The following is a 288,358-nucleotide window of genomic DNA, read 5'->3' as shown; positions in this document are numbered from 1 at the left end:
TCTTCCTGTGCTTTAAATGCTCACTGTTATGTTTTGAATTTACCAATACAGAGTGAGCCCAAAAATCCTAGTCCCATTCCTTAACCTCAATAAAAGCAGAATTCCAGACCCCCTTCCTCTTTTTTTCTCTCTCTCTCCCCATTCCCTCATTGTGAGGCAGCAGGAGTGCCATGTAATTCCCAGGACTTGTGAACTTTTTTTTTTCAAGATTTCCCAATGGTTATTGCTGAGGGTGCCTTAAAGACCAGCCAAACCCAGTATTGGTTATCCATATGCACTGGCATATAACAATATCACGTCTATTAAAATCCCCATTGACCTAAATAATACTCAAAAATCCAAACCAAAAATCTATCCAAACTGAAGTCCAAAAATCAAGTGAAGAAAGTACAGCTCATGAGGCTATATAAAGGACTGAAGAATTGGGACCCAATAATTCAATCTACCAAATCTTTGGAAAGAAATTCTCTTAAATTTAGCCTTCAACCAGCCTCAGTCAGAGATGGTTTGGCATATTAGAAAATCTCTGTGAAGGCACAGGGAAGAACTCAAATGTGACTAACATGGATAGGTTCTCCCCCACATCATTCTTTGTATCATTTCCACAAATCACTTTCTAGTTTGTTAGAATTAGAATCTGATGAAATTTTTTGTCATTGGGCCAATCAAGGAAAATAAAAAATACTGAAATACTGATTTCACATGAGACTCTTTCTATGTTAAATCACCTAAATGTATCCAATAAATCTATCCTCTTAAAATGAATATGTAAGAGTCTTACAGAGTTTATGTAAGTCTATGAGGTAAAACAGCTTCAGTGCCCCTTGATTATTCAAGTAGCCCCCAAAGAGCTATCACTATTCAAGTTATATTCTTCTTTCTTCCCAAGCTCTCAGTTGCTATTTCTAAAACTACAATGTCCCTTTGCTTCCATGAGAATGCACTCAGAGCCTGGAGCCTGCTTCAGATTCTGTCTCCCTCTCTCTCTGCCCCTCCCCCACTCATTCTCTCTCTCTCTCTCTCTCTCTCTCTCTCTCTCTCTCAAAACTGAATAAACATTAACATTTTTTTAAAAATAAAATAACTTCTGAAGTTAAATATTAATACTAAAATGTTCAACAGAAGCCATTAACTATAGAAAACAATAAAATCAATATTCTCACATTTTACCAGCATCTTCTACAGTCACAAATTACTCATATTAAATGTGAAAACACAGAAATATGGCAAGTCACTACTACTTTTGCCCTGTCCATATTAACTGTTATTTTGAAACCTTATACAATATTTCCATTACATTATAATAATACTTATATCTGGTTTATCTATTTAAAATTATTCTGAGCACTTCTAGATGCCTGGTGGTATGCTAAGCACCAGAGATACAAAGTTGAAGAAAACCAGTTTAGGAAGAATTGGGAGTTTTACTGGAAAAGTAAATAGCTATGCTGCTTTTACTCAACCATAGTGTGAGCACACCTCTTGAAACCAAGACTCTCTACTAGGCACACAAATCATCCATGGTAAGTATCCATGCTTGCTGCCCTCTAGCAATTAATTGAGAGGATAGCAATTAGAATACATAGCGGAAAACAGATGCATAAAGAAGTAAAAACCAAATACTATGGGGACTTCAGAGGATGGACTCATCAGGCTTCATGAAAGATCTACTTCCCCCCCCCTTTATTATTTATTTTTGAGAGTGAGACAGAGCACGAGCGGGGGAGGGAGACACAGAATCAGAAGCAGGTTCCAGTCTCTGAGCTATCAGCACAAAACCCAATGTGGGGCTTGAACCCACAAACTGTTAGATCATGACCTGAGCTGAAGTGGGACACTTAACCAACTGAGCCACCCAGGCGCCCCTTGAAAGATCTACTTTTGAACTTGCCTTGAGGAATGTAAACTTTATGACAAACATGGGGAAGGAAAGAAACCATTGCTGGTAGAGAAAATCATTTGTTTGAAACATTGAATAAATGGAGAGTGTCCTAGTCCATTCAGACTGCTGTCATAAAATACCACAGAGTGGGTGGTTTATAAACAACAGAAATTTATTTCCCACAGTTCTGGAAGCAGGAATTCTAAGATCAAGGCTCCAGCACAGCATGGTTGTGTTCTGATAGGGGTCCTCCTCCTGGTTCATAGCCAGTGCCTTCTCACTGTGTCCTCACATGGTGGAAAAGGTTAAGGATCTTTCTGGAGCCTCTTGCATAAGACACTAATCCCCTGTATGAGGGTTCTGCCTTCATGATTTAAGCATTTCCCAAATGCATACTTACTAATATCATCACCTTTGAAGGTTAAGATTTCAACATGTGAATTGGGAGGAGGGGCAGATAAACATTTAGACCATAGCAGAGAAGAAGAATTAAAATGTAGTTATAGAGATGCCTGGGTGGCTCAGTCAGTTAAGCTTCCAACTTTGGCTCAGGTCATGATCTCATGGTCCATGGGTTTGAGCCCCACATAGGACTCTGCGTTGATGGCTCAGAGCCTGGAGCTTGCTTCAGATTCTGTGTCTCCCTTTCTCTCTGCCCCTCCACCACTCATGCTCTCTCTCTCTCTCTCTCTCTCTCTCTCTCTTTCTCTCAAAAACAAATAAACATTAAAAATTTTTTAATGTAGTTATAATAATTGTTTTAAATACACAAGGTAGTTTTTGTCATCCACTTTCCATTCCCACAAACTAACCCCTTTTCTACCTGACCCCTCATCGTTCCCCATACACTCCAAGTTAGAGAGTTGTTTCTTTGGTGGTTTTGGGTTGTGTTGGGGGAGGTGTCCATTCAATCCAGCTACAATGACCTTCCTCCTATTCTGTGGACAAACCCACCTCATTCTTGCCTGAAGTTTTTGTACTGCTATGGCCTCTTCCTGGAAGTCTATAGGCTTTAAGGAGGAAAGGTAAAATTTCTACATTGATTATTGCTGGGAAATATTTCTTCTATTTTTTTTTTTTAGAAAATATGAGCTCTTTATTGTTTGCTTGTTTCCTGTGACACAATATCAATCTGCGTCCATCTTCTCTCCCTCCCCCCATCTCCCCCACCACCTTTCCTTAAGGCAGCAACAATAGTTAAAATGTATTTGCTTTAAACTAATGAAGTATATGTTTCAGGGCCTCCCATTTGTCTGTCACTTCTAAGGCCTTTGGAGAGACCATAGGAATTATTTTCATTGGAGTAAATTTTTGTAAAATTTGTGAAAAATAAGATGTTTTAACAACCATCAATGAACACATCCATCTGTTTCCACTCTAACATCCTTTCTGTTTTGTTTAAGATGTATTAGAGTGGCCATGGTATTTGAAGAGATTCTACTAAGGACAAAATGAGTTGGGAATATATTTAGTTTGGGTAAAGTGGACTATGTTGATATGGTTCACAGTCATTTCTGTGTATAATTAAGTTTTTGCTAGCCCTCCTCGTGTACTGTGCTCACTGGGTCGCCTTGTCTACCCAGGACTCCAACAGTAAAGTGAAAAGGTAGAGGTCTTATTTCCATATGAATGCGCCCTATGGCTCCAAGAATTGAACGAATGTGTGGAATAAAAGAAGAAAAAAGTTTGAAATGTGTGGATCTAGAAGCAAGTCTGTGGAAAATCCTTCTAATAATCAAACCTGTAAAATTATGAGCGAAAGATTCAATTCTCATGGTTGACTAGTCAAAACAAAACTGTCCTCCTGTCAAGAATAAATTCAATAATGCAACATTTACTATTATTAATTACTATTAAACACTCTTTGTATTTTACCTCTTTTTTTTTGGTGGCAATCAGGTGAAATAGAATTCATCAGAATTCCTCTATAAAACGCTAACCTGTAGCAATACTGAAAGGAGAAATGCCTATTGTAAAATCATGTTTTATGCATTGCAATATTATCATGAGCATGACAAATTGCAAGGCTGAAATAAACTTTTCTGAAATATCAATAATAACAAACAGATGTCAATTTAACCATGGTAGAGAAAACCTAAATTATCTATTCCCTCTATAAAAAATAATGTCAAAAATTCATCATATGAGGACATTATCAAAGAATCAGTACCCAAAAATATAGGCCAAAAAAGAGTGTTATAAGCAGCTAATTAATAAATATTTTTCCTAGATTTTGGGATATTTTTGGTATCTTTCAGCTTTTAAAACTTTGTGGTTTATTGTAATTTCTTTTTTTCATTCAAAATAATTATGAACTTTTATGCTTAGCTTTATTCATAATTCTGTATTTCTTTTCTTTTTAAAAAAATTTTTTTTAACGTTTATTTTTGAGACAGAGAGAGACAGAGCATGAACGGGGGAGGGTCAGAGAGAGGGAGACACAGAATCTGAAACAGGCTCCAGGCTCTGAGCTGTCAGCCCAGAGCCCGACGTGGGGCTCGAACTCACAGACCGTGAGATCATGACCCGAGCCGAAGTTGGCCGCTTAACTGACTGAGCCACCCAGGCGCCCCTGTATTTCTTTTCTTAAGGAGGGACTCCAAAATGATATAATCTTCAAACCCTAAAAAACTGAAATCTGCCTTGAATATATTATTATAAGCATTTATACAGTTTTGGGGTCTTGGGTAAAGAACTGAAATAATACTGGAACAGTAAAGTATAGTATTGCAGATCACAGTAGAATTACAGATAAAAACAACCTATATAGTAGTTCTTAATGGGGTATGGGCAATTTTGCCTCTCAGGGGACATTTGGCAATGTCTGGAGACATAGTTGATTGTCATAACTGGAAGGAGTGCTACTGGCATCTAGAAGGTAAAGGTCAAGCATGCTGCTTACAATACACAAGACAGTCCTCCACAGCTCTCCAAACTATCTGAATTTGTTCAAGAATTATCTGGTCCAAAATGTCAGCAGTGGCAAGGTTGAGAAACCCTGACCTATACTAAGAATGCCAGACAGAAGATGAACTTGCACTTATTAGATCAGCACTAAGACAAGGAAATAGCCATTCTGACCTGGACCAGTATGAATCAAAATGAGCTGTGGACCCTCCCAGATTGTCAAAGCAGATGATGTAGATCCAGAGTGATGGCAGGAGACAACTAGGCCAGAATTATGAAACCTATTTCCCTGGCATTCGTGGCTAAAATTTTCACTGATAACACACTGCCATCATGCCTCTCTATAATTTATTGTTACAACATCCTTACTCATTCTAAATCTCAAGCTTCTCATCTGCAACAAGGAAATAATAATCCTTTAGAGACCTACAATAAGGATTTTAAGGGTAGAGTGCTCCTTCTTTCTAGAGTTCATTATGTTTTGTTAGAACAGGAGTTATATGTGAAGCATGAGCGTGACGTGTCCTTCCCGTCTCACACTCCCACACACACTTTCAACCCCAAAGGCCAACATAGCCAGATGACGTCAGTTGGAAAATCAGAAAACCTAGAGCAAAGTGTTAACTTTTCAATTTTAAAAAGCCAGCCCAGGTGTAAAATATTTAGAAGAATACCTACTGAGGGAAGAGTTTGTTTTGCTTTGCTTTGCTTTTTGCCTATCTTGTAGATCAGAGAAGAACTCCCAAGCTGGACAGAAGAAGAGAGACCAAAGGAGTCTAAGTGACAAACTGGTATGAGAAGTCCTGGGTCTTGTTCTCCTTCAGGTCAGGTGTGGGCGGTGATGGAGCAGGGGAATGTAGAGAGAAGAGAAGACCTTGAAATGAGGTTGATACTCCAAGATTAAAGAAGAATGACTTACTGTCTATCTGAAACTCCTAGAAGCTATACCTTCTCACACATGCCACCATGCCATAGAGCAGCGGAACCAAGATGGCCACAGGGCACAGCTAGGCAACGTGCGGCAGCCCCAGTAACTTTTCCACAGCCCTGGAGGAGTACCTGAGGGAAGCCGCCCCTTTCCAGGGTCCGTGAGCAAAGCACGACAGTTAGCAAAGAGAGAGAAAGAGAGTGCATGTTAGGGGGTGTCACCCAGATGTGAGGAAGAGATGCCAAACCGAAAGAGGCTTGAGTCCTCTCCCTCAGCAGAAAGCAAGGTCTACGCTGTTTCAGCACATGCCATTGTGAAAGAAGTGGCCACCTGAGAACTGCATAGAGCTGTTGCACATCTCAGCAGAGGCCTGAAGAGAATTGATTAACAGCTATCCCCTGGTAGCCTGTGTAATCTCCATGATTTGAAAATCAAATTCAGGCAGAAAGGAGAGAGGGAGGTAAAAGCCTGAGTTTAACTGAGTTCAAACCTCAAATGCCTGAGAGAAATCTCAAAAATGATTAAAATTGCCTGGACATAACCAGAGCATAGTTTCTAAGTTGAGTTTTATGATTGCACTTACGGGTTTATGGCTTGTGAAAAATCACACACTATATACATAGATGGTTTCTGTACTTCTCAGCTAATCTTCAGTATTGCCTTGATAAAGCATCGATTAAAACATAAGTGCAACCCAACAACAAAAATCTCCAGGTGTTTTTTAAAGAAAGGCATGTAAATCAGGAGAACAGAATACTGTGTTTAGGGAGCTTTTTGGTCCCTAAAGAGGGAAGAAGAGAGAATCAATACCCTGCTCAAAAGACAGACTGATGTGGGTAGCTCCTGTACTGATAGATTAAACCTTAAAGAGCAAATTGTGAGGCATATCTGAGAGGCAGCTGTTCTGTTTAAAGCTTGAATAAATATTTGCTGAGTGGCACACTAACCTGTACAGCTATCATAGTAATCATGGAACACAAAGAAAAATAAGAATATTCCTTGACTTCGAGGAGCACATGAGGACTTTTCCTTCTTTATTTGTAGTATGGTATCTAAAGAGATAAAAGCCACGTCTTATGGATTCTGATGAAAAGAGGTCAAAGACTTGAACCTGATTGAGTTGAATCAAATTGAGATCGAAATTAGAGATGATTTTGTCTCAAATAGCTCCAGTTATATAGAATAGTATAATTGAATGATGCTAGGCTTCTAAACAAAACGCAATGTCCAATCTCTTTGCATATTCCTAGAAAACACGTTTCACTTTTGTTTATACCATTTCTGTTTAAATATGAGATTAACAAATCTGGTATTTAAAAGTTAGCTACTTTTCGGCTCTCGTAATAGATATAATAAATGGAGGACAATAGGGCGCACTGGAATAAAATACATCTTTTGCAGATGAAAGACATCTCAAGTATGTTGAAGTAAACTATATATACATATACACAGGCCCAAATATAATAGTCATCCATCAATTTTCTGAGTTAGCGAGAAGTACAACAGCAAATGAAACAAACACAGATGATCTCCCTGTAGTTGTCTACAAATTATTCTTTTATCGATGCATTATTTCACACCATCAATCAACCATGAGCATCCTGGGGAAGCAAACTAGATCTCCACGATTAAAGTAAAATGAAAATCCTAGGATGGCTAACCCTATCTTTTTTATTGGGGCAAAACCAAAACATTGCAAGAAAGAATTCTCATGCTTAACGGCTCCTGTGAAAGGAACATTAGCGAGGAGTTTTAGAGAAATGCTTAGAAATCCATTTGTGCCTGTCAATAACATCCCCCTTTTCAAGCTACTAGTCCATTAGTGACTACTGGCTGACTTGGTATTAAACTGAACTATAGAAGTAGCATTCCATTGTAGGTAAAGTAGTGAACTAAGTTTCTGTTGTTGTTGTTGCTATTGTTTTATTTGCTTTAGGATAAAAAAGTAGCAGTAAATGGATTTGAGATTGACAAATGATCTGGCAATTTCAGCAATCTGTAAGAAAATGCTAATACAGAGCATCTTCCCAGTGAAAACTGTGTTGACTAACTTTTAGGAGCACTGCCATGTTCTACATTCAACGTTCTTGAAAAGGGATAATAAGTATCAAAGAGAAATAAAGAGTACTGTTACCCTTATCATAAGGAGATAGATTTTCCTTGGCGTGATTTCTGTAAGACTTTGTTCTGTTTTGCTGGCACAAGCGCTGAAATCATTAAGAAAAAAAAAATCATTACACATAAAAGAATTTTAGGCTACCCCAATGGAGCCGTTAATAGCAAAGATATGAAGGAAATTTTGGTATTTTAAAACAGAGAGTAGCCAAAGAATGAAACTTTGATGTCATTTCAAATTAATAGTGACTTTCAAGATGGATTCTTGGATGGAAGTCCTTCTCTCCCCTTAAATGAAACCCTACGTGTCCCTGGTGTGAGCCTCCAAATGCGCCAAAGCAGCACATTGTTAGAAAAGGACAAGAGTGCCACCTAATGTCGAAGTGTGGCACCACTCATATCAAAATGAGGCAGATTTTTCCAAGTACTGTGTTAAAAATCTTTAAATTATGTGATATTAAGTGTAAATTCTCTGAACTATTAACGAATATGCAGGCACCCTAATATTATTTTATTTTTTGACACCCTAATATTATTTTAAACAAGTACATTCTATGCTTTTTTTCCACTAGTTATTTTTGTATGCCTTTATATATTATTTAAAGCCCTGTTTTAGAAACCCTATAAAAAGTAAATTGAAAATAGACCTTATAGGATAGCTGTAAAGATTTCATGGATAATTTTGGACTAATTACCCCCTCCTCTTAAATTTATTTTTCCCATTAGTTTCTAGACTATTTTCTAAATCTAATTAGCAATGAAATTTTCCTTGTTACATTTGGAGGAATTTGTTAGGGAGACAACTGCCCAAAGCAAAATAGTCTTAAAAGAAGTACATAGTTGTGTTTATAACTTTACTGTATTGCTAAAAATCGTTACCAATAATGAGTTTTAAATGGTAATTGTAAATCCCCTAATGTACTTTATATATTAACTATCCTATAGAAGAGAGAAAGTTTGAAGCCCCTGAATAAATAGACCATATATATGGAATTTTAATTAAAAGGTATACAGGTTAATTGTTTTTGTTATATAAATCATGAAGGGCTCATAGACCTAGATGACAGCAAAAATTAACCAGGCCTGGAAGAAAACAATAGGCTTTAATCAACACTTTTTTTTTATGTTTTTTTAGAGAGCTAGAGAGAGAGTGAGCAGGGTAGGGGCAGAAAGAGAGAGGGAGACAGAGAATCCCAAGCAAACTCCTCACTGTCAGCACAGAGCCCAACACGGGGCTGGATCCCACAAACTGTGAAATCATGACCTGAGCAGAAATCAAGAGCTGGATGCTTAACCAACTGAGCCACCCAGGTGTCCCTAACAAACAGTTATTTTTTAAAATATAAATTGTGACCTGAAGCAGCATACTATACTCGATACCATAGTTGCTACAATCAGGTAAGTAGTAAGAAAATTAGTTGGTTGTCTTTAAGTTTGCTTTAAAAATTTGGAATGAAGAATACTCTGCCACATTTTTAAAAATGTAGTATTTCTAAGGTATATACTGGGCTGTGACAAAGGATGTCTCAACCAGAAAGTTGAGACAGAGCAAGAGTAAAAAACAAATTTTGTAACATTTTGACATTAAAATGAATAAAAATATATATTCAAACACTGTCAAAATTACTTAGGAAATTATTCTTTGAAGAATGAACTTTACATTTTAGACTATGGGAGAATGCTAGAAATGTTGATATTTAACTATCAAGGTGTGTATGAAGTATGTGAGCGGTCAAAAATCAAGCATTTTATTATACTATTAAATATTTTATTTTTTAATGTATTGAAATGAGTGATGAGCTTGCCTTCTAAGTCAAAAATGACACTTCTTACCAGTTTTTGTTATAATTGGATGCTGTAAAGATACATTTGACTTGTATTCTAGAAGTTATAAAATCCCTCCATATATTTCCGTAACTTTAGGCCAGTTTTTACCTTACTTAAAGGTTCCTAAAGTCTATTTTCTCCCTTTATTTCACTTTGGCTTCTTTAAGCTCAAGCCAAAGCATCACTCAGGAATCCTGGGGTGTTGAAGACTAAAATTTATTCTCTGTGGGTTCTCTTAAGACTCACCCAGCCCTGGTGCCCCTGGGTGGCTCAGTCAGTTAAGTATCTGACTCTTGGTATCAGCTCTGGTCTTGATCTCGGAGTTGTGGGTTTCGGTCCCTGCATTGGGCTCCACACTGAGCGTGAAGCACATTTTAAAAAAGAAAAAAAAAAAAAAGACTCTCCTGGCCCAAGAGTCACGGAAGTCAACTGGAATTTGTGTGCAGGGTTAACAGTGTCGTTTCTTTTGTCAATTTCATATTTCTGTTCACATTTCTGCTCCTTCAAATCACCTTCTGTGGTCACATATCTGTCCTGAACTGTAATAGAAGCTAATTAGAAAGCCCTCCTATTCTTTTGTTTCCTATCTAGTCAGTTTTTACCGACTATAAATTTAAGTGTAGCTTCCTCTTGGTGCATTCGCTGATTATGAGTATCTGCATAGCTATCAGTTAGTTTAAAACAAATCTCATTTCAATAAAATCAAATGCAGGCAGCAGGCTTAGTTCAAACAATGAGTCCTAACGAACTCTTATTAAAGTTCATAACTTGCTCCCAGGATTGAGGCTAAGGTAAGCCTATCAGCTCCAGAAAGCAGTGAAGGAAAAAGCTGTGTCAAAACTGGGAAACAAAGGAATAGCCAGATATGAAGAGAAAGGAAACTTCCAGATGTTGGGACAGAGGAAAATTATGTGTTTAGAGGCATAATAAGATACTGGTGAACCAAAGCTTTTGGAGTTGGAAATACTGTGTGAAAGCTAAGTTTTCAACAGATGATGAAATTAAAAGAAGAAATGTTGGCATCTGAGCACAGTAGGAGAATGACCACCTGGCATTTGTGGCATAGGAAAGCCTGGCCTGACAAAGGTGGAAAAGCCCCATTGCAAGCCAAGGAGCAACCAGTTAGCTAGGTACGTATCAGCATCATGTAGGCACTGGAGAAGCCATATCAATTCGAGATTGGGTAATCAAGGAATGACCTGAGGAGTTTCTGCATCCAATGAATAATTCAAGTCAAAAAACTTAAGCAAATATAAGTAGCCATAGCATCCAACAAGATAACAAAACAGATTATTGAAGTCAAAACATAGACTTGAAGACTCAATAGTAAGGGGAAAGGTATCTAGGCAAATCATCAAATAATATCATCTAACAGCAAGCTGGTAAGTGAGACGGAGTAGTAAAAATCCTAAGCCCAAGCTGAGAGTGCCAGACAACAGTGACCAAAATGCATGTAGCTATGTCTCAATAGTCATGGAATCTCAGCAGGAAGATAATCCTAATTTAAATGACAATGATTATAACGATATTTGGCCTCATCTCTGAAGACTTTTAACTATTATTAACTTTCTGAAGCATAGACCAACCTCAGAGTAAATTTAAGTCTATATCCTTCTGAATAGAAATGCACATAAATTTGCACGTAATGAAAAATGGGAAAGTATGGAGAGGAGATAAATGTTGCCATAAGGGGAATATGCTATGGAGGGCTCCGAAATGTCCGAAAGAAGGTCTTTGGGGGGCTTCAGCAGAGAAGCAGTTCAACACACTTGGGAGGAACTCAGTCTGAGCATGCTGGACCACTGGAGGGCAGGGCCGCTAGGAAGTTATTCCAGAGCAAGCAGATTGTTTCTGGAATACTAAAAATATGTTTTCATGGTTTAGCTCAAAGGCTCTTCTCTGCTTTACTCGTAGCTATATTTTATAAAAGAGTCAAATATCTTCTGTTTGGAAAGCGTAACTCACACTTACCTTACAAGCTCCCATGCAGCATGGAAATTCCATTCGAAAGGAGAATGCTTTGAGTCTTTCCATACGGGAAGCTGTTTAATCCTGAGGCATAATAAAATAGTCCTGGAGGAAGGGATAAAGGAGAGAGGGAATCACAAATTTCTTAATCTCCACTATAGTAATACTTTCAAATTCACTAAACTGCACAGTTCTCAAGAGCAGGGAACTTGTCTCCTTTATTCATGAAATCCCAACACTTTCTGCCTCAAAATCAATGGCATTCTTAATGTGTATTGGTATAAATTCTATAGATGATTTCTGTTTATATTTTGGAATGTTCCTTCATTAAAAAGTTAACTTTTGGAAAATAATGAACTATTTAAAGTCCAAACCAAGTGAAATGTTTATCTCCTCAAATTCTTAAAACTACAAAAAAAAATTATTTTAATATTAGTCAACGTGGAGCACATTCCAATTCTGAGTTTTATACATTAGGAAACACATGAAGAATTAAATCTACTCAGCATCATTCATAGCCATAAGAAAAGTGAATGTTACTTTTTATTCTGATAAAACTATAATAGTTTCATGGACAATAAATTAGATATTAGAAATGTTTTGAAAATTAGATGTTGGAAACACTTCTATATGTCTCTTTAAAATATATTTAACAAAACTGTATATTTGAAAACTGAAGTAACATCTCTACAGGACAATACTTTCCACAAAAAGGGAATCTTTTACTGCATTGTGGGCATGCAGAAATTATATATACAGCATAGAAAGCAGTTTCTGTTACTGTCACTATAAATCATAACATTTATTTCCAGGAAAAGAAAAATTTGTGAGTAGCAAATGATTTCAACTTGCATGTATAATTACCAATTTTACTTTCATTCTGAATTACACCATTCCCATTTACAGACCGTTAGCACCCCCTTGTGGTCATGAACAAATATTTCTCATCAAGGTGGTTTCATACCTGAAAGAAAATATTTTAAATTGAAGTGACTTGTATTGAACAGATGGTTTTATTTCTTTCAATTTTTTAAATGTTTATTTTCGAAAGAGAGAGGGAGAGTGCGAGTGGGGGAGGGACAGAGAGAGAGGGAGACAGGATCCAGAGCAGGCTCCACTCTGACAGCAAAGTCAGATGTGAGGCTCAAACTCACAAACTGTGAGATAATGACCTGAGCCGAAGTCGGATGCTTAACTGACTGAGCCACCCAGGTGTCCCTGAACAGGTGATTTTAAATTGAACTCAAATAAAATATTTATATCTATGTAACTACAGGGTATAACATATGCATTCCAGTATATAAGGATATACGTGCATATATATGCGTATATCCAAATATATATGTGTATACGTACATACAGTACAATGTATATATGCAAATAAATGTCAAAGGATTATGTGGTTCATATAAATGTCCATAAAATTTGTGAATATTTTGAAGAACATCTTCCAAGAATATCTACTCTCTTTTCTACTTGCAAAATTATATAAAGGCTTTTCATCTTCCAGTAGCCATGATCTGAGAGTGGTCCTCAATCTTGATTGCATAATAGAATTTCCAGGGGATAATAATACCATTATACCATTTCTGGACATCCCACAGAACATTAAATCAGAATACCAGGGTACAGGTGCAGGAATCTGTAGTTTTATAAGTGACTCAAATACAGCCAGTGTTTCAAACCTGTGATATAAACGGTATCATAATGATTCTGCAGTTGGAAAATAATTTATAAAATGGAGGGAAAAGTTGGGCTCACGTTACCTGGATGTGTGAGAATGGTAAAATGTTGAGTCTTATCATTCAACACTATGTGTCCTGCCCAGGAACTGTCATTGTGAAATTACAAAAACGAAGACAGGTGCTTCCTTTCCTAGAGACTTTGAGAGTATTTTACAAATGCAACAGATTTACTCATAAAAAAAAAATATGTTACTGTGCAAAATAAATATCCCATAGCAAGAGATGTGGAAGGACTACATTTTCTTGGGAAAATCACTACCTGATTTGTACAAAGTCTGTTAATCTATTTAATCTGCCACACTATTTAATCTGCATATGGACAGGTGTTTATTTTTAAGGTTCATAGGCCATTAGTCTGAAGTTTGAAACATATGAAAATAATTAGCTTCTGTACGTCGGATGTTTCAAGGTGTTAATGTGAACTTTGGGGCCATGTGTGAATGCCAAGCTTTTTTAATGAAAAGGCTGGTTTTACTGTCAGTAGACACCTGAAAACACTCTGCAGTTCATATTAATAAGACTGAATGTAATTGAATGTCAGGAGATACGGTGATTTATAAAGTACTTTGTACCCTGTATATAATGAAAACCCTTGGCATTGAATCCTAATATTTGATGAAACATGATAGTGGCTTTATTTCCAATAGCCAGCTTGACCTAGAACCTTCCATCATTTTTATAGTGAACTGCTTTACCCTGTTTCTACCTTTGACTCAAGTATTCATGTATAATTAAGGGAAAATGGTACAATTTGAATTTAGCTTTTATTTTTCTTCAGCTATTTGATATGTTTTTAAGGCAATGAAATGAATATTTTATCAAATACATCAGAATTATATGTTGGTCCAAATGTATACTCCTTGAAAGCATTATCTTTCATAAACTAACATTTATCCCATTGATACTGATCTTGCTGAAAATATTTTTTGGAACTTGTCATTTTTTAATATCTGTTGCTATGGCAAAACTTTGCTTTGGGTGGTAGATTTGAATTTTTTAAACATTAAAAGTTATTTGCAGCCAAGACTAAATGGTAATTGGGTTAAGCTGGGTAATGAACAAACTAAAATAAAACAACACAAGGTATATGGGACTGTAATCCAGTAAACATGATGGAGGTGGTGTGGAAGTTGTCAATTCACACTAAAAGGCTATTTTGAAATTTTCCTTACACCACCAGAAGCATTTCCCAAATAATTTGAGTTATTTCAGCACTTTTGGAACATGTATAAAGTCTCACAAGACTTCTGTTTTAAAGGTAGTAGGTGTGCTCTGCTGGTATAGATTTTCTTTAATATTGAAATTGAATTATACACACACACTCAGAACCATATATAATATGTTATATACTATACAAATATATACGATGAGCCTACAGCTCAATTAATTTTCACGAACTGAACACACCCATGTAACCTGTACCAAGATCAAGAAAGAGAACAGGGGTGCCTGGGTGGCTCAGTCAGTTGAGCAGCCAACTTTGACTCAGGTCATGATTTTGTTCGTGGCTTGTGAGTTCAAGCCCGCTTCGGGCTTGCTGCTGTCAGCACGGAGCCTGCTTCAGATCCTCTGTCTCCCTCTCTCTCTCTGCCCCTCCCCCACTCATTCTCTCTCTCTCTCTCTCTCTCTCTCTATTCCTCTCTCTCTCAAAAATATATAAACATTTTTTTAAAAAGGAGAGCATTACCATATTAGTAGAGATTTTAAAGCAATCACAATGCTTCATATTCACACAATTATTGAAAGTAATGTTGCAAAAGAAAAATGCAGCATCCAATTATAACAAAAACTGGTAAGAAGTGTCATTTTCGACTTAGAAGGCAAGCTCATCATTCATTTCAATACATTAAAAAATAAAATATTTAATAGTGTAATAAAACGCTTGATTTTTGACCGCTCACATACTTCATACACACCTTGATAGTTAAATATGTCATAAAAAGAAAGTTGAGACAGAGCAAGAGTAAAAAACAAATTTTGTAACATTTCTAGCATTTTCCCATAGTCTAAAATGTAAAATTCATTCTTCAAAGAATAATTTCCTAAGTAATTTTGACAGTGTTTGAATATATATTTTTATTCATTTTAATGTCAAAAACCAGGCTCCCCAAACTCTCATCTCAAACATTAACGTGCATCCTATCTACCTCGAGACATTGTTAATAGGCAACCGTGGTTCAAGTCTGCATTTCTAACTGCTTCTCAGTTGGTGCAGACACAGGTCTTGAATCATGCTTTCTGTAGCAAGAATGTAGAACTTCATCTTGTTATAGATACCACACGATATTTTCTTCCTCTCTTTCCAGCTCTTCCAAATATTTTCCTCAATCCCTGGACATGCCATTCATTTCTTACTCTTTCTTTCTTCCTTGGTTGGTAAAAAAATAAATCAAAACCTCATGTTACTCCAGATCGCCTGAATCTATACATATTCTCAGTGTCAGGAATTCTCTCAAAAATCTCTCCCACCTGGCCCATTCTCCAATCCCCACATTCCCCATACCTTCGACTTCGCCTGGGCAACCTGATGGCAGAGCTCAGCGTGCCGCCCCACTTACTGCCCACCTTAAGTCTTCACTGTGACTCTATGGAGTAAATGAAACCATAATATCAATGTCCTCGACCCATGAAGGTCATAAAGCTCAACAATTCTGCTGTTAAAAAAAAATCAATTCTGCTTAAAAACAAACAGAACCCCGGGATATCTAAAACAACCTTCTGTAATGCTGGCGTTCATCTCCAAGCAACATTTGCTGATAAATTTTTGAAATCTACTTGTTTTTATGTTTTGGTTAATTTTAGTTCCTTTTTTTATATTAATTCTGCACAATTGAGATGGAACAATGATTTCAAATACGAAAAGAGGGGTCTAGTCTAACGTTTCAGGTGATAAGGCAAAAACAGAAAACAAAATTATCAATGGAATTATGACTGGATAGAGTGTTAATAGCGTTGAATTAATGGCTGAATTTTCAAATGATACAGGAATCTATCCTGTATAAACTTTTCATTCAAATTAGGTATTTAGGTCAATTAAGGAACAGGAAAGTTCAAACCATGATAATATAAAACCTCAAAAATATGCCTTTAATGCTAAGCTTGGAGAATGAAAGAAAATAAAATTTTATCAGTAAGATAGAAACACAGAATTATGTACCATTCAGTAATTAGCTGATAATGGAATTATCCAATCTGAAAATCTTATGACTATTGATAACCTATAATGAATCCATCTATCATCCACTCATTGAGATAGATAAATAATAAGCAGAAAAGCCCATGGATTCTGAGGCTTTCTGAAAGTCCAAGAAAAATTTGTGGATATTTTTACTACAGAGGTCTGTGAATTGCTTCATTTTCTCTCCAGTAATCTGTCCCTAATTGTTAATTCTCTTTATAGTCATGAAACAACAATGACAACTGAGTACGTAAAAGACAACTAAATATTTCTTTACGCATTTCTGGTATGGTATAAAGAGCCCTGGTCTAGAATTAAAAACCTGGGATCTAATTTTGGCACCAGTGCTAATTAGCTTGTGATCTTGAACAGGTCAACTAAATTCTCAGACTTCTGGTGTCTGATTCTGGGACAAATCTTTGATGCTAGACAGGAAGATTTTATGAATCCCAAGAGCCAGCTCAGAGTCAAATCTCATTCTGACCTTAAACCCAGCTTTTGAAAACTAGGTTCTTAGATTAAGAATCTAAGAACTCTTGACGACTAAACCATCTTATTCCTACTCCTCAGTAGAGAATTCTTAGCTCTCCCTTGCCTGCTCATGTGTCTGCCTTGGTTCCCATCCGGGACCGTAGCTGCTCCAGTACTGAAATGAAGGCTTATCACCCCCAGCACTTAAGACTTTCTTCTCAACCCCCATACCCATAGCTACAGTACCTTCCTCCCTGACTTCTGAACTGCCTAGCCTGTGGGCTAATGCTTCCTGCCAAAATCCTCTTGATTCCAAGTTTGCTCCATCTGCTGGGCTCCACCTGCTGTCAAGTCACCACTCATCACATAGTGAGTCTTAGTTTTGCAGGATTTCGAGGTCCCACCCAGGAATCAGCCTATGAAAACAACACAGTTGTTGAAATAACACTCACCTGGAATATGAGGGGTTAGATGGCGGGTCTGAGGGTAACACTTTGGAAGACACTACTGCAGCAAGAAGACAAACAGGTCAGGTGAAAAAAGAAATGAGGAAAAGGAACACATTGCATCACTTGAGTAGTGATGCCTTCCTTACTGAACATAATTACTCTGAAAAGTAGTAGATTAGGAAAGCAAATATAGTTCAGACAATTGCCTGCTGATATCAATCCCAAAATCATGGTAAAGAGAAGTTTATTTTCCCATAGTTTATTCAACTTCTGCTTCTCAGTTAAGTGTCAATATTTATAACCATTGTATATTCTAGAAGCTCTCATTTAAATAAGTGGGGATATACTGACAGGAAGGATAGAAGCACATTGCAGCATACCACTGAGGATTTATTTGTATTCATCTGTATGCTCAAATTATTTCCTTTCCTTGATCTCTACTGTGTACTCTGTCCATATTTTACAAAAGCCAAGCTCAAATAGACCAACGCCATAGCTAGGAATGGGTATAACAAGCCCATATGAAACCTCAGGACTGCCGCTCGTCTGGGACCTCTCCTTTGAGTAAACACTACTTCTTCAGTCACTATCATTTCTGATGACTAGATTATTTTTGAAACGTGCATCTGATTTTTATGATCATTTGTATATCTTTAGCAATAAATTCTTAGAAATATACACTTGTCTGTGCATAGAAGTACGGGCTCCTGGTTCTACAGAGTTAAAAACTTCCAAGTGTGAACTGGAATGTGCGTTTACAGAGGAATCCAGTCATTCTGGTGCTGTCTTTCCACAGAAGCTGAGAACCACTGTTGTGTATTCATTTTAATTTAGACTCTCTGACTCAAATGTTAGGGAGGCAAATTGTTTTGTTTGAGGAACACATTGTTTTAAAAATGAAGACAGAACTTAAATACCTTAAAACAGAGTATACCGTCTCTTCCCAAGTCTCATGCCAACACAGCAACTCCAGAAGGTACTTAATGTGCCTGGTCCCTGAGGCATTGTATTTGCTCCCTTTGACTTAAGTTATCCCAGGAAAATTACCATTACCATTTGCAGAGAGATATTAAAGAAATAAGGTAGACAAGCAACTGTGCCTATTTATATTATTTACTTCAACTAATCTTTCTTTTCTTTTTGATCTGAAGATACCCAAAAGCTGGACAGTCAATAGCCATTGTTATTTAAATCTAAGGATCACCTTTCAATTAAAATGTTTTCCTTTCAATTATGGATAGCCTGAGCTATCTCTGAAGAGTGGTTTGAAAATAAAGGCAACACACTTTTTTTTTTTTTGAAGGGGTGGGCACAAGTGAGCGAGGGGCAGAGAGAGACGGGGGGGGGGGGGGGGGGGGGGAGAAGTGGGGCTCACCCAAAGTGGGGCTTGTGTTTTTACCGGAATCAGAGCTTGCCCTCACCCGAAGTGGGGCTGGAAGGCAACAGACTTTTTAAAACTAATCTGTGATATCTGAAAATAAATGCAATCACTCTTATATACTGGGCAATATTTTAAGTATGCGAAATTTAAATAATTTTGAAAACAATAAATATTTATTGAATTTCTACTGTTATTCAATAAAAGGTACTTCAGATACAAAAAGGATGGCAACAATTTCTGTTGAAAAATGCATACTATTTCACATCTCCATTGGGTTAATGTGAGCTTACATACAAATATAGATTATGTATATATGCATGTACATATGTGTGCATAGATATGAATTGATAGATATTTTACCTGTAAATGCCCACTGATTTTCACCTAACAAATTTCTCTAGTTGTAACTATTTTATAGTGTCCTGACGTATATCTTCAATTTTATGGGGTGTATATGAGCAGGACCTTTACAAAAATGACCATGTTTCAAAGTAGAAATGTCAAAAAAAAAAATTAGGTAGTACTAACCAATGCTTTCTCAAAAGGATAGTTTTAGCTCCAAACATTCACATATTTTGCAAGCTCAGTGTTTTTTATTTTTTTTAATTTTTAAAAAAATTTTTTTTTACGTTTATTTATTTTTGAGACAGAAAGAGACAGAGCATGAACGGGGGAGGGTCAGAGAGAGGGGGAGACACAGAATCTGAAACAGGCTCCAGGCTCTGAGCTGTCAGCACAGAGCCCGACACAGGGCTCGAACTCACGAACTGCGAGATCATGACCTGAGCTGAAGTCGGTCGCCCAACCGACTGAGCCACCCAGGCGCCCCTGGGCTCAGTGGTTTTTAAAAGTCAGGTGTTAACATTAAGTCATATAAAAATGGAGCCAACAACTAAATAATAATTTTTGCCTATTTTATTCCATGTTTTAATATGTGCTTACTTTTAAATCAAAACAAAATTCCTCAGCCACTAACATTGTTCTGACATAATAATAAGCTTTCATACATCTCCCTGGTTTCTAAAAACAGTGTGGGAAATCTACCCTGTTTTTGCAACTTTGTGAGGACTTGGTGTTAAAACTCTTTCATTTATCAACCAATGGACACTAAAAACAAACTCTTTTATTTATTATCTGGATAATTCATTACAATTCAGAGACAGAAATGATCCATTACATTCTGTCTGATTCCAAAATATTCTGGAACAATCTCCACTTGTATAATGTAAGTTATTTCTAATTGTTCTTGTCAATAGAGGATGTTGATTTTAGAAAAACTGAACTTTCCAGTTTGGTAACCACACAAAAGTTTAAAATTGAGTTATCTCAGAAGAAGTCATTATTTGTACATTTTGCAGCTCATGGACATTGGTTAATGTGAATGAATCTGATATTCAGATCCTTTAATAGTGTGACACTTACTCTTGAACTCTCGAGATGGCTTCGGCACCACACCAACCTTCAGTGCAAAGGGTGTTAGACATTTATCTGTTCAGATCCTAGGTTGAGCAACAAAACTGCTTTTGTTCAAAGAATAACTAACAGATGAGTAATGAAGTCACTTACCCAAAGCCAAATTCCATTGTCAATAAGAGGAGGTTTGGATTGTATAGTTTCATCGAACAACTATGTTGGAATTTAGATTTTCTAAGACAAGTCAGAAAGCAACTGTTCTCTCAGCTGGACTACGCTTTCTCAAGAATATACCAGCAATGCGTGAAGTATTTTCATCTCTTCAGTTTTTTCAGAAGGGGGTCTTGAACTTGTGTTATATTGTAAACTTAACCTCTGTTGGGTTAAGCTGAAAATTTGACAAATTAGTGTTTTCTCTGTTTTCATCAACAGTTTCCTTTTTTTTTTTCAGTAGAGCTTTTGAAAGCTGTGGGGGCTTCTCTGTTATTGTTATTGCTTTTATTTTATTTTGCTTTGCTTCCTTTAAAAATTGCTTTTGGGGAGCCTGGGTGGCTCAGTCAGACTCTTGGTTTCGGCACAGGGCATGTTCTCACAGTTTTGTGAGTTCAAGCCCTGCATCGGGCTCTGTGCTGGCAGTGTGCTTGGGACTCTCTCTCCCTCTCTCTCTGTCCCTCCCCTGCTCACACTGTCTCTGTCTCTCTCAAAATAAAAAAAAAACTTTAAAATAAGATAAATAAAATAGCTTAAATGCTCATTTAGCAAGAGAGTCAAATTGGAACTAGGAAAGCAATTCCTTAAGATTGTCCAAACTTAAAATTCCTGTGGCTGTTACTCTGTTGTGTGAATGAATACCTTTGCCTTATGACAGATACAAATGTAGTTAGCATACATCCTCTGGGGTGTCTGGGTGGCTCAGTTGGTTAAGCATCTGACTTTGGCTCAGGTCCTGATCTCGTGGCCCCTGAGTTCAAGACCTGCATCGGGCTATGGGCTAACAGTTCAGAGCCTGGAGCCTGCTTCAGATTTTGTGTCTCCCTCTCTCTCTGCCTCTCCCCCACTCACACACTCTCTCTCTTCCCCTCTCTCTCTCTCTCTCATTCTGTCTCTCAGAAATAAATACTAAAAAATTCAAAAAAAGGATACATTCTCTGACAAAGTGCAGAAATTACGCTAACTCCATTGAGATTTGCTGCTAGCACAATAAGTAAACAAACTTTTATATATTAATATGTGATGATCTAGATATATATTGATATATTTATACATATATGTACCTGTATATATATAATGTATATGTATACAATGTATATGTATATACTATATATATACTTAACACTGCATCTTTATTTATCATGAAAATGCCTAGAAGTTAAGGGTAAATTGTTACTAACTTCTGTGTAGCACTCTTGATGGATTCCTCCTAGTTCAGCAGATTTGGTACTTCTCCTAGAAATGGGAATAAATTTTAAAATAAAATAGGAAAAAAATATGTCCTCCCTTTTTTCATGGAGACATTTATAAGGCTTCCCATGGAAAAGTATCAAGCTGCTTACAGACATTTTTAGTACATATATTTGCACAGTTCTCATTTTTTTATATTACTGTGAGTTAACAGTGTCCCTGCCATAAAAGTATTTGTGTTTTTTTTTTTTTGAAGGGGAGGGGCACAAATGAGTAAGGGGCAGAGAGAGAGAATCCCAGGAGGGGCAGAAGGAGAGAGAGAGAAAGAGAGAGAGAGAGAGGGAGAGAGGCTGAGAAAGAAAGAGAAGAGTGACGCATTTTACCCAAAATGGGGCTCATGTTCACTTGAAGTGGGGTTCATGTTCACCCAATGTGGGACTTGAACTCATGAACCCTGAGATCATGACCTGAGCCCAAGTCAGATGCTTAATGACCAAGCCACCCAGGTGCCCCACAAAAGTATTTCTTCTCAGTCATTATTTTTTTCAAAATTTTAACAATTTCTTTACCTCATCTTAAACACCTTTAGTGTTGCTGTTCTTATCACTTTTTCTCTTTCCCCAGCAAATGTTCTTTCTAATAAAGATTTCACATGATTATGTTACTTTTGGGGTTACTTTTGGGGACTCTACAAAGTCGCTTTCTTGTGAACTCCAGCATTCATGATAGCACGCTGCCTTCTTCTAGGGGATACTTAACCAGATACTAGCCTTGGTCTCTCATAAATAAACCAGAGGCTTAAACTGCTTTTTATTTTATCTGTGCCCTTTCAGCTTGTTTCTGTATAGTCCACATTTAATTATTTTGAAGTTTTTCTCATATCCCAGAGTCAAAGGATTATTTCTGGTTTCTAACTATAAAGAGAACTCTAGTAGTTTATTTACATAGGTACCCCCTCATCAGGAGGTTTAGAACTCGGAATTTTAGCATACACAATGAAAATGAGAAAATAAATCTTAAATCTATAAATCTGTAGATATTAAATCTATAAACTTTTCCAAGAACAGCACAACAGAATAGTCACTAATAAAATTTATGTTTATGGTCATAACTTGTGGATCAATGTATGAGAAAGAACAAATGCTTTTCCATTTTTTCCTTTATCTATGGCACAGTTAATCTAATAGTTTTTCACTGTTCTTTGAACCCTCAGGTAATGACTGTAACTAAAGACAGGATATTAGGTCCCACAATTATCTGATTTATTGTTATCTGTTCTACATGTTTATGCTTTCAGATTTTTCACCACGATGGCAAAAAATCTAGACCGGAAGAGGCTATTATACAAAATTTCTCTAGCATTCATCAGATTTATCTAAGGACTCCAATGGATACTTTTGGTGTGATCTCTTTTAAGTTCATTGAAATCAAAGTAATTAATTGAAATAAAGCCCTGTATTTGCGCATGCATTCTGAGTAATTAACTGAAGTGAAACACATGTATTCCTAATCTTGCATGCTGTGATTAAGATAGAAATAAAGACATCTATCAAACTAGATTACTTCTTCATCAAGGAGGTGCAGAAATATCTCCACAGCTGTTTGGCTCATTTTAATTGTATCAGAGCCTCTTATTTCACAGGTTTAAGTGAGACACTATCCGCCCCCCCACCCCATTAAAAAAAAGAGAATGTTAAAATATGACAGAATACTAATCAGCATGTGTAAGGAATTACAGTGCATTCAAGGCCTCCTCACTAGTAAAATTAATTAAAGAAACAAAAAGCATTTCTGTGCTTATTGATCTATTTTCACACTTATATGCATAAATACAGAGCTGGGAGGACCAAATGAACCCTTAAATTTATTATCTAATGTATTCAAATGATCCCTTTTGGCATCTCTAAATGATACTTTCTACATTTTTCTTAAGTTAACATTCTTCCCTCCAATAGGAACATAGTTTCTAAAAGCACCTGTGCATTCCAAGGAGAAAAGACTCACTTACTGTAACCAATTTCTTGGTTAGTTACTCAGAATTATCCCTACTAAGGAGTTTGGGTCATTCAATAGGACTGCAGAAGAGCAGAATAAGACCAGAAGTCTCAGAATAATGAATGATTTGACACAAAGTGATTCCTTGAAAGCCAAAGTTACCATTTCAGGAAATCCATTCTCTTGTGGTTCAGTGAGCCATGAGGGAGGTGAGCTGAACAGAATGAAAATAAATCAAGATTAGACGTTTCATGGATACAGAGCCCTTTCTCCAGGTATCTTAAAATGCTGCAAGAAGCCCTGTTTTTCATAGCACTCATTGTGTGATAAAAATCTACTTCTTTTCATCTTAAAGAGTAAATGAAAAACTGTAAACTCGAGTGATTTGGGACAGAAATACATATATATATCCATATACATAAGAACTTCAGCCAAAAGAGCCTTCCTATCTAATAACTTTTGATTACCTTAGCAATTAGTTGTGCAAAAGAAAAATTTGATTTTAACAAACATGTATGTTTTTTCACAATTCTGTTTATATTTAGGAATGTATATGATTTCCATCCTTTTTGATTGGTCTTCAAGTTAAACACAAAACTAACATGACTTTAGACTCTTATACTTGAGGAATCTGTGGGTTGGAGTAGTTCAGCTGCAAATGCAAAAGGACGAACACATGCAGATTTGTGCTGACAAAACAGCATAACCCTACACTTTACTTAAACTGAACAAGCAAATGTTTATACCACTAAAAACAAGAAATTGAATAAAGTATTAAATAGTGATACTGAAAATGACATGCATTTATTGCAAAGAATCCAAATATTAAAAAGAAGCTCTATGCTTTAAGACTTTATGGAGGGGCCTGGGTGGCTCAGTTGATTGACCATCTGACTCTTGATTTCAGCTCAGGTCATGATACCAGGGTTGTGGGATTCAGCCCCACATTAGGCTCCATGCTGAGCATAGGGCCTGCTTAAGATTCTCTCTCTCCCTCTGACCCTCTCCCCAGATCATGGTCTCTCTCTCTGTCTTTCAAAACAAATTTTTAAATACATTTAAAAATTTTTAATTTATAATAAAAAAATAAAAATAAAGCTTTAATCATAATTACCAAATCAAATTGTGACATCAACAATAAATTGAAAAGTACATGTTAAGTTTGTGAAAAACAAAGCAATAAGAAACAAACAAATGAAATACAATGGGAAACAGCAATTAACAAAAATATTGCTATAAAATGCATTTATTTACAAAAAGAGCTATGTATTATGCTAAATTTTTTAAAAGTTATAAAAGTTTCTTATTTTACATTATGTCATATAATATGGAATAAGTAATATTATATGTAATAGTAATTGATAATATAAATAAATTATCTATTGTTCTATTGGCCTATAATCCACATATTCTGGAAGTGTAAAATTTTTAACAATAGTAGTTTAAAATGATGAAAATTTGATTTTTAATTTTCTCTCACTGTCCTTTAATTTTTTCACAATAAATATGTATTACCTGTGTCAAAAAATACTTTTAATCCAGGGCACCTTGCTGGCTCAGTTGGTAGAGGATGTGACTCTTGATCTCGAGACTGTAAATTTGGACCCCACATTGGGTGTAGAAATTACTTCCAAATAAAGGAAATCTTTTAAAAAATATTTTTAATTCAATTCAAAATACTTCGTGTTCATTCTGGCAGTCGGTTAACCATATGTGATTCAGTCTCCCCCGCCTTTCCAATGAAATATTTCCCAATGGAATATCCATGGAAACACAACAAACAATACAATTTCTCAACAGCACAGAATATTAATTAGGTATATCAGCTAACTGAACGTCTCTTGAAGGAATTCCTCCTAATATAGGGTCAATTAAATAAACAGAAATGATGAGGAACAGCCAGCTCATTCTGAGACCTTTCTCCCCACACAATACTCCCTGCCTCCAAGGACCCCCTACAACAGAGATGCAGGGTCTCAGGCCAGAAAAGCCTAAATACTATATTCATAAACTGCCTGCTAAGATCATCAAAGTTGTCCTACACTCTTACATCAGATCTTAGATCTTTTTACAGTTCTTTGGAAGGCCGAGCTTCCAAGAATCCCACAGGGCCAGAGACACAGAAGGAATGGCAGTGGTAAAAGGGGAAGAAATAGAAAGAGTACTAGGAGCCTAAGAAGCAGGAACATCAAGAATTATTGAAAGAGGGGCACCTGGGTGGCTCAGTCAGTTAAGTGTCCAACTTCAGCTCAGGTCATGATCTCATGGTTCGTGAGTTAAAGCCCCGCATGGGGCTGTCTGGTGTAGGCACAGAGCCCACATTGGATCCTCTGTCTCCCTGTCTCTGCCCCTCCCCTACTTGCATTCTTTGTCTTTCAAAAATAAATAAACATTTAAAAAAAAAGAATTATTGAAAGAAATCCAGACAATCAGAGCACTGTCCCCCTCCTTGGGAATAGAGGCAAAATGGGAGACAGAGGCTGTCTTGAAGGGAAGGGAAGGGGAGGGAGCTCAGGGGTTTCCTCTCATGCACTGAAGCCATCCTTATTTTTATAGCTAGCCATGAGATAGAAATAATCGTATCTGTTTCAGGGAAGACAAGGAAAGCTCAGAAAGATAAATGCTTGGCCTAAAATCACATAAAATGATAATGAAATTCTAAATGCTCATAGTCAACATTAGTGCGCCAAATGATGAAATCAGTGCTTTTAAGTACAAATGCCAAAGATAAAATTAATCACATGTCAGTATCAATAACCAATACACTGAAAAAATATGTTTTCTATAGTTTTGTTTTCAAACTAATGGTTATTTAACTAGTGGTTCCCTTGAGCCAGTGATAGTGATAAAATTATCACACTATAACTTTTTTTTCTAATCTCAATAGTTTTTTTAAGGCTTATGATATATTATTATGATTTAATAATAGGACAAGAACTATATAAACAAATAAATAAAGCCAATAGCCTACCGGAAGTAGCTCCTCACCATGACCTACCATTGTTTTGAGGTCATTTGCTGGTGGAATTTAATTTGTCACTATCATTAGTTTTTGGATGACTTGAGAATGGGAATGATATCTGTAACTACACATGTTTTTGCATATAATTCAAACTTTAAAATATTTTTAATAGATTAATTAGTCCTAGGTAGTGTAAGGGTAATAGTTGTGGGCTCCTTTTAAATTTATATGACTTTTGAATTCCTCATGAAATTCCTACTGTAAATGGTAATTCTGCCTAAACTCCATTTGGCAGAAAAATCAATGCTCTCAACCAAGGGCAACATCATTTCAATTCACAGTGAATAGGAATTTAAGTGCTGCTAAATTCACTGCCAGCTAAGGACAGGCATAGATAAGGGAATGCAGATTAGAATCACTTTCCACTAACTACTGGAGAGCATTTTTATTTTAAACGGGATAATCATTTGCTGATAATCTAATATGCAAACTTCACAGTATGCAATTTATGCAATTATGTCATTATTAAGTAGAGTGTCTTGTATCTTCCACAGGTTACTAAATATGCCTCCTCACAGAGAAGTCAGCAATCTGTAAAGATTTTTTCATAAGACAGGTAGAAAAGCCAATTAGTCTAGGTTTTGTATCAAATGGCATTTGATTTGATGCTTGATACTAATTGTTTTTAAGTGTGTGAATGTTATGTTATTTAGTGTGCCTAAACCACAAATGACTCCTGGCAAGACCTCATACCATTAACAATAAGATTAGCAGAGGAAAATTCAAAAACACTCATGGGGATTGTTTGTACGTTTTTTTTTTGTCGAGTGTGTTTTTGCTCTGTGGGATAGAAGACAGTTTAAAACAGCGCTGCATGAAAAAAGAAGCAACTGACCGCAGGTTGCAAGTATGCTTCAGTGAAGCCGAGGTTTCTACAGCTCCTCTCAGCAAAGGGGAGGTTTCTAACGGTCCCCTGCTGACTTCAAATGTGTTCACAGCCTGCACCCAGCAGCCACAGTGGAAACTTACCGGTGTGATAATAATCACTTAGAGTGAGACTGTGGTGCAGACCCTTTTCCCCCAACCAGAAATCCCCTGAGTAAAAGCTTTATCCCCTGGGGAGACACAGAGAGGCAAAGACATAAAAACAGGTGTACATTTCCCTGACACTTAGAAAAATTGGGTATGAACAGCTTTTCACTCTTGATATCCTCTGAGTCAAAAAATTAGCACAAGCACAGCATTACCTGAGCCTTAGGCATCTAACTTAGAAGTGCCTTAAAACATTTGTTGAGAACATCTTTAATATGTAAAAAGGGATAATCTTTGTTAAAAGAAAAATAAACTCCTGGTAGAGATAGAGACTGAGTCTGTGTGTGTGTGTGTGTGTGTGTGTGTGGACATGCACGTGCATCTATAGCATCTATATGTGTAAATAAAATACGGTAATAATACACACCAATAGATTAACAGTTACTGTGTCTGGAACACAGCGTGCAGGCGTGCAGGGTAGAGCAGAAACCATTCCTTTTACTTTTTCAATTTCTGCATTACTTGCATTTGTTACCATCACCATACAATAGCATAGTAATTATTTTTAAAGCCTTTTTTCACAGTTACTTTGAACAATTTCCTCTAATAAAGGTAAACTATGTTCTCTAAGAAAACTGTCCTAGATTTTATGTAAAACAATTTGCAGTTGGAAACAATTTTATTTACATTTGCTATAAACGCATTTTGAAAATTTCAAAGTTCAATTAATTTTCTTCAATACAATTCATCGTTGCCAGAAACAAAAGCAAAGATTCCTGTGATATCTCGATCTATGAATAAAAATATTTGTAAGTTCTAAAAAAAAAGAGTGCCTTAACTTTCTACAAAAGGTTGGGTTTAAGTATGTACACATAATAAAATGTGCTTCCAGGATAAGCATCCTATGGACCATTAAATTCATGATGGTGATTTTTAATTAGATTCAAATTTTCTATGTCACTTTCCAGATTACAAAATCCGTTGCTCACTCATGACCACATTTTATACAACAGCCCTCTGAATTGGATGTTCAACTAATTTTAAGGAGTAGTATAATCAAAGAAAATTGGAAAATGTCAAAGTCCAAGAAAACGCTACATACAATAAAAATACTTCTGCTACATTACACTGAACTACCACTGAATGCTGTCAGACTCTAACAGAGATTCCTAAATGCTAGTGACTCAAGGGTACCAATGATTCACTCCGTTTGGAAACTTGGGGCATTAAGAAGGGCACTTTTTGGGATGAGTACTGGATGTCATACATAAGAGATGAGTCACTGGGTTCTACTCCTGAAGCCAAGACTGCACTTGTATGTTAACTAACTTGAATTAAAAAAAAATAATAAGAGCTCTGGTCAAATTCCTAATGACTAGGAAATTTATTTAGGTCTGACACAGGAGATTTAACACGTTCCTTTATGACTACGTTTGTATTTGAATGGAAACACTATTTTAAGAAGGAAATTGAAGTTTTAATCTATGTTTTCTCAGCTTCTCCTTCTCTTTTCCTTGCATTATTTCCCTTCTTACTTTTCCTTTCCAGAAAGAGAGAGAGAGAGAGAGAGAGAGAGAGGAAGGAAGAAAAAAACATGAGGAATAAACATTAGACACAAGAACACAAAAGAAGCTCTAGTTACACACAAGTGAACTTGGTGCCGGACCCACATAAATCAAGATGTCCCTTTCTTTCTTTCATACATCCTTATTTTCCACTCTATCCAAACACATGTAAGATTGGAAAACAAAATTTCTGGGAAATCATCAATATGTTCTCTCCACAGACGTGGCTGCCAATGCTAGGGAAAAGCTAACCTCACTCTCATATTAAAAGGGTCTGTGAATGCCACCATACAGCTTAATTAAGGACACGCTTTAGAATCACTTGTGGATCCTTTTGACCTTATAGATCCCAAGGCAGGCCAAACTGAATCACAATTTCTGGGGGTGAAGTCCTAGACATATTAAATATATGTTCATACATAAATCTCCACAGGGGATTACCATGGCCTGATTATAAACTATTTGTAGAGAAATCTAGGATAATAAAAAGGAAGCAAAGGATCTGGTAGAAAAATAAATTTAAAAGTATACACTCCATTTTTCCCAACTCCAAAATTGATTATTAAGATTATTTACCTGAAATTAATAAACTGAAGGCAATGATATGCTGAATTGTGCCCTTAGATAGTGTTAATCCAAATTTTCTTGTAGTTAGCATAAGGTCACCATGCTAAAGTGGGTATTTGCTAAGTTTCTTTTGTCAGTGTGCACCCATTTTTAACTTTGTAAAGTTAGATATAAGAAGTTTTTCATATGAGAATTTAAAAATTCATCAAAAAAGTAAATTCCTATTAAATGAACACAGTTTCCTATTTGTAAACATACAGATAGAATCCCTTTTCTGTCACCAAAGCACTTTTAAACTGAAGCATATGTGACCTAATAGTATAAGCCTTGTATATGCATACCGCTTCTTTTAAGAGAACTCAGGAGTTTAAGGATGCTCAATCATCACTCCAGAACTCCTGTTAAGTGGGACAGAAAGAGTTAATTCTATATATATGTTTAAGAAATTGAGGCATACACATATTAATAAGTTAACAGGAGTCTGCAGCTAGGCCAGGAATAGAATCCAGGTTACATATTTTTAGACTAGTGCCTCTTTGATTTTCACACACAATATGATACTTACCCATATGCTTTAAAAGGACACAGCTTTCAGCAAGGAGAGTAGCAGAAAAGAGAGACTTTGTGTAACCCTAGAACTGAGTAGAAATCTTCATGGCATAGACATGTGTATCTTCTAAATATTCTCTTTAAACCACTGTGCATTCCCTCACATCATCCTTATCCTTCCCCAGGCTGCCTTTGCTCTAAGGAAACACGTAACTCTCAAGGACAACAATAATCACAGCTACTTATTGTATTCCAAGTATGCTATTAGGCACTTAACAGGAATTATTTTATTAAACAGTCACCATGACCCCGCAAGATAGGTGTTATTCCCAGTTTATAGGTCAAAAAACAAATGAAAACAAAACCCCAAGGCTCCATGACTCACCAAATGAAAACTTGAGTTTTTTGGACACATTTCTGAAGGTAATGAAAAGTTAATAGTATAGCCTTTTCTGTTTAAATACGGATTGACTTCGAATTCTTTCAGGTGATCCATCAGATTAAGAGGGGAAAGATAGCTCAATGGACACCAGCGGTAGCTCATTGTTTCACTATTAATATATATCTTAGAGAAGAAAACGTTAAGGGAGTCATCGAAGCAGTACCGTGTAGTATAAAAGTAGGAAGTCCAGAATTAGACAGCCAGGTTTAAATACCAGCTCTGCAATTTATTACCTTTTTGATCTTGGGAAAATTACTCAAATCTCGGTTATCATTTTCTCCTTTTAAATAGAAAGCATTCCTATCTCACAGGGTTGTCGTCAGGATTAAAAGAGACAACAATCCAGGTTAATGTTTCATTCTTTGCATGGCACATAGCCGGTGCTCAAAAAATATCTGCTTTCGGAAAGGCTAACATCGTTTGAGATCTTGGTGAGGACCTCGCACTATGGGGGGCTGCTTGTTTTCTCTCTTATCAGTAAGGGAAGGCATCCGATCCCAGAACAGCCTCTGGCTGATCATCTTTCCTCAGATAGTATATTAGTACTTAACGTGATATAAGAAACATCCTGCACGTTTTACTTAGGCCTGCGTTGGTTTGGAGACGTTAAAATACCAAACACTTCTTGGACCTTACTGTTATCCAGGATCTAAGTGTATTAATTTAAATCTCAGAATGAGGCTATAAGGAAAATTGCTGTCATTATGAATAATTTCACCATTTAATAAATAACAGGTAATCAGAAAGAAGCCTGGACTCAAATCCAGATATTCTGGCCATAGAGCACCCACCCTGAAGACTTACCCCACTGCTTCTCACTCGGCAGTGCATTTGATGATTTCATTCCCTCCCCTCTGTCTCACAGACGGCATCTATAAACTTGCTTTATTACTCCCCATTCCCAGAATTTTAAAGCCTTGACTTCTTTTGTCATATGGATAGGCATCATCTAGACTGAGTCATGGAAGAGGATAAAGGACGATCTTGATTTCTTATTACCTGACAAGACCTTTGCTTTGGGATTATAGCATTCCAAAGTTCCACACCTGATCACACCATTTGCTGCTATGAGCGCCTTATGTCAAGTCAGCACATTACCAATGTCCTTTGAGTCTTAAAAATTGAAAAATAGTGACTGTAAAATTTGATACTGCTCATTAAACTAAATGTAAAATAAAAATCTTGCATAAATAAAATTTAGTGTTAACTCTTTTTTTTAACACGAAGGGTAATATATTAAGAATAGTGTATTTTATACAATGAAAGAATTTCAACATTAAAAATCAGGTTCCTGGTTGTGCGATAATGGCAGAGTCCTACTCTTACTATAGTACACATTCTGCATAAGACAGTTTTCCATATCTGCAAATTAATCCATTTCTAGCCACTTATATTATGTAAAACAAGATTTGTTCAAGGCTTCCAATGTCATCTGCAATTAGTTGATCACAGAGAGGGAGACTGTGAATGAGGATTGTAATTAAGTGCTCTTTCTCATAATGTTCATGAATGCATACAGAAAGAGCGATAGAAGCTTTCTTTCAGTATATTTTTTATGTGACCGTGTGAGCTTAGTCTCATTTTTCCCACCAGGCTTAGAGGTGTTTCTCAGTCCCAGGGTGGCCAGGAGGAGCCTATGGTGGCCTAAGTTGTCTCATCTGTTTACTCATTTCAACACACCCCACATGTCCCGAGTAAGAGGCACTAAGACGTTTACTAAACAAGCTCCAGTTCAATGGGTAAGTGCATTAATCTCCTCCACACATGAACACACAGTTCCAATGAGCAACCTATATGATTTGTAACTATTTTTCCCTATGTTCCATTTGTTCTGATTATAGGTATTGAGTTCTGATTCAAAAAAATAGGGCTTTATAGTATATATCTTTTTTAAATTTCATTTTTCAAGTAATTCACTCATTATTTTACAGAGGTTTCTGTTTGAGAAGTTTAAGAAGCCCTGCTCCAGGTTACATACGCCTTGATGAGCAGGAAGTTGAGCCTCTTCTTCCCCTGATGGTACCTCCCCATGCTTACTCATATTTAAATTTTTTTTTAGTATTTTTTTATATTTAAATTTTTTAAGTTTATTTATTTATTTTCAGAGAGACAGAGACAGAGCAAGTGGGGGAGGGGCAGAGAGATAGGGAGAGAGAGAATCCCAAGCAGGCTCTGCACTTTTAGTGCACAGTCCATTGTGGGGCTCAAACTCACGAAACCATGAGATCATGACCTGAGATGAAACCAGGAGTCGGATGCTTAACTGACTGAGCCACCCAAGCGCCCCTTTGTTTATTCATATTTAAAGGGTCAGACATGATTATATTCTCTTAGCACTCAAATATACCTGCTCATACCTTTCCCCTTGAGGTTGGAGGAATCATGGCCACTTCTTGATGAGCAACTACACTAGAACACGAAGCTATGATACTGGCTGGGTCACCATACACAAAGCCCTAGTGTTGTACATGAAATCTGGCTAGCAAAAGTCATACTTCCATTTGTTTTCCTAGGGCTAATGGTAAAGCATCTTCTCCCTGCCTGCTGAAACCTCACCAGGGCTGCCAATAGAAGTGCTATTCTGCCCATTATAGTTTTCTGAAACCTCGACTCACAACACCCTTCTCCCACAGTTACCCTGAGCCTGGGTTATCAGTGTTCAAGCTCATTAGATTGCCATACATAGCTTGCTCCCAGATTAATAGGGACAGCATGTGTTCACCATTCCTCATGGACTCTGTTGCCTTGTGGATTCAGAATCCTCATTCCAATTCACTCATCTGACCTAGTGTAGGGGTCAGCCTAGAGGCCCCATTTCTTCCTACCCTTATGCTGCCTTAATTTAAGGGAGCAATTGCCCTTAAATGCTTTAAGCCCTAGACCAAGGCTACCTCAACTCATCCTAACAAATTTCAATAACTTTGAATTTCAACAGGAAGGTGTTTGGGTCTCCATCCTTTTTTCACCAAATAACAATTTGGCTTAATCACCTTCTTTACCAGCAGGCTTCAAATTTGGCTCATTAGTAGTCTTTGCCAAAGGATGTTCATCACATGTATTCATTCTTCTTCCCTGGAAATCCCGTTACATAATTTAAAATTTTTGTTAACCTTAACATTTTTCATACATCACAGTTCATTTTAGATTTTAGCACCCCTGACATTATCCTGACAGGCAGTATCATCGTAATATTTAAGTATGTGGCCTTTCTTCTTGTGTTTCACCAATTTAAAATTTGATCCTGTCAGTAATTTCCTGGGAAGTTACACTGGTTCCTTTCAACACTTTGTTCTTTTTTTCCTCATGCAGCCAGTATGCAAATGCATAGTTCCCTAGCACCAATTTCCCTAATAACTTTCTTTACCTTTTACTGGGTGAAACTATCAGTGAGATAAGACAAGAATTTATCAAATGTTCTGCTTTTGAGAAATGAGATTTTCAATTGAATGTGTACTTGAAGTCTAGCTTTGTCATTCACGCCAGGTGAATTTAATTTATTCACATTCTTTAGTCAGGTTCTCTGTAGTACCCTCCTACGGTGATAATAATAGTTGATATTTATTGGCACCTCCTTTATGCCAAGACATTTATGTTTAATTCTCACAGCAACCCTATGAGGTGGGCATTACCATAATCCACATTGTATAGGTAAGGAATTTGAAGCACGGAGAGATTAAATAAATTTTCTGGGGTCCCCAACTATAAGTGCTATATTCAGGGTAGGATCTCAAACAATCCAACCCCCATTTCAGCCTTGTAACCACTATGACATGACACGGCCCCATTTTGTTTCTAATCTTCTTTTATCTGTACAGAAATATTCTGCTCAGTTCTCTAGATACTCATGAAGGAATATATCTTTGTGGCACATAGCTATACTCTATTCTTCTTTTGTAAGTTTATTTATTTATTTTGAGAGAAAGAGAGAGAGGGCAGTGGGGGAGAGAGAGAGAGAGAGAGGGAGGGAGAAAGACAGAGCATGAGTGGGGGAGGGCCAGAGAGAGAGGGAGGGAGAGAACCCCAAGCAGGCTCCACACTGTCAGCACAGAGCCTGATGTGAGGCTCAAACCCACAAACTATGAGATCACGACCTGAGCTGAAATCAAGAGTCGGACGCTTAACCGCCTGAGCCACCCAGGTGCCCCTCTGTTCTTTAATAATAGTCTTGTTTCTTTTGCACCAAGAATGATCGTATACTTTCATGGTTATTCCAGTAGTGAATTCCTTCCTTTCTCACCTATCAGATCGTGTGTACTTTCATGTCATGGTCTCAGTTTCATTGTATTAATCATGTTTTCAACTATTCTGTCCCGCAGATAAGGCACAGATTAAAAAAGTTGGCCTGACCAAGTTAATCTAATGTACCTCCCTCAAAAGTATAGTAGGTTTTGATAAATATAGGGAGGAGTGTACCCTTATAGTCTTATTACTTAGATATTTTTAAAGTGAAAAAACTGAAAGAAGAGTTGAAGGTTAAAGTTGGAAAGACTTTTGGACTTCATCTAATTTAACACCTTTTCTTACCTTTAAAGAGGTGACACTTGCAATGTGAAATGATCTTTCTATCGTTAAACAGACAGTTCCTCATACTGTTTTTTTTCCAAAGTGATGCTTTCAGCAACTGATCAATAGTTAAAATGATACTTAGTTTTAAACTTAAGTATATTAACTATCATTCTCCCACATCCTTTCCCCCAATTTAATAGGTAGTAAATGTAAACAATATCCTTTTAACATCCTGCATTTTGAGTTTCTAAGGCTGTGTTTCACTTATATCCGAAGTGATAGATTCAGAATGGGGTGAAGGACTAGATATTGTAACATAAAAATCTCTACTTTAATTAGACAGCACATATTCTGGATAATTCATGTGAAAAAAGTATACATAAAAATTCTATGGCATTTCTGATGAAGAAAACTTCCTAAAAATTTCATATACAGGCAAAAGGAGAATAATAAAAATAGAACATGGGTTCTCAAGTCAATCTCAACAATAGGAAAATAAGTATTGACTGGAAAGTATACAGCCCTTTTTCTCTATTAGTTTTTCTCTCCTGAATTGGAAATACAACAGATTGCTTCTCTCATTCTAGTAAAACTGTATTTGATAAGGTAACACAGTTACCTTTTTTTTTTTAATTCATTACAGGCATACCTCATTTTATTAAGCTTCACAGATGGGGTTTTTTGGTGTTTGTTTTGTTTGTTCACAAATTGAAGGTTGGTGGGGCACCTGTGTGGCTCAGTCTATTAAGCATCTAAACTCTGCTCAGGTCATGATCTCATGGTTCATGAGGTCGAGCCCCAATCAGGCTCTCTCTACTCTCAGCACAGAGCCCACTTTGGATCCTCTGTCTCCCTGTCTGCCTCTCCCTGACTTGTGCTCTCTCTCTCTCTGTGTCTCTCTCAAAATAAATAAATTAACTTTAAATAAAAACAAACAAACAATAACAACAACAACAAAACAAAATTTGAGGCTAGTGGCAATCCTGTGTCGAGCAAGTCTATTGGTGCCATTTCTCTAATAACATTTGCTCACTTTGTGTCTCTGTGTCACGTTTTAGTAATTCTTGCAATATTTCAAACTTCCTCATTATTATTACATTTGTTCCAGTGATCTGTGATCCGTGATCACGACTTACTGAAAGCTCAGATGATGGTTATTTTTTTTAGCAATTTTTTTTTTTTGAGAGAGAGAGAGCAAGAGCACAGCAGGAGAAAGGGGTAGAGGGAGAGAGAGGGCAGGGGAAAGAGGGAGAGATTCTTAAGCAGTCTCCATGCTTAATGTGAAGCCTGACTCAGGCTTGATCCTATGACCTACCCTGGGATCATGACCTGGGCTGACATCAAGAGTCAGGCACTTACCAGGGCGCCTGGGTGGCTCAGTCAGTTGAGTTCCAATTTTGGGTCAGGTCATGATCTCGCAGTTTGTGAGTTTGAGCCCCGCGCTGGGCTCTGTGCAGACAGCTCAGAGTCTGGACCCTGCTTCAGATTCTGTGTCTCCCTCCCTCTCTGCCCCTTCCCCACTCACACTCTGTCTCTCTCTGTCTCTCAAAAATGAATAAAAGTTAAAAAAAAATAAAAAGGAGTTGGGCACTTATTAACTAAGCCGTCCAGGCACCCCAGCAACATTTTTAATTAAGATATGTACATTGTTTTCTTAGACATAATGCTATTGTACACTTAATAAACTATAATATAGTATAAACAAAACTTTAAATGCACTGGGAAACAAAATATTCATTTGACTCATTTTATTGCAATATTCAATTTACTGCAGGGGTCTGGAACTGAACCCACAATGTCTCCAAGATATGCCTGTATTTTGCTATAAGTGTAATTTACTGATATACTTCATGAAAACTGTTTTGGTTTTAAATGGAAGCATTGACTTTTTAAAAAGACAGAACATTATGAAGAAACATTTTCAAAGTCTATAATTTAATGATAAAAATCTGCATAAGTAGGTCAAGCTGGATATCCAGGAAGTCTGAGAAAATTGAAAATTATGGAAAAACTAAAGTTTACATATGATACCGTTTTAATGGTAACCCAACTCATATCCTTTCATGCATCTGGTGTTCATATGAAAAATAAAACTCAGGGTGCCTGATTGGCTCAGTTGGTTAAGTGTCTGACTTCGTGGATTCGAGCCCTGCATCAGCTCTGTGCTGATAGCACGCAGAGCTTGCTTGGGATTCTCTGTCTCCCTCTCTTCCCCTCCCATGCTGTCTCTCTCTCTCAAAATAAATAAATAAACATTAAAATAAATAAATAAAAACCTCAAAGGTTAAAAATTAACTCAAAGGAAACTAAATTTCATTGCCTGTTACATACATCATTTATGAGAATAAAAATTTTCAAACAAGGACTTGTGAGATGGCTTGACAATGATATAATAGAAAACAAATGATCGAAACATAAAGAAAACCATTTCTTTTCAGCATCTCTCCCCTTGGTTTTTTTAAAGGTGCTCAACCATTCTAACAAGTGTCTTCTCCTTGTCAGCCATTTAATGTGGTGGAATTCACCTGTATTCTCCCATTCCACGAGGAGTTTAGTACTTACCAAAGCAGACTAAAAGTACCTACTTGTAAGACCTATAATTTCAAATGTGGAAAAGGATGTTTCAGAAAGTGAATAGTTCATTTTTTTTTAAATAATAAATGAAGACCCTTAATATTATGGTGATTACAACCAAACTGGTTTCACAGATGTCCTCAGAAAAGTCAGGGTTTCCAGTGAAGGGAATATTGGGTCCAGAATAAGAAGTGCTTGAGTTCTAGGCCCTAATTTCCATCTATAAAAACTGCTAATAAGTTGAGGCAAGTCACTTACCCCTCTGTTCTAATAATTTTCTCATCTATAAAAATAAGACGATGCTAACTCTTAAATAGTCTATTTACCATTCATCTTAGGTTTAGTTATGTATTCACAACTCAATTTCATGTCAAAATAAGTTTGAGACAGCTTCCAAAGTAAATAGAAAAAATGAGTAGTAAAGTCAGAAGAAAAGAGAAAATATGGACAGTAAAAATAAAATGAAGTCAGGAGAAGGGTTGGTGGACAGTGTGCATGGTGTTATATTTGGGTGTAAACTATTCTACAGTCAATAACTCTCATCTTAGTGTGAATTGATGTATTCATTTTTTCTGTCAGAGACAAACTTTTCATAGCAGGAAAGAGTAGAGAAAACATAAAAATGCCTAAATGACTAAGGGATGTAGGGTAGGTAAACATTCTTTAATTATTTTCCAGTTTTGCTTCCACTGGTATATACCTTTAAAAACAGGAGAAGATTTCTAAAACTTAATGTAGACCAGTATTGTCAGGCTCTGACTAGGTATCCAAATCATCACATAATTTTAAAAACAAAAACATCTCAATTCCAGAACTTAAAATATCTTTTCATTGATGATGATGTAGGAAATAATCTTTTATTATTAACACTACTGCCATTAAAACAGAATCTTCATGTAACCAATACTTATAAATGCATTCTTTCTTTTTTTTCCACTTTCCAATTATTTTCTTCCTCAGCCTCAAATTACGAAAGCAGTTTTCAGTGTCTTACAGATGCATTCCCTTCCATTCCAAAATGAGCCTTAATAATGTAAGTGTCAGAAACCAGTTCCATAGCAACTGTTAAAGGAGCTTTTACATGGACACACATTTCTAGAGAAATTACGTTTGGAACTCACAATAGTACAAAGAAACTTACTCTAAAATTATCTTTTGCATTTGGTAGGACAAATAGGAGTAGTTCAAACATCTCGGGGATGTTTCTTAAGAGCTCTCCCTAGGTCAATTAAGTTATATTATTTTGCTACCAAGCTTGTGCCACTTTAAAGCAAGATTCAGAGCCTGGAAGTAATACTATCCTCTTCTAGCTAAGTGATTTAAATGATCACGGTTTTCAAAAGATAAAAAAGAAGAAGAAGAATTTTGCCACGACATTTTGTAATTTCCTTTCTCACGTATAAAATAATTTTACTCCTCTAAGAAAACCTGCTGAGTTAATATGGAAGACATTTCCAGTACGGGTACTAAAAATTCATAGTAACCCTTACAGTTCATACAAAGAAAATCAAATTCTATTTTAGTGAAGTTTTCATAACAGCCTTTTGGCCAATAATGTTGAAGAATCATGATATATTTAAGAGATATTAATTCTAGTAATAGTCATTTATCTTTGATGTCAAAGAGAGACAAAGGCTTGGGAAATAGAAGATTTACTATGACATATTATAGACTCGGTAGATGTTAGATTTTTTACTCTTCCTCTGAAACGACAGATAATGAAGCTTTATCAACTTCCTTTTATTAAGGCTAAAAATATATCCTATAATAGGATCATAAACATTTAATGAAACTCACAGCTGTACTGAATTTTAAAATTAGGTGAGGATGAACAAAGTAGTTCATAGAAAACTAAATCAGCATAACTCATACATTATGATTTGACAACCCAGCTTGTTTTAATTTAATATATCTCTGCATCTGACCTCTGTTCTAAAAACCAGACGTATATTGCCAACTTCCTAAATGACTGGATGTCCAAAATGAGTTGATTTTCTTCCCGAGCACATCTGGATATTTGAGACATGCCAGTGGAGAAAGTTCAAGTTCGAGAAGATAGAACAGGATGACTGATCTTCCTTTTATTCTTCTACTGCTTTCTGAGAAGATTGAAATTCTTATCTCTGTTTTACGTTGGGTTCCCCAGAAACAGACTCTGAAATGAGGATGCATATGAAACTTTCCCAGGAAAAACCGTTAGGGTTGTAGGGAAATGAGACTAGCAAGGTGACTAAGGAGGGGTGTATTATCAAGCAAAATCTCACAAAGAGTAAGTTTTTCCCACAAAAGATGTCTGAAGGCAGTGTAGGCCACACCTCACATTTATCTTGACCAAAGCAAAGTAGTTGAAATACATATTCTCCTGCACCTGTCAATCATTGGTTAAGAATTGCCCCTGGGGAGATATAAACTCCCAGGTACTTCTAACAAAGTAAAGCAAAATGAGTTCTAGCAGCCTGAGGCCAACCCTCCAACAAAGACACGCAGTGCTAGCAACTTCAGAGTGAAAACACACCTGGAGCCAGCGTGCACTGGAATGAAAAAAGATTCAAGTCAGCTATGGTGGTGCACTGACAGGGTCTGTTCCAATCTCCATATTGGTTACTGTTTAAACTTATTTTCCTAATACCTATATTTATGCTTTTTTAAATGTTATTTACAATACATGGTCTTCTCTGTGCATCCTAGAGTGAGGGAATATCAATTCTTGGCAGTAGAGTGCTACAGAGAGGCCAAAGCTGAAGGTTCTTCGACTCTGTTCCACAGCTTAATGAGGCCAGTTGATGTGTATTATTGTTCAGCTCAGTGTTTTAAAACACTGAATAGGAATGCCTTTAGATGAGGCATGTTTTCTCTAATTCACCAGAATTTCCTAACAGTATCAATTACAATTTGATTCAGTTGCACATAACAAAAAATCCAAAGTAATAATGGTTCTCAAAGTATGGTTTCCAGACCAGCTGCAACAGCATCACCTGAAAGCCAACAAATAATATGGTTCCATGAAGTCATCAAGAACCCAATCTCCTCCTACTTTCATGGGATTAAAAAAAAAGAAAAGAAAAAACAAAAAAGAGGCTGCTTTAGTAGCACCACCACATCCCCATTCCAAGATGGAGGAAAATGCATCAAAGATGTGAGGAGCTTAGGCAAGGTGTTTTTAAAGGCAAGTAATGCATCTTATAGGTAATCGTCCTGAACCGGTATTGTGCTAGTAAACATTTAATCAACAGCCCTCCAATTTTTATTGTGTAAATACTCCTGCCACAGCGGATTTTAAGGTACCAACTTGACATCACTGAACAGAAATGAGGAGAGACATGCATAATTAAGTAAAACAAAGAACATGATATTGGTGCATAATTGTTCATGTATATGCAAAAATCCCTTACATGAAGGAGCAACCTTAAAAAGGAATGCTAGATACAGTTGCATAGCAACCTTCTATAGTAAAGGGTATTCCTGTTCTATGTACTCATGGGGTCGGTATGTTAAAAAGTCTTGCTAGCTCACTCTTTAGTTCAAGAATTTCCTTGTATGAAATAAAGCCATTAAAACTATCCTGCCTCCTCTTTCACACAAAATTTCTGCTAGTCAACACTTGGTATATTTTGTTGTCCCTTTGCCCAACACACATCACGGTGATGGTGGCTGATGATGGTTCTGAATCTCAGAATACATCTGAATCGAATCTCATTTCTATTCTGTGCCTAACAGACTTTTGTTGTGGTTATGTTATAAGTCTCTCAATTCAGTCCAACTGAGTTTGAACTCAACTCTGCCTTTAAATACAGATCTTTATCTTTGCGTGTGTATTCCAATAAAACTTTAGTAATAGACATAGAAATTTCAGTTTCACATGATTTGCACATATGTTATACCATTCTTCTTTTGACTTTTTCTAAACTATTAAAAATAATTAAAATGTTCTTAACTTGACATTCTTCACGCACACACAAAAAAAAAAAAGAAAGAAAAAAGAAAAAAAGACAAAAGGACAGAATGGTCCTATGGGCTGAAGTTTGCCAACCCCCACTGCAATTGTGTCCTCTTTAAAACTACCCATTATTGATATATTATTGATATATAAATCACCTACTATAAAATTCACCCATGTAAAGTGTATAATTCAAGGTTTTTAAATATATTCACAGAGTCATGCAGGGCTCATAATCTAATTTTAGGATATCTTCATCACTCTCAAAAGAAATCCCGTAGCAGTCACTTCCATTGCTCCATTGAACCCTCCCAAGCTTCGTAGCTCTAAGCAACAACTAATCTACTTTCTGTCTCAGTAAGTTTGCCTATTCTTTTATATTCATGAATTCATATAAACATGCAACCTTTTGTGCCAGACTTCCTTATGTAACATTTTCATCTTTCATCCAGTTAGTAACATGATCAGTAATTCATTTATTTTTGCCACTGAAAAATTCTCTATCTTGTTGATTTTCTGTCTGTTTTATCTATTATTGAAAGAAGAATATTACAGGTTTTAACTATTGTTGTTGAATTTTCCATTTCCTCATTTAATTCTGTCAGCGTTTGCTGCATGTATTTGGGAGCTCTGCTGTTGAGTACATATATGTTTACAATTGTTATATCTTCTTAGTAGATTGATCCTTTTGTCATTATTAAATGACCTATGCTTATGTCTAGCAATATATTTTATTTTAAGTCTATTTTGTCTGACATTACTGTAGCCATTCCAGATCTTTTATATGGTTGCTGTTTGCATGGCATAGATCTTTCAATTCTTTTACCTTCAACCAATTTTTTTTAATCCAAATAGTATATTCTGGGGGCACCTGGGTGGCTCAGTAGGTTAAGTGTCCAACTTTGGCTTGGGTCATGATGTCACGGTTCATGGGTTCAAGCCCCATGTTGGGCTCTGTGATGACAACGCAGAGCCTGAAACCTGCTTCAGATTCTGTCTCCCTCTCTCTTTGCCCCTTCCCCACTCATGATCTGTCTGTGTCTCTCTCTTTCTCTCTCTCTCTCTCTGCCCCAAAAATGAATAGAAACATTAAAAAAACGTTAAATAGTATTTCCTGTAAACAGCATATAGTTTGTTGTTTTTTGTTCAATATAATTTTGCTATTTCTTTTTTATTGAATTGTTTAATACATTCACATTTAATGTTACTATTGATATGGTTGGATTTACATCTGTCATTTTGCTTTTTATTTTCTATATGTTTCATTTCCTTTTTGTGCCTATATTCCTCCTTTATTACCTTATTTTATATTTATATATTACTTTATTTTATATTTATATTTTATAGTGAGTAGATATTTTCCATTGTAACATTTTAATTCCATTAATGATTTGTTTAATTATAGTTGTATGTTATTTTCTTAGCAATTGCTTCAGGACCTACAAAGTGTATCTTATGAGAACCTAATTCAGATTTATACTCACTTAACTTCAATGAAATCTAGAAATTCTATTCCTATGTAGCTTAGTTCTCTCTCTACTTTTTTTTGGTGCTATTACTGTTATGCATATTAAGTCTATACATGTTATAAATCCAACAATATATTGCTGTAATTATTATATTATATAACCTTACATATTTTAAATAAAGAGAAGAAAGAAACCCAATATAGAATTACAGAGTTTGTAATTTTAATTTTCCTATCTATCTTTTGGGGTTCTCTTCATTTTTTTCTACCAGATGTACATTATCATCTATTGTCATTTCCTAACTCCAATACAGTTTTGTTCACACCTTTCTCCTTTATGCCATTATTATCAAATACATTTCTACATTATAGACCCCAAATTATATGTTTGTATTGTATTATGCAATTCCTTTGAAAAGTATACGAGAGGTAAAAGGAGAAGAAATATGCAATCATATTCTCTTTCATAATTACCTACATATTTACTGTATTAGATTCCTATGGCTGCTGTAACAAATTACCACAAACTTCATGGCTAAAAGCAATGGGAATTTATTCTCTAACCGTTCTGGAAGCCAGAGGTCTATAATCAGTTTTAATGTGATAAAGTCAAAATGAGAGCAGGGCTGGTCACTTCTGGGCTCCAGGAAAAAATTAGTTCCTTGTTTCTTTCAGCTTTTAGGGGCTGCTCATGATCCTTGAGCTGGGCTCCATCACTCCAGTCTCTACTTCTATCATTCATCACATTGCCTATCACCCTGTCTGATATTCTTACATCCTTCTTATGAAGATCCATGTGTTTGTATATGGTTCCATCTGGACAATCCAGGATAATCTCACCATCATAAAATCTTTAATTCAATCACACCTGCAAAGCCCTTTTGCCATATGAGGTAACATTAATAGGTCCCAGGAATTAGGATGTGGACATCTTTGTGCCAACCATTATTCAGCTTACCACAATCTGCCATTTGGCCGCCAAAGATTCAAGTATATCTCATATGCAAAATACATTCACCCCACTCCCAAATTTCTCAAAGTCTCAACCCATTACAGCATGAACTCAAAGTCCAAAATGTCATCTAAGCATTACTAGCTCAAAAGTCCCAAATGTAATCATCTAAATCAGGTATGATTAAGATGTTCGGTATGAGCCATTCTGGGGCAAAATTCCTTTCTATGTCTGGACCTATGAATCTAGAAAATAAGTTACCTGCTTTCAAAATACAACGGTGGGGCAGGCATAGGATAATAGTTATTGTCATTTCCATTCAAAAAAGGCAAAAATTGAAGAAAGAAAGGAGAAATCCAGTGGACGAAAGAAAGGAGTCACCAGTCCCAAGAAATTGAGATTGAGTTTTTTTGATGATGTGCAGTCTACATTATCTGCAAAACCTTTCTGACTCCCAGAATTGAGTATGATCCCAGGAAGGCTCTTTTTGACTATCTCTTTCACTGGTTCTGTCTAGTGAGCTTCTGACTACTCTGCAGTTTTGTTTGTATTGGTAATTGCTCTCCACCAGGATCTCCATTCTGCATGACAACACCCTTAGATATGAAGTTCTCTTCTTTCTGTTCCAAATAAGAACTGTCTCCACAGGTAAAACTGCAGATCTCTTCCTTTTTATGGTCTGCCTTACCCCTTGCTCTCAGGACAATTTACAGAGATTTAAATAAATGTTTTTTATAACGTTCACCAGATTTATTGTTTGTTTGTTTGTTTTGTTTGTATTCTGGAAGTCCTGCTCCCTAACTTCTCTAAGCCTCATGCTCCCCATCTGTAACATGGAGATGATGATAATGGTTGTATCAGATTATAGGTTGATGTGTTTTCAGTAGTGTGAGATACTACATACTAAAATTAATATTACCTATAAATAGAAAAATATAGTAATATTCTTCCATTTTAAACAATTAGATATTAATAAGTTTCCTTAGTTAATACAAAAGTAGCAGCAGCAATGCATTATAGAGCAGAAAAAAAATTGGGGATATGATCCCCTCAAGCTATGGAATATTCCATATATGTGGATACTCAAGTTTTAATTTCAGTTCTTTTATGGACCCCTAATGAAATTTTTGACAGTCTATTCTACTACACAATATTGCTTCATTATTTAGTCTGTTCTTTATTTTCAGAATTTACAAAATGATTGAATATGGAACCTGCCCTAATGAAGAAATAGCTTTCTCAAGGAACAGTACTCTTTTCTTTATGGGAAATGTAAATAGAAAAGTTAGTCCTGAAACACAGTCTTGTCAGGAAATAGCAGTTGGTTGAATATATGCATGAACATTTGTGACATGAACAAAATGTTCTACAACAAGGAGGTAGTTCCATCTCTCTTCTTGGAATGCTGAAACTCTACTTGACCTTGGAACAAACCTGAATGGAAAACAATCAGTTATTTCAAAAAAAGATTAGCATTGTAGCTTCTGGTGACTCACTTAGCACTTGGACTTGCCCAAACTGGTTCTGGCTGTTCCTTTTTCTGCATTAGCCAGCCGGGAGATTACCTAAAGTAAGCTGGTCTTGATTTCTAATATGAACTAATCCTGCTACTTTTTTAGTTGGGTGGATGGATTTGTACTCATTCATCTACAATTTCTTCCAAGAATACATTGTTGTTTTTTTTTTCAAGAATAAATTCTATGTGTTTGTAAGTCATAAAACCTGGAGTGCAGTAAGTTAAAACATTGCAGTAGAACTTCATTACGTCAGTTTTGCAAGGCCAATCTCAAATTAGAACAACTTTCATATTGTTTCTAAGCACTTAAACCTTCCTTGCATTGAAAAATAATATGCCCATTTTACTGTGTTTGATGCCTATAATTCCATTAAAACAAAACTTATCTGATTTTAAACCATTAGCTATTATTTACACACAAGTAATCTTAGAAGAGTTATTATATTAACCTATGATGAGTTATGAACCACTTTATCGTTTTATTTTCAACTGTGTGATTCTTTGAGATAAGTCTTTGGTAAATGGAAGAAGAGATTGAAAGCAAAATAGATTATCTGAGAATGGCTGTCAATAGACTAGTCTTTCAACCCTAGAAATATGGCATCATGAAATACTATACAGACCCCAAAAGGAAAAATAGAAACTCCTGCACACACACAAAATTCAATCACTTCACAGTTGTTCCTAGGCCAATATAGAATCCCAACTACACTACGTTAAAGTCATATTTGAGGATATACCAAAAGACAGAACTAATGTGTGTGTCCAAAAAGCCTCTCTGATATGTTGTCAGGGGCACTAATGCAGTGCCATATGAAGAGAATCTGACAGTTCTTCAGAGCTTCAAAACGAGCATAAATCAAATGAACAGTATAAAAGAATCCAGTATAAGACATGGGATTATTTTTCAACTGTACCTTCATATAGGTAACAAGTATACATTATTAATTTATTCTAGTCACACCCTCATTTTCATTCCAAATACTGGTTATCTGTTCTCTTTTAGGTAGTAAATTTTGCCACTCTCAATTAGTTTTTATGTTATTGATATTCTTTAGTGTTTATATTTTATTTCATTAATCTATATATCTGCTTATTATTCTCTACTGTCTTGCTTTTATTCTGTTGTTCTTACTGTAACTTCCTAAGTTCAATGATTACCTCATTTTTTCTATCATGTTTTCCCTTAGGTATGTATCTATAAAGAGCTAAAAGGGTCTTCTAAGAACTTCGATAACTGGGTCCGACAAATTTCTAATATCATACATTCATGGAAATTTAATTCTAAATGTCATAATTTACATTATTTACTTTTGGACCCACGATTACTTAGAATTTTAGTTTTTTAGTTTGCCAAGATAGAACTATGAGCTTTCTTTCCTTATTTATTTATAAACTAATTGCATTTTGATCTGAAAATGCAATCTACATGATATTAATTTCTTGTTATTTATAGGGATTTTTCTCTGAACCTAATTGTGAATTATTTTTATAATCAATATGTGACTGAAAAGAATGTGTATTCTCTATTTGTTTTGTGAGTCTACAATTGACCAATAGCTCAAGTTTTTAAGTTTGTTATTCAAATTTTCTTTATCATTACCACTTTTTGCTTAGCTTGAATTTATTAACTTTCAATCAAGGTGTTAAAATTATCCAATTATCTGGTAGATCTGCCAATTTCTTCTTATAATTCTATCCATTTTTACTTTATATATTTGAAGTAACTTTGTTCTACTATATGCCTATGCCTAAAGACTCGAAAATGTTGTCTTTCTGGTGAATTGAAACTTTAGAATTAAATACCTATCTGATTAATTTTTTTCTTAAGGTCTATTTTCTCTGGTATTAATATGCCCCTGCCAGATTTATTTTGGTAGTTATCTTGTCGTATTTCTTTTTCTATCTCTATATATTAGTTGTGAATGTTTTGTGCAATCACATTTTAAGCAAATCTCTTATAAAAAAGCATTTAGTTGAGCTTTCCAAAAAATCTAGTTTTAGGAGCTTCATTTTTTAACTTGCTTATTTTACTAGTATACATTATGATGACTGTATCCAGTGTATTTCTATTTGTTTCTACTGTATTATTATACTACATTATATTACTGAATGTACCATGTTTCCATTTACCATCCATTTACTTTCTTCCTTTTTCCGTTTTTCATGCCGTCTAATAAGCAAATGAGTTTTCTTTCTCCCTTCTTTTCCTTAACTGGTTTGGAAGTTTATTTATTCTATTTCTAAATGTTTAATGATTATCCTTATTATATAATACATTTACTTGAGTAACAAAATGTAAAGGCAATCATTATACAGAGGGGACCCAAATAAATAACTTGTTTTACTTCTAACAATAGGTTATAATAATCTTTTTTGAAAAAAAAATTCACTCCAATATGTACTGATTACAGAACAAACTCCAATTATGCAGTTTAGTAAGAGAATGAAAGGAACTGTTATGTACTAATGTGTTACTATTTTTGCATACACAGACAAATATACAATTGAATGAATGTACAAAATATCTCTGAGAATACACCTAAGAAACAGGTAACAGTGATTGCCTCAGGGTGAGTGAAGCTAGGAAATAGGCACTTGTGGAATAAATAGGGAAAGAAAATGATTTTCACCAAACCTTTGTACACTAGAATTTTGTACAAATATACAAACTGTGTGTGTGTGTATATATATATATATATATACATATATAGAGAGAGAAGTATCTTTATAATATATAATATATATTATTTTTATATATTTTATACATATTATATGAAATATAATAATATATATTATTTTCAAAAAAGCAATAATGATTTAAAATATGTTAACCAGTACCTCTTCTCCCAAACAATTCAAGAAACTCAGAATTTTTTTTAATTGTTTTAAGGTTTATTTATTTTTTGGGAAGATGGCAACGTAGGAGGACGCTGGGCTCACCCCATCCTGCTGATCACTTAGATTCCACCCACACCTGCCTAAATAACCCAGAAAATCACCAGAAGACTAGCAGAACAGATTCTCCAGAGCCAAGCGTAGACGAGAGGCCCACGGAAGAGGGTAGGAAGGGCAGAGAGGCGGTGCGTGCTACACGGACTGGTGGGAGGGAGCCAGGGCAGAGGGGCGGACTGCGGGCCAAGCAGAGCCCCCAAGTCTGTCTGGCAAAAGTGGAGGGGCCGGACGGAGTGTGTTCGGACAGCAAGCAGGACTTAACATCTGGAAGTTTATAAGTTAACAGATCTGCTCAGAGAACGGGAGGGCTGGAGGACAAAGGGAGGGAGAGTTGTTGAGCCACGGACAACAGAGCACAGCTTGGTGGCAAACAAAGGCACTCGCCAGCACCATCTCCCTCACCCATCCCCCAGCCAAAATCCCAAAGGGAACCGTTTCCTGCCAGGGAACTTGCTTCCACTGCGCAAACGCCCAACGCTGTGCTTCTGTGGACCCACACCTCCAGTGGGTCTGACTCCCTCCCGGTGCCACAGGGCCCCTCCCGAAGCAGATCTCCAAAGGAAAAGCGAGCTGAATCTGCCCCTCCTGCCCCTGTGCACCTTGCCGAACCACCGCAGCTAATACGCCAGATCCCCAGCACCACAAGCCTGGCAGTGTGCAAGTAGCCCAGACAGGCCACACCAACCCACAGTGAATCCCACCCCTAGGAGAGGGAAAGAGAAGGCACACACCAGTCTGACTGCAGCCCCACCCACCAACACAAGTTATTCAACACAGCACAGGGGAAGTGCCCTGCAGTTCCGCACCACTCCAGGGACTATCCAAAATGACCAAACGGAAGAATTCACCTCAAAAAAACGTCCAGGAAATAACGACAGCTAACAAACTGATCAAAAGCGATTTAAACAATATAACAGAAAATTAATTTAGAATAATAGTCATAAAATTAATCACTGGTCTTGAAAACAGTAAAAAGGACAACAGAGAATCTATTGCTACAAAGATCAAGGGACTAAGGAAGAGCCAGGAGGTGCTAAAAAATGCTATTAATAAGCTGCAAAATAAAATGGAGACGACCACGGCTCAGACTGAAGAGGCAGAGGAGAGAATAGGTGAACTAGAAGATAAAATTATGGAAAAAAAAAGAAGCTGAGAAAAAGAGAGATAAAAAAATCCAGGAGTATGAGGGGAAAATTAGAGAACTAAGTGATGCACTAAAGAGAAATAATCTACTCATAATTGGTATTCCAGAGGAGGAAGAGAGAGGGAAAGGTGCTGAAGGGGTACTTGAAGAAATAATAGCTGAGAACTTCCTGGATCTGGGGAAGTAAAAAGGCATTGAAATCCAAGAGGCACAGAGAACTCCCTTCAGATGTAACTTGAATCAATCTTCTGCATGACATATCATAGTGAAACTGGGAAAATACAAGGATAAAGAGAAAATTCTGAAAGCAGCTAGGGACAAATGTGCTCTAACATATAAAGGGAGACCGAGAAGACTCCTGACGGATCTCTCTACTGAAACTTGGCAGGCCAGAAAGGAATGGCAGGAAATCTTCAATGTGATGAACAGAAAAAATATGCAGCCGAAAATCCTCTATCCAGCAAATCTGTCATTAGAATAGAAGGAGAGATAAAGGTCTTCCCAAACAAACAAAAACTGAAGGAATTCATCACCACTAAACCAGCCCTACAAGAGATCCTAAGGGAGATCCTGTGAGATAAAGTGCCAGACACATCACTACAAGCATGAAACCTACGGACATCACAATGACTCTAAACCCATATCTTTCAATAATAACACTGCATGTAAATGGACTAAATGCACCAACCAAAAGACACAGGGTATCAGAATGGATAAAAAAAAAAACAAGACCCATCTATTTGCTGTCTACAAGAGACTCATTTTAGATCCGAGGACACTTTCAGATTGAAAGTGAGGGGATGGAGAACTATTTATCATGCTACTGGAAGTCAAAAGAGAGCTGGAGTAGCCATACTTATATCAGACAAACTAGATTTTAAATTAAAGGCTGTAACAAGAGATAAAGAAGGGCATTATATAATAATTACAGGGTCTATCCCTCAAAAAGAACTAACAATTATAAATGTCTATGCACCGAATATGGGAGCCCCCAAATATATAAAACAATTACTCACAAACACAAGCAACCTTATTGATAAGAATGTGGTAATTGCAGGAGAATTTAACACTCCACTTACAGAAATGGATAGATCATCTAGACACATGGTCAATAAAGAAACAAGGGCCCTGAATGATACATTGGATCAGATGGACTTGACAGATATAGTTAGAACTCTGCATCCCAAAGCAACAGAATATACTTTCTTCTCGAGTGCACATGGAACCTTCTCCAAGATAGATCACATACTGGGTCACAAAACAGCCCTTCATAAGTATACAAGAATTGAGATCATACCAGGCATACTTTCGGACCACAATTCTATGAAGCTTGAAATCAACCACAGGAAAAAGGCTGGAAAACCTCCAAAAGCATGGAGGTTAAAGAACACCCTACTAAAGAATGAATGGGTCAACCAGGCAATTAGAGAAGAAATTAAAAAATATATGGAAACAAATGAAAATGAAAATACAACAATCCAAACGCTTTGGGATGCAGCAAAGGCAGTCCTGAGAGGAAAATACGTTGTAATCCAGGCCTATCTCCAGAAACAAGAAAAATCCCAAATACAAAATCTAACAGCACACCTAAAGGAAATAGAAGCAGAAGAAGAAGAGAAATAATAAAGATCAGAGCAGAAATAAACAACATAGAATCAAAAAAAAAAACTGTAGAGCAGATCAATGAAACCAAGAGTTGGTTTTTTGAAAAAATAAACAAAATTGATAAACCTCTAGCCAGGCTTCTCAAAAAGAAAAGGGAGATGACCCAAATAGATAAAATCATGAATGAAAATGGAATTATTACAACCAATCCCCCAGAGATATAAGCAATTATCAAGGCTCGAACTCACAAGCCTTGAGATATGACCTGAGCTGAAGTTGGATGATCAACCGACTGAGCCACCCAGGCACCCCAAAACATGGAACATTTTAAATCCAATCTTTCTTGCTTTTACATCCTTATTAGTAGCTTATGTATCAGTTAGGTACGTATTGGCTACTTAACCAATATCCACAATTATTTATTGTTTTCAACAGTAAAAAATCATTTTCACTCAAATGTCTGGATCAGGTGGGTATGACTAAGCTGGGCTGGGCTTGGCTAGACTAAACTTTGGGTCCAAGCTATGCATTAGCCAGATCTTCCTCAGATGTCTCTCATCTTCCTCAAACATGGAGGTATGCTCTGCAGCACACTCTTCATGTTGCAAAAAGCGGGAAAGCAAGAGCAAGAACAACAAAGATGCACATTTCAAGACTTTTCTTTTATTACATATATTAGCATTCCATTGACCAAGGCAAGTTACAGGTTGAAGCCCAACATCAATGAGGTGCAGAAATATATTCCTCCCAGGCAGGTGAAATGTAGAGCGAGGGAGTATTTGCTGAACAACAATCCAATCTAACACATCAAATTATTTTATTTCTTCTTTGCATTGGGATGTCCCGCAAATTAGTCTTTTCATAACATTTAGTATTTAATTTGATTTGCCTATATCTTCCCCTATTTCTTGGCTCCAAATGACTACTTGAATTTTTTTCCTTTTTACTCATTTCAACTTCTCTCTTATTCCATAGTTCTTTCAGCAAATGTTCTTGAGTAGTAAACTTTCATTGTCTTTGTTTAGAGATGTGTTTTGAATGATAATTTAGTAACTATAGAGCAGAAATGCCTGGAACTTGGGTTCAACAATTAAGTATTGAGTATTTTACAGCATTAAAATATAACTTGGATTCAACAGCCATGCCAAATATTTTGTATGCAACTTAAAATGTGATTGGAAATGAATGGACCTTAAAACATGGAATGAGCACATCTAGGTGTGCTTAGGCAAATAAGAGGACTTAGAGCTGTCAAATCTCCCTGAACCTCCCTCGGCAGCAGAAGCAGTCTCTATTGTCTGTGAAGACAACCATTTCTTTGCTTGAGGATCCTGTCATAACCTCATTAGCAGTCTATTCTCAACACCTCCAATAGCCTTCATTGCCTCTAGACCTATAACCACAGTCAAATCCAAGCATGCCTTGGGAAAAAGTACAAAATCTGACCACAACTACTGAACTGTGAGATCTTGCTAATTCGTATTGACTAATTTCTGAGGAATATGAATTCTAACAATGTTTAGTCAAGTGGGATGGATTAACATTGGCTCAGACCAAAGTTATCAACATGATGTACTTGTCAGAAATTCCGAGTGATGTATAAGCTCTGATAGCTGAATCTAAAAGTTAGCTTGTTTGCTTAAATGAAACCTGGACTCAGTGACGGATTATGGCAGAGGGTAAGATGCCGAAATTTCCCTTGCATAATGTAGAGAAAATAATCCAGAAACATGGGAATGTCAGCATGTATGCATCTTATGTATCTGGCACATCCACCTTGCTATCAGGTCCATCAGAAGGACCCAGAGTGCGCTTTCTTCTTTAAGACATTGAGCAATGCATGAGAAGAGGCCACTAACATCTTTGAATAGCAGCACTCTCATGAACTGTAAAATCTGACCTATGTAGGCCAGGGAAGATAGTGAGAAACGCACTTTCTGATTTTAAAGGGTATGATGGGATCTTGAAGTGCCAAAGCTAAGTAGGTAAGATTACCTGGTAGACAGCAGAGATACAGAGTAGCTATATCTCTTATTTGCAATATGTATTCTATTTGGAGAGTTTTCTTAAAGAAGACAGTGTTCTCCATGACCCCCCCCCCCATACACATTCATACACACACATAGATGTGCACAAAAAATCTGACTCTAGTTCTTAAGATGACATTCTTGCCACTATTATGAATGTGAAAAACACTTTGAGTGAAATATCAGGACAATTTAGTGACTTGTAATAGGATCTTAAGTAGAATCCCTTTATGTTGCCCCAGAATTGGTTACTAAGACCCAAAGTTCAAAAAAAGAAGCCTCAAGTAACTTCACCCCTCTCCTACTATAATCTCAGCTGCAATCTGTCCTATTGTCTATATAAAGAGAAAATATGGGAAGAGAGAGTGCTGTGGCTTTTATTTACCTTCCCACCCCCACCTCCACCCCATAGGCAGAAGAAGACAATGTGATAGGAGGGAGGGGGCTTCCCTTCCCAAAGACCAATAAGAGAAGAACCCCAAGAAAATCACTCATAAACAATTCAAAGTACCTGCCAGATTTGGAGAGTGATATCCCATCCAGTTCAGCTGATGCATTTGTTGTTTTGTTGAAACTATCAGAGCCAAGAAAAATATAATTGGAAAACGACCACCAGACAAAGACAGGAAGGTAATGTGGCAGCCAGAAATTCTACCATTTATCATTGCAGGGCTGCCTAAATTTCCTAGGGTCCAAGAAACACAGATGTAAGGTTTGCTCCATCTTGCTAATATGTAAGAAGAGAAAGCTTACTGAGAAAGGGGAAGATCAGCATAGAGTAGCCATGGAGAATATTCACAGGGGCTTAAAAGTTCTGGAAAAGGAAAATCTGACCAATATTGGTACAGGGAACTCCAGGAAATGGAATCTTCTCCAAATGTCATTAAGAATAGCAAAGTTTTGACTACTCATAGAAAGCAGTAATTTAAAAATATACAATAAAACCTTTTTTGTGTTTGGGTACTATGGAGTTCAAAAGATTCAACAAATAGTTTACAGATCCATAGATTTATAAACGAAAAGGATGAGCCTGAAAAAGGATGATCCAAAGAAGAAATAACAAAGAGTCTGAGGTTTCAACTTTGGGTGACTTGGAAAATGATGATTTTCCTGAGCAAGGAAAGGGAGAAAAGAGGATAAGTTGGAGGATGCTGGAATAACTGATGGGTTGGACATTTGAGTTCCACAGAGTTCTGGGAATTCCAAATGGAAATATCCAGGAGGTAACTGGAAGTGCATGAAGGAAGGTAAAAAGGTCAAGGAGTGCAGATATGGCGGTGATTCGGAAAGGGATGATCACCAAATATATGAAAAGGAATACATTTTCCATAGTAGGTGTTTATTAATGGCATACATACATCTCTCTAAATCATAATGCAGGGTTCCTTTTGTCTACTACAGGTCACAAACGGAAAATTTAAATATTTAAATATTGCATAATGTAATGATGGAAAAATCAAAACACAGAGTGGACTGCACCTTTTAACTATTCTTATTACTTCATTGATGAAACCCTAAGCTCTCATATTTGATGATAGCTGTTATATTTATAATAAAATCCCTTCTATTTTTTTTTATGAAAAGGACATTTTTTTTTCAAGAAAGCCAAACTTTGTTGAAAGATCCTGTCACTTAATAACTCCAGCTCTGCTATTTAAACAGCCTGGATTTGTCCTTAATGACCAGACAAGTGTCTGTCACTGTAAAATGAGGCAAGTCAAACTTTTAACTTTTGCAAAGTTACAGTTAACTTTCTGAGAACCATTCTTCACAGGAATGAGGGAGCAAAAGGATCAGGGACTAATTTCCTAGATATATAATCTTTCTCAACCAAAAATATATGCTTTATTTATTTTTTCTATAAATTTGTCTATTATCACTTGAGCTTCATTCATAAAAACTAAACAATTAGACTGTTCGTTTGAAACAGGAGAGATGTGTGAATCTGGATGTTCATGGTGTTTAATAAAGCATACCCTAATATGAATAAAGAAAAAGAAAACTTCTATTCTGAAAGCAAGGGTGTTTCCCCCCCCCGTGGCACTTTATGACACTTGGCAGCTCATTATCACACTTCACAGAGTCTCGTGTCAGCATGTCAGATTTCTCTAAATTTTGACAGAATTAAAGTAGTGCCGTTTGATATAATTGATATTGTACAGTTAATCAGGCAGTGGCTCCATAACAGAGTAACATTCTCAAAAGGCTTAATTACTGAACTGTGAAGATTTACTGCCATCTGGAAGTTCCTTCCAAAGTTCTGTTCCTGAATTTTATGTAGGGTTCACAAAAATAACTTGGTCCATTTAGAAATCATGCCCTCGATTTGAAGATTAAAATTGTTATTTTTAGAATCTCATTTGGCCTAGAGATCATAGAAACCTTATGAAAAATAAGGGAGCAATGGCAAACGAGAATGAAGGAAATAAAAGTGGAAACTCTGGAAATTATTTTCTTTATGTCATGTTTAAAAGTACAGGCTCTGGAGCCAGATGGCTAGATTTCAAACTCCAGTCCCACCACTTACTACTAAGCATGTGACCTTGGGCAAGGTATTTGAACTCCTTTGTGCCTCAGGTTATTAGTCTGTAAAATGAGGATAGTAAATAACACTTACATTATAGGGTTAGAGTAAGGACGAGATGTAATAATGTTTGAAACGTGCTTGGAATTATTCCTGTTGTGTTGTAAGAGCAACATAAGTGCTTGCTGTTATTGTTATTATTAAGATTTTAAAATTACTTTGTCCTCAGGATTGTTCTCATCCTAAGACACAAATACACCATTTGAAAGATTCTTCTGGCTAGTAAGCTTCCCATGTGTAAAAAGTTATAAGTTAAACATAAAGTAGCACCATCACTTCTTAGGAATCCGATAGCCAGGATCCCTGCTTTTGAGTAAAAGGTTAAACTAGATTTTGTCAATTTCATCCTGGCCTAAAAATCTGTGATTCTGTAATACCAATTACAACAAGTGCTATGGACTGAACTGTGCCCCACCGAAATGTATATTGAAGCTATAACCCCCAGTGTGATAGTATTTGGAGATAAGGCCTTTGAGAGGCAATTAGGTTTAGATGAGGTCATGAGGATGGGGCCCTCATAAGGAGATTAGTGCTGTTATAGAAGACACCAGAGAGCTTGCTTTCTCTGTCTCTTCACCATTTGAGGACACAATGAGAAGGAAGCCACCTGCAAGCCAGGAAGAGAGTCCTTGCTAAGGGACTAATTGAATGGCACCTTGGTCTTGGACTTCTGTGAGAAATAAATTCCTACTGTTTAAGGAGACTGATACAACTGATAAGGTAACTGGTAAGAAATTTCAGAAAAGGAGGCTTTTGTCCAGAAGGAACATTAATTCATCATTCTTTATCTTGCTGATGCAGAAGAAGATGCTATGAAGGAGAATAAGAACAAGAATGAAAAGGAGCAGAAGATAGAGAAGGAGGAGAATTATTGTTGTGGGAATTCTCTATTAGTAGGAAGTTGGAAATAATTTCTGGAGAGAAAGTGAGGTCTCCTGTAGCCTGTGTAGAAGACCAAAAGGATATAGCAAGATAAATAGGAAAAAATAAATGATAAAGAAGTACATTAGTCATTCCCAAGAATGAGAAAATTATTGATTTAGACAAAACAGAATTGATTTTATAAAACCAGGTCATACATTGCTGATATAACCAGATTTTTCAACTTTATATTTATTGTGAATATTTTTATATCTCCATATATCTTTCTATTATTGTGATTTTTGTTAGGGATCCATAGTGTTTCACTGAATGGACCTAACACAGTTTATTGAATAAATCCTGAATAGATAGGAATTTATCAATTGCTTTCCTTTGTTTAATGATATGATAAACATTCTTATGACTCTAGTATTGGACACCTCTTAAGCACTTCTTCAGATTCTTTAATTCTTACCTGGTTTTATCAGGTGACAACTATACAGTAAAATATCTGACCAGTTTCACATGGATGCAAACAGAGAACATCATTTCTCAGGTACCTGTGATCAGCCTCTCATCTCTCAATTTTCCATTGAGTCCAAGGCATGGGATTCCAAGAAACCTCCTGATGCCCATACCTCATGGGATGAAATTCTGATCAATAGGAGTGAACCTGGTGGATATATGCTTATCGCCTTTCTATCCCAGGATAGGAAGACCTGATAAGAATTTTATAAGATTTCTCAGTCCTACAGGAGTTAGCTACCAACTGTTCATAGTGATTTTCCTCTTTATCTTCTTTGCTTCCCTTGTGCAAACTTCGCCAAATAAAGCATGTATACTAAGTGTTTGTTTTAGGTTATGCTCTCTGGGGAAAACAAATCAAGAAAGATGATATTAGAAATGAACTTGGAATCATATCATCACAGTAAGATTTTGGAGCTGGATTCCTCAATAGTCAGATACTAATGAGGACTCCCCTCTTCCCTGCCACACACACTCACAGATGACGTCACAATTACTGAGGCTTTCTCCTTTTGTAGATTGAGATGAGGTGTAGGTAGAAGGTGAGACATCTCAATGGTATGGAGGCAATTATAGCTACAGTTATAAGGATGGTGGTATAAGTCATCTTTTGTTCAATGTATTAGAAATCTTAAAAAATAAAAGAAAATGAAGTCTCATAATAGCCAATTGTCAACTCTAACAAACTGAAAGTCAGAGATTCACTATGGAAGCTCTGAAGGAGAATCTCATCTCCTCCAGCTACTGTGCCCACTTAGCTGAAAATCAGGCTTAGGATACAAGTTTAAGAGTGGCAAAGTTTAAGTGAAATTATGAGGCAGCATCTGGACAGAACTTCTATATCAGAATTAGGGCCCTGATAGGGAAAGTGTTGGAGTTGAGAACTGAAATGAGAACATTTGGATGGTCTCATTCTCAACCTGATATTTTGCAGAGGCAGCACCTTTGTCAGAAGAGAGGATTCTTCCATTGTGTGGAGAACCTGCAATGACCTCATCTGAGTCTCGTGCCTTGCAAGATGATGCAAGACCTGCCACTGAAATGCTTTACTGTCTCCAAGTCAGTAACCAGGGTCAAATCACGGAGTGACTACCATGTATACTTCCTGCTCTTAGGAGAAATTGCAGGACCTGGATAATATGTATTAGCAGGATTCAGGAGGACATGTAGGAATGGCTCTTCAGTATGAATAATGAAGGTTTTAGAATAAAAATATAGATTGCAGAACATTTTTTGACATAGGAGTAGTATCCATAACCCATAATTCAGGATTCAATGTCTTGTCAGGAATATCTGGAACTGGTGCTAATACTCTCATGGGATGGTTTCTTGCAACTTGCACTAAAGCAAACAAGATGATGGTAGATGGGAGAACTTGCTTGCAAGGCTATTAAGAAAGTGGCTAAAAATTTCATGGAGATGGGAAGGCAAAATGGATTTATTATGTGAATCCAGAAAACGCATGTGGTAGATTACATTTCCCCCAAATGGCCACATCATTATGTCCTATCCCACATATTATTCTAGGAACCTGCCACTCTTCCATCAAGAGGTGGTAGTTTGAATCTAGGCAGCTTTGTGACCATTTCAGTGAATAGAATGCAGTAAAATGACATTACAAGATTTCTGAGATTATGTTCCTAGTTGTTGTACCATAAATGACATCACTAATTGGACCTGGTGAGGAGCTGGTTCCCCAGAAAGACCCATGGCTGTCAAAGGTTGAACAATACAACCCACAAAACTTCAGGAGCCTGTCACATCTATAAAGTTTGTAGGGGCCTACTGATTTGGGAGCATGTTACAGTATCCTCTTTAAGTAAAGACATAAGCATGTGAACCAGACACCCTATGTGAACCACTCTGTTTCACCAATACCTCTATATCATTTCAAACCTCTGACTTCAAGGGGGTAGAGGGTCTTCTCTAAACACAAACAGTTGCAAAAATGAAAGCAATTGGACTGCTTCACAGATGGGTCAGCATGGGATTGTGATGGACTGACACTGTGGGTACCTGGGTGGCTCAGTCAGTTAGGCGTTGACTCTTCATTTTGGCTCAGGTCATGATCCCAGGGTCACAGGGTCAAGCCCCGCATCTTGCTTGGGACTCTCTCTTCCCTGGCACACGTTCTCGTTCTCTCTGTCTCTAAAATAATTTTTTAAAATGCGCTGTCACTGCATTGTACCATCACTCAGGATGACTTAAGTGACACTAGTGAAGGGAAATTCTCCGAAAGGGAAGGTGGTGAACAGTGCATTTACTTCAATTCAAATAGAAAAAAAAAAAGGATATACAGAAAGCCCTAGGCAGTGGCAATGGCTAGGTTAGTTTTTCAGTGATCTAAAAAAAAGTTCAGAAAATTAATGAGAAGTGGGGCAGCTGGGTGACTCAGTTGGTTAAGCTTCCAACTTTGGCTTCAGTCATGATCTCACAGTTCATGAGCTTGGGTCCCACGTTGGACTCTGTGCTGACAGCTCGGAGCCTGGGACCTGCTTCAGATTCTGGGTCTCCCTCTCTCTCTGCCCCTCCCCTGCTTGTGCTCTCTCTTTCTCTCTCACTTTCAAAAATAAATAAACATTAAAAAAAAGAAAGTTAATAAGATGTAAATCTGTTAAAAAGTTATATGCACTGGACACAAAGAATGAAGGTTTGTATTCAACATCAGTGCCCACTAGAGCACATCCACCACAAAGAATACTCTGTGGATGTCAACTTCATTCTCTCCTTCACTGTACTAGCTCTAGGAGAGCAGTGGCTATCATGGCAGTGTTAGAGACTAGACTTCACCTCTCTGTCAATACTGTGCTGCTGAATGACCAACCTGTGGGCAGCAGAGATCAACACATGATCTAGCATCATTCCTTGAGGAGATAAGCCAGCCAGCTTATGGCGGGTTGATTACATTGGATCCATTTCCACTCTGAGGGCCAAGAGCTGGCTGTGGGAGAGGGAAATCTTGAACTGGTGATGAAGAATGGAAGTGATACATAGCAATTACATCTGTGGACTAGCAGCGTTAGTGGAAGTTGTGAAGTGTTTTGTTTTGGTTTTATTTACTTTGCTTGCTTTTTCTTCACTCATATTAAGTCTGTCTACAAACTGTGACTGTCATCGCCTTGAAAAAGGTTGTGGCAAATTTGACTTGTACATTTTGTCTTTCAGAGAAGTGAAGACAACTTATTCTCACAAAAAAATAAGACCAATGTCATAGTAGGGGAGATGAAGGACATAGTAATGGAGGACACGAACAGATCTATGTTGCAAGGAATGGATTTTGTTGAATATATCCTATGTACCACAACAGATCCTCTCACCCTCATTCTCCAGGCAATTCAAGGGCATTGATGAGCTTCAGCTAAGTGCAACCTGACAGCACCTCACCTCAGGCACAGGGGGAGTGATCCTCAAGCTGGACTTGACACACTAGAATGGGGATGGATAAACATTAGCTGTTTGTGTACAACCTGGAAATGTGGTAGCACTAACTCCCTGCGGGGTGAACTTTAACCCAGTGAGAGACAGGAGCAGGTATATAAATGCTGCCCCTTTTCCCCTCAGATAGAAAGCCTGAGATACATTTTATATGGCTTCCCAGATACCCTTGCAATATCCAGCAACCTCTTGCCCATAATGGTGAGAATCAGTATTGCATCCTTAAGCCGGCTTTCCTTCCTTCCTTCTCTTGCTCGCCTGCCTTCATTCCTGCTCCTTAGGATAACACTGAAATAAAGGACTCATCCATACAACTTTGTTTCAGGGTCTGTGTTTGGAGGACACAGGCAAAGACACTAAATTTCTTTATATATTTATGTTTCCTTAGGATAAATTCCTATATCTGGAATTGCTGAGTCAAAGCACATTTTTAAGACTTAAATGCATATTGCCAAAATTGCTCTTCAGAAAGATTTTACAATCCACTCTCATGCATTCTTATTGCCATGAGGTATATATGAAAGTGGCCATTTCCCCATGTACTCATTAATAATTGGCATTGTTTTTTATTATTCTGTAATTCAATATATAAAAATGATATATATTTGTTTTAATTTTTATTTTTCTATATAAGAATAAATTTCTACTTTATTCAATAAGCATATGATTATTGTCCACTTGTTTATATTTAGAAAAGTTTATATGCTTTGAGAGTGTTTTATCATTTTTTAATGCAATTTCAAGAGATCTTTATTCACTAAAGTTATGAATAAATCCGTTATCTTTCTTATTTGGTGAATGTGTTTTTTCCAGTTTATTGTTTGTCTTTGGTTTTCCTTATGATGCTTTTGGATCCACAAACACTTATTGTTGTTGGTTTGGAGGTCGGTTCCATTGTTCTGGTTCCTATTGTATCAAAATTATTTTGTTTTATTATGATAGTTTTTAGTGTTTTAACATCTTATAATGTTAACTTCCTATTTTCTTTATTCATTTTTAAAAACTTTCTTGGCTATTCTTATACAGTAATTCTTTCTAAAATCCCACTTATATGTTAAATTGAGCAAACGATTCCGGACATCTGAATTAGGTTTTCACATAACTTTCATTTTGCCTTATTTCCACTGTGAATTATATTTACAAATTAAAAAAGTATTTAATGTCTTGAATAAACTCTACATGGTCTTTTTGTTTTCTTTTTTTTCTTTTACTTGAGAGAAAGAGAGTATGAGCGGGGGAAGGGGGCAGAGAGAGACAGAGAATCTTCAGCAGGCTCCACACTCAGCACGGAGGTCAACATGGGGTTTGATTCAGGGCTCAATCCCATGACCCTGGAATCATTACCTGAGCCAAAATCAAGACTCAGATGCTTAACCAACTGAGCCACCCAGGCACCCCTATATGGTTTCTTTCTATTCCCACTACTGCCACATTAGTTTGGACCCTTATCATTTTTGTATCTCTTTTATTACAATGCCCTCCCCAAAAGACTCAATACCTTACAATCTTGCCTCCTCTCCAAAGCCATAGGGTTTTCTTCAAAGGATCAAATCTGATGAGTTTCTTGGTTCTCCACACCCTTCAGTATGAATCCCATTTGACATAATGTATAAGACTCTTCATAAGCTAGACTTTGGATTTGTCTCCTTACCCCATCCCTCACCATTTTCTTTCCCCTCTCCCATCCCAACCTAAAGTGGGCCTCTGTAGTTCTTTAGTTGTTCCCAGAATGGCCAATACACTCTGCCCTTGGTGCCGCTGCCCAGGTTGCAGTCCACAAAAGTATCTCATCCTTCTACTGGTTATCTGCCTATCTAATGTCTATTCATGATACTTGGCTCAGCTTTCATCCTCTCAAGGACGCCTTTCCTGATCCAATTTTGAATTTGTTTTCTTTCCTATGTATTTCCAGCACATGTCATACATGCTGCTAGCTGTTTTTTTTTTTTCTAATGTTTATTTATTTTTGAGAGAAAGAGTTAGAGCATGAGCAGGGGAGGGGCAGAGAGAGAGGGAGACACAGAATCTAAAGCAGGCTCCAGGCTCTGAGCTGTCAGCACAGAGCCTGATGTGGGGCTCAAACTCATGAGCCGTGAGATCATGACCTGAGCCAAAGTCAGAGACTTAACTGACTGAGCCACCCAAGCACCCCAGATACTGCTAGCTTTACAATGTTTTTAGCTATACAATGTTTATATTGCATAGTCATTGCTGTTAAATCTTTGGAGTCAAGGATGATGCTCAGAGTCCAGCACGGTGTCTGACAAATAAAAGTCAGTTAACATATGATGGTTGATAGAATGAATAACTCTCAGTTTTCATATCTTAAAGATGAGAATGCTATTTCAACCAACAATATGATACAATAGTAAAATTAGGTAAACATATGAGAGGAGTTTGAACACTGTTAATTGGTATAGAAACACAAGATGATAATCAAAGACATAAAGTTACACACCCAAATGATCAGTGTGAGAGAGTTGTTACTTCCTAGGATAAAAAAGATAACGTAATCATTTACATATTTTGTTTAAAATCCATTGATGCTCAGGGTGCCTGGATAGCTGAGTCAGTTGAGTGTCAGACTTCAGCTCAGGTCATGATCTCAGGGTTTCTGGGTTCCAGCCTCACATTGGGCCCTGTGCTGACAGCTCAGAGCCTGGAGCCTGCTTCTAATTCTGTGTCTCCCTCTCTCTGCTCCCCCCAACCCCCGACTTGCGCTCTGTCTCTCTCTGTCTTTCAAAAATAAATGAATGTTTAAAAAAATTAAAATCCATTGATTCACAGGAATAATTTTGAGTTTATAAATATTTCATTTTGGATTTTTTCCATTACTACTTAAAAATGTGCTTAAGATACAAAATCATCATTATTTCCACCCAACCTTTATATTTTCTGACATTCTCAAGTTTAGAAACTTTCTTTTGTTAAAAGGTTATATTTTGCCTTTTTTTTTCTTGCAAATCATTTTTATCAATTACTTCAAAAGAATAAATCATATAAATATATATATTTTACAATCTGGAAACTGCAGATATTTATATTCATTTGGGAATGCTTTTAAAGGGCAAGTACACATTCTGAATAACAAGTTACATAGTAAATGAGTATAGCAAAAGTTGGAACTCCTGATCATAAATGTCTACACTGCTGACATTCTTACCACATGAAAAAAGGAGTATGGTGTGGAAAGTTTTTTAAGCTACCTGTTAAAAAGAAGTATATACGTGGATTGAGAAACTGTGATCTCCTTAAACCTTTTAAAAATTAGAGATAAGTTTTTACAGTAGCAAATGTACCAAGCTGATTTATAGAAGCTATTCCATTTTACTGAAGGTTTTAAATATTTTTCTCTGGTAATACATGTACACATTCTTGCCTTAATATAAATTTTATTTTGTAATTCTTTAACAGTTATTTAATGCAACATGGTTATGATAAGTTTATTGGGGGCAAGATTTGTTTAAGAACTAATATATAATTTAAGAAACAAGAGATTGATATGAATCCTGTGACCACTTAATGCATATTTATTGAATAAGTATCTATCTAAAATATTCAGAAAATTTTCATGAGACCTCACTTCTGATTTCCTTCTATTATGATCTTCCAAAAATGTATACTTATTCCCATAGTGAGTCTTAACTTTTGGATTGCTTAAATTACTCTTATAGTTTTGCTTCTTTTTAAATGTCTTAATATCTTAAGCAACTGACATTTCTTTGATCTCTCTTTTGACTCTCTTTGCTAATGTTAGAGCTATGTATCATATATTTGAAGGAACAATTTTTGTCTTTCTAAAAAGTAAGACATATATAATGGAACTTTTCAGTACACTACTTGACTCAAAATGTCATGAATTAAAATGATATGTTCCTTAGGAAAAAGCAAAGCACTTCTGTTGAATATGTGTTAGGGGAAAGAATAGGCAGTAGTTGTAGTCAGGAAGCTTTCAAATATTAAACTTCCCTTGCTCTCATCAATTCTCATGCCCACCCTTTTTGCTTGTTTTTATTTTTCTTTCTCACTTCCAGGATGTGTATTTCACCTTCCACAGGGTCTCTAGCCCTTATACACTTCATTCCCTATCTTGTAAATTTCCCTGTCCTTTCCTGCTTAATCCTTACCGCCAAAAAACTTCATCCAATAGGTATGAAAGCAAAATGTGACAATGGGGCTGCACATCTGCACATATTGCTTTTGCAGTAAAACAAAAAAGTGTTGTAGTTGGGAGTATGATGTGTAATCAAAACCTAATAACCATCTTATTCTTGTCGATTTCTTCTTCACTACTAAATACAAAAGTCATACACGTTGGTACTTAAATGGACTCATGATAAATAAAAAAAATTTTTTTTCATTATTTGGCACAAGGCTTGCTGAAAGTAGTTCAGTATGCTGTTTCACTCCCATTTGAAATGCCAGCATGGAATTTTTAGCATCATGGGTATGTGTGGGATCAACACAACAGACTGAGTATTAAGTCCGTAAAAAGTGAACTTTGCATATTTTTAAATATACTTGTTAGGAAGCAAAAAAAAAAAGATTTAAAAAATTTTGACAAAGTCACATAATACAGAGTATAATAAAGATTTCCAACAAAGAATTTCTAATATCATATATAATATGGACATGTTTGATCTTTTAAAATCAAATATTCCCCTTAAAAAAAGGAACTCAAAAGCTTGTTCAGTAGGCAATACTTCATGTATTAGGAAAGAGAGAAATCACTCAAAACTTCCGTTAATCTTAATAGCTGGTGTTATCACTTTTGAAAATCTGATGCACATTTCTGCACATTAGGGATAGACATCAACGTAAAGAGAAACATTGTGGGGCAAACTCTTCACCTCCACCATCCAACTGTATTTCTCAAAATCTTTCTCATCAGTGTCAAGGGGCCCTTCTCTGTTACCACATTTCATCTACAGACAGAGAAAGGTTTCACAGGAAAGCTTTGAGCCTGTTTTCCCCAAATGTTTAAACCTATACAGTCTTTAAAAGGCCTTTTTCCTATTGTCTATGCCTCCTTAAGCAAGAGTCTTTTATCTACTTTTATTTTTTGTCAGTTAAAAAATATGTTTTCTAGATACTTTAAAAAATATATTTCAATATACTTTTAATTTCTACAATAGTCGATTAAAAATAAAAAGAGCTTTCTTTTCTGATTAGCAAAATATTATATGTTCAATGTAAACAGTTCAAGCTATATATAATAATTTTTCAACATGCATACTTCTATTTATATGTTTTACAAAAATGGGAACATAGTCTAACCTGCTTTTTTTTTTCACTTAACATTGTGTCTTAGATATTCTTGTCCATAATCCAGAGAACTGATTATTTCTTAATGAGTGAAGAGTATTCTATTGTGTAAATGGTGTCTTAATTGGTCCATCCAGTCCCCTATTTCTTAACATCAAATTTGCTTTCTATTTTCATTCCCTGTAACAACTTACCTTCTTGTAAATTCATTTATGCCCCCGCCCCCCATAAAACTATTTCTTCAGGATGAAGTCTAAGAAGGGAGAAGGCATACACATTCTTTTAATATGTTGCAAATTGCCAAAGTACCCTACACAGGATTTATATCAGCCTACTTTCCCACCAACACTGTGACATACTGTTATATATTTGTATCTCCTTGGTCTTGCCAATGCCCGGTCTTAGCAATTATTTTTAATCAAATTAATGAAAAATTAGACTTTAATATTTTCTTTGAATTCCTTTTATTTCTTGTGAAGTCAATGACTGTTTTCTGCCTTTCAGATAGTACTTAGGAAATACTTCCTGTTATTTTCTCACATAGCATTTTCTCTGTGCACATGCATCCCTGGTGTCTCTTATTCTTCTCATAAGGACACTAATCATATTGGATCAGAGCCCCACCATTATGACTTTATTATCTTAACTACATCTTTAAAAGCACTGTTTCCAAATACAGTCACATTGGGGGTTAGGCTTCAATACATGAATTTTGAAGACACAGTGAAAAGGCAGCCATCTGCAAGCCAAGGAGAGAAGCCTCAATAGAAACCAAACCTTCCTGCACCTGGATCTTGTATTTCTCCTCCAGAACTGGGAAGAACAAATTTCTGTGACTTAAGCCAGTTTGTGGTATTTTGTTACGGCAGTCTGAGCCGTCTGAGCTGACTAACATATCTCCCCATCTCAAGATTATAACATTATTGACCTAAATTTTCTTCTCATGCTTTGTGATCTCATTTTTTCAATTAAAATCTGATTTTAAATGTGAAATAAGATTAGGATACATTTTGGTGTAAATGGGAGTAGGGCTTCAACTTTATACTTTTACAAATGTAAGCCTTTTGTTCTAAAATATTTTTTTGGAGATGTCATTCAATGCACTGATTTGAAATGTCACCTATAGTACTTGCTAAATTCCCACTTGTGTCTGCTTCTGGACTCTTTAATCTCTTCCATTGATATGCCTGTTTCTTATGCTATTATCATACAGTATCAATTATCATCCTGTTATCACACTGTTTCAATTGTCACATCTTAGCAATACGGTTTAATATGTCTGATAAATTCCTAATCATCACTCTTCCTTCTCAGAATGCTTCTGCATAATCCTACATATTTAGTTTTCCAAACAAATGAGGATTATATTCTCATGTAAGGAAAACAAAAACAAACAAACAATTTTTTTTGTTTGTTTTACAAATAAATTCACAGAAAATTCATACCTTTACAATATCTATCCTCCCCAAAATGATATGCAATGTCTTTCCATTCATTCTAATACCCTTTGAAGTCCTTTAGTTGGTCAGTTTCTGTTTTTCTTTCATACAGGTTGTATATATTTCTTGACATCCTTTGGGTACTAGACCTGGACTTTGCATGGGGAGATGAGATGTCCTGCTGGGTTGGTGTGAATCTGAAATTTACCCTTCCTTCTTAAGTCTAGCTTATTTCTAAAAAAACATCATTCTTGAAGAACTTTGATAGGCTTCTGGTCAATTTTGTTCTTGAGAGCTCCATCATTTAAAATACAGAACCAGAAATTTTGAAATGAGCGACTTCTCCCTGCATTGCTACAGCCACCTTGTCACTGATTCTCAGTAGCTGCAAACGTGACCTGAGAACAGGCCTGCAAAGCTTTGGTTGCTTAGCAACAAATGGGACTAGCTCCTCCTTTCCCCATTCTTCTAGAAATAAAGGCTTAAGCCTCAGGGCCCTGAAGGGAAACATCAGTAGTAAAGGGCCTTTCTTCCTTAATCTGCCTTTGCTTACTTCCAAAAGCCCTTGCTGCATTCCAAGCTTTGGTCACAGGATGGATTTATAAAGGGAAGTCTCATCACAAGTGGGAGACGATCTGCACTGGAAAGTAGCTCATAGAGGCTAGGGTGCCAAGAATTCCCAGCTCTCCTCATTCTCTATCCAGGATAACATTATTCCCTGTCAGGATCCCAATTTTAACAACAAAACAAAACAAAACAAAACAAAACAGCTTAACAGAGGACTCTGATGTTGTCACATAGTGGTCTCAGAGCAGGAAGCAAGGGTGGCAACCACTTCCTGCAACAGAGATGTACCATATCCATACATTTTCCTGTCTGTCAGCCACAGAGAAACCCAAACCCAGGGCGAGCTTCTTTCTATGTACCTCTTCTTTTGCTGTACTTCATTTAAGGCTATAAGGAGTTACCAGTCACTCCAACAGTCTTTGACTCAGCTCGTGAAATCCCCCCAATTTAAGAAATGGATCTACTCCTCTCCCAAACCTTTTTCAGTCAAGACACAGTGCAGGCCATTAGCCACCAGCCAGACCGTGGCCTGGTTGTCCTTGCTTAGGTGTCCACCTCTGATCCAACCTGCTGTAGCCAGGGACAAGCCAGTCAAAGGATGAAGAGTATGGCCTTTATCCCATGTTTGGGATAACCTTGCACAGAGTGAATGTGACTGGGTAATAGCAGTTAACTTTTCTGTTGTTTTCTTTGTTTCAGTTTTCTCTCTTTTATACACCATAGAGATAGTTTTCAACCTAATTTGAGGGTGCATCTTTTCACTAAATGAGTTGTTTAACCCCATTTTCATTTAGACTTAATAATATTGAATACATAAAATTTAATAATAGCAATACTTAATTTAATAATTTGAACAAAATGCAATAAATTATTTAATTTAATAAAAGCATTTGGCATTTATGGGATACTTAGTATGTGGTAGGTGCTATCACAATCTCCTTTTATATAAGTGATATATTACCATTCATTCCTCACATGTCGGTGTTCATCATAGACAGGAACGCTGCAGCACAAACAGGTTAAGAAACCTAATAGGACACATCTAGTAGTCAGTGAACTAGGATTGCAACCCACAGTAACTGATGCAAAGCGAACTTCTTCTGTCACCTTAGTTTGTTTTCCATACTTTGTGTGTTTCCTTTATTTTTAATGTTTTGCTTTATTTTCTTGTCCACCTCCTGTCGCTATTTCAAACTTATCCTTTTATATGAGAGGGATGCCCTCCTTCTGCTGAAGGATCTCAGGCAATTCTCAAAAGGCCAGATCAGAGAAGCAGTGAGGAGGGCCTGGGTGCTCACTTTACATTCCAGGGATGCCAGCAGGGCCTTGGAATGTTGTTGAACTATGGTAGGAAAGCAGCTCCAAGGCCTCATCCTCAGAGTTGGCCTGCAGCCAGAGGGATCTTTGATATTAGCAAGGCTTTGCCAGAATTTCCTCTACTTCCCATAAGGTTGGGAAGAAATGGCATCTTTTTTTTAAATTTTTTTATTATTTCCTTTTTGAGAGAAAGGGAGACAGAGCATGAGCAGGGGAGGGGGAGAGAGAGAGGGAGACACAGAATCTGAAGCAAGCACCAGGCTCTGAGCTGTCAGCACAAAGCCCGACACGGGGCTCAAACCCACGAACCTGAACCAAAGTCAGATGCCCAACCAACTGAGCCACCCAGGCACCCTTGACTTTTGTTTTTTAAATGTCTATTTTTGAGAGAGAGAGAACGCACAAGTCGGGGAGGAGTTAGAGAGAGGGGGACAGAGGATCCAAAGCTGGCTCTGCGCTGATAGCAGCAGGCCTGATGTGGGGCTCCAACTCGTGAACCCCGAGGTCATGACCTGAGCTAAAGTCAATGCTTAACTGACTGTGCCATCCAGGTGCCCGGGCATCTTCTTTTAACTTACTTCTACATTCTACACTATTTGGGAGAAAATCTTTGACATTTGCAGTCTGTGTTTGATATTATTTCCAGAGCAAGTGTCCTCCCGCTCATTCCACTCCACCTTACCCCTATGTTTCCTTTATTTTGTACAAAAGCTACTTTTTTTGGTTGGGGATAGAATCCGTGCCCTTATGCCACCATCATTCTGGAATTGCTAATTTCCTTTTGTTTCATCCTATTCTAGGTAATCTTTATTCAGTGACAACTATATGAGGAACATTTTTCAGCTGCATAATACCATTAAAATATGCCTAAATATTTTAGAAATGAACCATCAGCAAAAATTTATTGTTTCTGTACACAGACTCCATCTCAGTGCCTAGAAACTAATGTTAAAGAAAAATAACAATAATGATAATAATAAATGGTAATGTTAATATTTTATATAATAAAACCATTAAGTATATGTATATATTATAAATTAATACTTATCTACCAGGAATCTAAATGTCATTATAAATGCTACATATTTATCAAAAAATCCCTTTGAGACCAGGAAAAACATTAAAAGAGCATTAACCTGCTATATGGCACAAAGTTCACCAGTTTCTCGTTTGCAGTTTGTATTCTGGGATGTAGTAACGACTTAGACCCTGGATGTCTGACAAAATTTCACCGACTCCAGTAAAAGTCAATGGAAGTTTTGCATGAGTCATATCATGTCCCTTAAGTTATTTAAACACTAAGTATGAATTTGGACTAATAGATAGAAGAGAAATTGATTAAGGTCAAGCAGTTTATAATTAATGTGTAGACCAATAAGCACTGCAGAAAGTTGAATTCCAAAAGCTATTCTAAAGTAGGACAAAATAATTTAAAAGTTAACTGGAAGAGCCTTCATTGAATTGTGCATTTTATTGAAAAAAGGCAAACAGCATGATGTAATGATGTCTTCTTTTTTAAATTTTTTTTAATATCTATTTATTTTTGAGAGACAGAGACAGAGCATGAGCGGGGGAGGGGCAGAGAGAGAGGGAGACACAGAATCTGAAACAGGCCCCAGGCTCTGAGTTGTCAGCACAGAGCCCGATGCGAGACTCGAACTCACTCACCGTGAGATCATGACCTCAGCCGAAATCGGATGCCCAACCAACCGAGCTACCTAGGCGCCCCCTCTCTTGAAAGTTATCATACTAGCTGAAAAATGCTCATCCTCCAGAGCATGTGGAATTGTCTGCTACAAAAATTCATTCTTGGAGTTCTACTACCACTAACGTGTATATACATATATTATGCCTATATATGCATCTATATTCCATTAGTGTTTCACAAACTAGTATAAGAAAAAACTTAAGTCTTTTTGCTACAGAAATAAAGCAGCAAAAAAAAGTCTAAATATAATACTACTAAACCTCATAAAACACAGAATCCTTTCTCACCACTAAAGTCCTAAAAGGAGGATGCAACATGGTCAGAATTATTTCTGGTTTTGAAACCATCAATTACGAAAACCATTAGGATTGTGTTCTTACCAGCAACTGCTTACCACATATCTGGGAATTTGGTATAATTTTCACAAATGAGGTAGCTAATGCAGTTTTATGCTATAACTTACCTCAAAATAGTACCATAGCTCTCCAGGTGCGTCCTAGGTCTTGGAGGTATTGAGTACCACACAGGAAGTTATATCTAAGCTCTGCAGGGCAAAGAAAAATATCACAAGTAGATCCATGAAAGGAAACACAGGTGAAGCAGAAAAAGAGAACAAAAAGAACAGAAAGAGGAATAAAAATTTAAAAAGAGAGAAAATCATGACTTCTATTTCACTATAAATTAATGGTTCTGGTTTTAATATGAAATATTTTTCACTGCTATTTAGTTTTACCTCATACATCTTCCGGGGGGGGGGGATCCCTTAAAAATTATAGCATATGATTGCAAGATAACCTTATGCCCTCAGTGAAAGGGTAATTAATTCAGACAGTGTTTAGCATCTACTTGTAACCCAGTGGTCCTTACATTCACCTGCTGACAAATCCAGTTCATGACTATTCAGAATATAATTTTTCCACACTGAATCATTTCCATAATAAATTACTTTTGTGGTTCTTTTATTACATCTAAAATTATTGCTTTAGTTTAAAAAATTAAGGTAAAATGGGTCTTCCTTACCATATTTTGAAAAGTCCTTTTAAAAATCTCCTTTAACCTGTCAGTCTCAACTTTAAGGACTGATCAAAACTAACCTATTGATATTTCCTATATACCAATATTGTCCTCCCCAAGAAGGTACCCAAAGCTTATATATAATTATTCAATGCAACCTGGTAATTTCTCTTGGAAACACAACTCCTGAGCCACTCACACCCCAGCAGCTATATACAGTGTGCCAACTTCTCAGTTCAACAAGAAGAAATTAAAGAATTTCAAGGTAATAAAAATAATCTTTATATGCATTGGAAAACATATTTAGAGAGTGGAATATTTCTAGCTTGTCTTTTTACAGCTGACACTGGTCTAGATAGAGTATATTAAAAAAAAAAAAAAATGAAAAGGACCCAGTAAGACGGACTACTGCTGTTTAACAAACTCCAATATCTAAATAGCCAGACAGATAATACAGATGAGTGAAGAAGGCCTGTGTAATTATATATGCATAGCCAAGTGCATAGTGGGGACTATGGCAAATTAAATGGAACAAGCTCTGTCTAAAGGAGTAGACTAATGTTCTGGTGCATACACACACACACACACACACACACATTTTTTGATGCAGAGCCATTCATTAAACTTTTATTAGCACATTCCTTCTGATCAACACTCATTGCCCAATATCCTCATTCAGTCCTGTGGCTTTAGAACCATTATCTCAAACAACAGCCAATGTTACATCCCAGTCCAAACTACTCATCTGAACTCCATAGTGTCCTATCCAGCTGCCTATTTGACATCTGCACTTGGGCGTGCACAAGGCATCTCAACATAGCTAATCGCTGATCTTTGATTCTCCCTTCTGAAATCCAAATACGATCTCCCCTCATTCTTTTCCATCTCAGTGAATGGCTCCAGCATGCATAGTTTGTCAAGTCAAAACCTTCAAGCCATCTTTAAGAATTCTCTTATTTCCTATCCTTAAATCTAATCCATGAGCAAGTCCTGTGGGCTTAACTTTTGAAATATGCTTGGAGTCAAACCACTTCTCCCTACGTCCATCATGACTATCTGTACTCTATCATTAACTACTTTATCATTACTCTATCGTTACTCTATCATTACTATTTTATCTATATTCTGAAAAATTGCAAACAACCTCTTAAGTCTCTCCCTGCTTCCATTCTTGTTTCTTCTCTCTTCTCCACACAGCAACTAGAAATTCTTCTAGGCACTAGAAAATATAAAATGTAAAGTGCCCCCAGACACCTAACCTCAGGATGATCTTAGCTGGGGAAAAAAGAGCTATTCAGTACTCTTCTACCTGAGAGATTTGTCCTCTTTTTTCAATCTCTCTCAATGCCACTAAATATGCACATCAGTATCATCACAGCCACCACTCTGGAGCAGCCTATCATGATCTGATATGTTACATTTACTCTCTTGTTAACTGCTCATCTTGTACTTCTAGCATGAAAGCTCCAGGAGGCTAGGCTTTGTCGGTGTTCTTCACAGAGGCAAGAACTGTGCCAGGCACACAGTGATTGCTCAATAATGGGTAAATGGATGGATGGATCAATCCATTGATCGATGAATCAATGGCCAGATGGAAGGAAGGAAGGATGAATGAACAGTTAAAATCTAAATCCAGGCATCTAATCTCAAAGTTTATGCTTTCGCCATTAAACATCCTCACTCATAGATAGTGTCAGGTTGTGAATGGCCTTAGGAGTTAAAACAAAGAACTTCAATTCTATTCTGAGAGCAAGAAGTTATTGAAGGTTCTTAAATGGAAGAGTGACACGATTAGATTCACACTTAAGAAAGATTACTTTGACAGCATCCTTGAGAACATTTCGGATGGAGGGAAACTGATTAGAAAGATTTGCAATAATCTAAGCAAGAGAGGCCAGTGGCCTGGAATAGAGTTGTGGCAATATAAAGGGAGTGAAACGGTGAAACAACAAATGAAAAAGTTGTTTTGAGGTGGATTCTTCAGGGATTGATCACCAATTGGCTGTGGGAGGTAAGCAGAGTGAGGAGTTAACATATGTGGTTATGTGTGTCGTTCTCTGTAATAGATTGGCTTGGGAGATAATTAGTTCAGTGTGGTCCTGCTGAGTGTATGTCTGTAGGACATCACAAGGAGTTTTCATAAGGCAAAATACAGAGGTCTTGCCTAGGGGTTTAGATTTTGAAGCCATTTACTATGCAGATTGTAATCGGAGCTATTGAAAAAGAGATCATCTAAGCAAACCATGAAGATTAAGAGTTAAAGAGAATCTAGGATAAAAACACAAGGAAAAACACATACGAAATAGGCAGAGGAAGAAAAGCCTGCAAAGGAGAATAAGAAGTGGTCAGCAGGTAAAAGCGAAACCTCCTGTTGTTTGCCCAGAAAGAACTACAGCAGTTGACAGAGGTGCCTAATATATTCTCAAGAAGCCGTATGTACCAGAGACTGTGAATCAAATTACACCATCATTCAAAAAAGCTAATGTGTAAAACCATCAGAACAGAGTAGATGGACAAGCTGGAAAGACATAATGGGTTGATCAATACAATGTCATGCTTGGTATTAAATATGGTATATGATAAATAAGCAATAACGGATAGCAAGGTGCTGGGAAATGTCGAGTAGAGAAATGATGACAGAGGAAATAAAAGAAAGGGAAATGAAATATCATACCAAGGCTAACAGCCCGTATAACCATTCTACCTCAATCTTCCCACTGCACTCACCGTTTATTTGTAAGATTTTGCAACACTTTGAAATATCTGATAATTGCTCCTTATCAGCACATATGGGGGGGGAGGGCTGTTTAGCAAACTTATATATGTGTCTCACTGTAATTCTATTCTATATAGTGAACTTTGTCATTTATTGTTAAATCTTATGATGAAGAAATAATAATTCTAATAGCAAAATCAGCTAATTTTCTTTTTCTTTTTAATTTTCTAATGTTTACTTTTGAGAGACAAAGAGACAGAGCATGAATGGGGGAGGAGCAGAGAGAGAGGGAAACACAGAATCTGAAGCAGACTCCAGGCTCTGAGCTGTCAGCACAGAGCCTAATGCAGGGCTCAAACTCATGCATGGCCTGAGCTAAAGTCAGGTGCTTAACCCACTGAGCCATCCAGGTGCCTCTCAGCTAATTTTCAATGATTGTTTCAGAGTATTATTGCAATATCTCTGACATTACTTTCTTAACAATTATTAATACAATTTTTTTCAGTATAATTGCACATAATGAAGATATCAGAATGAAAGTTGAGATTACATTTTTTAAATATGACGCTTTAGCAACAGCTCACATTCTTGAGTGATTATTATGTTCCTGAGTATATACACATGTCAACTAATTTAGCTCACACAACTCTGTAGATTTTTTTATGTTGCCATTTTACAAAAGAAGAAGCTGAGACACAGGGTGTTTGAGGGTTGGAGCAAAAGTTTTGCTTGCTCTTTTCAGTTATTTTGCTTACCATATTTCATCACATTGGCCACACCACAAAATGACAAAAACACGTTATCTCCATCATTTTATATGAGAAGCATTAATTTTGTATAACAGTAGAAACAAATTCTACTGTGTTGCTTTTTGAACTGAACAATCCTACAGAAACTGAACTCAATGATGAAGCACTTATACATATAGATTTTAATATGAAATAAATATAGCAAAATTTGATCAATATTTAATCTCTTACAAATATTTCCATTTGTAAATGGAATTCTATCTCCTTCCAAATGGGCTTATTTCCATTTCCTGGTGAGAAAACCTCCCGAGATCTCAGCTGACAGAACTCATGCCTGGGAAAGGAACACAGCTAGGCAAACTCTCCAAAGTCGTTCCTGAATGACTGGTTTCTTTGCATTGAAATTATTTAAAGGGTACGCAGCACACCTTTTGGTTTCATCTTCCTGTATTTCCATTTTGCTGCCGTAAATCTCAAGCTTTCTATAATTTCTCACACCTTGATAAATGCATTTACTAACTAATCAGTTTTTGGACTACGATTTTACTTTTAGAGGATATTGATAATCTAGGTATAATTTGTATTTTGACATTTTGTATTTAAAACACATGTAATATCTATTCAAAATAAAATAAAATACAGTATGCATTTACATTTTAATATTTTCCATAAATGGGCCTTGATGTCATGTACATCTAATAAACATGGGTAAAATCCTGTATATAAAAGGTGAAATAAGAGCTTGGAGCATTTAAATCAAATAGCAAAGTCACTGGTTTGATTTTAATAATATTGAATAGATCCCTACAAGTCAAATAATGACAACTGAGTATGGAGTAAATAAATGAATGAGTCCTTATATTCTCAATTCTATTGTAGAGAGAGAAATAAAGATGTGTAGAGATGCTAGAGAAATGCATGTGTATTCACAGAAATACATAGTCAGAGATGCTTGTTAATGAATGTTTCTCAGGGAAATTTACATCAGAAATGCATGACTATCTGTGAATGAATTTATAATATAGTAGTTTAACTATCATGTGTTGGGGTGTTTGATTCATAGGATTACTTTGTTCTTTTTTTTCCTATTAACTCATTCTTAGTTCCAAAAATAAGTACAGAAAGGAATGGAGAAAATGGGTGTGGTGTTGCAACTGTTCAGTGTCTTGACCGTGGTGGATACAGGAACGAAGAGAGGTGAGAAAATTTACATGTGCATCTGCACGTCCACAAACTCACACATGAGTACAAATAACTGGGAATCTGAATGAGATTTCTGGATCGTATAATTGTCAATATCCTGCTTGTGATATCAGATTACAGTTTTGCAAAATGTTACCATAGGGAGAAAATGAACAAAATGTATAGGGAGCTCTCTGTGTTATATCTTACAAATGCACATTAGTATATAATTATCTCAATGAACATTTCAATAAAAGGTAATTAATTTTAAATTAGCTTTATTAAGCAATAAGGTAAAATAAAAATCAGATGAACTTTTACAACCTACTTTTTATGAATTAAAAAAAAATTTTCATATGTTAAATTCCTTCTTAAGATCACTGTGTTTACTTTATGGAAAAAGTAACTTCTATTTATATGATTATCATATTTTTTATAAGTTTGTTACTCTCTTCCAGGGTACATCTATTTGTTAATATTCTCATAGGTAGACTTATTTGTTGCATGGACACATGACTGAAAAAGAGTCCAACCAGGTTTTATCTATAGCAGGGTACATGGGAAAATTATTTTTTATCATGAAACAGCAAATAAAACATTTTCTTACACCTGAAAGTAGAATAAATTGTTTTTACATGGAAAAATCCTGCAATTGCTTCCCAACATGGATGGTAGTAACAATAATTTTAGAACAATATTGCAGAAAAATAAGAAGGAGGAGGAGGAGCCAAAGAGGAAGAAGATGAAAAACAGTTATCACCTATAAAGTACTTATTACATCTGACATTAATCTAAGTGCTTTGCTTTGCTAATTTATTTGATTCTTATAACAATCTCATAAGATTGATAATATAATTATCTCCATTTTATATAGGTGAGAAAAGTGACCAATAGAAATTAAGTCTGCCAAGGAAAAATATCTGGTAAGAGTCAAGGTTTAAATTAAAAGCAAGGTAGAATTCTTGTGGGCTTCAGCTATCCTCAATGTATCCAAATCCTCATGTAAATCTCGTCTTTACCCAAGATAAGGCTGCATTAGCTAACTAAAATTTCAAGATACTCAGTTTTTGGGTAGAATTACATCAACAGAACTGATAACACTGATTATTTTTTGCTAATCTTTAGAACTTTATATGAACTATCCTGACATTTAAAAAAATGTTGTGGTCTATGGGAAAGAAAATGGAAAACAAATTACCGTCACAGCATTTCCAATCGCAAGGAAGAGAAACATGCAAACAAACAAAAAAATCAAATGACAAAACAATGATGGTTTCATACTTGGTTTAGTCAACAGTTTTAGAATTATTAATATGTGTTTATTACAGCTTGGTGATAATGAAATTAAATGCACAAGTCCACAGATTTGACTAATTCATTTTACAAGTAATTATTAAGAATTATGATATGCAAAGTAGTATTCTGAAAGCTAGGAAAAACATGGAAATATGTAATTTTCAGTCCTTGCCCTCAAGGTGCTAAAAATTTGTGTGAAAAGATAAGAAATGTAGGCCAATAAATTCAGGGCAAGTCAGTATGTGCTAAGATTCAAATAAATGGGGACAATAAAATATTTTAGTAGATGAGTATAAATGTAATTCAAAAAGGTGTCTCAGTTATGATACTTAACTAGTCTTGACAATAAAGGTAATTTATTGACTTACAAACTCAAAATATCACTAGTAGTGAAAGTTGCAGGTAAGGTTTGATCCAGCAGCTCTATGGTATTCACCAAGGAGCTATTTTATTTCTCCAGTTTTTTTTCTGGTGCAGCAAATTTATTCCAAGTCTAGTTAACCTTGTTACAAAATGGTTACCAACAATGACAATAAGTGGGTGGGAGTAAGCAAAAAGAAAGTGAGAAAATTATTGACTAATATTCTTACCTCAAATACCAACTAAAGTCTTGGACTTCCTTCTAACTGAACCACTGCAGTCCTCGGCCAACCACACTTGGCCAATCTTTCTGACAGGGGAATCCCATATATGAAGCAGCCTAAAGCCTTGATTGACATGACCCATCATCCATGAGCCAATCTCTACGATGTGGGGTCCCATGGCTGTATCACTCAAATTGGCATCAGCTAACCAGGGTCCAATCTTAGAGAAGCTGAACTGGCTTAATTTCACTCAGAACATGTGGCTTCTAGACAATGAGGGTAGAATACTAGGGGGCAAGCAACTATTTTCACCACAGTCTGTTCCATGCATCCATACACACCCTCCTTCCCATACAAAAGCCTTCTTAGAAGTGGTGGCATTTGAGGTGAACCATTGAAGAACAGAAACATAAATACACAGCATTCTTTTCTTGATGATTTCAGGAGGCACTTCAAAATCCTTTATAAGTTAAGGACATCATTATATTCAATTTGCTGGACTGAAGAAATGATGAAATGCCAGTTATTGCAGTCTCCCAAGCAATCATTCCATTTCAGAGAGAGAAAGGTAGATTTGTTTTGGCTTCTGTTTTACCAAAAATTTCCCTTTCCTCTCTCCACTTCTCCAAGTAACCACTCAAAGTCAAGGTTTCCAAACCTGAAACCTGATCAGTGGGTGAGGGTGGGTGCTTAATGAACTATGAAACATTCTATTCAAGATATTAAAACTGGCCCTTGTGTGACTGTGTTCATGGACATGCTTGCCTCATCTGACATGTGACTGCAATGTCTCTGTTGCTCTTAACCAACTTCTTCCCCATAATTCCTATCCTTTACATGAGCTGCCCGAGGTCCAACCCCCCCACTCCGCCACAACTTCCCAAGTTTCAAATTTGATTCAGTCTCCATTTCCCACAGAGTCCATTCTTTCTATTATGTCTTATAAATTTCTATTTCACTTATTTAAACTCTTCTTTGCAGTTCCTTATTTACAGTTGTCACCAAAGCATCTTAAAAGTGGAGTCATCATTTTCCTATCTTACTTCATTTCCCACTCTCCTTAAGCAAGACAGAATTTCTTCAGAAAATACCACAACGTTTAACCTCTAGTGACTACACCTTTGTTTTCCCTTCTCATATCACTCAATGGGGAAAAGAGAAATTGATTGATTTTTGAGTCTCCAGATACTTAACACACCATTGTTATTCCATTTTCCTTCCTTTGAGGTTTAAAATATCCAAGTAAACCACTTTTTAACTTTTTTGCATTTCTTTTTCTTTCTCTGCCTCCACACTCTCAAAAGACCCTGACCCTTCCTTGTTATTTTCAGAATTATAGAATTGGGCTCATATTTTCCTTCTGGTATTTAAAACTGGGTGCCATCCTCAACAACTCCAACTCTTTCTTGAAAGCTCATTTTATATAATTAATTTCAAATTCTTTGCTTTCTTCAAATCTACTAAGCTATGTGTCTTCTCCATAATGGCTCTCCACCATGACCAGCTTTCTATAGGTGGCGTTCTCAAAGGTTCAGACTCATCAGGATTTCAGTCTAGATCCTTTCCCTCATTGACCCATAAATTTACCTGCCATCTGTCCTTCTCCCAAATACCTACTCTTCCCCTCCATCCAGAGCTTCGTCATTTGATCCCTTCCACTTCTCTGGGTCCAGTTACCCTTCTTGCTACAACCTTCTTAGTGCCAGTTCCCTCCGTCTGCCCCACAAGGGTGAAGCTTTGGATGGCCCTTCAAGGCTTTCTTTACATGTTTCTAATTTTCACTTACTTTCTCCCTTTTCCCCAGCACAAATTATACATTCTATCTAAACTGGTTAATTACTACCCCACAGACATATCAATGATTATTTATACCTTGCAATCTTCGTGCACCCTCTGTCCTGTAGGAAGAAGTAGGTATAGAAGTAGGTTATTGTCACTTCTTTACTTATGCAAATTTACTCACTCTAAGGAATCATTCAGCTTCCCCTTCCACAAGACTTCCCAGCCCTCTGTCTTCTGAACTCCTATGGCACTTGTCTGTACAACTCACTTAGAACTTTATCATACAGATTTTATGATTATTCAATTTGTCGTATGTATATATGGGCTCTTATTCTCAACAATACAAGATCCCTGAGGGTAGGGTTTATGTCTTATGTTTGTATCCTCTACCGAGTGCTAAGTGCAAAAGAAGGGCATACTACAGTTCCATTGAATGAAGTAAATGAAGAAAACCTTGGTTCTAAGCCAACAAACACTAATTCAAGTTTCCTGTCATATGACTATGGCTACATTTGTTTAAACTATATGGGTTAGTAAACAAATAATAGAACAATGTAAGAAGAAAGCACACAAATTATTGTATTAGGCTTTCTATGAATGTGATGTAGTAATCAAGCTTACAGACTCTAGAACTTACAAAATCTGGGTTTGAATCCAAGCCTATTAAATGTGTGAGGGTGGGCAGGGGCACCTGGGGGGCTCAGTCAGTTAAGCGTCCAACTTTGGCTCATGCCATGATCTCACAGTTTGTGGGTTTGAGCCCTCCGTCAGGCTCTGTGCTGACAGCTCAGAGACTGGAGCCTGTTTTGGAGTCTGTGTCTCCCTCTCTCTCTCTCTGTCCTTCCCCTGCTCGTGCTCTGTCTCTCTCTCTAAAAAATGAATATGCTTAAAAAATTTTTTTTTAAATGTGTGAGGATGGGCAAATTTCTTAACATTTCTCTAGGACTCAGTTCCTCATCTTTAAAATGGGGATTGTAATACAACCATATGTGGTTGTTTTAAAGATTAGAGCAAAGTATTAAGTACTCTGCTGAGCACTTAGTAAGTGCTCAAGAAATATTAAATATTCTCATTATCAGATATCCATAGTATAAAGAGGACCTATTACTCTAAGGGATTACTATATGATTATTTGGCTGCTTAAAAGCTGAAAAATACTCTCTAGAGGTACACACTGACCCTAAAGCTTGCCAATTATTATTACATGAAATGGTAACATGTATATTTTCCAACAGTTAGTTTGCAAAGACCTGAAGTCTCATGATATAAAGCAGTGAGAATTGTCCAGCATTTTTTGAGAAGCATTTTTTTACATCAAGTTCCGCCACCACATTAAGTAGTTGCCAGAGCCATCCTAGGTAAGGAGAAACTTCTGTGGAGGTGACTGCTCACTGTTTTCCCCCACGTGTGGTGAGAACCACTGGTCTCTATTGACAAGACTTTCTATGTTGCATCTTCCTTAGCCAGTGGCCATTCTCAGCTACACAGTAAACCCCATCATTTGGATGCTCTAGATTTCGGTAAGAAACAGTTTTCCATGATCTATGCAGGAGCTAATGACTTCTGTTCAGTTTTTGGACCATGTGTGTATTTTCCCTACAGAGTCCACAGGTTTAAAAATAGGGAGCTAAATCATGAATTTCCTCTTCCTAAAGCTTCTCTCTTCTGCTGAGAATTCAGTGGTCTCTTCTTACTCTTTTACACAGAGTAGGAATTGCCAAATTTTTCTGAGTGCCCACTATGTGGCAGGTACAATTTCTACTTGGAGAATTAGGACCTCTGCCCCCAAAGAGCATACTTTCTAAAGGCATGAGGTTTGAGTGGCAAAGGTGCAACCACACTCCCTTATTTTGAGTTCATACTTCTCTTTGGATGATTGGACAGCGAGCTTCTAAAATACTACAAACTAATCCAAAGACTGGTGACCTTTGTAGCCTTTCAAAGAGTGGTCTACTCCTCACAGTGTGTTTTCTTTCTTTTCCTGGTGCTGAAAGACACTCCAGTAGACTCGAACTTCTCTCTCATTAAGCAATAAATAGAAATTGTCAGTCTCAGGGGCACCTGAGTAGCTCAGTTGGTTAAACTTCCAACTTTGGCTCAGGTCATGATCTCAAGGTTTGTGGGTTTGAGTCCCACATTGGGCTCTGTGCTGACAGCTAAGAGACTGGAGCCTGCTTTGGATTCTGTGTGTGTGTGTGTGTGTGTGTGTGTGTGTCTGCCCCTCCCCCACTCATGTTCTGTCTCTCAAAAATGAATAAATGTTAATAAAAATTAAAAAGGTGTGCCTGAGTGGCTCAGTCTGTTAAGCATCCAACTTTGGCTCAGATCATGATCTCACAGTTTGTGGGTCCAGGCTCTATGCTGGGCTCTGTGCTGACAGCTTAGAGCCTGGAGACTACTTAGATTCTGTGTCTCCCTCTCTCTCTGCCCCTCTCCCACTCACGCTGTCTTTTTCTCTCTCAAAAATAAATAAACATTAAAAAAAATTAAAAATGTCAGTCTCTTGGGTATATTGATGACAAGTGGTATTTTAAACAAAGCTGAATGCTCATCGCCTCCTAAAATATTTGCCCAGAGGAGCAAATTTCAACTCTCCTAAATCTACTTAAGGAGGCCAGAGGTCATTGCTCTGAATTCTCATTCTAATTAAATCCTTGGAAAATGGCAGTGGTGTCTTCTTACACAGTTCTTGGAATTATTGTCCTGAAATGTTGAAGTGACATTAAATGCACATGACTTCCAAAAATAAAAAGCAAACCAAATCCAAACAAGTAAACAAATTTTAAACGGATTTGAGAACTATTGAGAATTAAACAGCCCACTTTTTATACCGTCTTTGCAACTATTTTTCCGTAAATTTAAATATATTCTAAAAGAAACCATTTAAAAAAAATAGGTTTCTGGCCCAAAATTATAAAGAGAGTATAAGTGTCATTTATCTCTCATTTTAGTCTTTCTGTCATTTGAGACCCCCTTCTTACTGTGAAGCCATTGGTTAGGAACCTAAAATCCCATTCACTGTGTAAACTGCCTTATAAGATGTTTTTTCTTTTTCTTTTTAGAACTTCTTAATTGATTTGCTTTGAGTCAAGCAGATAAAAAATAAGTCATTCTAACCTTCATATCCGATAAAGAAAAGACTTAAGTGCATTGGCATAATGTGTTGTCCCTCATATATAATCATAAGGCTGACATGCTGTCAATAGCACTCAGCTTAGAACTGAGCAGTAGTGACAGGTGGATTCTGGGCTATCCGCAAAGGACCAGAGAACACACTCCCTGGAAGATGGGCATGACACGTGGTTGGGAATGGGACTAGGGCTAAACCTGATTCTGGCACACCTGGATGACAGTCAACATAGTGTGAAAGGCAAACGAAGCACAGGGTATGAAATTATTCCTGCTTTTGGCCAGGATGCTTAACAGAAACTGAGCTAGGACCGTGGTTGCCAACACTGGTCTACTAGCATATTCTTTGGCCAAATGGTTTCGAAGTGGTGCATGTGAACCCTAAGGGGTCTGCAGAAAAGTCTCTAGGGATTAGAGGAAGAAAACATTAGAACTTGTAGTTATATGTATTTTTATCTAAAAAGAAGTACACTGAATTGTACTGATATTGAATATATGGGTTGACCCTGACACCTTCACTAGATCTGTTCAAATGAAATTTGGTAGAGGAGAACATTGTTTTCTCACACCTTGCTTCTATTAGAAGGGAATTTCCAAGGCAAACTTTTAGTCTCTTCACTCCTCTGACTTAATGCTGTCAGTCTTACCTGAGCAGTCTTCTTTCTTAGGGAGGCCTGCCCTGGTCTAGCAATGCTTAGACTGAATGGGTATGCTTCTTCATTCTGGGGCCCTGTTGGCAGGCCCACTAGACTCTCACATTAAGCTACCTTCTCTAATCCAGGTTTAAAGAAAATTTTTTTTAATGTTTTATTTACTTTTGAGAGAGAGAGAGAGAGAGACAGAGTATGAGTAGAGAAGGGGCAGAGAGAGAGGGAGACACAGAATCTGAAGCAGGCTCCAGGCTCTGAGCTGTCAGCACGGAGCCCGACATGGGGCTCAAACTCCTGAACCACGAGATCACGACCTGAGGAAGTCTGACACTTAACTGACTGAGCCACCTGGGCGCCCCCTCTAATCTAGACTTTTAATAATAAAATGATAATTTGTCTTCATATGCCCATACCATTTTATTTCTCAATTTGTTTAAAGAAGAGGCCCTATTAGAGACTCCGATCACTCTCTTATCACATGATAATATCAAGTTTTTCTGAGTGAGGTGTAGGGGTTCCACAACTAGAGTTCTTGACCATGGTACCCTTTTTCATTCATTCACTTTCAGTATCTTGCAGTTCACATGTGTATGGGTATGATTTTATGGGTATGCTAGATGTCTTTCATTGGCTCCTCCTGCTCTACCCTTCACCCTCTTTCACTCTCTTCTGTGCCCTGAAAGAGTGACCTCAGTGGACTACACTGTCAGCTTCTGGTTGGTGACATTTTCTGTGATAACCAGTGGGGATACTGCCTAACAGACACTTGCAAAAATGTAAATAATCAGTCTTTTCATGGTAGAGGTAATGTTTTAACAAAGACTGAAATAATAATTACTTTAAAAAATCTCATGCTGTGGAGGGCATATTTTGAAAAGGAACTTTGAAATGATTTCTACTATAGTTTTTTTTTCTTTCTTTTTTCTTTCTTTCTTTGTTTCTTTCCTTCCTTTTTTTTTTTTTTTTTTTTTTTTTGGTAGCTGAAACAGTATAAGTAAATCTGCCATGTTTAAAAATCTCTCCCATGTCTTGATACCTAGAAAATTTAAAAAACACAATTTTCTGACTTGATTAAAAATATTTCAGTGACTGTGAAGTCCATTTGTCAAAAGCAAACAGTCAGGGCACCTGGGTGGCTCAGTCGGTTAAGTGTCCAACTTCGGCTCAGGTCATGATCTCATGGTTGGAGCCCTGTACTGACACCTCAGAACCTGGAGCCTGCTTCACATTCTGTGTCTCCCTCTTTCCCTGCTCATTCTCTCTCTCTCTCTCAAAAATAAATAAACACTAAAAATAATTTTAAAAAAGCAAAATAGTCAATCTTTTGATTGCTTTGTAAGAATTACTAATTGACATCAAAGAAGGTGGAAACTTAAATTTCAACAAAATCTTTGTTTAAACTTTTGAATGCGATTGAAAACTATATGTGTATATGTATATATTTTAGTGTAGACAAATATTTCTTTGGTTCTACCTCTAATTGTGAGTGGTCTTTTTCAGTTGTTAAATGAAAGCATTAAAATAAATTGAACTTCTAAACAGACCTTTTGATTGTTTCAAGCAAAGAGTTTTAAACCAAGACTTTAATAAATATAAGTTTTGATCATACAAAATAAAATAAGTTAAGATGGAAGGAGCCTAGTTCTCTTTTAAATTTTTTTAAATGTTTATATTTATTTTTGAGATGAGAGAGACAGAGCATGAGTGGGGAATGGGCAGAGAGAGAGGGAAACACAGAATCCGAAGCAGACTCCAGGCTCTGGGTTGTCAGCACAGAGCCTGATGCAGGGCTTGAACTGACAAACCATGAGATCATGACCTGAGTGGAAGTCAGACGCTCAACCGACTGAGCCACCCAGGCGCCCCAAGAGCCTAGTTCTTTTAATCACTTAGTGGCATGTCACTGATCCTGAACCCACAGTAATGTGTAGTGTGACAAAAATAAGCTTTAATATGTTAAGGCACTGAAATTTTAGTGTGTAGTTACAGCAGCTATCTTCCCTTGGTAAGTACGGAAATTAATACTTTGGCACATGTTGCTGTTCTAACAAAACCCCAAGATAAGTGCCATTGGTTTAGAGACCAACCAGCAGATGGTGAGTGATCAGGTTTTTGGAGTGGTGGTGGTTCAGAACTGAAGGCCTAGAAGACTTCTTGAATATATCTTTGGTGGAAAGGTGATTTTATTAAAGCATGGGGACAGGACCAGTGGGCAGGAAGAGCTTCCCCAGACCCAGTGGAGAGACTGGTTATATACTTGGGAATTGGGGGAAGTTTCCAAAGAGATTTTCATATGCTAAAGACTCACAGATTACTGGAGGCCTAGCTATCAAGCTAAGGTTGTTTCTTTCTCTAGCAAATCATTAACATTAAAACCCTAGGGAGTTCCTGGAGAAAGTTTTACTTTCCCTGCCTTAAGTAGTTGTCAATGGGTTGCAGGTTATAAGTAAATTTAATTCTATCTGCCATTCACTTCTGCCTTTGTTTGCCACATTAGTAAGGATACAATACAGCAGGTTAGATATCTGGAGAGTTCCGCTATGCCTCAGAAGATTTTCAGTTAAGCTGTCATGGGACAACATGGAAGACAGGTCACAAGCTTCCTGAGCCTATAGTTCAAAGGAAGTAGATAGAACTGTCAGCATGATGGTGTGTTGGCCACCATTTAAGCAAGAAAGGCATGCACTCAGGTGAGTTTGGGCCAGTTTTCAAGCCGAAAATGGCAAGAGCCTTCCATTGGTTGATGATGGGTTGATGATCCCATTCTAGGGATCTAGAGCCTTCCTTGGTTGAAAAATTGATACCTTTGGGACCTGGAATACAAGTGGCCCCAAATGACAAAGGGCCAGTGAGATTTCTGAAACAACTCAGCCCTTCAGTAACCATCAGAAAAGTTAGCATAGGGGTGCCTGGATGGCTCAGTCAGTTAAGCGTCTGACTCTTGATTTTGGCTCAGGTCATGATCTCACAGTTTCATGAGTTTGAGCCCCAGGTCAAGCTCTGTGCTGACAGTATGGAGGCTGCTTAGGATTCTCTGTCTCCCTCTCTCTCTGCCCTTCCCCTGCTCACACTCTCTCTGTCTCTCTCAAAATAAATAAATAAAGTTAAAAAAAAAAGAAAGAAAGAAAAGTTAGCATATTGTTTCATAGCATATTGTTTTGGATTGCCTCAAGGTACCTGTCATTAAGTTAAAGAAAAAAACATGGGGACCAGGAAACAAGGAATAAACCAAATTTAATAACTGTTAAAAAACCTTGGCACATGGACTTAATTGAAAGCAAATAGATCAGAAACTTACCAAAAAAATTTTTGAAGAAATTGTAGTGGCAATGAAACTATGAGCCAGGGCTAAAAAAAGGCCTTAAAACCACCCTTAGAGAGGAAGAGAGATATGAAAGCTGCACAGTCCACAGGAGAGGAATTCTTCAACAACCATTTCAGATATTTCTGTGGAAGATAATGGTTAAGGAAGAAACTCTCAGAGAGAGGAGAAAAGGGCTGGAGAAAGAAGAATCAGGGACAGAACAAGAAACTATTCCTGTCTTGGTTAGTCACCCTTCACGGGGCCTTTCCAGAAGGATTTAATAATTTTTGTGGGTCATTGACTGCTACGTTTATCCTATTCTCCCCCCCGCCCCTTTTTTTTGTCTGAAAGCTTTTATTGCAGTTATACTGGAGAGAGGACATAGAGCACCAGGCCCAGAGAAGGCTACATGATTTGCATGTTCTAGTGCAAAATGAAAATTTGAACTCCTTATTCAATAAGCAGGGAAATATTGCTATTGAAAGTACTAAAATATAAAGCCTTATCCTTTCTTTTACAGTATGTTTTGACTTATCATAGTATTTTATATTTGCTACTTAATGTCATTCTAAATAAAGAAATGTTTAATTTTACTATTCATGTTTTTATTGTGCAATACCAGTTTTAAATGCAAATACAAGAGCATTTAACTCAAGTGTGGAATTAATGAAATTACACAATTCTTACTTCGTGGCTCAAACACACATATCCATCTTGTTCTTACCAGAGCAGTGGAAATGTAGCACACAATAACGCAACTATTTTTATTTTGCTTTTCCTTGTGTGCTCATTCTTTCAGTACTATGTGCCTTTGGCTTACTGATGAGTAAGAAAAGAATGCAAGAGGAAGCTATGGTTGCCCAATCTTCCCCTCTCCTTCTACAACATGATGTTAGTGTAGGTGGTTAGCTAATACAGGGAAAGATAGCATAAGGAAAAAAAGGATATGATAGAGTTTTTGGATCTTCTGGGTTTCTTAGAATGCCATTGCCTTCTTTCTGTGTTCAAAGCCAAGTTTCCAGCTCAAATGGAAAGCATGGTCAATCCCCTGCTTACTCAACCACAGAAACAGCATGCTTAACTTGTACTCACATTGAGTCTTGCTAAATTCCCAAGCATCATAGGTCCACCAGAATTCTGCACTCATGAGCAACACAAACTGCGCATGAATGGGGTAGCAAGGGACAAAGGACGCACATATTGCACACACCTGCTCTGTTCATGTGCATGCTCCATTATCCCATTGGACTTCACTTACAAAACACAAGTTCAATGGTAAAAATATTAGTAATTTCATGAGGTGAGAGCAGAGCATTAAACCAATTGCAGGGGCCCAGTTGAGGGTGGGGACCTACGTGACTGCACAGGTCACATACTCATGAGACCAAGTCCTTAGTGGACTTGACAGAGCCACAACTTGACAGAGAGACACGGGCCTGAAAATTCTGGACTTTAAGCAGATTCAGTGACTGGATGGCACTTTGAATGATCTCACCTGGGGAGATGGGGAGTAAATTCTTTGTGTGGGATAAAGAGTAGAATGGTTCTCTTTCTTTTCCTTCCTTCCTTCTCCTTCCTTCCTTCCTTTCTCTCTTTATTTGGTGAATAAAAAGATACACTATTGACTCATCAAACGTACTTCCTTTTTCCTTCAGGGAACACAGTTAGGCTATATTTCCTAGCCTCCTTTGTTGTTAGGTATACCATATGACTGAGTTCTGTCCAATGAAATGTGTCAGAAAGGATGCACAATGTTCTGTGACTGACTGACAGAAATTTCCCTCATGATCTTCCGTTCTTTCCCTTTCCTTGTCTGCCAGGCAGACGCAGAGGAGTCAGAAGAGGACTCTGATCCCCTGAAGGGATGATTGAGCAAGGTTGGAAAGGTACTGAATCTCATCAAACATTTGAACAACAGATAAACTTCTAATGTGTTAAGTCACGGAGATATTTGGGATTTTTTTTTAATGTTTTTATTTATTTTTGAGACAGAGAGAAACAGAGCATGAGCAGGGGAGGGGCAGAGAGAGAGGGAGACACAGAATTGGAAGCAGGCTCCACGCTCTGAGCTGTCAGCACAGAGCCGGACGCGGGGCTCGAACTCACGGACTGTGAGATAATGACCTGAAGTCGGACGCTCAACCAACTGAGCCACCCAGGCGCTATTTGGGCTTATTTATTACAAGTGTTAGGCTCTTCTGAATAGAACCAGCTTCCACCCTCACAATAAGCTAGTTTTAACTTAAGGAAATATCATCATGAGGGCTTAAGTGGCAACAAGACAAATCAGGCTAAGGATGTCAGTTGATCTTGGAGACTGGACAGACATATGGGATAAATCAAGGATGCAAAGGAGGTATTGGTGGTGGAAATCATTGGGTGTGGGGAGGCCAGTGATTGGCAAAAAAAAGCTGTGAATAAGGGTGTATATTAATAGCTGTAAAGTTGGTAGGCCATAAAGGCTGGGGGTAAGAACCGGGGTCAAGAAACTGTTCTAAAACTCAATGTTATATTCAGTGATATCTAAGTAACAACCCTCTAGCCTGACTCCTTTATTCCTATTGCAACACTTTGACATATAATACACACTTAAGTAATATATTTATTTGCTAAATTATTTATTCTTTTACCCAGTATAATGTTTCATAAGATCAACTTTATCAGTTTTATTAACCCTTGTGTCTAATAGCTCAGTCTTAGCACTGAACAAGAGAATACACAAATACATATAAATATATACATAAATTATGCCCAATCATGGGGCGTTTAATACTTTAGACCATCTTTAATTGGTTCCTGCCTTGGTCGCTGGTCCTACATGAGTGGCTATGCCAGTTTTGAGCTCAGTCTTGTTTGACTGAGTCCCTGATTCATGCAGTTGGACCTCTACAATATTGACTACCCTTCTGCCCAGACCTATTGCATTTGCCTTCCATTTTGACTTTTGCACAACACCTGCCCGGCTTCTGTTTAGATATATCCCCTAGCCTTTTTTCCCTTGATTTGGATGCTTTGCCCTTACGACTTTGTCCCATTTTCCCATTTCTGATCTATCTTCAGATTTACAATTTTGTGTATTTGCTACCAGTTTAGCTGACACTTGCTTCATACTAAGGTCTAGGATCATGAATCCTATTCCTGCCATTCTGAGTCCAAGTGCACTCAGACCACAACTGCCTCTGAGCCCTCTCTCTCCAGATTTCCTTAGCATTCAACATAGAACAGCTTATTTGGGCACAGACCACTGGTTATCCTCAGCTAATGTGGTCTATATGACATAGATACCTTTAAACATAAAATGGGACTGTTTAAATAGAAGGGGAAAGGATTTAATTTAAAAGTATTTTAGTAGTGCCAAAAAAAATAAGATGATACTAATAAGTAGATATTCATCTCAAAGAAGGGCTTGGGAGGTCAGGGATTGCATGTGTACTGCCTCATATCACACACAATCACCCATACAGTGCTATGCACACAGCAAATAATAAATATTTCTTTATGGATTGCTTGGTTATTGTGAACTAAAACTTCACAGTTTTGAAAAATATTGATGTAGTAGAACATGCCACAAAATCTGATCCTGGTTCCAGTCCTCTTTAGCAGCCTTGGCTTGCTATCCAAATGATTATGTTCTGAGGCCTCTCAAAGCCACATTTCATCACAGTCGTGACAGCATTGAAGTGGCTGAGTGAATGTAGTGCCTGTTCATAAAATCATTCCAAGTAAAAGGCTTCAAGATCCTTCCAGCTGTTATTCAAATCTATATCATTATTTACTGTAGAACATAAAACACCAAGGTCTCATATATTTCCTCCCTCATTGAACTAGCACCAGCCACGCCATGTGACAGGTCATTGAGGTACAATAAAGTTGGTCACCTCAGAATTTGTTTTCTTGAGCATTCTGTTTTTCCTCTAAATTGTGAGTAATGGAATTCACAGACTCCTGGACTCTGAGGTAATTAAATTCAATAGGCTACAGCTTCCGGGTTTTGAAATAAACAGGCCACATGCAGTAGGTGCAGAAAACTGGGAAGTTATTATGTATATGTTTTGAGATAAACACTTCGCTGCTGCTGACATTTTGTTAACTTTTCATCATATTTTTTTTTTAAAAGTGAGCCAAACTGGTTGCCTTGGAAATGATTATGATGTCACAGAGGATGATGACTTCTTGTAATCTAGAAGCAGCAAGAGCAGATGTGCTTGTAAGAAACAAAGATCTTGTTTTCATACAAATGTTCTCAAAATAAAACACAAAGGAAGAAAAATACGCAGAGCACATAAGAATTGGTTCTAAATAGAATGTTTTACAAAGTTTTCCATAAAGCCTTAGCTGCTCCTCAAAGCACAACCAGCTTGAACATGGATAACAGACGTGAAATTACAGTACTCACAAAATTAGTATTCAGGTTGTATGATCTCTCCTTACAAAGGCTTCAAGCATACTTTATGCATGCACAATTATGGAAGCAGGTAATGAGAGAGATTCTGACTTTCCCCCTATTGTTGCTATTGTACTTAGCTAGATAAGGCTTGATAAAAATTGCTTTGTTAAGAATAAATCTAAGCAATAATTTATTAATTCTATTGAAAAGAGTTTTCGCCTTTTATTATAAGGTACATTGGATAATTTTTCTAAAACACACATTATTCTGTCCATGGAGATAGGTAGCAACATAATCAACTTTTACTAAAAAATCAGAGCTCAGTAACAATTAATAATCTGCAAGCTACGGTAATTCTTTACAATTTTATTATTTCATATCACAATTAATTTCACTTCAATAATTAGAGATTTTAAAAAAGGATATTCAAAGTTTATGATTATGACCCCCTGAAATATATAGATAGGATAAACAATATATCAAATGAATGGGTTGTGTCAAAATATATTACAATGCTTTCACTATGTCACTTTGAATTTAATTCTCTTCCTTGATGGTCATTGATAACATCCTAAATTAATTCTTCAGATTCTCAAATATCTCCCACAGTAACTTCAAATATTTCTTGGAATTAATCAAAATTTAAATAATAAAATGAATTAATTATGATAAAGGTATCAGTCCCTGCAATTAAAAAAAAAATCTCTCTATCCAACTTACAATATGAATTTGCCAAAAAGTTGATTTTTTTTATTAAAAATTTTTTTGACGTTTATTATTTTGAGAGAGAGATAGGGAATGAGTCGAGGAGGGAGAGAAAGAGGAAGACAGAGAATCTGAAGCAGGGTCCAGGTTCTGAGCGGTCACAGCCAGACATGGGGCTTGAACCCATGAACTGTGAGATCATGACCTGAGCCGAAGTTAGATGCTTAACCCACTGGGCCACCCAGGTGCCCCTTGCCAAAAGAAGTTTAAATTCTTCTATAGCTAAATGAGAAATAAGAATTGAGTGGAAAGGAGATAAGCTAACAATTCTGACCATTCCTAAAATATATTGCTCCTAAAGAAATCTACTATAGAACAGTCTTTCAAATAAAAACATAAAAGATAAGAATGAGATACGTTAGTCCAGAATTCTGCATTACTATTAAGTAATAGCATATACTATTTGCTTTACTTTCAATTTAATGTCCACATTAATTTTTCATTTCATTCAAATGAAAACTGAATTTGTTAACCTAATCGTGAAATGCAAAAATACCAGAATTACATAAAAGAAAACATACAAATAAAAGAGTAAAAATTAAAAGTTCACTCTGTTCTCTAGCCTGGGTTAAAAAAAATTGAGAATAAGTAACAGGTGTTTAATCCTAGTGTTAGTTCTGTGATCATACCGAAGTCATATACTATTTTAAGACATAGCTCACTTTTTTAAAGTACATAATATGAATACAGTACTCTAAATGGACACCAATGTTTGAGGTTTATAGTGAGAACTGAAATATTATGATAATATAACTTCTAAAGAAGAGGAGTAAAAACACTCCAGAGACAGGCTTTTTATAAACACTGCAAAGAGAAGAAAACAAAGTGACTTTTAAAAACTGCAAAAGGCAATAATAGTTTGGTTTGATTTAGCCAATGTGCAAAGACCTAAATCAAAAATAAAATAGCATAGATACTTGAAAATAGCAAAAGAGAAAGGAAATTGCATTAAAGGTGCTTTTTAATGAATGAATGACTAGACAGCTTTGGAATATTTTATACTACTTTACTGATGAAGGATTTAATCTCAATGATAATTTTAACAAAGATGGTACCAAATCTGTGTAGATCATTGTACTAAGACATAAGACCATTATAAAAAATGTTGACCCAGTCTTTCTCTAACACTGCTCCACTATAGTAAGGGAGATAAGATACACATACATGAAAAACATATATTTTATTGTGAGCTAAATACAAACATTATTAATGTAGATAGTAGATGTCAAGTTAGCCTAAATGGAATTATAAAACATGTATTTATAACATATAGTAGCAAAATAGTTCAGGGGTACAATACAAAATGTGGTTTAATAATTAAACAGAACTAAAGATGCTTATAAATATGATATGTTAGAATATGCTGTCTTTTCATATACAAAAGTTTTTGTCTATAATTAGGTTTTTTTTTTAATCTTTGATTTCATTAAACAATGCTTATGTCAAATTTTCCATTTTAAAGACTTCCAATGAGGGTGAACAAACAAAAACTGGATAGTGTCTGCACTCTGGGGGAGATATCTTAGTTTGCAAATTGTCAAAAACCTTGCACCCCCTACATGAGTGTGGGTTAATTTAGCTGTTTGTTGCTATGTGAGGTTTTTCTAGGCAATGACACATATTCTCTAATTTATAGTTGGCTGAAATCTGTATTAAAAAAAAACAAACAAACCTGAATCTGACATATTTTATCAGGAGAATTACATTCTGAAGAGCAAGCATTAGAAATATGTATTCTGATCCATGTGGCAGAGACTATGTTTATTTTTCTAATTTTTCTTTTAAAAATGGAAACAAGATTTTTAAAAATTGGGAAGGAAATAAAGAGAAACATATGGGACAGAACAACGGTCAGCTTGTATGTCACTATAATCACCTTCTAACTGCAATCACACTAATTTAAGAATGTCCTTTAAAAACTTCTATTCAGATGATTTGCTTGCTTAATTTGTTGAAGAAACACAATATAACTCTTACCAGGGTGTAGGGCTGTTCTCTGCCTTGATTTGATCAGTTACAAACATCAACTCACTTAATCCTATTTAAAAACAAAAAACCTTATGAGGTAAATTCTATTATTACCATCCAGTTTCAATAGATGAGGAGACAGAGATTAAGACATTTGTCTAATTAAGTAACACAGTAAATGGTAGAGCTGAGGTTTGACCCTAGGCTTTCTGATTCAAGATTTTTGATTACCATGCCATCAATGACACTTTTGTCATTATCAGCTGGGTCAATTTCTCTTGGAGCACTGAGCTGGGAAATTTTGTGTGTGTGTTTGGGCTAATGACTTTACAGGCTTCCTAGGTAATTAGAGCAATTAGTGTATTTCCTCTTTTGCTTGGCTGCTATGAGTTCAGAAGCAAGCTTTGTATTCAATTGTGGTTTTCTTATAAACAGAATTTCTTGATTATTTTTCTTTCCCCTTTGCTTCTTAGTTTCTTTCATGTTATACGTAGTTTTTTTATGCTATTGTTCTCCGAATTTACAATGAGTTCAAATTCTTTTTGGAAGTATTGGGGCATCAATCACTAATCAACTTCTAACAATAACTACAAATCAGTCTTGAACAGAACTCCTTCATATTATCTAATTTATAAATCAAAGAACTACAGGGGACCAGTCATTGGCCACCATCAATTATTTAAGATAAGGTGTAGCTAAACTAAACTGAATGATCACCTGAAACCAGTGATCATAACTTCTTTCAATATGTAACAATAAATACACACACACTAACTAAATTTGACCTTTTCAAAGAATTCAATCTTTCCTTTAGTAGCACCAGAAGAACCTTTGGGTCAGCAAGCCCATTTTATGTGGTGAGGGTGAGGATGATGGTGATCTTTTTACTTTATCATCCTGGATAAAATGATACCATGTCCTTTTGCCTTTCATCAAAGGCAGTTAAATGGTAGAAAATGAAAGAGTATGATTTTAGACGACTTGTTTCTATTTAGCTTGAGTTCTACCACTAACTAGCTGGTAACATTGAGAAATCATTTAAATTCTATGGGTTAAATATTATATGATTAAAACAAATCTTCATAACTCAATCCACCTCTCTTTCCAGCTGGACATTTTGATCACTCTTTTGTATTCTTTTTTAAAAATTTTTTAGTGTTTATTTTTGAGACAGAGACAGAGTATGAGCGGGTGAGGGGCAGAGAGAGGGAGACACAGAATCCAAAGCAGGCTCCAGGCTCTGAGCTGTCAGCACAGAGACTGACATGGGGCTAGAACTGCCGAACTGTGAGATCATGACCTGAGACAAAGTCAGATGCTTAACCGACCGAGCCACCCAGGCGCCCCTCTTTTGTGATATTCTTTCATTTCACATACAAAGAAATAATTATCAGGGAAATGAAGTCAACCAATCAGATGAAAACAGTACAAAGGTCTCCTGACTTCTGGAATTTTATTAAGAAATCAAACATTGTAGGTACATCCCATCTCAACCCAGAGGTTACTGCTATTCTGGGAGTGGTATCTTTCTTATCCATTTTATTGTACTTTTGCTATATATATATATGTAAATAAATAATACATAATACTGTTTTAAGTGTTGAATGTAAGAATTCTCTTACTATTGGCTTATTTCACCAACATAATGTTATTTTATCCATGTTGACATATGTGGTAGTATATAACTGCTATTTAGTATTTCAATCAAGTGATAGACCTCAACTTGTTCATCTATTTTCTTGAACAGTGGCTTTCAACCTTTTTTTGGTCATGAAATCCATAGAGAGTAAAAATACATTCTATGTGGTGACCCAGTAGATAGATATGTGTATCTGTGAAATCAAACTTTACCTTTTTATTTATCCCTGTTGTATGTGATGTACTCTATTCCATTCTATTTCATTTTTTTTTAATGCTGGTTATGACACACTAAATATATAGCCCTCTATTGGGTTTCAACCTGACATTTGAAAAACACTGTTCTAGGAGAATTATTTTCAAACTGCTACAATACTTCCAATACTCTGATACTCCTCTAGGATGGGGTGGGAAGCTACGGGTAGGAGAGTAAGCGTTGATTAGAATTTTTTCAAGCAAGGAAGGATGTAACTAAATAGAAATATGTTAAACCTTTGGATGGTTTAGGCACAGAAAACAAGTTTGTGAACCATGGTTTTAGGCAGTGAAGCTGATTTCTTATCATGAGGTAATTCTGAAAAACTGTATAGATTTTTAAATAAATGACTCATATTTTAAATTGATGTTGCAAGCTCACTGCTTTAAGGATTCCTAAGAACAGTCTATTTGTAAATTGGAATGAATATTTTTAGAAAGTGAATAAAAGCCACTCCTTTTAACTTATATATTTATTTGTCATGGTGAATGAAGAATGTCCATAACTCAGGGAAATGGCTTTATTTATGTTTCCATAAGCTACGTCAATAAGCTTTATGCCTCAGTTACATTACAGTGTATTATTTGCAGACTTAAATACAAATGACTTCATTGACTTAAAGATCTCCCATGAAGATGTTGTAATGGGGATTTCTATGTTGAATCAAAGTGGGACCATTTCTTTTACAAAAGAAAAATATTTAATTCTAATATGGTTACTTGTTATATTGGTCTTTGAAGGTGTATTTTAGCCTATGGCTGTAACTAGAGACATAAGAATATTTTGGTTTCAGCAAGATTGGCCATTACTATTTGGTTTTTGGCATTATCATCTGACTTAAGTACTCTATTCCTTTTGTCATCAGTTCTCAGTATACAATGTTTGGTAAGATCTAATGACTTTGATGAATAAACCAGTCTTCAGAAGATCCAGAGGTCAGAAGTTGCCTTGTTTCCTTACCCTGATTTTTAAGGAAGTAATGGTGTTGAGTTGGCAGAGAAAACCAAATATGCCAAAACCTTGAAGAAAGAAAATTCAAAATGTAAGTGCAGGGGAAGCAAGTGTTAGGAGGCTATCATTCCAATTAGGAGCCATTGTATAGCCATGATCTGCAGCAATTTAGGCCTCTTGAATCTTTCACCTTGTGTTACAGTGCTACAATTTCTGGCCACAAAGTAAAGATATAAATAATAATAGGCATATTTAACTTCTGAAGGCATGGCTGTCAATCTGATTCGAGATCACAGGAGTCAAAAAGTTGATAAGGCAATTGAAATGGAATATGGGAGCTCCAAGTAGGCCAACTCATCATGCCACACTCTCAGTTCAACCACACTATTTGCTGTCTCCTCTGATTCAATATAACACTGCTCCTTCCCCTCCCAAACCTTTCTTACCATGGTCCCTGAAACTCCTCTCTTAAGCAAAACAAGCAAGAAATTCCATCCTACATCCACTCACTAATTTAAAAAATATGTTTCCTAAATGAAAGAACTCTCCATTGAGGCCACTACTCCCTTTTAAGCTGGGGTGAACATGTAGTTTAACATAGAAATCAGAACTAAAAGAAAGCACTATTAATAGTTATGTCATTACCACAGGTGCAAATTGGGACTATTATTGACAAAGCAGATGTCAAGGTCACCCCACCTATAGTCCTCTCAAGTCAAGGCCACTGATTTTCCTATAATTCACTTAGCTTAGGGTTAGAAAATAGGATCAGCATCTCCTATACAACCTGAACCATTTTTTTTCAGAATATATGTATTCTGAAATATATATATTTTTTCAGAATATATATATACACGTATGTATACATACATACACATGTGTATATATACATACGTATATATATGTATATGTATGTATAGATATATATTAGAATATTTATACTTTGTGTAAAACTCCAGTTCCTCTGATGTCCTTCTTCACTGCTACCTCCTCACTATTCTTCCTCCTTGTTCTTATTTATTAGCCTTACAGGGACTAGCTCTCCAAAGACTTAAGCACGTAGTTCAATATCTTCCTCTACTTCCAAGACCCAAGATAACTTCCTGATTATCCTATCCCTTTTCTAATAATCCAGCCCCCAGAAGCCGTGACTTCTCAACCTCCATTCTGGATCCTAGTATCTTGTTATTCAACAGAAATATCAAACCTCCGTTCACAGTCCTGTATACTTTTATATCTCTCACTCAGTATTCCCTTTCAGACAAGCTCTTCAACCACAATGGGACTCAAGGTCTCTATATCCCTCTACCTTTTGTATTGGTTGGCACCCTTTCTGTTGGCATCCTTCTCTATGTGGCTGACTCAACAGTCCATTACTTTCTTTTAATTAAAGTCAACTTTAGTTCAGGGTCTTACAGTTCCCTACTTGTCTAAATTTCTCTACCGGGTCAATCCTGTGGTTCATATTGTCAAAATCATTATACCTGGTCTATGAGCTCACCTATAAGTTATAGCATCAAGTATACAGATGGTTTATTTGTGGTCACCAGCCTCAACTGTTTCCTCTATTCTGCCCATCTATTTTCCACATACTTTTTAGTTACCATCTCTCACATTCTTCATAGCAACCATCTCAAGCTTATTCACTTTTGTTAAACTTTCAATCCAGCCACTATTCCCTTCCTTCTCAGTTAATAACACCTTCTTCCAACCCTCCCCAACTTCCTATAATCAACTAACAGACTTATTTGCAAATATTCATCTTTTCTTACTTCTCTTAAGTATAAGGGGTATCTCTTCCCCTATCTGAAGCTAATTATTTCACTTGTGCTCTAGATATTTTTTTTTCCTGTCCCTGAAGGGACCTCACTTTACCAATTTTTTTTCTATCTCCAATCCTTAAATTGCTATTGGCATCTTCTGATCAGCATGCTGAAGTCTTAAAACAAACAAACAAAAAACAAAAAACCTCCCTGAACCCCATATCCTCCTCCAGCTACTAGCCTCTTTCTTTTTAAAGCCAAACTCATTGAAATTATTGCTCTATACTCACAGCCTGTATTTCCTCACTTTATGGTCTTCCCAATGACTCTGATCTGTTTTCTGCTGTCATCACTATAGGCAGAATTTGTTGCTGTTTTTCTCTTCCTTCCATCTTCTTAGACCTCCTGGTTTTCCTGTCAGATCTCTGAATGATCCCATTTAGACAGCTTATCTCAAAAATGCTGTTTGTCCCTCATGAATCTCCTTAAGTGGCCTGGCTTGATTGAGGCTGAATAATTCACAGAAGTTCTAAAACAGGAAAAAGGATGAGACCATGATATTCTTGAGGGTCAGGAGAGAGGTCTGGGCAGATGACGATGGTCATGTGCATGTGAGGAATGGAGTAGCTTACTGAGCTTTACTATCTAGGGTCTTGCCTTTAGCCTTATGCGGTTATAGAAACACAAGTTTATAGATGCACTTAGGACAACTAAAAACATTTAAACTCCTAAGACATGACTATATAAACCCAGAAACATTTATACATAAAGGAAAATAATTTTCAAGCATACTATCTCCACAAAGGAAAATGACAAGGAAAGTGCAAACATCACTAAGTTGACCATGTTGGGTTTGGAATTGATCTAAGGGTTCTGTGTATGAAAGACAGTCTAATGGTACCAGGTCTGTAGCCTACAGTGTCCATCTTCACATCAAGAATATTCTCAAAGACTTGGGAGAAGGGTACCCCTCTCTCAGATATATTAAGCTCTGAAGAAAGAGGATTCCTATCTGAGTATTTAACTAGTCTTCTGTTAAGCATTTAATCTTGAACATAAGTATCGGGAGATGTTCAATTATTTTTAAGAATATATTATGAACATACCAGACCCCTCATTCATTTTATTTTGGGGCTATTTCAAGATGTTTTGGGAAGCTCTTCTGCCTTAAGACAGGTTATTCAAAATGTGCTAAAACAAACTTCCCCCAAAGCCATCAATCAGCTTCCTTCATAAATAGAATCTCTGCTATCAAAGTATTATTTCTTTTTGTTTTTAGTAAAAAACCCTGCTGTGAGAGAACAGATATATAACTTCTATACCTATGCAAAGGGGGACAGAAGAACCTAATTAAAATAGCATAGTTTCATGTCTCTACTCCAGTATTCAATTTGTAAATTAAAACAGAAAAAAAATCCTAATCTCACAGGCTTCATTTAATGGATCCTAGCAAAATGCTCAAATTGACCTTTACTATAAACTGAGAGCTGCTCTCCACTAGAAAAAAAAATCTGTTTCTTGAATTCAAAATGTCATTTAAGAATACCAAAACCATTTTAAATGACAATATTCACTACACAAAGTCAGTCACTCATTCTTTGCACACATAGGTGAGTTAAGTCTACAAAAGGAAGGAGTTTGATGCTTATGTTTGGGGAAGCAATGAATCAGAAGTGATCACTTTTGAAACAAAAGTGCAAATGTGCTTGGTGATCCAGAATTTAAAGTTAAGATCTTGTCTCTATCTCTTTGTCGCCATTGATACTCAGTTCTTTATGGGGTGATTATCTTTTAATTCACTCTCAGTGGTTCTCTCATGTCATTCACTGGTTCAGAAGAACTCAAGGAAGGTACAGATGAATACCTGATGTTAAAGTATTAGATGTCAAATAGGTTATGTTTCACATAGATAGGCACTGGATTTGGTAGAGTTCTATATTGATAAAACATTCGAATAAACTTCTAAGAATATCGTAGACATTTGGGTTTTCTTCCAAGTGGTTCAATATTAGATAGTAGTTACCTAAAGGGCTGGAGTTAACTGCATCAACAGTTCTGTATGATTGATAAGTATATTTGGCTATTTAGGTGACAGTATATCATGGTGGTTATTACTATTGGCTTTTTAAAACTTAAAACATGTCTTTGAGTCCAGCTCTGACATTGTGGTATCCTGAAAAAGATAGTAATGTATTCATGCTTCAATTTCTGCATGTGAAGAATGGGGCTAACATTATCTCTGTTAAAAATGGCTATGGGGTTAAATGAGATAATGCACGTAACATGCTTATCATGATGTTTGGCATAAAGTAAATGCCTATAATGGTAATGATGGTATATAGCTAGTTCCACTGATACTCCAACTTCAAAATATTTTGTTAATGTTTATTTTTAAAGGAGACAGAGAGAGAGAGACAGAGCGTGAGCAGGGGAGGAGCAGAGAGAAAGGGAGACACAGAATCCAAAGAGGACTCCAGGCTCCAAGCTGTTAGAATAGAGCCTGACATGGGGCTTGAACTCACAAACCATGAGACCATTACCTGAGCTGAAGTTGGACGCTCAACTGACTGAGCCACCCAGGTGCCCTGATACTCCAACTTTGAGATCAGTTATATCATCAATCTAAAGTGTTGTAGATTCTGCATATTTATTTCTCAAAAATGATATATTTCGAAAACATAATCTTCCAATGAAGTATTGCAATGTTCTTACTCTCTGCTAAAAACTATATCTGCAATATAGTTTATAGGACTTTTGATGATATACTTAGTCTACTAAGTGGGACTTTCCCAGGTGCCTAGTACCTCACCATGACGTCAAGTTTTAAATACCTTTTTGAAGCCTAAACATAGCTGTTAAGGGGAGGGATACTGATGGTGTTATTCTCATCTGCATATATCATGTCTTGAGACAGTTCAGAATGCCACACTAACCTCTATATTAAGCTAACCTTTCTCTAAACCACAAGTCATGAGAATTGGGGGAGGTGACATTTGACTTTACTACCTGTAAATGACCTTTCTTTGATTAATTTCCCTCTTCGAAACCACACACTGTCTTTCAGAGTTATCAAGCAGGAAACGGCTCCCCATTTCTATCCCTGTGTGGCTTTTAATTCCCTAAGTTGTCACCATCTGGCTATAAAAGAGGGGGAAGGTTGAATCCCTGGATTCTTTTCTTCACTATCTGTTGGTAATGTGGTCTTCTATTTTCTTCAGTCTATATGGGGTTGTTTAAACATATGATTAGACTCGGCTGTACTGTGAAAGAATTTTGGTTCACAAGGAGCTGAGGCTTCTCACAAAAACTGGACATGTAATTCCAAAGCTTTTCACAGGATTAAAACAAAACAAAACAAAATGAAACCAAACAAAACTGGATCATATTCCTATTGGCACTGGTTTAACTATGAAGTATTTCCTTGAGATGTAACCTGTCATCACTCTGCTTTCTTTGACTATGGGTATCTCTAGCAGAATCCAACTCTTGGTATGAAAGGTCTCTAGGCTAATCTGCCCTATTTTCACTTCCCAATTCCAAAGTCAGATGATCATTTTTGGTTTGCCTTCTTATCCCCAGAGAGTGTTTATTATATTATATTTAAATTAGGGGCATCTGGGTGGCTCAGTTGGCTGAGCATCTGACTCTTGGTTTTGGCTCAGGTCATTATCTCCTGGTTCAATTAATCGGTTCAAGCCCTGTGTCTGGCTCTGTGCACTGTGCAGGGAGTGTGGAGCCTGCTTGGGATTCTCTCTCTCTGTTCTTCCCTCACTCAGGTGCTCTCTCTCCCTCTCTCAAAATAAATGAATATACTTTAAAAATAAATAATTAATACTCACTAGACAATGCATTCTCCTTATTGTTATCCTTTCTATATGTGAGTTGTGTCTTCGGAAAGTTGAATCATTTCTTTCTTCTCTTGGGCTAACACTTTTTTGGAGAGTTCAATAACCTCATTATACTTTTTATGTTCATAAATTTTAAGGTTGTTTTAGAAGAATTTTTTTCCTTCATGCCTTTTACAGTTTTTTTTTAAGCATCAACTATCTACACTTGACCCAGCTCAAAGTTCTTTCATTTTTGCATTAATAGAATTCATTTCCTCAAATACTGAACACATCTGCATTTTAAAGCAACTATGGTATATTCTGATGACATCTTTAAAAATGTACACTTTCATTTTTATTCAGAAACTTCTCCAGTCCTCACCCCCCTGGCCTTAAGTTTAACTCCCACAATTTATAATTCTCATTTGGGATAGAGACAGCTTATCTTCTGCTCTACATCAAAATGTGCTCTTTAGAAGCAATCTGATATTATTCTATCAAAGTGTGAATTTAAGTCACCCTGTTACCTTTCCTAGGGACAAGGGTATTTGCACAAGAACCTTATCTCTAATTGCAAAGTGACACTCTTAAGAATTGTTAAAAGAAACTATTGTTCAAGGTGGATGGAATGAGAAGACCCTTACCATATAGGACTCACATGCCACCCAGCAGACCCCAGATTATCAATGTGGTCAGGAGGTATTAATATGTCTTACTTATGAACTGGATTTGGTATCTTAGAATGTTTTCTTTGAAATTATGGTTCTATTTCTGACTTGCTTGCTTCTTCATAGTGCCAATCTAGGTCGACAGGAGAATATGAGACCATTGTTCCATATCCCGCTTAAAAGAGAACACCACTTCAAAGAGAACAACAACTGACAAAAATAAAACAAGCAATCAGTTTTAAAACATTTTGCCTGTGTGCTTCTTAATCTTAACTTTTTTCAGGGATTTAAGTTACTTTAAGGAACCTACTTTGGGTGATTATGTTCTGTGTCTAGCACAATGAAGCCATCTAAGTAAAAATAATTAATATATAATTATTTTCCAAAAATTTCTCCTTTATTATTAGGAAAGTATTGCAATGTGTAGACTTGTCCCCTCTTACCCTCTTAAAAACATGGAGTAAATTCCTTGAAAAATGAAAAAAATCATTTTTGTTAAAATTCCTTTAAAGGGTACTAGGGTTTTTAAATCAAACACAGATGAAATAAACCATCCAAAGAAAACAAAATACTTCATAATGCACCTTTTAGATACACTACCTTTTAAAAATTTCTCTTGCTGGGGCACCTAGGTGGCTCAGTTGGCTAAGCATCCAACTTTAGCTCAGGGCATGATCTTACTGATTAGTGGGTTCAAGTCCCGCATCAGACTCTGTGCTGACAGCTCAGAGCCTAGGGCCTGCTTCGAATTTCGCGTCTCGCTCTATCTCTGCCCTTCTCCCACTTGTGCCTTTTCATTTTCAAAAATGAATAAACATTAACAAAAATTAAAAATTTCTTTTGCTATTTGCATTCAGTGATTATAGAATTAAATGTTGCATTCTTTGATAGTCGACTAGGTTCATGAATTATTCGGCAATAACATGAAATAATTTGTTTTTGAAACAGGGCTCACATAAGTGTATTTTACTCAAAATTATATTTATGTACAATTTTAACCATTCTTCCTTTTTATATTTGTAAAAGTTATATCGTCTACTCAGGTGTTCACATTCTTCATGTGGACAGAACCCAGAGCTGACTTGTTAATATTTGTAACATGACTTATGAACCAAGACTTGACCAAAATCTTTATGGAATTAGAATGTATCTTTGTTATCATACCCTTTTTGGCCCTTACAACAGTTTAACACATGAAGCTAAGTGAATATGTGATTAGCTCCATAGTCATCCATTCAGTAAAGGTTTATTGAGTACCAACTCTATGCCAAACACTGTGCTATTTCTGAGAAAACAACTGTTAGAACAGACACAATCTCTGCTCTTAAGAAGAAGACATTCTAGTGGGGGGGGGATACTTTTTTTTTTTTTAAACCCAGCAAATTAAAAATATTTACACATTGTACAATGAAAGAAATGTGCAAGGAGCTAGGATAAGGGTTAGTGCTGGGAAGGAACAGTTTCTGGTAGGATGGGACACAAAGGATGAGAAAGAAGCATCTATTTGAAAAATGGTGGGTGTGGGTTATGTTTTCTCCCCACCTCCTCACTACCTCCCCAAAGTGAAAATTTATATACATACAGTACTGCACTTCCCGAGTGGTATGTTTTTATGCATAGTATAACCCTATATGTACTTTAAAAATGTGTGCAGTGTAGTTACAGCAAAGGATGGAAATAAATACATCCTCTAGCCACTATATAAATACTGCAGAGAAAAACAGTAAGCAAAGTGAATTACTACAGTTTTTACAAAGGTTCCTTTCTATAAGTACATTTGTGTCTCAGAGCCAGGACTGTTCAACTGCAGAGGTGAAATAGAACCCTTAGTCTTAGTATGTAAACATAACTCACTTTTTTGGGGGTGAGTTGGACATACCATAATCTGCAAACAAGAAAGAAACATGTTAAAAACAGGTAAAAATTTCCCCCAAACGGTCTAAGTGGCTATAAGATCTTTGCCATTCTAAAATTTGGGAGCTATTGCTCCCTGCCCAAATCCCCCATTCTTGGGGAGACAGGGCCACCAAATGTAAAGAGCCTGAATGCTTAGCCACTAGAGGGAGAGAGTGTGCCTCTGGTGATTCTGGAGCCAATGAAAGCAACTCTTGAAAAGGATAGGCTTTCAAGGGAGCTAAATTAAGCTCTTATCAGCCAGGGGTAAGGACTATTTCCACTGTGGTAGCTTTGGGAAATTTGAGGATACTTTCTTAAAACTTCACAATGGATCCTCTTCTACTAGTAATTAAATTGGTTAAGCTATCCAGATAGACAGTTCATCTTAATTTTGAATATGTTTTAGTTCAGCTTTTCCAAGGACCTCCATAACTTTGCAGATAAATACAGTCTTAATTTTTAGGAAGGACTTGTGACAATTCAGGGAAGTTATATTACCCTTTATATATTGGGAATTTATATATTATGAACAACATGCCAATTTTCCAAGATAATTTAGGATTAAAATCTTTGCTCTCTACTGGGATGATTAGAATGATTTGTGGGGTTCTATGTTCACAGCTTTCCCAAATATGACTTCAGGAAAATTACTTTTATTTAGATAACAGGTTTAAAAAAAAACAAAAAACACATGCCTTACCAATATAGAAGTCACAGGAACTGCAAGCTGTTGCTGACCTGAGCCCAAATAATTTGTTCTCCAATGAAAAATCGGTTAATCTTTGTTGCACTATGGCAGCAACTGCCAATTTCCATAATTAAAAACGAGCCTGTTGGTACAATTGTTTTTAAAAAATACAATGCATAAACTCTTAAGTAATTAACAATACAACTTAAATACAGCTATTACCCAAGTCCTATGGTATCTGTTATTTGGTGTTTATTAATGTGAATGAATTCCTTCCCTGAAATCTAAAGAAAAGGCACAATTCAAAATTTTATAGACATACAGACTAGTGCTTAAGATATAGTTGATGATTTTATTTTCAATGTAGCATTTCGCTTTCCTCAGCAGGAAAGAAGAAGAAGAAGAAAAAAAAACAACAACCCAACAACTCAGCAACTATTTTTGGGATTCTTGAAAGGAGTAGGAGTATGATGCCTCCTCGTAACTGTTTCAGCATTGATTTTCTTCACAATCTGTGATACGGTTTCTCAGAAATGCTGTTTGGCAGTCCTGATAATTTCATGTGTTTTCAAACTTAAGCCACCCAGACTACACAGTTCAGTATTTTCAGCTCCTTTCATTTTCCTTTTCCCTTTAATTATAGAAGTCTCTATTCCCTCTTTTTTGCAAATGTGGTCAAGTAAGATGCTAAATGCTACTATTTGTAGAAGAAATATGCATTTGCTTTTTCCATGACGGTCCAGACATTCTTCCCAAATAAAAAAGCTGTGCTGTACCTGATGATATTGACGGCCAACACGTCACTGGGACCAACTTTTTGGACCCTCACCCGTTCCTTTGACTTTGGTGAATGCGGCACAAGCCCTGGGCAGTAAAAAGCAAGTAAACACTCTAATTTTAAAATTGCACTCTAAAGCACTTTCAAAATAGTTGAGCTTCATCTCAGACCTGAATTCACTTCTCAAATCCGTTCTCGAGGACTCCTCTATCCTGATTCGTGTCCTGGTCTACCCGGAGCCGTTTTCTGAAATTGTACCGCATAGTTTATTGCGAAGCCTGAGTGGGTGGGTCCACGCGCACACCCGACTCCGGCCAGGACGCCGATGCCTGAGCTCCGCGTCGGGCGCCTGGATCTTCGTTCCGCTCCCTCGGCCCGGCCTCGTCACAAATCCCAGTTTGAAAGAAAACTTCAAGCGGCCGAAATGAACCTCCCCTCACCGCTCCAATTCTTCCTTCCCAGCCGGCTGAAAACGTGAGATTTATTATGGCCTGGGGTGGAGGGAGCGACCTGGGGTCGCCGTGGCACTCTCGGAAGCGGGTTACCTGGTCCCGCTTTGGGGGCGGGGTTCGCCATCTGGGGGCCGCAGGGCCGGGGGCGACGCGGCCGGGCGCGCGGGTGGGCGCGACGGAGTGCGCGCGTCGCGGAGCCGCCGGGCAGCACTTGTCCTGTAATCGATTGCCGAGCGCGCCGAGCGGCCCAGAGCGCAGACACGCGCACACGCGCCCTCGCCAGCCCGCGCGCACACGCACACACACACATACATACACACAAACACACACATACACACACAGACGCACCCGCACCGGCGCCCAGGCCCCACACACACGCATACACACGCGCGCGCGCGCGCGCGCACGCACGTCTGCCTGCCCGCGCCCCGGGCCCCGGCGCCAGCCGCCGCCAGCCCGCCCTCCGCCCGCGGGCGTCTGCGCGAGCCCGGCCGGCGGGGGAGATGTGCTCGGGCTCCGGCGGATCGGTTTCTCGGGGTTTGACCAGCTGTCCCGGGCTAACCCTGCTCCTCGCTGAAGATGGAGGAAGTAAAAACAGGATTACCCTTAGCTACAGATCCACTGCCTTAGTTTCCACCACCAACTGCAGTGCACAAACACACGTTAGGCACAGGAAAGAAAGAAAGAGAGAGGATACACTAACAGTAAACACAAACAAAAGGGTGATGGGATTATTTTACTGCATGCACTGCTGAGGTAAATCTCCGCTTGGCTTTTGCGTGGTGAAGAACAGCTCTTGTTTTATTTGTCTTCTGATTCATAGATTATATATAAATATGTGTATCTGATTTGCAGGGGGGGAGTGTTTTCAAAGTTAAGTGTAATTATATAGCGTCTCGTTTTGCACTGTGATGTGATCAAATGACTTGTTGCTGTTAACCAGTAATAATGATAATATAGATATTTTTCTCTGGGCGGGATGGATTGTGGTTATGATTAGGATAATGATTTCTGTAAAGGGACGCTCAGGGAATCGGGTTGAAGATGATGTCTTCTGCCTTAATTTATCGTCCCCTTGTTGTAATCTGTTTCGGGGATGTTAATCGATTAATCAGTTCTCATCTCTGTAGCTGTCATGGATTTTGACTTGTTTTGCTTTGTTTTAACTTGAATTCCAAGAAAGATTGAGTAGCCTGGAATAAATTGCAGCTGTCCTGATAGAAGGTAATATCCAGATCCTGTTGGAATTTTTTAAAAAGAAAAAACCTGGTATGACACATGTGAAAAGGCAGCAGTTAAATCACTTTGACAGGTTCTAGTATGGGCGAAAGAGATGGAATTAAGATTTAATTTTTTTTTCTTTTTCTTTCTTTCTTTCTTTTTTTTTTCCTTTTTTTTTTTTTTTTTTTTCTTTTTGCCAAGGGCGAAAAACAGTCCTGTGAAGTTGGCCTAGGTTCCTTTCTGGGTTCGGCCTGACTGTCCCTCCCCTCTTACTCCCCCCCCCCCCCCCCCACCTTTTCTTTCAGTTTTCTTGTCTTAGCTTTTGGTCGATTCTTAAGGAACCGGTGGATCAAGTTTTTTCTCTTCTTGTTAATCGCATTGCTGGAGCACTGACTGACCTCTCTCTCTCTTTCTCTCTCTCTCTCCCTCTTTTTTTTCTCCTCTTTCCTGAAAGTACGTGGTGCTATTCCTGAGTGACTTTTCCTACTAGACCATCCCAAAGGGACGAGGGGGAGGGGTAGAAGGAGGAGGAGGAGGAGGAGGACGAGGAGGAGGAGGAGGAGGAGAGGGGGGTGTTCCTTCTCTCTCATTTCTTGGTTTTGTTTATCAGCCGATCTGTTTGCAGGATTTGGGCTCGGAATGACCCACCTGTAAAGTGCTTTTCCTTCCTCCTCGCCTTGAACTCTGCAGGGGGCTTGGCTTGGAGGGGGCCAGGGAGGGAAAGAGAGAGGGGGAAACACAAAAACTTCTTTCTTTCTTTCTCCGTTTATCTTCAGCCCGACATTGTCACCTCCTCTTTGAGGGGTTAGAAGAAGCTGAGATCTCCCGACAGAGCTGGAAATGGTGATGAATCTTTTTTAATCAAAGGACAATTTCTTTTGTATGTACATTTCGTTTCTCTTTCTCCTTTTCTTTTTCTTTCTCTCCTCTGAGGGTTAATAACCATTTCATTGATGGGGCAGACTTCTTTCGCTTCTCTCTGACGTTTCTTTCTTTTTAATATGTGTGTGTTAAATGTGTACATTTTTAAAGAGATAAACTCATTTGTAAAATATCCGAAGAAACTGCTCCCCTTTTAAACTTTACGGATGCCTTTCTTGAAAACCTTATGTAATCATAATTTGAAAGAATGTGATAACAGTACAGCAGGTTGAAATTTAAGTGCTATGTAGTGACTGAGTTGGGAATTTGATCTGACTATTCCATAAAGAAAGAAAGAAAAGTTTTTTTGGGGGGGGGGGAGTGGGGAGGGTGGTGGTGAAGAAGGGGAGGGGAGGGAGAAGGGAAGTGGTTTTGGAGACAAGAAGTGAAGCTGCCTGTTTTCCAGTAAGTAATGGAGAAATTCCAGGAGCCAGGGCTAAATATACTTGGCGATCAATACAGAAATGGCTCATTGTGAATAATTTAGCTGCTGGTGCAGAGAGAGTTTTGAAACTAAAGGCAAAAAGGACCAGGGCCAAAGGAAAAAAAAATAAGTAAAAATCTCCTCAGGACATGTCAATTCTTTAAACTTTTTCCTTCAAAGAATACAGTTAGCTTATCGATCTTTTCATTATGTGAAATCAAAGCTAGGGGGTGTCATCTCATACAATTTACTTTTGTTTCTGAGAATTAACTTCTTGTTTTGTGTCATTGGTGCATGGAAATAATTCCCCAGACTTTAAAAAAGTGATTCCCTTCCTGAGAGCAAAAAGTTTATGAAATTTTCAAAATCAGAATCTATTAAGTTGGCTTGGCATTTGTATCCAACCATGGTCTGGCAGGAAATTAAGGTTACATTGAACAGGTGCTTCCACAGAACTTAGTGTAGGCTAAAATGTCAATACAAGTCTGGGAGTAAGGTAACTGCTGCAGAAACCTTCCAGACACACTTGGGCACTAAATTTTTGTTTTGTTTTGTTTTGTTATGTTTGTTTGTCCTCCCTCCTCCCTATTAGAACATGATGAACCAACTTGCAACAATTGTGAATAGAGCTATCTGTATACCAGGGAAGTCCTCAAACTGCAGTGTGATTATGGGAAGTAGTGAGTGGCAAAATACTTCTATCCCAGTTAAAGCTGGCACATTTGAGGTGTACCCTCTTGTCTTCTTTCTTTAAGTAAATTCTGATTAAGAGAGTCATTCCTTTCTTGCTACAGCCCATCTCACAGCACACTTATCTTTCCTATCCTATCTCCAGCAGGAATCAGATCATTTGCAGAAAGAGTTCACTGACTTGCAAATGAGCACATACAGTACACTGTAGTATGTTTCTTGGGCACAGGTTGCAGCAGCACCAACATGGGCTAATTGCTTGGAGCTTCAAATAAGTTAAACATTTAATGGCAGATACTGAAAGGGATCATTGTGTAAAGGTAATCTTTTGTATTGCAGCACTGCACTTTGACTATGGAAACAGAGGCTATTGATGGCTATATAACGTGTAAGTATTCATTTTCATTAATTTGTTATTGGTAATAAAGTTACGTTTGTGTTTCTTGTATTTTATTTTCTGAACTCTTGTTTGTCAAGAATTCTATATTCTTATTTTCTATCTGTTCACAATTTCACCTTTAAATGAGTTGGAGAAAATAACAGCACAGAAGCAAAACGAAGGAAATATAGAAATACACTTTATTCATGATAACATTTTAATCAGTAGTTAGTAGCTTAGCAGATCAACACTTTTCTACTGGTGTTTTTCATTTACTTTAAGTTTAGAATGTCAGGTTACATATATGTCTACTAATATGGCATGTGCTAAATATTTACTACTTTGTAACCTAATTTTTCACACACATAATGTGAAAGCTCCTTAAGTTGACCTTTTTTTAGGAAACTTTCCTTTTAAACATCAAACTTTCTGATAGCATTTTGGAAAAATGCTCATTATAAATGCTCTATGCTTAATGGTTAAATTAGGTGTTCAAAGAAAATTTAGTTTTTCAACTGAAAAATACTTTAGAAATTGACTATTCCACTTGCTCGTGTTTTACAGTTAAGAATACTGTGATCATCAGATTTTGTAGTTTTTTTATTGTGGGCTGGTCATGGCTTTTCCTTATTTCGTTCATTTGCTACATATTTCTAAATTATATTTCCTTATAGTTTCTTTTAAGGCCGAAATGGATTACATTAAAATTTCAAAGCTGTGCATGCCTCTGCATGTATGAAGCAAAGTTGGTGATTAGATTTTATGTGACAATGAACAGAGACCAAAAGATTTTATTTTGTGAAAGCAGGTGACAATGAGCTTTCACCTGAAAGGGAGCACTCCACTATGGCAATTGACCTCACCTCAAGCACACCCAATGGACAGCACGCCTCACCTAGTCACATGACAAGCAGTAAGTCTTCATTTTATGATTTTTTTTTCCTATTTCTCTAGCAACACACTTGAATTTGTTAGGTCTTTGGGGTCCTCTCACATTGTGGTGTAGCTGCTGCTATAGATTTTGCTAAAGAAAGAACAACACAGATTTATTCCTGTCCATTCTAGTATCATAAAATATGAGCCTGCTTACTAGTCTGACCTATCCCAAGGTGGCATTTGGGAGCTGGTGCTTACCTGTATCAGGTAAGAAATGTTAGACTTTGATGGTTGTTGTTTTGACTTGCCAGGTTTGTGACTAGATTTGTTGTTGTTGTTGGATAAAAGAATATGGAAACAAGTCACTTCCAAAGGACTCTTCACAGTAGAAAAATGAAATGATTTTACCATTGCCTTGGTGTAAAGCTAATCCATCAGTGGTAGAATCGCAATGTTACTTTTTTTTTTTTTTTTTTTTTAATATGTGAAAGTTTCTCCTCTAAAGCATTGGAAGTGAAGTGTAATGGAAAATTTATGGATCTGATTTAAATCCATTTCTCCAACAAAATGAAAGCGTTTTGTTTTAGACTATCCAGGGAAGAACTGTGAACGTTAGGAAGGATGTTTTGAACTTGCAGGAATAGACCGTTTGGGCCACTATTTTTGATAGAGTCATTCATTGATGTAGTAAACATTGTTTTTGTGTAATAAAAGAGCAACTTGTATGCTGTCCGTGACGGAAGACAAAATACTTCATTAAGAATATGGCTTGTTTTCTCTTAATTATAATGTTTTATCAGTTTAGTTATTAAGTGCAAATGCTCTATTACTCCTTAAACGTAATTTGAAATCTTATGTTTCCCTTATACTTTTGTATGTGTTATATTCTTGTGTAGAAAGGACATCTGGCTTATATGTAAATATAACTTAATTTGAAAGTTTTCTATTTGGCTGATGTGTGAAGGAAAGGAAATTTTTTCCCTTTTTTTTTTAAAACAAAGATTTAATAACTGAAGGAAACTGAATCAGCTACTAAATTATGAATATATTTTCAAGTTAATTCTGATTATCCAGAGAGAACGAATTTTCCTTTCCAGTTTCCTCTTATAGTTCTCAAAACTTGAGGTTATTATAAAACTACTGGTTTTGTAAATAGTAAAGACTTCTGAATTATAAGCAAAAGTATATAGAGTACTGTTGAATACATTTTGCAGTTCATTAACTTGAAGTGATCTTAGTTATTGGCTTGAAATTTTGATTGAACTATGTGAATTTACTTACATAAAAGTTATCTTTTTATTACTGGGAAGCATTTCCCAGAATATTTCGTTCTGGAAGCAGTCTTTGAAATTCGTTTATCACGTAGAAAGAAAAACTAATAGTGAGTGAGTGAATGTATGTTAAATTATAGTGTTAATCTTTTGTAATGCATCTTGTAGCATTTATTTATTTTTTGGCTAGTTGGCTATAATCTAACAAAAGTTGTACTACTATTACAGTGTAGATAATACAGTTTTTATATTTTAACATTTAATGTTATTAGTTCCTTGATAGAGTAGATTTTTATTTCTCTGATAATTTTTGTTTCATTTCCTAAAGAGTAAAGATAGATTGATACGAAAATTTCTGTTAGCTTAATATTTAGCTGTCAGCTTTAGAAACTTTAGAAACTTTGAATAATCATAGACTCTTAGCTGTCATCCCCTGGCCACCACTAGGATATCAGCAGGAAAATACTTGTTAATTGGCTGCTGTATTTGTGAATTGGATTCTGGTTTTACAAGTACTCTTCAAAAAAGCAGTTCATCCATTTATTTTAAGTAAACATTGCAGAGTGTAGGTATGATCAATTTGAACAAATAAGAACTATGCTTTTAACATTTGAGCTTTTCTCACCCAACAACAGTAAAATTATGTGGTAAAGAGTTCCCCCCCCGCCAAACTTACTAGCCTGTGGCAATCCCGTGTTAATACAATCTTTGGCTAAGCTGCACATGTTTTCGTGTTGTTTTCCAAAGAGTTGCAGGTTAAATATTTGGCTCTCACTTCAGAGCTGTGTGTTGCATCCTTTATGTAGCCTCTATTTACAGTATCTAGGTTACCCACTTAGGTGTTAGATGGAGAAGATACCCATTTTTCCTTTCTGTTAGATCCAGGAGAATATCAGCATTTTAGATTGCCAAGGCAAATAGTGGTGAAGAGGGACTCTTGTCTGTTACTTAGAACAAGAGACCTAAAATCGGTCACTCAGATGTTTTTCTGTGATTTGGAATAGTTTTTGTGTGTGTGGGGCCTGTCAGATCACTTGTGTCTGAGATGACCAGTTTTACTGAATCCTTTCAAATGCAATTGTTGAACTTTATCAAATAAGAATAGCTTATTTATTTTCTGTAATTTTTGTTTTATGTCTTCGAATATACTTACTGAAGGGCTGTTGCATCCAAAAACAATTGTGATTTTGATTGAAAGTGTTCAAGTCCAAAGTAATGGGACTACCTTTGTGACAGAATAAGGTAACCTTCAGTAGCAGCAAAGAGAGGACAGGACTATATGTGTAAGAGGAAGAAAGTTATTTTAAAGCAGCTTAGAAAAAAAAAATTAAAAGAATTAAAACCTTTGATTTTTTTAAAAAATAAAATAACATTCTGGCAATAAAGTATCAATAACCAGTGATAGCCCATTTACTTTGGTATTAGGAAAATGATCAGTTTTAGCACAAAGTACTAATCCTTTATTTAGGTTATTTGATGACCGTTCTAAGATGAAGGGTGTCTGTACAACTTGCTGCCAGTTATTGTATAAAAAATAATGACAGCAGCTATCATTATTTGACAGTGCTAGAAACGAGCATCGGCAACTTGGGGGAAAACTAAAAATGTTATGATGTCTGACAGTTTGGGGTTTTAAAATTTAGCACGTAAGATAATCTTAAAAATTGAGGGGGATATGGATCTTACCATTTCACAGTAGCTACTTCCTGTGTTTTAGAATGAATTTTCTTAGAGAATTTTAGACTTTTTCTTCTGGAATAAGATCTCTTTGATAAAGAAGATGGGCATTGTTGCCTGAGATCATTAGTGTGCATATTGAGTCTGCTGACAATCTTCAGTGTCAGGGATGACAGTATATGCCTTGATGGCTACTGGAAATACACAGTGTTAAGTGATTTTAAAAATAGAATCTGAAAGTTAAGAATGTGCAACAGACAACTCAGACAGAACAATATAAAAATAATCCATATTGTATTTTGGCCTTTGTGATTCCTTCTGTTTCTGGGTTAGCTCCTCTCCAGTTCTTGCATAGTTGCTTCCATATCGGTTTCAAACTGTTCTATCTATACGTGCTGCCGACTATTTAAAACAAAATTTAAGGTTCAAAAATTTGTAACCTTACACGTTTTATCTTCTGCTTTTATAATGCCAATAAGTAAATTTCCCTTGGAGGTAGTTAATGGTATGAAAATACATTGTGACAGATTTTGTTTCTATTGCTTTAAAACTTTCTATGTGGATCACCTTTGCCGTCAATACTATTTACCAGTCAGTTTGATGGCCAGGTGGCATGTGTGGAATTGGAAGAAGTAGTAATTCTAGTTTTACAAGACTCTGACCAATAATCAGGTCAGGGAATCTAGTTTATTCTTTTCAGAGTGCTTCACATTCATTTTTTTTCTTAGCTAGTTTCCATTTTTAGAGCCTAGTGAAGCAGAAGTGTATTATGGTTTCCATTTTTCTTATGTAGAAATGGAGGTCTGAAGAAATCAGTTGGCCTTTTAGGTCCCTTAACAGAAGGATGGAGTTGTCAGGATTGGGACATAAAACTGTGATTTTACCTTGTGGGTTAGTTACATCACTTAACTGATATCTCTTTATAATGTTATTATCTCAGGGTGCCTGCCATGTCCAATACTGATTCATGTTTTGGTGACAAAACTGTATTATAGAAGTAGAGGAAGGTTACTATGAAGGTGGAGTGATATCAGATGCTCTCTTGCACTTTTAAAAATATTGTTTATATTATGGGACTGACCAGCTTTCTGAATTATCTTCTGTGGCTTCGTTTGGCAGTCACTCTTGGTTGGATTTCCATGGGATATACACCCTAATATAACACCAGACGGGCTTGATGTAAGAACTCACCGTGTGCTGAATTATTGTACTTAGATGCGTATGTGTGTATATACATATATATATATATCCATCCAGCATACATTTAGTTTTTTACTAGTCTGGAAATGAAGAGAAAAGTGTGATTTTATTTCCTTTTTTAAAAAAAGTTTAAGGGCACCTGGGTGGCTCAGTGGGTTGAGCATCTGACTTTGGCTCAGGTCATGATCTCATGGTTCGTGAATTCAAGCCCCGCATCAGGCTCTGTGCTGACAGCTCAGAGCCTGGAGCCTGCTTCAGATTCTGTGTCTCCCTCTCTCTGCCCCTGTCCTGCTCACGCTCTGTCTCTGTCTCTTAAGAAGTGAATAAACATTAAAAAATATATATACATTAAAAAAAATTTTTTTTAAAGTTTATTTATTTTGAGAGAGAGAGAGCAGGGGAGGGGCAGAAAGAGAGGAAAGAATCTCAAGGAGGCTCCTCACTGTCAGCACAGAGCCCAGTGAGGGGCTGCATCTTATGAACCCTGAGATCATGAGCTGAACTGAAATCAAGAGTAGGACTCTTAACCGACTGAGCTACCCAGGCGCCCCAAGTTTGATTTTATTTCTTTACATCTATCAGAGGTAAGTATCATGGTTATGAACTAAACTAAAAGGAAAAAAAGAAACTATAGGAAGTATGTATGTGTAGGGAATTAACAGTAAAAATGCTGTATATTTTTATTTGCCCCTCATTTCCCCCTCCTGGCATTTTTAGACTGCTTCAATATAAGCATAAAAGTCTGTCTTCAACAAACAAATCAACTTATTATACAAGTATTATCCTTATTGCCTCTGTCTTTTTCCAAATCTGTCTTCCCTACTGGAAGTACGTTTTGTTTTTTTTAATGTAACATGATTTATTAGGTTCTTTTGGGAGTCTTCCTTCAAGCTGTAATGAATTGAGATTTCTGGGTCCCATGCTCTTTTCTCCTAACTTTAAATATTGATATATTTTGATCTTATGATGTTCTGAACAATCAATAGCAGGGCGACAGTCATCAACTTAGGTGGAATGTGTTGGATTTTTTCTTTGATTTTTTTTCCCTTTATATCTGTTTGGATCAAATATATTTATGGACCTGGTAGTATTTTCCTTTTGGAATTAATCAAGACTCAGAATATCTATGCTTTGAAATAGGTAAGAAGTATTTGGGAACTATATATCCCTTATGATAAATGTTTACACTGGAGTGAGGAAGGGACGGAGAGCATAATTTATTGAGTATATATAGGATGCCCAACACTATGCTAGATATGTCCATATTATTTCACTTAGTCTCCGTAACAGCTCTGTGAGGGAAGTAATTCTTCCACTTTATAATACAGAAAACTGAGACACAGAAGCAATAGATTGTAAGTGTTTAAAAATACAGGCTTTGGAGTTATACATGCCTGTGTTAGAATTCACACTTGCTGTGTGACCTTAGATGTGTTACTTCATGTCTCTGAGCTTCAGTTTCCTTATCTGTAGAACAGGGATAAGCCATACCTACTTCAGTGGACTGCTGTGAGGTTTAAATGAAGTAATACGTACAAAATACTTGCACAGTTGCTGGTGTATGCTTAGATGCAATAAATAATCACTGCTGCTATCACTCAGAAGAGTCTTTGCTTTACCATCGGTGACTCATAATAAAAAGAGTTTGTTTTCAAATCCATTTCTGTTTGAAATTCAGATCATTTGCTCTTTCCTTTTTATTATGTACATCCATGGAACAGAGACAGAGGTTTCTAAGAATTCAGGGTAAAAATTAAAGAAAATCATTTCTATTATTTAAAGCATGTGTGAAGATTTTGGTTAACAAAGAAGTAGAATTTGTGTGTTGGAAATTCTTTTTATTGGGTTTCAGTGTTCCTGGCTATAGTTTTATGTTTTTGGTTATATGTAACGAAAATCATTGCTTACCTTTGGTGCTTCAAGGATACCAGTCATTAAGAATGGAAAAAGAAAAAGTTCATTTGATAGAGAAACCTATCTATATCTATAATCAATTCTTTCTTAGAAGGTCTGCATCTAGGGGTACCTGGGTGGCTCATTCGTTTGAACATGCAACTTTGGATTGGGTCATCATCTCACAGTTCATGAATTCGAGCCCTGCATTGGACTCTGTGCTGAGACTGCAGAGCCTAGAGCCTGTTTTGGGTTCTGTGTCTCCCTCTCTCTCTCTGCCCCTCCTCTGCTCATGCTCTGTTTCTCTTTCTCTCAAAAAAGAAATAAATATTTAAAACATTTAAAAAGAAGATCTGCATCTAAAATTTCACCTCCTTTGATGCTTCTGGTGGTACCATAAATTCTTATTTGGTGGTACCTAATCACATTGCAGGCCTGATTGTTGCTAATTGTGCGTTTGGGGATAATAGTTACTTGTTTCACTTTTGAAGTAAGCTTAAAACGTATGATTATCAGTTCTAGGTATTTGCTATGTTGCTGTATTATTCTAATTGATTAATTCAGCAAGTTTATAAGCTACCTTTTATGCATCAGGCACTGCAAGGCAAATCCGGAGGTGAATAGTACACTGTTCTCCAAGAGCTCACATTCTAGTTTGAAAGACGGTTAAGCAGGGCATTATACTGTGGTATGCTCAGTGTTCTGATTGTTATGTGGAATGAAAGGTGGTACTAGTTGAGAAAGTCTTCCTAGAGAAAAAGGCCGCTTGAGCTGAGACTTATTAAGGGAAGAGGATTTAGGAGAGAAGTGGAAGGCTTTTTCAGTAAATGAAGTATCCACCGTGAGAGCTGAGAAATAGCATGGCATGTTCTGGAAAATAAAAGCAGGTTAGTATTTCTAGAGTGTGAGGTTGGTGCCCAGGATTTGAGGCCACAGATGACTCTGCACAATTAATCAGGCAAGATGAAGGAATATCTTGTATAAGAGAAATTTTGGATTTCATTTTCAAGGGAGCCAAGGCTTTTAACAAAGCAGATGACTTCTGTCTTTTGATTGACATGGATCACACTGGCTGTACTGTGGGGAAAAAAAGATTGTGGATGAGGACCTGTCTAGATGCAGGGGTATTTTTAACAGCTATTGCAATGGTTGAGTGAGAAGTTGTGAGAGCTGGTGATAGTGGGGACAAAAAGGAAGAAAAGGATTTGGGAAATATTTCATAGCTTAAAGTGGATTGGACTTGGATAGTAAGATTAAGGAGAGAAGGAAGTTCACAATGGTGACTCCTAGATTATTGGATAAATGGTAGTAGGTTCCATTAGGGAGGATAGGAAATACTGGAGAGGTTTCCAGGAAAAGATTTAGTTTAGTTTAATTCTGGATCCAGAGAGTTTGAAGCACATATAGGATTTGGGAGAAGATAGCAGTCAGGCATATGGACAGATTATACTGGAAATCTCATAGGTAGCTTGTGATTTTGTTATTTGCTACTGTATTACTTGAACAGTAGTTTAGTATTTTGAAAAAATTATTCCACGAGTAAGTCCCAGCATTTAATCAGTGATTTTATTTTCCTACTTGCCCTGTTAAGTCAAAATTCTGTATTGAAATGTATGAATACAGGTTTTAGTGAAATCTCTGCTTAATGGAGTCTTCTTATGCTAGTCTCAGAATTTGGATTAGTTGAAGCGATTGACTCACCGATTTTTAAACAAAATATTCTGGCCCTTCTCTTTAAGTTTTGTGGTATATTTAGTATCATACCTATTAGGGTTATTTATTTTTAAAAATCATAAATTTAATGTATACCATATACTTCATCTGAAAATGGTTTAGTACCTATTTAACTTGTTTTTAAGTTTATAATACTGTGCCTGTTGGGGTAAAATTACCTAGGATGTGATATGGAAAACATCTTAATAAATATATTTATTGTCTCAAAATATCCATAATACAACTCCATCTTAAAAATGTAAGCTTTGATTACCTGAGACACCATAGAATTCCAAATGAATGTTAATGATGGAAATGCTTCATCTGAGATTTCCTGTATATGGAGATTCAGAACTCTCTAGAGAGATATTTTTCATCTTTCAATCATTGATCCAGTAAACATTTATTAAGGAGTTACTTTGTGTGATGCACTGCTGGTGCTGGGGCACAAAAAATATGTTAAGAGTTTTGTAGAGAGGGATATTGTCTTTCAGGTTCCAAACAAATCCGTATTTTATTTGAGACATTAATAATCCTATTGCATTTAGAAGCAAATAAGTGTGGTGTACTTACCGTGAGTTATATCCATTATAAATGAATGAATTGCTTCTCACCTTTTACCACCAAGAGTTGTTCAAAAGTATATAAATTTGAAGATGCACAGTGAAACAGAGATGAAAATGCAACAAGCTTTCAAGTAGGTTCCCAAAGGTTAACATTTCCCCAAGAAATTTTTTATGATGCAAGATTTGGCCATAAGCCTTACAAGTTCTGAAACTTGATTGGCAGCACACTTAGAGTGGATTCAGATCTCCGGATTGACTTATATAAACAAGTTTATAAAATTGATATTTAAAATCAGAAGGCCAATTTATGTCTGTACATTGATTAAAAATAAAACAAACAAAAAAAACCCAACCAAATAATAGAGGATCTGGATGACTCCATTTGGCTTGACCAGAATATTTTGTTCTTGTGAACTGACCTTGGTAAGCAAAGAATCTGAAGAAAAGGAGTTAGTTATATAATTCAAATGTTTAATGGCATCAGACTAAGAGAGCCAGCATCACGATAGAGATAGCATTGCCATCTGGTCATTATGGTTAAGTCCATTGTCTAATTTCTTCTTCTCTGGATGGACATGGATTTAGATTGCATAGATATAGGTTCAGCCAAAATACTTGTAGGAGTTATTTTTTTTCTCATCTTCCTTGGCTAAATCCTCCGGATTCAGTCTTTAACTCATGTTATTACGTGTAATCAGGTTACAACCAATTTTGCTAGCCTAGGTTGGATTCATTTTCTTTAGTGTAATTTTACATTCCTGATTTAGATTTGTTGATTGTTGATTTTATAGCTTAACTCTAAAAATAATCTTATAATGCATACAAGGATACTCCAACTACTATTACCTTAAATTCAAACTTCTGTTTTCTCTTCACAGAAACGTTGCTAGGTGATACGGTCAGCAATTTAAGACATCTTAAAATCAGTTTTGTTTTTTTTTTTTTTTTCTGAGAGAGAGTGAGAGCAGAGAGCACGAGCTGGGGAGGGACAGTGGGAGAGGGAAAGAGAAGAGAATCTTAGGCTCCATGCCTTGTGAGGAGCCCAACAGGGGACTCAACACAGGGCTCAACATGAGCCCTGTATATGGCTCCAACTCATGACTGAAATCAAGAGGAGGGCCCTTAACTGACTGAACCACCTAGGTACCCCTTAAAGTTTTAAATGAAGATGGGAGATAGCACTGCCACCCGAGAAGGACACCTTAAGTTAGTTGGGGATCTAGAAGTGCTCTTAGTTTATAGGTCAAGAGGAACAAATATTACACCAGTTTCATGAAATCATTGTAGTAGTCTGATGAAAGCAAATGAGATTTTATACAAAATTACAGTATTTTAGTTTAGCTAATAAGGAAGGCTATCTTAATTACTGGATGTGAATTTGAGAATATTTGTCAAAGCATACAGCTTTATTTGGGGGCCAGACATTGATTACAGAAGTGCTACTCATAGATTTTCCAGATGTGAATCTTTGAGGAAAATGACCATGCCCTATCTCTTCATTCTCTAGTAGTTATTTGTTGAATTAAGGAAATACTTATGATTATATTCAATATATATTTTTAAGTAATGTGTTTCTGACCTATTTGAGGAAGTTTGAAAAGTTAAATTTTTAGGTATTGAAATAATTCTGAAATCCTAACTTGTGATTTTCTCTGTTTGGGAATGTGTTGTTTTTAACCATGTCTCAGTCTAAAAAAGATTTTTTAATCTTAATTTTTTTGTTTAATGTTCATTTTTGAGAGAGAGAAGGAGAGAGAAAGAGAGAACACACATAAGCAGGAGAAGGGTAGAGACAGAGGGAGACAGAAAATCCTAAGCAGGCTCCACACTGTGTCAGTGAGAAGCCCTATGTGGGGCTCAAACCCATGAACCCTGAGATCATGACCTGAGCTGAGATGCTCAACCAAGTGAGCCACCCAGGCGCCCCACCAAAATTTTGTAATCTTCAGATCAGCCCCTAAAAGATGGTTTTTGAGATTCTAAACAGCTTTTAAGTTTTCTAATTCTATACAATCATGTTCAGTGGAATCAAGTGAATGTAAATGTTTCCATGAATATTCTCTGGTCACCATAATCATCTTCATTACTATTATCTTTATATAGCACATTTAGAGTTTACAGATTGAATTCCACATACTTATAATTTTGAAATCAGTTCTCTACCACTTATTTAAAACTAATTTTAGTGGCATGTACAAAATGAAATGCTTCAATTAACTTTTCTTATGCTAACTCCAGATATTTTGTGGAGCGTATAATTGATCAGTGTAAAGTCACGTTCTAATAAATTAACCTTCTGGGTGTCTACACCTTTGACATTTTTGTCATTGCTCTCTTATTATCATGGAAGTTATGGTTCTTATTACACCTCACTGTATCAGCCCTACCTTCTTACTAAGGTACAGCATGCAGGACTTGGTCATCTTCTGAAGTGCTAGGAGGCTGCATTGCTCTGTTTCTGTTGAATTAGCTTTAAGAATTTCTGGTTGAGTTCTAAAGAGGTGTCATTTCTTCTACAACAATATGAATTTTTTCTTGTCGTGGTGATTTTCATAAAGATCCTTGTTTAAAAAATAAACATTATAACCAATCATACCTGGTCATTTTTAGGTATTGCTTTAAAATCCAAACACTTTAAAAACTGATTCTAATATAGTATTTCGAAATATGAAATGAATTCTATTCTAATGCTGAATGTTCGCAAAGTATTTGAAAGCAGTAATAGATATTGTGTGGACATAACTGCAAACTAGAAAAGGGAATATATTTTCTGAGAGTTTGCTGTTTTTAAACTCTCAAAATATGAATTACACACCACCATCTGTCTGAACTATGACACATTAATGACCTAGTGACAGTTTTTGGATTCAGTTTTTTGGAAACAAAAACAGACAAAAAAGAAACCTCTTTCTGTGCCCCCCCAAAAAAACCCACAATTTAAAATAAATTATTTTTACATAAATTGTTATTACAGTAAGGCTCTTTGCATAAAAAAAAAAAATTTATGGCTTTGAGTAGTTTTAGTTGGCCCCACAGTTTTGAGTACAATAGCTGGTAATGAATTTGAAGAGATAATATTTTTCCAGTAAATCGGAGAAGCTTTCATTAACTAAACAATTGCTGCCATATAACTGTATGTACAAGAAAGTGCCATATATGTTTTAAAAGCATATGTGCGTTTATGTGCGCATTTGTGTATGTGCATACATGTGAATGCAAAGAATAAGGACAAGAAAGAACTCTCACACTATTGATAGAATTCATTTTGGAGTCTGGGAGAGCAAATGGGGCATTTTATCATTTATTCCAAATAGTTCTGCATTATTTGGATTTTTCACAAAAGATCTTTTACTTGTGTAATTAAAAAACACCCTAATTCAGTCAGACATCTTCTCAAACAAAAAGTCTGAAACTTTTCTGTAAGAACCAATGATGGCTCTGATCACATGGATTTAACTTTGAAATTTCAGTGATGTTATACAGTAATGAAAATAGACTATTGCCATTAATGATAAATACTGAAGTCAGGGGTATTCTCATATACAAATGGTGTCTTAAGACTCCTTCAATATCATTTTAGATTTAGTCTAAGGTATTTTCTTAATTGCTATAATACAGTGGAATTTCCAAATAGGGTAATATATGCTGCATTTTTTTATGAGTGATATTCATTCATAGCATGAGATACTGAAGTAATATACATATCAGTGTACTTCCAGAAATGGTAAGGAGACATAGCATTATGATACCAAAATAAATCTGAGTGGAGTAAGTTATCCCCTCCCTCCTGTAAGGGCACCTGGGTGGCTCAGTGGGTTAAGTGTTGGACTCTTGCTTTTATAGCTCAAGTCATGATCTCACGGTCATGAGATGAGACTGAACCCTGTGTAGGGAGCTGCGCTGAGCGAGGAGCTTGCTTAAGATTCTCTCTCTTTTTCTCTCTCTCTCTCTGTCTCTCTCCCTCCCTCCCTCTCTCTCTCTCTCCCTCTCTCTCTCCCTCTCTCTCTCCCTCTCCCTATCCTTCTCCCTCTCCTCTGCCCTGGTCCTCTATTGACACTCTTTCCCTCTAAAAAAAAAAAAAAAAAAAGGTTGTAACCTGTATATGATGACAATCATGTTTACTTTTTAAAAAGTGCCTTAGTCTCTTTTTCATGTTCATCAGTTTATTTTTTAAAGTTTTAAAATATTTTTAAATGTTCATTGATTTTTGAGACAGAGAGAAAAAAAAAAAGAATGAGTGGGGGAGGGGCAGAGAGAGAGGGGGGTCAGAGGATCCCAAGTGGGCTCTGCACTGACAGCAGAGAGCCTGATGTGGGGCTCGAACTCATGAACCACGAGATCATGACCTGAGCCGAAGTCCGACGTTCAACAGACTGAGCCGCCCAGGCGCCCCTCATGTTCATCAATTTAAAACTCCATTGAGTATTGCTAACTTTTATATTAAATCTTTTAAGGATACGCTGTTTTTGGCAAGACAGCTGTGGTATGTTACTAATGGGAGTAGGACCTGTGAAAATAACTTCAGTTATATGAACGGGAAGAGCAGAGGTGTGAAGTATAAGGGAACTAAAAAACCAGCTAGCTCAAGAAGAAAGAAAGAATAAATGTGGTGAGTGCAGCAGTGGGGGTAAGCCACGGAATCCACTAGAGTTCCTAGATCTACCAGAGAGAAATTACCTGTTTGAATGATGAAGAATGGGCAATAAGGTTGGAATGATTTCTGGTAGAAGATGAATGATAAATATTGAGATTCAATAGACGTTTACTTCTTCAGATATCTGAAAGCCAGGAGTAGGAGATGGGGTGGTTAGAATAACTGGAGTACTCTGGGTATCATTCTAGAAAGATGGGTAGATGGAAGCAGTGAAGTTGTTAGCACCTATAGTAAGTTGCTTGCTATCATAAACAGTGGTATTACTTATGGTCACTTTGGACTAGTCTGTTTCTTTTATCTTTTGCAAAAGTGACTGTATAATAAATATACTGTGTGTGAGAGGTACCCTAATTGGTTGTATTTCTGAATTATCACCAATATGGTAAACTTTGGTCTTGTCCCTCAGCTGCCTTTTTATTTCACTTCAGTGGGAAAGGGGTTAGGGAGTTAGAGAAAGCCATAGTCCTGACAGAAACAGTAAGAACTTTCTCTGCTTTTTTTTTTTTTTTCCCCTCTTGGGAGGTGGCAATGAGGAAGGAACTTGATATTGAGCAGATGAGATGGGGTTTTGCATCCAGTTTTTGTTCTCTGATCTGTTGTTTTTCCATTTTCCTCCTGAAGTATCTAAGACACAAGCACTGAGTGTTTTAAAAGACTTTCTTGAGACCATACTCTGTCAGAGACTTAGAATTCCCAGGTTGGCTTTTACCCACTGGAATACTCTTCTAAAATTAACCTGGTGATAATACTGCAGTAAAAATTTATCAGACATGAGACGAACTTTACACATGTATTATTGTTGAATGAAAAGTTTGCTAAGCTCATAAATAATAAAAACAAGATCAGGGTATATGTTTAACTTGCTTTAGAAAACTGTTTTTAAGCCTATTAAAAGTAACATTTTATATTTAAGATACTTTACACTATTTGAAATGCTTTCACATCTAACGTACAATGTGCTCATTAAAACTTGAACTTAAATATTTATTTAAGTAGTCCCTGAGGAATTTACACTTCCTGGCAGTACTTAAGCATTTTATTACTAGAAAATAATAAGCATATATATTTTTTAAATTACGGGATTAAATGAATTTTCCCTTCCCCTTCCTCCATAGTGTAAAAAACTGAGTCCTGGTATTGTATGTCAGATCTGTGACCCCTAGGCAGATATTTCATGTCTTGGCATCTCAGTTTGTAAAACAGGGACATTAATATCTGCCTTGTCAGAGGAGTGGCGAGCATTAGGAATAATATACATAAAGTCTCCAGAATGGTGACTGTCACGTGGTAAGTAAACCAGAATGGTAGGTATTATTTTATTGTTAGATACAAAGAATATAAGAAAAAACTTGAATCAAATAGCTAAGAAATAGACTCCACAAACATGTTATATTAAATAGTCTTCTACGAAGGATATGCTTTTACACCAACAACTGTAATAATAGTAAAAAAAAAAAGTGAAAAGCATTGCCAATAAAACACAAGATATCTGCATCAATGACTAGATATTTTCGTTCCTCATCTGAGTGCTGTCAGTCCTTGTTTGAAAAGAAACGTCTGTGCAGATATGAGGCAATTATTAATTCTGTTGTATTCAAATCAATTACTAAAGAAATGAAACTAAAATTACCTAATTAAAGCGAATCACAAATAAACCTGCTCTGTTTGTGAGGGATATAATTGAAATGGTAATTGCGCAGTAGTGGTAATGCATTTAATTTGAGGATGGCAGTTCAGAAGATGCGTTTGAGGCAGGACTTGACTGCCCGGTGTGCCCTCCTCTTGACCTGGCCCAGAGTGATCTGTTAGCAGGGACTTGTTTACTTATTTACGGGATGTATTGGTGAGTGAATTCCCAGTATGGTTCTGAAATTTCATAAATTCCATACTCATGGTGCTCTGTGTCCTATATCATAACACATCACCCTGTTGTGTATCTGGGATTCTCAGCTGTGTATCAGACCCTTCTAATGGCCATTTTCCCCCTTTTATCTTGTGAGCAATCAGGGAGAAAAGTGATATTCTTTTAAAAAGATTTTATAGGGCGCCTGGGTGGCTCAGTCGGTTAAGCGTCCGACTGCAGCTCAGGTCACGATCTCACGGTCCGTGAGTTCAAGCCCCGCGTCGGGCTCTGGGCTGATGGCTCGGAGCCTGGAGCCTGCTTCCGATTCTGTGTCTCCCTCTCTCTCTGCCCCTCCCCCGTTCATGCTCTGTCTCTCTCTGTCTTAAAAATAAATAAACTTAAAAAAAAAAAAAGATTTTATAGCAGAGTACATATAAACAAACTACTCATAGGTCATTTGGTTAAAAGGTGCAGAAATCTTTATAAATCCCAATGAGATCATTTAAAGATACATATTTTGTTTTTCATGTCCAAGTTTAGCTTTTCGTGGGTCAGGGTTACTGTTAGCATAGTGACAGTGTAATCAGTCTTTCAAACCAAATGATCCTTTTTTTTTTTTTTAAGTTTATTTATTTTGAGAGAAAGAGAGTGATCAGAGCCTGTGTGCAAGTATGGGAGGGGCAGAGAGAGAGGAAGAGAGAGAATCCCAAGCAGGGTCCATGCTGTCAGCACAGAGCCAGAAGTGGGGCTTGAACTCACAAATGAGATTGTGACCTGAGCCGAAATCAAGAACTGAGCTACCCAGGTGCCTCTCAAGCTAAATGATCCTTTTTATTCAGGAGTAATTTCTTCTTTAAAAACTAGGAAGCCTCGGGGCATCCTGGTGGCTCAGTAGGTTAAGTGTCCAGCTTCGGCTCAGGTCATGATCTCAAGGTTTGCGCATTCGAACCTTGGGGCAGGATCTGTGCTGCCAGCCTGGAGCCTGCTTCGCATTCTGTGTTTCCCCTGCTCTCTGCCCCTTCCTGGCTCCTGCTCTGTCTCTCTTGTCTCTCTCAAGCAAACATTAAAAACAATTAAAAAAAAAAAAGTAGGAAGCCTTTATCACTTCCTATCTTGTTTTACCTTTACTCCCTTATTTGTGTTCATCTTATCTCCCCTGTGTAACTGGAATCTCCTTGAGGGTAGGGGAAATGACTGTAATCTCTGTTGCCCAAGGATAGCAGACAGAGATGAACAGGCTTGAATTTATATTATTGGCTGTGCTGTGTGTTAGTCTTCACTTCCTCATTTATAAATGAGGGAAAGTTAATGCTTGTCTCTTGGGGTTATTGTGAGGATTAATAAAATAACTTTAGTTAAAGCTTCTATCTGTCACACTGCCTAACAGATTTCAAGAAATAATTCAAGAAATATTAGTTACTGTTTTCTATAGAAGCTAGCTAGCACAGTGCCTTATACATAGAAGTCTCTCAATTAAGAAAGTTGCCTGTTAATTTAAATATATTATGAGTTAATATGTGTTGCTTATCTGACTGGATACATTAGAGACAGATCTCAATTATTCTTGTAAGTTATCACCACAGGTTTGGACACTTAAGCACTATCTGTGATGAGGATATCAGTGACTAAATCACCCAGCTAGTCTTTTTACCCACAGAGCAGTTTTAAAATAAATGGTCTAAAGTTAGCACTAGCTTACTCTCTTCTCAACACACATTCAAGCAGAATACTGCAGAATACTACATTGGAGTAAAAATTTCAAGTACTTACTTAGAAGTTTCACATGGCTTCATAAAATTACATGTTTTCAGGCCAGTGTCACTCTCTAAAATATAGAGATAGGTGTTTTTTTTTTTTTTTTTTTTTTTTGGACGTTTATTTATTTAATTTGAGAAAGAGAGAGAGAGAGAGAGAGAGAGTGTGTGTGTGTGTGTATGCGTGCACACACACAAGAGAGAGAGGGAGAGAGAATCCCAAATGACTCCACGCTTGCTTGCATAGAACCCGATGCAGGGCTCGAACTCATGAACCATAAGAGCATGACCTGAGTCAAAATCAAGAGTCAGACACTTACCTGACTGAACCATCCAGGTGTCCCTAGAAATAGGTTTTATAAAAGACTTTAAAAGACCTGTAGAGAATCTTGACTTTATTTACATATATGTGAAAGTATATATTGCATATACATATACTTACATTCATATAAATAAGCATTATATGTATGTCTAATTTATGTGTATGTGTATATATATATAAATATATGTGTCTATATGAATGTATGTATATCTGTGTAGTTATATATATATTCATACATATGTGTATATGTGTGTATATATATATGTGTATATATATATATATATATATATATTAAAATAAATGAAATTCACCTGGAGACATTTTGATTATTTTTTGGTATTATTTAGAAAGTCTATACTTTTAAAGTTACTTGTAATAACTTTAAATAATAACAATAACTTTAGATAATAATTATTATTATTTTCAAGATTTTCAATCTTCATGATCTAAACTCTCCCAAATCATTACTTTACCAGACACATATGAAAAGGGAAATCATATTGCTGCTGTTTCAGTGAACTCTCATCCAGTAGCTCAATCCCAAAGATCGTTTAAAAACTTGTGAATCAAATGGCTCTTACTTAAAACTGTACAGTTATGCTTATGCTAGATTGTGAGGTCAGACTTCAATTATCTTAGACCAACTGTGTTAATTGTCACATTTGTCCATGATATAGTTATCATAACAGTACCTAGGATCAGTTATACAACCCTTATAAAAGTTTTTCTTTTGCAGTTTTCATCTGAATCCTTTTATGAAATACTGTTTAAATGTGTCCAAGCAATTTTAGATGAGCAATGGTTATCTAGTTTTGCAAACATTGTTTGTAATTATTCCTCTAGCCACAAGAATTAAGGCAGTAATATCTAATAGCTTGGAGAATACCAAGTCTTCTCATTTTTTAATTGTAAAAGATCATCTTCTTTTTATTGCTTCTCTACTTGTGATTTCCCTTTTTAAAAAAATTACAACAAAATTGTATGTCATTTGGAAGCTCATGAAATATAGTTCTCTTAACATAAGTTTCTATAAATTAATAAGCCCATTATACTTAACTGGTATATATAGGAAAGCAATGTACTTAATCCTACCTAAAATGAAAGTGTGTGTATTCATCTAGTAGCAATTTAATGGTAACAGGTTATCTGCATTTTTATACTGAAAAAGAACCCTTTGTGGTAATCAATCTGTGATTTTTCTATTTGTTTTTTTTTTTTTTTTCTTGTGTGAGTGGTTGGATTTGAATTGCTGCAAAACATTTTTAGCTGCTAGCTAGTTTGTTTTTAATCAGTTAATGAGCATTGTTACTTTCTTGGGTGGCTCTTCAGGACAGTGACAACCTTCACTCCTCCAGATGCATCCTTTTCAAGTGTGGAGTTCATGGATATTTGGGATATTAATATATTTTCAGGATCATGTATCTAGATGGGCACAAAGCTGGTGATTGATTCCTATTAATTGTATTTATCACTTTATAATAAAGCATTTTGTTGCTTTCGAATGCTCTTATACTTTGAATTTTGAGTTTTTACTTTTCTGCCTATGAGACCCTAGGCTGGGAAATTATATATTATATATTTCCATGTTTCTATTTTTATCATGTGTTTTGATTTTCTAGGTTAGTGGCTATTGAGATAAAGGAAATAATCCAGTTAGTTGAAATCAGAAAGCTAGAGGCTTTTGGTAGAAATGTGAGAAGTGTCTACTGCCTCTAAGAGAACAATATAGAGAAGGACTGGCTTCATTAGAAGTGTCATTATCAGTGGGTGCCAGTGACTCAGTGAATAGGAAACATCTGGTGCTCACCTTCATCCATTAGGAGCACTTCTGCCTCCATCTGCAGGTCCTCTTCTCTCTCTGTTTATTTTTTAGGTACCAATGGTGCTTTGACTTTCAAATCTACGTTTGGTATTGTTCCTTTTCCTCAAACTCCAAGTCCAGTCCCTCAGGAAACTTTGGCTTCACATCTAAAATATATCTTGGGGTGCCTGGGGGACTCAGTTGGTTAAGTGGCTGACTCTGGATTTGAGCTCCTGTCATGATCCCATGGTTTCTTGAGATCAAGCCCCACGTCAAGCTCCCCGCCCAGCGAGGAGCCTGCTTAAGATTCTCTCTCCCTCTGTCCCTTCCCAGTGCCTGTGTGAGCTCTTGGCATCTGTCTGTCTGTCTGTCTCTCTCTCTTGATAAATAAATAAATAAATAAATAAATAAATAAATAAATAAATAATACATCCTGAATTTGCATGATTCTTACCATGTTCACTTCGACAACTTTGGGCTGAGCTACCATCATTTCCCAATCCCCTCAGCCTAAAATATTGTAGATTCTACAGGGGTCTTCCTGTTACCATTCCTGCTCCTCTGTTCCCCATCATCCACCCAGTAGGCGAGAAGTGGACTTTCTGAAACCTAAATCACATCACAACAATCCATCGCTTCAAACACAATTTTTTTTTTGTTGTCATTGAAAGTAGAATAAAATTAAAATTTCTTTCTGAAGTCTACAAGATCCTAAAGGTTGTGGCCTTTGCCTCCATCTCTGAACTCCTCTTCCTTCATTCTTCTTGTTCTCTAAACTTTCAAAATACCTTCTATCTTTCTTCTCCTTGGACACGGCAGATTTATTCCCTCGAGGGTCTTTTTCTTACTGTTCCTTCTGTTTGGAACACTGTTGCTTCATAGCTTTGCATGAAAGCCTCCTTCTTTTCTTCTCTCAACTTAATTGTTGCCTCCTTGGAAAGGCACTTCCTGAGCACCCTGGGTAAATAAGCTCCCTCAGGCATTCTGTGACATTACTCTACTTTATTTTCTTGGTCATATTTGGTAGTATCTGAAATTATTTAATTTATTTATTTGTCACTTCTCCCAACACATAACTTGAGGAACATTTGTATCGGTTACTCACATAGCCCTAGTGCCCAGAGTAGAACCAGGAACATAGTAGGTGATTTGAGGTGGGCTCAGCGGCTAACTGAATTCCTATCCTTTGCCTTCCATAAATAGATTTCTGTGTGTGTGTGTGTGTATGTGTGTGTGTGCACACATGCACCTTTATCATAAACACAGTATTTTATATTGTAATATCCATTCTGTAGCCTACATTTTAGAAATCTATATATTAGGCCCATGGTCACCTGGGGTTAGGGTAGTGGAACAATGATTTAAAGCCTTGTCTTCTGGCTTTGGCTTGGTGTGCCTGCCCTTACATAAAATTTTCATTCCTTTTTATTAATTTATTTACTCCACTTAGCACAAATACTGGGTACCTGTCTGCACTAAAACACAGCAGTCCCTGTGGGTGCAGCTGTTCTTGTATTTTGAGGTGAGATCTAGTGGAAGTGGTTGAGTACTGACCTTCAAGTTACATAGACATGGAGTTGATTCCTAGCTCTGCTCCTTACTTTAAAGTTAAGCCTTAGGAATTACTGATATTTGATTGTTTTTCAACTATGTGACCTTGGGAATATTCCTTGGATTTTCTACATTCACTTCCCTCAGCTACAAATAATAGGTTCTAAGGTTTTACCTTAAGAGGTTAAACCTTTTATAAGGTTTAAGAAATAAATGCAGTAACTTACATAAAGCATTTAGCTCATTTTCTGTCACAATTAGCTGTTATTGTTTGTAGATTGTAAATATTTGTTTATGGTTTTTATACTTATTAGACATGGTTCCTAAGATATTACTTGAGATACAAGTAATGTTATCTCAGTCTTAAGTTATTTCTTGCCTTCTAGAGAATACATTTATTTTTCTGACTTGATTATTATAACATTAAGAATATTTTCTATTAAATAAAAAGTTTGACATCTGTAAATTGAATTGTTTCACAAATCCATTGTTGTTTCATAAATATATTTTTAATGGTAACTTTATTTAGCTTTTCTGTTTGATTTTATATTATACTTAGTGGCATTTTAATTATTATGGTTGATTATCATGGTGATTTAATAGTCTCTGAGTACTTAAGAAAGGGAATGCTTCATAAAAACAATCAAATCTAATTTCTTTAGTTCCTAAGATGCTTTGGAAATACATATTGTTTTGTTAGTTAATTTAGTGAAAAGTTATGTTATAATTTTTCAGAAAATAAAATTAATATATCTAACCAAAAAATTCTGATGGTAGATTAGAATCTAAAGAGAAAATGGAAATGGGGCGCCTGGGTGGCTCATTCAGTTAAGTGTCTGACTTCAGCCTAGGTCACGATCTCAACATTCCTGAGTTCAAGCCCTGTGTTGGGCTCTGTGCTGACCGCGGAGAGCCTGGAGCCTGTTTTAGATTCATTCTCTCTCTCTCTCTCTCTCTTTGCCCTTCCCCTGCTCACACTATATCTCTTTCTCAAAAATAAATAAACATTAAAAAAAATATTTAAAGAGAAAATGGAAACAAGTGTACTATTGAGTCCAAATTACCTTTATTTGAGTTCGATTAATTGTCATCATTCTATGACTGTATATGTATAATATAGATCAGTAAGGTGTTCAGAATGGGATTAACTATCTGGAAGCAAGTGGTGTTATGTAAACCCTACAGCTGGAAAATACGAGAATTAGAAACTTAATTGATTAATAATGGATCACATCATTATCCAATGATTAAAGACTGCTAGGTGGAACTGACATGTGGGGTTTTCTTTTAGGAAAATAATATCTTAATTGTAATGGTGTTCCACTTGGCATTTAGTAAAAATGTGATTCACTGAGAACACATTTAGAGTTTAGAAAGAGACCTAACCTCTGTAGCTTAGTGGTTTAGTGCTTCTGATGCAGAGTTGGGGAGAGGTTTAAAATTGGGATATAAAATCAAAACAGCATGACTTTAGTTAATGTGTGCTTGCCCTTGACCCCTTCTCCACAACTCGCTGGTAATGATAGGTCTTTGACAAGTGTAGCTGCCTGATGCTCATTTTATTTACAGTTTTCATAACTAATGAATAATAAGAAAAAAGTCCACTAGGACCTGATTGTTTACCTCTCTAATAGCAATTCACAGATGGTACATACTGTGGCTGTTACAAACCATGTCCTATAATAGCATTTGATGTAAGTAGCTGCTCACCATTCTGTATTGTGGTTGAAGCTGGAGAAGTAGAAAATTGGTCATTTCCCGGCAGATAGCAGTAAGTTTCAGTTCAGTCAGAATGCTGTATGTATTGTGATAGGTTTATAATTATTACCCAAAGATTGATGGTTTTTTGGTGAGTGTAAATTTGTGCAGCCGTAATCCATTAAGAAATCAATAATCATTCCATTCTGATGTGTAGTTCCTACTCACGGTTATAAATGTGTACCCAGAGCTGAAACCAATCCCTTTTTTTTTTTTTTTTTTTGAAATTGCAGTTGACACTGTTGGAAATGAGGATATTATAACATTTTTTTCTTCAACCAGATTTCTTTTTCTTTGCCTGAGTTATCTTGCCCCATACGGCATCCTAATGAAGAGCTATATATTATCTAAACATTTAAAAAATTATTTAGACCTATTTACTGTTTCTGTCTTCATCTTTTTCTTAGTTGTTTAATGGCAAATTATTTGTAAGTTTGAAGTACCTTAGTGTTTCTTTGTGTAATATGAAGGTGATTTATTACCAGACCTACATGATCAGGGAAGTGACAGGTTCTTCCTTTTAAAATACATTTTAACCTTAGAGCTATAATATTCTCATAAAAACCAAATTTAACATTTATTTATTACTGGCACCTGCTAAGCACTGTGCTAGATACTATTGGGGGAAGTGAGGATTAGGACAGCATTGACCCTGTTCTCAAAAGAGCTTATATTTTAGAGAAATAGAGGTTCAAATCAGCACAAAAAAACATAAGGATGTGAAGAAAGAAGAAAAGTGGTGGGGGAAATGTCAGCTCTGAAACCATCCATTACGTAAGTTCCGAACTGGAACTTTGGTGTTAGGGCATGATAGTGCTGGGGATGATAGGGTGTGGGTAGTGAGGTTCATCCCACAGGGGATGTGGCCAGTGTTACAAAATTCTGCCATGCTCTGGGGCTGAAGAGTAGCCTACAAAGATTCTGAAGAAAAGTGATATGGGAATGGAGTATAAAATTTAAAAAGTGGAAAAAGATATAAAATGAAAAGTCCCACAGCCTATGTATGTAATCCCCATCCTCACTTTCTCATGTTACCGATTTACAAATTGTCTTTCCATAGTTTTATCATATATTCTAGCATGTTCAGTATAGTGCTAGTTCAGCTGAAATACAGATTACCACATCTATATATATTTTTTCTTTTAATACAAGTAGGATTACACTGTGCCTACTGACTTATGACTTGATTTTTCATTTAGAGACTTCTTTTTTCATATCAGCACTTAGTTCTTGGATGCATGTAATTCTGTTCTACACTGAGGATACACTATGATTTACTTAGCTAGTCCTCACTGATGAATATTTTATTTGTTTTTAGGTTTTTGCTCTTGAATACATAGTGTTACTGCGAATGTCATTGTCCATCCATTTACCTTTACATACATTCTTAGGATAATTTGGCTGTAGATTTGCTGTGTCAAGAAATCTTTGCAGTAACCATTTTGGTGGATAAAGTATGGTCAGATTGCCTTTTGAAAAAATCACCAGTTCACAGCACAAGTAGCTTGTGAGTCTGTTTTGTTATCTTTGACAACATTGAATTTTTTTGATCTTGATTAATTTGAAGGGGAGAAAATAGTATGTAGGGATATTTGACATTTTTAATTTGTGATTACTCAAACATTATTTCAAATGTTTTTTGGTAGGGATATCTGTGTTTAATTTCTGTCCCTGAGGCTCAATTCTGTTTTAGCTTCCAGGAGAAATTATAATTAAAATCTTTATTAAGAGCTTTGAGAAAGGAAGAAAAAAGATTTTATTTGGTGTCCATGTTTTGAGGCAGATTTAATGGAAGGATGCCAATCATTTGATGATAAGTAAAAACTTTAGAATGTTAAATACTGTATAGCATAAGTAGCTTTTGTTTTACTGGTCGGTTCATCTTGGCAAATCACATAAGAAGTCCATCCAAGGTATTTAGCATAGTACTTCGATAAAGTTCAGAAGTGAACGAAATATTGTTATATCATGAAACCTGGCTGTCCATGAAGCAGCAATTACTTTAGGAGGAAAGAGTGTGTATCTAAAAAGTAGAAGTAGGAAACATTCAACAAAACTAAAAATCTATGGAATGGGAGAAGATACTAGTAAATGACATATCCGATAAAGGGTTAGTATCCAAAATATATAAAGAACTTATAAAACCCAATACCCAAGAAATAAATAATCCAGTTAAGAAATAGGCAGAAGACATAAGTAGACATTTTTCCAAAGAAGACACACAGATGGCTAACAGACATATGAAAAGATGCTCACCATCACTCATCATCAGGGAAATACAAATCAAAACTACAATGAGATATCACCTAACACCAGTCAAAATGGCTAAAATTAACAACACAGGAAGTAACAAGTGTTGGTGAAGATGTGGACAATTGGGAACCCTCTTACATTGTTGGTGGGAATGCAAACTGATGCAGCCACTCTGGAACAGTATGGAGGTTCCTCAAAAAGTTAGAAATAGGGTCATCTGGGTGGTTTAGTTAGTTAAGGATCTGACTCTTGATTTCAGCTCAGGCCATGATCTCACAGTTCATGAGATCAAACCCCACATAGTGCTTCATGCTGACAGTGTGGAGCCTGCTTGGGATTCTCTCTCTTTGTTCCTCCCCTGCTCGCACTCTCTCTCTCTCTCTCTCTCTCAAAATAAATAAATAAAAACTTAAAAAAAAAAAAGTTAGAATTACCCTATGATTCAGCAATTTTACTACTCAGTATTTACCCAAAGAATACAAAAATACTAATTCATAGGGATACATGCACCCCGATATTTATAGCGGCATTATCAACAATAGGCAAATTATGGAAAGAGCTCACATGTCCATCGGCTGACGAATGGACAAAGAAGATGTTTTATATATATACAATGGGATATTACTCAGCCATAAAAAAAGAATGATGTCTTGCCATTTGCAACAATGTGGATGGAGCTAGAGAGTATTACACTAAGCAAAATAAGCCAGAGAAAGACAAATAATACCATATGATTTCACTCATATGTGAACAAAACAAATGAACATGGAGGGATGTGGAAAGAGAGGCAAACCAAGAAACAGATTCTTAACTATAAAGAAACTGATGGTTACTGGAAGGCATGGGTTAGATAGGTGATGGGGATTAAGGAGGGCACTTGTAATGATGAGCACTGGGTGTTATATATAAGTAATGAATCACGAAATTGTACATGTGAAACTAATATTGCACTGTATGTTAAACTTGGAGGAAAAAATAAAAAGAAGTAGCAAGCAAAGAATACAGAATTAAAGTTTTACTTAAAAATTGTTTTATTAATTAAATAAAATTTAATTAATATTAATTTAAGGTATTAGGTAAGGTATAAGGGTGTAAAGAGCTACCTGTGTAGAACCCAAGTTCACCTTCTTTCCTATTTCAAGACTGATGGACATCTCTGAGCCTTCCGTAGATAAGTTGAGTTGCCTGGAAACTCACAGGCTAAGTCTAATCTTGAGTTTAGTATTCTTTTTGTTTGTTGTACACTTTTCTGGGAACTACTAGGTTTAGACTCGCCCTGTGTTTTACTCACGTGGGAAACTGAAATATACATGAGAGCAGAGAAAGTTTATTGTATGACAAACATGTTTTTTCATGAGCATCCAACTCTGTTTTCTAGTTTTGTAGCTCCTAGTCTGTCGTAAGAACTAAAGTGTGGTGGCCTGCTAAGGAATATGCTAGAAGTCACCTGGACCTGGGCTTGTTCTTTTAACTCAAAGAGAATATTAAGGTAGAACAAACTTGGACTTCTTTCCCCTTTTCCCTTCCCTAGAATTATGGTTTGAGGATATAGCTGATCAACCTCTGCTTTTTTGCCTACAAAAGTCACATTTAAAAATAGCGGGCTTCCAAGTTTTCTTCTGGGGCTCTGTGTGTGTGTGTGTGTGTGTGTGTGTGTACCCATGTCATTCATCTGACCACTGAAAATAACCCGGATGAATCAAACACTTACTTGGAAGTGCCCTAGAGGTCATTTAGAACAACTTCCTAAACAAAGCAAGAATATCCTTGACAGCATGCATGACAGGTGGTCTCTGGGATTTTGTTTGCTTCCAGAGCTAGAGGAAGGGAGCTCACTATTGCATTGTTGGTTGGCTCTGATTCGCAGAAACTTCTTCCTTACATTGAGCTCTCATCTGCCTCTCTAGAATGTCACTGCTTTTTGCTAAGACACAAACTGAAAATCTAAGGGGAATTTTAAATGCTTTGTTCTATATTAGTGCTTGTAGACTAGGTTTTCATGTAGGTTTTTAGAATTTTGCACTGACCCTTGTCTTTAAAAGATCGTCTTAATTTCTTCTGAGGGATAATGCCACAGGGGTAACATATATGCCCTGTCTTTCCATCTTCACCCAAACAGCTACAAGTAAACCATCTAAGTACGGTTAAGTAGCAAACAAAACAAAACAAAACAAACAAAACAAAAATCCCTGGATTTATTTTCAGTAGCTTACATCTTAATGCTACTTTTAGTTATTTTATCCTTAAATGACTTTTAAGTCTTTTATTTGACAGTTCAGATTAAAGTATAGTTAAGATGATATTTTGCCAGAAAACTACTATATGTGTTTTCAAGGCAGAAATCCGCTGATTATGTTTCCATTTCAAATGGAATGAAAAATTTTTAGTTTTATGCATAGATGTTTTAGTAGTTACTATGTTACTCTAAATTTTAATGCTTTGAGATTTAAAAGTGGGACTTAAAAGTAAAAAAGACATATAGGGAAATGTTGCAAAATTCATATAAAAGAAATAGGATCATCTTTCAGGGATTCATTTAGCTCAGGATGTGGAAACTTCTCAAAATTTTCCAACTGAAATTTCTTAGGAAAGATTCCTAGGTGAAAAGATAATTTGGAGTCTCCTGACAGGAGTTTTAGGCATCCACGTTTGTTCCTCCAAGAACATTAGCAATATTTGAACTGGCTCATGACTTCCTATTTCTCCCTTGCCTGAGTGACAATTTTACCGTGCTTTATTGGATTTACTATTGTAATTGGATATGGAATTGTGCCGGAAAGCATATATTTCAATATGTGCACCTTAACAATCTAAATTGTTAGGATGGTGACTCACTCACATTTAATAGGGAAATTAGATGGCTTTGTCTTTGTGTGAACATTTGGGGAGGAGTTGACCCTAGCTACAGAGATGTAAAGTGTTCCAGATCACTTGTGGTAAAACTTAGCCTTGTGGAGGGTGGGGATTTCTCTTGATTAGACAGCTAGGTTTTGTCAGACCTGTCTTTGCTTTATTTTGGAGAATTACCTAAATAGGGCATTTACTGGCAGAGAAATGATTGGATAAACATTTAGGAAATGTGCTGCCCCATTTAATCCTGTCATTGCTGATTTGATAGGGGTGCTTCCCAAGTTCACTATTACAGTGGGTCTCCTGTCATGGCAAGGGACATTATGAAATTCTGGGAAAGAATAGTCCTTATAACCAAGTTATTTTAAAAATAGTTTGTCATAGAGCCCTGTTTCTCCAGCTTGCTTGATCATAAGAGTCATCTGGGTTGCCTGTAAAAATAGAGAGTCCCATACCTCATGTCAGGTGTACTGAGTCAAAATCTTCAAGGAAGGAACCTGTGACCCTGATCTGGCAAGTTTAGGAAACACTGTCAAGTAGTATACATGTAGGGAATTGGAAAGGACTGTACTTGGAAAGAAGATAGTGGTTGCTCCAAGGAGCAAGGGGATTGTAGCTTGTCACTATCAGACGCTAAAATATTTCTTACTTTTCGATGATGGTTCAGGAATTTGACTGAACTGTATCTTTAGGGTTTGCAGGAGGTGGGAGAAAGGTGATAGTGGTTGCTCTTTTCAAGAAAAAACTAAAAATGTAAAGATATGTTATGTCGTTTTATTGTAATAGGCACAAAAAGTCTTTATTCTTTTTCTCTGCCTGCCTTTGGTCCTTTTCTTTTTTCTTGGTCTTTCAGTGAATTTTGTTTTGGGGGCATTTTGTAAAACTATATGCAACGTTTTCACGCCACATTTGATGAGACTGAATATTTTCTCTCTCCACTTCTTTCTCAGTTGTATTCCTTCAGCCTGTTTACAAAAAATAGATACATGTTCCTGTTTCAGCCAGGGAGCTTGTACATCTGTTGACACTTCAGAAATAATCAGTTTAGATTTCAACAGCTGATTAGCTCTCAGTTCTAACCAAACTGAGAAGGAACTCTTAAGAATGGTAACAAATATTATTCTTAGTTGTCTGAACATTAATGATCATTTTAAAGCAATGCTATGTTTATAAAAGGCCTGTACTGTAGTTATGTTTTTCTTTATTGCACCTCAATGAAGCTGTCAAAACATGTAGTGACCAGTCTGCCAAGAGCAGTTATTAAAAAAGTAATAACAAAATTTTCATAAATAACAAAATTTACTTATCGACTCTGGTTGTTAGAAAAAATACTGGTGAAATATCCTATTTGAGCTGCTTAACAGTTTCACGGGGATTCCAGCTTCCACATTGAATTACTACTGAATGTAAGAAATATAGCTAATGGTATCAGTGTGGCACCCAAGTACTGATTTGCCTAAGATAGCAAGCCATATCCCCATGAGCTAGAGCCAAAAGGAAAGAAGAGATGCATGTTTTAAATGCACTTGTGCAAAGACTTACCTGGGTGACCTTATATTTCTTCAGTAGTCTGTAGGAATAGATGAGAAACAGAATCACAGGACAAAATAGAATTGATAAAAATAAAAAAAAAATGGGTAGAAATAAAATCAGAAAGTATAAAACTGATTTATAAATAGATCCTATAGGGTAATTATTATGCATATTAATCAATTATTGTTTATTGAATTAAGTAAATAATTTATGAAAATACTGTGTATTGTGTATAGGACAGAGAAGAAAAACCCATTCTTCCTTTAAAGAGAATGAAACTTTGGGGCGCCTGGGTGGCTCAGTCAGTTGAGTGTCCGACTTTGGCTCAGGTCATGATCTCGTGGTCTGTGAGTTCGAGCCCCGCGTCGGGCTCTGGGCTGACCGCTCAGAGCCTGGAGCCTGCTTGGGATTCTGTGTCTCCCTCTCTCTCTGCCCCTCCCCCGCTCATGCTCTGTCTCTTTCTCTGTCAAAAATAAACATTAAAAAAAAAAAGAAAAATTTAAGGAGAATGAAACTTAGAGAAATCATAAATAAGTAAAAAGTTAATTACCAACTGAATATTTTAGACATGAGTTTGAGATATTCAGGCAAACATAACAGAGTTTCCCAACTATATCCATATAATTAAGGCAGAGGATACACTGATTTTTCAGAAAAAAATGGAGGTCATCTGTTTTCTAGTTGTATTCATAGAATTAATCACCTTTCTATAATCTTGTCACAGATTTGTATACTGCAAATCTGTTTATCATTATTCTTCCTAAAAACCTCATGACTGTCCATACCCATGACTGTACCTCATACCTTATGAGCTTACAAGCTCTATTTAGTAGTTTATAGTACTTCCTTTATTAAACAACACAATCTTTTTATCTTCATCTCCTGAAATTCCCTTGCACATACACCATTCTTCAGGCATAGGCATTTCCATGTCTTAAACACAACAAGTTCTTTCATATTATCTTTTCTTTGCATAAACCCTTCCCTTTTCCTTGAATTTCTGTCTCTTTTTCTCCACCAGGCAATCCTTAAAGAGCAAATATTACTGCTTCTTTAAAACTTTAGCTACTTCCCCATATTCCTGTAGCATTGAGTGTGTATATTTCTCCATTATAGTATTTACCACATTCTATTGTTGCTGTTTTATATCTCTCCTGTTTCAGACTAAGCTCCTGCAGGGCAGAGGCTGTGTCTTATTATCTTTGTACCTATAATATTGCCACTCTACATAGTACAGAATGGGTACACACCTCCCCAGTGTTTTGTGAACAAGTGACTAAGGGAGACTGAATGGGCTTTCATGAAGTGGATGGGAGTGGGGGCTGCCTTTGAGGAAAGGCAAGAGGTGGTGGCTTCTTTAGCTGAGGGGAAGAAAGATCAAACAGTAGGGGCGAATTTTCACCTTCCCATACGTTAACAGGATGCAGTAAGGATCCATAGGGGATGGTCACCTCTGAACCCAGAGCTCTAGAGATCGTCTTATACTCAGCACTCAAGGCTATTCGCGTCTTGCTGCATGCTTATTCTTGTCATTTGGAGGTGGCCAAGATGGGTCCATCTGTAGCTGGGCTACATGGTAGGCTGCAGTATTAATAAGCAAAATTCGAATGGACTTCCTTGTATGTGTCATCTGTAACATGTACACCCTTTCTTCTTTGTCCTTCTCATATTTCTTCTCTCCCACACTTGCATCTCTCCTGTTTGTGCTGGCTCATGGTTTTAGACTTCTGTTGAAACTTCCCCTGGCTAAACCTGAGGAAATTTGTTTCAGCTCGCTTATTTGCCCTTTGTTAAGCTGACCTATTTCATTAAAAAAAAAAAAAAATGAGGTTGTGGTGGGATGAATACTGAGAAGGCAGGAAGGGGCATGCCACTGGTGCCCCAGCAAAGGTTATGTAGATAAGGCTAGCTGTAGTGAAGTACCTGAATTGTCTTTGGGCCCCTTTTGCTCTCCTTTCTTCTTCTTTAGCACTCCTCTTTAAAAACCCACTTCCCTTGTGGTACTTTCTTGCTGCTTCACTGTCCCACTGGGTCCTGCCTTCCTCTCAGGGTGCATGATTCTGATAAGTGTCTTCACAACTCCTTTTCATCCAAATCAAGACCTATCTATGGTTTTGGAAACTCATCTATGGAAAAGGGAACCTTTTTCTGAGCTTTCTGTCCTGTCCTAGAACAATTCAAGTAAACTCATTCAATCTGAGATTTTAGGAAGTGACTTTGTTTAATGGATTATCATTGTTTTACTGTAGGACATATGCTTCTTTAATAGAGGTTTTTTTTTTAGAAACTTGGTCTCAAGTTGTGATAAATTTCTAGTAAGGGGAATTTCAGGCACCAGATCACACTGGAGTGTATTGAGAAGTTTGGGGCCGTGAAAATTATTTTGTTTTCTGCCAAATCGATATCATCAATGTAACTGTTTTCCCAGCTTGAAGACAGTGTCAGACTTGATTTTAGACTTTTTTTCCCCATGAGTACTAAACATCAGCACTAAAGATTAATTTGTGGTTAAAAAGTGTTAGACAATATTAGAATCTGGAAATGACTCCTTGGCCATTCTTTGACCCTGTGTCAATTAATTTTGGAGGTGTGGGGAAGTCTTAGGTGAATGTATCTATAAAGCTATACTAGAGCTTGAGCTAATAAGATTTGAAACTACCTTTTTCAGTTTGTTGAGTTGATATTGTTTACTGTTGTTTCAGTATAAGAAACTTATGGCTATAGTTTTATAAATACAGAACACATTTACAAATGTTTTTGAATATTACATAAATATGTGCTTGATAATCTCAGACCAGAGACCTCTACCCAGCCCTTGTCTTTGGACAAACACTGCTCAGTCATGTGTAGTGTGGAAAAGTTGTGCTCATTTAATACTTTCCACAGTTGTGCAAACTCTGCAATGGAAAAGCATTGCAGCCATTTTGATAGAGCCCCCATAAAACCACAGCTTTAAGTATCTGTAAAGACGAAAAGGTATAAAAATATATTTTGCAAAAATACACGAAACCTTTTTATTTTGGTATCCAGGGCATTTTTCCTAGGAAGGAAGGAATACCTGATCAGCTGGAAGACACAGAACAGGAGATCTTTAATATAACAGGGATTACCTTTAAGTCCATTTATAAGCCACTTTTCTTTTTTATTAAGAATGTAGTTTTGTTCTGTATCCTGAATATGGTGGTGGTTATGTGAATCTCTGCATGTTGTAGAACTGGATACTAAAAGGAAAAAAAAAAGCTCAGTTGTTTTTAAGTATAATTTTAAAAATAAAATTATGGAATAAAAGAATGCATTTTTTTTCATATGAAACCGTGTGTAAAATCATGGTTAAATTTCCAGAATAGTCCATGAAAGCTTGGTTAATGTGACATTTATCTAAGCACTAGTTTCTTTTTTTTTTGAGAGAGAGAGAGAGAGCGTGCACATGGGCGGGGGGGGGGGGGCGCAGAAAGATAGGGGGACAGAGAATTCAAAGCAGGCTCCACGCTGACTGCAGAGAGCCAGATGTGGAACTCCAACTCACCAACCATGAGATCATGACCTGAGCTGAAGTCAGACGTTCAACCGACTGAGCCTCCCAGGTGCCCCTCAGTAGTTTTAATAGTATTATGCAAACTAATCATTTATGAGGAAATACATTTCAAGTCACAAATCAGAACTTGAGGAATACGTTTTTCCTATATGGTCAGGAATGGCTAACAGAATTATGGCAGTTCTGGTGGTAGTGGTGATAAATGCAGTTATTGTGACTGTGGTGCTAAAGGCGGGGGCTCAGATTGAGAGTTGTTAGAGACCCTGGTCTTATTAGGGCAAGCAACTTGGCAAGTTGCTGGAGCAGTCATCAGTTACTTGATGTCCCTAACATTTTGCACATAGTAGATGCTCAATAACTAACTGTGACTAGCAGCTGGGGCCTCGGTTCTGCCTACATCCAATCCTGGCTCCACTTACCAGCTGTATGACCTTGGATAAGTTACTTAACCTCTGTGCTTCATCTCCCTCTGATCTAAAGATTGTGAAGCACGCCTCTCTTGTAGGGCTATTGAAAGGATTAAATGAGATGAAGCATGAAGCTATTAGCAGAGTTTGGGGGCATCTAGTAAGTGATCCCATAAATGTGAAATGCTATTATTAAATAACTGTTGGATGAATGGCAGTAGCTCCTGTCACTTTCTGTGTTAGGGAGGCAGTGTTGAGTAATGATGGCTCATTTGCATGTTGGTTTGTTTATTGGGGTCAGGAGCTTTTGTGAAATTAATTTCTTTACCAGTACAGCACTGAACACTCAGATGTCCAAACTTCTAATGTTTGTTTCTTTCCCTTTCTATATACCTTTAGTTCTGAGCTTATTTCCTACCAAATTCTACTGTAAATGCCATTGAATAAAAATTATTGGGTACTCCAGTTATGTGACAGATTTATAATATGGGTTAATCTTCCTGCATTGTGATTATTGGATGTGAAAATGATGATTTTAATAACGTATATTTTCATGATACATACATACTTAACTGTAAATTTTTTTAATAGAATGAATGCAGGTTAATTAAGGGGAAAAGAAATATGCATAAGTGAAAACAGGGAAAAAGCACTCAATCTCATAATCAGAACAAATTACTATGCAAAACAATAGTAGTAGAAATACTTAAATAGCATTTACTGTATATCTGGCATTGTTCTAGGTGCTTTGCATCTAATTTATTTAACAACTCATAGTATATCTATCCAGGTCATTTGCTATAGGAATGGCTGGGATCATATAATAAAAATAACTTATGATACGATTATTTTTCCCTCAACAGTATGCATTCTAAACACTGTCTCATGTTACTGAGCACATATATTCATTATGAGTTTTAACATCCACAGAATATTTCATTCAGTGATAATGAACCTACTCATTCATCTCTTTGTGCTCCTGTAACTAAGGGAGAGTTTACCATTTAAGATGTTAATAACATGACTGTTTTTCCTGCAAATAGTGTTATTAACCAGAAAGTTAACAAAGTATCATTTATCATTCATTCATATGAAAAGAGCAGCGCTTCCGTATGTCTAAGAATTTTACCCTGTTTTTGTGTACCTTCTCTACAAAATATATTTTGTAATTTAATTTATTTTTCTAATTTACATCCAAGTTAGTTAGCATGTAGTGCAACAATGATTTGAGGAGTAGATTCCTTAATGCCCCTTCCCCATTTGGTGCATCCCCCTTTCCACAACCCCTCCACCAACCCTCTGTCTGTTCTCCATATTTAAGAGTCTCTTATGTTTTTGTCCCCCTCCCTGTTTTTATATTATTTTTGCTTCCCTTCCCTTATGTTCATCTGTTTCCTGCACTACAAAATAGTTGATGTTACACAGCCATTTTTTCCTATCATACACCCAAATGATGATTCTGAGAGAGCTACTTCTTTTCTAAAATGTCTTAAAATAAGATCTATTATTTTAATTATTAATTATTAATAATTCTGTGTATTAATTATTCTGTGTAAATATTTAGACTTTCTTGGTTTACCAACATCTGGCATACAGCATTTCTATTATTTTCTGGTATTGATGGGAAAAACTTGGTCTAATGCCAAGTATGACTATTCCATGAGAGTAAATGGGACATGTTTGTTGAGACCCACATGGTTTGAGTCATGCAGTGCCTTCACCTATCTCTTTAATATATTTTTAAGGCAGGAGATGAGAGTGATGGATTGGTTTCAGGGTGTGAACCCCAGTCTCTGATTGTAATTCGGGAGATATGTGGATCTGAAGTTGATGGGCAGGCTGCCTGCTTAGCCAGGAGAGCTTCCATTATCTCAAGAACCTGTACTGATTAGTCTGCTATCATTTTGAGAGACCTCACTATGAAAACAGACATTTTCCCAGGGTGGCAGAGAAATAAAAGGAAATATTCCATCTGTGATTGAATTCTTCCATTGTTTCAAGCCTATAGAATTTCATCTAACTAATAAGATAGCATGTTTATTCAGGAGGGGACTAGAAGTCTTATTTTCTCTCTAGTCACTATTATTCCCTTCCTTCCTCCCTCTAATTAGGACCAGTTCATATCTAAGGCATAAAAATGTATAATTCTATTTTTGTTGGCCTGTGCCTTGCATACACTAAAAGTTCAATATATTTACTGAATATTGAGTGAATGAAATTAGATTAAGACCTATATAACAACATGAAATATGATATAATGTATTTGATCATACACATTTATTACCAGCTTTTCCACAGCTACCCTGCCCTGGCATTACCTAATTTAGTTGTGATTTTGTCTTCTTAGAGCGTGTTTGAAACTTCTCTTTTGCAGCTTTTAAGAGTTAATGTGTAGGGGCGCCTGGGTAGCTCACTCGATTAAATGTCTAACTCTGGATTTCAGCTCAGGTCATGATCTCACAGTTCCTGAGATCAAGCCCTGCTCAGGCTCTGTGAGGCCTGCTTGGCTCGCACTCTGTCTCCCCCTTTTTCTGCCCCTCGCTCTCTGTGTCTCTCAAAATAAATAAATAAACTTTAAAAAGAGAGTTAATGTGCATTTGGTTTAATTCTAGAAGGCTTTTCCTGCATAGGCTTATATTTTTGTTTCTTAAGTTTATGCTGTAATCAAAGTCGTATTAAATTCGGTGCTCTGGAGAATCAGATCTTCATGCATTTGGAGGGAGTCTCTTTTTAAGGAATCTCTTACCTGATTTTCACATTCTTATTCATATACTTTATTTTGTGATTGTGTGTAGTTCATACAGTGTTGTACATCACACATTGACTTAATAAAATCACTAATCTGTTTCTCCAGTCAATCCAATAGTAATCAGTGGGTGAAACATGAAAGGCAAAAAACAAAACAACAAAAACAAAACAAAACAAAAAACAAAAACCCAATAATAACAAACAAAAAATAACAAAAGCTAGTCTTTCTTAATATTTTACTTAACCAAAGTACTCGTTTAGGTTTTTTGTAGTGATTTACATTTAGGATCTATCAAAATAAAACTGTTGGAGTTTTTTATAAAAAAAAAATAAAAACACCTTTGTCTTTATAATACACACAGGTTCACAAATATGAACACTGAAAATTTTCAGCCAGCTGTTATATGAACTTAAACTTTGGAGTGGATGTCACTATTGAAGGAATTCAGGAAGCCATCTGAGGGCAAAGATCAAGGCTCAAACAGGTGTATTAGGTAGGGCTGGTTGCTATGTGTCTCTTAGGAGGAGGGTGGTGTCGCAGTTTCAATGGGAGATGGGTGTCCTGCCAGCCTGCTAGCACTTGCTATCCCTGTGATAAGTATAAAAATATCCATTTACCTTTCTTTATTTCTGTCAAACTCATGTACGCTGCCCCTCCTTGATGAATAGGTGCCACATGTAAGAATACTGTCCTACTCAGATTTAGGAACATGTTAAAACTAAACAAATACCTCTCTATCCCTCCAACACAATTAGGAAAAAATGTGTGAAATGTCAGTGTGTACAATTGAAAAAAGAGAGGGACAGGGAGAGGAGAGGGAAGGAGAAGGGAAGGAGGGTATAGAGAAAAAATTTCTTAACTTCAAGAGTAAATTAACTTTCAAACATGACTGTCTTTGGTTTTTGGAGAAACAGACACTTGAATAATTAGGGGATTTCTTGAGATTATACTTGAAATTAATGTAGCATATTTACCAGAGGTAGCCTAAATATTAGTATCATTTGATATGTATAGAGGATGGATTCTAGCAAGATGACAGAACAGTGAAATTAGGTATAATAAATACCTCTTCAACTTCGGTTCCAAAGTTCATTTTGGAGATGGCCTAGAATACTGTGAATTAAGGAGAGAATAAAGGGACTCTTTCCTGCAGGCTGGATTTAGGATGTTTCCACACCTAAGTACTGTGAAGATTACTCTGCCTACCATTTCAAACTGTGTTAGAATTGTACCATGATTTATCTATCACCTGGATTGTCTCTTGCTAAAGCTGTGCCGGGAGCCAGCATGGGTATGCATTAGGCTTGGTGGATAAAATAGGCTCAATTTTGTTGTTGTAGGAATGATAGCTGGATATCTGTGCCCTTTTATGTAGAATTTTCCCTATGTCTGTCTCCATTTCATTTTGAATCCCCTAAGAATTAGCATATAAATCTGGAGAGGGCAAGCTCTCTCTACTCCCTAGGAGGATATTTATTCACACCACCTCTCTTAAAGCCACCAACTTCTGTAGAAGTTATCGGTAAGAGACACTGAACCCATGTATTCCAGAAACTTAGTCACTAAATTCCTTTTGGCCTACTTGTCGTTACGTTGAAGGTACCATTACCTCTTTCACTACTCAATCAGAAGCAGTAAGGAATAGGGGACAGGCAATAAGCCAGAAGGTTTTCATAAGTATCGTAAGAAACATAGCATAAAAGTGATTTCTTTATCTAGTTTACGGATTTGAAAATCTGGGGCCTAAGATTATCTCTTATAAATATCTGTAAGAGATATTTATACATTTCTGTGGAATAGTCAAAATGTATATAATTAAGACTCATAATGCTTGGTGACTTCTTTATAATGTACTGGAAAAATATAATTTTTTAGCATGCATATTGGTTTCATATAGCCACTAAAAGGACTTATGTGCATTTGTATATAAAGGGAGAATAAAATGGAAACCATAATGCTTATTTAATTCAGCAAATATTTGTTGATTATTTCCAAGGCCTTGGAAAAGAAGACATGGCCCAGATCAGACACTGAGCTCATACTGGAATGCTCATAATTATTTCTAGTAGATGATAGGAAGTCTATGTTTTTAATGATTTTTTTCCTCAGTTTCTATATTTTAGGAGGTTATTTTCCTCAGATGCTGCTTTTCTTTTGGCAGCTGAAAGCTCAAGGAAGTAATTTATCGAACCAGGCAACTTTATTATTGAAATATGTATTTACAAGTATTAACTAATTAAATTTTCATAGAACTCTATGAGGTATATACTTTGCCCTTGTCTTATACATGAGACATAGAATTATACTTAGTTGCCCTTGTCTTATAGATGAGATAGAATTATAGTTAAAAGCCATTAAGATGTAAAACTGATTCAAGCCTAGGTTGTCTGGCTCTAGAATCCTTGTTCTAGTAGCCAAGTAGCTAGTTCTAGTAACTAGTGTGACACTATTTCCCAAACTACAGATTGCAACTTATTATAGGTTAGAAAGTCAATATAGTGTGTTGCAACTAGCCCTTTAATAAAAATGATATGGAATAAAAAAATAGAATATAAAGTAACATTTTATATATTAAGTGTATATTATATATAGTGTATTGTTTTATTAAACCATTTTTCATATACACAAATATATATTTAGACACACATAGATACATATGTATATTGGGTTGTAATAAAAATGTATTTCTTATCGTGTATCTAGGTCAAAAAACATTTGCAAGCCATTGAACTATACTATAGGGCCACTCAATGCTTTGAAAATAATAGGTATTCGGTAATTCTTTATTAGTTGAATTAATGTATTATATTAAATTAAAACCCACACAGCATTGGAATAAAAGCCTTCTGCTGAACATAAAATTTCCTGTGGAGTAGGACTGAATATGTTAGCCCCATAGTTTCTAACCAGTGGAACTATAACAGTATAATATAATCAATCAGTGTGTATCTGATCTCCAGCCTAAACTTAAGTTCACCTTCCCAGATCTTTTTGGTTGGTTATTTTTTATTACTTTAAGACTTGGCCTCTAGTAGTTTAATATGGTCAAATAATAATCGTAGCCCAAAATAAGTGGTAATTTCTAAAAAATAATTTAACAGGCTAGATTCCATTAAAGTAGAAACACATTATCAACAAGTGGAGTTTATTTCAGCAATATACTGATGGTTTAATGGTAGGAAAGTTGCTAGTATTTATCATATCAGGAGAAAAATCGTATTATCTTTATAGACACTGAAAAGACCTATGATAAAAAGTTAAAAACCATTCTCTGCATTCAATACAATAGGATTAAAAGGAAACTTCTTCAATGTAATAAAGTATACTCACCAAAGCTATTATGATTGGTGAGAAAACACATGTGGCATATTCACTAGCATCAGAAAAACAAGAAAAAATTTGGTTTACTTTCTTCACTATTATTTAATATCATGCTAGAGGAGATTGCCAGTGTAGTTAGATAAAAGAAAATAGGTTATAAAAATTAGAAAGAGACAAAGTAATTGCTATTTATAGATGATAAGATTTTATACCCACAAGTTTCAGAGAATCAGTTGAAAAATGATGACCAACAACAAAATAATTGAGTAATAGGGAAGTTCAAAATTAATATACAACTTTCATTGAATTGAATATTATTTATATTAAATAATATACAAAAGAATATTTTAAAATGGGAAGAAATGTGATTTTCTCTGACAAGTAGACTCAATATTATTCCTGTCTTATACTGAACATCAAGATAAGCACTGAATTAGAACAGATATTTAAATGTGAAAGGTGAAAACATAAAAGTAGTGGAAGAAAATATGGATTTCTTATGGCTTTAGTATAAGGAACGCCTTTTTAATAAAACTCAAAATTCAAAAGTCAGTTAAAGATGAAAATATTCAAAATTTTACAAGTTTAAAACTTTACAGCAACAAGATATCATAAACAAAGCAAAAAGATAAATGACAAACTGAAGGTAAAAATTTCAACTCATGAATAAAGATCCAATCTTCCTGATATGTAACATCTCATAATAATTGACAAAGACCTAATGGAAATCTGGTCAAAGCGTCCTTACCCATAGTTCACAGAAAAAAAAAAAACAAAAAAAAAAACAAAAAAAAAATGGACTTTTACACTTTTAAGGAATTTTTCCAACTTCATTCAAAATAGGAGAAATCTTAAACTACACTGAAAACCTTTTTAATCTAGTACATTAGCAAAATTCCAAATGTATATTAGCCTGCTCTATTGGCAAGGCTCCAAGGAAATGAGGGCTTTCCACTGTTGATGCAAATGTAAGTTGTTTCAAATGTAAATGGAACAAATGCATATAAGCTTTGATTTAATATTCTTATTTCTACAAATTTATGTTATGATATATTTGTAAAATGTTAAATGTACAAATTTATTCATTGAAGCTTTGTCTTCAATAGCAAAAGGTGGGAATCATTTTGCAGACAGTGTCTTGATCAGTAGAGGAATAGTTAAGTAAATTAGGTACATCCATAATGGAATACCATGCAGGAGTACAGAAAATGAGGAATACTATGAATATTGAAAGCTTTCCAAAATAATATTGCTAAGAACTGAAAATAAATGTAAGAAAACAGTAAGTTGGTTAATTGTTTGGGGGGGGGGGGTTTGTAGGTTGAGCGATGGGAGCTCAGTAGATAGGGAACTGGGAAGCAAGATTCTTCACCATAACCTTTTTTTTAAACCAAGACATTTCTCTATTTATATGGTTTTAAATTTTGAGCTATGAAAATACAGATCTCTTCAACCAAAAGAAAAAAAAAGAGAAAAGACAAACACAAAAAATAACAAACTCATGTGAGTTCATTGAGAACATAATTCTTCTGTGGAATGGAACCAAATGTCAGCCCCACAGTTCCTTGCAAGTGGAACTGTGAAAGACTAGCATAATCCCTTGATTTGCTTTCCCCAGATACAATTTAAATACAGATTCCTCACACTCTTATCATTTGTTGGTAGTATTAATTTTTATGTTTATTTAATAATTTTAATTGCATTTTATGTCTTGTTTCTTATACTTTAATACCATCAAACAATTATTATTCAAAAATGTGTATAAGTGGCAGTGAAAAAATAATATTGAACAAAAGTCAGGGACTGGAATATTTTTTTTTTTAATTTTTTTTTCAACGTTTTTATTTATTTATTTGGGACAGAGAGAGACAGAGCGTGAATGGGGGAGGGGCAGAGAGAGAGGGAGACACAGAATCGGAAACAGGCTCCAGGCTCTGAGCCATCAGCCCAGAGCCTGACGCGGGGCTCGAACTCACGGACCGCGAGATCGTGACCTGACTGAAGTCGGACGCTCAACCGACTGCGCCACCCAGGCGCCCCGGGACTGGAATATTTCTTAAAGTTACCAGACATTATTATGTTTAACATGCAACACTGGAAGTTATAATATCATTAAAAATCCTTGCATATATTTTACCTTGCTTATACTTATCTCTCTGAAGTATAACATTGTCAAATTGCCATGCTGTAACATCATGGTAAGAGTGGAGTCTTAGGACTCTATTTTCATAATCATTAAAATACAGTTAACAAATATAAATATATAGGACATAAATATAAATGAGATCTTTGGACATGTGTTCAATATGGGATTCAAGAGCTACATCCTACTTTTTGGTAGAATGCATTTGTTAGCTGTATGCATGATTTAACCTTTCAGAAAGTTGGTTTCTCACTTTGTAGAAAAGATACCAGTACTTAAGATTAGAAGGTTGTAGTCAGGATTAGAGTGAATGTCTTTAAGAAACACTCAGCATAAAAGATACTGCACACAATCATTTATTATTCCTGTGGTTATATTAATTACGATATGCAGCCCTAAAATTCTAAGATGAATGTTAACAAGACAATATTTCCAGTTTGCCACTCTCTATAATATTTCATTTATTTGAATAAAATGGAGAGATTGATTACACTATTTTCACTACTATAAGTTTGTGGGTACATGCATTTTTCCTTTACTCAGAGTTTGAGAGGATCAACTGTTAAAATAGTCTCAAATTGAATATTTAACATGGAGAATTAACTATTAGATTTCAATTCTTTGAAATATTTTAAATAATGGTAGATTGTTTTAAAATGGCATATTCACTGGATAGAATAAGATTCAACTATCAAAAATCATGTGCTATAAAGTTAATTATGGCATAGAAACTTTGCAAAATACAGAAATTTAAAAGACTGCCCAAGTTTAATAGTAGGACCTTAAATTTTTAAACAAAAGCCCACTATTTATAAACATGTATATATATTTATTTTATAGAGAAAAGGTGGTAAGAATATATTTCAAATGTTAGTAGTGGTCTTTGAGTGTTGGAATTGTGATATTTATTCATTCTATATTTTCTAGATTTTCAAATTTTCTACAATGAAGCTGTTGCATATACATGCAGTGTACTTTTACAGATACTTTGAGAATAGATTAAGGATGGGTAGAATCTAAACATATGTACCTCCTTCTAAAGAAAAAGTAGTTCAAACTGTACTAACTTTGTTACTAGAATCTTATTCCAGAAGAGTAGTAGTTGGCACCTGGAAGCACTGTTGGCACGTTTTTGTATTGGGGAGGGGTTTATTTTGGTAAAGTAACACTACCACTGTAGCCTGGTGGCTACCACAGGGGGATCAGATCTCAGGTCACATCAGTTCAGTAGCTCAGCATGTAGCTCAGCTCTCTGAAATTGTGGGCCACAACTCAGGGTTTTTTAAAATATGATCCCTATGCCTTTTCTTTCAAGTAAATCTGCTTATTGAGATCAAATACAGATCACAGGATATTGGGGAGAGTAAAAGTAGCATATTAAGCTAATTTAAGCAAGGGTATTTTATCCTATGTAAATGTAGGAGAAATTGAAAAGAAAGTATAAAGTTCTGTCATACTTCTGCTTAATTTGAAAAAAAATCCCTTACTTTCCAGTGAAATAATTTATGTCTTATATAGTTTTCGTTATTTCATTTCTTAGCAGCTGGTGTTGATCTAGTTGACATCATATATAACACCCATTGTGAATACTGTGAAGAATATTTAGTGAGCTAAATACTGAAAAGGATGTATGGTGGGTTTTCATCGAGTCATTTCAATCATTTTTCCTCATTTTATATTCACTTCATATAAATTCAATTTGGTGTCCCTGTTGTCTTTATGTTACCTTTTGCCTAATTTAGGATCTCATGTCTCTGATTCTTTTCATTTCATTTAATCATAGCTTTTCAGAGATATTTCAATACCCTTCATTTCACATAGAGATGTGAAAACTGAGACACAGAAAAGTTAGTGAATTGCTCAAGGCTACACAGTTAGTAAATAGACAAACGTCAAGTCTTTTAACTTCCAATTCAGAAGGTATTATTCCATGTTCCAGTTATTCTTTAAAATTCTCTAAAATATTGTCAAGATCTAGGATTTTTGTGGTATCTCTCCAAGGAATTTAGAAATATAGATGTGTAATGTATGTTTAATTCTTTTCTCCTCCGCTGAGTATTCATAAGAAAGATACATGTATTTATATCAGGGTAAATTATCCAAATTATCACAGAAAACTCTGACACATGAAAGCTCTGGCATTAACTGAACTTGAACCACAGTTCACATACTTTACCTATTAAGTTTAAGTTTTCACTACAGTTGACCGAATCTTCTCTTTAGGGAGAGAAACATTTAGAGACAGTTCTACAGTTCTAGAATTTTAATGAAAACTGGAAAAATGCATGTCTGCACACATACTTAAAATGAGGTATGTGGGGGTACCTGGGCGGCTTAGTTGGTTAAGCATCCTACTTTGGCCCAGGTCATGATCTCGTGGTTCATGAGTTTGAGCCCGCCTCGGGCTCTGTGCTGACAGCTCAGAGACTGGAGCCTGCTTCAGATTCTGTGTCTCCCTCTCTCTCTCTGACCTCCTCCACTCGTACTCTCTCTCTCTCTCTCTCTCTCTCGCTCTCTCTCGCTCGCTCTCAAAAATAAATGTTAAAAAAATTAAAAATTTTTTAAACATTTAAAAAATGTTAAAAATTAAAAGAAAATAAAATGAGGTATACAGTTTGGAGTTCAAAGATTCCCCTCCCTAAAAAGTTACAACCTTGAAGCCATGAGACCTTATAATTATCATCTCTTTCTTGAAATAAATGTAATAAATCTCATTCAAATAAATTTTTTTTTTGTTTTTCTGCCCTGTTAAGCCTTAAAGTTCTCAAGGGCAAGGGATTACAAAGTATCTTCAGAAGTCCATTATTTTGATTGTCCTTTATGAACAGTCCAAGCCCTTTCTGATAGCCCTCTTTTATTATGTATCTAAGGGAGCATTAAGTGTTGTTTCTGGATGTGGATAGGCTAATTTGCTCCCCTTCCATGTGACATAATTAATTTCTATATATATGATTTTTTTCATTAATAGCATGATATATCTGTTCTTTACCATATGATGACTTGATTGATGAAATGATAGAGAATTTTGAGTGAAAATTACATTAAATTTTTAAAAATCTTTTAGGCTAGAATATCTAAAAATTAGATGCTTTTTAACACATTTATCCAAGTATTACATATTACTGTATCTTAAATACATGCATTATTTAGTGTGTTCATCATAGTGCTATGAACTAGATATAGGAGAGTGAGATTTGGGGACCCTTTACTTTTATATTTTCCACGTGGCAAAGGGCTTTTCAATATTAGGTATCAGAATGGAAAACTGACTAAAAACAAATGTTGTTTCTTAAAAGTAGTTAGACCATCTTTTCACTTGGAGCAAACAAAGATGTCCTAAATTAATCAGGAAGCGTTTGCTCTCCTCTGTCCATAAATCATTGTTTTAGAAACCACAGGAAAAAAAAACATTATAGGATCTGTGTTAAAAATATTTGAATACTTATTATTTGATTCATTATTTTCAGTCATTATAGTAATGCTTTTTATGTTTTATTTTTAAAGTAGCCAATTATGAAGTTTAACAATTTAAATAAAGAATGTTTAGGTAAATTTATATCTTAAAAGAAAAAATTGGTGTGCCTCGGTGACTCAGTCGGTTGAGGGTCCAACTCTTGATACCAGTTCAGGTCAAGATCCTACGGTCATAGGATTGAGCCCCATGCCAGGCTCTGTGCTGTGCATGGAGACTGCTTAAGACTTTGGATCTCCGTCTCCTTCTGCCTCCTCCCCCAATTGCACTTTCTCTCTCTCTCTCTCTCTCTCTCTCTCAAAAAAAAAAAAGGAAAAAAATGGAATCATGGAATCATTCAATTTTTATCTCTGTTTCTGGTTATAACAATATATATAGAGATTGAAAAAAGTTCTCAAACAAATTATGCATTTATCTTTTGTCCAGGGATGTTTTATTATCTGAAGTAGGCAAAAATTAAATACTGTAAAAGCAGTTGTTTCAAAACGCTTAAATCTTATTGCAAACATTACAATGAAATAGAGTTTCTGATAGTTTGGTTTAACTGTTAGCTGGAGCATGGCATTCTCAACAGGAGTTTTGAGCATGAGGCCAACTATCAGTAGTTTTGGGTGAAGAAGTTTTGTTTCTTTTCAGAATTCTGATTTCCAGTGTTTGACAGGAGGTAAAAAAAGGACCTTTGTACCTAAGTCTTTTGATTTTTGTCACAGTTTTGTAAGTTAGTAAGCTTTCTGTAAGTTGTGTTGTTTTTATTAGAAGACACACATACACACGCACATATATTGCACTTCTTTAGATGTTTTAGATAAAATCATTTCATCAAGCAATTTGGGAAGGTATGACTGTATCAGAGATGGTATGATGTATGACGTATAAGCAAAACTTTCAGGTAAGAGAAAAACCAGTTTAGGAATTAGAATGTCATTCCTTCATTTGTGTGTGTGTGTGTGTGTGTGTGTGTGTGTGTGTGTGTGTGTGTGTGTGTGGTTTCTTTGCTACAGTGGTATGCTCTCCCCTTCTTCCCAAACCTCTTGTGTATTTTCACTAACAGTGATGTCAGGTTCTTTTGGGAGCAGTTGGAAAGGAAAACAGTAGGGGTGAAGTGGATTGGATCTTTGGGGAATGATTGGGAGGGAAGGCAGTCAAGGGAATTGGTTTCTATGGGTAGCTCATGGGAGAGAGCTCTGCAGTAGAGGAGTCAAATCTTTGAGGAGGTTCAGGGGAATAAAGGGTCAGGAATTGGACATTTCAGGAAATCATTAGAATTGAAAGAAAGAGAGTAATGAAGGAATTTTTTTTTTTTTTTTTTTTTTGGATACTCATGAAAGGAGACCAATGAGGGAAAGCATTGAGCTCTTTTGAGAAAGTTCTGGGATTAGGAACAGAGTGGGGAGGAGGGGTGGAGTCTCTCCATTACTCTTGTTGGCCCCACTTAGTCCCTGGTGTGAGGAGGGATCTAGATAGCTGTAGTTACAAATGGGTGGGCAGTGTAAATCTGTTTGTGCATGTGAATGTTGTTCTGATTTCCTCTTCTTTTTACTGACTATCTGAGTATGGGAATGGCTGAAGGCTTTATTGCTATCTGTGTGTTGCATGCTATGTGGATCTTTTAAGGCGTGACCTTATCAAAGTTGGCATCTAAATGCAAAGGAAAATGCAGGGCAAGCTTGTTCTAGTTGGGGTTCCTGTCACCAGACCATAGCAATGTGGAACAATGGCTACATTACCTGAATTCACTGGGTGCAAACGGAGTCCCTGCTTCCATGCTTGCCCTTATCAGTATTTAAAATAGTGCCCAGTACTATGAGTACTATCTATAAAGAGAACGTCTCCTTTGCATTCTTTTCTTTTTTTATCCTGTATGAATATTTTAGGGGTAAGGCTTTTGTTTGAGTAGTTAGAAAATGTGGAAAAACAAGATTACAAGGTCAGGGTGAAAGTAGTACAAGATTGGAAGAATGAAACTCTTTTTCTTCACTCAGAGTAAAATGATACACTTGGCTCAAGGCCAGAGAAACAGGCGTTAGGATGGTGTAGACAGGACCATCAACAAGTTTGTTAAGGAATGGTCTGAGAGAGCCTTGTCTCTGTCCTCTGGCTTACTGTCGTATTTGAGTTTTCACTCTTTTTTGCCCGTTGGAAGTAGTGGTAGGGAGATTACACTAAGATTTAAAACCACAGCAAAGCAAAACTTTTAAAACACTTGTGTGGTAGCTTAAGAGACTAACAGGTTCTGTTTTAACTGTTACTAGTAATGCTTTTCTGAGAGTTGCAGTACTTATGGGTATGGAACAGTTAACTCTTTTTTTCTCCTTGCTTTTTATCTCTATTACAAATAGAATCTGAAGTGTGTGAGCATTAAAATAAAAGGAACAACTCAATTTTTATGCAGAAACTATATACATCATTTATATGACATAATTAGCATTCCTTTTATTCAGTACATTTCAAAATATAATATTCTTTTTTTAGAGAATTCAAAGTAATTTTAACTTTTTTTAATAAATCTGATCACTTTGTGATTAATAAAGAATTCTACAATGTGTATTTCTGTAATAGTTCTATGTGATAAAAATTAACATGTTTAGCAAATCTATATACCTTTAAAATAGCTCATTGTTAAGCTCCCTTCAAATATTATATTTTCTTATTTCTCTTATTTTCCCTAATTGTCCAAAATTTGTAAAACAAACACTTACTAAAGATTGAGATGTAGTTTTATTTTAAGAAGACCTTTCAGGGAACGGAAGTAGCAATAGGAAAGGTTAGAGATTTCCTATTCTTTTCCTTGGGAAAAAAAAAAAAAAGCCCATTCATCCTTTGTCATCTTATATTCATTCATTCATTTTTTCATTCTGTCTACATTTTATTAAGTGCCCACTGAGCTTATATTAAGCCTTTCCTTTTTAGTTGCTGATTTGATAAATCAGAGGATTATTTTCTGTAAGCATTAATAAAATATTTTTTATTAGCCTTTTATGATTTTTTTATTAAGTTGTCAGTCCAGGCTTTGGAGACAGTCACAGGGTTTCCATTAGCTGTGATAAAAATGTATACATGTCTGTCTGTCTCTCTGTCATCATTTATCACAATCTATCATTATTTACCCCAAAAAATAGTTAACTACTGAGTGACCTTGTATGAATAAATTAATACTTCTGACAGACCTATATAAAGAAAAGTGGATTATGCTTATTTGTTACGATTGTTAGAATTAGATTAAATGTATATTTAAACCTCCTGTATAGTATTTGGAACATGATGGGCTCTCAGTAGCTTTTAATTGTTATGTTTATATTACCATTACTGTGATCACTTTATGGATTTAAGCCTCAGGTTATTTCCTTGCCTCCATACCATGTTACTACTTTTATTTTTCCAATACTACCTATCCCACAGTATTCTAGAGTAAAAAGGTACTCTTTTCATCTACCTCATTTGTCATACTTGCTTCTGTCTTGGTGCCTTCACACATGCTATTGCACGGTAGCAGAGTATTACTGAGGAAGCACTACTTTCCTCTGTGCTACCTCCCCCTTCCTCTGGTATAGTGTGAATGTGACAAAAAGGGTAAAATATTTCATTATTAGTTAAATAAAGAGTATATTTTTCTATAGATTCAATATAATTGAGACCCTTTCTCTTAAATATTGTACAGTCTTATTAAGACTCATTTTACTGTATACTGTTGGTTCTTATGTATTCTTTTTGTTAGTTTCTGATAATGAGTTATTGAAAACTTAAGAGATTGACATCTTATTTCTTCTTAAAATTTCATATTGCTTCTATGTCAGAAATAAGAGGTGCAGAAATAACCTCCAGACTTGCCTTGGTGAACTGTGGACTGCTTTGGTGTATTTTTGTTTGTACGGTCAAGCACTATACAGCACTGAGCATTTTAATTCAATATTGGAAATCCAATCTGCAATTTTATCTTTTTCCGCTTTCACTTTATGCTTCAAGAGCTTATCATTACTTTTGTTCCCGCTGGGTAAAAGTTGGGCAAACAGATACCTTGGCAACTTCTACCAGTACCACACCTTGGCTTTCCTGGGTACAGAAAGCAGTCAATTATTTCTGGGAGTATATGTGTGTCCCACCTGAAAGATGCCACCCACAAATTCCAGTTAAAATATATTATAACCGAAAAACTGAAAATTGTGCAACTTTAAAAATATGTATCATATATGCTTCTTCCCTGGTTCTAACCAACAGAGTGAAAATTCTGTGTATCAGATTCAAGTCTCAGCCTGGAAATCACTTCCTATTGGCTTGCATGGTGACACTGTTCTAAGTGTCCGTTTTGAATACTAGTAACCCGTCATGGATCAGTTGTCTGAAATGGCGGGTTTATTTGTTAAGGGAGGAATGACATTATTTTCTGTCCTTTAGACAGAGCTAAGGTGAGAATAAAGCGGTAAGAATGTTCCTTTGCACTTTAGGTGTGAATGTACTATCATTTGTGCTACTGATTTGATTGCCACAGCTACTATCATTAGCATCTTGGACCAAACGTGGAACAAGCTGTACTGTATTTCATGTGTGATGGAGTACAGAGACTGATTAAAAGTACTCTGAAAGGCCCTGGATTATTCATCTGATAGCTATTTGTGGCCTCATGTGTTTGAGTCCTGAAGTTATTTTCATTTTTTGGACGTTAAGCGTTTTTAAACATTGCTTTTTGAAATGAAATATGAATTTAATTTGGGCCTGGGAAATGCTTGTCTCTTGTTGAAACTAATTTGCTTTTGTAATCTCAGAATCATCTTCATAGTAGGTTGTGTCAGTCACCAGAAAAACCTTACTGTGGAGGAAGCTTGTAGATCACAAGTCCTTTTCCTAGTGCATTCTTGAAGCAGTCTGGAGTGAAGGTGTCTACCCACTCCATCTCTGATACCTTTCCTGGACTGCCTTATGTAAGGAAACTTCTAGTTTGCCGTACGACAGATTAGAGAAATAACAAGTAACGTTGCTTTAGAGACTGCCTCTCACTTTCATCTCCAATCGTCAATACTTTGTAGTGTTTTAAATAACTAGTGAAAACATTTCATGGTTTCTGAGTTTTTTTTTAAGGCAGTTTTGAAAGGTATGAAGTGATTTATTGATAACCCAAACTTTGTCATTATAGACACAAGAATGTTTTCTGTCCATCTCATTTTGGTTTGAATGTATTATTAAGTTGTTAGGGATATAGGAGAATTTCTTTCATCAATAAAGGGATATAAGTATATAAAAAGGTTAACCCTAGTGAAGTTCTGTGTAGGCAGGGTCTATATTGTTAAGTTATTGGCATTAATGTCAAAACTGATAAGAAGTTGTGTTGAAACCATAAAAGAAGAGAAGTAGGTATTATATATTCAATAAGGAAAAATAAACAATTTAATATATTATTGATTTTGTTGGCCTTATATTATTGGGACTTTTCTTTAACTCTATACAGGTACATAGCACTTTTAAAATAAATACTACTTGAAGTAGCAACAGGTTTTGTTAAAGTTGCCAAACGTCCAAAACATATTGTAGTTAGATTAGTATGAGGAACTTCTTTTAATTATTTAAATGTGAGGTTACTCTTATTGTTTGTTTCTCATAGTTTATTTAGTGACTGTTCTACGGGACAGAAGTTATTGTGTACTTCTTTGTTCTAAATCAGTATTAAGTTAAAGTGCAGTTTCTTCAATGATGTTTTAAGATCAAAAATTAAATATGTGGAGTTTTTTAATGTTTATTTTTACTTATTTTGAGAAGGGAGAGGGGCAGAGAGAGAGGGAGAGAGAGGATCTCAAGCAGGCTCTGTGCTGACAGTGCAGAGACCAACATGAGGCTCAGTCTCACAAACTGTGAGATCTTGACCCAAGCCAAAATCAAGAGTTGGATGCCTCACCAACTGAGCTACCCAGGTGCCCATAAATATGTGTTTTTTATGAAGGGATGAATATAGTATACTATTATACTTTTTAAAAATTGGTGTCTAAGTTAAATTGAGATCCATGTGAGTGAAATATCATTCATGAGAAGGATTCTTAAATTCTAATTTTAGTTTAATACAAAACCGTCACTAGCCATCATTTCTAAAATCAAGTATGCATTCTCTGTAACAAAGATATACGGCCTACTTGATATGTGGTTTGTGGACTGGGAAGTGTTTGTTACCTGTCTGTCTGGAAATAAATACAGAAATTAAATAAGTGTTGTTTAAAACTTTTGTAAAAACTTGACACAGTAACAAAATTGGGAGATTGTATTTTGTGTTTTTCAAATTTCACTTCTTTGCATTATGTGAAGGTATTTGAGACAAATTGGAAGTTAAAACAAAAATGCCCTTCACAGAGTGTTTGACAAGCACTGCTTTAGACGACATGAGGAGAGTCATCTATGTACCCAGTGTCAATTACCTAAAAATGCCATACATTAAAATGTAAACATATCCCAAACCAACTTATATAACCTACTTGTGTAAATAACCATATAATTTTTATAAAGGAAACTAAAGTGAAAAATGGAAGCTAACTTTTTTATTGCATCTAAACCAGCAGAACTCTTATTCTTATGCCTAAGTATCATTTATTAAGTGCTTATAATGTTCCAGGTATGAGCTTATTTTATCTCAATGTGAAAAAAGCACATTGGAGTGGGTTCCATAGTATCCTCATTCTAAAGATGAGGATGAGGGGGAGGGTTGTTAAACGTGTAAATTTTGTATGTTGGGCTAGGAGATGGTGTTTTCTAATTTATATTCCAGAATTTTAGGACTTTCTTTTTTAGTCCTAGAAGCAAAAAAGAGAGTTTTTTATGTTTCAGTAGATTTTAATGTTTTTACTTGTATCGTGCTTTAAAATCAGGAGCTGGTTGGAGGTAGAAGAAAGCTCAAGTATTTGGAGATCTTCAGTGGTAAATTGGCCGAGGAGATTAAGATGAGGCTTCACCACACAGGTCGATTTTGACCTCAAAGTCTGTTAGTGTAAATTACTAATAACGTAGAATTTTAGGGATAATGTTTTCAAGTTATAGTTGATACTATTTGTCAAGTAGAATCCTTCTTCCCAAAAAGGAGATGAGAAGTGATTTATCAAAATGACATCCCTACTCTTGATGTGGACGTAGATACTCAGATCTTAAGAAGCATGTATATAATATTTTCATGTAATAAAGTAATGCTTCAGATATTTTTCCCCTTCCCCAGCCTCTTCAATAACCTATTTTCTCTTTATCTTTGCAAATGAAAAACAGGAAGGAAGGAAGGAAGGAAGGAAGGCAGGCAGGCAGGCAGGCAGGCAGGCAGACAGGCAGGAAGAAAAAGAAGGACGAAAGTTAACTTTCCTCATGTCGAGTCCTCAGTGAAATAAGCCTTTGGATCTTAATCAGTAAATGGGTAAAGTCAGTTGGTTTACTAGATGCTTTCACTTCTCTAAAAATCTGTAATTCAACTAGTTAATACTTAGTTGGATTTATATTTTGTCTTCATTTGGTTAATTCTACCACTGATCATTGATGTGTCCATCTGCCTGATAGCCTTTGGACAGTGCTTAAAGATTGAGGATAAAAACTATCAAGGGCAGAACTAGAAGAGGTGACTGACTCCTGATTCTCTGCTGCCCTTGAAGGCACTGGATAATGGAGAAACAAGTGCCTGCATGTGTTAGATTTTGTTAGTTGGATACAGCTCCAGCAAAGAGAAGATTGAGGTCACGTCAGCACCCTGGAAGGCTGGGAAGCTGGAACTGGAGCAGCTGAGCCAATCCGTAGACAAACAGGTTTTAACCAGGACAGAGTAAGAGAGTGCTTTGCTTTGGGGACTCTTTGCCCATCACCTAAGGCAGTGATTCTATTCACATCTTTTCCTTCTGTCTGTTCATTTTTGTATAGAATACATTCGTTATGAAGACTTACTTCTCTTTATATAGCAAAAAGTAATTGCTGATTTTTATGTTAGACTTTGAGTGTTTTTCTTTTTCATTATTCAGAGTAAAAAGCAGAGGAAATATTAGTTCTGTAATTAATGTAGCATAATGAAAAAAATTCATGGAAATAGTAAGGCTGATCTTTTGTTAAGTATTTTGCATAAAGTTAAATGTAGATTAAATGTGGCACTTATCTCAATGAAGTGTTTAAATATTTCCAGGTTATGCAGTATCACATGCGCAAACCTCTTTTGACTATAGAATGAGATTTCCTTATAATTACTATAAATGGAGACTTGGATTTTAGTCTCAGATTCTTTACTGACTTCCTTTATACATTTTTGCAAGTCACTTTATTCCTCTGTAACTTATTTCCTCTTAAGTAATATATAGTTCAGTGGCTCTCACCTCTGGCTACACATTAGAATCATCTGGGGATGTTTAAAAAATCCTAATGTTTTGGCCCATTCCAGACCAATTTAATCAAAATCTTCAGGGGTGGGGCTCAGGCGTCAATAATGATTTGTTAATTTCCCTAAATAAATTGATCCACAGTGAAGGTCTAGAACCATTGGTATAGACTCATGTACCTGACCTAACTTGTGGGATTTTCTGAAGTTAATTAATACATATTAACTATTTTAATCACTCTTGCAGAAAGTAATCTTTTGCAAAGTGTCTTTTGTTTTTTAATATTGAGTTGGAAAAGGGTTCATTTGATCCTTTCATATGATCCTATACTTTAGTGGATTATATTCAACTGTTAATAGAGTAAAAATATTTGGCAATGGATATTGTAAATATGTAATTATATCCTATTTTAATCCCACGTCTGATTACAAGTAAATAACTTATTTGTCAACAAGTATATACTGACAGAAAGATGGGAGAGGGAGGAGTGAAACATAGGGAATAATATTTATTGAGCACCTCTGTGGGCTATGTGCCAGGTTCTATAATAAACAACCTCTAATGAAGGAATCACTATTACCCCTATACATGAAGAAATTGGGACTAGTTTTTTAATTAAAATTATTATATTTTATTAAGACATATAATCTCATGGATATGATTGATCTTAAAAGTTATCTAACTAACTTATCTACTGGGCATGAAAGCTAAATGTGGAGGTTTCTGGATATTTAAAAAATATTAAATCAGGAATGAACCTTGGGATTTCAGTTACTATCAGCAAAAGTAAATATAGTAGAAAAACTAAATAAGCCCAGAGAAATAGAATTGGTATTACATTTTACTTTACAGATTATATAGTATAACTATTTGCTTAACTGTGCAGAATTTTATTTTTACTTTATTTGGTAATTTAGCAGAGATGAAATTTTATTTTGATTATTTAGATATGATTTTTTACTAATAAAATGTTTTAAAATATTTATCATTTTACATTATGAATCTGATTATTTCCAACTGCATATTTTTACAAACACAATAATGTTTTTAAAATAATTTTAAAAAATTTATTTATTTTGAGACAATGAAAGAAAGAGAACAAGCTGGGGGTAGGCAGAGAGAGAGAGACAGAGACAGAGAATCCCAAGCAGGCTCTGCCCTGCCAGTGTGAAGCCTGGTATGGGGTTCAAATTCAAGGACTGTGAGATCCTGACCTGAGCTGAAACCAAGAGTCGGTGGCTTAACTGACTGAGCCACCCAAGCATGCCAGAAACACAATAGTTAACTTGAATATCTAAAGTGATTCCACAGTTGTATTAATTAGCACAGTAAACCATGTTATTACATAAAGTATACCATTAGCCTTGATTTTACTACCTGTTCAATGTATTATCTCTTAAAATATAAAGACAATAGGTTAGTCTTTCAGTGACTGATATTGGCACATTTCAACATTTTTATCACATGAGTTAATAGCTTGCATAACGAACTCATCTTAAAATGTTTTAAAAATAAGAAAAAGAAGGAAATGCTCATCCTTCTCCAAGTTCATGTTGCATCATGAAATACACCTTATAACAAGAAATATCATGTTTCACTCATGATATTAAAAAGATGAAAACCAGTGAGATTATTTTACATTGCTAATGTTGCACCAGTTTGATTTGATAACATTATTGGTAATATTGATGTTTTTTTAATATTACTCATACTCATAGTAGTATAAATTTGTGCCCCATTTTCGAAAGAAATTTTATAGTATATATACAGGACCCCCAATGTCCATGCTGGTTTTTTAACCTACTAATGCTAGTGCCTCTTTTAACACGCTGATCTTAAGAAACTAGTCAGCAATACGGACAGAAGATTATGGTCACTGAACATTATAATTGGAAATTATTTTTGGAAATAATGCTTAAGTTATCATTATTCTGTTTATGAAATATTATGTAACAGTGGGAAAGGTTTATACCAATTTAGAGGAGTAAAACAGTATATAGCGTATATTATATATGTCTACAACATATATATATATATATATATATATATATATATATATATATATATATATATATATATGTATTCTCAACTCTCCTTGAAAAGATATGATGGAGAAACGTGCTAAAATGAATGTTAAAAGTAGGGGTAGGTTCGTGGATGTTTTTGTATCTCTGTGTTCACCGATTTTATATAATGAGAGCTTGTTGCTTTGATAATTAGAAAGAAAAATATCTGGGGCACCTGGGTGGTTCAGTCGGTTAAGCGTCTGACTTCAGCTCAGGTCATGATCTCATGATTTGTGAGTTCAAGCCTGGAGCCTAACAGCTCAGAGCTTGGAGCCTGCTTTGGATTCTGTGTCTCCCTCTCTCTCTGCTCCTCCCCTGCTCATGCTGTGTCTCTCTCTCAAAAATAAATAAAACACTTAAAAAATTTAAAAAATTAAGAAAGAAAAATATCAAACTAATTTTACCTATAATAATCTGCAGCTTTATTTTGGGGGCCACGCTAGAGTTGCTGTTCTTAGATATTTTTAGATATTCTTAGACATTTTTAGAGTCAATCTTTTAGCCAGTAAGTTTAGTAAATTTGTATCAAGTTTAGAATATGATGTTCTCTTGATCAGACAACTTATGCTCAGAGAATAGGTGCTGTTTTTAGAGATTTCAGCTATCCATTCTTCTCCAGTTCCTCTTTTATGCTTTTCTGAGCATGTCTTCCAGGTTATCTTCCCAAAGGCATGATGTTAAGTAGTCACTGTAACCCAGACATGGGTTCCTTACAAGTATCAACTGATACTAAGGAAACTGAAAATGGTGTTCTTTTACTCCACGTCATAATATTTATATTTTCAATACCTTGTAATTCTCTCTTTAGCAAATGGAAACAATTTCCTTAGATGAGCTAGAAATACTAGATTCGAATTTTTTTCCTGAGTTTGCTTTTGCTGAAATACATGCAATAACTTATTTTTCTTTATATTTAGTGGAATAGCAAAATACACAACTTAGCATAAATTGAAATGTCCACTTGTTCTTCAGCCTTTCATTAATAGACATCTATGGTAAGAAACTTAAGTAGGACTTAAGTAAAACTAGCTCAAAAAGCAATCTCAGGGCGCCTGGGTGGCTCAGTCGGTTGAGCATCCGACTTCAGCTCAGGTCATGATCTCACACTCCGTGAGTTCGAGCCCCGCGTCAGGCTCTGTGCTGACAGCTCAGAGCCTGGAGCCCGCTTCAGATTTTGTGTCTCCCCCTCTCTTGCCCCTCCCATGCTCATGCTCGGTCTCTCTCTGTCTCAAAATAAATAAAAACATTAAAAAATTTTTTTTAAAAAGCAATCTCAAAGTTGTATTAGTTTTCATAAAAGTAGTTTTAGAATTGATTGTTGAAATGTTTATTGTGTACCATTCAACAATTAAAGGTGCATGTAATATTAAAATAAGTAATACATGCATGGTTTTAAATTTTTGACTCTTCAGTGTTTAAACTATTTTCATTATCTAGGTAAGCCTTTGCTGTTGTGTTCCTTTCCATTGAAGACTAAATTTTTATATTTTCTCGGCTTGTGATGTTTGACTTTTCCCTCATAAGATCATTTTATTGTTAGTCATTCATGCAGTTCTCATTTATCCATTTTGTTCATGTAACAACCATTTATAGAGGGCTTACTATGTGTGGAACACTTTTTTTCCTAGGTCATAGATCTTCTTATCAGAATATTTCAATTAAATTAGTTGGGTGGCTAATTTGGATCTAGTTATTTTTGCAGTCTTAGAATATTTTTTTATTAAAATTTTTTTTAACATTTATTCATTTTTGAAAGGCAGAGAGAGACAGAGCACGAATGGTGGTGTGAAGGCAGAGAGAGAGGGAGACACAGAAACAGAAGCAGGCTCCAGGCTCCGAGCTATCAGCACAGAGCCCGACTTGGGGCTCCAACTCATGGACCGCAAGATCATGACCTGAACGGAAGTCGGCCACTTAACCGACAGCCACCCAGGTGCCCCCAGTCTTAGAATATTTTTTAATTCAGTGATTCTCATTTAATTGTTCAAGCGTCAGTATGTTGACATAGTTTGATCTGGTGAGGACTCTTCCCAGCTTATACACACCTTCTCAGTGCTTTCTCACAAGGCACAGAAAGGGTAGGGATATGGGTGAGAGAGAGAGAGGGAGAGGGAAGCTCTCTGGTATCTCTTCCTAAAAGGTGACTAACCTCATTATGAGGGTCCTATCCTCACGACCTCATCTAAACCTAATGATCTCTCCAAAAAGCCCCATCTTCAACAAAAGAATTTTGGAAAGACACAGTTCAGTCCATAGCAATCAGTAGATTTAAAAAAATTACCCAAATGATTCTAGAATGCATCCTGGATTGAGGATCACTGTTTTAAATGGATTTTGGGTTTATTGAATGATTTGTTCAGCTTGCAATATTATATAACATCCTAATTTTTAATTTAATGGTATATTTTGGTCAATTTTAATTTGTTTTATTCTAAAATCTATCAGGCATTCATTATAGTGTTTACTTAAAGAGCTTATCTACAGTTATCACATTTAAACTGTTTTTTCCTTAGTTTTTCTCAAAGTCTTCAACTTTGAATTCTGAATTTAAGATTTATGTTTCTAGCTGCCTTTATGATGTTTACAAATAACTATAACATCTCAAGTTTAACACATTAAAAATTCAGATTTTGTCTATGCCACTGCATTCAAATTTATTCTTTCTAAAATATCTTATCTCTGTCATTAGTATAACCCTGTACTCGATAGGGTTCTACAGGCTTGAAATCTTGAACTCATTGATTACTTAATGTTCTTTGTTTCTCATACTTAGTCTTCTAGTTTCTTATTTTGTTTCCCTTGAGATTTCTTTTGAATTGATCCTGTCCTCTCTTATCCTACTGTCCCTTGTCCCATCTAGGCTTTATTTACTTGGGGATGATATTCACCCAGTACTCACAGGTACAGTTATACTGATTGCTAAAATATTAAAATGCTTCTCTACAGGTTTGAGAAATAGCCTTTTCCCCAGTTCCCTTGAGTCATCCCCTACCCTGGCCTCTGCAAATGCTGAGTACCCCCCCGGGCACCTGCGGCTATCTTTTATGGGAACTGTTGCCTGTTCCTAGTGCACCAGTTTATGCAATTGATATGGAGAATATCACCCCTGTCTTTACTTTGAGTTTCATAATTATTATGGTAGATTAGTAGCTTCTTACTGGCCCTTGACCTCTGCCTGCTTTTCCCTCTCACGGAGTCATCATATACAGGTGGCTCTTCCTAATTTCTTTACTCTTCTGATCAAGAGATGGAACTCAGTTCAGACTCTTTATCAACTGACCTTACCATTTCTGCCTAACCTGTTGCTCCATACCTCTCCCAATGAGTCAGATTGATCTTCTAACATAAGATGTTCTCCTTTCCCTTCTTATGTTTGCCTTTGTTCATTTTCACACCTCTGAAATTCTCTCTTGTGCGATTCCACGTGAAAGATTTCTGTTAAGTTCTACTTCAGTTCTATCTTAGGTAATTCTTCCTTGAAACTTGTACTGACTTCCCAGATTATAATGACCTCCTCTTCTTAGAATCCATACAGCAGACTATATCTTATAAAGTATTAGTTTCAGAACTAGAAAGTTAGAGTTTGTGTAGTTGATGTTGCTTTCTATCTCAGGAGTCCTTTCTGCAAAACCTTTGATGTACACTGAAGATTTTTTCCAAGCCTGTAAAGCTGGTGGTGCTGTTGGGCACTCCTAGTTATTATTCAGTTTTGAAATATTTCCTGATGTTTTATGTGCCAAGCACTGAATTTGCCCTGCAGTAATGAACAAAACAGACGTGGCTCTGGCCTTATACAGCTTACAGTCCAATATGTGAGAAGACATTAAAAATTAAGCATACACAGAAATGTATAATACTGATTTATGATAGGCGCTGCAAAGTCAAAGAACAGGGGGATAATGAAAAAGAGCATTAGGGCCTTAGTTTACATTGAATATTTAGAACAGGTGAAATTTAAGGTGAAGAGTTGGTAAGGAGGGGGTACACACAGAGCTGTAGTGTGTGAGAGATTAGTGTATACATTGTGTGCAACAACCCTAAGGTAGGCAAGTGTTTTTGTTCATCAAAGAAGTGAAAGAAGACAAGCAGCCCTAGTATTTTTGAGAAAGATGAAGGATGGGCCCGGTGGCTGGAAAGGTGAGAAGGAGCCCTATGACATTATACTTTCTTATAGATCAAGGAAGAAGTTTGTATTTTTATCCTAATTCAAATGAACAGCTACTGAAAGATTTTGAATACTGCCTTGACAGGATTTGATTTATGTTTTATGGGGAGAGGGGGCAGATTTTTAAATTTAGAAAGGCTGATTTTCTGTATTACTTAAATGGCTTCCTTAGTTCTGGAAATGTAGAGCAAGTACACAGTCGTTGTAGAGTAGAAAGTTTTCTGATTTCATTAATATAAGACTTCTGCCTCCAGGGAATGCAGGTATGTTCTGCTCTGTAAAGCTGGTTTCTAGGGAGGAGGAGATCAATTTACATAAGATGCTCAGGGTTTTCTGGGAGAGAAAAAACTAATACCTGGTCTCTGTTGGGATGGAGCTATGTGGCCCTATCTCCCCCACAAAAAACAAACAAACAAACAAACAAAAACAAAAAAACAGGGACCCCTGGGTGGCCTCATAGTTCATGAGTTCAAGCTCCGTGTTGGTCTCTGTGCTGACAGCTCGGAACCTAGAGCCCACTTCAGATTCTATGTCTCCCCCTCTCTCTGCTACAACTCTGCTTGTGCTCTGCCTGTTTCTTAAAAATAAATGAATATTTTAAAAAATTTAATTAAAAAAATATCTCAAGAAAGGGCAATAAGGGTCCTGAAATAAAAATACCTTAAGGAAAACATTATTCGAGGACAGTAAAGGGGAACCCAGGTTGGGGACCAAACTCAGAAGAGCTTCTTAGCTTCTGAGGCTAATGCTGGAAAGTAGTATAGATGTCCTGAGGGTAATTGTACACTGAGGAAGAGCAGTTGATAATGGTAAGTGTAAACCACTGTGGCTTGAATAGGGAGCCAGTATTAGACCAGCGTTCATGAGTGATAAAAGACCAGTAGCCTCAGAGGTAGCAAAGTAATCAGTACTTTCTACTCTTCTTTGAAGTATGGTATGTAGACTGTACTTCTAGGGCAAGTGAGAGCTCTCATCAGTTATATTTCAAGTAAACATTTAATATGACCATAATTGTACCTTGAGATGATAGAGCACGCTATTATGGTTACAGGTTATAACCTATAACAAGATGGGTTATAATTGTGTTTTAGAACATGGATTAGAAAATTGCAAAAGAAAAATGGGGAAACTAGTGGACATAAGAAAACCAGTAATAGTGATGTAAAACGTATTAATTAGAACTAGAGTGATAGTGGCAGAGAGAAGTGAAGTATTTTTTTATTAAGATCTTGGACCTTTCCTGCAAGAACTTTGTTGATCCTGTATCTTCTATATATCTAGCCTTGAGCTTTCATATCTACCTTTCTGCTCTTTGTCTCCTACTTAAACATCTCTAATTCCTTCAATGTTTCCTCAGTTAGATAATTTCTGGAATCCAGACATAGCCATTCAGGGATCAGGTATCCTTATCAGCTTGTGTTTAGGTTTGCTAAATATGCCTTGCATGCTTTTTTTCATTCCGGTTATAGTAGCCCTGTGGCATAGGACTTGAGACTTCTCATCAAGTTAACATCTTTCCTTAATCAATTCTTTTTGGGTGTGGTTGTTCAACCTGTTATGAATGTACCTAACTCATGTTATTTCCTGCATATTTCTCTATTTTGACCTCAAGAATATCCTGAGAGGTTTCTTTGATGTGCAGTTAAGTTCAGGATAGACAAAGTTCACGCTTTCTTTATCTACCGGTATAATAAATTGAATCAATAATAAAAATGTTATTTTTAGTGAACCCATAGTGGAACTCTTTTTAAAGTGGTTACATAAACATTTGCCTACTAATTTTAGTGGGTTCATTGCAAGTTTATTTATCTGAGATTTGCAGAATTCACCTCCTTTGCCTTTCAAAAGGTTCTTACAGTAGTTTCTTGATCACTTGTGCATTTCCTTTGAGGTCCATGGAATGTATCTCATCTGAGCTTGTATTTATTTTATGGGACTGTCATATCAAAGTACCACAGACTGGGTGGCTTAAACCATATAGATTTATTGTTTCAAAGTTCTGGAGGCTAGCTATCTGAGATCCAGGTGTCATCAGTGGTGGTTCTTTCTGGGACATATAAAGGAGAATCTATTCCGGGCCTCCCCTCCTAGATGTTGGTGGTTTGACCTCTTGATACATCACCCTGATCTTTACCTTCATGTTCACATGGCTTTTTTTCTGAATGCATGTCTATGCCCAGATTTCCTTCCTTTATAAGGTGACCAAGTCATACCTTATCTTAACTGATTGCATATGCAATTTTTAGAAGGCTTTAATTTTTAAATTGGTTTATTTCTTGGTGAAAATGAAGTATGACATAAAATAATTTCATTTGACTATATAATTCCCTCTGTATATGGCCAGAGCATCAAATAAAAGTGTAAGTGTCAAAATAAATGAGTCTAGAGCTGATGACACAAAAAGATATTTGTTTACTCTCCATTAGAAATTTTTAAAAAAAATACAAGAAATAGAGTAAAAGAAAACAACAACAACAACAAGAACTGGGCTTCACCTATAGGTGAACCTAGATGTTACAGACTTCACCAGCCTGTGACTTTCATAAAAAGACACATATACTTTAGTGAACAGATTAAGGGAGTTGAGGTTCTGCAGTAGCAACCCCACTGACCTGACTCATGGAAATTAGCCCCTTCACAGTGTTCCAAGTTACCTGGGGACCACTGTCATTTCATAGATGTCTGAAAACCATTCTCTTAGTTGTCACTACCACACACTGGCTTGCCATTCCTCCTCTGGCTTCCAGATGTCCACATCTGTAGCTCAACAAGTTCTTGGCAAAAATCCTTTCTTGTCACTACCTGTAAGGAGGAAACCAGGGCTCATATCAAGGATGCCATCTGTGGCTTCTGAGATATTTTTGTGTGTGGGGAACCCTTTCCCCAATTCTGCCATACTGTATCATCTCGGCTTTAAGCAAACTCTGCTAAGTGCCCAGAATATCAGTAAGTGCCTCTTGGTCAGTCTCTAGCCATAATCACTTTTCCAGATTTTCATTTCTTATGAAACAGTTCCATCATTTTTTTTGGCCTTCATTCCTCTCTGTAAAAATTTAATCTCAGGAAGGAGTTCCACAGGGAACAGATACTAGGCTGTACTTTTACCTTTTCTCCCCTTTGCAGAATGAAGGTTGTCATGCACATGACTGATTACAAACAGAATTGGGGCTAGAGGCTAGAGGCTACTTTTTGGGCAGATCTGACAGCCAAAATGTTTTGTTACATGAAAGCATTAGATTCACTAAAGGAAGATATATCAGGATCATTCTGGGGAATTGTAAAACATTGCTTATTTGGTGTATTTGAGGAACGGAAAGACCAGTGTGGTCATAATGGTGTGAGTAAGCAGAACAGTAACACCACTTTGGATACTCAGTGGCATATAGACACAGGGAGCAGTGGTGCAAGCCAGGGGATGTTAAGGGGGCCCATGTGAAAGTGAACTACATGAAAGATGATGGTGGACTCACCAACCGGAGCTCCCACCAACCAGAGTGAGAATGATGAGGTGATGAGAAAAGGTCAGATGTATTGTGTAAGCAGAACCTATTGGACTTGCCTGTAGGTTAGAAATGGCATGTGGGGGAAAAGCGATCTTAGGAATGACTGCTAGTTTTGGGCCCAAGCAACCCTGTGAATAGTGATGTCATTCACAGATATGGGGGAAGTGGTCTGGGAAGAAGAGTGAATTTAGCGATTGGAGTGAAAAATTCTGTTTTGAACAGGTGAATTTGAGATGCATTTCTATAAGACATGCAGATAGAGATCTTGACTCTTAACCAAAAGGTCTTAGCCGAAGGATGGGAGAGCCAGAATGCTCTTACAGCACAGTGCAGTTTTGAAACTACTTTTACAGTGTAATCGAGGTTCAAAGCTGCCAGATATGTGAATATCATGCATGACTTTACTCCTGATATGTATAGCAGATCTTTTATGTGTGATACACTCTTTTTTTTTCCTGTCTTTATATCTTTTTTGTTTTTCACAGATCTTTATTCTCTAAGATTTTGCTGCTTACTGATTATAAGATTTGGCTAAGCTACTTATTTTTTAAGAATTGGTGTTCTCAATATAAATGGGAGTAATATCACTTATTTCATTATTGTTTTGATGATTACATTAGATAATATTTGTGAAACTCATGGTATAGTGCCTACCATAAAGTTAGTACCTATTAAATGTCTTCAGTTTTGACTATTATTTTTGGAAAAGGAATATTATTTTTATTTTTTATTTTTTTAATGTTTGTTTATTTTTAGGAGAGAGAGAGAGAGAGAGAGAGACAGAGACAGAGACAGAGACAGAGACAGAGTGTGAGTGGAGGAGAGGCAGAGAAAGACAGAGGGAGACACAGAATCTGAAGCAGGCTCCAGGCTTTGAGCTGTTGGCACAGAGCCTGACTGGGGCTTGAACCCACGAATCATGAGATCATGACCTGAGCTGAAGTTGGCCACTTAACTGACTGAGCCACTCAGGCACGCCAGGAATATTATTTTTAAAGCTGATTCTAAATATGTTGGAATGAAATAGGCTATAAATGAGCAAATAATAATGGATTGTCATTTTCCATATACATCTATAAAGTGATTTTTTTCTTGTTTAAATGAGGTTGCTTACTATACATTTTAGAATTACAAAATATTAAAATCAGTATTTTGAATTTTGTAAGAACATGTGGGGTTATTTTGAATTGTAAGTATGATTAGTGATTGAGAGTTAATCTGTGGTGCTTCTTAAGGTTTGCAATACCTTTATGCAAATCAAAATTCCCACAGAAATAGTGAGTCAAAATGAAGCAACAGGCAGTGTTTAAAACACATTTATTTCTCTGCTCCACCAGGATTAATCTCACCATATGTTGTATGTCAAGACTTGATTTGCTCAGGTTTTCTGTTGATTTGACTTACCCTACTCTTTGCTTTAAAACCTAAGATTACTAATTTAAGTGTCCTGGTATTATGAGACATGGTTTGTTTTTTTTTTTTTTAGAACAGAGTAAATGTATACTAGAGAATATAATGTGGAGACACTCCCTATTGCATTAACATGGAGATCTTTAAAGAGCAAAGGCTAGATCACTTAATAAAACCACAGTCTCTTCCTTGGCAATCGTGTTGAACCTGGAGAAAAGCCAGACATGGCCAGTATAAGGTTAGATTCCATTCCATCAGCATAATAGTTAATAATAGTTGACTGACAGGGATGTGAAGGGTGCCCTTTTTCCCTCCCCCTTCTACCCCTGTTCCAGGCTAGCCTCTCTAGGGAATACGCCATTCCTTTCCCCATTCCTAAAATTCCTTGCTTGAGCATAGCCAGGGGCTGCTGGACTGGTGTCTGATTGTATAAGGGGTGGGTGTCTCTTTGAAAGAGTTGTTAGTCCCTGTGGTTCCTGCTGAGGGAATCTAGAAATCTCCAAACATCTTGTAGGGATATGGAAAAAAAAAGGTGAGCTTCCCCACTTTGGCTAGTGTTTATGTGTGAAAAATAAGTGGCCTCCTGTTAATCACCTGAACTAACTTCATACCTTATCAAGATCACTTCTGCTTCCCCACAGCCACAGGTGACATTCTTGTCCGTGCAAATTTAGTACTATTTTAGTCTGATTTTTGTGAATCATACCTTATGTCATATACTATTTTGCACTGTTAAAATTATATTTTCAGGGAGTTTAGCACTAAAAAATTAGTAACATTTGCAACTTTATTCTCTTCCAGCCTGCCCACCCCTTCCTTCCTTCCTTCCTTCCTTCCTTCCTTCCTTCCTTCCTTCCTTCCTTCCTTCCTTCCTCTGCCCTAGCCCTCTCCCTCTCTTCTTTCTTTCTTTCTTTCTTTCTTTCTTTCTTTCTTTCTTTCTTCTCTCTTTCTTCTCTCTTTCTCCCTTTTTCCTTTTCTCTTTTTTCTTTCTTTCTTTCTTTCTTTCTTTCTTTCTTTCTTTCTTTTTTTCTGTCCTTTTTTCTTTCTTTCCTTCCTTCTTTCTCTTCTTTTCTTTCTTCTTTTTAGATGCAGGTATTTGCAGGATAGGAACTATTCAAACAGTTACAACATTCCAGAGATTCTTTCCCTGGATTCTACATGTCTACATGCTAAGTTATATTTAAATAGTAAGAAGTATTGCTGAATACTGAAGAACATAAGATTCGTTAGTATAATGTTGAGGTGAAAATTCAAAAGTTTTCCTAAGTCCAAGTGAAGTGGTGATTCCTATTCTAAGCAGTCTTGAGTTCTGTAATTCGGTGAAGTTAGTATTTGATGTTGCCTGCAGTTTGGGTTAGTGATCATTCTTTACCCCACATCTCACCACAACAGAGACACTTGCTAACTTTTAATCACCACCTTCTCAAGTTTAAGAACTTGGCCAGAGTGATCCCGGAAAGTCTCAACATTTTCCAGTGAGTAAAGTCCATCTCTTTGGGAGATCTTGACACCTATCATTAACAAGGGTGCAACCTCCTTAAGGATAATGGAGAATAAAGACCTGCTCTTCCATACACATAGCAGAACATAATGAGGTTATACATCAGGATAAGGTAATTCTTAAATGGAGTACATTGTATTGACTGGCAGTGTCACCTCCTTCATTCTACAGATTATGTTGTGGGTTTCAGATGTTTTTCTCAGGTCAGTTTCCCTATCATTAATGCTGCAACACCTTTGCTGAACAGATAGCTACTCTCTCATTCTTTTATTACACCACAGTGAAACCAGCACACTGACTAAACCGAGTCAACTCCAGTTTACAAAAAAACTGGCTTTTGTAAGTAAGCTTTAAAAATAGTTTCTGGAATCAGAATACAGTGAACAAAGACAGACCTAAACCAGATTTAAAAACAAACAAACAAACAAACAAAAACCTCATTTAAGTGAAATCACATTTCAATATGTTAATATTTGATGTTAATATGTTATTATACATGCCATTCAATCTGTAAGATATCCATGATATATCACTTACTTTATTGGCGAATTTGGCTGGTAACATGAGCATATGTCCAAAAGCTTTTCTATTTGATAGCATACATAACCTGGAAAATATTTAGTTGCTTTTAGCACCTTTTGATAAAAGAGAGATCCCATCTTCTTCTTTAAAAAAATGTTTACTAAAAATTGCACATAACAATACCTGTTTCTAAGTGTTTTTATAACAAATTAGAAAGGTAACTTGAGAAAGGATTCAATTTGTTTCAGTAAAGATTTTCTGAATATTACTATGTGTGTGTACTGTGTTAAGTACTTGGAATGCAGAGAAGAATAAGATTGTTCTCAGGTCACAGTGCATAGCTTAATAGAAGAGACAGTTAAATCGTATCACTCCTCTTATAATCAGGGATCACTGCTCTGATAGAAGACATTAATTTGGCTAAAATTGGTCAGAAAGGGATATGCTTTGAGTCAATAACATTGGGGTTTTACCTGGAATGATGAAAGCAGGAGAATGAGGACAAACAAGGACATCCAGTGAAAAGGAATGTTGCATGAGCAAAGAGCAGTGTGTCAGCGTGGTAGGGAAACAAGAAAGCACTGCAGAGTTTGCAAAATACGACTTCAACAAAGGTCATTGTTATTGCAGTTTTTCAGATTAGGAAAGTCATGCTAATATTTTTCATGTATGAAAGACTTTTTAAGTAATACCTATTTAATTTTGGGAGAGTGCAAGCGGGGAAGGAGCAGAGAGAGGGGGACAAAGGATCCAAAGCAGGCTTTGTGCTGACAAGATGATAGCAGTGAGTCTGATGTGGGGCTCAAACTCACAAACTGCAAGACCATGATTGAGCAGAAGTCAGATGCTTAACTCACTGAGCCACCAGGTGCCCCTCATGTATGAAGGACTTTCAAATAATACATATCCCAGCAAAAGCATAGGACTGTGTAGCATCTTAGAAAATACTTAAAGAAGAGACAGTTGAGGGAAGCTGTTTTGTTGTTTTTTTTTTTTTTAGACTGCAGTTATGGAATGAGTAAGTCATTGGAATAAAAAGCAGAACATAGGAAATACAGTCAGTGATATTGTAATAGTGATGGGACAGATGGTAGCTGTACTTAATGGTGAACATAGCATTATGTATAAACTTGTCAAACATTAAGTTGAACACCTGAAATTAGCGTCACATTATGTGTCAACTATACTCAAATTAATAAATTTTAAAAATTAAAAAAAAATAAATGATATAGACTGCAGAGGTTTTTAAATGAGTGATGAAGAGAATTTCCCCCCCGATTGAAATCTCTTAATATTTGATGGTAAAGTGAATCATGTCCTTTGCATATCCATTCATTCATTGATGTGTAGGACAATATTAATGGACTATTTACTACGTATCTAGTACTGTCTTTGGTAGTTGGGAAGACATCAGATGACTAAGATAGACTGATACCTTCCATCACAGAACATTAAGGTTATGGGAAAGTCATGATTTTTTTCAAGTATATTCCTGTTTTAGAATGACACAGATGAATTTTTATTCATATGTTTTCTCATTTTATGACTGTTTCAAAAAATACTTTCTATATGCTTTGTTATTCTACAAGATTTCAGATATTCATTTCTGTGTCCCAAGCTATAGTAAAAATAATTACCAAGCACTTTTCTAACACTGACTGTAGGAACTAAACTAATACTGTGTGAGGAAACTATAGTTTAGGGGAATTCTTTAGAGAAGGAGCAAGGAATCAAACTATTGAGTGCTGCTATGTGCTAGGCCTTATTTGAGGTGATTTCATGTACTTTATGCCATTTAATATTTAAAGTATCTCTGGGAAGTAACTGTTGTCATCTTATTTTTGTTTTAATCAGGGAAACATTCTAGGAGAGGGAAACTGAAGCCAACTAACTTGCCCTATGATACACAACTGGTAAATGACAGCTTTAGAATTTGAAATTAAGATGAGTGTGTGCTCACTTTATGACGGTTTAGACAGGGATACTTGAATAATTGGTAAATGGTAAGTGTTGTCTTGGGTATTTGAACCAAGGCCTGACTTACTTCAAAATCTGTTCTTTCCACGAGAGCTTATGTAGGTTACTTAAACTTCAAACATTGTAAAAGGCAGAGTATTGTCATTATTTAATTTGGATACTTCATGTTTTCTATGCTATAGTTTTTAATAGTTTTTCACCTATATGACATATATGAACTGAAGGTTTAAAATTTATTATTTTGTATGAAAGGTATAAAATTACCATCATATAAGTAGACACATGAGGGAAAGTAAATATAAAATGCTTGTTGGGGACTTAAATGAATTGCTAATAACCCCGTACAGCAAAGCAACATCTCTCCTTTGACATTGTTTTTCAAACATATTTCAGCATGAAGAAGGAAACCTTGAACAGTCAAAGGTAATGAAAATGACCCTATGGATGTAACAACTTCATTTTCTGAAAATCCCATCCAAAACCATTGTCAGTAAAATTTACAAGCCTTTTAGTATTTGTGTAGAGTTGACAGCGGATATATATTTTTTAAGTTTATTTATTTTATTTTGAGAAAGAGTGAGTGAGTAAGGGAGGGGCAGAGAGATGGGGAGAGAGGATCCCAAGCAGGCTCCACAATGTCATCGCAGAGCCTGATGTGGGGCTTGAACACACTAACCGTGAGATCATGACCTGAGCTGAAACCAGGAGTTGTGCACTTAACTGACTGAGCCCCCCAGGTGCCCCTGACAGCAGATGTTTCTTATTCACATACTCCTCAAACTTTGAAGGGGGATGCTTTTAACTCTCACTTCATAATAGTTCAATTCAGATGGTCCAAATATTCTTTCACATCTCATATACTGAGGGTTCTGAGTAATTTGAATGATGTGGGATACTGGCTATATATGTAAGATCAAAACCCTATAAACTTTGAGTTTTAGAATTAATTTGTTCAGAAGATTTGTTCACTGCCACCATTAGCACTGATACCATAATGGCCTTTTTCTCCTTTTATCACTATTTTTTATTATAAATCTCATCATTTATGGCATGAATATAACATCAGAGGATAAGCCAGTGAAAAAGTACATTGGTGAATAAAAGAAAGCACTTAGCTGACATTGTCCTGCTTTGTATATTTGTTCATATATTTGGGTAGCTGTTTTATTTTCTTAATTTGGTTGTAAGATTCTTGAGTGTAAAGATCATTATTATTATTTTTTATTTCCTAAAGTTAGCACAATAATTTTTAAATAGCAAGTCTTCATTATATATTTATTGCTGCTGGAGTTCATGGTAAATTGTTTTAATATATAGTAGACAATACTACTGAGTAGAGCAAAACTAGAAAAATGAATTCCCACTTGACATGTTACCAGAAATCTTAAATTTCTCTTCAGTTATTGGTAACTTGTAATCAGCCTCACATTTCACTTGATCACGTGTTTCGCTAGTTCCTTATAGACTTTTATTAGGTCTATAGTTTAGAGCTAGTTTAGTTCTTATTAAAATATATTTAATTATCTGCCTGACTTTGCAGAACAGCTGGATATCTTTAATGGACTCAGATTCTAGGCCCTAAAGAGGGAGGAAATTAGCTGTGTGGTGGCTTCACCAGTTGACTACAGTTATGTTTGATGTTAGTCCTGGCTTAACCTTGGTACCTCAGTTCCTCAGAGCCTGAGTTTGTGGTTTGCTCCCAGGATTTTGCATTTCTTGCCCTTAAATCCCACTTTCCCCATGACTAGTTTCTGACCACCAAGGGTGTGCACTCCATTGTTTCATATTCTACTGCACGTGTACATGTTATTCCCTCTGTCTGGAAGTCCTTCCACCCAGTTTGACTTGCAAACCCCTTCTCATGTGCCAAGATGCAGTTTAGTCAGCAAGGGTTTGAGAAGCCTTCCTTAACATACTCACACTCCTTTGGTCATCCCCTCCTTGATATCTTCCCCTGTATCTTAAGTATACACATCTAAAAGTATACTTATCACACCATATTCTCCTTATTTGTTGATTTTCTGTCTCCACTAGACTGAGCTCTTTGTAGTTCAGTAAATATTTAAAAGAATGGATGCTTCTGCTACTTCCTTTACGATCATTGCCAGTCACCTTTCACCTGCTCTGAGGATATTGTGGATATTAGAATTAAACTGAATCTAATAATGCCGTACTCATATATGTGTTATTTTTTCCTTCTATTCCAGCTGATATCTTGAGTCCATTGTACCTTTGGGCCAGGCTCCAGTTGGTTGATTGCTAGGATAATCACTGGCCAGCTCTGTGGGCTATAAATTTTCCTGAACCACCTCTTGTGCTCTTCCCCAGCCTGTTATGTCTCCCCTTGAGTTTCAGGGACAATGGTTCTACCTTATTCATCTTTATAGCCTCTAGGTTTATGATTCCACCTAACTTAATAAATGTTGGGCAAATGAATAAAACTTGAATTGCTTTTTATCAGTTTTAATAGATGTATAATAAAAAATCCTAGCCGAACACTTAAAAATTTCTTTATAAAAATTCTTAATAATTTGGACTAATTTAAGAATAGATCAGGACTTTGCCAAACATTCCATCTCCTATTAAAGGGATTCTAAAACTAACTTAGTAAGTGGCCTTCCCCCCATACCTACCATGTGTGTTGCAGTTATCAAGCCTGTTAGAGTTAGTTAGGATTTTGAGTCAGTGATGTGCTTGGTATCATATGGTTTGTTTCATTACTATAAACCATTTCTTGCCATGCCTAACTCATATACTTCCTCTTAAATTTGTCATTGTTTTTGAAACCTAATTCTCTTCCTTTCAAAATCATTAATCAGATCTATGAAATTTTACTAGATTTAAGAAATTCTTTAAAGTGTTTTCCCAATATTTAATTCTCATTTATTTTACACAGTCTTAATCATTTGCATTTTATCCTTATTTCTTATTGTCCTACATTGTTAAATGTTTTTTTTTCTTTTTGATCACTTTAAAAGATTTTTTTTTAATGTTTATTTATTTTTGAGAGAGAGATAGAGCTCAAGCAGGTGAAGGGCAGAGAGAGAGAGGGAGACACAGAATCCAAAGCAGGCTCCAGGCTCTGAGCTTTCATCACAGAGCCCAATGTGGGGCTTAAACTCACAGACCAGAAGATCTTGACCTGAGCCAAAGTCAGATGCTTGACTGACTGAGCTACCCAGGCGCCCCAACCATTTTTTAAAAATTTAGTTTAGTTCATATTTTAGAGAGAGAGCATGATGGGGAGAGGGGCAGAGGGAGAGAGGGAGAGAGACAGAAAGAGAGAGAAAATCTTATTATGTTTTTTAACACTTATTTGAGAGACAGAGACAGAGTGCAAGCAGGGGAGGGGCACAGAGAGAGACACAGAATTCAGTAGCAGGCTCCAGGCTCTGAACTGTCAACACAGAGCCCGGTGGCAGGGCTCGAACTCATGAACTGTGAACTCATGACCTGAGCCAAAGTCAGACATTTAGCTGACTGAGCCACCCAGGCACCTCTTGAGAGTCTTAAATCTTAAGCAGACTCCACCCTTAACATGGATACCCATGTGAGCTGATCCTCAGATCGTGACCTGGCCCCAAATCAGGAGTCAGATGCTCAACCCACTGAGCCACCCAAGGCTCCTCTATTTCAACCATTTTCAAAGTTTTCAGTTACATTGCTCCTTTTCATAACTGTTGCCCCTGGATTGAATAATTGACTGATTAATTCTTCTCTCCCTTTTTTGTGTTTACTTTTAGAATGGAAAATGTGAATAGAGAAATAGATTTTTATTATTTTTTTTTTTGAGACGGGGAGGGAGTGGAGAGGCAGAAGGTGAGAGGAAAATCTCAAGCAGGCTCCACACCCAACACAGAACCCCACACAGAGCTCCATCCCACGACTCTGTGATCATCACCTGAACCAAAATCAAGAGTCAGACCTTCACATACTGTGCCATCCAGGCACCCCTAGAGAAGGAGATTTTTAATGAACTTTCATGTATCCATCAAGCAGCTTCACTAGTTATCAATTCATAGTTAGTATTTTTACTTAGCTATACCCAAGCTACTGTCCCTCAAAGATTATTTTTTTTATTAAAAAAAAATTTTTTTAACATTTATTCATTTTTGAGACACAGAGAGACAGAGCATGAATGGGGGAAGGTCAGAGAGAGAGGGAGACACAGAATCTGAAACAGGCTCCAGGCTCTGAGCTGTCAGCACAGAGCCCGACATGGGGCTCGAACTCATGGACCGCGAGATCATGACCTGAGCCGAAGTCGGATGTCCAACCGACTGAGCCACCCAGGCGCCCCCCTCAAAGATCATTTTAAAGCAAGTCTCCAACTTCTTTAAAAGTTAATGTTTATGGATTACTGGGTGAGCAAAAGACTCTTTCATGTTATCACATCAGAACTGAACATACAGTATGTGTATACTTTTTCCAGGCTATATAGTAGTTCAAGCTTGGTGTTTTTTACTTTTCCTCTTTTTTTTTTTTTTTTTAGGTTTATTTATTTATTTTGAGGGGAGTGTGATCAGGGGAGGGGCAGAGAGAATTCCAAGCAGGCTCTGGGCTGATAGCACGGAGCTCAAACATGGGAACCATGAGATCATGACCTGAGCTGAAATCAAGAGTCGGGCACTTAACAGACTGAGCCACCCAGGAGCTCCATTTTTTCCTGTTAAGAGTATTTTTATTCCTGGGGCGCCTGGGTGGCTCAGTCGGTTAAGTGGCCGACTTCGGCTCAGGTCATGATCTCACGGTCCGTGAGTTCGAGCCCTGCGTTGGGCTCTGTGCTGACAGCTCAGAGCCTGGAGCCTGTTTCGGATTCTGTGTCTCCCTCTCTCTGACCCTCCCCCGTTCATGCTCTGTCTCTCTCTGTCTCAAAAATAAATTAAATAAATTTAAAAAAAAAGTATTTTTATTTCTTTTGTTCCTTTGAACTTTCTAGTTGTAAGTTATAGGAAATCTAATTGGGGTACATATGGGTTTTTAAATGTTAATCACAATTTTGCTAGAAATGGCTCATCGGTTTATCACATTAGGTAATTGGTTTCTTAAAAGCTTTTGCCACAGTTCCAGTGAATGGGTGAAATGATTGGTGAATTTTGATTGGGGCAGGTGATAGGAAAGCATATACAGGTATTGTTTATTTAGGATATGTTGTGGAAAGAACAAATTGGATGTTAAAATGGAGCACCATTGGATGTTAAAAGGACAACAATTAGGTGCTAGTACTTTGGAAAAAATAGAAGTAGCTGTAAAAAAAAGTGACAAATTTGCCTATTTTATTCAAAATTTATACAGTTTTATGTGGACTGACAAACATAGTCTGCCCAATTGTGGTGGGTGGGGCATTATGAACTTCCCTTCTTGGTAATATGCAAGGAGTCAATGATGGTGGTTTATGTGTGGAGCCTGTTGCTGATAGATACTACTTCACCTCACCCCTCAAAATAAAAAAGAAAATTAAAGACAATAAAAACAATAAATACAGTATTTGCAGTTTTTTTAATAGAGTTAATTTCAACTATGATGGGCTTGTTCTTTTATATCAAACTGATATTTCAGAAGTTAGTATTCCCCATGTAAGCTATTTTTGGAAACAGAAAACTCTTAGAGAACAGAGTTTGGTGGTCAGATTAACACAGAGAAAAACGACCTTGGTATGGCAAGAAATGACAACAGAGTTCCATCCCATTTGGTAGGTTGTCCGTCTGGCCCATACTTATGGGGCAGATAAAGAACTTACGGTCAAAATTCTGTGGTCATTCACTTCATTTCATCAAAACATAAAATTCCCTTTCTGGCCTCACTTTTTAAAGGGAAACACAGTACTTGGAATAAAAACAAAACCAAAAGCAAAAAGCCAACATAATCTAAGCCCAGGCTCTTCAATTTACTAGTTATGTGATTTTACTCAAGTCAGTTGAGTTTTCTGGGATTCAGTTTCCTTGTATGTATTGGAATACATTTACATTATATTGTAGTGTAAAGATCTAATGACATGGCAGATTTGACAGTACTCTGTGAACTATGTAGAACTATTTAAGTATGAATTACATTGTAATATAAACTCAGACAAAGTAGTCTCATAATCTCTATAAAACAGATTTTGTTTCTGAAAAGAATGTAATAATTGTTGCGATGGACCAAAGAACTAATGTAACATGAAGAGGGAAAATCCTACATTTTTTTAAAAGTGTATTTTTATTTTAACATTTCAATAGAAGGTAAAATATTGCTATCCATATATTCAAATTTCCTTAAAAGTTTTAGTTGTTTCTAGACTTCTAAAATTCACACAGCTGAACATATATGCATGTATTCGTGATTTTTTTAAAGGTTACATGGCTAATCTGTTTACAGTTGGAGATTTGAGAATGCAAAAATCTGTAGATTCATCAGTGGGATTTCTAGTTCGATCATAAAGCTTTAAAGCTGGAAAGGAATATAAGATCTCTTTATTAAGGAGATCCAGGTTACGTATATAATAGGTTTAAAAACAAAAATAAAAACTAGATTTCAGACAGAAATAAAGATATAATTCTATCAGTCAAATTAGGTGTGAACATGATTTTTTAAAATAAATATATAGAAGGAAATTTAAAAAACTGAGAAACCATTTTTGTCATTCATGTTCATTTGTTATTTTCATTCATTTTGTTGTTTGCCAGCATTCACTATAGGTAAGACTTAGTTAATAGCAGTTTAATATAAATTCTTATAAAAAAATTAACTGTGGAAAGTCCTAGATATTGACTGTGATGAGAAGAAAACAGCATTATTTTGCTTTTAGCTGTGGAATACTTCAACTTTATATAACAGAACATTTGTATTTTGGGGAGTACATTTTAAGAACCAACAATATAAACAGATGACAATTAGTATACATAGTTGTCCTCCATTCTGATATTCCTTTGATGTTAGAATTCTTTTTTAAAATTTATTTATTTTGAGAGAGAGAGAGAAAAAAAAAAGATGATGCAAGTGGGGAAGGGGCAGAGAGAGAGGGAGAGAATCCCAAGCATGGTCTGCACTGTCAGCACAGAGGCTGATGTGGGGCTTGAATTCACAAACCATTAGATCATGACCTGAGCTGAAATCAAGTCAGAAGCTTAACCAACTGAGCCACCCAGGCAGCCCTGATACTAGAATTCTTGTAATGGAGAATTAGGTCACTGGGAAATCATTAAAATAACCCTTCTTTAAACCAGATTTGGTTAATCTCACCTATGTAAGATGAATATTTCTATCATTTTTAAGCAGTCTGCATAAAGATTTTCTACAGTCCTTTTGGTAAAATTGTGCTAATGTGTAACAATATTATATTCTATAATGACCATATTTTTTCTCGAAGTGATTTGTTCATTAGTTATATGCCTCCATATACTTTGTTCTAAGTTCATATACCTTTTTTTTTTTATAGTGAATTGTAGAACTCAGTTAAAAAAAGTGGGATATCTCTCAAGCTTCTTCTAATGTAAAACAACATACAGAAATGTACCTTGGGGCACCTGGGTGGCTCAGTTGGTTAAGCATCTGACTTTGGCTCTGTTCGTGATCTCATGGTTCATGGGTTTGAGCCCCACTTCGGGTTCTGTGATGACGGCTCAATCTGGAGCCTGATTTGGATTTCCTCTCTCTATGCCCCTCCCCTGCTCGCACTGTCTCTCTATCAAAAATAAATAAACATTATAAAAATTTTTTTAAAAATATAGAAAGTTCCTGAACAATTGAAGATGAATAACCGTTCCTCAGTGTTGAATACAAGGAAGTCAGTATACAATTGATATATCAAATATTTAATTTCAATATATCCTAATAGCCATAGTTAATACATGTGTTTGGCTTTTAAAGTTAAAAAGCAGATCACATACATTATCTCGTTTACTTTAAATAAGGGCAAAATACAAGTGCTATGTCAACATAACTACATTGCAAGCCGTCATATGGAATTTTCATGTATGCATTATATGCCTGATACACATTATTCACCTCCACATAATTCTGTCTCAGCTCCAGTAGCACAGTTGTGTGGTATGCAGTACTTACACAAATACTTGTCTGTCTTATTCATATCTTGTTTATATCTTGTATTTAGGAATTTTATTGTTGTTAATTTATTTTTTAGAAACGGCATTTTATATAAGGAACCCTTTCCTGTCCTAGTGTTTTGGAATAAATGGAATAGCTAGAAGTAGGTTTTTCTGTGTAAGTGAAAAACTGTGTGGTAATCCATGTGACAACTTCATCCTGGAGACTATTGAAGTTTTGTAATGGGGTTTTATTAAGCCTCATTCATCTTTTCCTGCCTGTTCACAAAAGTCAAGTTTTAGTTTAAGTGATTTCATGTGTGGAAAAGGGGGGGGACCTTTTTTTTTTTTTTACAAATAGTTATTTTTTAAAAAAACATAGGTATTAGCGTGTCTGTGTGCTTTAATATCTGTGTATGAATTGCTGTGATGCCATTTCTACTTTGCTGTGTGCCATTAACCTAAATCTGATCAAGTCCAGTGTGTGGATGGTGGCACACACTCAGTGCTTGCTTGTGATTATTTTATGCCCAAAGTCTTTTGATAATATTTATGCCAGGTGAAGAAAGATCATAAATCTTCTTTCCACGTACTTTAGGTTGCATATCATCAGTATTTAAATTATACAAAGATAGAAGTCACATGGAAATATTTTATCTGCATTTTTTTCACCCAAATGAGGATGAGTAATATATACTTCTTGTGCTTAATATAAATTAGTGAGTGGTTATGATGTTAACATAAAATAGCAGTTAATGAAAAATGAATGAACTGTTTCCCTTGAGGATAACTAGCTGTATTTTTAAAGAAGATTTTTATAGTACCTAACAAAAACAGTATTTGTGCTAGAATTCTCAAGTGAGTGTTGATAAATATGTATTTAGATAACATCCACAACAAACTGTCACTTAAAAAATCAACTAAATTAATGATACTATAATAAAATCTATATTTGAATTCACATATGGCATAAGATATATGTATTTTCTGCTGAGTGCAACACAAACATACTTCGCCTTTTTACATATTTCTTGGTTAATCTTAAATATTTCTGTTGATATGTCTAAGTGTTTAAGTGACCTTTTTGCTAATAAATATAAACACAGCATGTTCCAATAGGTTGCTTCAGTAGTGAATATATGGAAAAACTATTAGGAAACTTTTCCCACTGGGGTTTACTATTTTATATTTAATGTTAATGAATGGGAATGAAACATATGTTAAAACACTGATAAGGTGGGGCGCCTAGGTGGCTCAGTTGATTAAGCCTCTGACTTCGGCTCAGGTCATGATCTTGCGTTTCATGGGTTTGAGCCCTGCATTGGGCTCTGTGCTGACAGCACAGAGCCTGGAGCCTGCTTCAGATTCTCTCTCTCCCTCTCTGCCCCTCCCCCACTCATGCTGTCTTTCTCTCTCAAAAAAATAAATAAACGTTAAAAAAATTAAAAATTAAAAAAAATACTGATAAGGCTATATTAAGTGAACAGACAAAATAGGACTTTAATAGAACAAAATTAAGGCAGGATAGACTTAAGTGTTTCTTTTTAGGTGAAACTGTCCAAATCATGTTAATAACAGGGTATCAGTATGGTAGATGGCTGAGAAACAATTAATTTGTATGCCACTGTTTAATTGTTACCTAGAAATCTACACTTATAATTCAAATCACTAAAAGTTAATTTTAAGAAAAATGTTTTATTACATCTTCGTAGTAAAGTTTGTACTTGGAGCTAAAAAAAAGGCTGAGTAAATTAGGTTTATATTTAGTGATAATAATTTTTAATGCTTATAGTGATCAATAATTGTCATAATTTTTTACATTACCGTATTAAAGGTAAAATTTTTACAGAGTGTATAAAGGGAAGATTTTGGGTATTTTCGGTAATTGTAACAACTTCAGAAAATTTAGCATACTATTACTGTAGCAAAACTTGGTAAATAATAAAGTACAGCACAGAATCTAAATTCTAAGTGAAACTTAAACCATAACCTCTATGCATTCATTAATGTTATGCCAGTCTTAAGTACACACATGCACACACACACAAAAAACATGAACACGTAATTGGTCTATTGGATTTAAGAGTTTTGCTTTTGTGAATTCTAATGTTAAGTCTGGATTTTAATTTTTGACACAAATATTTGTATATAATATTTACATAAGAATAATATTATTCCTTTGGATTTAGTTTTATATTGGGTTACTAATGAATGGAAAGAATAAGAAAATTCTAATACCGTGTTTATATTTTTACTTTGAGGTGGATCTGTCTCATCAAAGGTCTTTTTTACTTTTTGGTATTTTGCTATGCTATCAATTGGTCTAATATTTAGATCAATGCTCTGGACATTTGCAACAAAATCATTAAAAATGCTGTTACCTTTTTAAATTTGAGAGGATAGAAAAATACATATATTCAAGGGACTGGGAAAATAGATTATAGACATCGGGTCAAATAGGTCCATGTTTTTGAACCCCAGGGATTAAAAAATGAATTTTACTTTTTCTCAACCTCCAGATTATGTTTGTTTTAGAGACAGTTCTTCACATCATTTTGAATTTCTTTAATTTACATTATTTATAAGTTTGTATGGACCTTTGGTTTCTCAGAAATTAATGTGGTTTTTACTTTCCTGACTTGAACTTTGTATATTTAGTATGAAGTTTGCATTTTGGAAAGATATTTATATGTACATTGATTTTCTGCTACTTTTCTTTTGATATAAGAGGTACACCCTTCAAGGGTATAACATGCTGTCTATCAGTTGCTCATCAAGTGTTGAATAATTCTCTGTCATAACTGTAAACATTTTTTATGATTGAGAAAATATTTGTATAATACTTCCTTGGAAATGTTTTGTTTGGCTTTTATAGAGTTATTCTGTGGTAAATATGGAGTTAGTTTATTTCCATTTATTCATTGGGAAACTGAGAACCATGTTGACCCGTATTTTTACTCACTGAAGTTCATTATCAACCAACAGTATTGTCTAGGCATCTTCTAGTTAGATGCTTGGTTTATTATGTATCATTTCCTACTACCACATTAATTACATTAATTTTCTTTATTAATCTTTATTTGTGATGTTTCTCAAAGAATAGAAAAATAATTTTTATTTCCCTCTTCTCCCCAGATCATGAAGTGTATGCACTTATGATGTATTGTTTAAGTACACTTTAAGGTTTTTAAGGACAGTATTTATATCCATTCCTTTAAAACTTCTGCCTTCTTGCAGCCAGGATAAGCCTTCTCTTATTAGACTTAACTTTCAAGAGTATTGAAATTCACTAAGACCTCAGGGGTTCATAATTAAAGTCAGATATGTAGACAGGTATGTTTGCCTTCTGTTTTAGAATGAACTGCCCAGTGGAATACTCCACAACAGTATGTGTTCAATACCCAGTGAATGGTAATGTGAATAAAACCTGCAGCTGGGTTAGAAATAAATTCTTGACTATCTACTGTGTTATTCCTTACCATTGTATTTTACCCTACCTGCATATTTTTGGCTAGTTTTACTCAATTTACTGGGTGGAGACAGAATGAACTTAAAGGAAGCAGCTGAATGGTAATATTTGAAGAGTTCACCAGTGCAAACAAAAAAAAAAAAAAAAAAAAAGAAAGGAATCTGAAAACTAATCTTTTTTGACCAATTAGTGACAGAAATTTCTGGGTTACTTCTTTTTTTCTTTTTTTTCATCATTAGCTGATTTGATTAGGAAAAGAAAAGAGAGTTTAATTTTACCCTTGTCATGCAGTACAAGCCTTCACTGTTGCAAAATGGAACTGACAAGTGAATTTCATTAAGACTGATAATATGGCAGCATAGTGAAAGCTTGCAACTATTATCAGCACATAGAAACTTTAACCAAGCTATTACTTTTTGACCAAATGTTCTATTACTTGTCAGAGCAATCTTGTAGCTAATGATGGTGAATATAATGGGTTGAAGAGGTTTCATTTTAAATTTTCATTCAAATTTTGTGTGTGTGTATGTTCTTTTCCCCCCAAGGTTCATTCACATTGTGCAGCTACCTTCATGGTAGTAAAAACAGGCATTTAGCTAGTTTTATTTATATTTGTGATGGAGACAATCTAGGAATTATTAGTGACAATTGCTAGCTGATACTTAAATATATATTTTCAACAGTAAATATTTTGCTTTGTTAGTTGTTTACATACTAAGAACAAAAATTCAGATAAATAAAACGTTAATGAAATGAAGTTATTTCTGATAAAGGGTTATACAGTAGGGCTACAAGTCCTTAATTGTAGCAATTTTAATGAATTGCTCTGGGCCTTTCTTGTTACACATTCTTTGCCTTTATACTACCTACCTCCTCCCTTCACATAAAGACTCATGCAAGGCTGTCATCTCCCTTTGTCTCCACCAGATATGAGCAGAATGTGAAAGCAAAGACTATCTCTGATTTGATTGTCACTGTATCTTTATTGCTTAGCACTGTATCTGGTATGAAAGTTGTACCCCAGACATTTTTGTAGAATGAATGAACACTCATACTTTTGCCACCTTAAAATCAGGCATAAAAATCTAGTGCTTAGACACATTCATTGAATTCAGTTCCTTTTCTCTGCCAATTCTTTGCAGTTTTGTATTTATTATGTTGCTTTTCACTCATTTGCATGCTACTTATTAAATGAGTTTGTATTTTGCTTTACATGTTAAATCTTTATCCTATACTATTCTGAGGTCAGTTACCAATAAGATTCGTCTGTATATAGTACCTAGTAAAATATTGAACGCCATCAGTTGAAAATGAACTTTGAATTCGCATATTTGTAGAAGTTGGATTTTTTCCCCATTTGGTTCCCTTTGTAGTCAACACATTATGGCTGGTTCAGAGTCATGGTATTATTTAGCATTATCATGTGGTCCAGATCCTTACCTTTCTTTTCTGTAAAACAAAGCTAATACCTACCAAAAAATTGGGGAATCAAATGGCTAATGCTGAAGGACACCCAACAAAATGGAACCTTGCTAAATGTCAGTACTTCTCCCTGTCTTTTCATCTACTCTTTCATTTGCTAGCCATTTTAAACTGGCCCACGTAATGAATATATTCCTGTGGCCCCACTGGTACTGAATTTAGCCTTTAAGAACCTTGACTCTTTTTTTCTTAGTGGTACTGTTTCGAGACTTGGATACTATAATTGGTTTTCCTGTCTTTTTCTTCTTCCTCCTCTCAAATTCTATACATTGTGTCACTGAGATATGTGTTCTCCTGGCAGCCCCTATCAGAGAACCGCCTACATTGTTGGGATCATCTTCATCTCAAACCAGACTCTAACCCATGTTTGTCTTGTTCACCTTTGTACCTCTAGGACTTAGCCATGCCCAGTGTATAGATTGCACTCCGTGAATGTGGACTGAATCAATTAACGTATTTGCTTATTTATCGAATTTAATGGGAAAGTGATGATGTAAAAATGGCAGCATGAAACCCAGTGAATTCTCTCATCTTGAGGTACAACCGAGTGCCTTCGCAAGCACACACTAAATATTTGATGGCGTGGTAACAAGACGTTAATATCTGAAGAGAGAAGCTAAATTTTCTGTTGGTAAAAGTGATTTATCAGGATCCTTTGCCTTAATTTGGTTTTCCTTTGTATGGTTGAAGATATGCCATTTAAGCCTTACTTGATCTCCACATGGCTCTTTCTTCTTTTATTTTTTTTAATATTTATTTTGAAATAAAGTGTGTGACTAGGTGAGGGGCAGAGAGGGGTAGGAGGCAGGATCCAAAGTGGGCTCTGCACGGGTAGCAGGGAGCCCCATGCATGGCTCCAACTCACGAAACGTGGTATCATGACCTGAGCTGAAGTCAGAAGCTCAACCTACTCATCTACCAAGGCACCCCTACATGGCTCTTTCTTAAATAATGTAACTCTATTTGCCAAAATTGAGCATAGTTAAAACTATGTCATATACTTTCTATATTATTGGAAAAACTATATCAAGATTTTATTATATTCCCATTAACCTGGTAAATCTGTAATTCTGGTGTCAGCTGGGAGTGTAAAGCTTCATTCGTTTAATGAAGTTAGTTCAAAATTTGGAGAGATAACTTTTTTTTCTCTTTGAGTATAACAAGTGGAACCAGATATTTGAAAATAAATTTACTCCTAAAATGCATGAAAGTACTACACTGTACTGGGTATATATTTCTAAAATATTATTGCACAATTAAAGGAAAGCTATCTTGCCATTAGGTAAAATAGTTATGCAACAGTTGTAAACTATTTAGAAATAGCACTATGAGGAAGAAACTAGAATTAATTCAAATGATAGTGTAAAGTAAAAAAAAAAACAACATATATATATATATATATATATATATATATATATATATATATATGGATGGATGTATACACCTTACTCTTGCCAGGCACATATTGTTAACTTTGTTAAGGTGGCAGCTTTTGTGGTTTGTTTTAGTTTCAGCTTGTCCCAGAAGGCGTTGTTACACTGTGAAGGTGTTAGGCACTGTAGTAATGGAAAAGATAAAATGGGAGGCTCGTGAAATGTCTTCTCATTTGGGCCTTCCTGGAGAAACCCAGTTTAAATTTCTGAGTGGTCAGCTTGACATTTTAAAGCAGGGAGAAGTTGTGTCATTATTTCTAGAATACTATGGTAGTTAGAGGAAAAAGATTTAAAGTTCATGGCAGTAATTGCTGACAGCTCCCACAGAATGAAGTGCTTTTAGTAAGCATGTGCTGCTTTGAAAAAAGGCAATGTACTAGGAGTGTGTAAGAGGACAGTGGGCTTTGAGATGGATGTGACAAAAATGTAGATTTGGGTATTCTTGTGTCCCTGAAATAATTTCATTCATTTTGAAGGTAGAAAGAAGTAAAATGACTTGTAATGGTTTGTGTACTTACGGTCTTCAAGACTCTAGGCTTCTGAAACTAGCAACTGGTATGTTTTCAGTAACTGAAATTACAAAACCTTGTGGCTGCTTGTCCCAGAGAGCAAGGTAGCTGGTATCACTGGGCTTGGCACAGTCCATGTGAAGTGCTGAGGCAGTCCCTGCAGGAACTGCATTCCACCTCCCTGGAAACCTGCAATTTGCCTCTTAGTCCCAGATGGGGAGGAAGCTTGCAAACAGCCACAAGCCATGCATAATGGCAGGGTTTACATCCTACAGGGACAAAGCAGAAAAAAGGGAAAATTCAAAAGTGTCTTTATAACATTATTTGATTCAAGGACTTTATGCTTTTTGTGAAGGTTGTAGGACTCTTTTTTTTTTTTTTTTGAGTATGTTGTGTTTGTTTTGCTCTTTTTTTTTCCTCCTGGATGCCAGCCAGTATTCAACTGAAGGAAATATATGGGATGGCACATTAATCACACTGTGCTTTTGCTTAAATAGCTAACATTTATTGCTTAATAAAGACCAACATCAACACATACCAACTAGGTTTCCAATATATATACTGTGTGTGTGTATACGTGTGTGTGTATATGTGTGTGTGTGTTGTGTGTGTATGTACATATATGTGTGTGTATGTATATACACATATGTAAGTGCACATTAACATTTAAACATGCTCTTACCTATGACCTTCAGAAATACATTAGGACATAGATTTAGGAATGCTGTTTTAAGCTAGAGTTTTTAGTTATATGATTTAAAATGGATCTTGTATGAACCTCAAAATAGGAAGAGATTTTGTATAAAGAAGAGTATTCATTTTTAAATGCTTCCTGAAATTTTTTAAGTTTCATTGAAGTATAACTGACAGATGAAATTGTAAGATATTTAAACTGGACATTGTGATGATTTGATATATGTATACGTTGTGAAAGGAGTCCTCCCACCTAGTTAATTAACACATGCATCACCTCACGTGTTTATCTTTTGTGTGTGTGAGAGAACATTTAAGTTCTACACTCTTATTAAATTTATATAATACAGAGTTAACAATAGTCACCATGCTATACATTAGAACCTCAAACCTTATAAAATCTCATAGCTGAAAGTTTGTACCCTTTTACTAATCTCTCCGCCCTTCCCTCATCTTCTAGCCCCTGGCAACATACTTCTCTGATCTCTGTTTCTGTGAGGTTGACTTGTTTTTAGATTCCCATATAAGTGGTAACATACAGTTGTATTGTCTTTCTCTTGCCAGCTTATGTCATTTGGCATAATGCCTTCAGTGTTTATCCATGTTGTTATAAACAGCAGGGTTGTCTTCTTTCTTATGGCTGAATAATATTCCTGTGTGTGTGTGTGTGTGTGTGTGTGTGTGTGTGTGTGTGTGTGTGTAACACATCTTTATCCATTCATTCATTGCTGGACACCTTAGGTTGTTTCCATATCTTGGCTGCTGTGTATAAATAAATAAATAAATGGCATCAGATTCATAAAGGAAGAAGTAAAACTGAATTTACCTGTAGATGACATATTATATACAGAAAACCCTAAAGACACCCATCAGAAAAACTGTAGAACTAACCAACTCAGGTTGCAAGATACAAAATCATTGTACAAAAATCAGTTGTGTTGCGATATACAAACAACAAACTATCAGAAGAGATGTTAAGAAAACAGTAAAAAAAAAAAAAAGCGTGGGGGGGGGGGAAACAGTCTCATTTGCAGTTGCATCAAAAAGAATAATATACCTAGAGATAAACTAAACCAAGGAGGTAAAAGATCTGTAAGCTGAAAACTGTACAGATTGATGAAAAGAAATTGAAGAAGACATACATAAATGGAAATATATTCCATGCTGATGGTTGGAATGATTAGTATTGTTAAAATGTTATCCTACCCAAAGTAGTCCATATAGATGCAATGCAGTCTCTGTCAAAATTCTAATGACATTTTCACAGAAATAGGAAAAAAAATTGTATGGAACCACAAAAGACCCTGAATAGCCAAAACAGTCTTTGGGAAAAAAGAACAAAGCTAGAGGCATCACACTTCCTAATTTCAAACCATGTTACAAAGCTGTAGTAATGAGAACAGTATGGTGTTGGCATAAAAACAGACACATGGATAAATATAACAGAGAACCCAGAAATCACCCCATGTGTATATGGTCTATTAATTTACATCAAAGGAGCTAAGAATACACATAGGGAAAGTATAGTCTCTTCAGTAAATGATACTGAGAAAATTGGACAACAACATGCAGAAGAATGAAACTGGCCTCATATCATATACCATACACAAAAGTCAACTCAGAATGGGTTAAAGATTTAAATTTAAGGCCTGAAACTGTAAAACTCCTATAAGAAAACTTAGGGGGTAAGCTCCTTGACATCAGTCTTAGCAATGATGTTTTTGTATAAAGAAATTTATATTGAATACTAAATAGCTAACAGTTATTACCAATTACACAAATTATGTTTTTGCATAAAATTTCAAGTATAATCTGGTTGAATCCTAGAATCACAGGTACCACAGACTCCAGGGACTTCAAGAGCCTTGGCCTCAGGCAGATAGGCTTTTAATTATTTTACCTGCACAAATAAGTCACATTATCTCCATTTCACAGTTAAGGAAACAAAGTCTCTAGAACCTGCCCAGTTAGAGGTGACAGAGTTATGGTGTCAGCACTGAATCATAAGCTGAGAGAAGGAGGAATAAAACCCAGTTAGTATAGTCTACTTTTGACCTGACCAGAAAATATCAAGTGTTTTTAAATAAGTATATTTAAATGACTTAGGAATTCTTTTATATTTGAGACATGTAATAACTTACCTTTACAAGTTTTAAAAAAGCTATTTGTATGCCCTGTATTTGGCATATCTCACTTGGTCTCTATGATACATAGAACTATGTCATCACTTTAAGAATGTTTCATGTACTTTAGTTACAAGCTTTAAAAAGCTGGCCAAAGGATGATCTGGAAATGGGAGCAGACAACTCATTGAATAATCAAAACTTCGGTTCACAGATTGAGGACATGCTTAAAGTAACCACTTCCAATTCAGAAGAAGCTCTTTTTGAAATAGTGATCTTATGAGAGTGTTTGATTATTTATGCTCTACATTTTGCACTGAGATTTTGTAGTAGTATTATATTCTGGGAGAGGGCTTACCAGTTATTCTCACCACAGTATTTTACTGTGTGTAGTTCCTCATATATATAAAAAAGGTACACACACACACACATATCCACATGTGCATAAATGTCACAAGTGCCATGGAAGCAGGGACTGTATCTGTCTTGTTCACTGTGCATTGCAGGACCTGGTAGAGAGCAGATGCTAGTAATTTTGAATAGCTGAATAAGTGAATTCTAAGGAGTTTCCTCCTTCATATTGTGAAACACAGTCTGTTAATAAATTGACAGTAACTGTCTTTGAAATTACTGCTTTACAAGCGTTAATTCTCTTATATCTTATTCCTTTTTAAACTCTCTTAGATATTAGACTTTTTATTTGTTACTCATTGCATGTATGCATTTCAGAAAAAAATGGTGTCACTCAAACATGTATCAATGCCTTTTCTTTTCTTTATGATGGCCCCCAATGTTGAGTGCCATCTCTCTTCTCTTTATTGTAGAAAGTGTATCCAGCCTGTAAGTCCTATCTTAAATGCCTCTTCCCTCATGGAGCCTTCTGTATCATCCTGTGCTTCCCAATAGTAAACATCCCTGTACGTTTATATTTATTTGATGTCCTACATTTTATGATGCACTTTCATATTTTATCTATTAATAAGTAAAATAGCTCTAAAGGTATCTATACACAATTGTATACAGCCCTACAAAGCAGGTATTATCATTATTTTGATTTTACAGAAGAGAAAAATGAGACAGAGAGGTTTCTTAAGGTCCTGTGGCTAGTAAATGAAAGAACCTGGCCTTACACCCAAGGGGACTGAATCTAGGTCCACAGGCCATACTGCCCACTCTAAGTGATTGCATCCTTTCCCAGTCTTAGGAATTTTACATAGAGGATATTATCCTCAGTTTGCACAGTAGGAAACAGAGAGACATTAAGTGACTTAAGGTTCACATGTGTATAGAACTTAAACATGGGTATTTGAATCCAGCATTTCCATTATTCACTTAGTACCTCCTATGTTGCAATTATTATTATTTTTTTTACCTGTTAACATATGTACTTTATATGACTATCTAAAATGTCAACTCATTAGGGGTATTATTTAAAAAACAAAAACAGGGGCGCCTGGGTGGCGCAGTCGGTTAAGCGTCCAACTTCAGCCAGGTCACGATCTCGCGGTCCGGGAGTTCGAGCCCCGCGTCAGGCTCTGGGCTGATGGCTCAGAGCCTGGAGCCTGTTTCCGATTCTGTGTCTCCCTCTCTCTCTGCCCCTCCCCCGTTCATGCTCTGTCTCTCTCTGTCCCAAAAATAAATTAAAAAAAACGTTGAAAAAAATTAAAAAAAAAATAAAAAACAAAAACAAAAAAAAATTACTGCTGCTACATTGTGGAAAATAAGTATCTGATACTGATCTGTTAAAATTTGCTGGGTGGTTGTCCAGATTCCGTTTCCTTAATCACCACTATGAGTTTTCTCCTCTTTGTTACTATTTGATATATTTTACTGGGTATACGTTTTTAACTGACCAGTCCTGCATCTCAAGCGAAATGTTAACTCTGCTTCTTTCACACAAGTAGTGAAGTATTTATGGAAGAACACCAGGGAAAGAGTTTCTGTAGCTTGATGTGAGTATGTATGTTCCAGATTTAAGAAACCAAGGATATGTGAACCCAGAGCATGAATAGCTGTTGAGTTCCTCTGTCACTTCAGTTCAGAGACTAAGTAAAGCTGCTGAAGTACGTCGCATGACTTTGGTTCTTTCCTCTGTTGCTGTTGCCCTGTAATAGAAACCCTGCTCCATTTCTTATCTGTTTCTCTTTAGCATGCCGGCAGCACTGCCTTCTGACCTGGTTTAAGCGTCCTTAGTGACCTCTGGTAATGCAATGTGTTGGGTCCCTTCTGGAATATGCCCACTCAGCTGGATTTTACAATAATGCTTTTACTTCTTACAGAAGTTTGGTTGAAAATTTGTACTCCCCTTATTAAAGATATTACTTCATAGTATAATTTGCTTCACAAACCTCCCACAGTTATGTTAAGCAGATGGTTGCCAAACACCAGTTCAAAGTAGATTGCTCTTATATGAAATAAAATCCATGCTCAGAAAATCTGGCACCATAAGCTGGTCTTCTTCCAACACAGGCTCTCAGACAAATTTCTCTTTACTCAAAGCTGGCACACTACTACACCTGTATTAGACATGCATAAAAAATGGCACACACACATGTCAGATGGCACACACTAATTCAGAGTTATTTTTGTTAACATTAACATCCCTCCCTCCCTTTTTTTTCTTTACTGGTCACTAGTAACCACTTTGCTTTTGGTAACACAAGGGAAACAGCAAAAATTTGTTCATCAGTGAGTTCTGGGTTCCAGTGTCAGATTTGGCTCTGAATAGTTGTGTCACTTGGACATACTTCACCCATTCTGAGCATCCTCATGTATAAAATGAGGATAGTATTAGGTACTTCACAGAGTGGCTGTCATGATGAAATCAGGAGACATATTATGCACCTACAGTCTTTCCTGTAATACAGTGGTCTTTTAATCAAGGTTATGTTGATAATGTTTTATGTTTAAAACCAAATCTGTATTGATATATTTGTTTGTCCCCTGTAGTTAATTTATGCATGGTCTCTGTAACTTCAAAAGAGGGGTGCAATATGTAGATTAGCAACAGTCCAACAGTTACTGACTGTCTGGTGTATGTAAGGGTACAGTGATTTGACAACTGTGAATAAAGATAGCACTTCTTTTCAAGGATCCTATTCTACAGGGAATGTAGAGTGAAGACAAATAAACTAATGAAATCACTAGAATGTGCCTTTATGCTCAGGAAATACTTCATGAAAAAAGGTAGCAGATAAGTAGCTTTGAATGGCATGCTAATATTGATAGAAATAGGGAACAGATACCAGAAAACAATAATAGGAGCCAGCAAGAAACAAAGAGTAAGTAGAGATGTATAGGATGAGTTCCAGGAAAAATGGCTGGAAAATGACTGGAAAAAGTATGAACAACTAAAGGACTAATAATAGAACATATGGTGGAGAGCTATAGTGGAGCTGTCTTGAGAGTGTCCTTAAATTCCACACCAACACCTTTGTATTTAGTTTGTAGACACTGGACAGTCATTGAAGACATTTAGAAAAGTAATACGAGCTCTGCTTTAAGAAGATTAATCGAACAACTGAATATAATGGGGGATGAGTTGGGGGAATGGAAAGTGGCAAGAGACAGAAGAGAGACCAGTTAGAAAGCTGTTCTGGGTGAGATGGCATAGGTGATGTTAAGTTGTTCTGGGTTACATGAAAATGCAAAAAAGGAGATGGATAGGCAAGACGTGGCAGATATTGAATCTTTAGAACTTGGCTAATGAAGTCATTCATTTAAAGGATGGATAAAGGGATAGACTGTTGTTTGCCTGTGGTATTTCTATTTAAAGTAGGCTTATTTCCTCCGCATTGTACATTTCTCATGAACAAGTAGTCTGCCAAAATATTGAAACTTCATCCTTGGGCTACAATGGTACCACTGTGCTGGGCTATGAAGGTATGTGGTTTGATGATGGGCATACTCTATAAGATTTCATGCATTGTGGGAGACCATCAAGGAGTCAGATGTCTTGCCTTCCTTTTTCTTTTTTTCATATAGAGAGGACACTTATTTTGCACTTATTTTGTGGTGAAGACCCTTTAAATGCAAATGAAATACTACATGAGTTGCTCGTAGGTATGATTTATCTTTATAACAATTGACACAAAACTGTCAAAACTTGACCACAAAGGAAGTCCTAAAATGCCATCCTCCATAAGCTGTTGGTTTAGAGATTAAAACTGATAATATTGACTTATTCCTCAAATGGCTGTCTTTACCTACCACTGATAAGTCATAGCATGTCATGGAATATAGAAAAAAAGGTGTCAGGTGGATAGAGGATTACATATTGACAAATTCTTCAGGAACATGGATCTACCCTTGCATTAGGACCAAAGCAAACGTAAAAACTAGGATATAGTTGTTTTGAGTGGACAAATACGTTCCAAACTTGATAGTAAATATTAATTCAGTAGTTTCTTTTATGCAAACTTAATGTATTTTTATTTCATCTGACCGTTGTAGACTGGAATCCCTAGTATTTTTCAGCCAGTGGACATAGGTTTAATAGCATCTAAAAGATCTATTTGTCCATGAATGATATTTGTCCTAAATATAATACTAATACTATAATACTAATATTAGTTACTTGTTTAATTGTAGAGCCATTATCATGTCATAGAAAGATGGCTTAGCTAAGAGGCAGAAGATCTGAAGTTGATACTAGGCAACATTTACTAACTTTGTGTTCTTAGAAAAGTCACTTAACAGCCGTGCCTCCATTTGTTTTTCTGTAACTGCCCTATCTATCATTCCTTGTTGAGTATCAGTTGAAACAGAGTATATATTTTGTAAATAATAAAGAATTGTAATAAGTTGCTATTTTTCTGTTGCTATTACTATTAAAGGGATTCTGTATCCTTAGTGTAAAGAGATTAGTCTGCAGTTTTCACGAACATCAAATGTCATTTTTCCCATAGTTCAGATGATGCAGATGGGTAAATCAAAGTAAACAAATATCCCAAGGTTCCACAATTAGTTAAGTGACAGAAGGGGACGTAAAGAGTCCGGTTTCCTGCCTTCAGGTACTTCAGGTACAGGGAAACTTTCTATGACACTGTTCTTAGAATAAAAGTATTTCAGAAATCAGCACTGTCTTGATTTAGTTCTTGTAGGTTTAAAAAAAAAACACATAATCTTACTTTATTAGAAAGAGAAGAGAGGGTGGGGAGGAAGAGAAAATGTGGTGATGTGATGTACATATTGAGAATGCTACCCATAAATGGCTCAGCTGCAGTTTAGCAACACCAGTGTCTGCACTTGTCCAACCATTTATAAAACAAATACTTCAAGGATGTTGTGAGGGAGCTGTTTTGTGAGGCTTACACATTTATTTATTCACAGTTAAAAGAAACAAAAAGTGGATACTGTGTGAAATTTTGTTGAGATTTTTACAAAACGACTGCACCTACCTTAAAATAATTTTTTTTGTGTGTGATTTTACTTTAGTTGTTTAGACTGTTGGTGAATTCTTAGTAAATAATTGTGCTTTACATCAGAGTTTTGAAGGCAGTTTGTTTTTCCAACACATTATTTAAAGAGCTGCTGGGCTGTTAACATGGATTTAATCATGTTTGGTGTTTGTGTTTCAATAGTTTAAATGAGAGAGAGTTAGCTCAGAAGCAACTTCCATAGACTATTAGATAGACATATTGATTCAATTAGTGTGTATAACACCACTTCAAGTAGCTGGCATAGATGGGGAGAAATTGATGCTTGTAAGTAATAACACCCCTTAAGTGTCCTTTTGAATTCTCACACAACAGAAACCAAGCATATAAAAAGTCCACTTATATATCATACCTATATTCCCCCCCCCTCCAATTTAGTAATTAAAAAATGGCTTTAGTTACCTTTTGTTCATCATTGTGAAACAAATATTTCTTTTAACTCTTAGAGTATTTACTTCCTTTAAAAATTAAAAATTGAAAAAAATATTATTGGAAACTAAACAGATATAAATCACTGATTTGATGTTAACTAATCTAGAAAGCCTATTTTACACTCCATTAGATTAATGAATATCATATCCTTTCAAATACAGCAAATAAATCATAATCCCTTTGCATTATTTTCCAAACTAGGAATTTTAATAATCTGTTCATGGATTAGTAAAGTCAAGTCATACTAATAATAATATTTTAAGTTGTAGAAAGTTTGAGATATTAAAAATATTTTAATAATGATATTTTAGGTTCTGATTACTATGGTATTTCCCAAACCTGGCATTTTAAAATGATAGGATTATCTGTTACAACCACATAATAAGGATCAGGATAGAATTTATTTATTCAATTTGGTAATACAAAATTAACTGAGTATATTTCACCATTCATATTAAAAATGATCTTTTCCCCCCAAATTGTAAAAGTTGAGAACTTTAGTATTGGAAGACATTAGTTGCCACACATTGTGAAATCATATGCTATCTTACACAAGTGGGTGACTTGAGGAAGGCATGGAGTAAAAAATAGTAAATGTCCAATTTTTAAGGAAGAGCCTCTTTCCATTTATGTACTATTCAGGTCAATAAATTTATTATGCAACCAAATTATATATGTTAGTCATGAACTCTTTCGTGACCTGTTTCTGAGTGTGTTTTATCCTGTTAATATGGATTTCTTATTTAAGTTAATATTCATCATATTTTAAACTTTCATAATTTTAGCAAATTATTAGGCAAGCAGCCTATACTTAATATTTGCTAGTTCATTTATTTTATTTAAATTTTTTTTAAATGTTTTATTTATTTTTGTTGTGAGAGAGAGAGAGAGAGAGAGAGAGAGAGAGAGAGAGAGAGAACGAGTGGGGGAGGGGCATAGAGAGAAAGAGAATCTGAAGCAGGCTCTAAGCTCTGAGCTGTCAGCACAGAGCCTGATGCGGGACTCGAACTCATGAACTACAAGATCATGACCTGACCTGATGTCAGACACTCAACCAGCTGAGTCCCCCGGGTCCCCTAGTTCATTTATTTTTAAAGAGAATTCCGTTTTGGTCTTTGTTTCATATTGGTTGAGGTGGGTGAGTTCTAGAGGTGTGATATCTATGAGTGTGTGTAACAATGTTGTACATTTTATTTTCCATTTCATTTTTAAATGGTATATATGAAGTTTTGAACTCTCTTTTTAAATTTTCATAGTAAAATAATAGTGGTAAGGAAATTTTTGTTATGAAACATACTGAATTAAAATAGTTTTTAAAACAGCTTCACAAAATAATGTAATTTTCCCCATTTGATATTCTGCCTTTTTTCCCATAGTAATCTGTATCTGTTTACTCTTATTCTTACTCTGAGTTTACTCTTATCTCTTATTCTGAATACTCTTATTCTTCTATCCTTTTATTTAATACCCTATTAGTGAATTAAAGGCAAGTTTAGTGTAACTTTATCATTCACTATTATGTATCTTGAAACAAAGATAATTATGAAGCTTTTGAGTGTAGAGAGCCTGGTATAGTTACTGAAGAAACTTTTATAATTGAAAATTGTTTAGCCTGGGAGTCACTTATAAGCCCCTGCGTAAGTCTCTTTACTTCTCTGCATTGCTGTGATCATCTGTAATTGGAGGCAATTAAATTGTGTGTTTTTGTAGCATCTATAAGCTATATTCTGAAGTTCAATAGTACTTTAAAATCATAAAGAAGAGGAGGGAGTTTGCATTTTGAAGCAACTTTTTGCATAAAGGTGTATGTGGTACTTTTTGTCCTGAAATACATTCAGAGCTTCTTCTACATAAAATTGAACATAAAAATATTTTTATTGACTATTGTTTGACCTGTGTTCATAAACCCCTGAGTCTACTAAAAAAAAATCATGATTAACATTTTCATGATCATTAATGCTGTAAAATTTGACATTTCCTTTTTAAACTGTAAATCATCTCCTTTAACTTAAGAAAAAAAGATGCATATATTAAGCATCTTTATTTTGTTCATTGAATATTTTGAAGTATCTATATATTATAGTTATTTGTGACTACAATATTGAATGACAATGAATGAATTGATCAAATAATTAAAATCTTATTTCACATCGCTTTCATTGCTAATAATTTGTTCTGACAAAATATTGTTCTTACTAAGCAGTTACTGTTTGTCATTATAGAACAATGTGTATAAATTCCTATAGATACTAAGAATGTAAAACTCAGGTATAGCAAGGAAATGAGCTTGAAAAATAATTCTTGGTGTTGAGATTTGTAATGAGATATCATTTTGCTCACAGTAACAGATTCTCATCTTCATAGAAATTATCTTCCTGTTACCAAATTATAAAAGAAATACCATATAATGAAGCATAAAAATTTAATTTCAAAGATTTGATAACAAATCTTTGAATCTATGAATATTATACAATGCTTAATAGTTATAATAGCTTTATATATTATAGCTATAAATAATCATATATCTTTCATTGATACATAAATTGTAATTTAGGTTGTATATAAGTTTACTGAACACATGAATTTAATCATTAATGACTTAAAATGTAGTGTCTTGCATTAATTGGAAACATCTTAAATAGAAAAAAAGTTTGTAGGGAAATTTATTTTATATTCTTTGAGTAAGGAAATTTTTCTATTCAACAATTAAAATTCAAAGCCTATTTTAATTGCTTTTTATCCTAAATTTCAACCTAATTTTAGTAGGGCAGACTAAATATTAGTTAGGATGGGATTTTGTTTGTACTTAGGCCAACATAGGTATATAAAATTTAATCTGATATGTATATATTAAAATGTGCTGCATTTATTGACTTACTATATCAATGAATGTAAATTACTGTATTTACTATAGCAGTAGTGTATACATTCATACATGATATAATCCCTTAGAGTATAAGACTGCTAGAGAAAAGATTGCTAGGGTTTACCATTTCTTCTGTATTTTAGTTGTAACAAATGTATGCTTTTTTGAATATTCAATTATATTCCTCTGTAGACAAAGTTCTAACTATAACTTTAATATACAATAATTTTTAATGACATTTTATCCATGTTTGGTATTATGTTTTGATGTATGTATTATAATATTATTAAGGGAAAAGATAATATAATATCAAGTCATATTCTTCATAATTCTGTGCTGTTTTGAAATTTAAGAGGCCCATATTTTCAGACTCAGACCTACACTTTTTTTTTAAAGAAATAGTAATATTTTTTCCATCTCTCATTTTTTTTAATGTTTTATTTATTTTAGAGAGAGAGAGAGAGGGAGGCAGGCAGAGTGCAAGTGGGGAGGGGCAGAGAGAGAGGGAGACAGAGAATCCAAAGCAGGCTCCAGGGTCTGAGTGGGGCTCTAACTCACGGACTGTGAGATCATGACCTGAGCCAAAGTCGGCCGCTTAACCAACTGAGCCACCCAGGCGCCCCTCAGACCTACACTTTAAGGTACATTTCTTCAGTCTTGAAATGGAATGTTGGTAGACTTTACACTCATTAAATGTAGCTGATCAGATGTTGACCAGTTCAGGAATATGAATGATGGCATTGCTGTGCAGTTTATAACCTTTAGTACATCACTTAAACATGTGGGACAATTTGCTCACAGATTGGAATATAAAGTCATGCTATATAAAGTCATACTCTTCATTTATTTTCTTAACTTTTTCTTTAAGTGGGAGTTATATGGGACTACATAGGGCAAAAATTAGTGTTTTACTTTGATTAGAATAACCTTTGTTCCCAGGGGGAAAAATCATGGAAAAATTTCTTGAATATGGAAAAACTCATTGAAGCAAAATACAGAATCTAGAAATCATAATTGAAAACTTTAAAAAATCAAAATGTAAAATTAGTGTATATGCTCCCAAGATACCCTTGAGTAATAAGATTAACCAGTATTTTTGCAAAAATATAACACATGGGGCTGAGTTCCTTTGTATATATAAAGCATTTAAATTCAGTGAGCGTAGACCAACAACCAAGTAGAAAAATGGGCAAAGAACTTTCATAGACAAATCCCAAAAAAACTCCAAACATTTAAACATGTATGTCTATAGATGCTCAACTCCAACTTCAAAAAAAATACAGATTAAAATCTATGGTAAAATACCAGTTTTTATCTATCAGATTGACAGTTCAATGTGATATTATATAATAATGTCTATACTAGCAATAAACCATCTTAAACTTCTAACAGTAGAGCCTAGGAATAAATTATATTGATAAAATAGATTCTATGCAGACATTAAAAAGAACACTGCATTTCTGTGTACTAATATGGAAAAATTAAACAGATATTAAATGAAGAAAGCACAGTTAAGTTTAGGTAAATTGTACACTCCAGTTTGTGTAAAAAGACTATCATCTACAAACACACACACACACACACACACACACACACACACCCCTATACTTCTGAATTAGAAAATAAGGATAATGGTTGCTTTTGAGAATATAATGGGATGGTGAATTTTGGAGAGAAAAGGATATAATTTTCATTTTTTATCCTTTAATTTTTCTCTACTATATTCATGTATTTTTTAAACATATAAAACAATTCTAAAAAAAATCTTAACTTACTAAAACATCTCAGTGGATACTGCCTGAAAACCTCCTAGATGCCACACGTTTTTTGAGCATGTTGGGGATATTAAGATGGACGAAATAATGTCTCTACCCTTCTCAAAAACCAGTAAAGTACTACTGATTTGTAAATAGGGTAAAACTCAATGTAGTAGATTTTCTGTTAGAGATGGGGCCAAGAAGTCTATAAAATCTTTTGTAGATCTCAGAGTAGTTTACATACTATAATTGATCTTCACAAAGTTTATGGAATAAACAGAGCATTATCTTTCCCCAGAAGAATAATAGTTAAGCCCATTTTCTGTATTTGTTCACTTAATGTTCACATCAGCCTGAGAAAGTGGCTACCATTACCATCCTCATTTTGTAGAGTACATAGAGAATTCATGTATCATGCAGAAGGCGACACTGCTTATAGTGAGTGCCAGAGCTTGTATTCAAATCCAGGCAGTCTGGTTATAGGATCCTTACTCTTACTAGCTAAACTATTCTACTTAAATTTCATTTTGAAGTTTGAATTCATTTGTAGTTTGCAAACAAAAGACAACAGATTCAGAGGTTACATATTCAGTTCAAGATTACACTGCTAATAAGTGTCAAAGCCAGTCCTAGAGCTATGGTCTTTGGACTAAACGCAGTGATCTCATTTTGCACCATGCTGCCTCTGTTCTTAGGGGAGTTCCAAGGAGGGGAGCAGGGGAAGAGCCATTTTGGTAGCACTACCTGTTTAAAGTACTAATAACAAATCACAGAATATGTGGTTTCTCTAAGAAAGCTGCAGTAAAAAGAACTTACTTCCTTTTTATGAATGTATTTCCTCCATTCAAGTAGTACCAAATAATTTGTTTTGCTCAGGAACGCTGATATGATTTCTTTAGAAATTTTCAAGATCACTGGATAACAAAACAAAACAAAACAAAACTGGTATTCATTTAAAGCCTGTTTCTGCTTTGTGAAAAGACTTTGTCAGCAATTCAGAATGAGGGCTGTGCTAACAAAATTCCAACTTTTCTGTGGGATGATCCAAAAACAGCAAACAGAAGGCATTAAATTTCTTAACAGTCACAAGTGTGTGCATGCACGCTATGCGATTCCTGTCATTCACTGCTTTTTAGTGTGCATAGATTAAAGTTGGAATACTTTGATTTGCAGACTAATATGTTCCACGGAGAACTTTTTTTTTACATAAAAAAAGTAGCTTACAATCATGTGAGGTCTGTGCACTCTGCCTTACATTTCTATAGCTCCTCATTGAATATATGTTTTCAGTCTCATTTTAAGATACTTGCCTTGACAGTATGCCTTCATACATCTAAGACATTTGCTTAAGATCCCAAGTAGTTTCTCTTACTCAGTTCTGAAGCAGGTTTACACAAGTACTCTGATGTGAAACCTAATGTGAAGTATATTCATACAATCATATGATTGTTAAATTAAGAAAAGGCTGACTGCATGGCTCAGGGGGTTAAGCAATATCTCATCTTGTTTCTTGCAGAATCCTATCTGAGTCTCAAAAAGTAACAAACTCAAAAGCCAATACCAGAATTCAAGACTTGCTTAAAAAATATATAAGTTAAAGAAAGAAATATATGCAGAAATAAAGTGTCATTCTGTTTACCTAGAGCTTTTCTGAACCATCTTTACTGTCATGCTAAAGTCACTAAAATATCTTAGAGCACAGTATGTGTGGACATTGCATTGGTGTTGGCACATGCAACATCTCCATCCATGTTAATATAATGGTACTGGGTGGAGAAGCAGTGTAGATAACAACACATAACCTGCATTTTAAATGTCTTCATTTCTCTCTCTCTCTCTCTTTCTCTCTCTCTCTCTCTCTAATTACAGCAAATTCAGTAAAACTAGAAATGCAGAGTGATGAAGAATGTGACAGGAAACCCCTGAGCCGTGAAGATGAGATCAGGGGCCATGATGAAGGTAGCGGCCTAGAAGAACCCCTAATTGAGAGCAGTGAGGTGGCTGACAACAGGAAAGTCCAGGAGCTTCAAGGCGAGGGAGGAATCCGGCTTCCGAATGGTAAACTGAAATGTGACGTCTGTGGCATGGTTTGCATTGGGCCCAATGTGCTTATGGTACATAAAAGGAGTCACACTGGTAAGCAGCTGAAAGAATAACCTGATGACTGCCTGTGACATCTGATGTTGATATTACCTGACATCTATTCTCTTTCCTTTTTATTCAGGGGTGGCAGTGGTGAAACTACCTTTTCAGAATTCTGCTAGTATTGGATTGCTGAAAAGCAGAGAGTAGCCTGGGTCTTGACTTCCAGCCTTCAAATCTGAATAGCATATCAGAAAAGAAGTTTGGGATTCAGTTTCCACAGTTCTTAATATAGCAATAATATGATAAGGGTTCAAAAGGTATAGGAGAATCTCATTGTGTAACTTAATCTTTTTGTATTTCTATACATATTTTACCATACCCATGGGCAGGTAATATAGTTTGCTAGCTAAGAGTTTATACTATAAAATGGTACTCATGCATTTATATAGAGGTGGATCATTTTCACCTTATCTGGTTAACTTCTTGGAATACAATTTCCAATCAATCTTTGCCTACCATGGGTCTCTGTATTAGGGAGATACTTTCCCTAGTTCAAGGTGTTACCATCTTCCTGTGATACTTTTTTTATTATAGCTCCTGCGAAGAGATATGTAGGGTGTAGTATAGTATAGCTAGAGTGGTGAGTATGCTGGCAGGAATGTGCACTCATGGAATAGGGTAAGGAAAGAGACCTCAGATTAATTTAATATATACTTTTTGACATTTGTGTAATGTAAAAGACAGCTAAATGAGGAGAAGTCTTTATTTAAATCTCTCTATAAATTCTTTGGCAAAATGAAAAAAAATTTTAATTAAAAAAATGGGATTATGTTAAGAAAAGCAGACAGTTAACTCTTAAAAAAGTTTTAAGTTCATATGAAAATTGGTATAAAGATAATGATACCTTTAGCTATAATGCCAAGTAGTATTATATAGCAAAATATTAATCACTAATACTTAGAATTTTTAAATATGGTACTCTTTGGAAGAGACATAAATCATAATGAAGTTGGTTTAAAAGATTTACTTCTAAGTAATCAATTTAATTAGTAGCTGCTTAAAATATGAAAGATACAAGATACACTGAAGTCTTTCTAGTCCAAATCTCTCATTTACACATGAAGAAAGTGAAGCCCCAAATAGTCAAATGATTTGTCCATTATCTCTTATGTGGTTATGACGCTAGAACCAAGGTTTCCTGATGCCCAGACTGGTTTTGTTCAAATATACCAAGCTCAGTATCTTCAATGCACCAACATTTTCTGATGAGATAGGACCCTAAGGCTGATATCTTAAAATTTATAGTAAGAAGTTACACATTAAAATCAGTGTTATCTTAATCAAAATCATCAGCTTTGGAACCTGTACCCTTATTCCATCTATACAGTTACATGTTTAGTGTTTGCTTTGATTTTAATTTCCTTTTTAAACGGCATATTTTAAAAATATTTATATTACTAGTACAAATGTTTTTTACCTTAATTGAAAAAAATTTCTTCCCAGGGCACCTGTGTGGCCCTGTCAGTTAATCCAACTTTGGCTCAGGTCATGATCTTGCGGTTCATGAGTTCAAGCCCCACATTGGGCTCTGTGCTGATGACTCAGAGCCTGGAGCCTGCTTCAGATTCTGTGTCTCCCTTTCCCTCTGCCCCTCCCCTGCTTGCACTCTGTCTCTCTCTCAAAAATAAATAAACATTCAATTAAAAAAAATTCTCCTAGGAAAGTTAAAAGATCAGGTTTGATATTTGATAATAAAAATATGAAAAGTCTATAAAATAATGACTCTTCTTTTCTTCTATGCTCATTAAGTAATGTTAATTGCAGTTCTAAAAGAAGAGTTCTACACAGTTATTATGTATTATCTCACAGTGATTATATTGAGGAAGATAACACCCATTCAAATGTGTAACTTTCCCCTTCTAGCAACATATAAACAAAATTAGTATAATGACTTTTCATTTGAATTGCATATAGTGTGCATTTTAAGGCTGAAAAGTACACTAACAACAACTTTTTTGTAAGATTTCTAATAAACCTTTTATGGTCTGAGTCAAGGAAATTGAAAGAACCTGAGTATGCTCTATTGAGTATTTAGGTTAATCAATGTTTCACTGTATCTGCAGTGATTGTCATGAGGATTGTTGGTTTGTAAACACAAAAGTAGTTTCAAACCTACTCTACTGTTCATTTGATCTTTACTACTATAGCAGCATTGAATTATTTTGATTCTGAAAATCCTGAAATTGACATGGAAAATGTTTTTAGTTATACAGATTTCTGGAAGGTCTATGAATATGGGATTCACTCAACTATCAAAGGCAAGGAGAATGGGCAAAATAGCTATTTAAAGTCCTCTTGCAACTCAGTGAACTTTTATTGTTAATAAATGTTTATTGGAGTATTGTAAACATTATACTTCCCTCAGATCTGGAAAGTTTTTGTTAAAGTTAATAGCCATTCTTAGAGGAGCTTGGGATACCTGCCACACATTGTTGACCTTAAAATTGTGATGTATCTTTACATTTACTATGTTTATATGTATTTCTGATGACTCAGTTTATACATCTGAATGGGTCATGACATTTTCAACTCCATTTTAATACTATTCAAGAACAGAAAGTCTATTTGTGAATTTTAATTTAAACTAGATTGAAAAAATGTGGTCAGGATCTAGTCGTTAACCAAATGTTTTCTCATTAATACCATGAACTACTGTCTTCATTCTAGAACTTCCCCCTCTTACCAATTATTTACAGCTAGTATAAAAGGCGTGGTCTTAAATTTTTAGAAAGCCTTTAGGAAACATGTTTGTGTGTTTAGCTCATAGAATATCTAATATAAAATTGATAGTGAAAAAAGCTACACAACCACCCAGTTTACTAAAATGACATGGAGTATCATATCTAATTCACTTCTTCTTCTTTCTCTTTCATACTCTACTAAAGTACCAATTCCAGTGTCTTACAAATGGCTTTGTGTTATTTCATTGGTATTGCTACTTTAGTAGGTAATCAGGTAATATTGTCATCGGATACTCCAGGCACTCTTCACTGGGATATAGGCAGAAGAAGTAGGGGTAGTAAATCAATTCATGCACAAACATGAATTGATGCGGACATTATAAATACAGTCTATCCTTAACTTTGCCCTTCTTTGGGGTAGAGTATTCCCAACTTTGTAACTTTTAAGTTTTAAGCACATTATTTTGTACATTGTAGCTTTGTGGAACCATTCTCTTGCTCCAAGGCCCTCTCAACAGGTGCTTGGGATTTTTCATATTTGTAGGTGGTTGTTCCATCCAACACAGAACACCCTCTTTCTTTGATTTACGAAAGCAAATTGATGCATGTATATTTGTATTTCAATTGGATATTTAAACACAGATCTAGAAATATGTGTTTATGAAAGTATATAAAATATTGAAATATAATTTCAATAGATAATAGATAACTTCATTCTGGGAATAACCAACCACAAAAAGGTTCTTGAGTAGATTAGATTAAAAAACAAACAAAAAAACAAAACAAGAAGCAGATTGAGAATGGAAATGAATGATAGCATGGCTACATATTAATTGTTCTCCTGGATTCAGAGTTGTTAATCCAGACTTCTGTGCCCACCCCATGGGGGAATTAGTTATCACAGATACAGTAGCCTACTTGATTTTTTCAATTGAATTACTGTATAGTGAATGCAGTAAATTTGTGATATTTTCCTGAAGTTTGCTTTTATTTATATCTGAAGAACATGATTAATATATTTTCAGACAAAGTCTAAACTAATTCTAAAATGACTAGTTGATTCAGTCTATTATTACAGAAAGAGCAAATTATTTAAAAAATAATTGAGCTGTGTTGTTTCAAGTAATACACAATATGGGTAGCTAAGTGAACCTTTTACTTAAATATCAGATCATTTTCCACATATCTCATAATCCCAATTCAAGACTTAATTCATGTAAAGCGGATTATTTCTAAAAGCTTCATCCAATTGGAACAAAAGTGAATTATTATCATTGCCCTTTTCCTCTTATCACAAATGGGAACATGACTTGTTACCTTCATCATGCCTTTCTTTATTTCCCATGTCCATGGAATATAGTTAGCAAATGCCTCCCATGTAAGACTTACATACTCAGCAACAGACAATATTTCCTGATATACCTAGACCTCTTTTTATTTCTCTGACCCCTTTAAGGATGATCATATAAATTCAGAAATAATTCTTACTAAAAATATTTGAAGATATCTGGAATATTTTGTAAATGTAAAAATGAAATTATCCTGTCATTCATTAGTCTCATATACTCAATTAGATGAATTTTAAAATTCTTTTTAAAGATATTGTTTTATTTATTTTTCTTTTTTGATTAGTATTACTTGGAATGACAAATTCAGTAGTCTAAATTAGGAATTTTTAAATATTTCACTTGTAAGAGGCTTAATGAAAATCTAAGTCAGCATGTTTGAGGAGTATATTCTGAAGGCAAACATGATTTCGAATGTTTTTGTTTACCAAACTAATTTAATTCATTTTAAAGTTATGGCATACTAATTTGTTACTTGCCTGGAAGACCCTACATAGAGAGATTTCAAAAGTAAAATCAAATATTTGGAGTGAAAAGTATAATTTCCATTTGCTATTTTCCTATGGCATAAAAATTTTTACAGAGAAATTGCCTCTTTCTTTTTTATTAGTAATTCTGTGGCAGGGGTGGGAAGTAGAAAATCCTGATTTTAAAAAGCTATGGACTGCTATTTCATTGAAAAAAATGTCAATGAATTAAATTGTGTGTGTGTGTGTGTGTGTGTGTGTGTGTGTGTAAAGATGTACCAATTTTAGATTTATTTTAAAACTTTTATTAGTTTGTGAGACTTCATACAAGAGGTTTCTTGGCAAAGTATTTCTCCTTTAAGCAGTATTTAGCATTGATTTAACTGTCAGTTTTATCAAATGAACCAAAAAAATGAAATAAGATAAAATTTAAGGTAACCATAACATAAATTATTTTCACTTAACACACCAGCACAAGGACTTTTTCATAAATTAGCTCAGAAGATCTCCAGATTTTGTAAGAAAAACCTTAACCCTTGCTACACAAACACAGATTATATATATATATTTTTTCCCTTGGTATATATCATAAAAAGTTCCAAAATGAGCAAGTAGTAAGGAATTTAAGATAACACCTGATGTATCACTCAATGTCTTTAGGTGTTATAACAAATCTATATGATAGAATATGCAGTGGCAGCTGCAAAAAAATGGCCAAAGTTTATCTTCTTTATGCCTCCTACCTTTCTTTAATAAAAAGAATCACTGAATTTGCATTAAAGGCCTCACCCAAATATTGAGGTTTCCTTATTCACTATTTACAAATGTTTCAGTTAAAGATATAAAACATGACAATTCAGTATAAATTTTTAGGTATTAAAATTATAATCTTCATCTAACCTCAAATACAGAAATAGAACAGTTAAACCAAAAGTGAATTGTTTTTTTTTTTTTAACTTTCTGTTCTAAACTTTGAGCTTTACTACTTTGTACAATTTGGGTACTAATTTATAATTTATTTCATGAATATCTTTAGAGACTGGCAAACTTAAAATAGCATTTTCTTCATGGTTTGACCCTACTTGCCAATTTTACTCCTTCCTCAACTGTGCATTTTTATGTTCAGTGACATTTGTGACAGCCAGTTGACCCAATAGACTAAACTGATAATTCTGGCTTGAACAGTTTTATAGTGGTATCCAGTAACAGGAGAAAAGAGAGGAAGGATTTCTATAAAATTATTTTCACAACAAAATTAATACAGGAAATGTCTGGGTTAATAATTTTCTTTGGATTTTCACTGTTTATATCAGAAATTTTTCCAAAGCTTTCACTGTTAGTGACTAGGAGAATCGAGAGACCTGGGGCCTGGGTGAAGCTTTAGAGATTTTGTGATAATGAGCTTTGTTAACCTGGTTCATTCGTTGAACTTTTTTGGCCCCCTGGTAATAAATCATCAGCTAAATGAAAGAGTTAGACTAAAGATCCCCTCCAGGCCAAACTAAAATTTCTGTAACTTTAAAAGAGATAGTGTGGCACAACAGAGCAAGATTTTGTTGTCCAGCTAAGCAAGATTCAGTTATCAGTTTGAGTACTTTTTAGCTCTGTGCCTATAATCAGATGCTTTGATACTTGAACTTCAAGTTCTTCATTTGTAAATTGAAATTATAGATACCTAATTAGAAATATAAGGATTGAAACATTCTCTGTAAAGCAACTAGTAAAGTCAGTAAAGTGGTGGCACTTAGTTGTTCAATCAGTGGTCAGTGCTATTGCTGATTCTTTTGAGTCAGTGACAGGAATCCTGTAAAATTTATATAAAGAGAGAGAACGGTGCTTGGCCTGAAGTTTAAGGCTTTGGTATTAGCAAATTTTAGTTAGATAAAGTTTAGAAGACTTACAGGGGAGAATATTCTCAGCACAGAGAACCTAGCACCAATTAGTAGTCTACAGCAAATTGGTCACTTGCTTAGTATAACCTACTTGATCTTTTCTACCTCTTTTCCTTTTGGCAGGTGAACGTCCCTTCCACTGTAACCAGTGTGGAGCTTCTTTTACTCAGAAGGGAAACCTTTTGAGACACATAAAGTTACACTCTGGAGAGAAGCCGTTCAAATGTCCTTTTTGTAGCTATGCCTGTAGAAGAAGGGACGCCCTCACAGGACACCTCAGGACCCACTCTGGTAAGTGTCACTGACTCTTTGAGAAGAAAGCTAAAATACGAGAATTCAGCAAAGTGTTAAAGAATGATGCAGAGTAACTTATAGCTTTGGTATATGCTAGGAATTATCTAGACAATATTTTTATTTGTGTACACTGAGTAACTGATAAATCTTGCAAGATGCATATGGCCCTTCCTTTTTTAGACTCGTAGACTTGGCAAAAAGGAGCACTGTCAACTGAAAAGTCTCTTATTTTAAGCCATTGAAGTAAGGAAACAAGTGTTCTATGGATTTTCTGTGATTTTTACTTTTATAATTATTAAGTCAGTATAATTAATAATTTAATTTATAATATATAAATTAATGTATAATTAATTCTGTAATTATGGTTAACCCAGGATAATAGAAAATCTAGTAAAATATCATAGTTACATACTGATACCACCATAGAGGAGATGAAAGCTGTGATATTTTTCAACTGATATAGTGCCCAGTCTGGGAGTGGGAAATCAAACATCACTATTTTTAAACTTGAAAATATTATGCTCATTAGCAAATTGGCTGTGGAGTATTTTATATTTCATTTAAACGCTCCTTTTTTCTTTAACTCTCAAAATACAGTCATTGGATTTTCTCTGAAACATTTCTCTGCTTCATAAATCATCATTAGAAAATCTAGAGTAAGTGTGATATTTTTAAAATGCTAGAATATAGTACATAAAAGAGAAAGAATGATTAGAAATCTGAATGAATCTCATTTGACTTTTAGCATGAATTGCCATAACCAAGAAGTTAAAGGTGGAAAATTAATATAGAGTACTCTCCAGCCAGTTTTATATCTTTCTGTCCATAATGACATATTAAAATTTAATTTTAATATGAAGATATGATGGAAGTGATATTTTCATCTACATTGACAAATTGTATTAGAGAGTGCTGTGGATTGTGAGGTAATACTTGTTATTATCTATTTTTACATTTTTTCCTATTAATCCTTAAGGCTTTATTTTTTAACATGAATGTGAAATGTATAAAACTAATTTAGATATTAACTTGTCAATGTGGAGCAGTTGTAGAAAAATGAAATTAATTCAAACATTAAAACAAAATATTTTAAGTATATATAGTTACTTGCCTCCCTGACTCATAGCAATTCCCTTATTTCTAACCATGACATTTTATATTTTAAATTATGCTATGAAAATTACATCTTTATTATAAAAATTATTCTTTATTGAAAGAATGTTCTTAAGATGTGACAGTAAGTTCCTTTAGCTAGCCATGTACTCTGGCTTATTAAAGTATTACTGAGCTAACCACAGATTATATAAAACATAGCTTTGCATGAACATTAGCTGTTACATGAAGTTGAAGCAAAAATACAACTTTAAGCATCTATTTCATTCTTAACAAAATTGTGTTGCTTTTAATAATCATGGTTTAATGTACACATGTTACTTTACCTGGGATTGCTATATTATCCTTAGAAGGTTTAATGCCTTCAGCGCTCAAGAAGGATTTCAATACTCACCTTAATTTGTGTTGCCTTGATATCCTTTTTGTTCTTTTAACACATCCATCCCTGTGGGTGGTGTTTGAGAAGACACTTTGGTTTTTGTTTCTATTGAGCTGGGCAGTTTCAATCAGCATCTTTTTGCAAATTAGTCATGACTCATCTAGAGGTTCCTGACTGGTGCCTAATGAAGTGAGGGATGAAAAAGGTGTCACTCCAAAAGTAGGCCATTCCCATTGGCTTTTACCAGGCCAGACACGACATTTCTTACATGGTTCTGTGTAATTATAAATTGTGTGTGTGTAAAGTGAAGCTGTTTCTGTGAAATCTTATATTGTGTAAATAAATATATTGCCTCTTTGAGGTTCAAAAAAAATAAAGACATGGATCCATAGTGGCAATCATACTGATTTTACAAATTGGTATACAAAGTCATGATTTTGTAGATATATAAACAGACTCAAAGTGGCTAATAAGGAGAGCTTAATGGAGTAATGAGGGGGGGTGTCATCCAGCTAGTGCCTCATCAATGGGTGACATGAATTCAGTTATACTTCCAACTGTAACCTAAAATATTGCCATTTTTTTAATAATAGATACAGTGTAAAACATAGCTGCTAAAGTCCATGCTTCTCTAATTGTTCAGAAAGTTCAAATTGATCATTATAGCTTTCTTATTCTACTACCAATTCCACCTTCCCCTTAAGCTTACCCTGTTTTGTAGCACCTGGGCTAGACAGGATTCTTTATCTGATGAATGACCCAAATCTTAATTTCTACAAATACTGAGTATTTGATGGTCCTGTTTTCCTGGGACTACTGCAGTTTTCCAGTAACCAGGATTATTGGGCACATTTTTTTAAAAGAGGTGCCCCATTGAATCTCCTGAGTTCCAAACATAGCAACACCCCCAAATCATCTTGGTAATCTGGAAAAGTTACCAACCAATAGTCCACTTCTCTCCCTGTTACTTTAGCAGCTTGAGATGCCCCCAAATAGCCAGGGAGTAGTCCAATATGACCGACTCAGAGCTCTGATCCATGGTGGAAACATTCTTCCTTTGGGTACCTAGCACATACATCAGAACAATATACCCAAACATGCCTCCTTCTTCATGATGACAGGTGCAAAGTGCAGCCATTTGCATTTATTACAGAGGATCAAATTCAATATGTGTAGACCACTAAACCCATAACATTTCACTAATGCTGCTAGTCTCTGAACTTTCTGTGGCAATTATCTCCTATTCTCTAGCATATATCTTACTGAGGCATCTCAGGTATTTACTACTTCCTGCTCACCATGTCCAGTCAGTACCATGAATGTAATGTTCCAACTTGATGTTCTGTGGGATGTCAAGATGAACAAGATTTCTTTGCACTGTATTATAGCAAAGAGGAGAGTTGACCTAGCCTGAAGCTAAGATAATAAAAGTATGCTGTCCCTGCAATGTGAAGGCACATTGCTTCAGATTATCTTTGTTGATAAGGAATTATTTTTCAAAGAAATTGTTAAGTCACTACCTCCATACCTGGTATCAGGGGCTATGTTAATATGCGCCAATAAAGGTATTACAGCTAGAACTGCATCTGTAGTTGGCTCTTGATGTGATTAAGTCTACATTTATCCACAGAACCATCTTACAGTATAACCATCATTAGCCCAATAAACAGTATAAACAGTAGCCCAATAAACAGTATGAGTGTGTGTAGGAATCCCCACCCAACATCTTTCAGTTTTAGTTTACTGTCTTGGGAGAGATATAAGTCTAAGGCTATGATCTCCAATATGGTATCCACCAGCTACTTGTGGCTGTTAAGCACCTAAATATGGTTGTCTAGGTCTTGCGGGCAAATGATGATGAAACGTTGAAATGATTTTTTGATTAAATAAAGTCTTTTAACATTAATACCAACTTTTTAAAATGTGGCCACTAGAAAATTTGAAATTACCCGTGTGACTCCTATTTGCACCATACAGCATTGTTCTCAGCTTTTGGTAATAGCCCTGGGTCAGGGAACCAACATAAGAATCCTGTCCATTGCATGGGGCTTCTGAGTGGCTCAATTGGTTGTGTCTGACTCTGGATTGTGGCTCAGGTCATGATCTCACAGTTCGTGAATTTGAGTCCTACACTTGGGCTCTGTGCTGGCAGTGTGGAGCCTGCTTGCAATTTTTATTCTCTCCCCCTCTTTTTCTGCCCCCTCCCTGATTTCTCTCTCAAAATAAATAAATAAACTTAAAAAAAAGACACAGTTCTTCCTATTGCTTAATTTATTTGTTCTCACAATACTGTAAGATGGACTTGGGTAAAGTCTACATATTTATCTTGACCTCCATATGCACCCCGCTTTGAACTGGTGGACCATAATGGCATTTGGAGTTCTAGAGATTAATGTCAGCTCAGAGCTATTTCTAATAGCATTAACTGATAATATGTGGTAAGACTTGTTATTTCCCTCTTCCTAGTGCATAGTCACCATCATAAATGGCCATGGTGATTCTGGAATGACTTAGAAGAAGATTCATAGCATATATCCATGGCCAGGTTTCAGGATCTTTTCCAAAAGGGACTATCTTCATCTCATTATGTGACTTTGGGCTATGAATACAATAGGCTTAGATCTAGGCACTGGATAAGAGATCATGAATCCCACCATGGCTATGCAAGTTCAGTTTTTGCCCATAAGACGTAGACATTTTCTGCATAAGTTGGTTAGCAGCTTGGTAGTCTAACCATTTATTTCATTCTTGGGGACTCCATAATTGATTAGCCATTGCCCTAGGACCCTATGGCACAAAACATCATGATTATCACCCCATCCCTATGGTTTGTTAAGGTAATTGCACCTTCCTGATATTTGTTCCTAACATAGAGCCTAGACCACTCTGAGGTCACACATACATTTAAATCAGGGAGCTCAGTTCTATTTGCAATATCTATCATTGTTCTCCCCAGCCAAGGGAAGACAGTTAACATAAGCTTTTTTTTGTTTTAAAGAGATAGAGACAGAGCACGAGCAGGGAAGGGGCAGAGAGAGAGGGAGACACAGAATCCGAAGCAGGCTCTAGGGTCTGAGCTGTCAGCACGGAGCCCAACACTGGGCTCGAACTCATGAACCATGAGATCGTGACCTGAGCCGAAGTTGGATGCTCAACCAACTGAGCCACCCAGGCTCCCCCGGTTACCATAAGCTTTTGAAGCATGTGGCTTCTTTCCTTACCAGAGTAGTTCTTTGGTGAAGGGAATGCTCCACACGTGCTTTCAGAAGTATGTTAGCAGCACACTGAACAGGATGGTTCATAATTGATCTTTTCCATTATTCTTACTTACTTGAGCTTTTGTTCTTCTTCCTCTTTGCTATGCCAAGAAAATTGTGGCATTTCAACTTTTTACAAACAAACCATCATTGAATCAAGAATTCAATTAACTAGTCACTCCCACTTGCTCAAGGCAATGTATTAAGTCCTAAATCCCAGGTGAATACATATATTTGATAAATTTGGCCCTAGATAATCTAGCATTTTGGTTCATCTTCTTGATATAAAACCTTTAGTATCAATTCATTCCCTTACATGCTAACTGGACTCCTGTTGATACAAATTGGTAGTTTTGCAGTTCTTTCAGTGTATAGGCTGTCACCTGGATCAAGCCTTGATTTTAGTTATATTAGGATCTAATAACTTACTATGAAACGAGGGGCAATGAGAGGTAATAGGAATGAGTCCTTAAAAGAATTGCCATTCTCTGATTGGGTTCTTGCCTCCGCTAAAGCAGTTGAAAGTCCCTTACTATGGGATAGCTGATTTATAGGAACATTGGTTTCCTTAGAAGGCAGTGTGGGAAGTGAGGATTGTGTCTTCCAGCAAGGATGGTTTGGGAGTGTTTGGGGGTTCAACATTCTGAGCCTTAGTATTTGATCAGATAGTACCATCCCATGTTTCACTAGTCCATTACCAAGACCAAGTTGTATTGGTATTGCCCATTTTATTTACTACAGCAATTCCATAACTATTCAAGTCAGACTCTGGAGTTGGTTTGTAGCCTTATTTGTCCTGAGGCTTAAGTAAATAAGGACTCTTAAAGTCAACAGAGGACTTTGATATTCCACTTGTGCTCTAACATGAAGTGATCATTCAAGGCCTTCAAACTGTCCTTTCTTCTTTGTATAAATCCTTAGGGCCATCAGAAATAGCCATATCACACACCAGTCTTCACTCTAAACACCACCATTGTCACTTCAGCAAGTAAAGGCTACATGCTACCAGCAGTGATAATTTAAGTAGTCACATTGCCAACAAATGCCTAGAAATAGTAGTATCCCATCAGCTTCCCATTAAGGAGGCCTTTCTGTTCTCTTCAAATATGAGCAAGTTAGGGGCGCCTGGGTGGCTCAGTTGGTTAAGCGTCCGACTTCAACTCAGGTCACGATCTCACAGTCCGTGAGTTTGAGCCCCGCGTCGGGCTCTGGGCTGATGGCCCAGAGCCTGGAGCCTGCTTCCGATTCTGTGTCTCCCTCTCTCTCTGCCCCTCCCCCGTTCATGCTCTGTCTCTCTCTGTCTCAAAAATAAATAAACGTTAAAAAAATATATATATAGAAAAAATAACAAATATGAGCAAGTTAATGCCAAAATGCCATTTTGACTCTTTGAAGCCTTGGGCCACTCCTACTAGTAACGATCCATCAAGGCCATGACAGGAGCAATGAGACACTCATATGGGGGGAAATTTGGAGACATTCATGATAACATTAACAAGAGAATAGTGAGTCATAAAGGAAACCAACAAAAGATTGTTGAAGCACTCTGAGGCTAGCAATAGTAAGAAGCCATTAGCAGCCCTATGTCTGGAGGGACATTGGGATCAAGGGATCACTAGAATTAAGAGAGGTAGGAGATGGGTCTTGAACACTGACGTTCAGTAGAGGAATGTACCCCCCACTTACCTGTGACTGAGAAATAAACACCTTGATCTCACTTTCTCTACCCTCCAGTCTCTTGATGATGCCTTACATTAACTGAACCCAACCAGAACAAAGGAGCCTACTGATGAAGCCAATAGGAATTAGCTTTCTGCAGGAGCAAAGAAGGGTGGAAATGGCTATGAAGGTGAAACAGAATAGGCCAGAGATTGACTAAAATTTAGGAACCAGTGCTTAAAATGATCAGTATAGGGTATTAAACATAATATAATGATTTTAATATTAATTTCTGTTTTTTATGAATAATTGGTACAAAGTATTTTGGTTCCTCCTACTCTCCCCCACTTTGGGTAATGACTGTCCATTGTTTTAGTTACTGTGTTCTATAATATTAATATTGCATCTTTGGTTCCTGTATTTTAGATTTGAAAATTTTCACATCTACTAGTTTGGTAACAAAGAGCCTGATATTGATGTACACTTATATGTTAAATAAAAAAAAAAAAAAAAACTCAGGAAAAATATATAGAGAATACAATATACATTCAATCTCTGTTTTCCCTTTCCTATTTGGAACTCTACTTGCATACTGTAGAGGACACCAGGTAGTATCTTGGTTTTGATTGTTTAGTCCCAGTAATTACTTACCAGATAATATATGGAATTTCTTGAGACCTTCCTAGATATTAGGCACTGTACGAAGCACTTCCCAAGGATTATTCCTTTAATTAAAGCCCTTTTATCTGACATGAGCAAAGCCAGGCATTTTATCAATTAACAGCAGTAAGTCTAGTAACATGAGAAATTCTTTTGATAAAAGTCCTTACATTTAAAAAATATATAATCTATGTAATCATTTACCTCTTGATATAAGGCCTGTCCCTTTTCTTTCAGTGAGGAATTTGGTTTTGGAATTCCATGTAAGTTTTCTGTCCTAAACCACAGTCATAATGCATCATCTCTAATTCCATTTTCAGTGTCTTTTGTTTTTAATAATACTCTTTTAATGTTTATTTATTTTTGGGAGAGAGAGAGAGAGAGAGGGGCAGACTACAAGTTGGGGGGTGGGTGGGGGCGGGGCAGCAGTCAGACAGAGACACACACAGAACCCAAAACAGGCTCCAGGCTCTGAGCTGTCAGCACAGAGCTTCATGGAGGGCTCAAACCCACAAACCATGAGATCATGAACGTTGGCTGCTTAACTGACTGAGCCACCCAGGCGACCCTTTTTTCAGTGTCTTTAAGAACTTAAACACCCTTGTTATGCAACAGCTAAATTTTTAAGATTTCTCACTATTTTTTAGGAGTATCCTTGCCCATCTACAATTCTTTAGTATTTTTTAAGTCAACTCACCTTTATTGAATCTCTCCAGAGTGGCAAAGTTAGTTTTCAGAAACAACTTTAGTTTTGTATTTATTTTCTTGAAATATGGAAATTTAAATAATTTATGTAATCATAATAACAGGTTCAGCTGGCATAAATAGATTTGGCTAGAATCATAAGGACTCAGTGACTAGTTCAACCACTGGAGTGTTTACTTGGGCATACAAAGGGGCCTACGAGCTCCAGGAATTCAGGGCTTTAGAGAGAGGCAGTTGGTCAAGAAAGCTTTTTGCTGTTATTATTCTTATTTTACAGATGAGGGACTGATGCTCAGAGAGGTCATACAGAGCCTAGATTCATACCAAGGTAGTCAAACTCCAAAATCTATACTTTATGTTCTGGGATAAATAATACAGCCCTATATATTTATTCTATAAAACTTTATTAATTCCAAATGATAAAGAAAAAAATACTAACTATCTAGAGGTCAAAATATCTGGGTTTAGAATGGCTCATTGCAAATTAGCCATATGACTGCATCAAATCGCTTAATTTGATCTTTAAATCTCCCTATGCTCCCAATATTATATGATGCTAACTAAATACAGTGTGTTATCTTCTCTCCCAGAAGTTGGCTGCTGATCATTCATTACAGCCAAATCTTAAAGGGTAAAAGACTAGTCCCTACTCCCCACTGTTTTTTTCTTACAGTTTGCTGTGGTTTAACTTTAAAATAGATTTATATAAAATTGAGTAGGATTTGTTTTCACAAACCTTCATAGCACCACTATTACTTCTCTGCAACTATCTGCTAACCTATATATTTTTAAAATTTTTTTTAACGTTTATTTATTTTTGAGACAGAGAGAGAGCATGAACGGGGGAGGGGCAGAGAGAGGGAGACACAGAATCTGAAACAGGCTCCAGGCTCTGAGCTGTCAACACAGAGCCCGACGCAGGGCTCGAACTCACGGACCACGAGATCATGACCTGAGCCGAAGTCGGACGCTTAACCGACTGAGCCACCCAGGCGCCCCGTGCTAACCTATATTTAAGAGGTAGCTTTGGGTGGCTTAGTTGATTAAGTGTCCAGCTCTTGGTTTTGGCTCAGGTCATGATCTCACCATTCGTGTGAGTCTGAGCCCCACATCGGGCTCCACACTGACATTGTGGAGCCTGCTTGGGATTTTCTCTCTCTCCGCACTCTGCTCTTCCCCCGCTCGCGCACATGCTCTCTCTCTCTCTCTCTCAAAATAAATAAAAACTTAAATAAAACACAATATTAAAAAAAAAAAAAAGAGCCTTGATGTAGACATTTTCTTATTTTGTACTCTTAGGTCCAGATATGCAGAAGTTTACTTAAAACACATTCCCACTTAAGAGTATTTTTTAGGGACGCTTGGGTGGCTCAGTGGGTTAAGTGTCCAACTCTGGATTTTGGCTCAGGTCATGATTTCATGGTTTGTAGGTTCAAGCCCTGCATCTGGCTGTGCACAGTGTTGAGCCTGCTTGGGATTCATTCTTTTTCTTTCTTTATTTCCTTCCTTCCTTCCTTCCTTTCTCTCCCTCTCCCTCTCCCTCCCCCTCCCTCCCCTTCTTTCTCTGCCCCTCCTATGCTGGTGGATGCTTGTTCTGTCTCACAGTAAATAAACTTAGAAAAAAAAAGTATTTTTTATAAAACTCTTTCTACTGTATTGCTGAACACCAGTAAAATTATAACACAATATTGAATTTTTCCTCCCTCACCTTTGCTAATTAGTACCTAAAAGATATTTTTTACACTGGAATAGAAAATGGGTTTAAGGTTACAAAACCCTGGTTACTTGATTTAATTGCATGCCTTAAATTTTGATTACAGTCATTGATAACATTTTTTTAAAAGTGAAAGGATATCAAGTTTTATAAATAATTAATAAATCAGAACCCCCTAAAGAACAATAATACTTTGGTAGTGTTTACTAGTATTTGACATGGAAAAGTTTGTTTTCTAACAATAATTTTTGAATAGTATAATTTTATTATTTATGGAAATATATCAGATTAACATGATATTATTTTTTCAGTAGCATATAATTCCTGTGAATAACTCCCATATTTTATTCCCCACTTCTTAAGATTATAAGAGAAGAAATCAAAACTTTCTTACTTTGGTTATGACAATGCTGTATCCTTTTTCTGAAATACTCTCCATTCAGAAAAAATGCTTGTACAATAATCATCAGTGTTTGAGGTTTTGTTTTTTTAAAAGTATCTTCACTTATGAGTTATTTAGAGCTTATCTACTTGATGCTGGATATTTTATTAGAATTGCTTTATTTATTGCAATATGTTAGCTAAATTCAAACATCTAGCAATTACACCCTTATTTCTTTTGCTTTTTGTCACACTCAAAACAAGATGACTGGCTGAAAAAGGAAAAAAAAAACACATCTTTTTACATGTGGAATTTAAATGATATTCTAAGAGGGAGTAGGAAGAGAGGGGAAGAAGAAGAAATAAAGAATTGGAATATATCATTAACAGTATACCAGCTGAAGATTACAGTCAAATTTTTAGCCCAGTGATAAAATATCTACACTTCTTTATATAAGAGTACAGGAAAATAAAAGATACTCATTTATATTTAAAACTCCATCCATTAATCTTAAGATTTACCACACAAATTATCTAATTTGCCTTATAAAAATTTATTACATTTTTATGGGAGTTTTTCATGAGGAATCAGTGAGTCAGTATTCCTGTTACAAAAATGATTTTTATTAGTTTTCTCTTTTAGACTTTTAGTTTAACAAGTAATTATAGTCCTTTCATTCCTAGAAATTTGATTAGTGTGCTTCTTACGTTATATATTGCTCCTTTTAATTGTCTTTATTATACCCAATACACTGGGGAAATAGTGTTTCAATTAAGTCTTGGACCCCTATTAATCAAAATAATACTTAGCATACTTATTTTTTTTTAACTCTAGGAGGAACTAGAATTGCATATTTTTTTCTAATTGCCATTTCAGGTACATGTCTCCCATACTCTAATGCTGTGTCCAAATTAAATATTAAACACAGAATAGAAGATTATGTATTTTTAATATATGGAAACTTGTATAGTATATATGCATTATAAATTGTAAGGAGGAAAAAGTAAGTAGGAAAGGATTCTTAACAAAAATCATTTATTGCTTAAAAAATGAAATCTTTTAAAACATATGAAAATTAAAAATCCTAGTGTCCCAAGGAAATCTATTGTACTCTAAAAAAGCCAAGTAAATATTCCTTACCATTCATATTTTGAAGATGCTTGTTTGTTATAACACTAAAGAATTGTTCAGAGATTTATTAAAATATAATTGAGTAAGCAGATCAGTGTAGGAATTATTTGATTTTTTTGTTCATTTTATTTTTCAAAAATAAGTCCTTTGAGTCTTCAATAAGACTTGCTATAGTATTTTAAGGAAAACCTTAGCTTTCAATTAGGCCAATAGTTATTGTATAATTCTTTATTCAGATATATCACCTAAGAATAAGTACTTTGTAAAATTAGGTTATGTGATATAACATAACCCTGGAGTTCTAACTGTTTGAAGAGACCTCCAGAGCCTTGAAGTCTGCATCTTTTTTACTTACGGTCATTCTGAACAGTTCTCTAGTTTATTTCCAAACACCTTAGGAAGGCTGATTTTTACAATATTACTTTGTAGCCTATTATTCAGTGTTTGACAGTTTTTAGCCTAAGAACTTTGTGCTTTATGTCGAATTGTCAGTTTAAAACTATTTTGTCCTATAAAAAGCAGCTGGACCAGATGTACCATATAAATATCCATCTGTTAAAACAATAACTTCCCCTCACTGTACTTTTTTTTTCTAACTCTGTTATATAAGGACTGCCTTTTTATTTTTTTGAGACCCTGGAATCCCAAGGTCTATATTCTGTCTATAAAAACAGCTCATAATTATTGAATAGTTGTAATTAGTTCCCAATACTGATTTTTTTAAACATTATCAGTTATATACTGTACTGCTATAAACTTATTTACATGTTTTCCATTATTTTTAACTCTAATTTCTATTTTGTTCAGCTGTGCTTTTAACTATTATGAGAAAATACCTATAAAATATTATGACTCAGCCTGCTTTTGAATATATTTGAACATTTACCTTTAGTAGAATGTTCAACCAACCAAGTGGTATTTTTAAGGTATAAACGGCATGCTCTCAGAGAAACTGATAAGAAGAGATACCTCTTCATCTTCAAATTTGTTTAAAATAAAGCTCAAAAGCAGTATCTGACTTGGAGAGATAGAACTAACTTTTGTCCATATTATTAAAGAAACAATTTAAGGTCAAATACTCTAGTTTTAAGTCTTTTCACATGGGACAGTCTATTAATTCATCCTAAGAATGAAATGCCTTCAAATATATTGTCATTTCTTGCTACAGGATTCACTGTCACAGGCACATCATCTCCTTTAATTACTGACTGATCAGGAACTCCATAAACTAGAAGGGATTCTAAAGTGCATATTGCTTTTTGTAATCACGATCCATCTTGTTGTATTAAATTATCTTTCCCTCTCGTATCTCCTTTTGTTTTCTACCTTTTCCCCCCATTCCTTCAATGTTTGCTTCAGTATTATTTCAGCTTTTGAAGTATAGACCTTTAAATATTAACAATTTGATTATTTGTGAAATGAGTGAAGAGTAAAAAATGTCTGAAAATTAGGTACTTGGCTAAAAGAGTATCATTATCAGTTATTTTCATATTGACGTTATTTTGAAACTAGATTATCATGACTTTTCTACCAGATTTGCCAAAGAGACACATTTAAAAATTACTAACCCATGGCCTAGTATAATGATAGACATATTGGATTAAATTATTCAGAAATTGAATCCAGTGTGGCTCATTCATAATAGTGATGGTGCATTAAGCATAGTATAATTTGTCCGGCAGACTTCTCGTGAGAAGGAACTGTTTTCACCTGATTGTAAACTTGGCACCTGGCCCACTTTCTGGGTGATCTCCCAAGTGTGAACTTTCCCCACCCTCCACCCCCCTTTCCTTCCTGGAGGTGCTTGATAGAGGTGGATTACACTGATAGTACACAAGCAGTGTCAGTTGCACACATGATTTGCATAACTGTGCTGTGCTGATTTCACCCAAGTCCTGATAATGATGCCCATGGTACCTCTCTGTATGCTTTGCAATAAACACTGGAGAGAGGGAATGGGATTAGTATTTTCATTCTGGACTCTGAAACACACCCTTAAGGCACTGCCCATTGAAATATGATCAGGAGAGAAAAGCCACTTTCAGTCAAGCTAGCTGGTAAGACAATCCATGTGATTTCTATCCAGTAAGTAGAACACTTTTCTTTTCCAGACCAATAATCATTATATACTCTACCTTATACATCCCTCAGAAATTAAACTTTTTGAAATATTTTTAAATGTTTATTTTTGAGAGAGAGAGCGCAAGCTGGGAAGGGGTACAGAGCAAGGGAAACACAGAATCCGAAGCAGGCTCCAGGCTCTGAGCTGTCAGCACAGAGCCCACCGCAGGGCTTGAACCCACAAACTGTGAGATCATGCATGACCTGAGCTGAAGTCAGATACTTAACCAACTGAGCCACCCAGGTGCCCCAGAAATTAAATTTTTTGTGTGTGTGAAATTAATTTTTTTAATAGCATATATGACCTTATCTTTTTTCAAATAGCAGTTGTCATGCTTCTTTAAATTTCAAACACTTATTTCTAGAAGGAATTATTAAAGAGAAGTCTTCTATAACACAAACTCATGTGATATAGCACTTAAGTTGGGTGAGGGAGTGTTTAGATCAGTTTACTGCTGGAACCTTTCCTCCTTATCTTTTTCTCTTGTCAGGAATTGTAAAGAAATAGGCAAGAATCACGGAGCCATTTCTCATTCTTCTAAGTCTTCTAAAGACATTCGTCTCATTACCAAGTTGACTAGCACAGTTTTATACCCTGCATGGATGTTGGTGTGGACAGTCTGAATTTGTGGCCATTTCACACTTTCTCTTTCACATGCCTGAGTCTGTGGGCCTAGTTCTCTTGGAACTCATGGCAGAAGTGGAAGGGCAGCATGCCAACTTTATTACTCAGTGTCCAGAAGGGCATATCACACTGTTTTTTTTATTTTGTTTTTTTAAGGATTTTTTTTTTTTTGGTAAGCTAACCTCCACCCTCTCTTATTTTCCTACTTGATCCGTGTATGTGAGTCAAAGAAACCTGTTCATCCACAGCCTGTACTGTCTTGCCAAATCTTGTAAGAAAACTCCCAAATGGTTAAAAAAAAAAAATCTTACAAATGAGGCATATAAAAACCAGTATCATTCATTATAATCATATATATTTAGAACATAATTAAATTTTTATTTATTTTTTTTAGTGTTTATTTTTGAGAGAGATAGAGCAGGGGAGGGGCAGAGAGAGAGAAACACACAGAATCCGAAACAGGCTCCAGGATCTGAGTTGTCAGCACAGAGCCCAACACAGGACTCGAACTCACAAACTGTGTGATCATGAGCTGAGCTGAAGTCGGATGCTTAACCAACTGAGCCACCCAGGTGCCCCAAATTTTTATTTAAAGTATCAGAAATCAATGTAACACAGTAGTAATCCCTTTAATTTGTACAGAAATGTTATGATAATAAGTATATAGATAAGAATACTAGGGGCCCCCTGTGTGGCTCAGTCAGTTAAGCATCTGACTCTTGATTTCCACTCAGGTCATGATCTCACGGTTCATGAGTTTGAGCCCTACATCGGGCTCTGATTTGTCAGCTTGGTTTTCTGTCTCCCTCTGTCTCACTCTCTACCCCTCCCCTGCTTGCTCTCTCTCTCTCTTAAAATAAAATTTTAAAAATGAAAGATCCTAAATTCAGCATCTCCAAGAAGAGGTCTTACTCTGTTTTGCCTGTGCCTCCCTTATACTGTATCAGATGAATGAATGAATCTGTGGGTGCTTTCAGTTGAACCTTCTTGCGTTAACTACAAAGTTAAAGATTTGTAGAGGTCAGTGGTGATTATATGTATTTCCTAGTAAATGATAAATGTCAGTCCATTACAAAAATAAAAAGTTAATGGCTAATATTTAATGGGCTGTTATCTTGTAAAAAGCACTATTTTAAGGGCCTTATTTTACAGATAAGGAAAATTAAATCTACAGAGGGTGAGCATAGCATAATGTATAAAGAAACTGAATCAGTATGTTGTACATCTAAAACTAATATAACATTGGGTGTTAGCTATACTCGAGATTTTTTATAAATGAGTAAATAAATAAATAGGAGAGATGCTACCTAACATCCCCACAATTTGTAGTTTTAAGTATTATATGTATGGTTCTTTATGTAAAGTTTATTATTATACTTTTACCTAATTTTTTATTCATATTTTACCAACAGTGTATACTGTTTGGATTAGATTTTAACCATACAACACATATACACACATCCACACACCAAAGTGCTCAATATAACAAAACTAAAGGATATCATACTGAAATAAATATTTCCATAATGTTTGAGGACATATAGAAATTTAGAATAAAATAAATCTAATAGCATTATAAATTATAAATCTCAAAGATTTGTGAGAGTACTTTTTAAAAACTTGGGCTCTGATATAGTAAAAATCCTGCCATTAAAACCACATACGCATATTTTTTGCAACTTTTACTCAGGAAGAGCTGGGATATAAGCTGTGTTTTACTTGACCCCAAAGCCTGTGATCTCAGCTACCATACATACTCCTGCTTTCCAATCTGTTCTCCATATAGCAGCCAGAATTCTCTTTAGTAATTCAGTTTAAATCATGTAATTTCTCTGTTTAAAATCTTTTAATGGGCTTCCATTCTCATAAAATCAAACTGCTTATCATGGCCAGTGGAAGTTCTTCTCACCTTTTCTGTCTAGTTGTATACCACTCTATCCCTCACTCTATGTTTTTTTACCACCCTAGGTTCCTTTATTCCTTTATACTCTTGGGATTTTGCAGTGATGATCCTAGAAGTCTCTCCCTTCGGTTCTTTCCCCTGTTCTTGGCATGGATGCCTCATTATCCTTGAGATACTTGCTTAAATGGCATCTCCTTGAAGTGACCTTCCATAAGCATCCTACCTAGAGCATCCCCCTAGTTACTCTTGATCTTGCTGTCTCTATCTTAAAGTCTTATAGAGCTTGAATCAGATTCTGTACTTATCTTGGTTTTTTGGTTCAAGTACATGTTGCCCGTCTCTCCCCACTGTCATCTGAAGGTAAGGTCTGTGAGATCGTGGACCTCCTCTGTCTTATTAATGTATCCCCAGCTCTTTGAATGGTGGTTGGCACATAACAGATATCAAAAAGGTTTTGTCAATTAATTGAAAAAATAATATACATAAATTGAAAGACAAGATAATATTTTTATTTCATTCTTGAACAGCCACAATTTTTTACTGATGGGATTGTGCTCCTTGTTGGATACTGAACAACTTCCCACATCTTAGAATCAGATTGGATACCTCCACTCTCATTTGCTGTTCCACATTTATTTTCACACAGTACTTGCTTTGTGTTGCCACAGCTCCTGAAACCTAGCTTCACAAAGATATGACGTCATTGAAAAGAATGTAATGTGATATGTTGAAACTGAGCAAGTAGTTTGCATGTCTGAGGAATGTTGAATATTATTATGTCCCTCAAAAATTTTAAATATCCTGTGCTTATCTTACTTTAAAATATCCTTCCCAAGAGTTTGCTTCAGTGTCCCATTATAATTTAAGGATCACAGGCTTAGCACATTAGAGAATTACTGTTTTAATCAGAGTACCGGTTGAGAGTATGGTGAAATGGCTCTCTCGTACACTAGTAGCATGAATATGAATTGGCAAAATCTTTTTTGAGGCAGCAATAGAACAATAGGGATCAAGAACATTAGAATTGTTTATATAGAGGGTTCATACAATAAAAATAGACAACTAATTTCAGACAAAGTATAACTTATGGATACTCAGAAAAAAAATGATCAGTTGCATTATATTTCAGTGCCCATCTTTCTTCAGATTAATTTGTAATTCTGTAAGCAATTGCCAGGTAAAATCACATTAAAAAGTTCCCATTTTTTGCATTATAAATATTTATAGGACAGTGGGTGCTTTTAATTTTATTGAAGGAAAATGAATGTGATATATGCATAATGCTGTTGCTGATTTTATATGTATCATGACAAATGGTAAATATATTTTCTGTATATAGATGTGGTTTTTTGCATGTTTCTGTATGTGTAAACATACATACATCTATATAAAGAATAAAACATTTACCACATGTATTAGTGCTATTGTAATTTGTTTTATAGGTTTCACTAGGATAACTCTTGAAGTGACATATTTCAAGAAAACATAAGTGAACAAGACTTGATTGTGCTATATACCTTCATAACACCCTATGAATTTATGGTAAACATTCCTATTTCAAAATTATTTATGGCTGTTTGCTTTGGTCTTCCTTTTGGGTAGGTATATGGGGTTTTTAGTACAGGGGCAGGTATTTAGTTCTAATTCCTTATAATGACAGATGGAGAAAATACTAGCAATTTTTTTCTAATTGAAAAGTTGTCAGGATTATCAAATTTTCTTTATTGCATCTTCAATTTATAATTTATTGCTCAGGTCAGTTCAGTAATCTGTATCTATAGCTCTGACAAATTATACTGATAGTTCTCTTTTTGTTAGTGTAGAATTTTTTTGAGGGACAGTATGTCAAAGACTACATTTTAACTTTTGAGATAGTTGGGAACAGTACCCTGCTCTCTTTTGTCTTAGAATCTTTATTATACTGTATACTATTATTTATTATAACATATTATAGAATTTTAGACATAAGAAACTTCATTTCACTTACTTGAATTGTATTGGTAACAAAACTTACAAGGTTAGTGTGACTTTCTTGGTATTTAATACAATTACATATATAGCTTTTGGTTTCAAACATGATGAAATATTAGGAACCAGATTTATCCCCTGCTCTGAACAATTAGAATACCAGGCAAAAATATATTAAATGACTTTTAGACATTGAACAATGGGCACTGCAGGACTAGGATTCTAGAGATTCTTTGTTCCAGAGAAACAAAGGTAGAGAGTCCTCTAATTATCTGAGCCTCCTTCCTTGAAGCAGTTTCCAGGCCATGCTTAGGAACAGGAAACCCAAACAGAGCCAGTCTTGCTGAATTGAGGAGACACATTAGAATCCAGGAAGATCAGTGGTCTAAGAGTATACAGGAGTAGCAGGCAGTGTATCAGGAGGAAACTGCACAGGAAAAAACTCTGGAGTTTTGCAGAGTCCTCCTTGACTCTTTGGCTTAATAGTGATCTACCTATGTGTATGAAAAAACTACTTGCAGCTGGGAAAAGGAATGGAAGAAAGCAGAAAGCCAAACAATTCCTGGAGCTCATGCAGCAATAGGAATAGTCCATGCTGTCCGGCCAATGTGGGAGGACTGTAATAGGTCACTGAGTAAAATCCTCAAAAAGCTTATCGCCTTTGTAACTCACCATGCTCTAGAACTGCCTTGAAGCATAAAAGCAAACATCAAAAAGACTGAACCTATTCCAAGTCACGTAATGGCAGACTGGTACAGCTTAAAGAAATGCAACAAAATCTAGAATCTATTAAGGTAAAATTCACAACATCTAGAATGCCATTAAAAAATTAACATATATGCATTGAAGGCAGAAAATATTACCAATAATCAGTAGAAAAATCAGTTAATAGAAACAGACCCAGAAATGCCAGATGGAGAAATTAGCAGACAAGGTTGATAAAACAGCTATTATAAATATACGTTCAGAATATAAAGGAAAATGTGAATGTGATGAGAATAGAAGTGGTACTAAAGGTAAATGTCTTTATATTAGAAAAGAAAAAAGGTCTCAAATCAATTAATTAAGCTTCCTTAAGAAATTACAAAAGACAAGCAAATTAAATCTAGAGAGTGTAAAAGAAGGAAATAATAGTAATAAAGGCAGAGATCAATGAAAGAAAAAACAGGAAATGATACAGAAAAATCAATGAAATCAAAGTCTGATTCTGTGAAAAGATCAATAAAATATATAAACCTCTAGCCAAGATCAATCAGTACAAAAACACAACACTCAATTTACCAGCATCAGATATGAAATGGGGATGTCCCTAAACCTCCTATAACCATTGGAAGTATAATACAGGGATATTATGAGCAAAGGTTATGTCAGTAAATTTAAGTGGATGAAATAAATTCCTTGAAATATAAAATTTATCCATGCTCACTCAAAAAGAAATACTTATGAATAGCCTTGTATTTATTCCAGGAATTGAAACTATGGGTAAAAACCTTCCCACAAAGAAAACTCCAGATTACTTCACCTGGAAATTCTGTCAAACATTCAAGGAAGAAGTAATTTAAGGAAACATTAGGGCACAAATTCTTCCAGAAAATAGAAGGGGGAAAAATGCTTCCAAACAAATTATTAGTTCAGCGTTACCCTGACACCAAAACCAAAGACAGTGCAATAAAAGAAAACTATATAGTCATATCCCTCATGAACAAAAGATAACCTATCACCACCAACTGGAGTGTATGCCAGGAATTCAAAGTTGATTTAGCAGTGGAAAAATATCAGTGTAATTCCCCATATTAACAACAACAAAAAAGACAAGAAAACATATAATCATCTTCACAGATGCAGAAAAAGCATTTGACATAACAGTATTTATTCATGAGAAAAAATTCTCAGCAAGAGAACACAAAGAAATTCCTCAACATGGTAAAAAGCTATTTTTGAAAAACTTTGAGCTAACATCATACTACTAATGAATGAAAGTTCACCTTTTAGGAACAAGGCAAGAATGTCTGTTCTCTCTACTTCTATTCAGCGTTGTGCTGGGAATCTTGTTAATTTAGTATGGCAACAGAAAGAAGTAAAGATACACAAATTGCATGGGAATAAGTAAACCTGTGTTTAGTTTTAGATGATATAATCACCTATACAGAAGAAAAACAAGGAACTCATCCCCCCAAAATTAAAACTAATGAGGGATTTCATTAAGATTGCAAGAAGCAACATAAATATAAGGTAATCAAATTTATTTCTATATGCTAGCAATGGAAAATTGGAAACTGAAATTTAGAAAGCCGTGTCATTTACTATAACATCCAAAATAAATAAAATTCATAAATTATGAAATGTTTAGAGATAAATTTATGTAATTTTATGCAAGAAAAAGAAAATTGCTGAGGGAAACAAAAGATCTAAAGAAATGGAAAGATGTAGTATGATCATGGTTTAAATGATTCAATACTGTTAAAATATTAATTCTCCTGAAATTAAGACTAACAGTTTAATACAATCCCAATCAATATCCCAGCAGGCTTTTTTGTAGAATTTGACAAACTGATTCCAAAATTTGTTTGGAAATGCAGAAGATCTAAAACAGCCAAAATAATTTTGAAAAAGCAAAGGTGTGTGACTTACACTACCTGATTTGAATACTATAAGTATCTGTTCTTTTGGTTTATGGATAGACATAGGGATGAATGAAATAGAACAGAGAATCAAAAAATATACTCCCAATATATGATCAATTGATTTTTAACAAAGATATTAAGATAATTTAAGGAGGAAAAGATAATATTTTCTATAAATGGAGGTAGAACATTTGGATATCCGTATTTTAAAAAGAATAGTGGGGCACCTGGGTGGCTCAGTTGGTTAAGGACTGACAGCACGGAGCCTGCTTGGGATTCTTGCTCTCTCCCCACCTCTCTTTCTGCTCCTCCTCTGTACTTTGTCTATCTCAAAATAAATAAATACTAAGAAAGAAAAAAAAAAAAAAAGAATGGCATAGGCTTTACCTTGCATATATACACAGATTAAGTTGAAATGAGTCACAGACCTAAATGTAAGAGTTAAAATGCAACTTCTAGAAGAAAACAGAAGAGCAAATTATTGTGATATTTGGTTAGTGAAAGATCTTTTGGATAAAAAAAAAAATAGGGGCTCCTGGGTAGCTCAGTCAGCTGAATATCTGAATTTTAATTTTGGCTCAGGTTATGATCTCATGGTTTTAAGATCAAGCCCAGCATTGAGCTCTGGATGAGCATGGAGCCCACTTAGGATTCTCTCTCTCCCTCTCCCTCTGCCCCTCCCCTGCTTGTTCGTTCTCTCTCTCTCTCTCTCTCTCTCTCTCTCTCTCTCAGAATATTTAAAAACTAAAGCATAAAATAAAATATTGATAAATTGTACTTCATCAAAATCAAAAAAACTTTTCATAAGAAACTCCAATAAAAGGCAAGCCACATATTTAGAGAAAATATCTGCAAAGCATATACAATATCTAATAAAAGACTTGTACCCTGAATATGTCAACAACTCTTACAACTCGATAATAAAAACACAATAAAAAAAAGTGGCAGAAGATTTGAACAGATACTTTAAAGAAAATGTGTCAGTGGCAAACCAAAGAAAATATATGAGTGTCAGATAGGCACATGAAAAGATCAGTCTTGTGAGACAACAGAACAACACAAATTAAAGGCACCATAAAATGTCACTACTTACCTATTAGAATGGGTACAGTGAAAAACTAACAATACTGTGTAGGCATGGATGTTAGAGCAGTTATTAACTAATATGTTTGTAGTGGAAAATGCAGTGATACAGCCATTTTGGGAAAACATATGAATGGTTTCTTATAAAGTCAATCAGATACCTGCCATATGACCTAGCAATCCCTCTTGTAGGTATTTAACCAGGAGAAATGAAAACATTAATCTGCGCAAAGACTTGCTTGCAAATGTTTGTAGAAGCTTTATTCCTAATAGCCATAAACTAGACACAGCCCAAATTAGTGAATGGATAAACAAACTGTGGTACATTCACACAAGGAAATAAACTACCAATACATGCAGTAGCATGGGTGAATCTCAGAATCATTATGCTGAATGGAAGAAACCATACACAAAAGACTACATACAGCATGAATCAGTTTTATATGAAGTCTGAAAAAAGGCAAAACTGTAGTGACAGAAGCAGATCAATGGTTGCCAAGGGATTTGGTGCTAAGGAGGAAGATGAAATTTTTGGAGTGACAGACATGTTTTATAGTTTAATTGTGCTGGTTACACAACTGTATATACTTCCAAACTCCTTGAATTGTATACTTAAAGTGGGTGGATTTTATTTTGTGTAAATTATACCTCAGTAAAGCTGATTTTTAAGAATAAAAATCTACATGTATTATAACTCAGAATTCAGGAGTAACATGTCTTTATTTGTGAAGAAGATGGTTGCTTAGAAGAGCCAGTGAAAAACTGTTACCATGAGATTGAGCCCTGCTTCATCAAGTCAGGAAAGTGAGAACTCTAAAACAACTGCTTTCTGTCCACCTGCCTCTTTGTCTTTTCTCCAGTTTTTTCAAAGTTATAGCTGGGGGAAAAAGAAGATGACTTAATGGCTTTAGCTGTGTTCTAACAACATATTCCTTTTGTCACTTAATGTCATGCTGTGGAAATTGGGAAAGATAGACACCCACAGTCAACACCCTGGCAAACCATTTGTCTTTTATTAGTGGAGATGATTAATTTCTATGTTGCTTTTTCTAATGTGAAATAACATCATGTAGTCCTCTTAAAAGACAGCAGCACAATTTGCAATTTAGGAGAAATGGATCAATAGAACTTTTTCCTCTTGAATTTTAGAATTCAGACACACAGGTTTATTTGAAGGAGAATTGATGTAAAGTTTACTTTAAACTGTATAATTGTCCTCAAAATATGGAATCAACATACAGGAGTAAATTTTGATACCAAAATACTTCTTTTTTGGCATTAATACCAGTAACAAAATGATGCCTCATCCAAGGGTTTTCAGATTTTAATCCCAAAATTTCTTAGAAAGCAAAGTTAATTGCAACTCCTTTGATAATACAGTTAAGATCATTATAGTAACGTTAAAAAAAATATTCTTCACCTTAAAAAGAAATTTTAACTCAACTCCAAACTTAAAGAACATGATGATTTATGATTTTCTATAAAACCACTGTTTTCCAACTTCAGTATGAAAGCAGTTACTTAGGAAGTTTGTTAAACATGCAGACCTTCAGGTGGCACCCCCAGAAATTCTAGACCCAGCATGGTGCCCAAGAATCTGCATTTTAACAAACACACCAGGGAATTCTAACGTGGGTAGCCTGTGGTTCATTTTGAGATCCATTGCAAATGATTAAGCTAAAATATCTTTGAAAATAGGTAGGGGAGGGGCCGCCTGGGTGGCTCAGTTGGTTGGGCATCTGACTTCGGCTCGGGTCATGATCTCACAGTTCACGGGTTCGAGCCCCACATCGGGCCCTGTGCTGACAGCTGGGAGCCTGGAGTCTGCTTTGTATTCTGTGTCCCTCGCTTTCTGCCCCTCCCCCACTCATCCTGTGTCTCTGTCTCTGTCTCTCTCTTAAAAATAAACATTAAAAAAATTTTTTTAAAAAGAAAATAGGGGATTTTGTGTTAGAATACTTAAATAAGTAACAGTAGAAAAGAGGAGATATGCAATTTTACGTTTCCACAAATTCCCTGTTTTACTAATGTGTGATTACTTTTTTGATGGCTAAGCTTTCCTAATATATATCATGCCTTTTTTGTTGTTGTTGTTGTTGTTGGTAGAGAATTACAATACATCTTTACGGAGCCATACTATACCAACAATAAAAGTGATATTGTATATTGCTGTTTAAACATGATGAAATGAAAAGCAACATGTCTCACTCCTTAAAACTCCCATGAAAATCACAGTAGACATTTATAGAAATTTAAACTCATAAGATCAAAGACAATGAGAAAGGACAGAATAGCAGCCAAGAGGAAGATGGAAAGCAGATAGAGGAAGAGGTGGTAAGAGGAAGACCAGACTAAAACCTTTAGTGATTATAGAGGGGATTAAGGGATGTGTAGCAAGCTAACTGGCACCATAGAATCCTGAAAAGTGGAAGAAAACAGGAGTACTGAAGTCAGGGATGGAGCTGTGGAGTAAATAGAAAGGAATTTAAAAATCTGTGTACAAAATTGTTAGACCATAGAGTTACTCTCATCCAGTACAGCCAGCCAGCTAATCCTCTTCCTCCCCCTTACAGAAAAATAAATGTTTATTTTTTGGAGAAGTTGAATTGGAAATGTTCAGGCTTAGGGGCTCCTGAACAAGGAAAGGGTAAGGGAAAAAACAAAGGATTAATGCAAAAGACCACAGTTGAACATTTAGATTTGTGGCCCCATTTCTTGTCTTTCCAAATGCGGACAGCCAGCTTCTATCACCCTTGGGATTAGAAACTGGAGGCATCTTCTCTAAGGAAATTGAAAGAGAAGACATGGGAGTCTAACAATAAGGAGGTTACACTGTAATAGTTCATAAACCTCACCTATGGTTCCTGAACTTCCAGTTAGCTTTTTAGTGCCTCACTATTCAATATGAAAGAACAATATATATTCAGGCACCATTAATGTAAGAAAGTCCTCCCATACAGAGATCAACATAAAAAGAAAAAAGCTCAGAGAAAACAGACAATATAAAGAGGGAAGAAAATTTAAAGAGAGAAAATGCTCAGAGAGAGAAGTTATTGTGCCCAAGAAAAAACAGAAGAATTCTATTTTTTTTAAAAAAAGTAAGAAAACAGGAAAGAGCTCTTAGAAATTAAAATGCATGATAGCTAGAAAACATTTAGCAGAAAGAATCAAAGAAAAAGATGAGAATTTTTTTTTTTTTTGTCAAAAGGGTAAAGTCAAAATATTTGACATGGGGGGAAAGGGGAACAAATTTAAAGAATCAGTCCAGAAGTTCTAACATCAAACTAATAAACTCCAAAAAGAGCACATTAAAGTAGATTTTTATTAGATGAGGGGTAGGGGAGTCTGTGTATCTCAGTAAATGCCCTTTAGTACTATTTGATTTCTTCAAGTATGAGCATATACAATGATAGTAAAGTGAGAAATATTAAATAAGGACTAAGAATGCTAAGCAAACTAATTCAACATTATCATAATTCTATATACTCTAAGAAAAATCTGTTACCTCACTTCAGCAACTATTATTTCATAACATAGAGAAATGTTTAAGACATATTCATTAAAATAAGCAGAGTATAAATATATAGTGACATGATTTCCTAACAAAATGTGTCTTTGCATGTACAAGAAGAAATGCAAGAAAATGATAAAAATGTTAAAGATAGCTATCTCCAAATTGTATAATTACAAATATTTTTGGTGAATTTTCATATTTTCTATACAGATGCACTGCTTTGAAAGTTGGAAATTTAGGGAAATTTAAGGAAAGCCAGTGAGAAAAAAATATTTAAAGTGTTAAGAAATGATGTTACTAATGAAAACCCCATGTATTCTTGCTGTGAACAAATCACCATACTAAACTTGTTGCAGGTTACAAAAACATATGACACTGCTCCAGTTTCTCAAGAAGGTCACAGTCTAACATGGGAGAGATCAAAATGAATGTATATATAAATAACCGCAAATACATGATAAAATGTTTCCTAGGTATGAGGGCCAATACAGTTATGATTCTTTAGTGGGAAAGATCACTTTTAGATGGAATGTGGCTTAAGGAGGTTGGGAATAGAAGGATGAATAGGATTTCAAGAGGGCCAAATTGTATGAAGCCATTCCAGAAAGAACTAAGACTCAAGTGTAAAAGCTCCAGGTGATTTTGGCTGGATCCTGGGGTAGAAGATGGGATGTATGACTTAGGGCCAGTTAGTATAGGGTACTGAATGCCAGGTAAAGGGATTTGGAATATTTGGAATTATTCAATAGAAGTTAAGAGTCAGTAAATGTTGTTAAGGAGAGGACTAAAATAATTATGCAAGAAAACAGCTGGTTTGAAGTCTATTGTGCCAGCCCAGGCTAGTGATAATGAAGAACGGAACTTGCATATTGGTTGTGGGAATGAGAAAGAAGGATAAACTTGAGAAACATCAAAGGAGTTGAGTATATAGAAGTTAGCAATTACTGGGATGTGGGAAAAGAGGTAGGAGGCAACAAAAAGGGCTGTCTTGTTGTGAGTCTGGATTATTAAAACAGTGGTAACAGCGGCACAAAAGAACAGTCAGAATAAAGAAGTAATTTTGTGGAGGGGCACCTGAGTGGCTCAGTCTTTTAAGCATCTGACTTCAGCTGAGGTCATGATCTCCCGGTTCATGAGTTCGAGCCCCGCATCAGGCTGCGTGCTGACATCTAGGAGCCTGCTTGGGATTCTCTGTCGCCCCCTCTCTCTGCCCCTCCCCCGATCACACTCTGTCTCTCTCTCTCTCAAAAATAAATAAACATTAAAAAAAAAGTAATTTTGTGGAGGAAGATAATTTTGAATTTGCTGAATTTTAGATTTCAGAGGAATATACATGAGGCAATACTCAAAAGGCATTTGATAGTATGAGGTTGAAGGGCAGTTACTCAGCAAATATATATTGAGTGTCTTCTATGTTTAATAACCACCACAAGCACTATCAATTCAAGCACTGAGTAAAACACCATCTCTGCCTTTAGGACAAAGCTCATTTTTTGGACTAGGGAGATGAATAGATATTGTATGGATAATTAGAATGCAAGTATCATAAGTAATGCATCAACAGAGTATGGACAGAGTGCTGTGATTGCACAGAAAAGAAAACTCCATCTTTTGGTTCACCAACATCATTCTAAAATGGTTTAAATGACCAGTAGCTACTTACAAACATGGGAAATTATTCCAAGCACAGTTTGGACATTTCATTGAAATGAGGGCTTCACGTAGAGGGAACAGAGGGAGACTGTTAATTATAGTGAGAATAAAATCTGAAGTTACATATCTATTTGCCAGGTAGGAAGAGTCATTGAGAAGCCAGTGAGGGGAAACACAAAATCTAATCCCAGAAGCTCAAATAGGAGATTCAAGACACATGAAAGTTTGATAGTGGCCAAGAAATTAGGAAGATTTAGAATCAAAGTCCACTGGCTTTAGTGATTCAGAGGCTACTGATGACTTTATAAAAATGTTTTAGTAATATCAGAATGGAAGTGTTTGAGATGGTGAGAATGTATTAGTATTTATCAAAATAAATGTAAAATACTGGTCTTCTATGAATGTATATGTTTTACATACTAACTCATGGTTTATAAGCATACAGATGAACTAACTCATCATAGAGGGAGTAAATGTAAACAATATTTCTGTGAACTTGATTTTTAAGAAATACCAAAGGAGTGACAGGAGGGAAGTGGTCTTCAGGGGCTAGTAGAGCCATTAGGTCTGGCAAGGATTGTTGATGATGTTTGAAAACAATTTTCAAAAAAGTAGTAAGGACATGATCTAGACTTTGAAGGGGCTGAGTACATGAGAACAAACACGAGGACGACAGCAGTTCCTGGAAATTCTCAAACACTGCCTCTCCTCGACCCTGCTCCACCACCCCCATTATCTGATTCACTTTTACTTTTCCTTCAGTTATCAGCCAAAGTGTTCCTACCTCAGGCAGACCTTCCTATCCAACTTTATCCAACTAAATTTGGCTCCCCACATTATGCTAGCACACCGTTCTGCTCCATTGAATCTACCACAATTTGTAAGATATTGCTTATATATTTGTTAAATGTCTGTCTTCCTCACCAGACTACCAGTTGCATGAGGATGATAGGCACCAAGAGAGTGTTCTCCACTTTACATTCCAGCGTCATCACAGTGTTTGTACATGATAGGCTTTTTTCCAATACGTATTAGATGAGAGACAGAGGGACAAGGTGGAGCATTCCCAGAGTACATGTCTTAGAGATAAAACAGAGGATATCAAAGTCCAACATATGTTGCCCAGTATGTGGATTGCTATAGTAGAGCACGGATCAAGATTTGGGGACATTGAGGTTATACTTCTAGAACAGTTTGCTCAACTTGGGATGAAGAGGAAAGAGCAATTTTTTTTAATTTTTTTAATGTTTATTTATTTTTGAGAGAGAGAGACAGAGCATGAGCAGGGGAGGGGCAGAGAGAGAGGGAGACAGAATCTGAACCAGGCTCCAGGCTCTGAGCTGTCAGCACAGAGCCCAACATGGGGCTTGAACTCACAAACAATGAGATCATGACTTGAGCTGAAGTTGGATGCTTAGCCAACTGTGCCACCCAGGTGCCCCAAGAGCGATGTTTTAAAGTAGATGTCAAAATGGGAGAAGCTGACGTAAAGGAGAATATAGGATAGACTTCAAAAATGAGGCTAGTAAAAAAAATGAGTTTCAAAAACAGTAAAAAGTATACGGTCTTTTCTTTCTTGTCAGGTGAGTTAAAAGTTCCTAAAGGATTGTGAGCCAAGGGGAGTGTAAGGGAACTATGTTTAAATTAAGTTGAGAGGTCTCAGGTTTGCTTATATAAATAAGGGGAAGAAAGCATAGTAGGCTGATATGTTCATAGTAAAACATAGTATCCTAGGACACAATGCAATAGGAGTGCCAAAGGGTAAGAGAGAGATGAGGAAACTAGTTTACAGTGAGCTACAGGTAGACTTGTTCAGTGCAAATTCACCTGTTTCTAGAGAAACAGCAATAAGAAACCGCCAAATTAAGTAACCGTAATAGCAAACAAAAGCTTTTTGTAGTATGTAGTCCTGTATCTTAAAATGCAATTATGTATAAATATATTATTTACATGAATGTTTTTGACTAAAAGTATTTTCTTATAATTTTTAATGCTTTCACACAGCGATAAAGATTTTTCACAATATAGAGATACCTTGGTTCAATGTATAGAAATCCTTGGTTCTGAAAAATAGAAGTTAGTTTGCCTCATATTTTTAGAAATGACTAATCCTGCCTTGGATAGCTTTTATTTAACACCATTTTGAAAAATTATGACCATGAAATAAGTGACTTTATGTGTACCTCAAATACAATTTAAAAAATTGTGTGTGTGTGTGTGTGTGTTTTAGTATAGTGAAATTTCTATGCAGCTATGAACACCTTGCCTTGTTACAGTATTTCAGTTCCTCTTGTGACCAGCGTCATAGCATGGGTTTGTAAGGTGACTGGAGTTAGAGATACTATCTTTGACTATGAAAAAGAGTGGTCTGTTTGTCCTTTGGGCAAAACAAAGTGATTCCTATGTCAGATGAGGGCCACTGACCTGATTCATACTGTGCTTTACTGATGAGGACTTTGGCACAGACCAGCTGGTGTTTTATGTTTTTTCCTATATTCGTTCAAAACCAAGAATTAATGTGCTCTCTGATATCCTTGTGACTTGACATACATTAAAACATATCTCTTTCCATAAATGTGTTTTCCTTCATCAAAGTTTTTTTTGTTGTTGTTGTTTTTTTGTTTTTTAATGTGAACATTGAAGTATTTTACCAGGTATATTGACATACGGCTCTTGGTCACTAAGAAAATTCATTTCCTGAATGTGAAATGCATTAGAAAATGCTGCTATCATTGTATAACTAAATATGTTGGGACTTCAGTGGTTACTGTTAATAATTCTGACTCACAGCACCTAGTAGGTTAGTTCTTGGTAACCTAAGAACAGGGCTGATGTGGGAGAATCTACTTCTCCTCTGCAAAGTTTTGCATGTATGAATAGTTATTACCAAGGTGGAAAGAAAAGAGAAACTCTCTGCTTTTATCTTTACTTTTTCTCATCACTTGAATTCTTTTTAGTCTCCTTGGTGCCCATGAATAATCTTTTCACTAAACGATGACATTCAAGTTATTGCATTTTATTTTCTTCAGTAAAAATTTTCTGTCTTTATCCTCCCCCTGCAAAAAAATTAAAAAAAAAAATTCTTACCATGTATCTAGGACACTCGTGATTTGTCTTTTGAATGAGTCAAAGCTGAGAGAATTGTGTAAGGGCAAATGTTAGTATTACGAGTCAGATAATTTGAAGACTGATCATCAGCCCCTCATGATCTAGGATACAGTCAGAGCATGAATTTGATTCAGTATTTCCCCTATCTCCAAAGGTACGATCTACCTTATCTTCTTGCTCGCTTTTAGTCTTGTTAGAAATTTATTAGCTTTTCTCGCCTAAATCAGAGTGTGGAGGAGGAAGAGATTTGAGTCTGAAAGGCATATAAATGCTTCCTCCACACTATCAAAAGTCAGATATTAATTTTACTTTGGATGAGACTGCTGGCACGCTAACCTCGCATTCTCTTTGCAGTGGGTAAACCTCACAAGTGCAACTACTGTGGACGAAGCTACAAGCAGCGCAGTTCACTGGAGGAGCACAAGGAACGCTGCCACAACTATCTCCAGAATGTCAGCATGGAGGCTGCTGGGCAGGTCATGAGTCACCATGGTGGGTAGAAATGGCATTCACCATTTTCATTCCCCCTCACTACTTCTGTAGTTCTTTATGGGTTAAACAGTTCCTCTACCCTTAAGCATGAAGACGAAATCTTACTCTTGTTTTCAAACAATTTTAGATCGCGTTAACTTTACATGGGATTATCTTCTTAAGCACTTGAAATGAGTTGAGCTTTGGGACCCTTGGCAAACAACCTATAGTGAGTTTTTACGATACTCCTAAAGTATTTCTGATAACGTGTGTTTGAATTAACATAATAATGGCAGCCGACCTTAAGTACACCAAAGGAAGAGAGCATTTACTCTTTCTCTTTCATTGGCTGTGCCAAGTAGTTAGAAATGGTTCTATGTAAGTCTGTAGGGTTCCTAAAAGAGTTGGTTGGTTGTGTATTTTCATTTCTCTTGGTAACTGATCAGTGATATAATTGATCTTTCTCTAATCAGTTTTGTGATTTATCTTGGGAATTACTCATTTTGCTTCCTACTAGTATAGGGAGCGATCTAGATTAAAATTAGGCACCCACTTCCCTCCACAAAAATCAGAACCCAAGCAAAACATCCTCATCTCCATAATATACAATAGCAGGTAGGAAGGTAGTTTCTAAGGTTTATCAATTAATAACTCTGTGTTACTGAAAAATTAATGTTTGTATATCAGCCTTACAAAGGAAAGTTATGAATTTCAATTCTTTAGATTTGGGGCATCTGTTTTGTCCTAATTATATTTTTATGCTGATTAATTTTATCCTTCATATAAGTACATACGAAAGTCTTATTGTTGCACTTCTGTCTTTTATTTTAAAAGATTTAGTCAATATCAAATAGTATAATTGGGGAATGCTGTAGTCATTTTTAAAATGTAAATATCTATTTAGCAACTTATATACAGCTCAAGGATTATTTGTGGGGTTTTTTTTGTGTGTTATTTTATATAGTACATACTGTGGAACTGTGTTTATTGGACAGCAAGTGATTATTTGTTGTTGAATTGGAAATTTAAAATATTTATTTTGTTACCCTGAATAATTGAAGCATTTCTTCTTGAGGGTAGTTTATATAATCTAAAGAATTATACAATTCTATTTGTTGAGAATGAGTACATTTATTTTTATATTATCATTATTAACAGTTTTAAAAACCTGTCTGTGCTTTATGTCTTAGTAAATTTGATAGTGTAAGCTTGCATCACCTGGGCTTATGAGGGTAGCATGGGGTCCAGAGCATGGAACTTAAAATGCTAAATCTCAGAGTCCAGTAAGCCTGGCCTGGCTGTGTGGCATCTGTGTGCATCACATGTATGGTATGAGAATTAAGTGGGACTGGATGTGAAATAAACCATTCTTTTCACTATTAGATTTCAGGGCATTAAATATTAAGAAATATTAAATGTTCCATACCCTAGAAAGTTATGTTACTTATCAGCATTAACAGGCATTTGAAGTTTCGTTTGCCTACTTGAGCATACTGTTTCTGTTTAAATTGTTTTTAGAGGTGGTTTGAGGCAGGGTAACTGATGGAGGCTTGAGGGCATGCTGAAACTTAAGATACCTTGTGGTACTAATTTTTCCATATAATGTTCTCTCATTGCAATTTTGACATTGGATTGGGTTAATTATATTAATTTATTTTTCATTGAGTTATTTATGAAACTCTGTTGCACACACATCTGAATTAGAAACAGAGTCTCGTCTAAAACACGTTATGTTGTTATGGGAAGGTAAAGTGTACATAAATAGTCAACATTTAACTATGCGTTGGCAAATTAACCAGTTATGGAATAAGCGCTGACAAAAAAATTTAAGCAGGTGTATTTGAGGAGGGGAGGAGACATTTAAACAGTTATAGCTTCAACCTCCATTTCTCAGATTGCTTAGCCCTCGACGGTGAAAAGCCTTCTATAGGTTGCTGTAAAACTGGAACTGAATGGGGAAAGTGGGGAAGACACTCAGGTACTGGGTAGAGCAGGGGGCAAAGTGTATGGTGAGGGTGGGAGAAGGACATAGGTTTAGATATCATTTATAGGCCCAAATACTAGTTTTTCCACCATGTTGGATATAGTTTTAAACATTAAGGTTATATTAATACCATTTCATACTATACTTCTAGGTATGTTGTAGTAATAATTTGAGATTATCCTTAATCTCCTTTTCCTTTTGTTAATATTCTTAATACAGAATTGAGTGTATGGGGTAGGAACTGACCAAAAGAGAAAAAAAAAAAAAAAAAACATGGACGAATATTCTCAGAGTTCATCATTAACCTTGTCTCATATACATAGCTTGGCATGTGTCTCCTTTGAAAGACAGCCACGGTGAAATTCGTATTTATCCCCATCCCTCTCCTACTATCCTGCTTATCTTGTCTATTTTTTTTATCTTATTTTTAGTGGTAGGGGTGGCCATTACCATCATTGTGGCTGCCATTAACTCTTTGAAATTCATTATTATTCTTTTGTTTTGGTTCATATCTGACATAGTTATGTCTCCTAGCCACTCATTCCTAAAACATGTTCTTCCCATGTTGGCTCTTCCAGGGAGGGACATGTCTGAAGTCAAAGAGGCACTCTTTCACTTCATTCAGGAAACATTTATTGAAGGCTTGCTATGTGCCTATTTTTATGAAACATTCTGGGGATATAAAGATACCTGGATGCAATTTCTTTCTTACATTTATAGTCTGATAGGAAATATGTACTTTTAAAAAAAGATAAATAAAATGAAATAAATGCTCTAATAAAGACATATACATACTTCTGTAGGAGCACAAATGCAGAGCTGACCTAACTCTGTCTAGAGAAAACAAAGAAATCTTATGTGCAGTGTTTGGTTTGTACATCAGGTTGAGAAAAATCACACAAATTAGATTCACAGAGAATGTACGTTCCAGGCAGAGCACTTGCCATAGGGTAACACTTGGAAGTATAAAAGAACATTCGCAGGTTCCCGGACATTGAACATAGTTGCAGTTAAAGAAGTGATAGGAAATAAGTCTAACATAATTGGTTGCAATGCAAAAATGGAGCCTTTTATGCTAATAGAATGTTTGAATTCCACTGGAGTAATCTGATTTTTCTCTTGTAAAGAAAAATGTCACCAGTGTAGAATATAGGAGAGATGACTCACTGAGGGACAAGGAGAGACTAGAATTAAGAATGCCAAGGAAAAGATGAAAAGACAGGAGCAGGAGAAGAGAACTGGATGAAACACTAGAGACATGTTTTGGAGATAGAATAAGAAGTTTTTGACTTTGAGGGAAAAGGAGAAAATTCATGACTTGTAGTTTTGGAAATAAAGATAATAATAATTAATTTTATGGCAGATTATCTTATTTGAAAATTATCTTTATGCTCATTTCTCAAGGCTCTTTAGCTTGAAGAAAAAGCTTTAAAAAGTGAAGTATGTAATTAGCTTTTTTCCCCCTTGCCAGGAGACAAAAATGAAAGCATGAACCAAAAGATAGCTAGCTTTAAAGCAAGGACATATATTATTAAGTTTATGCTTTGAATTATTTGAGAAAGGGAAGTTCTTTATTACAAGTCTGGGAACATAATTGAGAACCTGCAAACTCTAGTAAGTTCCTTCAACTTGTTTCTATCTGGTAACATTATTTCCTCCATAAAGTCATTCAGTAAAAAAACCTTGAATATTGTATTTGTCTTATATCATAAAAGGTACTAGAGACACAAATAAAATGCAATCTGTACCCTATGGTTACTTACCAACTACTGTTAGAAATAGACCAGTAAACCAACACAATAGTCTGATAAGCTTTACAGGGGCATGTAGGATAGATGTCTAAACCAGACAAGGTGTCCAAGAGAAATTTCTGGGGCAAGTTTTGTTTGAGTGAAGATTTGAAAGACAACACAGCCATCCATGAAAGGAGTCTTTTGTACAGAGAGAACAACATGTGTGAAGATATAGAAGCCTAAAAGATCATGGAGAGTTAAGGACCAACAAGTAACTGTATAATTAGAGCCCAGTTTGTACGGGCAAAAGAAATTGGAAGGTGATAGGCCAGAGAAATAGTCTGTGAACAGAATATCAAAGACTTATTGTGCTAAGCAAAGAATTTTGTATTTCATCCTAAAAAATATTATTGTATTCACATTTTATTTCTAGAGATATAGGAGATAAAAGAGTCAAGAGAGAAGCAAGTAGACCATTGCAACAATCTCCTGATTGGTCAAGTAGGGCTTAGTAGCCTGGCATAAACAGTTAGAAATTGAGAGCAACTATACATGTAAAATCTAAAATACACAGTACACCCATGTATGTATATTAGGAGGAGGTGAGAGAAGGGAAGGGAGACTGAGTGAAAGGAAGAAATCTAGTATTTGTCATAGATATTTAGCATGGATGATCAGGTAGATAATGGTGCTGTCTAAGTAGATGGAAATTGGAAAACTAGGAGAAAGTATGGGGTGAGAAATGGAGATTTCGGCTTTTGAACACATTACCTTTTAGGCACTTGTGAGAGACTGCCAAGTGAAACTGTCTAGGAGGAAGTTGAATATATAGATCTCAAATTCTCAAGAGAAGTCTGGGTAGGAAATAAAGATTTGGTAGTCATCATTATAGAGGTTGTAACCTGAAGTAATATGTTTTCTAAAGTTATATGGGTAACTATAGAGTGAGACATCTAGAAAGCCAAGAAAACACCAGGAGGAAAAAAAGAAAAAAAAAAAAAAAAAGAAGAGCCATGAAGATAAGTAGGAGCAGAGAATGGAAAATGGAAAGAGTGACTTCAAAGCAAGCCAGTACTGTCAGATGTTATCAAGAAAATAAGATAAACTGATTTTTTTTTTATTTGGCAACATGGAGAAAGTCTGTGACAATATAGATGACATCCATTATTTTTCCCTGCCCTACAAAACTTCCTTCTTCTTTTGATAACCAAACTTCCATTTTCCTTTAGAGAACTGTCCTCCTATTATATGAAAAGACTATAAGCGTAGCTTCCCTGCCCTTTCCTGGCCAGGGGGTGGACAGGTGATCTAATCTAGACTGTCTTTTTGGATTTTGAATTTGAGTGGATTGTTTGGTAAACATGGCTATGTTGGGAACACTCTTAGATGCTTCTGTCTTTAAGATTTATAAATGTGATGACATAATGAAATAATGCAATTACAAACATATTTTCCTCTTGGCTATAACTTCAAAAATAAGGTCAAGGAAATAGCTGGTTATGAAGTTTGCTCTAACAAGTAAGATTAGCTTATTGGTATTTTCTTAGCCTAGATAAATCTCTCACTATGTGACTGATGCATTATTGAGTTAACTTAAGAACTTGTTTTCTGTTTCAAGCCCAAACATTGCACCCAGACCCATGAAAGAAAAAAAAAAAAAACATTCAGATTAGTTATGTAATTGAGAAAATGTATCAGATCTTTTCCCAATGGCAGACCTTAAAAATATGTCAAACTTGTTTATTAAAAGTCAACAGTCTAATTATCTCAACAACAAAAAAAAATAGTATAGTGTACTGGCTAAGGGCCCAGGCTCTAGAGCCAGGCCACCTAGGTTCAACTCACATATTCTGTATGAACTAGATATAAACAGCAAGGAGTCTCTGGGTTTTTGTTTCCCCATCTGCAAAATGGAGATGGGACTGATCTCAAGGGGGTTATTGAAAAGATTAAATAATTTAATGCAGTCTTAAAACAGTACTTAGCACATAGTATATATCAGTTACTATTATTATTGTTGATATGGTAGAAATAGGTTCAATATTTGATATGTGGAGGGCTGATGTTAAATAGAAGACCAGAGCTCTGACAAAGTCATTGTTTTCAGTTCACATGAGCTTCATTGAACTTGGGACAAATCATCTGAATTGAGGTGGATGTGGTGTGGGACAGTTCGCACACCCAGGTTTCGTTTTGAGTGTTAAATGTGTGCAAATATGAAAATTCAAGGTTAGACTTAGAGCAAAACTGCCAAGTTTTAGACTACTCATTTCAAAACTAATTATTATATTCAATTTGGGGGCAAACCCTGTTAACCAGTTTTGCTGTTTTTTTAACAAAATTTACAACAACAAACCTTTTTTTCTTTCCTTCTTTCATTTTGGATCCCAGTTTGTGACATATTTTCATCTTCAGTCCATACATAGCCTGTTTTTTAGCTTGACAGTTATGTTAAATAATGTAGTAATTGCCTATGAATCTACCACCCAAAACAAAAATTAAGACTTTGACAATAATCTGTATCTAACTAATGGTTCCAACCACATCCATTCTCGACTGCCATTCCATCCTCCTGGCCACCCTTGTTTGAATTTTTTGGTCAGCCTTTCTTTGCTTTCCTTTTTAAGTATTTGCTTTTACTTTAGTTATTGGCTAAAGAGAACATAATGTTTCGTGTAACATCTTGGGATGTAATTTTTTTCCACTTGGTAACATCATGGATTATATCAGTATAGAAAATGACCTGAGTATTTCCTTCTTTCTGAATCTCATAATCTCCTTTTACATTAACATCCAGTAATTGCAGAATCTCATGCCAATCGTAGCCATATCTTATAAGGTTGAAGATTAAATTCTTCTGGTCTATCCACTAGAATATACTAGGTTAACCCAAAATTTAGATTGGATATAGATTTCTTTAAACATGTCCAAATTAGGAAAAGATTTTTCTGTTGCCATTTTTCATTTCTTCAAAATCAGCAACCTGTATTGGTTATTAAGTAGGTCACCTGAATGGTTCACTGGATTTTCTTAACTTTCATCTCTTGCTTTCTCATTTTACTTTAGTGCCTGGTCTTATAAATGAGAATGTATTGTGTTTCACACAGTAGAACTCTCCTTTACAAGTGAAAGGAGCAGAATAAATCATTTTACAGTGTATGCTGAACAAGTAAACATATTCTAAAATAGGAATCCTGTAGGCTCCCAAACGGCCCTGGCACAGGAACAATTAGAGAAAGTAACAATAATCAAGAATAAGTTATGGTCTTTCCTGTGAACTCTGGCTTCAATCATTGATCTCATCTGTCTCAGATGTTACTCTATCCTTAAACATCCTTCGACAGTATTTCTATGCAAAAACTTTTGTTAAATCCTTTTTCTGTACTATGAATGTCAATATGTAATGTCAATATCTGTGAACTACTCTATTAGCCCCTAGCAACTTAGACAAATGTGATGCAGAGGGAGCAGCTTTGGAGAGTTTATGTCAAATGAGTTAGAGCAGTTTAGTGAGCAAATATGCCAATTTGGAAATGGAATGTTTTATCCTGCTGAAGAGCTCTTTTTAAAATAAATTAGAGTCATAAAGCTGCCACAGTTTACTGTGTATAGACATGTTCAGAATTGAAACTCCTTCATGAAGGCTGCTTTGTGCAGGTATTTATCTACTACCAGTAGGGCTAATAGCTCACTTGTCTCATCAACAGAAAATCTGCTACAGGAAAATACATGGGTGAAAAAAAAAACCTGGTTAAATATCGTGCTGTTATTCTGTGTGTCTGTTTAAGCTTTCCTGCAAAACAAGTTGACTTACTTAATTTGTTTTAGAAAAATAAACTCCAAAAGCCTTGAGAATAGTGCAGTCTTAAAGTGGTATTGATTTTAATCAATGTTAAAAACACTTTCAGAGGAGTAAGATGAGAAACAAGATGAACATGTTTGCCACCAATAGTGGCCAACAGTTTGTCATTGATTTGAGAACAACTCGAATAAAAACAAATCCCCTCTGTGTGTGTGTCTGTGTGTGTATGTATGTGTGTGTGTAAAATTAAAGAGTGTACTTTAACACTAAAGGTTATTCTTTCTACTTTTATCCAAGCATACTAGCTTATGTTTATCTAACACATATTGAGATGGCAAATCCAGCTTTGTATCTTTTTAAAATGTTGAAGAAATTATCAGATTGCATTTTTTGTATGGTTTTACATAGTACCTCCTATGGAAGATTGTAAGGAACAAGAGCCTATTATGGACAACAATATTTCTCTGGTGCCTTTTGAGAGACCTGCTGTCATAGAGAAGCTCACAGGGAATATGGGAAAACGTAAAAGCTCCACTCCACAAAAGTTTGTGGGTAAGCATTACAAATGATTTTACTTCAAAGGTGGTTTTAATGAGAAGTATGTTCCCATGTATTAGAACTACAGATGGTATATTTCAGTTCAAGAGATAAATACCCATCTCTTTTGTCCATTCTTCATTTCTGCTTTATGCTGTTCCATGTGTACCTCCCTCCCTCTCTTTCTTTCTTTCTTCTTTCTCTCTCTCTCTCTCTCTCTCTCTCTCACACACACACACACACACACACACACACACACACCTTTAGATATATGGGCCTAGGAAATTAAAGAAAGACTGATAGAAGTTGCTACCTCAAAACTAAATTATAAAGTACACTAGTATGTAAAAATGTCCATTTATTTACAAAATAAAAATACTTAAGGAGAATGGTGTCATCTGTTAGCCAGTTTTGTGATGTTTTCCAATTTGCACTAGTTCTAGGTCTTTAAACTGTTTTCTTTACATGAGATTAATGCTTTTACTATTTTATCTAGAATTAAGAGAAATATTTTCCCCCAAAATGCTGCATTAGAAAAATAATGCAGCAACCTACATTCAAGATCTTGCATATTTGGATCTTTCATATTTGGATCTTTGTTTTCATCTGGCCTATGGTTTTGAAACAAAAAGATTAAATATAATGTATTTCGACTTTTCTTTTTCATTTCCAAGCCCTTAGATGCAAAAAACATCTAAGTTTTTTAAGAATGTATAAAAGATAGTGAGGTGCCTGGGTAGCTCCATTGGTTTTAAGCCTCTGACTCTTGTTTTCAGCTCAGGTCAGGATCTCAGAGTTCATGGGATTGAGCCCTGTGTAGGGCTCTGTGCTGACAGTATGGAGCCTGTTTACAATTCTCTCCCTCTCTCTCTGCCCCTCCCTTGCTCGCATTCTCTCTCTCCCTCTCTTTCTGTCTCTCTCAAAATAAATAAAATTTAAAAAGAATACATAAAAAATAGTGATTCTATATAAAGAATTGCCATTAATTATATATGTAATATATCTATTCTTATAGATTTTATTACTATAAAGGGTAAAAATTAGAAGAGAAAAATATTCAAATAGATTCTCATATTCTATTGTCAAAGAGTATTGTGGAACATCCTGATATGGGTTGAGTGATGACTGGTAGAAAATCTTTGGTTATTTCAGGGAGGGAAGGCTAATAAAATTCTTTTACTCCAATAATCAATCACTTAGAGAAGATATCCTTTCAATCTGAAATCGCAGAACTAACAAATCACCAAAATATCATTTTAAGACAAGCTGGAGAGATTTATTGACAGAGCCCTTTGAAAAAAAGACTAGAGAACGGCCCTAAGGGATCACAGTTGATACTGATATAGTATCAAGAATACTGCAAGAATACTCAAAAGCTTGCCTTGGGCCCTAACTTTTCTTCCAGTCTTTCTTCCTTTATATAATTTTTTTTTATGTCTTCTGAATCTAGTTTTGTTCTTTGTAACATTTTCAATGTTTACTATGACTTAGAGATGCTATTCTCAATTTGATTTGATTATATCCTTAGAAAAGGGGGATAGATTTTTTCCTAATTACGTCTTGATTTTAAAATAATAACATTAGATTCTTATTAGGAATTTAATGGTATTTTTTTCTTTATTTGGATTATCCTTTCTAGTAGTATATAAAAAGCAATCACACATTGTCTCTGTGATGGTTTTTGAAATGAAAATTTCATCACTCCACACTCACTATAAATTCCTTTTTACCATGCCCCTCGGCTAAATACTATTCTTTGACCTTTTCAAGCCCTACAGACCAATGATCCCTGAACTTTCTATCTTTTTGTGTTCTCCTCTCTTTTTATTATCAGCTTAGATTCCATGGTTAATCACGTTTATTACTCTGTTGCCAATATTCTTGACTCTCTTACTTTGTTGTCTATCACCTTCTCCTAGTGAAACCCCACTAGGAAACCCCACTCTATTGAAAGCAGAGAAGCATCTGTGCCGTATCTACAGGGCTGCTAGTACTTTTGGAGAAAAGCCCACAGCCTTACAAATTGGTCACTATGAATCAGTGAATAAGTGATCTCAAATATCAGTTGTTCCATCCACATTGTAGCAGTCCTACTTTGATCCCATCCCTGCATAGTCCTCTCTCCTGCTGAACCCTATAGCCATTTCAACATTTATTCTCCACAAACATGGTATCTCACTTCTTGATGGTATTCTAGCTCAATTTACAGGGAATAAAGTCATTTGAAATGATACCAATATTGCTAATTTTATAAGGATTAAGTGCATTTATAGGACTATTTTCTTTTTTTCCTCGTTGTTTCAATGAAAGAAGTATCCCTCTTTTAAATTAAGGTTAATTCCTCTTCTTGTGCCCTGGAATTCTTCTGTCACAGCCTCCCCCCCGCCAACCCAATACATTACATTTTATTATTCCTTTTTCTCACTTGTATTTTCAGTCTTTCCCCTCTATTGGCATTTTCCTTTTAGTATTTAATATGATGAACTCTCATCATTTAAAAAAAAAATTCCCTCAAAACCAAATCTCCTTCCTGCTACTACCTACTTTCTCCTCTTCAAAAAATGGAGTGGTTGAAAGAGTTCTCTATGCTTGCTTTCCATAATTTCTTTCTTTCTACTCATTCCCTAGTCTATGCAACCTGGTTTTCTTCCCCATGAAATGATTCTTATCAACGTCACCAGCTTCCATAGTGTCAAGTGCAGTGGACCCTTTTTAGACTATCTTATATCAGTCAGAACATTTGCCACTCCTGAATAATGAATTGCTTTTGAAACACTTCTTTTCTTGGTATCCATGACATTGATCTCTTGCATTTCTTCTAGCTTCTCTGTTCCTTCTCAGTCTTCATTATGAATCTACCCTTAACAGCTATGCAGATGGGGCAAAAGTACTAATGAAGGCCTCCATTCATATGCCTAAATATTTGAATATTTTAAATTAAGCTGAAAATTATTTTTTTAAGTTTATTTATTTTGAGGGGGGGAGGGGAAGGGACAGAGAGAAAGAGAGAGAGAATCCCAAGCAGGCTCCGTGCTGACAGCGCAGAGCCTGATGCAGGGCTTGAAATCACAAACCACAAGATCATGACCTGAGCTGAAACCAAGAGTCAGATGTTTAACCACCTGAGAGACCCAGATGCCCCTAAGCTGAAAAACTATTGTTCTACCTTCCTAACTTGGAAGACTGAGTTCAAATAAATATAGAATGCTTAGATCCTTTAGAGTTCCACACCAGACCTTGACAGCATGAGCAGAACCACTGCCTGACCTGGAGCCAGCCCTCTGTCTTAGACCCACTTCTGTTTCTTTCCAGTACCAAAAGGGGCCTCATGCATATGCATGTGGACACCTCAGCCTGCACATTCAGCTTCTTTTCACATTGCACCCCACACACAGCACATAAAGAGTAGTGTATTAGCCTCTCCTCAGGCCTAAGTGTGTGCATACCAGGAAGATAGACCATATGAAGAGGACTATGCTAACCTTTAGTGCAAACTCAGTGCCATTTGGGAAAGGAATTCTTCAGTCTTGGGTATCCAGGGTATGGTCTAGGGAGTAATCTCCAGATAGGCATATTCCTTTGGCTCTACACATTCCTCATTCCATGAGGAGCAAGGGACTCTGTAAACATGGGGCCCAGTGCAGGAATCCAACTTGCCTTTGTCTGTGGGCAGGCATAAAAATCTTGGTGTTCTCCCAGGTTCTATTTTTGACCTTCTCATCTTCACACTTTACCAATAATGCTTGGGTTATACCTTTTATTCTCTTGGCTTCAGAAGTTACTTTCTATCAACTGATGACTTATGTATCTACATCTCAAGCCCAGATCTCTCTTCTAAATTTGAGACTCTACTCAGCAGTTACTGGACCACGACTATTACTCATAGTTTTCCGAAATTGAATTCATCATCTTTTCTATCTGCTATCCACTAAGTTTCCCAGATAAGAAACGAGCTCCATGCTTAACTTCTTTCTTTTTTTCATTCTAAGTCTAGATAATCACCAAGCCCTAGAAACTATATTTTCTAAATTTCTCTCCATTTCATTGGGTTTTCTCCATTTCCACTACCACTATACTAATTCAGGCCACCAGATCTTTATAGCAATAACCTCCTAAACCATCTTTATAAATAAATATCTAGTCAAGTCACTTTCCCATTTAACTCTATTAATCTGTATTGCTGTCAGCATGAAATTCAAATTCCTTAGCTGTTGAATGAGCCTTATTATCTTCTCTTTCTCATCTATTTCCACTGTCAGCTATACTGAAATTTAAGTAATCCCTTGAACAAGTCATACCCTCTTGCCTCTGAGCTTTCCTACCAGCTGCTCCACCCCCACATTCCTTTACTTGGCTAATATTTGTCATCACATTCTTATCTCTGCTGCTACTTTCTTCAAGAAGTCTTATTTTACTCCCTTAATATATATTCCTTTTATTTGACCTCATAGCACATATCACACTGTATTATAAATGATTCCTAAATCACTGTCACTCTCTCTAAACTGTAAGCTCTTTGAGAATATAGATTAGGTTTGTCTAGTTTAACTTTTTAAGTCTTAACATTGCAGTATCTTAAATTGGATGCCATGAGATCAGGTCTCATCATTTTTTTCTTCCATTTTCATTACTCCGATTATAACCCTAATCTCACTTTGGGGACCTCTTTTCAAACCTGAAATAATACTAGTGATCCAAAAGTGCTTTTCCAGAATGCAGTTCTGTAGATAAACATTTTTTTATCAACATTACAAAGTAGGCATCCATCTATAACAACATACTAAACATTTATAAGAAGTCCACATATATTGTTAAGAAGCCTTTATCTGTAAGATTTACCTATGAAAGTAACCAGGCAATTAGTAGGAGACCACGTTGTTTTAGTGGCAGAATTTTAAAAAGATAAAATACACCATCCAAAGCTGGAAACATTTAAAGGAGAAAAATTAAAATGATTTCTCCTGCTTTATGCACAAGGCTCTTTTATGGTTAATCTTTAGACACTGTGTTGAAGTAAAATACTGATTTGTTGAAGTAGATATTAAAGGGAAAACTACAAAAATACTTCAATCAAGATAAAGCATGGAAAACTAACAATGGGTGTACATATCAGCACCATTGCCCATATGTCTAAACAAGGAAGGGATGGTGTAAAAATGATGAATTCCCCATTTCAAGAAGCAAAACAACAAACATATTATTTTCCAAGTTTGTAAATAAACTACTTGTGGAAATAACTCCGGTTTTTAAATAGTCCTAAATTCCATTCAGTTTATCAAACAATACAGCTTTTAACAGTGTTTTAATGGTGTCATCTTTGAATTCTCTAGGGTGACAAATGCCGGCTCTATAATTTTTTTTTTCTAATGTAGCAGTTAAATCAACCAAATTAACCATATATAACAATGAAGTGACAGATGTTATAATCAGATCACTCTCGCTTTTATGCTCTTTGTGGCTTGGTCACTGATGTCTAAAATATGCAAAACAAGCATAGTCTCTGACTTATTTTCACCTGGTATTTCTGCTTTTGCCTACAGTTGCTGAGCTCTAGACAAGTGGAAATTCTAATTGAGAATGAAAATAGGATAACACACTCAATCATACCTTTCTGGCTAGATGCATTTTCATGATGGCATTAAAACAAGTGCAAATGGCTTGTGAAATTCTTATTACTAATCCTCTTTGCAGGCTGAGAGTATTTGAGTCTTAGCAGAATTAAAGAGCACAAATGCTTGATCTAAAGAATATCATATTATAGAAAATGGAGACAATTAACTTTGTACATTTATATTTTAATCCAGTCACTAATTTTGTTGTATTTTGTTTGTTTGTTTTTTTACTTTTCTTGCCCTCCCCCTTTCAGGGGAAAAGCTCATGCGATTCAGCTACCCAGACATTCACTTTGATATGAACTTAACATATGAGAAAGAGGCTGAGCTAATGCAGTCTCATATGATGGACCAAGCCATCAACAATGCAATCACCTACCTTGGAGCTGAGGCCCTTCACCCACTGATGCAGCACCCGCCAAGCACAATCGCTGAGGTGGCCCCGGTTATAAGTTCAGCTTATTCTCAGGTCTATCATCCAAATAGGATAGAAAGACCCATTAGCAGGGAAACCTCCGATAGTCATGAAAACAACATGGATGGTCCTCTCTCTCTCATCAGACCAAAGAGTCGACCCCAGGAAAGAGAGGCCTCTCCCAGCAATAGCTGCCTGGATTCTACAGACTCAGAAAGCAGCCATGATGACCACCAGTCCTACCAAGGAAACCCTGCCTTAAATCCCAAGAGGAAACAAAGCCCAGCTTACATGAAGGAGGATGTCAAGGCTTTGGATACCACCAAGGCTCCTAAGGGCTCTCTGAAGGACATCTACAAGGTCTTCAATGGAGAAGGAGAACAGATTAGGGCCTTCAAGTGTGAGCACTGCCGAGTCCTTTTCCTAGACCATGTCATGTACACCATTCATATGGGTTGCCATGGCTACCGGGACCCACTGGAATGCAACATCTGTGGCTACAGAAGCCAGGACCGTTATGAGTTTTCATCACACATTGTTCGAGGGGAGCACACATTCCACTAGGCCTTTTCATTCCAAAGGGGACCCCTATGAAGTAACAAACTGCACATGAAGAAATACTGCACTTACAATCCCACCTTCCCTCAGATGTCGACATACCTTTTATTTTTGTTTGTTTAATATTATTACTGTCATTAATTCTTATTTTGTGGATGCAGTGTCATTTACTCTGCCTAATTACAATAAGGAAGAAACAGAAGAGAGAAGGGACAGGGGATATTGTTCTTGGTAACGTGGGAATTTAAGAGCAGTTCATTTCTGCCATGCATAAATATAAGGTATATCATGCTTTGGAAAAAAAATCACTTGATTCATATAGGTTCACCTAAGAGATTCTAATTTGCCACTGATGTTCAGGATTATGATTGAAGGCAAGGGAGTTTGGAGTTTTCTGGGTAGAACTTCCACAATTTAAAGTGGTATAAGTAATTTTACTCTTCAAAGAAGAAACTGTTTCAAAATGTAAACTTTTTTTTTTCCTCTAGAGATCATGAAACACAAACACATGTATTAATTTCAGTGATAATCCTTGGATGAGTTGTTGTGGGTTCTATGTTTACTTCCCCAATGGAATTTATAATACGGTATGTTATACACTGTACCATATAGCAGAACTTGTAAACTACAGGTAGTTGAGGACACCTACAATACATCTGAGGTCCTGTGATCTAATTTTTCTAAACTTGAGCACTGTTTTCCTTAGTTTTGATGACTGGTATTTTATAGACACCCTGGCAGCCTTACTTTTAACACCTTTAATGAGTAGTATTTTTATCTAGTTTTAAGAATAACATATGGTCTAAGAGTGGCTAAGAGGCGGTCAGTAGTTTCCAGAAAGGACCTCTGCTTTTCATAAATTTGTTTTGGAAGTCTTCTTTTAAAGTTGTAATGTGATGGCGGCATAGTGTACATAATTGTTTCTAAAAGTATGCTTACGATTGTCACTTTATCTGCATTTAATCAGTGTTAACCAGTCAGCAGAAACATATAATTAGGCTAACAGTAGGAGTAAAAAAACCTACTCAGAAATCCCTTTTCTGGTATTTCTCTTTTCCCACTGATTTTTTCAAGCTGTGACCACCCAGTGTTCTATCCATAGTCCATCATCCTTTACTACTTGAGTAGAAGATCATGAAACTCTTTGCTATAGGTTTTTGCTCTCAAAATCTCGGAGCAATTACTAATTCGACCTGAATATGGTAACTTGAACCCCATAAGGTTATGGAACTAGGGCTATTTATTCTAGTATTTCTTGAATAATAACATTTACCACTTTTGGTGCAAGGAAAAGGGAACTTCTTTGTAACCTGCACATTAGACCACAGATAAAAAAAACAGCTTATTTTTTACACTTTTTGGGGTCTAGAATGTAACCTAACCTCCAAGCAAAAGTCACCATGTCCTGCACAGTTTTCCATCTCAAACACATTCAACTACTTATAAGTCCTTGTCAGAAATGAATCTCAGTACCTTAGCAAAACAAAACAAAACAAAACAAAAAAAACCTCTTAATCCATACATGTTATCATTTTTCATGTGCAAATTTTTTATTTCATTTATAAAAAGGTGCTCTGTTTTTTATGTGCAGTCCAACAGCATTAGAGGGAAGGGAAAAATGAGATCAATTCAAGTCATTTTGGGGGGACATACCTGGATACAGAAATTGCTGCTTGTGTTGAGGGAGGACAGGCCTGACCATGGCTGGATTATCTGATAGCCATTTATGAGTACTGATTCTGTTAAGCAGTAACTGATAACTGCTCTTAAAAAAATAATTAAATAGGAGGCTGAAACTATGTTTTTAATGCAGAATGATGTGAGAACTAGCAAAATTAGAGACTTAAGGACAGAGAAGCAAATCCGGCCCCAATACTGCTCTTGACTCATCTTCTCATTTATCATCTGCTTATTTAAACAGCTTCTGAGCACTAACACAGCTAGAGCTGGGCAAAGACGATTTTAACTCAGCTCTCCTTTACTCGTTCCTCTTATAATTATTTTTGGAGAAATGTCCAAACTAGTCCTTTAAATCTAAGAGAATGCACCAAAACAGAGACATGAAACGTTTTAAATAGAATATTGTTTTTTTTTCCCCTCCTGCATGCTTTGGTACATGGTGAACACACAATTTATTCAAAGGTAAAGTATGCTTTTGAGACTTCCTTACCTCCCCCTACACTAACCAGTCAAAAAATTGGAATTTCATATTTTTTCCCTTTTGGAGGAAGGTAAATAATGTAAGTTACTGATTTTGTGTTTTACTGCAATTTAAGGAAATGTGGATGGCAGTGTGTTCATAACTTTGGCTGTGTGTGGATTTCTGCTGGCATCATCTATGAATTTTCTTCCTGTTCACTATTTGTTTTTTTCAGTGTATGAACAATCATGTGTCTACCTACCCTGGGATGAAGCTGAATTTTAGGTGGACCTAAAGAGTTGTGTAGTACCCCCATGAAGACAGTACTCCTTTTCTGATTTCATCTATTTGAGAATCTACTTTATCAAAGGGACAATATTTGTGAGAGTGTATTTGCTACAAGTGTATACTTGTACTTTCTTAGCTACATGATATGAGGAACAGAAAGAGATAAAGATGGCTCAGGGTGTGGCAGGGACAAATGAGGACGAGGTCAATTCAAATGTGCAGGTTAGAATTTTTGTGGGCATGGTGCTTTCTGGGAAACTCTAAATGGCTATATTTGCATGCTTCCTTCTTCACAAAAGGAAATATGCAAGTTGGTAGGGCCTAAAAATAAATATGAGGGTCAGACACCAAATAAATCAAATTTTACATAACAGTTATATGCCCAATTTATTTAGGTGAGATTTCACATTAGAGTACTGGAGGGGCATAAAAATGGGTTAGCCCCTTTCTTCTGGTTTGGCAAAAATTCAGAAATTCATCACATTGCTTTGCCCTGATTTTGCCCAGAAATTTACCTCCAGCTCCTGTTGGAGATGTGTGCTGCCTCTCTAATAGTGGTCAATCACTTTTAAAAAGCCGTTCTAACCTGGCTTTTTAGAACGGTGAAGATGACCAATAAGCAGATTGGAAGAGATTTCGAGTCGTTAAAACATTCCGTTGAGAATTTTCTGGAGGGACAGAACGCGAGAGACCAGGATTTAGATTTGGCTACAAAGTAGAAGATGGTTTTCCTCCATGCATACAAGCAATTGTATGTGTGTGTCAGTGCGTGCATGTGTGCATACACACATACACACTCCTTTGAAGAAAAGTCATGAAAAGAAGCAATTAGAGTCACCACATGTCTTGCAAGAGCACTTAAAGAGTTAAAATTAGTTAATACCTGAGAAATTTAGTAAACTTACTTTACCAGATTGTATTAAGAAATATTAAAGAAGTTATTAGTATGTCTTTAGGACTAGTTCAACTATTAAACTAAAACCTTGGGCCTTTACAATCTACTTGCAGAATGAATCTAAACAAACAAGAAAAGGATTTTTAAGCTGATTTGGTATAACTTCCAAAACGAAGGAAACAAAAATAACTTTTGAATAGGAAGATACAAAAAAAAAAGATTAATTTTTATGTGTTGGCAAATGGAAAAAGACAATATTTTAGTGAGCTTGATGTTTTGATTTATAGTTACCATGTCTCAACTCTACACCTCACAAAACTATGAAGTCTTTATGATATGTTGACATCAGTGAAGGCATTTAGATGAAAATATGTTTTAACTGATTTTCCAAATGTTATGTCATCCTATCTCCAAAATGATTCTGTAAAGTAGAAAAAGAACAGAAAAAGCTGCAAAAATACAAACAAAAAAAAAAAAACTGTATGCCCCTAGTTTCAAGAGAGAACTTAGATTATAAGAGGTACTGACTACATTTTTTTTTTTTACTTTGAAATATTCATTGTACAAGAAGAGATACATTACATTTGTGGTCCTCTTTAGTTATATTTTATATATTATTTTTAGTAAGTACTATCTGTATAAGATTATCCAAAAAAATTCCCCAAATGCAAAAGAAAAGAGTAGGGGTGAAATTAAAATTTGTATATATGAGAGTTATCTCAGAAATGTTTTTAAACCTCCAGTTTCTGCAAAATAATTAAAATATACAGTAACTGGTATCTTAAGATCCTGAGTTTAATGTATTAAATACTTATAAAATTTCTTTATATTGGTGCCTTTTTAAAATGCATTGAGAGAGTGTTGGTTAGCTGTTGTAGCTCTACAAACACTTTTATTATGTATTTTTAAAAACCACTTAAATTTGAGTACTATATAATACATCTTCATGTTCTTAGGGCAAAACTGTTAGAGGAAGTTCCAATCAGAGAATTTCAGCTCATCTGTTTAAAGTAAAAGGAAACTTTGCAACCAGATTTTAATCTTATTAGTTTGATAGTATTTCTGAATACCATTACAAGATCATGTAGGTAAAATATGGCATAGAGGGAAATTTCAGCTGTGAATTGCATTATGGTATGTGGTTTTGTTTTGTTTTTAAGGAAGAATCAGTTCTAGTATCACACAGGCTTTATTAGTGGAATTTTGGTCAATAAAATACAGTATTGTTTTGAAATTTCATTTATAGACTAGTGTTGTCCTAGTCTGAGAATCTGTCTCCTAATCTATTAATGTTTTATGGAATAAGGTAAAGAAGCAGGTAATTAATTCTCCTTGAACAAAACAAAACTGAATAGTCATATCACATTGCTATTCTCCAAAGCATAATCTCAAATGGTTTCCTGCCATGATTGTGTATTACTTGCAATGGATGTGTTAGGATATGACAGCTTTTAAAAAATAAATAAATAAAAATGAGCTGCTTGTTATACAAAGCAAATGTCATATGACCAAGAAGCTGTGATATGCTAGTGTTTCTTTTTATCATAGTGTATTGCTAGGCCAAATAATGACACCTTGAATATTTTTATTACATTTATTGCAGTAACCTAAAGTTTTGGGATTTCCATAAGGTTTTTATGTAACATTATATTTCTAGCTTTTTAGTTTTCTCTTGCTGTACTGTAAGTTTGTGGATATTTTTCACATGCACTCTTAGAAATAAGTTCCTAATTCTGTTTATGGGATTTTTCTCCCATAACATTGCATTTGTATATTTTCTGTATAAATTTGTTGTGAATTAACCTTTACCCCATACAGAGAGTGGTACGTGAATGACTAGTTTTCTAAGATGTCCTTTTTATTGTGAATAAGATATAAAATTTAGAGGCCCTCTGCTAAGCCACATAAAACACAACATATAACTTCATAAAGGTACAGATAAGCCAGTTTGCAGTTAATTGGGCCCTTCAAATTACCTCAAGTGACACACAGTAAGAAGAGCTTCTCAGACGGGTGGAGGTCACTGAATCCCCTACTATGCACTTATCAGGATTCTACTTAATTTACTGGAAGTGGATTTTTGAAAAATGAATACACTGTAACAAGGGAAGGACTCTGGGTTTTGTTTTTTGTTGTATTATTTTGTGTCTTTTTGTTAAGTAGTTCAATTTCTGAAACTGTGATAAAACATTTTGACTGTCAGGCACTCTCAGATTTTGAACATAAAATCACTTCCCCTTCTGTGTAACTAAGTTCTTTGTTACCTCTTCAATTTTGTTCTCCTCCCCCAACCACCCTTTTCTCCCCGTCCACATCCTTTCCATCACTGCCTCTGGACATCTCTGCCTCTCTTTCCCCCACTATTTGAAGATTAGGTCAACTCTGACTTCCGATTCATTGGTCTCTTAAGTCTTAACTTTTTGTGTGTGATTTTTTGTTGGCTGTATAATTTGCTGACATATTTTTATACTCAAGTGTAGTTTTATATTAAAAAGAGAAGTGGTTGGATTAAAAATAGTAAGGTATATAACCATTGTGCTACTTTCACTTTCAAATATTGGGTACCTAAAATAGGACGCCAGAGATCGTGTCATCATAATATGGTATGTTTGCCTTCCTTTTCTGTTGGGTTTTGTGTTCTGATTTGGTTTTCCTCCTAAAATGTATGAGAGATTAAATAATTTTTTTGCAAGAGTTTAGAAAGATGTTAAAAGTCTAAAACAAAAAGTCTTAAAAATCTCCCAGTCGGGAGAAGATGCTTTAACATTACTATAATAATATTCCAGGTTTGGAGGGGGCTCTCCAGGCTTCATATTTGCTCTTAATACTTGGACCTTTTAGACCATGTGTTATAATTGCAATCTCCGAATGATTGCTTCTGCTATTTAGTTTAAAAGATATTTTTTTCTTTTCTTTCTGTACAAGTGCAATACTTTCCTTGAAGTCTTAAAAACTATGGTTATTTTTTTTTAACTGATCTATTCTTTCTTTAGTTAATGGCAAAAAAGAAATCCTTGAAGATCATGGCATGTTAGTTTAAAGGACACAACAAGCAAAGAAAAAAACACCGTATAATAAAAAGATTAGAGGATGTGGAAGCCACTGGTTTATTCTCATGGTATCTTTATTTAGGCTAAATTTCCATTAAAATTGGTAATCTTTTGCCTGAGAAATGTGTCCTCAAGTTGAAAAAGTTGCAATTCTTAAAGACTGAATTTTCTTCTTAGACCCTTGTCCAATGTTTTAAATTAAGAACCTAATAGTTTTTATTTCATTTTCCTTCTTTTGGAAATGAACTTTAAAATAAAAGCAAAGCACTTAGCTCAATTTTAAACACCTATCACCTATTGAAGACAATTTTTAAGAAATATTTGGAGCACTGTTTTCATACAAATTTAAGTAAGAAGTATTTTTCGTATCATACATATTTATATGTAGAATACTGGTTTTCTTTTTTTATACCTGTGTCCCTGTAGTAAAACTGCTGTAATGTAAATACATGTTTTGTTAAAAGATAACATTTCTTTGGCATTTCTTTTAAAGGCAGTTACTGCATTTGTACAGTATGTGTCTTGGCCATTTTAGATTTTTTTTCTTTAACAATACCAAAGGTAATTAGACTACTTTAAAAACTAATTGCTTGACAGTTTCTAGGATATTTTGAGTTTTAGAAGCAAAAGAAAAAAAAATAGGTCAAACCAGTAAACCTCATTTTTTTTCAAACTAATAATTTGGGAAAATAAAAACTGTTTTGAAAAGAAATATATAAAAATATATATGTAAAATTAAAATTCCAGACTTGTATGTCAGGTTTGCTCAGTGTAATGTAGTTTTTTTAAAGTTCAAATACAATACCTCAGAAAATGAGGTTTACTATGGAAATACCGAGACAGTCTTTGCAGCTGTGTGACAAGTCAGCTCTGCTATATACCAATTTGGAGACCTCTGCTAAACAGTTTTATCACTGCAGACTAAAATGTGGGACTTGTATTTTGTTTTTAATGCACACACATACATGTTCTGTGCATGTATGTGGGTACTGTGTATACGTGTATGAGTGTTGTATATGCATGTGTGAGTGTGTGTCTGTATGTGTGTACAACTAAAGCTGCAGAAACTTTGTAATACTTTGTGAAAAGGATTATATTATAAAGGTTTGTACTGTCTGAGTGCACAGCTACTGGAATAAATTTAGGGAATCTCAGGAACAAGCATATAATTTGTCCAAGATTTATTTCTTCTCAGAAGTGTAAGTGCAGTTTTTAATTCTGTATATTATTTAATATTTTACCAATAAAATAAACTTCTGACATAAAGTGTTTGCTATAAAAACTTTCTGGTGAAAACTCTGTACACAAACATATCTTCCAAATACAGAAGATTAAACTGTTGAATACTATCAGGCTTATTCAAGTTATTGCTGTTGGGTCTATGTGTCACACTTCCTGACCCAGAGAGGGATACATTTGAGATCAGAAATTTCCAACTTTACTACGTTGTCCCCCAGAGCAGGGAACAAAGTATTCCATGACTTGTTAATGATGGCATCTCTTTACTCCACAGTTTTCATATATATCTTATTTTACCCTTAATCTAAGAGATTTGTATGTCAGAGCCTGTCCTCTATAGAAGAACCCTGAGGGCAGAAAGTTGTGACTTGCTCTAAGGTACGCAGTTAATGATCCAACAAATGGTCAACCATATTGGAATCTAGCATTCCTTAGGAGTCAGACCAAGATTAAATAAGAATTAGGTCATAGACATTGTTCAATCACATTGGCAAAAATGTAGCTAGTTGTCTGTTCTGCTTTATGTTACACTATCACTATATGAATCATAAACTTCTCGGATTTTACAAATGCAGCTTATGTTTTACCATGAGAAGTTTGTTCTGTTACCGATGTCTTAGTGACCAGAAATGTAAAAGAGCACATATGACTGCAAACTCATTTTATTTACATTTAGCTGTTTGCTTATCCCCCAATTTCAAGCCTACTGTATGCTTATGACAATTTCAAGCCTACTGTAACATGTGAGATAGCTGTTAGAATTTTTCTTCACCAATAACTGTTTATAGATCTTCGTGGCTATTGATCACATTTCCCAATAATTTCACATAGAATGAAAAGTACAAATGAAATTTTCCTTCCTTGATGGTCTTTTCATTCAAAATACCTAATTTATAGGGAAAAGGGTAAACAAAATAGCAAGGCAAAAAAAAAAAAAAGATGCACCTAACAAATAATTACTATTATTACATTTATGAAGAATTCCTTGAAAATCAACAAGAAATATTTATCAGATTCACCTGCCTTATAATACTGACAACAGCAAAATGAAAAAGACTTTAAAAAGATGCCATTTGTTTTTGATTTTTCTATTGCAGTAGGGTCCGAGAAATGATAAATAATTGAAATCTTGATATGACTTTTAGATATACCAATATGCTCAAGACAAAGGACCATCTTTAGGATGTGAGAAACTATACCTTTTGCTCGTAGGAGGTCTAAGATGCACCCATTAAACTTCCAGTAACATCTCATGTTTTATTAATAGCCCCACTAAAAGTTCCCATTATGATTTTAACTTTTCACTAGAAGACCAATGAGGATAATATTGGGTGAAATTTAATTGTGCTGCTTTTCTTCCATTTGGCACAAAACTTGCTTCCCTAAAGTAGCCTAACAGGCAGATGGGATAAATTGACAAAGGAGATAAAGTATATATAATCCCATAGAAAAATGGATAAATGTCAGGGTGGGGGGAGATCCTGGAAAATAAAAATAGTCTGAGAAAAAAAAATATTAACCTTTTTTCTTCCCCTACTGATGTTCTATAATCCTAGAATGTCTTAGATCAGACCAACTGCTTCTAACCTGAAATTTTGTCAAGCACAGGCAAAGTCCCTCAAAATAGTAAAAGCAGATACTGCCCATATTGCTGTTGAGTTGTTTGTTCTAGAAACCCTTAAAAGAGCTGTATGAACCTGATCATCTGACTGATTGGAACATATGCAAAGAAACAAGACTTTTGAGTGCTTCAGGAAGAACCAAAGGTGTAAAGGAAATACAGTAAGGGTGTTGATTGGACTCTACTGGACCTTAGGTAAGCCTATTACTGAAAAGGCAGGAATCACTTGTCATTTTATCTCAATTGATGAAGAGTGGACTCAGAGTCCCTGTCACCATTGGGAGTGCTTCATGAAACCCTTGATGAGGAAGCAGGAGAATATAACCAAGAGGACATGGGAATACAGTTCCTGTTATATCCATGCCCTGGGCCCACCATGTACTGCTTCAGGTTTGGTGGCTATAAAAGCTTAAAAGACTGGCCAACACAGCTTTTATAAATGATGGAGCTTCTGACTCTTAAAATCTCCCATTCAAAATTACAGATGGGGGACCTAGGGCATTTGGCTTTTAGAGCAGTAAACATGGATGTACAATCTCAGAAATGGATTCTCCCAGGCTAGGCAGTGAGTGTCCTTTTTTTTTCCCTATTTGTTTTACCTTAATTTCTGGTGTTTCCACCCCCACCCCCATGTCTTGTAATTCATCTACATTTCTTTCTAGCTCCTTTCTCACAGTTGTCCTCATCTGTGTCTATATCAACTTTTTTGTCATTCCCCTCTTCTCTGCATGACCTGCTGCACCATTTGCTATGTGTTCTTCATCCTGTCACAATTCTGATTAATCTGAAATATAGTCTCTTTCGATAGAAGTAATTTAATGCAAACAGAATATATATGAGTTTAAACTATGACCTTTTCCACAAGTACTTTGCAAATTAGCACAATTGTTACGGGCTTTATCTAATTCACTCTCAATATTCTCATGGCAGTGTAGAGTATTTGATACTTCATGTTACTGATAGGAAACAAGTTCAGATCAGTTGTGATTTTGTTCATAAACACCTCAAGTAAGTGAAAAAACTAAAACTAGACTTTAATTCCAGATATACTTAGCCTAGCATTTTATTTTCTAAAGAAGTTTATTCAGCATTTGATTGGCAAGCCCCATTAACAGAGGAGAATAGCAAGTCTATAGTAGGAATGTTTGTGCCCCCCTCAAAATTTATATGTTGAAATCTTAATGCCAATTTGATATTAGGAGGTCAGGCCTTTAGCTGGTGACTAGGTTATAAGGGTGGAGCCCTCATTAATGAGATGAATGTTCTTTTAAATGAGACCCACAGAGCTCTCTAGTTCCTTCCACCATGTGGGGACACAGAAAGAAGCCACCAGCTATGACCTGGGAAGAGGGCCTTCACCAGAATATGTCCTTGCTGGCACCTTGATCTTGGACTTCCAGCCTCCAGACCTGTGAGAAATAAATCTCTTATCTTTAAGCTACCACGTCTGTGGCATTTTGTTACAGCAGCCTGAAGGGACTAAGACAGCAAATATTACCAAGTAGGGAACAACAAAAATATTCTTTTAGCAGACATACCTTATAAGTAACATTTTGTTCATTCTAATTTTTAAACAGAATGATCCCAAATGAATTCAAAGAATCAGTAAGGCTGAGAAATACAGCATTAAGTAGAAGGGCACCAATAACCTGGAATTAAAATTTTTCTGCAGGGGTGCCTGGGTGGCTCAGTTGGTTGAGCACCTGACTTTGGCTCAGGTCGTGATCTCATCAGTTGATGAGTTCAAGCCCCGCCTCGGGCTCTGTGCTAACAGCTCAGAGCCTGGAGCCTGCTTCAGATTCTATGTCTACCTCTCTCTCTGCCCCTCCCCTGCTCATGCTCTGTCTTTCTCTGTCTCAAAAATAAATAAACATTTTTTAAAAATAGTGGCAGTAATTAAAAAAATTTTTTTCTGCAGGAAGTTTAAAAGTGGATAAATTAGGAGCACCTGGGTGGCTCAGTGGGTTGAGCATCCAACTTCAGCTCAGGTCATGATCTCACAGTTCATGCGTTTGAACCCCACATCGGGCTCTGTGCTGACAGCTCAGAGCCTAGAGCCTGCTCCGGAATCTTTGACTCCTTCTCTCTCTCTGACCCTCCCCCGCTCATGCTTTGTTTCTGTCTCTCAAAAAATAAATGTTAAAAAAAATTTTTTTAATGGATAAATTATCCTAAATTGGTTTCCTAAAGACTCTTTTACTTAAGTGTGGGCTTTTAGTTACTTACAAAGTATCCTTCATAACTGATGGAATTCTTTACCCATTTCTAAAACTATCTGTACCCTCATACAAAATATTCATTTTCTTTCCTTATTGCAGAATGTAATTTCCTATATTTACACTTTGTTTTCTAATGTCTTCCTATGTAAAAACCTTGAATAATTCATCAAGAGTAATATGAAGTTATCAATACTAGAAGCTCTGGCCATGATATACCAAGGGTTTGCAATGCTATCACTCTATTATATCCTCCAAAGTCAGTGAGCTGCCTGGATATTATGCTTATTCTGTGTAGTGCTAAAACCTATCTACTAACTTACGTTTTTACTGTTAATTCTATAGCATACAGGCATTTCCAAGATTCCCTCCCAGTCTCAACTCTATCTATTGTAAAGTGAGTGATATATTTATAATAAAATCCTACCTCATGTTGTCTGCCCTCAGGAATGAGACATGTACAACCATTTGGAATTTCTTGGCTTTGACCTGACAAGTTTCTCCAGTCTTCAGCGATGGTTGCTGTACCATCATGTTCTCCTTGTCTTACTTCTACAATGTAAGTAAATAACCTGATATTTTGGCCGTCCAACAGTCTATCCCTTGTCCCCCCAGCCCATCCCACCTCCCTTCACTGTTTTATTTATTTATTTCCATCAGATTGTAACATGAATATATATTAGTATCATTTGATAACACTCAAGGGAAAAATAAAAACTGGGACAGCAAATGACTCATGATTTTCCAAACTCTTAGCCAAACTACTTTGTAGTCATTCTAACAAATGGTACTTCGGATATATTGTCAAACCTAAAAGTATAAGCCCAGAGTCTTCTGCTTTCTTATTTAATGTTTTGACAAATCTGATTATAGCTAAGAACGTGATCGCTTGGTCACATTATGAGCATGAGAAAAACTGCCTCAGGCATGGGTAAAGGGAGAATAGCACTTTATTTGCAAGATCTCAAGTACCTTCACTGGGTCTTTGAGATATGACATGAGTTGTTGCCTAATTCTTATGAAATAAAGGTGAGCGAGCGCTATGGTGTTATATCTCCTTTGTTTTTAATAGAATCTTTTAAAGTGGACACATCTCTCTTTATAATATGCTGAAAAACATTCTCTGCCTTAATTATAAAAAAGTGGCCTTTAAAAAAATTATCTTCAGAGACCATTTTCAATATGGTATCTCTAAGCTTTAATAAAATGTTCATTTGTGCTATTGTATTTTGAATTCTTAGAGTAATTTATCTTGGTTCATAGTTTCTAACCTATAGAAAATTTAACAGTGAAGAGTTTGGGTTAGTTACTACAGTTGGTTAGCTAGTACAGTTAGTTACTACAGTTACTAGTTATGTTATACTCCTGTATCTGACTCGGAAAACATGGCAAAATTATCCTCAATTGAGAGAGAGAGAGAGAGAGAGAGAGAGAGAAAGAAAGAGAAAGAAAGAGAAGCAAGCTTCCAGAAATGACCAAGATAATGAAGAATATGTGTTTTCTGTTATGATCATGTGGCTCATATTAATATCAGTAGGCCCTGCCAACTACATTTCTAATGTGTGTATAACTCATCTACGATTATTAGTCACCACATAGAAGTTTATAAGTAGCTTTGGGCAATTGCTGGTGTCCCATGGTAACCCAGCCCATCCAAGCATCATGTATCAGTAATGGCAATCTATCAGCCTCCTATTGGACAAATGTCACCTTTAATAATATACCAGGACAGTGTGAACATACAACCAGTATAATTTATTCGCTTGTTACATTTCAAATGTGTAGATACTCTGGTTTCTGTTTCTCTGCTATTTGTTCTTTAGTTCTCTGGAGGCTGAATTATAAATAATCCTTGTATTTCTCAGAAGCAAAGACTGTTTCCCACTTTTCTTATTTTTAAGTAAGACTTATTTTCACTCTTTTGAGACTGCGTAAATTACAAATGCAGTCGTCTAGGAAAAGAAAAGAGCTTTAGCTTCTTAATTTGTTTTGGTCTATGAGATCTGAATTTATCCCATTTGTCCAGCTATTATGGCATAACTCCATAATAAAACCAATTTGGAGAAACAAGGACAGCTACAGTGTTGACCATCTGAATGACAGTAAGAGTGAATGGCTTATCCCACCCCATTTATCACTATGTACAAAAGCAAGCCTGACTTATATGGAGTAACACTTAATTCATGAGACAACAAGGCCTTTTGATATTTTACTGTAAGTAAAGGAGCTTATGTTTTTATTTAAGTGTGAAAAATATTCTGGATTATTTTATTGAGTAATATTAAGAGCATTTATAAAACAAAGAATGTACACATTTTTAAACTTATATTTAAACCTGATTCTGTCAAGGTGAAAGAAACAAATTGTTATCATTTAAAGATGGAAAGTTTTTAGTTGTTTTTGAGGACCCTGAATAAATTCCTAAATTACTAATTTTAGTAATTGGTACTAAAAGAACAAGCTTGGAGCAACATGGTCACATTTTTATTCTAGGATTCTGGCCCAGTGAACATTATTTATTCTGGGATTCTTGGCAACGTCATTTTGTGTCCTTAGAGTTTAGGGAAATGTCTACAGAATTAGCCTATAGGATGAGACTTTAAGAGGATAGAATATGCAGATGATTTAGTTTTCATCATTAAAATCTCCTTGGAAAGTTTGAGACCATAAGCTCTCTCCCTTTCCTTTCTGTGCTATCACTTTCTTTTTGTGTGATTGCTTCCTGTTACAGTATTCACTGGTAAAATCATCGATAAGGAATTAGAATGCCTACTGCATGCTGCCATTTTACTATAGGGAGTTCATTTATTATTTCTAATGTGCCAGACTGGATGTTTAGGACATACTATTAAATAAAACACAGTTCCTATATTCAAGTAAATTATCTTACAGTGAGAAAGAAAACATTAGGAGTAAAACATGATAGTTATTAATAAAAATCTAAAAGTAAAATTCTATGGAGACAAATGGAAGAAGAACCTAATTTATCCCTGGAGTGAGAAAATGCATCCTGATAGAAGTGACATCTAAGCCGAGTCCAAAAGGATAAATGGAAGTAAAGTTGAAGATGACAGAAGTGTGAGAAGGGAAAATGGAACATGTGTTCTAAGCAGAAGGGAGACATCTACCAAGTCCTAGAAGGGAAAGTAGAGAGAGAGGCAGACAGACACATGAGGGAAAAGTGAAAAGAGAGTCAGAGACAATGAAAGAAAGAAAATAAATATGACCGGTTACCTTTAGGGGATTGCATATTTGATATGGCTAGAGCATAGGATAAGAAGAGGAATATAGCAAGAGATAAAACTGGAGATAACTAAAGTCAGGTATTAGGGCTTTGTTTTTCTAACTCAAGGAATTTTATTTTTATACCAAGGGAAATAAGAACCAATAAAGATTCTATTGGGGTGTGACATAATTAGATCTACAAAATTGCTTGGGTTTCAATAGGAGATTAGATTGGACGGATGCCAGACTGGAAGTAGAAGCTGCTGCAGTAAATTCTGGAAACAGATAATGGTGGCTTATGCTATGGGAATGGTCTGGAAATGAAGAGATGTGGTCAGATTCCAAAGATATTTAAGAGGTAGAATATGTTAGACTGGTCATTGATTGTATGCACATAGTGAGGAAGAGGGACAAATTAAGGCTAATACTCTAGTTTCTGAGTTGGCAAAGCAGGTGCTTGGTGGTGCCATTTACTGACATCAAAATCATGGAGGGAGGAACAGATTTGAGGGGTAGAAAGAGGAGAAACATATCAAACAGGTTAAGTGTGAAATGCTAGTATGATATCCGAATGGAGAAGTCTGATATGAAATTAAAGATACTGGGTTAATACCAGGAAAGAGATCTGAGCCTAAGTTTTATAAACTCCACTTGAATTTCATATAGTGTGTATTTATACACCATATGGTCCTTGAAGCCACAGAGTAGATGAGATCATCTGGGGACAGACAACAGTAAGAAAGCAAACGTTAAAGTCAAACTCAAGGGGTTAAAATGTAAAGTATAAAAGAGTTCTATCAATAAATGTGTACAACAGTAGAAGGAATGGAACTTATATAAAAAGGACTATAAAGCAAAGATGTCACCAGGGGTTAAGACAGAGGTACAAATGGCCTGGGACTCATAGTGGAAGGTTTAGAAGCCGAGAATAGACTCCTAGAAAAAGTGGTATTTAAGAGAAATTTTGAAAATTTTGTTAAAAGTTTTCAGGAAGATAAAATGTTAGGTTGAAATTACGTTACAGAGGACTTTTAAGGGAAATGTATCTCAATTTTCACTTCCTCTGAATTTGAACGTGTCTAAGAAAGAGAAACAAAGAGCAGAACCAGAGATCCTAAACCTGAACAAATGTAGGGCACTGCTTGGCCTGAGTGGGAGTCCCCGTACACCTCAGCTGTGGAGGCTGGAACGGGACAGGGAGATGGGGGAAGTCTGGTCATGTGTCTTCCCTCATGAACATTTGAGTAGTTTGTTTTTCTTTGTTATCTATGTGGTGGACTAATACCTAAGATTATTCTTTTAAGATGTGTGGCATATATAAATATTCTAAAAAGTAGATATATGTTTATGCTTATTTCAATGTGCTATGTATTATTATCTTATTTTGACATAGAGGTTATTGGAGCTCATCCCAGTTTGGAGAGACAGAAACTGAGGCCCTCATCCTGAGGCCTTTGGTGACTGTACTTATAGAAGCCTCTTTTCTTGACAACTATTTAATCACATACTGGGGACTAGGGTTTCATCACAGTCAAATGATGTTCAAGGTCGTAATTAAGAGGCAGGATATACAGTAATAGAACAGCCCTATATCCAGACAAAGCTTTTAGACAATTTCTTTTCCTTACACAGGCTTCTCTAGGACCACTTTTTAACCACAGATCAGGTAACCTGCATGGTTTATAGTAAAATTAACTAAGTTTTCCCATTTATTATCACATGGATCTTCAGTTGCCCACACAGATATAAATTAACTGGGTACATAAATATATGATGCCCATGTAAATCTTTATTATTTTCACAGGCTACATAAGAATATTTGACAAATATAGGACACAGAAAGAATTTCAAATTATAAGTTGATCATTTAAAATCTGTAATCCTAAGAGAGAGCATCTTCTATATATCTTATAATAAAAGGTGTCAAAATATTTTAAATATGTATATATTGTAAGAATTAGTAAACATTTATTACAAATGACAACAATTTTACCTGAGATACAAAGATTATGACAGGACTTCTAAGTAAAATTAAACCCACTCCTGAGTGTGATTATCATTATCTGTAGTAGTGCTATGCAATAGATATGTAATATGTGCTACAAATATAAGCTATGTATGTGATTTAAAGTTTTTCTCTTAGCCACATTTAAAAAATTAAAGTGAAATGAATTTTAATAGATTTTATTTAATCTAGTACATTTAAAATATTATCATTTGAACATGTAAACATATGAAAACTTAATGACATGTCTTACCTTCTTTGTTTTTCATAAAGTCTTAGAGATCCAGTTTGTTATATTTATATTTATTTAAATATTATTTATTTATTATAATAATAATATTATATATTATATATATTATATTATATAATAAATAATAATATAATATTATTTATTATAAATATATATTTATATTTACAGTGCATCTCAGTTTGGACTAGCCACATATCCAAGGTCTCAATAGCAAATCTATGATCTATCCTAACTTTTTTTTTTTTTTAATTTTTTTTTTCAACGTTTATTTTATTTTTGGGACAGAGAGAGACAGAGCATGAACGGGGGAGGGGCAGAGAGAGAGGGAGACACAGAATCGGAAACAGGCTCCAGGCTCTGAGCCATCAGCCCAGAGCCTGACGCGGGGCTCGAACTCCCGGACCGCGAGATCGTGACCTGGCTGCAGTCGGACGCTTAACCGACTGCGCCACCCAGGCGCCCCTATCCTAACATTTAAACTCTATACATATTCCTGTGTTATAATAATGCCCACAGCTACCTTTTAGTAAGTTCTTATGTAGCAGTTGCTGTGGTGATCTTGGTGCTTTTCTTATTTCATTTTCAGAACAATCATATGATGTAGATGCCATTGTCAACCCTATTTTGTAGTTAGAGTAACATCAGACTTAAAAGGACTTAATGGCTTACCTAAACCTGTGTAGTCAACAAATGATGGGCCAGGGATTTAAACATGAAGATACAAAGTATACCAAAATGATATTTATATTTTATGTTTTTGGATCATTCTGTATTTTTAATTTTTAGTGAAGATAGCCAACTTAATTTTAGGGGAAGAAAATTCATGGTAAAGTGATTGAAGTAAATTGGTAGTTGGAAAAGTAAGAGACCACTGACCCATCTTGCTGTAGGTGAAGAGAATTTATAAGTAGCCAAGAAAAATAAGAGATGATTATGTAGAAAGAATGATATTGAAGAAGGTGACCACAAGGAGGTACATCTTTGCCAAAAAAGCTAAAAATGAGGAAAGGTAGGAAAGATAGTAGTATGTCCTAGACATGTTTTAATCAGATGATATGGAAGATAGTTCATCTGTGGTATAACACACAAAAAGTTGAACTTCTACTTTATTAAGTATGCTGAAAGAAAGTAAGTTACAGAAATGTTAAAAAAGAAACTGGAGAATTGATTTTAGATCGGAACTTTCTAAAACATGAAGTTACTAGTTTGAGAACAAAGAGATTTGGCACAAGGTATGTTGTCTTAAGAACTAAGAGGAGTACTAGGCAAGTCTGATCTGGATAAAATCAAAGATGAACTCAAAGGTCAGTGCTACAGAGTTGGAAGTCCTGGAGAAATCATTAATAAAAAGATTCTACAGATTCTCTACCACTCACTATTGCAATAGCTTCTCACACTACCCACCATCGGGATTTGCCTGTTTTTTGTTTTTGTCAATTCCTTCAATATCACTGGCCTTACAGTCTGCAGATTAAATACCTTTTTCCAAACACTAAGCTCTATTTTTCTCTACCATTCAAGATACTACCTCAAATCAATCTACTCCAGGAAGCCTTCCCAAACCACACATGGGAAATACAGTATCCTCCATGGAGGGAACAACGGCATGGATAATTTATACAAATGTCTCATTCCATGGGTTAAGTAATGCCATACGGTAAATCTATATCCTTGAGTCTGACTTGCTTTATGCAATCTCTTTCCCACCTCAACCTCCACATTCCTCTAATTCAAACCACATACTTTTCCTTATTGCTCAGGAAAAGTACCCTTTTTCCTAAGCATTCTTCATCTGCCCTTCCTCCTTGATGTTTACCTATGAGTCTAATAAAAAAAAAAACAGAGAAAATATTAATATTCACAAATAGCTGGCAGGTGAGAAGGATTGATTTGGGCCAGGAAATGCTTTACTTCCATTGCTAGAAGAGGTTTTATTGTACTAAGTGATTGAAGGAGATATAATAGTGTTAAAAGAACATGAGCTTTGGGATCCACAGGTAAAGGAGACCTCAAGATTCATTTGTTTTGTATTAGGACTTAAAATGTTCAATTTTTATGGCCTCAATTTCTTCACCTAAAGTGATGACAAGAATACCTACATGGCAGAACTATTTATTCTTTTAATTAATGCTCTTGAATAAATAGCATGTACCATTCATATATTAAACACAAGTTATAAAAATAACATTTTTCTGCTGTCAGGAGATATGTCACAGATTAAAGAGAAACAGAAACAAAATCAAATGTTAGTAAGAGTATATTTAAGTGGTATATTGGGAGTAAGTGTAGAGTACAGTGGGGCAGAAAAAAAAGTTACACATTGTACTTTGGATGATGGAAAGGTCAGGAAAGTCAGCATAAATTAAGAAATTGGCACTTGAGCTATAGTGGAGAAAGGACAGGCTACAAGAGGTATGTATTCCACGTGTTTTTTAATATCTTCATTTCTTCAGCAAATATTTGTGTCTAGCACATGGTGGTAGGTGTAGTGGTAGATAAAAAGAGAGATGGTCCCTTTCTAAGACATGCATGCCTCTCCTGACCTCACAGTGCCTAAGTCAATGTGGAAAAGAGACAGCTATGATAACCAAGCACCCTTAACAGACCCTCACTTAACTGATTTGGCAAATTAACTAATATTTTCAATCGCCTTTGCTAAGCAAACCGATTAATATTCAGGACTCAGTGAAAGCTCACAGGCAGTTGGCTATGCTCCAGTAAGCCTACACACTTCTCTCATTGGTTGAGTTGCATCCTTGCCAAGAATTAGTTGTGTTTGTGCCCAAACTATTTATGACAGTTAACTTATTATTGTAACCACATAATATAATTAAACACTGCTAACATAATTCAGTGAAATAGAGTGTAAAATGAAAGAGTTGTTCCTTTCAAAGTTAAGTTGAATATTTTGGAAAGACTCAGTAAAGAAGAATCAGTAAAAACTTTTCTATCAAAACAAGATATAGGATTGGGGCACCTTAGTAGCTCAAGTCAGTTTAGCATCCAACTTTGGCTTAGGTCATGATCTCACCATTCCCAAGTTCGAGCTCCGCTGTGCTGACAGCTCAGAGCCTAGAACCTGTTTCGAATCTGTGTCTCCCTCTCTCTCTCTGTCCCTCCCCCATCACACTCTCTCTCTCTCTCTCTCTCTCAAAAATAAACAAACATTTAAAACAAACAAACACACACAACTAGGTATAGGATAGACTACCACGAAAATCTCAGAAGAAAGTCTTAATAATCCAGAGAATTCTGCATTCAGGTTGGCTGGCAAACATCTAAATTTTCACTTCACCTGAAGTTATAACTCCACTTTAAATACAATAAAACTTGGGGCTCCTGGGTGGCTCAGTCGGTTAAGCATCCAACTTCAGCTCAGGTCATGATCTCGTGGTTTGTGAGTTCGAGCTCTGTGTCAGGCTCTGTGCTGACAGCTCGGAGACTGGAGCCTGCTTCGGATTCTGTGTCTCCTTCTCTCTCTGCCCCTTCCCCACTTGTGCTATCAAAAATAAATAAATGTAAAAAAAAAATTAATAAAATAAAACTAGAACTTACACATGGTAAAGAAAGACAAAGAACTTTCAGTCAATGGACCCATCTCCAAATTAAAAGCCATAGCCCTACATCAAAAAAAATCCAAAAACAAACAAAAAAACCCAAAACTGGTGAGTAATGGTGCATTTAAATGTATTAGGCTAAAATAAATGTTTAATATATGTAGATAACATTTTTATAGCTCTCCAATTAGAATCTAATTATTGACAGTCATACGGGATGAGAGCTTCTGGTAAAGAAATGTGATGCATGATATGGAAAGTACTGGGAACTTAGAAATCTACAGTGGGGAGACAGACATTATCAATCCTAGAGGATAGGAACTCTAAAGTAGGAATAAACCAGGCAAAGGAAGGGAGTAGGGAGAGGAGAGCATCTCATGCAGGCAAAACAGAGACAAAAACAAATAGGAGGACCCAAAAAAAAGTCCAGTGTAGCTTATGAACCCCATAAGCATGAGAGTGGAGTTGGAAAGTAGTCTGGGCTGGTAGGCAGGACCAGATCCAGGTCTTGGAAAGCCTTATCGGTCTTACTAAATCTTTGTATCTAGAATTAAATCGGGGGATATATTATCAGATTTGCATTGAGGTAAAAGAACCAGTTGAGTGTGGAGAATGGGTTGGTGAGGAACTAAGTTGGAGGAAGGAGATAAGTTAATCTAAGTAAGAGACAATGGCAGCCTGCATTAAGGTAGTAGCTATGAATCTGGAGATATGTGGCAGATTTTAGAGACATTTGTGAGGCATAAGCAATAAAAAATGTAACTGGTTGAAATAGAGGGGTCAAAAAAGAATGGGAGAGGTTAAATATATATTATCATGGATTTCTGGCTTAAGAGATTGGGTAAATGGGTGGTGCCATTTACAGAAGTATGCAGCTTTAATGAGAAAAGTTTTGTTGAGGGGCGTGGGGGGATGATGAAGTCCCTTCTGGAAACACTGTGCTTATTATGTCACTTATAAGACCACAGGTGGTCTTATATACATCTGTATACATCTGTATACAAATAGTATTTGGAACCAGAGCAGAGATAATCTCCCAAAGATGGTTAATAGAATATAAAGAACAGAAGGACAAAGAGAAAACTGCATAGGAAAGAGTCCTGGAGGCAGAATATTAAAGTATGGACAGGAAAATTTTTAAAAAGCCAAAAATGTGATTTAATAAGGGAATAGCCCAAGAATTAGGAGGAGGGGGAGTGTTCAAAGTGCCCATTGTTGCGGAATGGAAAAATACCCAGTACATTTAGCAGTATAGTTTGTGGGTGGCCAGGATGAAAGGCACATTTGAGGGAGCATCTGGAGCCTAAAGCAGACTACAGTGGGATGAGGAGTAAGGCAGGGGGCGGGGGGTGGGGGGCATAGAGTGAAGAAAGAGATGACAATTATTTTGTTGTTTTAAGAGTCCACATGCAAGGTGAAGTACAGAAATTTAAAAAGCCTGAAGAAGCTAAAAAGGGCCACATTTGGAGTCCTCTGTATGCCGAACTAAAGGGAGTTGAATTTCATCCCATAGAAAATGCAGGGCGCATAGTAAAGTCTACATAATAGAAACTAGCACACTTTGGCAATAGTGTGGAGGATGGGATTAGTGTGGTGCAAGAGAATTGGTAAAGGCAGCTGGTTAACACAAAGCTTTAGACCATGAAGTAGCAGCATACAGAAGTGCCACGAGCAGTTTGCTACTAAAAATATAGTACTCAGATTTGCACCAGACTTAAAAAATAAATTGGAACTGATCCAAGTTAACCCCTTTAATGATGTTACTCTTTCTTTCAGTTTAATGTGCTCTCTCTTGGCGAGGGAAAGAAAAGGGTGGAGTTACAGCCTCAACTTCTAGAATTGTACTTAACATTGACTGCCTGAGGGAATGAATCCCACATGTGAACATCACCCATCCTGCTTTTTGATGACAGGAAAAAAGGTTGAGGACTGCCAAGTTAGAGAAAACTTCAACAGGGAGCAGAGATGACTAGATCCTAATTAGACATTATTAGCAGGGATGGTAAAGAGAGAAAGGATTGTTGGAGTGAAGTTACAGAATTGGAAACAACACGCTTTAGAAACTGATTGGATGTGAGAAGTGAGACATTATCCCCAAAGAAGCAATACTCTTTAGTGAGTGCTTTTAGTATAGGAGCAACTCTGAAAAGAACACATGTAACATACATCATCCCATTTCATCTTCTCAACAGCCTTGTAAAGTATGTATTTTTATCCTTGTTTTATAGATAATAAAAGTGAAGTTTAGAGAGTTTAGGCAACTTTTCCAAGGTCATCAAGATCTTAAGTTGCATGGGTGAGGTTCAAACCCAGCTTTACCTAATTCACAGTTGTTGCTATTTGTCATTACTCTAAATACAGCATCTAAAATCCAGAATGAGTCTCACATTAGGTGTTTGGTTGTATGGTGGTAAATATGAGATGACAAGCAGGTTTAGAGGCAAAAAGGTAAGTTTAATTTTAAGCATAGTCTACTTTAAAAAGCCTGGAGAATATCCCTGGTGAAGATGTCTAATGGATAGTTACATTATATAAGTCTAGAATTTACGGGAGATGTCTGAGAAGAGATAAAGATTTGTGAGGCATTAGCATTTAAATTGTTAAAGTCATGGGAATGGATGAGATTTCCCAGGGAGACTGCAACATGAGAAGAGAATCAAGTGGAGAGCTAAGAAACACTAAAATTAAAAAGGAGGTCAGAGAGAAGTATCAGTGAAGGGACAGAGAAGGAATGTTAATACAACTTAGAAGGGAGTAGTAGAGGTGATATCACACAGAAGCAGGAGAGAGTTGCATGAGAAGGGAGTGATCAAATATCAAATGCTATGGAATGCTCAAGGAACAGGACTGAAAAAAGTCCACTAGATTGAGAGGATTGTGAATGAGAAATACAAGTTAAAACAGCATGAGATTTAACTTTAAATTATAACACCCAGTATGGTCTATATTCTGCAAATATACAGCTGTGGTAAAGAAAAGTGTCAATCTTATGAAGGTCAGCTGCCAATGCATTTGAAAAACCAGCATTCTCATTTTAGAGATTTTTCTATGGAAAAATAAGAAATGAGGACATTTGATGCAGCATTGTGTATGAGAGCAGCCATATCACAGTTGTTTACTAGCTCTGTGATCTGGGGAAGCTTCTTAAGCATTCTGTGCCTCAGTTTCTTTATCCATAAAATAGTAAAAGGATTACCATTATCAGTAAGGTTTTTGCAGCCGAATTGGATTTTACAAGAATTAAGTGAGTAAGTGCTATAAAGTATTTATATTGTTTGCTGAATCAATACAGACAAAAGTAACCAAAATATTCAATGGTAATAAGATTTATTTAAAAAGTTATATATCCATGCCTTCTGATAACTACATAATTTTTCATGGTTGCAAGTTAACTATTTAACATTATGGAAATATATCAATGGATTATTAGAAAACAATTACTAACCAAATGACTAAAATGATTTCATTTGTAAATAATGTGTACATATGTATTGATATGAATGACAATTTTTAGAAAATTATCAAAATGTTTATGTGGGGTGGTTAGATTATTAATACATTTTACTTTTTAATTTTTACACACTTATAAATTTGTGTATGTAAACATTATTTTAATAAGAAAAAAACAAAAGCATCCTGGACTGTCCCCCTCAAACTAAATAAATAAAATTAAAAAAAAAAAAAAAAAGCATCCTGGAGGTCAGGAGATAGAATAGCAAGTAGTAATTATTCTTTGGCAAAACTTGTCTGTGAAAGGAAGTGGAGTTAGGGCCAAGTAGCTAGAGCATATTTATAACCAATGGAGAATCAGCATGTGTAAATTGCTTTATAGAGTCCTGCCACCTGGGAGGTTTCCTATAAATAAAGGCTGTTATCATCATCATCATTAAAATTTCTTCAGGTCTCAAGCTTTCAGTACCAGTACAACTCTGAGTAGCCAAAGGCAAAAGATAATAACAGAAAAATTTTAAGTAGGGAGCATTTTAGAAAGAGAATTCTCTTGGTGGAGCCTTCTGGACATTGTTCCCAGTGGTGAAGGGAGTGTCCACAGCTAATTATCTATAGGGATTGCCTTAGGATGAGAGAAGATAAGACTCAAGGTGCTAGACAATCTGTAAAGTAGCCAAGATAACTAAGAATACATTGTTTTAAGATCTTCCCTCTGACCTGTCATCTATACAGACTTGTTTTAGTATCTAACCATTTGGACTACAGATGTTCTGCTTTCTCTCTTGAGTCGTATAGATTATAAAAACTCCAACACATTTATGGATTGTTTCTATCTTGCAATGCTTTATCCTGTACTAATCATCTTATTCAATAAATTGTGCATGAGCAATTAATGGCATTAATGCATGAGCAGCATAAGCCCAGCAAAATTAAAATCATTTCAATTAGCCATTAAAATAATTGTAAAGGCCTATTTAAAAAAAATAGAAACAACTCATTTCATTTTGAATTTCTAGTTTCTTAGTTTATGATGGACCAAGATACTAAAAGTAATAGCAAATAAAATCCCAGGAAACGTACCACCTTGGCTCTTACCCAACAACACCAAGAACAAAACTAAGTGATCTTAGAACTTTGTCAGTTTTAATAATTTTAAAAACCACTTCTGAACCAGTTAGATCTTCAGATTAGAACAGTATGAAAAGAGAAGCCCCTATAATTATAATCTGTTTTACAAAAAGGAATTGAAGTGAAATGAAAAGAGTTTTAAAAAGAAATTCAGAGTATACTGTGCATATGCTTCAGAATAAAGATAAATATACCATTTAAAGAGGAATTAAGTTCAGATGTCATTTTCTTCAAGTTTTGAGTCAGTGGCCTAGCCGGTCAGCCATTGTCTTAAAATTTTAGACTTCGATAATAAACCTGCTCGGGTCACCTAAACCTTCTGTATATTTTAAGCCTTCACACTGGAAAGAAACACAGCCATGCTATCTAAACAGACAAGTCTAACAATTTCAAAGTTCAGGTAGTCGGGTAACACAAAAGAGGCACTTATCACTACATTAGTGGTTCGCCACAACTCCATAGCTAAGCCCCTGGCTTCCCTATCCCCCTCCTTCAGCCCTGGCACCCCATCCTAGTCTATGGACAAACAAGCTCTCCCATCTACTTCTTATCAAGATGGAAACAAGGCCAGACCTGCTCTTCTAGATAAAATGCTTTGGCTTCTAACTGCCTGGCTGCTTATCTTTCATCTTGCAGTGTTAACCATAACCCCTTTCCTGACCTGCTCTACTTCTTGTTTTCAGATGAGCAGTAAGGACTGGGGGGAAAAACATGCTTAAATGGACAAGTTCACGCTCTTACATCCCTCCCCTTTTCCTTTTCAAGTCTCTTCAAACCTCTTCATGTTCAAATTGCCTTTTAAAATCATCAGAAATCACACTGCATGCACATTTATTTCTAAGTCTCTCTTTTTCAACGTTTACTCTGCTGACTCTATTAAATGACATATATATATGTGTGTGTATATATATATATATGTGTGTGTGTGTGTGTGTATATATATATATATATATTTTACAAAAGTAAACTTTCCTGCTGATTTCTAGGGGGAAGGAGTTTTGGTTTTCTGAGGAAGAATAGAGTTCCCTCCCTGCCTTCCTCTCCTTTTTTCCCCCATTTGCCTGCCCAAGTCCTAATAAGCTGAATCATCTTCTTGGCTAAGCTGTTTGATTTGGCTTACCTGAATTCTTGAGTTTTCATCCAAACAAAGCATTGCACTTTCCTGCTCTTTCCTGAACAGGTAAAAGGTTAATGCAATATAGACCTCGAGTAGTCAGGCAATGTTTGAGCAAGCTCGGTATGTGATGTTAACTGTGGCACTACCCCTTCTTGAACCCTTATTCCTCGTACATGAAGAAGAGAAACATAAGCTAGACACCTTCTGTTCATGAGAGTTCTAGGAAACTTAATATTCTCTCATACCTTGAAGCAACTATGAAGTTGCACTGCAGGAGATTCTACAGGCCCTAGTGTTGTAAACACCATGTTCTGGTTATGACACCTTTACCCCACACACAGTCACGTACCTGAACCTGCACGTCCTTGAAAATATGGAGGCTTTCCAAAAAGAACTTGCACTCCTTGGAAGAAAATCATTCTACAAACACAGTGTGCTGGGCTTTTTTTTTTTTTAATTTTTACTTTTTAGGCTTTAAATTTTTTTTTAATGTTTATTTATTTTTGAGGGGCAGAGGGGAGGGGCAGAGAGACAAGGAGACACAGAATCTGAAGCAGGATCCAGGCCAGATCTGAGC

At 35.8% G+C, this 288,358-nt stretch overlaps 1 protein-coding gene across 13 annotated transcripts; it reads left to right on the top strand.

Moving 5' to 3' along the window:
- Window positions 1–107,492: 107,492 nt before the first annotated feature.
- On the top strand, window positions 107,493–272,387 carry IKZF2 (IKAROS family zinc finger 2). Of its 13 annotated transcripts, none has more exons than XM_027051584.2 (9): window positions 107,496–107,627; window positions 109,603–109,706; window positions 111,201–111,249; window positions 112,046–112,153; window positions 209,934–210,200; window positions 216,719–216,886; window positions 246,843–246,980; window positions 254,887–255,030; window positions 260,882–272,387. In XM_027051584.2, the coding sequence occupies exons 3-9, from the start codon at window positions 111,216–111,218 to the stop codon at window positions 261,604–261,606; spliced, it is 1,584 nt and encodes a 527-aa protein (XP_026907385.1). In that variant the 5' UTR covers window positions 107,496–107,627; window positions 109,603–109,706; window positions 111,201–111,215; the 3' UTR covers window positions 261,607–272,387. The 13 variants fall into 13 exon arrangements, with proteins under 13 accessions (XP_026907422.1, XP_026907402.1, XP_026907385.1 ...); XM_027051556.2 differs by lacking the exon at window positions 107,496–107,627 and adding an exon at window positions 107,775–108,361 and having other exon boundaries at window positions 109,603–109,669; XM_027051577.2 differs by lacking the exon at window positions 107,496–107,627 and adding an exon at window positions 107,801–108,361.
- The last annotated feature ends 15,971 nt before the right edge of the window (window positions 272,388–288,358 follow it).

The sequence above is a fragment of the Acinonyx jubatus genome, chromosome C1, assembly GCF_027475565.1.
Source record: "Acinonyx jubatus isolate Ajub_Pintada_27869175 chromosome C1, VMU_Ajub_asm_v1.0, whole genome shotgun sequence".
NCBI lineage: Eukaryota > Metazoa > Chordata > Mammalia > Carnivora > Felidae > Acinonyx > Acinonyx jubatus.
The sequence above is the reverse complement of the archived record's forward strand: the minus strand, read 5'-3'. Positions and strand labels throughout refer to the sequence as shown.

Bases quoted from the DNA above. Each gene is read 5' to 3' on its own strand.
- IKZF2 (XM_027051556.2), top strand. The intron at 216,887-246,842 runs GTAAGTGTCACT...TTCTCTTTGCAG, and splicing joins ACACCTCAGGACCCACTCTG to TGGGTAAACCTCACAAGTGC. The intron at 255,031-260,881 runs GTAAGCATTACA...TCCCCCTTTCAG, and splicing joins CACTCCACAAAAGTTTGTGG to GGGAAAAGCTCATGCGATTC.